This window comes from Rutilus rutilus (genome assembly GCF_951802725.1).
Source record: "Rutilus rutilus genome assembly, chromosome: 9".
Taxonomy (NCBI): domain Eukaryota; kingdom Metazoa; phylum Chordata; class Actinopteri; order Cypriniformes; family Leuciscidae; genus Rutilus; species Rutilus rutilus.
This window is the reverse complement of record NC_140223.1, coordinates 34010158-34298515: the sequence shown is the minus strand read 5'-3', so window position 1 is coordinate 34298515 and position 288358 is coordinate 34010158. Positions and strand designations below refer to the sequence as shown.

General features: G+C 39.8%; 15 protein-coding genes and 1 long non-coding RNA gene across 19 annotated transcripts in view; 7 read left to right on the top strand and 9 right to left on the bottom strand.

Annotated features, from left to right (window-relative positions):
• Nucleotides 1–26226: 26226 nt before the first annotated feature.
• LOC311297396 (olfactory receptor 6N2-like) lies at nt 26227–27144 on the top strand (the record flags this gene model as incomplete). Its single annotated transcript, XM_084419641.1, has 1 exon — nt 26227–27144. The coding sequence occupies one exon, from the start codon at nt 26227–26229 to the stop codon at nt 27142–27144; it is 918 nt and encodes a 305-aa protein (XP_084275767.1).
• A 13737-nt stretch (nt 27145–40881) lies between these two features.
• On the top strand, nt 40882–44288 carry LOC311297394 (sterile alpha motif domain-containing protein 3-like; the record flags this gene model as incomplete). The annotated part of the gene is made up of 5 exons (XM_084419639.1): nt 40882–40947; nt 41464–42510; nt 42591–42746; nt 43586–43678; nt 43950–44288. 5 exons carry the CDS (start codon nt 40882–40884, stop codon nt 44247–44249), a joined length of 1662 nt encoding a protein of 553 aa, XP_084275765.1. The 3' UTR covers nt 44250–44288.
• Nucleotides 44289–60436: 16148 nt separating this feature from the next.
• On the top strand, nt 60437–61354 carry LOC311297123 (olfactory receptor 6N1-like; the record flags this gene model as incomplete). Its single annotated transcript, XM_084419253.1, has 1 exon — nt 60437–61354. One exon carries the CDS (start codon nt 60437–60439, stop codon nt 61352–61354), a length of 918 nt encoding a protein of 305 aa, XP_084275379.1.
• Nucleotides 61355–78169: 16815 nt separating this feature from the next.
• On the top strand, nt 78170–79269 carry LOC311297393 (uncharacterized protein; the record flags this gene model as incomplete). Its single annotated transcript, XM_084419638.1, has 3 exons — nt 78170–78493; nt 78752–78970; nt 79062–79269. The coding sequence occupies exons 1-3, from the start codon at nt 78291–78293 to the stop codon at nt 79267–79269; spliced, it is 630 nt and encodes a 209-aa protein (XP_084275764.1). The 5' UTR covers nt 78170–78290.
• A 2137-nt stretch (nt 79270–81406) lies between these two features.
• LOC311297392 (uncharacterized protein) lies at nt 81407–86452 on the bottom strand (the record flags this gene model as incomplete). Its single annotated transcript, XM_084419637.1, has 12 exons — nt 81407–81413; nt 82413–82585; nt 82813–82991; nt 83141–83454; nt 83580–83669; nt 83785–83852; nt 83930–83969; nt 85117–85169; nt 85441–85526; nt 85614–85929; nt 86043–86168; nt 86282–86452. The coding sequence occupies 12 exons, from the start codon at nt 86450–86452 to the stop codon at nt 81407–81409; spliced, it is 1623 nt and encodes a 540-aa protein (XP_084275763.1).
• A 5348-nt stretch (nt 86453–91800) lies between these two features.
• or64d1 (odorant receptor, family 64, subfamily D, member 1) lies at nt 91801–92718 on the top strand (the record flags this gene model as incomplete). The annotated part of the gene is made up of 1 exon (XM_084419249.1): nt 91801–92718. One exon carries the CDS (start codon nt 91801–91803, stop codon nt 92716–92718), a length of 918 nt encoding a protein of 305 aa, XP_084275375.1.
• Nucleotides 92719–115737: 23019 nt separating this feature from the next.
• On the top strand, nt 115738–118192 carry LOC311297391 (ferroxidase HEPHL1-like; the record flags this gene model as incomplete). The annotated part of the gene is made up of 5 exons (XM_084419636.1): nt 115738–115882; nt 115972–116177; nt 116339–116483; nt 116922–117134; nt 117981–118192. 5 exons carry the CDS (start codon nt 115738–115740, stop codon nt 118190–118192), a joined length of 921 nt encoding a protein of 306 aa, XP_084275762.1.
• Nucleotides 118193–119932: 1740 nt separating this feature from the next.
• On the bottom strand, nt 119933–145611 carry pgm2l1 (phosphoglucomutase 2-like 1). Its single transcript, XM_084419350.1, has 14 exons — nt 144884–145611; nt 140829–140996; nt 136729–136835; nt 134066–134150; nt 132673–132756; nt 129333–129526; nt 125880–126069; nt 125468–125565; nt 125169–125349; nt 124019–124112; nt 123272–123401; nt 122916–123105; nt 122688–122821; nt 119933–121634 (listed from the first exon to the last, which is right to left on the bottom strand). The coding sequence occupies exons 1-14, from the start codon at nt 144983–144985 to the stop codon at nt 121532–121534; spliced, it is 1860 nt and encodes a 619-aa protein (XP_084275476.1). The 5' UTR covers nt 144986–145611; the 3' UTR covers nt 119933–121531.
• An 8564-nt stretch (nt 145612–154175) lies between these two features.
• On the bottom strand, nt 154176–155627 carry LOC311297390 (putative nuclease HARBI1; the record flags this gene model as incomplete). Its single annotated transcript, XM_084419635.1, has 6 exons — nt 155530–155627; nt 155415–155450; nt 154761–155315; nt 154576–154691; nt 154368–154479; nt 154176–154273 (listed from the first exon to the last, which is right to left on the bottom strand). The coding sequence occupies exons 3-6, from the start codon at nt 155230–155232 to the stop codon at nt 154176–154178; spliced, it is 798 nt and encodes a 265-aa protein (XP_084275761.1). The 5' UTR covers nt 155233–155315; nt 155415–155450; nt 155530–155627.
• A 16-nt stretch (nt 155628–155643) lies between these two features.
• Nucleotides 155644–156251, bottom strand: LOC311297529. 2 transcript variants are annotated; one of them, XR_014628821.1, is made up of 5 exons: nt 156204–156251; nt 156052–156113; nt 155883–155969; nt 155754–155795; nt 155644–155685 (listed from the first exon to the last, which is right to left on the bottom strand). It is a non-coding gene; the product is annotated as an uncharacterized lncRNA (long non-coding RNA). The 2 variants fall into 2 exon arrangements; XR_014628822.1 differs by having other exon boundaries at nt 155660–155795.
• Nucleotides 156252–161778: 5527 nt separating this feature from the next.
• Nucleotides 161779–197329, bottom strand: LOC311297389 (interferon-induced GTP-binding protein Mx1-like; the record flags this gene model as incomplete). Its single annotated transcript, XM_084419634.1, has 13 exons — nt 161779–162023; nt 163834–164097; nt 164195–164271; nt 164512–164670; nt 164760–164892; nt 164995–165117; nt 165458–165536; nt 169666–169864; nt 169975–170113; nt 171658–171812; nt 172455–172589; nt 189573–189770; nt 197122–197329. 13 exons carry the CDS (start codon nt 197327–197329, stop codon nt 161799–161801), a joined length of 2094 nt encoding a protein of 697 aa, XP_084275760.1. The 3' UTR covers nt 161779–161798.
• A 6848-nt stretch (nt 197330–204177) lies between these two features.
• mxf (myxovirus (influenza virus) resistance F) lies at nt 204178–219060 on the bottom strand (the record flags this gene model as incomplete). The annotated part of the gene is made up of 13 exons (XM_084419633.1): nt 204178–204576; nt 208410–208673; nt 208750–208826; nt 209322–209480; nt 209569–209701; nt 209806–209928; nt 211742–211820; nt 211893–212091; nt 212202–212340; nt 212755–212909; nt 213150–213284; nt 217356–217564; nt 219011–219060. The coding sequence occupies 13 exons, from the start codon at nt 219058–219060 to the stop codon at nt 204352–204354; spliced, it is 1947 nt and encodes a 648-aa protein (XP_084275759.1). The 3' UTR covers nt 204178–204351.
• Nucleotides 219061–225990: 6930 nt separating this feature from the next.
• abcg1 (ATP-binding cassette, sub-family G (WHITE), member 1) lies at nt 225991–259189 on the bottom strand. The gene is made up of 15 exons (XM_084418313.1): nt 258905–259189; nt 257271–257514; nt 241103–241220; nt 239682–239814; nt 238521–238571; nt 237690–237835; nt 233965–234088; nt 233743–233857; nt 231579–231727; nt 231353–231454; nt 230034–230202; nt 229769–229869; nt 228984–229142; nt 228709–228827; nt 225991–226663 (listed from the first exon to the last, which is right to left on the bottom strand). The coding sequence occupies exons 1-15, from the start codon at nt 258965–258967 to the stop codon at nt 226435–226437; spliced, it is 2022 nt and encodes a 673-aa protein (XP_084274439.1). The 5' UTR covers nt 258968–259189; the 3' UTR covers nt 225991–226434.
• Nucleotides 259190–267540: 8351 nt separating this feature from the next.
• Nucleotides 267541–273061, bottom strand: spcs2 (signal peptidase complex subunit 2). Its single transcript, XM_084420013.1, has 5 exons — nt 272925–273061; nt 271728–271811; nt 270848–271007; nt 270590–270725; nt 267541–268821 (listed from the first exon to the last, which is right to left on the bottom strand). Exons 1-5 carry the CDS (start codon nt 272961–272963, stop codon nt 268635–268637), a joined length of 606 nt encoding a protein of 201 aa, XP_084276139.1. The 5' UTR covers nt 272964–273061; the 3' UTR covers nt 267541–268634.
• Nucleotides 273062–276301: 3240 nt separating this feature from the next.
• Nucleotides 276302–283540, bottom strand: rnf169 (ring finger protein 169; the record flags this gene model as incomplete). The annotated part of the gene is made up of 6 exons (XM_084420009.1): nt 276302–277801; nt 280696–280798; nt 281235–281341; nt 281506–281592; nt 281964–282037; nt 283180–283540. 6 exons carry the CDS (start codon nt 283538–283540, stop codon nt 276620–276622), a joined length of 1914 nt encoding a protein of 637 aa, XP_084276135.1. The 3' UTR covers nt 276302–276619.
• The window catches only part of lipt2 (lipoyl(octanoyl) transferase 2), a 5724-nt gene continuing 598 nt past the window's right edge, over nt 283233–288358 (top strand). Inside the window, exons 1-2 of one of the 3 annotated variants that reach the window (XM_084420011.1) lie at nt 283233–283548; nt 286006–286481. In XM_084420011.1, coding sequence (XP_084276137.1) covers nt 286037–286481 — 445 coding nt within the window. In that variant the 5' untranslated portion in view covers nt 283233–283548; nt 286006–286036. Of the gene's footprint in view, nt 283549–284729; nt 284854–286005; nt 286482–288358 lie in introns of those variants that run through there. The other 2 variants (XM_084420012.1, XM_084420010.1) reach the window with 2 other exon arrangements.

The window sequence follows — 288358 nt, the reverse complement described above, 5'->3', positions numbered from 1 at the left end:
CTGTGGGAGGTCTGGGAGGATTCAGTCTCTTAGCTCCTCGAAGGAAGCGAATGACTAAATCGTTCCTTCCAATAGACTGGCCGAGCGTGGTCGAAGAGAACACTGCTATGGCCGCTACATAGACTTTGAGCGTGGAAGGGGACCTGCCCTTATCCAACAGCTCCTGTAGGAAGGAGAGAACCTCCGTCACACCGCAATGCAGGGGTGACACACCACGAGCTGTGCACCAGCTAGAGAACACTGACCATTTTGAGTCTGACCATCCTGTGTGATAGTGTTTAACACTCCCTGTAGGAGGTCAGCGGGTACCCGTTGATGGCCCACACATGGAGGGACCACAGCTCTGGGTGAGGATGCCAAATCGAGCCGTTGGCTTGAGAGAGGAGATCCCTCCTCAGAGGCACTGGCCACGGGGCGGTGCTCGCTAACTGCATCACAATTGGGAACCAAGGTTGGCTCATCCAAAGTGGGGCTACAAGCAGCACTGAGCATCCTTCTTCCCTGACCCGTTCTACCACCTGAGTCAGGAGGGAGACGGGGGGAAAAGCGTAGAGAGGACGGCGAGGCCACTCGTGGGTCAGCGCGTCCTTGCTCTTCGAGAAAAATTCTGGACAGTGAGCGTTTTCTTGAGACGCGAACAGGTCTACTTCCGCTCTGCCGAATTTCTTCCACAGCAGCTGGACTGTCTGTGGGTGCAAAGACCATTCTCCTGTCGGAACCTGGTTCCTGGACAGTCTGTCTGGTCCTATATTTAGGAGCCCTGGCACGTGCGCTGCTCTCAGCGAGAGCAGGTTGCTGCGGGCCCATATCAGGAGGCGCCTGGTTAGCCTGTACAGAGTCAGGGACCTGAGGCCGCCCTGGCGATTTATGTAGGACACCACTGAGACGTTGTCTGAACGTATTAGCACGTGGTGTCCCTTTATGAGGGGACAAAAGCGCGTGAGCGCTTTGCTCACTGCCAACATTTCGAGGCAGTTGATATGTAAGAGCTTCTCCTGCTTTGACCATTGGCCAAAAAGCGGTCTGCCCTCGAGCAGCGCCCCCCATCCCGAGGTGGATGCGTCCGTGGACACCACCATCACTCTCGAGGAAGTCCCCAGGCTTACACCTGATTGGTACCAGTCTTTTGCCTCCCAAGGTTTCAAAGCTGCATGCTTGATTGACCTTGACGCGAAGCCGACCGGAGGCCCACGCTGTGCGTGGTACTCTCTTTCTGAGCCAGAACTGCAGTGGGCGCATGCGCAGAAGGCCCAACTGGAGAACTGAAGATGCTGAGGCCATCAGACCGAGCATCCTTTGAAAGGCTTTGAGAGGGACTATCGCGCCGCAGCGGAACGAGCCGGCTGCGCGCCGAATGTCCAGTGTGCGCTGAGATGACAGGCGTGCTGTCATTAGCAGCGAGTTCAGCTCTATTCCCAGAAAAGATATAATCTGTCTGGGGAAAAGCGAGCTCTTTTCCCAGTTCACTGCGAGACCGAGATTCTCGAGGTGATCGAGTAAAATGGTCCTGTGCTCTACGAGCTCTGAGTGAGATTGGGCTAGAATCAGCCAGTCGTCCAGATAGTTCAGCACTCGTATGCCCCGTAATCTGAGGGGTGCGAGCGCTGCGTCCATGCACTTCGTAAATGTACGGGGTGCCAGGGACAAGCCGAAAGGCAGGACTGTGTACTGATATGCCTGGCCCTCGAAGGCGAATCTCAAAAATCGCCTGTGACGTGACGCTATCTGTATTTGAAAATACGCGTCCTTTAGATCTATTGACACAAACCAGTCCCCCTGGCGGACGTGCGCGAGGATTTTTCTGGTTGTGAGCATCCTGAACTGGCGCTTCATAAGCGCTCTGTTCAGCTGCCGCAGATCTAGTATGGGTCTGAGACCCCCGTCTTTTTTGGGCACCAGGAAGTATCTGCTGTAAAGCCCCCCTTCGCTTTGAGCTTGAGATAGGGGTTCTATAGCCCCTTTGCTCAACAGTTTCAAAATCTCGGCTCGAAGTAGATGAGCTACTTTCGATTCTACCGTGGTCTCGACGCGCGCCATGAAGCGGCGAGGGCGTCGGCGAAACTGCAGCGAATAGCCTTCTTTTATGATGTTCAGCACCCATCTCGAAACCCCGGGAAGCTTTTCCCACGCAGGTGCGCGAGTAGCTAGGGGCTGGATGCGAAGCACGCTCTGATCGGCTCGCGATACAGCGGCTTTTATGTGCTGTGACATAAGCGTCGCGCTCATGACATCTGAGGCAGGGGGCGCGCTGATAACAGCGGGCAGAATGCCCGCGCTCGACTCCTCCGCAGTGTTTAGCTGAGAGGAGGAGGGCTGGGCTAGTTTCATGTCTGTGTGTGGGCGTGGGCGCAGAGCAGCGGGCACATACACCACCTTTACAGCATTGCTCGCGTGAGCAGAGCATATGCATACTGGTCCTGTATTTACAGGGACCGTGAGACATGTGGGAAGTAGCGTTTGTGGGCACTGGGTAGTGGGCACTTTTGCTACATTTGAAGCGCAATCGATCTGAGTCGATTTTATGTGCGCGGGCCCTGTGTGAAGGGCTGTGCTTGTGTGTAGGAATGGGCACTGAGTAGTGGGCATTTTTTCTACACATGAAACACCGTCGGCCGTGGCCGGGACACCAGAAAATACACTCTTTAAGGGATTTATCTGGGTAGCCGTAAAAACGGCTTTTGTGTGCAGGCAAGCGGGTAATGGAACCGGCTTGTTGGCTGCTAAATACGCTGGACCAGTCACATTTCCTGGAACTGGACGAGCGGCAAGCTTTGGTGGAAGTCCGGCCGCAGCGGGACTTGGACACCGTCGCTTTCCTAGGCGTGCTAGGACGATTTCGGGGCCTCTGGCTTCAACGCAATCTTCTGCCGTGGGCCACGCGGGGCGGGGCGGCGGCCGGATGAGCGAGAGCGCGGTCTCGAGCTCTGAGTTTGGCGGCGTTGAGAAGAGGAGGCGGCGGGCGGAGGCTTAGGCTGTGAGCTCTGAGCAGACGGTTTCGCACGGCCTGCTGCAGAACCGGAGCGCTTCGGGAGGAAGTGCTTCATGGCCTGGGTCGCTTTCTGCACCTCAGCGAACCTATCGGCGAAATCTTTGACCGAGGTTCCGAAGAGGCCGGCAGGGGAAAGCGGCGCGTCGAGGAACGCGGTGCGTTCTGACTCAGTCATGTCAGAGAGCGTAAGCCACAGATGTCTCTCAGACACGGTGAGCGAGGCCATGCTCCATCCAATGGCCTGTGCTGCTGACTTGGTGGCGCGAAGAGCGAAGTCTGTAGTGCTCCTCAAGTCCGGCACGCAGATTGCGTCAGGTCCTCTCTCGTCCAGCTGGCGGAGGAGATCGGCCTGGTATATCTGGAGCGTGGCCATGGTGTGCAACGCTGACGCGGCCTGCCCGGCGGCGGAGAAAGCGCGGCGGAGCAGGGCTGACGTCGTGCGGCAGGCTTTTGAGGGCAGCGCCATCTTAGCACGCCGTCCAGCAGAGGGCGGGCATAAGTGCGCTGCAATAGCCTCTTCGACCGGCGGTAGGGAGTGGTAGCCTCTGTTCTTTGCGTCGTCGACAGCGGAGAACGCCAAAGAGACAGAGAATCGTGTCCTGGCCGAAAAAGGGGAGCCCCAAGACTTAGCGACTTCTTCATGAAGCTCAGGAAGAAAGGGCGCTGGCTTGGATGCAGGTGAAACGCGCTCCCCAGGCAGGAAGTAGCCGTCAAGCCGGTTGTGAGCAGGCTGCTCAGGCGTAATCCACTCGAGGCCGAGGCTCGCCGTGGCCTGAGTGAGCACGCGCATGAGCTCCGCCTCAATGCTCGTCTCTTTCCCGTAGAAGCACGGGCAGGGGATGCGGGATCCTCAGAGCTCGCCCAATCCTCACTGCCTGATGCTATGAGAGAGCAGGAATCCCCCTCTCGTAGCAGCGCGTCGATCTCATCAGCGTCATCGACAGAAGCGGCGGCAGACCGCGGCCGCTGTCCGTCCGGAAGTGAAGCTGATGAAACCGGAGAAGCAGGCGGGCGCACCGGCGAGCTTTGACGGCTGAGAGAGGGCTCCGGGATTCGCTGAGCGCGGCGCTTTTTACGGCGCGGCACAACAGCAGGTGTGGGCGCAGTCTCGTTGAACAGTGCCAAGCGAGTCCTCAGAGTCGCTAATGGCAACAGCTCGCAGTGATGGCAGCCACCATCAGCGAGCGCGAGAGCTGCATGTTCTTGACCCAGGCAGGAAGCACAGATGACATGACGGTCCCCGTCGCTGAGTGTGGCTTTGCACGAGCCACAAGCAGGCATCTTGAAAAAGACGCAGCTCTTTTAGACAGTGTGAGTCGCGCCGGCGAACACACACACACAGTGCAATAAAGGATATGGGCGCTGGATAGCGCAGCAGGAAGGCGATGAAGGCAGCGCGGCCAGCAGCTTCGTCGACTCGTCCCGCTGAGGTGCTTCTTCAACAGCGCGGCTTCTTCTCGGATCCAGCGATGTGAGTTGCTTCGCTGAAGGATGAAAAATCAGAGAAATAATGCCTGCGAGCGGTATTTATAGACCTAAGCCACGCCCGTCTCGGCGGGACGTGACGCAGAGGGCGCGAAGCGCCCTCATTGGGTCTGACGTCACTCTAGGTCTCGCTCGATAGGCTTAAGCAGTTGCCAGCAGACCAGCCAATAGGCGCGCGAGCTGCCTCGCCTATGTCTGTATGCTGCCGCAACGCGTTTTACATTAATACAAAATTAAAGGATAATTTTTTTGGCTTCAGTATTCTCGTGGAAAAGGATTTTCCCCTAGCGTATTCTACGCAGTACGAGAGTATCTCTCGTAAGAGAACTTATACGATAAGGGGATCTGCAATACCATTTAGTTAAATCCAGTGTTTAATAAAATCGAACTGCACCAAGCCGATCAAGCAATTCGTCAAACCGTGGCAATGGATATGCGTAAAATTTTGACACAGCATTCACCTTGCGGTAATCCACACAGAATCGCACAGAGCCGTCCGTTTTAGGCATGTCTAGCATCGCCTCTAATACAGTGTGAACCACCTTTTTTGTGTTCAGGTAAACGATATGGCCTGCTGCAGACCACCACGCCCTGCTTAGTCTCAATATGGTGATGAATGAGATTCGTTCAACCAGGCAGGGGCGAGAACACATCTGCAAATTCTGCTTGCAACCTGGTTACATCAGTGAGCTCCGAAGTCGAGAGGTGATCTCCTCCTGGGGCCAGAGCGTGAGATTGGATTTTTGTGCTTACTTCCGTCCTGAGATCTTCCTCCCGACTCACTGCCGTCGCTAACATCACTGACTCCGCCTCACTAAATTTTTTTAAGGAGGTTGAGGTGATATATCTGATGTGCCCAGCTCCTGGTCACATCAGAAACTCAGAAACTCAGAACGAGGGTGTGTTCGCTTGTGAAAGCCTTTAATTCCTTTCGAAGGGGATTACTAATTCCCACCTTCCTACTGTAGTGGTGTGATTGGGTTGTAGCAAGTGTCCACCCATCACGTCCCACCTTTCCATCCTATGGAGCTTGTTGCATTGTCCCAAAATACATAGTTAAATAAAACAGTGTCTTTAGAACCTTGGAAATGCTTTATTTATTTTCCAAACCTTTCTCAAAGCCCTTGTGGCAGTGTTTTGAACTCGTAGAATCCAAACTTGATGTAAATTGGTTGAGGTATCACCCAGGTGTCCATTTCTGTGTCAGTGGGTGAGATTACATTGGCTGTTATTCCAGATACAGTTTTCACTATTGTTGTATTACAAATGTATTAAATGTTTAATTTAGGTTCCAATACAATAGTATATAAACCGAGAAAGTTCTGTACACTGTGTTTTACATTTTGAGGCATAGATGAGATTCAAAGAAGATTAAGTCAAGCAACCCAGGTGTCTGACATTAACCCATTGTCTTTATGCACCTCCTGAACAGTGTCATTGTCCCAAGTTAAGCTATGATAATGTGAAGGTATGGGTGATACTGTCAGGCTGATTGGATTAGCATCTATGCATTTGAATGATACTGTTATGCTGATGAGATCAGGAAATTGGCTGACTATACTTAATTTACATGCCACCTCTATGTAAATCCCTCCCCCTTGAAAGGTATAAACTACAATGTACACTGACATTAGGTCAGACTTGGATGACTACAGCGACGCACAGCGAAGTCCTCAATAAAGAGTAACTTCTGCTTGAAAGATATCCCAACGTCTCCTGGTCTCTGCTTTGACGGAGGAAAAGTTTCCAACACTATGTGTGCACAATTCCCTGGATGAATAAGGAGACGTATAGAACATGTTCCTTACAGTTCCCTGTCCATTGTTGTGGTTTTAAGCCAATTTTTGTATAGAGATTGTATTTCTCTTTGGGCCTATCTTTGTTCTTACTGTGCTCTAGCCAGAACCGGTTTGGTGGCCCTGGGCAGTCCATGGTCATTCACACCTTGGTCTCAGGAATGGAGGGCTGAGGTGAACAATGCAACTGGTGATTAGATTAGCCTGTGATCATTGAGTCGTTGATATTGTCACCTCTGGCAGTCCTGGTTACCATAGTCCTTTAGTTGTCTTTGAGAGTCCTATCACATCCTTCTGTCTTCTTAATCACAGTGAGACAAAGGGACTCATGTTGTGAAGTGGGGACCTCCTGGAAGAAACTCCTGCCTGCTGTCATCATGCCTGCTGTTCACTACAATTAAAAGTATTGCTGCACCTAGATCCTGACTTTATCCTCATTGCCTGCAACCAACGCTGACAACAGTTTTGTCAGTGCTGTTTAACTCTTCCTTATGTCCCACATCTCTTTCATGTGCATCTCTCGTGCTTGCTCTCGTGCTCATGCTTGTTTTTTGCTAGAATTGCATATGATGAGGATAAATAGACACAAAAAATAAATGAATTAGAAAAAAAAAAAACTTAAATACATGAAAAATGAAAACTATCACAGTACAGATTAACATAAATTACTATTTTACTATCAATACAAGGAACTTGTATTAATATTACATTAGTAATATGAAGATCACAACAGAAGCAGGAAATTATGTACATTGTGCCATTCTAACATACATATATATTTATGTCATGACAACTCTCTGAGAGATTGGCATGGTAATGGTAATGGATATGGCAATGTTAATGTATTTGGTCTTGGCGGAATAGATCTGCTACGCTGCTGCAGAACAAGTACAGAGATTTGCTACTGCCAATACATTCTGTGATGAACCCACATTTACATTTTATTTCTTTATTGCTTTATTTTATTTTGATATGATTCTGTATTTTATTTTGTCATAAGGTCATCTATTTGTCTGATTAAGTACATGGCAATAACATAAGAATAAGTAATATACAGTGGTAAAGATGTTATCAATGTTTCATCCTCTTATGCTTTGTCTGCATGGAGAGCAGAGTTTAAAACATAGAAAAGAGTTCATGAACAGGTCAACGAGTTTGGATACAGTCAAATGGCTAGTGATCATCTCAGCATGCTTTGTGATTGGTTCATTCTTGATCACACGCGATAGCGCGTGACTTCTGTGAGGAGAACATTCTGATGCAACGTAAATGACTCTGGGTTAATGCGAATTAGCTCAAGGATATAGGGAATTTTAGAAATATTAATAATCATAACTCATGGTCATAATTCATAAATCGCATATACATTTACTTTATCAATTATCGGAAATACCTCGTTCTGTAACTGGTGTCGTCATCAGTCATTCGTCCAGCGAATAAATGTAAGACTATCACAGTTAAGTGATAACATAAACATAAAACGAACATAAAACCTTTGGGTTTATAAATTAAAACTACTCAAAGTAGTCTATAATATAGAGCATGTAGCTAATTTAATTTCATTGACTTCATAAAAAAAAGTGGGTTTTCAAACACAGAGACAGTTAAAGTATAAATGTATTTTAATAGATGTAAACTAGAGAGATTATATGAGCTACAAATATAAACGTACGTAAAATGCAAACAATAAAACAAACCAACATTTAAACAAACAAGAACATAAGAAATAACGTGATCAGAATAAATGAAATGAAAGAAAGAAGGATATAGAGAGAAGAGAAAAGCTAGTAATTATTACAGACAGAAACCTAATTTCACGAGACACCTGGAATCAGCTTTCATAGGAATCAATATACTTGCAAGTTTGTTCTCTGTTTGGGTGATGCTGAGAGGCAGGAAGCACGGATGGTGTCCTGTTTCTGCTGCGTCTTCCGGTGTCCCGGGAAGCTTGAAAAGGCTCATTGAATGTAACGTTTACCGGAAAATAAGATTCATCTCCTGTGAAGGAAGAGGCAAATATATATAACTTAGTTGCAAAGAACGGCAGCTTCTACATGACGCGGGGCATGCGTCCCAGAGGCCAAGGCAAGGCCTGTCCAGCTGGTTGCGTTGGGAGGAGAAGCGCTGCGCGTGGAGGAGAAGAAGATCAGAGCGAGAGAGAGATCAGAGCGAGAGAGGGAGAAAAGGCGAGTAAGAACTTTTAAAGGGAATCTGCTACCCCCTCTTTTTGGGGCAAAAGCCAATCATATCTTCTGATCTGAAGCGGGAAAAAGTTCCATTGTTTGTGAAGAAACGCCTACTTTGACTTTGTCGTGTGAGAGATAGAATTCGTATTTTGATCTTTCAGAAAGATAATACCCATAAGAATACATTTCATTGTAATCTCATACATATATGCAATTCCGTGAGATCACTACGATTAGAATGATACCAGAAAATGGTGTGTACTGAATATCAGAATTCTATACAGAATATGCATAATTCTGAGCATTTTAGGTGTCAATTGATCTTCCACGATAGGACATAGACATCTCAATCTGCCATGGAAATTATACACACTTAAAAATACATATCAAAAACATTGCTATTGGATCACATGTGTGGAAATGTCTGTTTCAAAGTCCACGAGTGTGTTTGTGTGTGTGCGTGGAATGTCTGGAATGTCTTTGAGGCTTGTCACGTGATTCAAAGGCATGGGGGGTTTTTAGAGGGGATTTTAAACAACAGGGTTCCTTCTGTTTAAGGGTCTTCTGCCTTGTGTCTTGTTCAAGCCTTCTGTGACTCAAATGTCTCTCTGGGGAGCAACAAAGTTGCAATTTTGACAGTCCTAAGCAGACTTACGGAGCCAGTGCAGGAGTGAACAGCCCTTTTGTTTTCTCAGACAATGAAGGATGTGTTTTTGAGATCAGGATTCACTAATTTGAAAAGCAGCTGACCGGATGTCATTGTCATTGTCGCTACACTGGATAAGCGCGACTTCGGTGGGATGACGGACACGCTTCGGATGCACTCCGTTGTCGCGAAGGACATGGTTGGACCATATGTCTTTTCACTTTTTGGATCCCTTTCTTTGCGCAGATCTCGTGGACTTTCTCGGGAGTGGATACCATATTTTTGGGATGTTTTCCAGGATTTTCGCGCCGTCGAGCTTTTGGGACAGTGACAGAGACACTACGTGCGTGCGTGTGCGGTAGGCTAGTCGAGAAGAGATGGCCATGCCTAAAGGACAGTGAGATGTATCATCAGGCTACTGTGGTAATGTTAACATGTTTTGGGGGTGATTTGAATGTGAACCTTTTTGTTTAAGACCTGAAAAAACGTACTCGGTTACTAACGTAACCTCGGTTCTCTCTAGAAGAGGGAACGAGTACTGCGTAAGTATCTTACGCTAGGGGAAAATCCCTTTTCCACGAGATACTGAAGCCAAGAAAATTATCCTATTATATTAGGATTATTAGATATATTAGAAAATTAAAACGCGTTGCGGCAGCATGCAGACATAGGCAAGACGGCTCGTGTGCCTATTGGCTGCTCTGCGGCAACTGCAGCAGCCTATCGAGCGAGGCCTAGCGTGACGTCAGACCCAATGAGGTGCTTTGTGCCCTCTTCATCACGTCCCGCCGAAACGGGCGTGGCTTAGGCCTATAAATTCAGCTCGCAGGCAGCTATTTCTGGTTTTTCATCGCCGAAGCTTAACCAGAGCGTGTGCATGCACGGCAAGATACGCAGTACTCGTTCCCTTTTCTAGAGAGAACCGAGGTTACGTTAGTAACCGAGTACGTTCTCTTACGAGAGGTCTCTCGTACTGCGTAAGTATCTTACGCTAGGGGACCCAATGTAAAACGCCGTGCGTGCTGGGATCAACACCAAAGACCCAGGGGCGAAGCCCAGGGTTCATATAGTACATAATCACCAGGGGAACTCACAGGGAGTCTGGGAAGAGGGAGGGGCGGAGCCGCGCTCTTCCACATGCAACAGCGTCCTTAAGACGCAGATGTCATCATACAGCCAGGGCGGGGTGCGGCCTGAGCTGATGGGAAATCATGGGTCCTGCCATTTATACGTCGATCAGCGAGCATTGCTGTAGGGCAGCGCTCAGCAGACACAGTATGCTGAACCAATAGCATCGGGACGGACAGTACTGGTGCATTTAGACCGACAACAGCCTGGCCTGTAAGGCGGGAACCTCTAGGTTATAGAACCTTATAAATGTAGACGGGGAGGCCCAGCCTGCCGCCATACATATATCTTGTAAGGCAATCCCACTCGACCAGGCCCACGATGAAGCCATGCTTCTCGTGGAGTGCGCTCTGACACCCAACGGACACTGCATGCCCTTGGAAGTGTATGCCAGCGCAATGGCGTCAACTATCCATCTGGATAGGCTCTGTTTCGACGCGGCCAGCCCCTTGGAGCGTCCGCTAAACGAAACAAAGAGTTGCTCCGTCTGTCTGAAGACAGATGAGCGAGACACATAAGCTCTTAATGCCCTGACTGGGCAAAGGAAGCTCGCGTCTCCTTCCTCGTCAGAGACCGGTAGGGCTGACAGGGAAATGACCTGCGCCCTAAACGGTGTGTTGAGGGATTTTGGAACGTAGCCGTGCCTGGGTTTGAGTATAACTCTTGAGTCATTAGGCCCAAATTCCATGCACGTCGCACTCACTGAGAGCGCGTGTAAGTCCCCTATGTGCTTCACTGAAGCGAGAGCCAAAAGAAACACTGTCTTGAAAGACAGGTGTTTAAGACCAATGGTCTGCAAAGGCTCGAATGGGTGACCTTTCATGGCCTCTAGCACCATGGAAAGGTCCCATACGGGGACTGAGGGAGGTCTGGGAGGATTCAGTCTCTTAGCTCCTCTAAGGAAGCGGATGACTAGATCGTTCCTTCCTATTGACTGACCAAACTCTGCGTTCGAGAACGCTGAAATGGCCGCCACATAAACTTTGAGCGTGGAAGGGGTCCTGCCCTTATCCAACAGCTCTTGTAGGAAGAAGACAACCTCCGTCACCCCACAGTCCGGGGGCGACACGCCACGAGCCGTGCACCAGCTGGAGAACACTGACCATTTTGAGGAATAGAGACGTCGCGTAGACGGAGCTCTAGCCTGTGTGATCGTGTTTAACACTCCGCTTGGGAGGTCAGCGGGTACCCGTTGATGGCCCAAACGTGAAGGGACCACAGCTCTGGGCGCGGATGCCAAATCGAGCCCTTGGCCTGAGAGAGGAGGTCCCTTCTCACTGGCACTGGCCATGGGGCAGTGCTTTCTAGCTGCATCAGAACTGGGAACCAGGGCTGGTTCTTCCAGAACGGTGCTACGAGTAGCACTGAGCATCCTTCTTCCCTGATCCGCTCTATCACCTGAGTCAAGAGAGAGACGGGAGGAAATGCATAGAGCGGGCGGCGAGGCCAAACATGAGCCAGCGCGTTCCTGCTCTTGGAGAAAGATTCTGGGCAGTGAGCATTTTCTTGAGACGCGTTTTCTTGTCCGAGCGGACCAGGACGTGGTGTCCTCGTATTTGGGGACAAAAACGCGTCAGCGCGTTGTCTACTGCCAGCATTTCGAGGCAGTTTATGTGGAGAAGCTTCTCTCGTTCTGACCATTGGCCGAAGAATGGTCTGCCCTCGAGCAGCGCTCCCCATCCCGTGGAGGACGCGTCCGTAGACACTACCTTCACACTCGAGGAAGTCCCCAGGCTTACACCTGATTGGTACCAGTCGTTTGCTTTCCAAGGTTTCAGAGCTGCAATGCATTTCTGATTGACCTTGAGACGAAGCAGACCGGAAGCCCACGCTCGGCGCGGAACTCGCGCTTTCAGCCAGAACTGTAGCGGGCGCATGCGTAGCAAGACCAACTGGAGTACTGAAGATGCTGAGGCCATGAGACCCAGCATCCTCTGAAATTTCCTGAGCGGGACAGACGCAGCGCAGCGGAAAGAGCTCGCTGCGCGCTGAATGTCTAGTACGCGCTGTGGTGTCAGTCACGCTATCATAGAGAGCGAGTCCAGTTCTGTGCCCAGAAACGATATTATCTGTCTGGGGAACAAAGAACTCTTTGCCCAATTGACTCTGAGACCCAGATTCTCGAGGTGATCGAGTAAAATGGTCCTGTGCTTTATGAGCACCGAGTGAGATTGAGCTAGAATCAGCCAATCGTCCAAGTAGTTCAATACTCGCATGCCTCGTAGTCTGAGGGGTGCGAGCGCCGCGTCCATGCACATCGTAAATGTACGGGGTGCCAGGGACAAGCCGAACGGAAGGACTGTGTACTGATATGCCTGGCCCTCGAAGGCGAATCTCAAATATCGCCTGTGACGTGACGCTATCTGTATTTGAAAATACGCGTCTTTCAGATCTATTGACACAAACCAATCTTCTCTGCGAATCTGCGCGAGAATTTTTCTGGTCGTGAGCATTCTGAACTTTCGCTTTGCAAGCACTTTGTTCAGCTGCCTCAGATCTAGAATGGGTCTGAGACCCCCGTCTTTTTTCGGTACCAGGAAGTATCTGCTGTACAGCCCCCCTTCGCTCTGAGCTTGAGATAACGGCTCTATGGCCCCTTTGCTCAATAGTTTCAAAATTTCGGCTCGAAGTAGGTGTGCTACTTCTGTTTTTACTGTAGCGAATAGCCTCTTTCTATAATGTCTAGCACCCATTTCGTAACCCCGGGCAGCCTCGCCCATGCATCTGCACGGGTGGCTAGGGGTTGAATGCGAAGCGCACGCTGGTCGCTTGGCGACCGGGGGGCTTCGGTGTGCCGCAACATAAGCGTCGCGTTTATGACATTTGAGGCAGAGGGCGCGCTGATGACAGCGGGCAGATTGCCCGTGCTCGACTCCTCTGCGGTGGCAAACCGAGAGGGGGAGGGCTGGGCGAATCCCGTAGGATTTGTCATGTCTATGTGTGGATGTGGGCGCGGAATAGCGGGCACATTTATCACACCAAAAGCATTGTCCGCCTGGGCAGAGCGAATGCACACTGGTTTCGTTTTTACAGAAACCTGGAGACATGCAGAACGTAGTGATTGTGGGCACTGGGCAGTGGGCACATCTGCTACGTTTAATGCGCAATCGAGCTGGGTCGATTTTATGTGCGCGAGCCTTGTGTGACGGGCTGTGCTTGTGTGTAGGAATGAGCACTGGGCAGTGGGCATTTTGTCTACACTCATAACACCATCGGCCGTGGCCGGGACACCAGAAAATACGCTCTTTGTAGGATTTATCTGGGTAGCCGTGAAAACGGCTTTTGTGTGCAGGCAAGCGGGCAGTGGAACCGGCTTGTTGGCTGCTAAATACACTTGAACAGTCACATTTCTTGGAACTGGACGAGCGATGAGTTTTGGTGGAAGCCCGGCCGCAGCGGGACTTGAACACCGTTGTTTTCCTAGACGTGCTAGGACGACTTCGGGACCTCGGGCTTCACCGCAAGCCTGGGCGGCAGCCCACGCGGGGCGGGGCGGCGGCCAGATGAGCGAGAGCGCGGTCTCGCGCTTTGGGCCTGTCGGCGCTGCGAAGTGGCGGCGGTGGGCGGAGGCTGAGGCTGAGAGCTCTGGGCAGACGGTCTTGCACGGCCTGCTGCAGAACTGGAGCGCTTCGGTAGGAAGTGCTTCATAGCCTGTGACGCTTTCTGCACCTCTGCGAACCTCTCCGCTAAATCCTTAACGGAAGTTCCGAAAAGGCCAGCGGGAGACAGCGGAGCGTCGAGGAACGCGTCGCGCTCAGACTCAGACATTTCGGAAAGCGTCAGCCACAGGTGTCTCTCAGCTACGGTGAGAGAGGCCATGTTCCGTCCTATGGCCTGTGCAGCAGACTTAGTAGCGCGGAGAGCGAGGTCCGTAGCACTTCTTAAGTCTGGCACGCAAATTGCATCTGGTCCTCTCTCGTCCAGCTTTCGGAGGAGATCGGCCTGGAAAATTTGCAACGTGGCCATAGTGTGCAGCGCTGACGCAGCCTGCCCAGCGGCGGAGAAAGCGCGACCGAGCAGGCTTGCCGTAGTGCGGCAAGCTTTAGAAGGTAGCGCCAGCTTAGCGCGCCGTCCAGCAGAGGGCGGGCATAAGTGGTTGGCTATCGCTTCTTCGACCGGCGGCAGCGAATGGTAGCCTCTGTTTTTAGCATCGTCAACAGCGGAGAATGCTAGCGAAACAGAAGAGCGCATTCTAGCAGAATGGGGGGCGTTCCAAGACTTAGCGACTTCTTCATGAAGCTCAGGAAGAAAAGGCGCTGGTCTGGAAGCAGGCGAAGAGCGCTCCCCAGGGAGAAAATATCCGTCCAGCCGGTTGTGAGCAGGCTGCTCAGGCGTAGTCCACTCGAGGCCGAGGCTCGCCGCGGCCTGTGCGAGTACACGCATCAGCTCTGACTCGATGCTGGCTCTCTTGCCTGACGATGCGTGAGCAGATGGAGCGAGATCTGCAGAGCTCGCCCAATCCTCACTGCCCGATGCCAGGAGAGAGCAGGAATCATCTTCCCCTGACGCGGCTCTTTCATCAGTTTGTAATGGCAATTTTGAGAAGTTAATATCAAACAGCATCAGAGGTGTAAGAAAACTTTCACGAGACAAAACTGTAATAAAGAGAAAAGGTTTATTTCAATGAGGTTTCCATTCACAAAAGCCGCAGCCACCCAGCTTTGAAATAGAATACCTACTAGACATAATAAAACATACAGATCTTATACAGTTTCTTGGCAAAAACTCCTCCTTCCAGCTTTCTTGTAAACTTCCAGAAAGATACCCCCTATCTCCTGCTGGTTCGGACTGGTTTCTACCCCCCCCCCCCCCCCCCCCCTGGCACAGGTCACACTGTTCTTTGTCCCTGAGACACCCAAAGGCCTTCATCTACGACCTAAATTGCCTCTCGCTTCCCTGTCCCTCCTCAGCTGCTAGAAAACCTCACAGAAACATATGATTAAACAGTTTGGAACCGAATGATTAAAATACTGAATTTTCCACAACAAATTCCTCCTCTTTATCATTCTCTGATAAACGTATTAAAGGAAAATTCATCCTTGTCTTCTAATTTCTTGATCAAACATCATTACATCATTCCATCATAGTTATACTCTTCATGTCTGACTTTTATATACCTGATCATTTTACTTGAACCTTCATTAAAATTTAGAATGAAAAGCTTAGGCTGTTTTTGTAAGGATAGGCCCTTAATTTTATAGCAAGCAAGTAAAGGTTTATTCTGAAACCGGGCTAGATGAATAAGCACTGTTATTACATCCCCGACACTTAGATCGGACCCTCAGTCACCCCAGTATAAACAAGAAATAGTATAGATCACATTAGTATGGAAAAAACATATCAATTCATAAAAAAAGATGCAAAGAAATAGTATACATAAAAATCCCTCAGTTCAAACCCTTCCACTTGTACGTCACCTCGTAACACGGATGACCGCTGTTTTTAACCTTCTGAACATATCATCATTCTTACAATGGAAAAAGAAATAAAAATAATGAAAACAATAATAATAATAAAAACAGTGAATAGAACAGTCAATCATTGACATCAAACCCTAAACAATCAAAGTTTAGAAAATCCCTTTCCTGGTCCCAGGAAGGCAACAAAAAGAAAGAAAACACATTTAACTCATGTCTGTATACACGTCATCGCTGTCATAATCATCACATTGCTCTCCATCAGTTATTGGGTACAGAGTCAGTTTCACTGCTTGGACTGACGTGTCAGTTTCACTGCTTGGACTGACGTGCTAACCGTCCCTGCCCTGATCAATCTCTGCACTGAGCTTTAAACACACTTCATAATGAATGGTAAACAAAACAGAATTAATAATCCCATACCCACAATTGGCAAGTCAGTTTGAATTATTCTGAAAAACCACCCTGACCATGCAGACATCAGCCACCCCACCCACTCACTACCAGTAGCTTTAGGCGGCTCTTTTACAGCTTTTCTCATGTGCTCGATGATATTGGTTATGTTGTCACTATAATCAGGAATGTTAAAACAACATGATACCCCCAACATTTTACAAGCTCCACATTTCTTTGAAGTCAAAGCTTCAGAGCACAGCTGCTTACAGCGTTTGCTCTCCTCTTTTCACTGTTTGTTTCAGGACTCTTCACAAAAGTATAAGAATTTGTACTATATGTCATCAATTTCATTAAAACTGTGTTGAAACAGTATTCCTCTATCAAGTGGTTAGTCTGCAGATTCAACTTAATGTTATCTATATTTTCTCAGTCCCACTTATCTCTGCTGTTTCACAAAAAAACTAAACATCATATTACTCATCTCTCAATCCCTAAATCGCACAGGCTCAGTTAACAGCTTTTAGCTGACATTGAATGAGAGAGACTCTGAGGCATTTAGGACTGGCACACTGTACTCTCTAAACTTCTAAAATCAAACTTTATCTTCCACTTAAACTTTTAACTCTAGCCCAGCGTAAGGCATCTTTGCCAGAATTTACATCTATTTTTTTAAACAACCATAATTTACATTTGTCTTTTGCCCACATCAGGGAACTTAGACATTACAAATTTACAGATTGTGTCTCTGTCGCACTGGCCGTTTCAGCCACAGCACACACCAGATTCAGATTAGCAAACTGTTTCAACCAATCACAAGCTTATCTTTTGAAAGCAAAACATCAGCTCCTAGTTCTTTCATGGTCAACTATTCCTCCACGTTCAAAACACTAACAAGCTGTTTGTTTAATCAGATGCCTTTCTACACATTTTACATTTAGCAACTATTAATCCAGTAATACTGCTTTTACTTATTCGATCACATTTCATCTCAATTTTAGTTGTCAAGTTCTCAATTACTTCAATGTATTTTCCTAGGAGTTTATCAATCTGCAATTAGGATTCACACTAACTTTTGAGGCTGCCCTCTCTGCTTGTGATACATTCTAATACATTCTATATCATCTAAAACCTTATCAAAGCATTTCATTCTCATATTTTCATCCTTTTAGTTACCGGTACTTTTAAAATATTTTGCAACTCATTTGTTGGAGTCATCTGTAATTTTACATCAACCTGTATTCATCAATTCACTTTCCTTCAAAAGGATTCCCTTAAGACTTAAATCTTTCAACCTTCTTACGACTTCCATCTATCAACTTTCCTTTAACTTTCTTTTCTCCCTTATTTACTTACTTTTCTGAGTGTCCATTAACAATTACAGGCTAAATGGCCCTGCCGACCATAATTAAAACACTCTCTTTGCCTATAGTTTGATCATTGAGCTTGCAAACAGCTCCAACTTACTGCACACCCTTGAAGCAGTGTGTCCCAATCAGGAATGTAAACAGAGCCACTGATAAGCAGTTCTCTGTATTCTTTTACAGTCCACCAGTGTGGATTCAATCACAACAGCCAAATCATAATCTTCATCATTATTATTGGCAGCACATTAATTTCCATAAGTTGTAAAGAAAATCATTCAACATATTCTAAAGGTTTTCACTAAACATTTTCTTTGTTAACTCCAACCACCTTGTTTGGCAGATACACAGAAGTTCCCACATTCATTAAAGCTGGATAACAGCACCCTGACCAGTCCTTTTTCCAAACGGTGATATGATATTTTGTTGTTGTCGTCGGGGTTCCTCCTCCTGTTGCTCTCCTGGTATGGGTGGAACTCTCCTGCAGTGATTGGCATTCACCCACGTAATCACCCGGTCTGATTTTGTGCAGGAACGTCTCTGCTACTTTGCCCCTGGCATTTCTTTCACCTGCACAGAACTGTTAGATCACAAACACAACATCTCTTTGCAGTAATTCAACATTTCATTCTCACACACATCTGTTGATGGAAGCCTCCTTCTTTTCCCCGTTATACCCATGAATGGTGGTCTACCAAAGAGGATTTCAAATGGGCTCAAATTTGTTTTGACTCTCTTTCTCATTCTCATGTACATTAACACAGTGGGGAGTGCGTTCACAGCATTTTGCCAATTTGTTCTTTACCGTCTGGTTTTCACGCTCAACAGCGCCCCCGCTGGCAGCGTCTTAGGCACAGTGTGTTCCATCGTGACCACATATCCACGACTACATACCGAACAATATTTCTCTTTTCCGCACGGGGTTAGTTCAATGAAATCAATCATTAAATATTCAAATGGCCCGTCTGGGGCTGGCTGACTTGCCAGTGGTGTTTTAATGCCCCGTGCAATGTTATATGCGGTGCAAATCACACATCTTTTGCAAAAATTCTCAGCATATATTGTGAAACCTTTGGTAAACCACAATTCTCTCATTTGCATAATCATCCCCTCTTTTAATGCATGGTCCCACCCATGCATTAATTTAGCCTAATGTGGGAAAAAATGGCTGGGCAGACATGGCTGTCCACCTACAGATCTCCATACACCATCAACAAGGCTGCAGCCTGCCGTCTTCCATTTGTTTTTCTCAGCTCCTGTGGAAAAAGACTGCATGCTCTGTAAACAAGGAGAAATGTCATTGTTAAGGTTATTGTCAAGTTGTACGCAAGTGGCGCCAATGGTATCAGCTTCAGTTTGGGTTTGTTGCCGCTGCCTTCGCAGCCATATCAGCTCTGGCGTTGCCTGTTGATACGAAACTTTTATCATTAATATGCGCTGCGCATTTACAAATCGCAATCTTGTCTGGCAGCATAATGGCCTCCAAAAGGTCAGATACTAACGTAGCGTTCAGTATTGGTCGTCCGTCTGACTTTAAAAATTTTCTGTGCTTCCACAGAGCACCAAAGTCATGCGTGACCCCAAAAGCACAACGCGAGTCTGTGTAAATCGTTACACACTTGTCAGTCATCAGTTTACATGCTTCAGTCAAAGCGACTAATTCAGCTGCCTGTGCAGAGTAATGACATGGTAATTTGCCAGATCTTACAGTTTCAAATTCAGTCGTCACCGCATAACCTACGTTATTCTGTCCTGTTTGTGGATTCTTCGACGCAGATCCATCCACAAAAAGGACATTGTCACAATTATCAAGCGGAACGTCCAACAAATCTGGACGCGTTGTGCACACCTTTTAACAGTGACATTTCGCATGTCAAACAAAATTTTATGATACCTCAATCGAGCTGTAGACAAACGTGACGTTCTCTGCTCCTGCAAAATCAAAGACACCAAATGTGAGACCCCTAAAGTCAGATCAGCATAGCCTACAAACTCTCTTGAGGCCATTGAGGGCCAGTTCAGCTACCACCACCGCCCGGAGACAGTGTGGCAATCCCGCTGCCACGGGGTCGAGTTTTGTTGAAAATAGGCTACCTTCTCATCGGTCACCATGCGTCTACAGGAGAACAGAAGTCATAAGGTCATGCTTTTCATCAACCATCTAAACAATGGATGGTCTACAACCAGAAGGCCTAACAATCGAGATATCTCATTGTGCTTTCATGTTATCAAATGCTGTCTCAGCTTCACTTGTCCAAACAAGTCTGTCACATGACTTCAACCCTTTCCCTGTTGTCAGGGCTCGTAAAGGCTGTTCTAAAATGGCATAATTGGGAATGAATGTACGACAGTAAGCACACATCCCCAAAAATGACAGCAACTGTTTTTTGTTACAGGCTTTGGGGCTTCTTTTATGCCCTGCACCCTTTTCTGTGACAGTGTTTTGCTGTTTTGTTTGATAACATGGCCCAGGAATGTCACTTCCTGTTTCACAAACTGCAGCTTTGAAAGGCTGACCTGGTGCCCCTCCCTTTCAAGATGCTTCAGGAGAGTCACAGTGTCAGCCCTGCAAATAGACTCACTTTCTGAACAGATCAAAAGGTCATCAACATAAGAAAGGAGTTCGGTTAATTTCGGTTCTAACTTGTGAACCATCACAATGCCTAATTACACCCTCTTTCAACAGAGCATCAAACACTGGTTTTATGCCCTCTATTGCTTCACGTTTCAGGGAATACTGTGACTTACATGGTCTGAAATCAGATTTTGGTGTGATTACAACTGGCTCACAACCTTTTATCAGCCCCACATCATATTTGTTTTTTTTTTGCCCACAAGTTTGGTGATATTTGTGCCAAAGAAATATCAATTTCTGAGGCAGAAATATCCCCCTCTCCCTGTCCTGTCACATTTTCCCAATAGCAGTCACTGGCTCACATCCTTTCATCAGCCCCACATCATATTTGTTTTTTTTTGTTTTTTTTCTTCACAAGTTTGGTGATATTTGTGCCAAAGAAATATCAATTTCTGAGGCAGAAATATCCTTCTCATCCTGTGTTGTCACATTTTTATTTAAATGCCCCCATACTCTTACTCTCTGCTGTGTGTGTGTCAACTCTCACCCAGTCTGTGGCCGATAGACACTCTCTCACAAAAAGGCCTGCATCTCTCCACTGCTGGCTTATGGCCTTGGAGACAGATAAGTGGCAGGCAGTGTTCTCTGTCATTTAGATAACAAGCTTTCTGACTTTCTGTCAACACTGCAGCCAATGCGCACACACACTTTCTGTCCAGAAAATCTGGTCAAATTTCACACTTTCATTCTTCACAGAATTAAACCACATCTTTTCAAAGTCTGAATCTCGTTCCGTTACGACATGTGATGTACAATGCATTTTGTCATTTGTCATAAACTCTGTATTGACTGGGTCTGTACGATCTTTTGCCAATTTCAAAATCTTTTCTGCCCAATCAATATCTGTTACCTGCCATTCATAAGCCCACGGCTCGAATTTGGAACAAGTAATTTGTGGTGCCTCCTCAATGCTAATTCCATAGGAATCAGCACAGAGGGACAAATTTAATTTACACTTTCCCGTAGAAAACATGGTAAATCACATGGTCGTAACGTGGACAGACTGATACCCGAATCAACTAAAAAGTCAATAACTACCCCTTTGACTAATAACGGGTAAATTGGCATTTCAGGAAACCCTGTACTTTTGTACAATCTCATACATTCGTCATTCACAACACTGCTCAAAGTATCAGTCATAGCTTTGCTCAAAGTTTCATCAGTCACACAAAAAGATTTGCAAGCAGTTTTTTCATTGCAGGTAGCAGAAAGAAAATCAGTGTATGTGTTTGTGTGTGCGTCGTGTGTGTGTGTGTTAGTAAAAATATTTTCACTTCCCTTTGCTGTAGCCAGAGATTGGCCAGAACCGGACTCTTTCCGTCCCGCTCTCCAGCCCCCCTCGGTTCAATCCGACTTCATGGTGGGACACGCTCTGCTCCAGTGTCCGTCCTTCTTGCACACTCTACATTTTGTACAGTCTCGGAGCGAGTGGGCATTTGTGGCACAAACATAACAGCTCCATTTTCCTCCAGCAGCTCTTCCTTTCTGTCCTTTTCGACCAGCAGGGTTTGAGCAGGAAGATGCAGGTTTGTTGGGTTGTTTAGGTCGTCGTTGTTGCATAACCACCATTGTGAGGGGTTTTTTCTTCTCCTTTCTGTCCTCTTCAGCGTGAGTAGCGTGCCACAGCGTTGCACTCAAACGCCCGTGTAACTGTGCATGAAACTGCGCTGTTAGTCTGTGTGCCACTCGCTCTGCGGCCTCTGCCCCCTCTCGCGCTTCTCTTGCATCTGCCTCTGCCTGCGCTGCTCTTTGGGCTGTTCTCGGGGCCGGTGGAAAGCGGTCCAGATCGAGCCTGAGGGCCGGTATCTCTGCTACTGGGTAGTGGGTTATATTGTAGGCAGGCGGCGGAGCCGTTGCCACCTCAGTCACATGTGGAAAAGCACATACATTCGGTTCATTAGTAGCATTCTGTTCCAGTGGAACTGTTTTCACACACACAACATTCTCAACATTACATGCCAATTCTTTTTGTATTTGCTCTCGTTCTCGCCTGTCAGCTTATTCTACCCAACACATTATAGTCGGTTCACAGTTCTTACACACATGTTTGACACACACACAGCAGCTACTCTGTTTTCCCTCGTTCTTTTCTACTGACTCTTTTACTACATTTAGTCTTATTTTACTCAAGGTCCCCGCTTCGGGAAAATCGTGATATTTGATCAGTTTCTGTATGTCAACCATACATTTACCACCATAATTATTTCTCATTTGACAGAAAGTTGGTGTATAAAAATGATCTAATTTACTGTTAGATGACCCCATTTTTGGCTGAATTTCCCTTCTGGATTTTACTCTTTCGACACGTGTCTTAGTATCTGTCAAACGTCTTCAACAGACCCGATTTTATTCTACCCAAAACCGGTCGGGTTTCAGCAAATATGCCGTGCTTTTGTAATTATGTTTTACTCAAACTCTTCTCATGAGCACCTTCCAGCGCTCGATTGATTCTGATTCACCTAATTAATCTGGCGTGGCTCTTCCGTCCACCTTTGCAAGACTTCTTCGGGTTACAGAGACTTCGAGCAAAACTAATTAACCAGCACCTGTGATTCCCCTGAATCTGTGATTCCCCTGAATCACCTGTGGCCCTTCCGTCCACCAACGAGCTAAGTGAGGTAGAAACTGATCCGAATTCCTCAGCCCTTACCCCAAAAAATTGTGATTCCCCTGAATCACCTCTCGCTCGTACCCAAAGCAAATTCAGCCAACATGGTTCATGTTCACTCACAATTATCAAATCACACTTAACATCAATAAAACAATTTGCCGTTTCTTACCCAGAGATGCTTTTCTGTTTTTTTTTTTGTTTTGTTTTTTTCGCAATCGCCGCGGATTCTTTTGACCCTGGTGGGAGTTCTTTCACTGGCCCTGAGTGCGGGGTCTTGCCTCTCTCTCTCGTAATCTGTTGAGTTTCTATCTCAAACCGTCGAGGTATAAGACGGCTGCCTGGTGCTGCCGAGGTCGTGCACTTTCCCGTCAAATCCGTTCTCAGGACCAGGAGAAGAAGCGTCCGCACAGGATCCCACTTCTGACACCAAGTTGTAATGGCAATTTTGAGAAGTTAATATCAAACAGCATCAGAGGTGTAAGAAAACTTTCACGAGACAAAACTGTAATAAAGAGAAAAGGTTTATTTCAATGAGGTTTCCATTCACAAAAGCCGCAGCCACCCAGCTTTGAAATAGAATACCTACTAGACATAATAAAACATACAGATCTTATACAGTTTCTTGGCAAAAACTCCTCCTTCCAGCTTTCTTGTAAACTTCCAGAAAGATACCCCCTATCTCCTGCTGGTTCGGACTGGTTTCTACCCCCCCCCCCCTGGCACAGGTCACACTGTTCTTTGTCCCTGAGACACCCAAAGGCCTTCATCTACGACCTAAATTGCCTCTCGCTTCCCTGTCCCTCCTCAGCTGCTAGAAAACCTCACAGAAACATATGATTAAACAGTTTGGAACCGAATGATTATAAGAAATACTGAATTTTCCACAACAAGTTCAACAACGGAAGCGGCGGCAGACGGCGGCCGCTGTCCGTCAGGAAGAGACGCTGACGAGACCGGTGAAGCTGGCGGGCGAACCGGCGAGCTTGGGCGGGTGGGGGAAGGTTCCGGGACCCGCTGAGCATGGCGCTTTTTACGGCGCGGCACTACAGCGGGCGGGGGTGCAGTCTCGGCGAAGAGTGCCAGGCGAGTCCTCAGAGTCGCCATGGGCAACAGCTCGCAATGAGGGCAGCCGCCGTCAGCGAGCGCGAGAGCTGCATGATCCTCACCCAGGCAGGAAGCGCAGATAACATGGCGGTCCCCGTCACTGAGTGTGGCTCTGCACGAGCCGCAGGATGGCATCTTGAAAAAGACGCAAGCTCTTTTAGACAGTGTGTGTCGCGGCGGCGAACACACACGCAGCAGAGAGAAAAAGGATATGAGCGCCGGATAGCGCGGCGGGAAGGCGGTTGAAGGCGGCGCGGCCAGCGACTTCAGAGGCGACTCGTCCCGCTGCAGAGGCTTCTTCAGACGGCGCGGCTTCTCTCGGGATCCAGCGATGCGTGTGCTTCGCTGAAGAGATGAAAAATCAGAAATAGCTGCCTGCGAGCTGAATTTATAGGCCTAAGCCACGCCCGTTTCGGCGGGATGTGACGCAGTGGGGGCGAAGCACCCCATTGGGTCTGACGTCACGCTAGGCCTCGCTCGATAGGCTGCTGCAGTTGCCGCAGAGCAGCCAATAGGCACACGAGCCGTCTTGCCTATGTCTGCATGCTGCCACAACGCGTTTTACATTAATACAAAATTAAGGATAATTTTCTTGGCTTCAGTATCTCGTGGAAAAGGGATTTTCCCCTAGCGTAAGATACTTACGCAGTACGAGAGACCTCTCGTAAGAGAACCACGACTGTGATATAGTGAGGTGTAAATTTATTTCAAATGGGTTTCAGATAAATGATTGAAACGGATCCATGACTCCATGCCTGTATTTGCTGCCATCCTAGTACGTAACAATTCACAGACATTGCTGTGAGCATGTAAGACATGCTGCTGCTGGACATGTAACATACATGAAATAACCCCCCAACAAAGCAGGAGACAAGACATGAGAAATGTGTAGAGCCCTCCCCCCATACAAACAGCTTTTCCAGATAGTTAAAGGCTATCAAAATAAACCTGCACTGTTGCACAGCTTTCCCAGCCGCTTTTAGATTTTGAGTTTGGAGTTATGCAACAGCTGAAAGAGACTATTGCTATACATTTGTAAAGCAACTATTCACCCTGCACAGGTTAATGTAAGAAATGGACAAATACAACTATATATACATGTGCTGCTGAGTGAGAAAACAAGCTACTGCATAGGCAGATATGCATATATCTGTACATATGAATGAACATAGACTCATTAACAACTGACATACGTTGCAGGCTGATAAGAGATCAAAACTAAGCAACCACCTGATCAAATATCATAATGAAATCATTTGATGTATCATTGACATAACCTTCTAATCTTAATGTATAAGATTTTCGTACAGTAGACCGCTTGCTATCAGCCTGTGCCATCAAGAGTTTAATGCCAGAACTTAATATCTAAACAGGATTTAGCATTGGAAAAGGTAACATTTGCACACTTCTTACTTTACATAAACAACAAGACACAACACTAAGGAAATGCTGATCACAATGAGAACATCCACATGACTTCAAGCATGAACCATTCAACACTTTAATCATAATATTAGGAGAGGTTCACATGCCACATACTGCCTACATTATACACAGATCAATATCACTACCTGCTGGAGAAGGCTGTGTTAAGACATACATTTTGTCATTTAAAAGACAAACACAACTGAGAACATGGTGTATGAATCTAGTTCTATAGTACCATATTCCCACTGACACTTTACATATATGTAAAATTTAAATTTCAACTAGAATACCTTTCCAAAGACTCACAACCTCATTATTGTGTCTGTGTTATCAGTACATTTTGAGTTACAAGATTTTTACCCACTGTGCCACGTGTTTAATGTTTTTAGTTAAGGAAAACTTCTGGTGTGCTGTTTATGCAAATCAAGCAACCAAACCACAGGAGAGAGGTCTTCAGAGACTTGTTTTATGGTATATAAAAAAAGCATGTATGGTTATTCTTCGGTCTTCTAAACAGAGCACACACAGAGCACACATAGGCTAGACCTGATTCTCTGCACATTCACACATTTTCTGAAGATAAAGTGATGGTAATGTCAGATCGTATCACAGAAGGTATTTCTGGTAATGCAATTTCATGTAAATGTATATTGTTAAACTGACTAAATAATTCATATTCACATGATGTATTAAACATTGTGGCTAAATTATACAAAGCTCATAAGCATGAAAACAGTTGGTTACACTTTAAGGTTAAATTTTAAGGTGTCCTTGTTACAATGCAGTGGTGCAGAGTAATATTAATCAACTAAATGTACTTACTGTAGGGGGGTTAGAGTTAGGATTAAGAATATGTTTAGGGTTAGTTGTGTGTAGCTACTTATGCATAATTTATAGTTATTACTATATTAACTACATGTAGCATATGTAACAAGGACACTGTAAAATAATGTTACCAAACAATCTTTTTTTGAAGTAAAAATCACGTGAACTGTGTCTTCTTTCATCCTCAGGTCAATGAATCCATCCTTTGCTTAACGAAAAATGGAAAATGGAACATATTTTTACTTGATGTTGTTTGAAAATATTGGGTACATAAAATATACTTTCTTCAGTTTGGGAATTATTTTATACTGTGCTATTATATTCTTTAATGCCTTTATAATTCTTGCAATTTGTCTGGAAAGGACTTTACACCTGCCCATGTACATTCTGATTGCATGTTTGTCCATCAACTCTGTGTTTGGAACAGCTGGCTTTTTCCCAAGGTTACTGACAGACTTGCTGTCTGATACACACTTGGTGTCCCGTGAAGCATGCCTCTTACAGGCTTTTGTCATTTATTCATATGCATCAAATGAAAATACAATATTAATGTTAATGGCATTTGACAGATATGTAGCAATCTGTAATCCTTTACAATACAACAGCATAATGACTCCCAGGATTTTATCTGTTTTAATAGCTATAAGCTGGATTTATCCAATGCTTTGTGTTGGTATTGCTGGTATTTTAAAAGCCAGACTGATTATGTGTGGTAACAAACTGTGGAAAGTGTATTGTCACAGCTGGGAAATTATCAAGCTGTCTTGTGCAAACACTATTATTAATAATGTTTTTGGCTTTTTCATAGTGACCACAACTCTTATCATGCCTTTAAGTTTTATATTATATTCCTATGTTAAAATTCTTATAATTTGTACAAAAAGTTCACCAGAGTTCAGGAGAAAAGCATATCAAACTTGTATTCCACACATGGTGATCCTTTTAAATTTCTCTATTGCTATTTTTTGTGAGGTCACTTTGAGTCGGGTCACGACTTTGGATCTCCCTCTAGGCCTGTCAATAATTTTTTCACTGCAGTTTCTTATTGTACCACCCATCCTGAACCCTCTTGTTTATGGTTTTAATTTTCCTGAAATTCGCAAAAAAATTATATGTATTATAAAAGCATCCAAATAGATGTGTTTTTGATGTAATGGATACTATACAGGATTGGATTTCTCATAAGCATCGTGAGCTAAGTTTATCGTGGAGACCATTGGTGGCAATGGTTCTATGGTCCACTTAGGCTTATGATGCTTTTGGGAAAAACAACCCAGAATGTTTATGATATACAGCCAAAAAATCATTGTTTAATCAAACATTGTTTTATCTCTTCTCATGCTTATAATGATAGATATTACATGTTATGAGTTTTAGCCTGTAAATTTAAGACTGCCAGTGCCAGGAAATCTTTGCCACAACTATATTTATTACAGGCCTAAACATAGAATGTATTATTTAGTCTGGTTAAATGAGCAAATACTGTTACTTCATTCCTGACATGGGTCAGACAGACCCTTAGTCACCTCTCAGATAACAAATACAGACATTGCCTGTAACATTAATACCAGAATAAATGCACTTCATTTAAGAACATAATATGTTTCCCTATTTGTTACACGATAAAAGAGGAGGGAATTGTAAAATCCACCCCTTCATATTTACTCTTTCCCCGCCACTGACAGAATTTTCTGTAATTTATGATACAACGCTTCCCCACCATTGACTGAATTTTCCAAGACGTTTTCGCTTAAACTGTAATGCTGAGATAATAGTTGTGTTTCATCACACAAATTATAATATTCTGTGATTTTAAATCAGTAGCTATATGTGACCCTGGACCACAAAACCAGTCACATGGGTCTTTTTTTTTATTTTTTTTATTGAGATGTATACAACATCTGAAAGCTGACTAAATAAGCTTTCCATTGATGTATGTTTGTTAGGATAGGACAATATTTGCCCGAGATACAACTATTTGAAAATCTGGAATCTGAGGGTGCAAAAAAAGTTGTTAATTTATGTTCGTGATTGTTCTGCATTCACTCACAAAAATAAATGTTTTATATATTTACGGTAGGAAATTTACAAAATATCTTCCCACCAGTTTTTAGTTACCATGGACACTCTTACAATCAATACACCTGTTTGTCATTTAGTTAATTATCACTGTATATTTAAGTTCCTCTTTAGTTTTCATTCTCTGTCGGTATTGGTTGTGTATTACACGCTGTCATGTTGCCTTCTCATCAGTGGATTACCTGTGGTTATTTTGTTTAAATAAATACCCTTTTGTAATTAGATCCTTTTTTGACTTACTTCTTCATCCATGGACTAGACTGTTGCAACTACTTACTTTATTTTTTCCACCAATAATCTTTTATAATTCTGTGTTATTTGTTTCATATTTCTGTAAAAGCAAGTGGCATGCAATAATAATAATAATAATATATATATTTTTGATCTCACTCTCTCTCTTTTTTGTTTTTTCGTGCTAAACGTGACATATCTTTACTAAGATTTTATATTAAGATAACATGAATAAAAGAAGAAAATGTCTCGGATTACAAATGTAACCATGGTTCCCTTTCGTGGTCACTACGAGTTTCGCTTAGAAAGCCTCTCACCTTCGAGTATACAAAACGAGCCAATGGCAAGAAAATGCCATGGGTCTGTGGAATTTGCATAGCGTAAGTCCGTCCCACCTCGTGGGTATATAAGGAAATACGCTGGCAACATGCATATATGTTTTTGCTTCGGAGCCAAGAGTTCTCTTCACTCTTACAAGCCATTCTGAATCATCTCTCTACGAGACGAGCGGCTCTTCAGTGTGTTGGTGTGACGGCGCGTTCCAGCGAGATCGCATTGCCTGCTGCTGATCTGTGCAGTGATCTGCCAACAGTGTGTGTGTTTCTCCCTGGGCGCTTCAGCACTCTGCTGAGCTTTTTCCTCTCTCTAAAAGAGCTGCACGCGGCACGTCTTTTTCAAGACGGCTCGCCCGTGTATTTACTGGATGTGAGCGTGTGATTCATCTGCCTAACGGTCACGAGCGCTGTTTCGCGTGTTGGGCTTAATCACGCTCGGCAGCGCTCGTGGATGAGTCATGTTTTCATTGCAGGAACATGACCATCACGATGTTTATAGATCGAGACTCAATGATCTCCGTTTGAGAGTCCCCTCTGCCACACCCAAATCTATCTCTTCCCCGAGAGGGAATAATTTGGCTGGTGGCCAGGGTGATCTGAGGGTTATGGTGTGGCCAAATACCAACGAGCTTTCCACGGGCCACGCCCCCCTCCACATCGCAAACCGTGGGTCTTCCGTGTGTGCCTGGTTCCTCTCGGGGACCCAGTGTTTTCATTCGGGGCTCCAGCAGATGGTGCCATGTCACCACAGCATCACAAGGCGGGCTTGATTCCTCTGGAAATGAGGATTCGACTGCGTTGCCTCCCTCGGGAGTGTCAGCGTTAGTCGAGTCAGCAGGAGTTCTGTCAGACCAGGCCGCCGTGGAACGCTGGTCCTTCCCTGGCCAACACTGTGAAAACTCGACCACGCCTCCACGCAGGGACGCAATGCCTCCCACGTCTGGGCTGGTCGATCCGCCACGCACACTACTGACCTCGCTCTACGGGCGACATGGGTACCTGCGTGATCCCTGGGCCAGGTGATGTCCACAAGTGTGGTCCAGGAATGGGCTCAGCCAGGCTGATGTGAGGGGGTCTGAGAATTCATTTTCTCAGCTCCCCCGTGTCCCAGGCTGGGCTCCTCGGCGGTGTGGTTGAGGACTGTACCCTACAGTCTTCAACCCCCCCTGAAGCAGACTGAGGCCTTCTGCACCAACGGTCATCCGTCCGTGCGGTCTCCTTAGTATGCTTCCCGCCGAGGCCGCCTCCCTGCGGCCCCTCCCCTCGAGCCTTCACTGGCCCCGGGCAGGAGGAGGATGCAGGAGGGCGGCACTACTCGTCTCCGCCCCTTAGCTGGCCAAACGTCAGGCTAAGCAGCACTCTTGAGACGGACAGCTTGGAGTTAGGGCTCAGTTCTTCTCAGGAGCTGGTAGCAGGGCCACTCCTTCCCCCGGTGGAGGGCCGGGGGAGAATCTCTTGTTTCAAGAACTGATGCCCCTTCCTCCGAGCCCCAAGAGGCTGTGGATGACAGTGTGTGCCGCTCACGAGCCTTGTCACTGTCGCCAGACCCCTGCCAGAGCATGCCCCCGTGGAACACTGGTCCTTCCCTGGCCTCCTCTGGCAGGACGCGGCTAATGACCGTGCCCCCACACCGGGCCGCTATGCCACCCACGTCCGGGCCGGTCATTCCGCTTCGCTGCACCACCGAGGGTACGTCTGTGATTCGCATGACCTTGCTGGCACAGTTCTTGGGAGCCTGGCTAGAGCTCCCAACCTGTTCCGCTAGGTCGCCCGAACCATCAGGCTCGGCTATGCGATTCAGTTCGCACGGACTCCTCCCCGCTTCAGGGGAGGCCGCTTCACTATGGTCGGTGGCAATGCCCCTATCATGAGAGCGGAGGTTGTCACCCTACTGGCGAAGGGTGCAATCGAGACTGTCCCTCCATTCGAAATGTCCCGTTGTCCCGAAGAAATCCGGTGGGTTATGGCCAATCCTGGACCACCGCGTCCTGAACCGCTCCCTTCACAGGCTGCCGTTCAGGTTGCCACGGCCAAACGCATTTTCTATGTGTGCAGCCACAGGATTGGTTTGCAGCGATCGACCTGAAGGATGCCTACTTCCATGTCTCCATTCTTCCTCAACACAGACCGTTCCTACGGTTTGCTTTCGAGGAGCAGGCATACCTTTCGGGCTAGCCCTGTCTCCTCGCGTCTTCACGAAGGTTGTCGAGGCAGCCCTTGTTGCTCTACAGGAACACGGGGTTCGCATCCTGAACTAACTCGACAACTGGCTGATCCTAGCTCACTCAAGAGACCAGGTTTGCGAACACAGGGATCTAGTGCTCCGGCACCTAGCTCGTCTGGGCCTTCGAGTCAACTGGGAGAAGAGCAAACTTTGCCCCGTGCATAGGATCTCTTTTCTCTGTATAAAAATCGACTCGGTCGCCACGTGCGCTCAGCTTTTGAGCGAGCACGCGCAGTCACTGCTGACTTGCCTCCGTCAATTCGAGGCCAAGAGTGCGGTTCCACTGAAACTTTTTCAGAGGCTCCTGGGGCATATGGCATCCAGAGCCGCAGCAACGCCGCTCCGATTGCTTCATATGAGACCGCTTCAGCACTGGCTTCGCGATCGAGTCCCGAGGTGGGCATGGCAACACGGCACGCTCCGAGTACCAGTGACTCCGTCCTGCCATCAGACCTTCACCCCGTGGACGAACCTCAGCTTTCTACGGGCCGGAGGGCCCTTAGAACGAGTTTCCAGGCATGTTGTTGTATTGACAGATGTCTCCACCACGGGCTGTGGCGCCATGTGCAATGGACATGCTGCCGCGGGCTCCTGGACAGGACCCCAGCAACTTTGGCATGTCAGTTGCCTCGAGTTGCTGGCAGTACGTCTGGCTCTGCACTGCTTCCGTGCGTAGTTCAAGAACCAGCACGTACTAGTCCGATCAGACAATACCGACAGTACAATACTCCTGCCGTATGTCGCAACTCGCCCGCCACCTCTTAATATGGAGTCAGAAGCATCTAAGGTCGCTTCGAACCATTTACATTCCAGGAGACCTGAACTGTGCAGCCGACGAGCTCTCACGGGTTCAGCCTCTCCCTGGAGAATGGAGACTCCATCCCCAGATGGTTCAGCTGATTTGGGATCAGTTCGAGGACGCACAGGTAGACCTGTTTGCCACCCACGACTCGTCCCATTGCGACCTGTTTTATTCCCTGACCGAGGGCACTAAATACTGTTTTTTTTTTTTCTCTCTCCATCCTTTAATCCATGCAGCTGTGCAAAAGGTTATGGTGCAAGAACTTGGATATGAATAATTTGAGGTAAGATTTCACAAATATATATGTTAATTTCACACTTGTCTAATTATTGTTTTTGACACATTAGCTTTGCCAAAAAAAAAAAAAAAACTGATCATATATCACATTTAGTTCATATGGTTCTCATTAATTTTAGATATAATATATTTACTGAAAAAGTCTGTGCTAGTGGGAGGCTGCAATGTCTTGCACATTCACAAAAAAAAAAAAAAAAAAAAAAAACCTTTTCTAGTCCACAATGAAATGGATATGCAAATTTTGTAGTACAGTCATTTCTACAAAGGCAGACTTGCTTAAACATTACAGATTACAACATGACTGTCTTGGACGGCATTGCCATGTATTTTTCCGGATTGTCCCTGTTCATTTAAAACATTGAACTCAATTCGTTCACACTTGAAAAGGCACCATGCCCCTTGTGATGTACAGACACCTGCAGATAACTTTTCCTTCTTGTGTCAACATTGTGCCTCTATTACATTTTCTACAGAGGCAGAATTATTTGCACATCTTAGACACCATTTAAAGAAACAGGAGATTGTTGATTGTGTTTTTAATCAGTGTGATTTCAGGACAAATGTGTATGGCACATTTGCTGCCCACAAAAGCAGAAAGCATATGCCTCATTGTGTCACTGATTTTAAACCGCAAGTTCTGCGTTCAAGTTTAGATTCTGCCTGTTGCCATTCTAGCAGCATAACTGTGCGTTCACACCGCCGCCGACTTGAGCTTCCAAAGTTACCGGAAGTCATTCATTTTCAATGGAAGCTGGCTTCTCTCAGCTGCAAGGAGCGTCAAATTCATCGGCGTCGCGTTTTGGGCGTTTTGAGCGTTTTGAGCGTCAATCTGAAAGTTGAGAGAAGCTCAACTTTATGGTAATGAGCTATGACGCGGTTCAGCGGCAAGCAGCGGCAAAACGCCAGCAACCAATCAGAATATAGACGTCCTTCGCGCTGGCTGATTCCGGAGAAACATACGATGTAAACTTTCATTCCTACCTAAACATTAGTTCCGAGAAAATGGAGGAGAAACTGATAATCGCTGTTGCTGGGTTTCCTATCATTTATGACGAAATTTATGACGTTATTATATAAAAATCTATGACGTTATTTTCATATAGGGACCAGTTACAAAAGAGAGAGAGAGCCCCGGCCGCGCGCGCGCACTCACTCACCTTAACCGTCTTCAAACAACACGTCTTGCTCGCTCTCCCTCGCGCATATTAATCAAAATAATTTTTTCCCGACCAAATGTGACCAAAACGGTTATAAAAATGCTGTCATTATAAAAGGTTTCTAGTGTCAATGTATTGCTTGTTTTTTTTTCCTGTTTACATTTCATGGTGTGACACAGACTTCAGAGCGGCCAAAGCGTCAACAAGCTTCTCCGTACTTTTTGACAAGCGTCCTTGACAGGGCGGCCAGAGCTTCTTTGCAGCTCAAGTCGGCGGCGGTGTGAACGCACAGTAACTCGTGAGGAAGAAAGTGAAGAAGAAGAAAGCAGTCTGCCACTGAGGGCAGAAAGTGAACCTTTGCCAGATTTGATGGAAAAAAAAATTTGGTTCTGTGCTACTTAAGTTGGAAAGCCTGTTTCATGTATCAGGCAAGTGCATTGACCAGTTGGTGGAAGACTTACTCTTCATTTCAACAGAAGGGTCAACCGAAGCATTTAGATGTGTTATTGAACAAACGCTGAAGAAACATGACTGTGTTCTTGAAACATCAGTAGTCACAGATTTGGCAAAGGAACTTTGTGAGTCAAGTCCATTGGGCAAGTCACTTAGATTGGAGGGTCCTTTTAGTTCCTCTTATAAGAGGAAAGAGTATTATAAAGAGAACTTCAAAATTGTGGAGCCTGTTGAATATGTTATTGATGCAAAGGAAAAACAGAGTTTTCAGTATGTGCCCATTCTCAAAATGTTGTCTCATTTAATGAATGACACGGATATTTCTCAAAAGGCACTAGAAAGATCTCAGATCTCTGAACAAGATGTACCAACATACAGATCTTTTCATGATGGGCTGCATTTTAAGCAAAACCCTCTTCTATCTGAAGGTGAAGATAAAATTTCCCTGATTGTATACATTGACGACTTTGAGATATGCAATCCACTCGGAACGACCCGGAAAAAGCATAAAATCACTGCAGTGAATTGGGTCCTGGGAAATTCTGAGTTGTCGTCCATTTATTTGGCAGTTCTTTGCAAAGCAGAAGATGTTAAACGGCATGGATATCCAGTTGTGCTAGAACCCCTTTTGAAAGATCTAGGAGTGTTGGAGAGAGAAGGCATTTTTATTTCTAGCCTTGGAAAGAATGTCAGAGGTACAGTGATGTGTGTTGTTGCAGACAATTTAGCAGCCCATTCACTTGCTGGGTTTGTTGAAAATTTCTCCGGACCATATCCCTGCAGGTTTTGCCTTGGCCAGCGTTCAGATTTTCAGCTGAAAGAAGTACGTTCAGGTGCATTTCAGAGAAGGACAAATGAGCAACACACTCTACATGTTCAAACAGCATCAGAGGATACAAGTGTTGGCCATTCATTTGGTGTCAAAAGACAATGCATCATGACTGACAAACTGGATTATTTCCATGTTTTATCAGGATATCCACCAGATCTCCTACATGACGTTTTTGAAGGGATCGTTCCAGTAGAACTGGCTTTATGCTTGGATGTTTTCATCAAAAAGAAATACTTGACAGTGGATGATATAAATGCTGCAATCCAGCATTTCCCAACTGTCCAAAGGCATTGCCTCTGTCTTTTGGAACTCGAAAGAGTATCGGCGGAAATGCCCATGAAAACTGGGCCTTCGTCAGGTTTCTTCCATTTCTCATAGGTCCAAAAATTCCAGTGGATGAACCTGCATGGTTAATTCTTATGGACCTTAAAGAAATTGTGGAACTGATAGTTTCACCAGTGCATACTCAAGAGTCCATTGGCTACCTTGATATCAAAATATCTGAGCACAGACAGAGATTTTTGAGTGTGTTTCCACAGCAGAGGTTGCTTCCTAAGCATCATTTCTTGGAACACTATCCGGAACTGATCCAGGCTTTTGGTCCTCTGGTGGCTATGTGGACCATGCGCTTCGAGGCGAAGCACAGTTTTTTCAAACATGTTGTGCGACACACCCATTCTTTCAGAAACATCTTGCTTTCGCTTGCAGTGAAACACCAGTTGTTGATGGGTTTTAAATGTCAACCTTCAGAGAACTTTCAACCATCACTTTCTGTTTCACATGTGTCCAGTGTCAATTTGGATTTGCTACATAGTGATGTACAGGAAGCAGTTCGCAAAAAATTCCCGAATCAAACATCAATAGTGTTGGCAAACACCGTATCTTGTTACGGAACAAAATACTGTAAAGGTATGGTTCTGGCTCATGGTTCCACTGCAGGACTTCCTGATTTTGTTCAGATAAACCAACCGATGGTTGTAAACAACTCTTTAGGGTTCATAGTGAAAACACGTAGAGCCTGGTACAATGAGCACTTGAGGTCTTTTGAACTAGATGCACCTGACCATGTTGAAGTACTTCTCCATGAAGACTTGAGTGATGTTGTACCTCTTGCTGCATACACTGTTAAGGGGAAGTGTATGGTGACTTTGAAGTGCTTCATTTCTACACAGTTTTAGGTAATCATAATGGGTAATTGTTAACAGGATATGGCAGTTCAATTAATTATTACCAAAAAGAGAAATTTTCACCCAGAATAAAAATGGTAATTTACTCATAATAATATCAAATGTAATTATTGTCTGTGTAATCATACAAATTGAAATTATTTAATTTTGGAACAACATGAGATTTAGCAGACTATGACTGTTGTGTTGTAACCGATGTGGCTCGGGTTAAATGAATCACTGTGGTACGTCTGGTCAGGACGCAATGAAGATGCACTTAGGTTTCGTTGAGGATTTATTGGGTGTACTTGTATGTGAGTGTGGTTTTTTAGATGCACACACACGATTAATAACACCACTTTCTGATATGAGGCAATCTCTCGTGAGCTCCGCAGTCCACGCTCTAGTCTACGGATTCATAACAACAACTAACGCACTTCCTTTCCAGCATATTCCAATTAATCTATTATTCCACAGGGGGGCGTTCACAGTCCATAGTCATTGAATCTGTCAACTCTCAATATGAAAACCCTACTAATATAAATCTATTACCTGAAGTGCTAAATACAAACCCTTTGTAACAGCCGCCCCCAAATTTGCATAGTCAAATTTGCTTATTTAGAAGGGCTTGAAACTACATCTGTGTCTGGGAGTGCCGGTAGTTTGATGAGGCGCGCTACAGGTCTGATATATGTTCTGTCTTTAATTTTCACCTCAGCTGTTCTGATTCGTCCATCAGTCCCGGGGAAAACATTAGTGATTCTTCCTACAGGCCAGAGTGCTCTGGGTAACTGTGGATCCACAATCATAACAATCATGTCCAACTGCAACTGGTCTTTGTCCCTCTGCCATTTTGCACGGGTTTGTAGGTTGGGCAGGTAGTACTTTGTGAAGTGTGTCCAGAACTGATCGGCAAGTACTTGAGAGTGTCTCCATCTACGGCGGCTTAAGAGTTCTGTTTCATGATAAACGGTCTGTGGGAGTGATGGATCCAGCCGCCCCATGAGAAGAAGGTTTGGAGTCACCGGGTTGGGGTCAGCAATATCTGTGGAAATGTAACCCAGAGGTTTAGAATTCAGAATTCCTTCTATTTCAGTGAGAACCGTGTTCAGTACCTCCTCAGTCGTACTTTGCCCTTGTAAAGTGGCATACAGTGCAGACTTAATGGATCTTATCTCACGTTCCCAAACTCCTCCGAAATGGGGACTACTGGGAGGATTAAATCTGAATTGTATTTGCGGTTTGGCCAACTCTGTCTGCAGGGTATGACCCAATGATTTGAATGACTCTTGGAGCTCTCTTTCGCCACCTTTAAAGTTCGTGCCTTGATCTGATAGCAATTTTGAAGGTTTTCCTCGGCGTGATGTAAAGCGTCTTAGAGCCATCAGGAATGAGTCAGTATCAAGGCTGCTTAAAAGGTCAATGTGGACAGCACGAGTAGTCAGGCATTTAAACAAGATGCCCCAACGTTTCTCACATCGTCTACCTATTTTAACTGTAAATGGTCCAAAACAGTCCATTCCAGTAGAGAAGAATGGGGGTTTGAATATTTGCAGTCTGGCCTGAGGGAGATCTGCCATTCGAGGCACTGTCGGTTTAGCTCGCCACCTTTGACAGTCTGGGCAGGAGTATTGCTGCCGTTTAACGGCTTCTCTACCGCGTAAAATCCAATATTTACGGCGGATCTCTGCAAAGACCCGTTCAGAACCAGTGTGATGAAGCTCTTTATCAATGTCCTGAATGAGTAGTTGAGTTATTTTGTGGGATGGATCTAGGACAACTGGGTAGATAACATCTGCATCCAGTTGTTGACTGCGGCGAAGTCGCCCACCAACTCGAATGAGGCCCACTGTGTGGTCATACTCAGGTGCCAAAGTTATTAGGCGGCTAGAATACGGTACTGGTTTACCTTCCACTAGACAGTGGAGGTCCTCAGGGAAGCTATCATATTGAACTTTCTTCAGAATGTCTCTTTCTGCTAATTGATGATCCTCAGCTGAGGGATCCCCTTCTTTACCTGCCACCCCATGGCGTAGCAGTGCTGCAGCTTCAACTAAAGCTTTAAAACTGCTAAACTGTTGTGGGTCAGGCAAGGACTGAACATCAGCAACTGTTACGTGACTACAGAAAGTAGTCTTCTTCAGTTCAGCAGGATTTTCAGATGTACTTATGTTGGGAATCATCGGCCAGCAGCAGGGTGAGTGCAGGAGAAATTCTGGTCCTTGTCTCCATAATTTATCTGTAGATAGCTCTTTTAGATTCTTCCCATGAGTGATGTAGTCAGCTTGGTGGATTCCACATACCGCCATGTGTGAGCACTTGTGAGTTCTTGTATTTCAGCAATTCTGGTTCCCACAAATACTTTATAGCGACAGGATTCTGACTGAAGCCATGTCAGGACTGTAGTGGAGTCGGTCCAGAGTACGAAGGATTCAATGTTCAGGGTGAGCTCTTTAACTAATAATGAAGCTAACTGCGCACCCATAAGAGCTGCACACAGTTCCAATCTAGGCACAGATAACTGGCGTTTAGGGGCTACTCTTGACCTGGCTGTGAGAAAAGCTACCTCAACACTTCCCCTTGCCTCCTCTGTGCGCAAGTATGCTACGGTCCGTAGTCATAGGCCCGTTCGGAGGCGTCACTGAAAATATGTACTTGGCGACTACAATTAAGGGAGTCCATCTGGGAACTCACATAGCAGCGAGGTAATTTGATTTGAGTTAGATGTGGCAGTTCTCTTTGCCACTCATGCCATGTTTCCAGAATGTCATTTGGCAGTAGTGGGTCATCCCACTCTCTCTGTTTCGCCCACAGACTCTGTATAAGTATCTTGGCCCGAGTGATATAGGGAACAAGGAACCCAAGGGGGTCATACTGGCTCGCTACTACCTTGTATATATTTCTCATTGTGGGGGTTGAACAGTTAGCAAGGCGGCTTTGGTATCCAAGAGTATCAGATTGACTCATCCAACGCAATCCTAATGCAAGTTCTTGAGGATCTGATTCGGTTTGGTTAAGCCAAAGCTCACTGCTTTCAGATCTGGCTTCCTTCGGCAGATGATTGATGACATTAGGTGAATTGCATGCCCATTGTCGTAGTTCAAATCCTCCTTCTGCTAACAGATTCCTCAGTGTGTTCACTAGCCCTTTAGCCTCCTCAAATGTAGCAACACTCTGTAGACAGTTATCTACATAGAAACATCTTTCGATGGAGTGTCGGACATTGTCTCCTGGCTCACTGTGGTCAATTACGTGCTTCTGTAGTGCGTATGTGGCACAACACGGACTACACGTTGTTCCAAATGGGAGCACTTGCCACTCGTAGATGCTTGGGAGTTCCTCTCTGTTCTGATCACGCCATAGGAAGTCCATAGAGTCGGTCCAGGCAGTAGCAGATCATCGAGTTGCCACAGTTTCTCAACATGTCTGAACAGCTCATTGGAAGGGGAGCGAATTGATATATTAAAACATTGTTGGGTGAGAAGTGGATGTTGCACAAGCTTAGCAGGGCCTTGGACTGTCCAGCCTAGTCTCATCTTCACTGCTGCTGGTCCACCAGGAGGACCCAAGCGTACAGGCTCAATCGGGGTAACTAAGTGGGGATAGTCAGAGCCGATTAATAAGAGGGGCCGAACACTGTCATAGGAAGGGATTGGCAACCCTCTGAGGTGTCTATATTTATTCTGTAAGGTTGCAGCTGGACATGTGTGTTCGGCTAGCCCCAATTGGTCTGCAGTAAACGCCTTGTGTATCTTAAACACTCTTTGAGGCTGACAGGCTGGAGAGATGGTGAAAGACACTGAAGCACCATGTATGACTCTCATGTCCTGTCTAACAGTTCTAAGAGTAAGGTCTTCTGGTTTGCCATATAGATTCAGTTTCTGAGCAGCTGCTTGCAAAAGGATGGTGCGTTCTGAACCATCGTCCAAAATGGCAAATGTCTCAAGGGCATGTTCTCCATTCCGAAGGATTACCTTTGTGACCTTTAACAGAACCTGACTGCAACCTAATGTTCGGTCTAGGTACAGAACCTCATTGGTGTTGTTGACAAGACAAGTGTTTTCATTGACTGGTCTCTCATTCAACTCATGAAGTGCCTCGAGATGTTTGCCCTTACATACCTTACAGATGGTTTTCAAACGGCACTGCGCTGCCTGATGGGATCGACCACAACGCCAGCATCTCTTATTGGTTTTCACCCAGTTTGTTTTCTGTTCTTTGGTGAGCTGGCTGAAATTATGACACTGATTCAAATAATGCTGGGTATTTGTGCAGTAGGGGCAGAACATTTTTGGTTTGTCCTGAGTTTTAGCCACACTCGAACTGGATCCTTCTGCAGATGTTTTGTATTGAGAGCAGGCTCTGCACTGTGGAATATAGCCGTTGTCTTGGTGGGCTTAAAGTCTCTGCGTCTATCCCTTTTCTGGGTAGTTTGCTCCTTTCTGTCCCCGCCATGCAACTCAAAACCACTTTCCTGTATTTTTAGCTCATATTCAAGCCAGTCCGCAAAGTGTAAAAGAGTAGGAATGTGAACATTTAAGGGGTACATGTACCTTTTGAACTCAGCTCGCAATTCGTGGGGCAGTTTTGACATCAGTCTGGTTACGTGTGAACCGCACTGGAACTCAACACTGCCGCTATCCCCCAGTTGGTCCAGCATGCCTACTAATGCTCTGACTTTCAATGCAAACCTTTTGAATCCACTAGCATCATAACTATGGATAGTGGGGTCATCCATTAAATCAGCAATCCGCCGCAAGGCTAATTGGTGAGGTTGCCCATATTGCTCAGCAAGAGTTGCCATGGTATCTGAATAGGGCCTACTGGAATTGATATAAGAGTCTGCAATGAGAAGAGCGTCCTCAAACTTCAAGTGTTCTAAGAGAATTTGATATTTAAATCTCTCTGTCACATCCTCAGGTAGAAGATTGTCTAATGAGACATGTCATGTGGCAAAGGCACTGCTCTTTGGTGGGTTGAGGAGGCTCTGTTAATAACCATTTGATGTTGCATATCTAGAACTGTAGATTGAAGTTGTTGATTTTCTTGTTTAAGCTGCTGCATCATTTTCAGAATCTCTGATACATCCTCCGTTGTAACTGGTTGCAGTACAGGTGTGCTTTCATATCTTGTCCCAGTGGGTGGTGAACGACTTATGGCTCTCCGGTCTGCCCACATGGCCTCGTCGCTCGATGACTGATACGTGAGAGGGGTCATCTCGGCTACCCTTTCAGTCTGACTTGCCTGTAACTCTCTGGGATGAAGGAATGTAGCAGCAGCTTGGGTCTGTTGGTCGTAATGTGGGAGAGAAACCTCATAATCCTCCAACCAGGCTGGAGGCTGTGTTCACCGCTTAGGACGCACGTCAGCAGGCCGTCCTTCTCTGGTCGTCTTGTCTGAAAACATCTTCGACACATCCACAGCAATTACCGTAATCCGGCTCGAAGGACCAATTTGTTGTGTTGTAACCGATTTGGCTCGGGTTAAATGAATCACTGTGGTACGTCTGGTCAGGACGCAATGAAGATGCACTTAGGTTTCGTTGAGGATTTATTGGGTGTACTTGTATGTGTGTGTGGTTTTTTAGATGCACGCACACGATTAATAACACCACTTTCTGAAATGAGGCAATCTCTCGTGAGCTCCGCAGTCCACACTCTACGGATTCATAACAACAACTAACGCACTTCCTTTCCAGCATATTCCAATTACTCCGTTATTCCACAGGGGGGCGTTCACAGTCCATAGTCATTGAATCTGTCAACTCTCAATATGAAAACCCTACTAATATAAATCTATTACCTGAAGTGCTAAATACAAACCCTTTGTAACAATGACAATTATCTTGTATGTGTGAATTGTCCCATTTTTGTCTAATAGTGTTTCTTTTTCAAACAGGACATGTGTGAACCAGCAATATTACGGGTAATTCTTGATCAGAACTCCATTCGCAAACTTCACCTGCCCTCTGGAATTCCAGATACCTGTGTGAAGTTGGAGTCAGTAGTTAAAGAGACATTTCAGATACAAGGGAACTTTACTCTACATTACAAAGACACTGATTTTGAGGAGTTCTTTTCTCTGACTTCAACATCTGAGCTTAAAGATAAAGACACTATTAAAGTAGTGCAAGTTGAGCCAGTGACTATACATTTAACAACAATTGACAGTTTAGAGTGTTCTGGCCCTTCTACCTCTGATGCCCCAGTTAGTTCAGATGACTGTTCAGTTGCCTCTTCAGCTCCCTCATCATCTGGCGCATCAGATGACACCGTATTGCTCTCCTCTCCAGACAGTCATGGACAAAGATCAAAGCCGTGGCCATCACCGTTTGAAATTCCAGAGTTTGCCTATGACACTGAGCTGGTTCTGAAGTCTGCTAATGATGCATTCAGAAATGATGGAACTACTCTGAACAATCCAAGTGTCAAATCCGATATTCTAGAGAAATTGGCTGAAAAGATTTTCCAGTTTTGTGCATATCCGACCAGCCAGCAAATTTCTTCAGTTGCAGAGGCATTAATCCAAAAGCATCCTTGCTTAAAGGAGCCTGGGTCATACTCCGGATTCTATGGATGGCAAACCAGACTAAAATTCAAGATGGGAAACTATCGGTCAAAATTTAGAAGTATCGGTTGCCCAGAAGTAACAGTGAATTCGGCGAAAAATAAAAGACCTGCTGCTGTAAAAAAAACAAAGAAAGCAGAAATAAACTACCTCCCTCCACATCCTGTGGGAGTAACTGAACAGAGTCTAGAACAAGAACGGATTGAGCTTCTTGATGATGTCAAGATAAGGGATAACTGGAGAAATATTAATCAAAAAATGTCCAGAACTTTCTCCTACCGTTGTAAGGAGATTGTGGAGAAGAGTCCTTCTATAGCAAGCATACAGGAAAGATGGCCTGCTTTGTTCGACACCTCTCAGGTATCTACATTTATATTTCCTTGTTTTAATTCTGCTCTAAATTTGTCTGAGTTTTGAGTAATGTATTGTTGTCTTTTTAGGTCAAAGAAGAATTCAGGAGGTTGACAGCTGTTGAGCTTGAAACAACATTCATGGCAAACCTGGACAAACACTCGGATGCACTTCTGTCTTTGTTTCGCACCAAGGGAGGAAAAGCTGGACAGCAAATTAGAGAAATTTTGAGTATGCTAAACCAGGTATGTGGATAGTTTATGTAGGGTTGTAAAAAGTAACAGTACTTTAGTACAAAGTCGGTACTGAAATTTTAACACTTTTTTTATTTTATTTTGAGCGCTGACTTCTGGCTCAGCTTAAACACCTCTAATATTTTGTGGGTTCACCCAAAAATGAAAATACTGATTCTCACCCTCATGTCGTTCCACATATGTTAGACCTTTGTTTATCTTCAGAACACAAATGAAGATCTTTTTAATGAAATCTGAAAGCTTTTTGTTCCTCCATTGGCAGCTACACAATTTCAACTTTGACGCTTCAAAAAGTTCTTAACGAGATTGTAAAAACTAATACATATAATTTGAGTGGTTTAGTCCAAATTTTCTGAAGAGACTTGATCGCTTTATATGATGAACAGATTTAATTTAGGCTTTTACTCGCATATAAACACTGGATTAAACCACTCAAATTATATGTATTAGTTTTACAATCTCGTTAAGAACTTTTTGAAGCGTCAAAGTTGCAATTGTGCAGCTGCCAATGGAGGTACAAAAAGCTTTCAGATGTCATCAAAAAGATCTTTATTTGTGTTCTGAAGATGAATGAAAGTCTTACAAGTTCTGAACGACATGAGGGTGAGTAATTAATGACAGAATTTTCAGATCATTGTTGTAGTGTATAGCAGCAGAACTTTTCTGCTCTCTTTCAAAATTAATTTTGCTTCCAACTTCATTTGCCATCAGCAGTTATACAGTCAATGAAGATGAGTTTGTTACATAATGCTCAAACTCTATGGGGTCTCTGTATAATTGTTGTTTTGTGTGTATGCACCATGAAAAGCCACATTTTGTATACTTTTCAGACCAGTCCTGTGGAAAAACGCAGAGAAGTTGTAATTCGATGCTTAATTGTCTACCTCTCGGAAAATCCTGAGAATCTCGTCAAGCATTATCAGGTGAGCATCTAAAATCGATCAATAACCAAGTTGAGCTCCAAACCTAAATAAACCACTTGTATAATGGCAATTAATTAATTTAACCAAATTAGATGTAAGAGGCTGTAAGAGATTTATTTTATTTTAAAATATAAAGGTACGTTTCTTTCTCATTCTGTGTTTCAATGCAATGTATTTTCAATGCAATGTATTTTTTGCAACAATCTGAACAATAACAAGTGATGTTGCAAGTAAATGCAGATTTGCTGTGTTTTTTTTTTTTTTTTTTAAGGATACTTATGGGAATGAAGAGGAACTGGAACAGCTCACATTGAGGATCCTCACAAAAGGTGGCTCAGCAGATGATCCTTTACAGACTGGGGTAATGCTGGAAGGCATAGAGGTGATGACGGGGTTGTCAGGTGTTGCGAAGGCTTGTGTTTATCTACTTGACCTAATTTATGCAATCAATCTGAGTTACCCCAAAGAGCTCAGATACTCATTTGAATTTTTTCAGAAGATTCTACTGGAACTAGACAGTGCCAAACTTTCTCCAAAGGTTTACTCTCTGAAGAACAAGCTTCTTTGTTGAAACAATAGATTGATGGTGTTGTTCTGACCATTACGACTCAAAATACTGTATGTTCACAAGACCTGTTTAGCCAAACGCATCTGGTTTTAGTACAGTGTTAGTTGTAGTTGTAATTGTAGTATTGTTTTATTCTCATGTTGTTTGTTGCATGTTCTAAAAGAGAATGTTGGAAAAATATTTAGAGAAATATTTGAATATTTAGAGAAGTGTTACAAAGAGTGAAAAATCAAGAAAGTTTTTTGAAACTTTTGTGAAGATTGCAATCTCTCTTACAAAAAAAGGAAAGAAAGAAAATACTTTGGTGTTGTGTTAGTTTTATTCTTAAGAGGTTTGTTGCATGTTCCAAAAGTAAATGTAGGAACAATTTAAATCTTTTAAGAAGTGTTGCAAAGGTGAAAAAGTGACCTGTTAAAAGTGATTTTCCATTTGTCGATTTGCCACATTTTGTTCCATTTCAGGCTTTGCAGCCTTTGTCAAAAAAGTAAAATAAAGTTAAATGCTTTATTTTGTGTGATTTGCATGTTTAATTTATTTTAAGACATTAAATACTGCACTGTAAAACCCAACAAGTTAAGCTAACTCATTTCATTTGAGGAAACCGATTGCCTTAATTCAATTAAGTTTATAAAAAACAATAGTTATGAGTACTCTGAAATTATTTTAATCGAATCCACTAAAACAATAATACAAAGTCAAATTCAATAAGTTAAGCTAACTTATTACATTTGAGGACACTGATTGCCTTAATTCACTGTAAAACCCAACAAGTTAAGCTAACTCATTTCATTTGAGGAAACCGATTCCCTCAATTCAATTAAGTTTATAAAAACAATAGTTATGAGTACTCTGAACTTATTTCAGTTGAGTTTACTAAAAGTAGATATACATTGCAGTCAATAAATTAAGTGATTAATTAAGTGATTATTGAGCATTAGTGATTAACACCTGCTGTTAACGAGCAGAATCAATGAAGGAAAGAGAAACACAAGAACTACAACTGACTTCCAACCACAGCCTTAGATGAAATCAACTCAAGATAAAAGACGTTTAAATCTCTAAAGATCTCAGCCGAGGAGGATTAAACCACTACACAAACAGCATTACCAGCTTCACTTATAACTAAACAGTTTGACTTTTGTCATGCGTCTACAGAAGTTGTTATTGAGAATGAACAGAGGGTTAGATGATAATGATTTATTGAGTTTCATTTAAAGACACCATGATAGTGATCAGTGTTTGCTTTAGTTGGGCTCTTGACCCTTGCCTTTGTAACACCAGTTTTTCCTCTGGCTGCTGTAACTGAGTGTTTATAAAACACATTTGTTATGGCACATACGCCAAAAGAAAATATGAGCATGTGGTTGTGTTCAGATGATAAAAATCATCTGTAACCCTTTCTTTTACAGTCCCCTAATTACTAGGTATTTACCTGGTAAATATATGGTAAGTTATAGTTGGTTATTGGTAATTACCACAGGTAACAAGTATGTAAATGCAGAGAAACTACAAACTAATTACTAGGTATTTACCTGTTAAATATATGGTAAGTTATAGTTGGTTATTGGTAATTACCACAGGTAACAAGTATGTAAATGCAGAGAAACTACAAACTAACTACTAAGTATTTACCTGGTAAGCATATGGTAAATTATAGTATTTTAGTGTGTAATTACTTAAGGTGATTAGTATGCAATTACAGAGAAACTACCAGGGAAAAAAACACCACTGTTAAATATCAACTCAACAAAGTACTGTGTACTTGTTACCTGTTTAGGTTGGTAATAACTCAGATTTAATTGTGTACTTCCTCAGAATGTAGGCAGACTATTTTTAGAAACACCTGCAGTATTACCCATCAATTCAAGTTAGGTTTGTAGTTATCCTAGGGTTATGTTGGTAACAGTCCATGTTTATTTATTACTATCTTGAAATTAAGACGGTAGTTTCCAATAAATTACCTTGTCTTACATAGTTGTTGTTCATTGCTACACCCATTTATAGAGGGTTTATCAAATAATTTACCTTACACTTACCTGGTAACTACCCCGCAGGAACAGTTTTCCCTAATGTCATGGCACATCTTAAATACTGGGTATGTTCTTGCAAATGTTTTTACAATTTACTCAGTAAGTAAAGTGCAACTGTACTGTAAAATGAAGCCTTGTTTATTTCCATGGTATTACCGGAATTGTACCATATAACTTGATCATTCCCTTTTCCATATAGTCACAATTTTTTACCTCAAATGTCCTGCAACGTTACCAAGGAAAACGTGACAATTTACTCAGTAAGTAAAGTGCAGCTGTACTGTAAAATGAAGCCTTGTTTATTTCCATGGTATTACCGGAATTGTACCATATCATTCCCTTTTCCATAGTCACATTTTTATTTATTTGTTTTCCTAGTATGTCCTGCAACGTTACCAAGGAAAACATGACAATTTACTTGGTAAGTAAAGTGTAACTGTACTGTAAAATGAAGCCTTGTTTATTTCCATGGTATTACCGGAATTGTACCATATAACCTGATCATTCCCCTTTTCCATATAGTCACAATTTTTTTTACCTCATATGTCCTGCAACGTTACCAAGGAAAACATGACCATTTACTCAGTAAGTAAAGTGAAACTGTTCTGTAAAATGAAGCCTTGTTTATTTCCATGGTATTACCGGAATTGTACCATATCTTTTTTAGATCTAAGATTGACAATATTCATCAAGAACTACTTAATTCTGACTTAATGTCTAGTGATTATCAAATTGGACATAATCATATTTTTGCCCCTGCTAAAACTTTCTCTAACTTTGAGCTGCCTTCAGTTGATTCCATCACTAAGTTGATCACAAAGTCTAAGTCTTCTACTTGCTCACTCGATCCTTTACCTACTGTTTTAGTTAAGTCTTGTACTCATTCGATCTCTCCTATTATTACAGCTATAGTAAGTTCTTCATTATCTTCTGCTACTATTCCTTCATCATTAAAAATGGCCTCTATCTCTCCAATTCTCAAAAAACCTGGTGCCGATCCTAATGATCTAAATAATTATAGGCCCATTTCTAACCTGCCTTTTATATCTAAAATCCTTGAAAGAATAGTAGCAACTCAACTAGAATCACATCTGCAAGATAACGACATTTATGAGCATTTTCAGTCGGGTTTTAGATCCAATCATAGTACAGAAACAGCTCTTATTAAGGTTACAAATGATCTTCTCTTGGCTGCTGATTCTGGTTTCCTGTCTATTCTTATTCTTTTAGATATTAGTGCTGCCTTTGACACTATTAGCCATTCAGTATTACTCGAAAGATTGGCCTGCATTGGAGTAGCTGATAATGTTTTACTTTGGTTTTCGTCTTATCTATGTGACAGAAAACAGTTTGTGATGATTAAGACTGCTCAATCAGAGCCTGTCTCGGTCACTCACGGCGTTCCACAGGGGTCTGTTTTGGGTCCGCTTTTATTTATTATTTATATTCTACCCCTCGGTTATATTTTTCGTTCCTATGGTATTTATTTTCATTTCTACGCCGACGACACACAAGTATACATATCCACAAGACCAAATGCTTCTCATCCCCCTTCTAACCTTACTAAATGTTTGCAGGATGTTAATATATGGATGACTAATAATTTTTTAAAGTTAAATACAGGTAAAACTGAAGCCCTTCTCGTTGGATCTAGGTCTGCTTTATCTAAAGCTCAATCTTTCCCCTTGCTCATTGATAATTGCCCGGTTAACTTCTCTAGCCAGGTGAAAAGTCTTGGCGTTATTTTTGATGGTTTGCTTTCTTTTAGTTCCCATATTAATAATATTTCACGTACTGCATCTTTTCACTTACGTAATATTACTAGACTTCGTTCTTCACTTTCTCAACACTGTACTGAAGTTCTCATTCATGCCTTGGTTACATCTAGGCTTGATTATTGTAATTCCCTTTTATGTGAGATTCCGAAAAAACAGCTTCACAGACTACAGTTAATACAGAATTCAGCAGCCAGAATTGTAACTCATACACGTTCTTTTGAACACATAACTCCAATTCTTTACCATCTACATTGGCTTCCTGTTCATTTTCGTGTACATTATAAAATATTACTCCTTACGTTTAAAGCACTTCATAATCTGGCTCCTCAATATTTGTCAGATCTTCTTCATCTGTATACACCTCTTAGATCTTTGAGATCATCTTCTGCAGACTTACTGTCTGTGCCAAACTTCAAGATGAGTTCCTTTGGTGGTAGAGCTTTTAGTTGTGTGGCGCCTAAGCTGTGGAATGCATTACCCTTGCACATTCGCCAAATGGATTCAATTTCCTGTTTTAAAGTTCAGATAAAAACGTATCTTTTTAGAATAGCTTTTAATGAAATGATTGTATGATGTGTAGCATCGATGTGTTTGTATGTTTTGTACTTATTGCTTTGTTCTATATTGTAAGGTGTCCTTGAGTGCCTTGAAAGGCGCCCATAAATAAAAGGTATTATTATTATTATTATTATTATTATTATTATTATATCATTCCCTATTCCATAGTCACTTTTTTTTTTTTTTTAGTATGTCCTGCAACGTTACCAAGGAAAACATGACAATTTACTCAGTAAGTAAAGTGAAACTGTACTGTAAAAGGAAGCCTTTTTATTTCCATGGAATTACTGGGATGAAATAAATACAATTGTACCATGTAACTTGATCATTCCCTTTTCCATATAGTCACAATTTTTTACCTCATTTGTCCTGCAACTGTCCAAATTCGTAGGATCCTTCAAATACGGCCCACAAATACGTCCTCCTTTTCCCCGAATTGGAAGGATGGGTCTGGTGGATCCTTTCCCGTCCTACCTATCCCATAATTCTTTTCGGCAGAGCGTAATGGCGGACGAAGCGAGCGGTAGCGGAGTGGGAGAGGAGTATGCTTTTCGATGTACGTTTTTTAAAAACTGGCTTTTCAAAAAAAAATACTTTTTCAGTGGTTGTCTAGTTAGGCATTTTGTTTTAGCGTTAAGCATTTTTTTTACATTTGTACGTTTATATGTTAAAAAAAATTTAAGTGTTCAATAGCTTGCGGTTATCAGAGTGAGTTTTTAGTTACAAGATTTTTACCCACTGTGCCACATTTTTAATGTGTTTTGTTAAAGGAACACTCCACCGTTTTTTCATATTAAACTATGTTATTCCCTTAACTAGGACAAGTTGATACATACCTCTCTCGTTTCAGTGCGTGCACTCAATCGCTCTGGCACGCGGCGACACTTTGATAGCACTTAGCTTAGCCCAGTTCATTCATTAGGGACCAAACAGAGATGAAGTTAGAAGCAACCAAACACCTCCACGTTTTCCCTATTTAAATACAGTTACACGAGTAGTTACACGACCAAGTATGGTGACAAAATAAAACGTGGCGCTTTTCTAAGCGGGTAAAAAGGATAACTATAATGTATGGCGGAATAGCACTTGGGAGCACTTCGACTCGGCGCAGTAAAAAGTCACGTTGGTTCTAATGACAGAAGTGAGAGGGGGAGGATTTTTCAGGCGTGACTTTTTACTGCGCCGAGTCGAAGTGCTCCCAAGTGCTATTCCGCCTTACATTATAGTTATCCTTTTTACTCGAAAACGTGGAGGTGTTTAAACAGTGTATAACAGTGTATAAACAGTGTGGAGGTGTATAACTTCATCTCGCGCGCCAGAGCGATTGATTGCACGCACTGAGACGAGAGAGATATACACTCGTCTTACACTCTAAAAAGAGATGTGTTAAAAAACAACACACAGCATGTGTTGATGGTATTTTGACACATGTTGTGTATATTTTTAACACACAATGTGTGTTAAAATCTAACTCTGGATAGAATAGCACTGGGTGGAGGAGAGTTTGTGTTTATGAAAAAAAATCATAGGTATATTTTATATGGTATCCCATAAAAGCAATACGTTCAAATAACGATTAACTGGTATTTTTTGGCAGTCAATCACATCATGCCTCTTTTTCAATGTCTTTTTCTAATGCTGCTTTCACTTGTTATTAATAACCAGATTAACTTTATTTCTGTCAGACGTCTACAGAAGCTCTTATTGAGAATTACAGTATTTCACAATTGCTAAGACACATTTATTGAAACCTTCACCCATATTCTCAAAACTTTAAACACAAAACCCAGTCTTTAAACTACATTCACAAAACCCCTGACTCTTCTGGCAAAATCAAACACTCGCCTCAAAACCATTTGATCTGTGCTCAAAATCAAACAATGCTTTCAAAACATAAACACAGCCAGTCAATATATAAACACTCATCAGCATTCATTAGACACTACATCAAAAAATTGAGAACACAGCGTCCAGGGCATGTAGTTACAGAGAAGAAAAAAAAATGTTTATTGCACATAGAAAATAATTTTGCCATAAATAAAAGTAAATAATTCACAATTCAGTACAGCAAATATATTGCATACTGTAAGTACTGCAAGTAATACAGTATTGAATTTTCAGTATAAAAATAAAGTAAGCCCAAAGAAGAAAGACAACTCTAAATGAAAAGCATATTACACAAAATATTGTGCAATTGCAAAATCAAAGTCAATGAGAGACTCATGCTGTTGGGAGAACAAAGGGAATGACTACCTCATTTGGTAGTCTTGCAATTCTACAAAAGGGAAATGCTCTTACAAATGTATACATACAGTAACAATAGTAATGGACATCACATTCATATGTAAAATGTATTGTAAATCTTTTTTTCTTTTTTCCCCAGTCCCCTGACAAACTGATGTACTGTATCAAATGTATACAGTAAACTTTCAGTCGCAAAAATTAGAAAAACAATACATTTACCTGTTCTCTTCTCTGAATGTCCTGATTATGGTGGCCACAGAGAATCTGCTCAAATTGGGTTGTACTATTTGTCCTGCTTCCCTCATTGTCATTCCATGAACAAGAACATGGTCTATCACAGTTGCCCGAATTTGATCTGAAATTACTATTCTTGATCTTGCTCTTCGTTGTCCTTGTACTCTTCCTCCTCGTCCACCACCTCTTACACGAACTCATCCTCCTCTGCCTCTCACACTGTTTCCATCCATTGTTGGAATCAACATTCAACGTACCTGGGCCCCATGTGTACTCTGAACTGGCTTATATTCTAGACAATTGATTTGATCACATCATTAGAAACAAGTGTGAACAATTTTGAGTTGTTGTGTGTAAACGATGACAGCGGTGTTGTAGTTGTGTTTAACTTTTGCCACATGTATTTACCATTTTGCAACACAGTGCAAAATGTGTTTTAGTGAGTGAGAATGTGTTTAGAGTTTTGCAAAAAGAGTGGATGAGATTTGCAAACAGTGTCTTAACTACCTGACCTTGTTTAAGGTTTTGCCTACAGAGTGACTGATTCGACAAATGGGTTTAGGCCACTGAGCATTGGGTTCAGAGAATGGGGTTTAGTGTTTTAGCAATTGTGAAATACTGTAACATGTTTTGGTGTTGACGATTCAATGAATGTTTCATTTAAAGTCACCAGAATCGTGATTAGTGTCAGCTTTATTTGGGCTTTTGACCCTTGACTCTTTAACATTAGTTCCCTTTCGTGGTCACTCCGAGTTACGTCGGATGACGACGATTGGGGTTTCGCTTAGAAGCCTATCACCTTCGAGTATATAAAACGAGCCAATGGCAATGAAATGCCATGGGTCTGCGGAATTTGCATAGCGTATCTCCGCCCACCGCAGGGGGTATATAAGGAAGTACGCTGGCAACATGCAGATATGTTTTCGCTTCGGAGCCGAGACCTTCTCCACTCCTTGCAAGCCAAAATTCTGAGTTATTCTTCTCATCCCTTCGAGACGAGCGAACTCTCCGGTGTTGGTGTGACGGCGATTTCAGCGAGTGCTCACTACCCTGCTGATCTGCTCAGTGATCTGACAGATAGTGTGATTTCTCCCTGTTCGCTTCAGCATCCGCGGAGTTTTTCCTCTCACAAAAAGAGCATTGCACGCGGCACGTCTTTTTAAAGATGCCTCGCCCGTGCACTTCTGGTTGCGGTCGCGATGTGTTTTTCTCTGATGGGCACGATCTCTGCTTAGCGTGTTTGGGCGTTGATCACGCTAAAGCAGCGTTCGTGGATGACTCATGTTCCCATTGCGGGAACATGACCATCTCCATGCTGCGGTCGAGACTCAATGAGCTTGTTAGAGCGAGAGTCCCCCTACCCACACCCCGATCTACTGACTCCTCGGGAGCCAGTACTTCGGCTGGTGGCCGGGGTGACCTGAGGGTGACTGTGTGGGACATACCGCCGACACGTCCACGGTCCACACACCCCTCTCCAGCACTGGTACCCGCGAGCGTTCAGACTGAGACCGCTGGTCCCTCTACTGAGGTCCCGCGTGTTTCGTTTGGAGCTCCAGAGGAGGATGCAATGTCGATCGCTGCATCACAAGGTGGGCGTGAGTCCTCGGGAAGTGAGGATTCGGCTGTGTTGCCGCCCTCGGGCGCGCCAGCATTGCCCGAGTCTGATCCCGAGCTGAGTGCCATGCTTTCCCGGGCAGCCGCGGCCATTGGGCTCGAGTGGTCCCCGCCACCCAATCCAGTGCGCTCGCGGTTGGATGATTGGTTTTTGGGAGCGGCCGCTGACACTCGTCGCCGCCCAACCCCAATACCATTCTTCCCGGAAGTGCATGAGGAAGTCACGCGGTCCTGGAAGGCTCCCATGTCTTCCCGTGATCGTTCGTCGGCTTTCTCCGCCTTTCCTCCCTTGATAAGGCTGATGCTTGTGGGTACACTGGGATTCCCCCGGTGGAGCGTTCTGTCGCGATGCAGCTGTGTCCGGCAAGCGCTTCATCGCGTGGTGATCCAAAGCACCCATCCAAAGCCTGTAGATTTTCGTCTACCATGGTGGCGAAGTCTTACAGAGCGGCGGGACAGGCAGCTGCCTCTTTGCATGCCATGGCCATCTTGCAGGTCTACCAGGCCAAGGTGCTCCGTGACATGCACGAGGGTAGGACAGACCCAGGGCTCTTCGATGAGCTGCGCGCCGCCACCGACCTCGCTCTCCGAGCGACGAAGGTGACCGCGCGCTCCCTGGGTCTGGTGATGTCCACAGCTGTGGTCCAGGAGCGACATCTCTTGCTGAACCTGGCCGATATGCGTGAGCCCGAGCGGACTCGTCTGCTCGATGCTCCCATATCCCAGGCCGGCCTTTTCGGCGGTGCCGTCGAGGACTTTGCCCAGATGTTCTCGACTGCCCAGAAGCAGACTGAGGCGATCAAACACATTCTGCCCCGGCGCTCCGCTGCTGCTCCGCCGGCACAGAATCCTCAGGCTGCTCGCCGCCGAGGGCGCCCTCCCGCGGCTCCCGCCCCTCCCGCACGGCCCCAGCAGCAGCCTCCATCTGGGCCGCGTCGTGGAGGAAACCACAGGAAGGCGCCACAGCCCTCTCCAGCCCCGCAGCCCGCTAAACGCCAGGCTAAGCGGCGCTCCTGAGACGGGCCGCTCAGGATTGGCTTTCTTTTCTGTTCAGGAGGTGGTAGCAGGGCCACTCCTTCCCCCGGTGGAGGGCCGGGGGAGAATCTTTTGTTCTCCACTCCCCGCTGCTCGTCCAACGGCGAGCAGCACCCTAATGTGGTTAAAGACAGAATTGAATTCCCCAATCCTGAGCCAACAGAGCTCGAGGGCCGCGGTGCGTGCCACCCTCGGGTCCCGCCACTTCCGCCCTCCTCTGTTCCAGAGGTGTGGGATGACAGCACGCGCCGCCCACGGGCCACGCTCCTCTCATTCCCCTCTGTCGCCAGACCCCTGCCAGAGCACGCCCCCGTGGGACACGCGCCCTCCCCTGGCCTCCTCTGGCAGGACGCGGTTAATGACCGTGCCCCCGCACAGGGCCGCTTTGCCACCCTCGCCGGTGCCGGTCATTCCGCCTCGCTGCCCCACCGACGGTACGTCTGTGGTTCGTATGACCCCGCTGGTGCACTTTCTGGAGGCCTGGCTAGAGCTTCCCAGACTGTCCCGCTGGGTCGCGAGAACCATCAGACTCGGCTACGCGATTCAGTTCGCGATATCTCCTCCCCGCTTCAGGGGAGTCCGCTTCACTATGGTCGGTGGCAATGCCCCTGTCATGAGAGCGGAGGTCGCCACCCTACTGGCGAAGGGTGCGATCGAGATTGTCCCTCCAGCCGAGATGAAGTCCGGCTTCTACAGCCCTTACTTCATTGTACCCAAGAAGTCCGGTGGGTTACGGCCAATCCTCGACCTGCGCGTCTTGAACCGCTCCCTTCACAGGCTGCCGTTCAAGATGCTAACGGCCAAGCACATCCTCCAGTGTGTGCGGCCGCAGGATTGGTTTGCAGCGATCGACCTGAAGGACGCCTACTTCCATGTCTCCATCTTACCTCGACACAGACCGTTTCTACGGTTTGCTTTCGAGGGGCAGGCATACCAGTACGCGGTTCTCCCTTTCGGGCTAGCCCTGTCTCCTCGCGTCTTTACGAAGGTCATCGAGGCAGCCCTTGTTCCCCTCCGGGAACACGGGGTTCGCATCCTGAATTATCTCGACGACTGGCTGATCCTAGCTCACTCTCGAGACCAGGTTTGCGAACACAGGGACCTAGTGCTCCGGCACCTAGCTCGTCTGGGCCTTCGGGTCAACTGGGAGAAGAGCAAACTTTGCCCCGTGCAGAGGATCTCTTTTCTCGGTATGGAGATCGACTCGGTCGCCATGTGCGCGCAGCTTACGAGCGAGCGCGCGCAGTCACTGCTGACTTGTCTTCGTCAGTTCGAGGGCAAGAGTGCGGTTCCACTGAAACTTTTTCAGAGGCTCCTGGGGCATATGGCATCCGCAGCCGCAGTAACGCCGCTGGGATTGCTTCATATGAGACCGCTTCAGCTTTGGCTTCGCGATCGAGTCCCGAGGTGGGCATGGCAACACGGCACGCTCAGAGTCCCAGTGACTCCAGCCTGCCGTCAGACCTTCACCCCGTGGACGAACCTCAAGTTTCTACGGGCCGGAGTGCCCCTAGAACGAGTTTCCCGGCATGTTGTTGTGTCAACAGATGCCTCCACCACGGGCTGGGGCGCCATGTGCAATGGACATGCTGCCGCGGGCTCCTGGACAGGACCCCAGCGCCTTTGGCATGTCAATTGCCTCGAGTTGCTGGCTGTACGTCTCGCCCTGCACCGCTTCCATGCGCTGCTCAAGGGTCAGCACGTACTAGTCCGATCAGACAATACCGCGACAGTAGCGTACATCAACCATCAGGGTGGTCTACGCTCCCGCCGTATGTCGCAACTCGCCCGCCACCTCCTCATATGGAGTCAGAAGCATCTGAGGTCGCTTCGAGCCATTTATATCCCGGGAGACCTGAACCAGGCAGCCGACGAACTGTCTCGGCTTCGGCCTCTCGCTGGAGAATGGAGACTCCATCCCCAGTCGGTCCAGCTGATTTGGGATCAGTTCGGGGACGCACAGGTAGACCTGTTTGCCTCCCACGACTCGTCCCACTGCGACCTGTATTATTCCCTGACCGAGGGCACGCTCGGCACGGATGCACTGGTGCACAGCTGGCCGCGGGGCCTACGCAAGTATGCGTTTCCCCCAGTGAGCCTTCTTGCGCAGACCTTGCGCAAGATCAGGGAGGACGAGGAGCAGGTCATTTTGGTTGCCCCATATTGGCACAACCGGACCTGGTTCTCCGAACTAGTACTCCTCGCGACAGCACCTCCCTGGCCAATTCCTCTGAGGAAGGACCTCCTTTCTCAGGGACGGGGCACCCTTTGGCACCCTCGTCCCGATCTTTGGAACCTCCACGTGTGGCTCCTGGACGGGACGAGGCAGGTTTGAGTACCCTACCACCTGCGGTGGTGGCTACCATCACTTCCGCTAGAGCATCGTCCACGAGGCATGCCTATGCGTTGAAGTGGAACCTCTTCGTCAACTGGTGTTCTTCTAAACATCAAGAACCCACGAAATGCCCGATCAGTGTCGTGCTTTCCTTCCTGCAAGAAGGGTTGGAGCAAAGGCTGTCTCCCTCCACCCTGAAAGTGTATGTTGCCGCCATTGCCGCACATCACGACGATCACTGGGAAAGCACGACCTGATCATCAGGTTCCTGAGGGGAGCGAGGAGACTGAATCCTCCTCGTCCTCCCCTCGTACCCTCTTGGGACCTCTCAGTGGTTCTAACTGCCCTGCAGAGTGCTCCATTTGAGCCTTTGCAATCAGTAGAGCTTAAGTTCCTGTCTATGAAGACAGCGCTCCTGGTTGCATTGGCCTCCATCAAGAGGGTAGGGGACCTGCAGGCATTTTCGGTTGACGAAGCGTGCCTGGAATTCGGGCCGGCTAACTCTCACGTGATCCTGAGACCCCGGCCTGGATATGTGCCCAAGGTTCCTACCACACCCTTTCGAGACCAGGTAGTGAACCTGCAAGCGCTGCCCTTGGAGGAGGCAGACCCAGCCTTGGCACTGCTCTGTCCAGTACGCGCCCTTCGTGCTTACGTAGACAGAACGCAGTGTTTCAGGACCTCAGACCAGCTCTTTGTCTGTTATGGTGGGAAGCTGAAGGGAAAGGCTCTCTCAAAGCAAAGGTTATCTCACTGGATAGTGGATACCATTGCTTTGGCATACCAGCAGCAAGGTCGTCAATACCCCCTTGGTGTGAAAGCCCACTCCACTTGTAGTGTGGCTTCCTCTTGGGCTCTAGCGCATGGCGCCTCGCTAACAGACATTTGTAGAGCTGCAGGCTGGGCGACACCCAACACATTCGCGAGATTCTATAATCTCCGAGTAGAGCCAGTTTCTACTCACGTACTCGCTTCAACCAGCCAGTACTAGATTCTGCTCAGGTGTCTTCGCTTGCTCGCCATTCCTCTCCACGGACGGGATACGTGCGATTTTCTTCTCAGGTGAGTCTGATAAGCTCTGAGTTCCTCCAGCACCGGTGACGTCAGCGCCTGAGTTATGCCAATCTGCCATAACGCAGCTTTTGCGCTTGACTAGGTGCCTCCATGTGCATGGGTCCCCCTCTGGGCGACCCCCACATGTGTATTCCACTGTAAGTCTCTTTTGAGCGTGTGTCTTTCCCTTGGCAAGCCACCTTGCCACCCCTGAGGTTTAAATATTCCACCTGCGGCTGGACACCTCAGTGATACTCCATATGCATCCCTCTGGGTCATATGTGTCTCTCAAGTCCCCCCCCTTAATGGTTGGGCATAATTGCATATTTCTCCTGAGATATGCTTCCCAGTGTACCTTGGTATTCCTGTGTTAAGTAGGACTCCTTCGTTCGTGCTAGTCTCACAACAGGGAGCTCAGACTTACGCAGGGCACTGGATGACAGCCGAGGTGGCGTGATTAGACTGCAACCCCAATCGTCGTCATCCGACGTAACTCGGAGTGACCACGAAAGGGAACGTCTCGGTTACGTATGTAACCCTCGTTCCCTGAGTAGGGAACGGAGACGTTACGTCTTCCTGCCACTTCCGCTGTATCGCTGAAAAACGCCTGGGTCCAGTCTCGACTCCTCAGCGAAGACATATCTGCATGTTGCCAGCGTACTTCCTTATATACCCCCTGCGGTGGGCGGAGATACGCTATGCAAATTCCGCAGACCCATGGCATTTCATTGCCATTGGCTCATTTTATATACTCGAAGGTGATAGGCTTCTAAGCGAAACCCCAATCGTCGTCATCCGACGTAACGTCTCCGTTCCCTACTCAGGGAACGAGGGTTACATACGTAACCGAGACGTTTTTTCTGATTACTGTAAATGTGTATTTATTTTGCACATTTTAAACAGCAGAAATAATCATGAGAAAAATATGCTCAGATGATAATATTATCATCATGAACATGTAATATTGTTAAGCTCACGAAGAGTTTAATATATGAAGGATGAGTATAATATATAAAAGATGATCTTTAAAAAGTTAGCATATTGCAATTAGCTTAAAATTAAAATTTAAATACACAGTTCATACAGAACTTTTCAGACTATGGTATCAAACAGACATCAAGAATCAGCACATGAATCTCAACAATGGTGACAAACGAAAAGCTTCATGCCGCAATGCATGCTGGGTGCCACCATAGTACAAATCTCATCCATGACTCCCAGCATGCATTGCGGCATGAAGCTTTTCGTTTGTCACCATTGTTGAGATTCATACGATGATTCTTGAGGTTTGTGTTTGACTAGTTTCTGCTGCAGATTAAAATTTTCAGAAAACATTTTATTTTTTATTCTGCACTGCTGGACAGCATAATGTAGTTTCACAAGATTGTTATAATTAACAACACATAAATAAATTAAATGCACACCATCCATATACTCATAAACTTAATCAGATCAGCACTTGCTGATTATGACATCATCAAGAAACATCTTATCATATTTTCTTTCACCATAACAAATGTATTTTATTAAAATACAGTTAAAGCAGCCAGAGAAAAACTAAAAGAAGAGTAAAGGGCCAAGAGCTCAAATAAAGGAGCCATTAATCACGATTCTGGTGACTTCAAATAAAACATTCAGTGAAACATCAACATCTAAAACTCAGTTAATTCTCAATAAGAGCTTGTCTATGTAGATTCATGATGTCTAAACCATCCAAATGTTCAAACAAACTCTTTATTAAACGTCACTGGACTACATAAAAACAAGTTAACAATACGTTTCAGTGTTCGTCCAAACACTCAGTTGTAAAAACACAGGAAGTAACTCTGGCAAATACACACCGACTACAGTCACATGTGACACATATCTGACACAAGTTGTGTAACTATAACACATTAGTGTGTAAAAGGTTTCAACACACTTCTGTGTAAGAGGAATAACACATTAGTTGTGTTAAAGGTAATACAAAATGTGTAGTCCTTATAAACACAGAGATGTGTTAAGAATCGACACAGGTTGTGTGTTAAATTTGACACAACATGTGTTGTCCCTGAGCACACACACTACATGTGTTAAAATCTACACAACATGTGTCATTTTTAACATATCTTTTTACAGGTTGTGTTGTTTTCAACTCATCATTTTATAAGAGCGTGCCGACACTCACCATCACTGTGAATGGTATGCAGTGTTTGCTATGTTCTCAAACAAACAGGCCAGTGTAAATACAAGTTATTTATATACAATATTTTGTCAGTTGCTACATTTTAAATAAATTCAAAGTGCAAACTCTATTAACTGTTATCTCTTCATGAACTTTTGTCAAAAGCAGCATTATCAATTAGGGGTTGAAGCGTGAATAACTGAATAATGTCCAGTACAGTGAGTCTGTCCAGTCATTGAGCTTGAAACATTGTGTTGTACTTTGTGTGCACATGCATTCTGTACTCGACTATTGATTAAACAGTTAATATTTTTGCATCTGGCCCTTTGGCTTTATTTTTTAAATGACACAATTTGTGTGTTAAAATGACTTACACACACATTTATTGTGTTAAATTTGACACAACATGTGTTGTCCCTGAGCACACTCACTACATGTGTTAAAACTGACACAACATGTGTCATTTTTAACACATCTCTTTTTAGAGTGTAATTAAGGGAATGTTTAATATGAAAAAACAGTGGAGTGTTCCTTTAAGGCTGTTTATGCAAATCAAGCCACAGGAGAGGTCTTCAGACACTTGTTTTATGCTATAAAAAGCATGTATGGTGACTCGTAGGTCTTCTTAACAGAGCACACATAGGCTAGACCCTCTCTGCACATTCACACATTCTCTGAAGATAAAGTGATGGTAATGTCAGATCGTATCACAGAAGGTATTTCTAGTAATGCAATTTCATGTACATGTATATTGTTAAACTGACTAAATAATTAATATTCACATGATGTATTAAACATTGTGGCTACAATTATACAAAGCTGATAAGTATGAAAACAGTTGGTTACACTTTAAGGTTAAATTTTAAGGTGTTCTTGTTACAATGCAGTGGTGCAGAGTAATATTAATGAACTAAATGTACTTACTGTAGGGTTAGAGTTAGGATTAAGAATAGGTTTAAGGTTAGTTGCGTGTACTTATGCATAATTTATAGTTATTACTATATTAACTACATGTAGCATATGTAACAAGGACACTAAAATAAAGTGTTACCAAACAATCTTTTTTTTTTTTGGTAAAAATCACGTGAACTGTGTCTTCTTTCATCCTCAGGTCAATGAATCCATCCTTTGCTTAACGAAAAATGGAAAATGGAACATATTTTTACTTGATGTTGTTTGAAAATATTGGGTACATAAAATATACTTTCTTCAGTTTGGGAATTATTTTATACTGTGCTATTATATTCTTTAATGCCTTTATAATTATTGCAATTTGTCTGGAAAGGACTTTACACCTGCCCATGTACATTCTGATTGCATGTTTGTCCATCAACTCTGTGTTTGGAACAGCTGCTTTTTTCCCAAGGTTACTGACAGACTTGCTGTCTGATACACACTTGGTGTCCCATGAAGCATGCCTCTTACAGGCTTTTGTCATTTATTCATATGCATCAAATGAAAATACAATATTAATGTTAATGGCATTTGACCGATATGTAGCAATCTGTAAACCTTTACAATACAACAGCATAATGACTCCCAGGATTTTATCTGTTTTAATAGCTATAAGCTGGATTTATCCAATGCTTTGTGTTGGTATTGCTGGTATTTTAAATGCCAGACTGACTAAGTGTGGTAACAAACTGTGGAAAGTGTATTGTCACAACTGGGAAATTGTCAAGCTTTCTTGTGGAAACACTATTATTATTAATGTTTTTGGCTTTTTCACAGTGACCACAATTATTATCATGCCTTTAAGTTGTATATTATATTCCTATGTTAGAATTCTTACTATTTGTACAAAAGGTTCAACAGAGTTCAGGAGAAAAGCATATCAAACTTGTATTCCACACATGGTGATCCTTTTAAATTTCTCTTTGGCTCTTTTTTGTGAGGTCACTTTGAGTCGGGTCCCGACTTTGGATCTCCCTCTAGGCCTGTCAATTATTCTTTCACTGCAGTTTCTTATTGTACCACCCATCCTGAACCCTCTTGTTTATGGTTTAAATTTTCCTGAAATTCGCAAAAAAATTGTATGCATTATAAAAGCATCCAAATAGCTGTGTTTTTTATGTAATAGATACTACACAGAATGTTTATGATATTCAACCCAAAATCATTGTTTAATCAAATTATCTCTTGCCATGCTTTATAATGATATACATTTCATGTTATGAGTTTAAGCCTGTAAATTTTTACCTGCCAGTAAATCTTTACCACAACTTTATATTTATTATAGGCCTATACATATTTGGCCCATAGTCCCAGACTAATATGCATGTTTGAGCTGTATGAACTGAAAGCAACTTGCACTTACATTCCTAAAATATGTCAGTGCCATTGTTTTGTCTCAAGATGCACACCAGTAATGGTTTTTTTTTCTTTTTTTTTCTTCAATATTATCAATCATCAATGGTTGACTCAGGCACACACAGACATCAACAATCAGCATATGAATCTCAACAATGGTGACAATCAAAAGTTTCATGTCGCAATGCATGCTGGGTTCCAGGATAATATAAAACTCCCAGCATGCACTGCTGCATGAATAAAAATAAAATATTGCCACCATTGTTGAGATTCATGTGTTAAATTGTGATATCTCTGTGTTTCTGAAAGACAGCGTAGTTCTGTTTTATGCATGATGTGTTAAAACAAAACAGAAAGTAATTGTAATTTATTGCGTTATGGTGGTTAATTTATGGTGGTAATGTAACACTTTTGATTGAGGATTAAACTCTGAATGAGTGAGAATGAAATCCTTAGTGAATGAACAGGCAATATGATGATTTTGTCATCATAATCATTATAACCGCAATCATCCAGAAACTGTGTGTGTATGCACAAGTGTGACTTGCAAAAACACAGCTCAAGCAGCAAAAGAAAAACTAATGTTTTAGCATCAGCATCCCAACTAAAGCAAGCACTGATCTCTATAATGGTAACTTCAAACCAAACATTTTCAATTAAACATCTCAATAATAACTTCTGTAGATGTATGACATAAATAAAGTCATACTGGTTAATAATAAGTGTAATAATGTGTAATGGATGGAAATCAGTTGTAGTTCTTGTGTTTCTCTATTTTCTGTTCTTGTGTTCCTCTTTCCTTCAGTGATTCTGCTTGTTAACAGCAGGTGTTCATCACTAATGCTCAACAATCACTTACATATTCACTTAATTATCTCACTGCAACACTGCGTCAATGTCACTTTTTACTCTTTGTAGTGTGGAGTAACATACTGTAGATTACAGTAAAGAACTGTACAATTAACAGTAAATTTTACTGTAAAAAAACCTGGTAAGGTCTAACAGTGTACTTAAATTTCTAAATGTAACTAATCTAAGCCTTGTCTGTGAAACTGGGCCATAATGTATTATTTAGTCTGGCTTGTAAAATTCCCCGCCACTGACAGAATTTACCATCATTTATGACACAACGATTTCCCACCACTGACAGAATTTTCCATCATTTATGACACAACGATTTCCCACCATTGACGGAATTTTCCAAGAGGCCCTCGATACGTACAAACTCCAACGTAATAAAACGTTGCCAGATTCACATTCATCTGTTCAGGAAAAAAACGTAACAATTTTAGCGCCAGTCACTGGACATTTCACTTTGAAACTTTTTTGCGTTTTTCAAAAATGTTGCCACAGGTACGTTTTTTCTAATGAGCCTGGGCTGGTAATGCTGAGATAATAGTTGTTTTTCATTACACAAATTATATTATTCTGTGATTTTAAATCAGTAGGTGTATTCAAACTTTAAGCAATAAGGGCGTAGTCTTTGAATGAAAGAGTTTGGTATGTATATTTATTTTATTATTATTTTAATATATTATTTTGATTCATTTTAGAAAAAATAAAAATCTACTACTACAATATTGTTTTGTGAAAAAATGGGGTCTAGAAACTATTGTCACGTTCTGTTGGTGTTTAGTTTCATTTTCATGTGCTTTAATTTTGTTTCTCTTCAGTTGACTGTTTCCTTTGTTCTAGTTTCCCACCAGTTTTTAGTTACCATGGACACTCTTGCAATCAATACAACTGTCTGTCATTTAGTTCATTATCATTGTATATTTAAGTTCCTCTTTAGTTCTCATTCTCTGTCGAGTGTTGGTCGTGTGTTAAACGTAACACTGTCACGTTGCCTTCTCATCAGTGGATTACCTGTGGTTATTTTGTTTAAATAAATGCCCTTTTGCTATTAGAACCTTTTTGGACTTACTTGTTCATCCGTGGACTAAACTGTTACAACTATTGTCTTTATTTTTTTCCACTAATAATCTTATCATGAAACATCACTGAACTTACTTAAAGGGATAGTTCACTTTGAAATTAAATTTTGGTATGTTTTAGCTTACCTGAAGGGCATCCAAGATGTAGGTGTCTTTTTTTCCTCAGTAGTTTCAATTTTGATATTTTTAGGTCAAACCGTTCTTGTCTGTCAGTCATATAATGCAGGTCTGCGGTCACTGTCTCAAAACAGCATGCACAAGTCCAAATTAAAACAATTCCCCATCGTCCAAATGAAACAATTCCCCATCGTAAGTACACTTTGATGGCCTAAGACACGAAACGAGCGGTTTGTGTGAGAAAATGAACCGTATATATATAGTTTTTGCCTCTTGAACAAAGCCGCGTCCAACTGATCTGACGGCGCGGGCGGGTATAGATATATACACTGATGTCGCCTTGGCTAATGAACTGCAATAGCGAAGGCGACATCTAGTGCTAGTGTTTCTATACCCGCACGCGGGCGGATATAGATATAGAAACACTAGATGTCGCCTTCGCTATTGCAGTTCATTAGCCAAGGCGACATCAGTGTATATATCTATACCCGCCCGCGCCGTCAGATCAGTTGGACGCGGCTTTGTTCAAGAGGCAAAAACTATATAAATACGGTTCGTTTTCTCACACACACCGCTCGTTTCGTGTCTTAGGCCATCAAAGTGTACTTACGATGGGGAATTGTTTCATTTGGACGATGGGGAATTGTTTTAATTTGGACTTGTGCATGCTCTTTGAGACAGTGACCATAGACCTGCATTATATGACTGACAGACAAGAACGGTTTGACCTAAAAATATCAAAATTGAAACTACTGCGGAAAAAAAGACACCTACATCTTGGATGCCCTTCAGGTAAGCTAAAACATACCAAAATTTAATTTCAAAGTGAACTATCCCTTTAAGCTGGACTGTGACGCTATTTTCTTCTGGAAACAAACTTTTTTGCATTTTTTTCCTGTTATCTCTGTAAAGCTGCTTTGAAACAATCTGTATTTGTAAAAAGCACTATATAAATAAATGTGACTTGACTTGATTTAAATAGTTCTGTGTTATTTGTTTCATAATTCCGTAAAAGCAAGTGACACGAAATAATGCAGTCATATATGAGTCAAATATAATTTTTTGTTCTCACTCTCTGTACTATATGTGACGGAGTATAAGAGTTATACTAAAACATGTGGATATATTATTTTTTTTACCGTAAAATATTTATTAAGATATTTTTTAAGATTTTATATTAGGCAAGGCAAGGCAAGGCAAGTTTATTTATATAGCACATTTCATACACAATGGCAATTCAAAGTGCTTTACATAGAAGAAATTAAAATAATAAAAAGAAATAAGAATAATTAAAACAGTTTAGAAAAATAAAAAAATAAAATACAGTACAGTACAGTACAAACAGTCGGACGAACAGCGGCACAGTGCTCATTCAGTAAATGCATAGCTAAACAGATGTGTTTTGAGTCTGGATTTGAATGTGACTACTGTAGGAGCACGTCTGATCTCCTCTGGAAGCTGGTTCCAGCTGCGGCTGGCATAATAGCTAAAAGCAGATTCGCCATGCTTAGAGTGAACCCTTGGTATTTCTAGCTGATATGATCCTAATGATCTGAGTGATCTGTTGGGTTTATATTCAGTGAGCATATCTGCAATGTATTGAGGTCCTAGGCCATTGAATGATTTATATACCAGTAATAATACTTTAAAATCAATCCTAAATTTAACTGGGAGCCAGTGTAAAGACCTGAGGACTGGTGTGATATGTTCATATTTTCTGGTTCTGCTCAGAATCCTGGCGGCAGCGTTCTGTATGAGCTGCAACTGTCTTATGGTCTTTTTGGGAAGGCCAGTGAGGAGTCCATTACAATAATCCACCCTGCTGGTGATGAAAGCATGAACAAGTTTCTCTAGGTCTTGTCTGGAAACAAAGCATCTAATTCTTGCAATATTTTTCAGATGATAGTATGCTGATTTAGTTATTGCTTTGACATGACTACTGAAACTAAGGTCAGACTCTAGTGTCACACCAAGATTCCTGACTTGATTTTTGGTTGTTTGACCCCTAGAGTGGAGGTATGCGTTCACCTTGAGAACTTCATCTTTGTTTCCAAATGCAATGACTTCAGTTTTGTCTTTGTTTAACTGAAGAAAGTTTTGACACATCCAACTGTTGACTTCATCAATGCATTGGCACAGGGAGTCAATGGGGCTGTAATCGTTAGGTGATAGGGCTAAGTAAATCTTTGTGTCGTCTGCATAGCTGTGGTAAGCAATTTGGTTCTTTCTCATTATCTGGCTCAGTGGGAGCATATACAGGTTGAACAGGAGTGGCGCAAGAATTGAGCCTTGAGGAACTCCGCATGTCATGGATGTCCACTCAGACTTATGATCTCCTATACTCACATAATAACCTCTCCCATCTAAGTATGACCTGAACCATTTTAGGACTATCCCAGAAAGCCCCACCCAGTTTTCCAGCCTGTCCAGAAGTATGTTATGATCGACAGTGTCAAATGCAGCACTGAGGTCAAGTAGTACCAGCACCGATAATTTGCCTGAATCAGTATTTAAGCGAATATCGTTTATTATCTTTATGAGCGCTGTCTCTGTGCTGTGGTGCGGTCGGAAACCAGATTGAAAATTGTCAAAGTATCCATTCGAGCATAAGAATTTGTTCAGCTGATTGAAGACAACTTTTTCAATGATCTTGCCTATGAAAGGAAGATTTGAGATCGGCCTATAGTTGCTTAATATGGTCTTATCCAGATTGTTCTTTTTCAGGAGGGGCTTGACAACTGCAGTTTTCAGGGAGTTTGGAAAACGTCTCGGGTTATGACTATAACCCTTGTTCCCTGAGAAGGGAACGAGACACTGCGTCATTGAAAACGACTCTTTGGGGACGCTCCCTTAGCGTGCGCCTCTGAAGTATGAATGAAACTATTCCAATCCTGATTGGTGTTGCGTCATGACGTAACATGTGACGGCATAACCGGATGCATAAAAGTGACGCTGGCACAAACACACATTAGCCTAGCGATGAAGCAAGCCGCTCTCAGGCATTGAGGGGCGTGGCAGGACGACGCAGTGTCTCGTTCCCTTCTCAGGGAACAAGGGTTATAGTCATAACCCGAGACGTTCCCTTTCGAGGGAACTCGCACTGCGTCGTTGAAAACGACTCTTTGGGGAACGAATGCCCACTAGGCCACGCACCGAGAAAAGGCCTGCCCTAGAGTGAAACTGATCTCAGGCACCCAGCTAGGACGAGAGCACATGTGCGCCAGGTGTACTAGGAAGGTGCAGACTAAAAAACCTGATAAAAGTGTGTGGGGTAGCCCAACCGGCTGCCTCACAGATCTCCTGGAGGGGCACTCCCGAGAGGAGGGCTATAGAGGACACCATGCCTCTAGTAGAATGAGCCCTTACGGCCAAAGGTGAAGGCAAATTGCGCACCTTGTAGGCCTACTTATGGTTTGTTTAGCCGGGAGCCCCTCATTAGGTGACCCGAAACACACTACAGTAAGTCCAACCTCCTCCAAGAAGAGGACCTCTCAAGGTAATACTCGGAACTCTGACTGGCAGAGCAAGGAACCTCTTCTCTTCTGCCGACACATGTGGTGGAGGATGAAATGCTTGCAGGACCATGGACCTAGCCATGTTAAATTGCACTTAAAGCACATAGCTGGGTCTCGGATGCAGGATGGCCTTAACTCCGCCGGGGCAAACCCCAAGCAAGCTGGCATTAATGCCAGGGCTTGGAGGTCTCCCAGTCTCTTTATAAGAAGTAGCTAAGAGAAAGGCTATCTAGAACGTGAGGTCCTAGGCAAAGCCGACTGAAGGGATTCGAAGGGAGCCAGGGATAGCCCTTCGAGAACCACCGCCAGGTACCAGGAAGGAACCCTGGACCTGACTGTCAGTCTCATCCTCTATGTACCATGGAGAAATAGTATGACCAGTTGGTGCCTCCCCAAAGGCCCAACACTCAGTGGTGCATGGAACGCCGCAATGGCAGCCACGTACACCTTACGTGTGGACGGGGAGAAATTCGTAGAGAAACGGTCTTGAAGAAACTCCAGAACTGAAGCCACTGGGCAGTTAGCTGGACCTAACTCATGTTCTCTACACCAAGTGGAAAAAACATTCCACTTGAGGCCATATAATCTCCTAGTAGACAGAGCCCTAGAGATAAGTATGGTTTCGACCACCCCAGATGATGGACAGCATCTAGGTACTGAGCCCTCTCAAAGGCCAGACCCACAATTTCCACAGCTCTGGGCGAGGATGGAATATAGTGCCCTCCGCCTGAGACAACAGATCCCTCCTCAGAGGAATCTGCCCTGGCGGAGCTATCAGGAGTGAAATTAAGTCCGAAAACCATACTCGGGCCGGCCAAAACAGGGCTACCAGAAGAAGACTGATGCCCTTCTGACGGACCCTCTCCAGGACTCCCGGGAGCAGAGCGATCGGGGGAAAAGCGTACAGGCGAAGCCTCTGCCAGGCCTGTACCATGGCATCCAACCCCAGCGAGGCTGGATGAGTGAGGGAGAACCAAAGTGGACAGTGGGACGTCCCTCGAGACGCAAAAGATCCACTTTCATTGGTCCAAACCTCTGCCATATCAGCTCCACCACCTCTGGATGGAGCCTCCATTCCCCGGGCCTCAGCCCCTGCCTCGACAGGATGTCTGCTCCCTGATTCTGAACCCCCGGGACATATATTGCTCTTATAGATAATATTTTCCCTTGGGACCCTAAAATAATCTGATGCACCAATCTGGATAGAGGGCGCGATCTGAGTCCCCCTTGTCGGTTCAGATACACTACCACTGATATATTGTCCGAACGTATCAAGACGTGGTAACCTTTGATGTCTGGGAGGAAACTCCTCAGAGCCCTGAACACAGCCAACATTTCTAGGCAATTTATATGCCAAGAATGATGATGGTCCTACCACAGACCCTGGCAAAGCGGCCGATAACCGCGCCCCAGCCAGTGAGGGAAGCGTCTGTTGAAATGGTTTTCCGGCGACATGACGCCCCTAATACTGGCCCTTGGAACAAGAACCAAGATTTCTTCCATATTAATAAGGAACGAAGGCATCTGCGCGTAACCTTTATTATACGGAACGGATTCCCCTTGGGGGAAAAACCCCTTGGCTTTGAGCCACCGGAATTATGTTGGATGCCGCTGCCATGAGGCCCAGCAGTCTTTGAAATTGCTTTACAGTGATGGCCTGGCCTAGCTTTATCCCTGACACCATGGTCAGGATGGATTTCGACACGTGCGGGAGACATACGTGCCTGCACCGTAACCGAATTCCATACTATGCCCAGAAAAGTCGTTTTCTGAGCTGGTTTTAACACACTTTTCCTAGTGTTGAGTCTCAACCCCAATTTCTGAATGTGGCCAAGAACGACATCTCGATGCCGAATTGCCATATCTCGAGACTGGGCCAATATGAGTCAGTCATCGATATAATTCAGAATACGGATGCCCTGAAGCCTCAGTGGAGCCAGAGCTGCATCCATACACTTAGTGAACGTGCGGGGAGAGAGTGCTAGGCCTAACGGAAGAACCCGATATTGGTACGCGTCGCCCCCGAAAGCGAACCTCAGGAACCTCCTATGACATGGAAGGATGGAGACATGAAAATAGGCGTCTTTTAGATCTATCATGACAAACCAATCCTCGGATCTGATTTGATTCACGATGATGGGAATAGTGAGCATCTTGAACCTGAATCTCCTCAGAGAATGATTCAACTGCCTCAAATCTAAAATCGGCCTCAGCTCGCCATCCTCCTTTGGAACTATAAAGTACTGGCTGTAAAACCCGGACTCTTTCTCTGGTAGGGGAACAATTTATATGGCCCCTTTGACCAGTAGAGTTCTGTACCTCTTGTTCCATAACCCGAGCCTGTTCTGGAACCACTGCAGTCGGTACCACCCCAGCTAACTTGGGAGGTCGGTGACCGAACTGCCGTCTTTACCCACATTTTATAATATTCAGGACCCATATAGATATATTCGGAAGGCGTTGCCATTCTTCTACAAAATCTACTAAGGGAACCAGCCCCTCGAGACTGACCTCGGGTGTTTTTCGAGCACTATTCTCAACCTCCTGAAGCGGAGGACCGGCAGGAAAAAGTCGAGAAAGATTTTGTGACCATAGACGGTGCCCTATTGCTAGCGTTTGGGGTGAACGCCACGGTGTGCGTTCGCTGGAAATCATTGTGGCCCGAAGCGCACTTTACGGCGGGATACAGATATCGATTTCCTGAGGGCTCCCCCAGAGGGGAGACTCTTTGGGTTTCGTTCTCGACACCCTGAAGCGGAGGACCGGCAGGGAATAAATCGAAAACAGTTCCGATGGGCGAACGCGAACACTGCCTGGCCGCAAGCCTTTTGGGCGCCTTTTACAGCGTGCATTCGCTGAAAACCGATGTGTCCCGAAGCACACTTGAAGCTGCACAAACATCGATTTCCTGAGGGCTCCGTGGAGGAGCGATTCTCGCACATCCATCCACTGGGGGGACAGCCATCTTCGTCTCGTTTTCGATACCCTGAAGCGGAGGACCAGCAGGGAAAAATCTTAAACGATTTTCGAATTCGCTGCTCATCATTTTAATTCTTCATAATTAAATGCAGCCAAAAACACTCGATAAGTGAAACACGGTCTGGATGGTAGGTTGAATTAAAATATCTAACTTCTTAAAGTCAGATAATATATTCCATCATTTCAATTCCATCATTTTAATTCATAGAATTGAATGCAGCCATAATCACCAGACAATACTGTTTTAATATTTATTTATAGGGTCTCGTAATCTACACGCTGCCTCGGCAAACGCGAGATTCGAGCCGTTACAATATATTTGGCTTTCATCCCTCGAGAAGAAAGTCATCAGGTGTGAGGTTGAAACATTCGACAGCGCACGGATTGCACGCGCGCCGATATATTTCTCAGTGAACACTGCCAGCACCCTCAGGAGCTGATTGTGAATGCCTCGCACCCAAACAGTATTATTTCACAGATCGCGTGTGTCCCTTTTTTTTTTTTTGCAGACTCGTAATCTAAGCGCTGCCTCGACAAACGCGAGATTCGAGTCGTTCACAATATATTTGGCTTTCATATCTTCGAAAAGAAAGTCAACGGGCGCGAGGCTTAAACACCCGAAACGCACGGCTGTGTGCGTCGAGATATTTCTTAAAAACCACAGCCAGCACCCTCAGGAGCTGACAGTGCATGCCTCGCACCCACACAAAATCTTTATTGCAGAGTAGCCGTCATCTACGCGCTGCCTCGACTAACGCGAGTTTCGAGCTACTATAGATTCTGTATTGCAATGTAGTGGGACAACTTTTTATTTTTTGGTTACAACAACACCGGCGAGTGTGACTCATGTTCCTCGTTCCCGATGCTGAGCACATCCACTTCCTCAGAAGCAGATAGCTCGAGCATCGGGCACTCGTCACGGGCAGAAGAAGCCACATCGCGGGCTTCTGCGTCGTGAACGAGCGTTATAGAATCTGCGGATGATGAACATGAAAGTGCCTCGGCAGTCTCGTTCTCATCCGCGAGATCCTTCTGCGATCCCCACGATCTAAACCGCCGCGCCGCCTCAACGGACGCGGGACCCGAACCGCGGGGATCGCGAGCCAAGTGGGAGCGCAGCACTCTATAGTACTTTCACAGTGTTCACAGGCAGCCCCCTCGAGAACTGCCTGTGCGTGCTGCGCTCCTAACAGTGTACACACAACTGATGCGTGTCCCCACCCGTGAGAATATAGGGCAGGGGTGCACACACTTAGTGTATCTTTCACTCGCCATAATATAGAGGATTTCACTGACAAACAACATCAAATAAGACAGACAGTTTCACAGAGAGCGCTTGCTGAAGAGCGAAAGCTAATGTGTGTTTGTGCCAGCGTCACTTTTATGCATGATCACAGTTATGCCGTCACATGTTACGTCATGACGCAACACCAATCAGGATTGGAATAGTTTCATTCATACTTCAGAGGCGCACGCTAAGGGAGCGTCCCCAAAGAGTCGTTTCCCTCGAAAGGGAACTCCCAGAGAGAAGTGAAGCATTTACCACTTCTAGAAGATCTGCTTCTAAACTGTTTAACACACTTTTGAAAAAAGATGTGGGAAGTGTGTCAAGAGCGCAGGTTGATGTTTTAAGGTGCTGTACAGTTTCTTCCAAAATTTTGCCATCAATTTCTTTGAAGTCAGACATAGTAGCTACTTTCTCAGGTGGTTTGATCTGTCTGACCCCAGTGCAACTCAAGGATGTGCTGATCACCTTTCTGATATTATTGATTTTCTCAGAGAAGAAAGAAGCAAACTCACTGCACTTGTTGTCTGAGAGCATTTCACTGGGAATCTGGCTTGGGGGGTTTGTCAGTCTCTCTACAGTAGCAAAAAGAGTGCGTGTGTTGTTTAAATTACTGTTTATAATATTTGAGAAGAAAGTCTGTCTAGCTTTGCCCAGTTCCATATTGAAAGCATGGATGCTGTCTTTGTAGATGTTATAATGGACTACAAGTTTTGTCTTCCGCCACATGCGCTCTACTTTTCTGCATTGTCTTTTCATATTTTGCACTGCTGTTGAGTTTCTCCAAGGTGCTTTTTGTCTGCCACTCTTCTTCCTGACTTTCACAGGAGCAATATCATCAATTACACTTTTAACTTTTGAGTTAAAAGAATCTAGGAGAAAATCAACAGAGTCTGCAGATATGCTTGGTGTTAAGGATATAAATAGTACACTAGTGTTCTCATTTAAGCATCTCTTCTTGACAGACACAGATCTAGCTTCAATGGCAGGAGAGATCAATATATCAAAGAAAATACAGAAATGATCAGACAGTGCTACATCCTTAATAACAATCGATGAAATGTTTAGACCCTTACTGATAAGTAAATCTAGAGTGTGTCCACGATTGTGTGTGGGTCCATGTATATGCTGAGTCAGATCAAAAGTTTTTAAAACACTTTTGATTTCTTTTGCCATATTGTTCTCTGCACTATCTATATGGATGTTAAAATCTCCAGCAATGGCAAAACAGTCAAACTCTGAGGTAATTGTTGATAACAGTTCTGTAAAGTCCTCAGCAAAGGCTGGAGAGTATTTTGGAGGCCTGTAAATAATGATAAGTAAAATGCGTGGAGCACCTTTTAACACAATACACAGATATTCGAAAGACAAGTAATTCCCAAATGATATTTGCTTACATTGATAGATATCTTTAAAAAGAGCAGCTAGACCCCCACCTTTCTTAACAGCTCTGCAGACACTCATAAAAGTAAAGTTAGGAGGGGCTGCTTCATTGAGGATTGTTGCACTGCAGCTGTCTTCTAGCCAGGTTTCATTCAGAAGCATAAAATCCAGATTGTTTGTGGTTATTAAGTCGTTGACTAGAAGTGATTTATTTTTAAGTGAGCGGATGTTAAAGAGTGCTAACTTAACAGACTTACTTTTCCCCACAGCAATATTAGTTTGACTTGTAATAGGCACCAGATTAGTTAGGTTTGCTGTATGGCTATTGAAGGCCTTAGACTTTCTATCTTGTAATAGAACAGCAATAGAGAAAGATACAGGCACACTGGGTTCCCGTTTGTTCTGTAAACATTTGAGAAAGTTACTGTTATCAAAACGGGGACCCGACACATATCACTGAGAGCTGGTATCAGTTGTTTTTGGTTCACCTCGAGCAGACGGAGGAGGGTGTGGGCCCTGGCGTTGTGGCAGAGGCCGATGAGCTCTCACAGGAGGAGGGGGAGGGAGAGCTGGGCCCACAGGCTTTGGTGGTAATGGTGCCTGTCTTTTTTTGGTTGGTATCTGGGGGCTTGCAGCAAAAGAGTGGGATAGTCTGGTTCCAGCATACACCAGTTCTTCCATTTTCTGTGAGAAGCACAGATGTGGCGATGCTGGAGAGAGGGAGAAAGTGTCTGGTGAGAGGGGCTGTTGCTCTGGTGTTATCGGAGGCTGTAATATGCTGTCCTGGCTTCCCTGGCTGTTTTCCAGGAAGTCGTCCTTGGGTGCTGAATCTTCAAGCAGTTCTGATATGTCTGTCTGTGGTGAGCTCTGTGTGCAGGGCTCTGCTGAGATTGTGTCCGTGAGCAGAGGTTGTTGTGGCGGAGTGGTGTTATCATGTCCATTTTGCTGCTGATGTGAAGTCCTGTGGTCATTCGTACTGTGTCCAGGTGTGTGTGTGCCGTTCAGATTGAGTGGATTGGCACAAACTGCAGAAGGATGATTGAGGGAGAAGTATATATTGTCCTTTAACACTCTTGAACCAAGTTTGTTTGGGTGATGGCCATCCCGATGAAACAGTTGTCTCTGACTCCAGAAAAGATTGAAATTGTCAATGAAGTTTACTGCTTTTATATTGCAGGTTTTTTTGCAGCCACGTATTAAGCCCAAGTAACCGTGAAAACCTGTTTGTTCCTCTTGCTGGGAGAGGTCCACTGATGAATGTTTGAACTTTCAGTCTTTTAAGTGTTTCAAAAAGTTCATGGAAATCCTTCTTAAGGAGTTCTGACTGCTCTTTATGAATATCATTCTTCCCCACATGAATGATGAGTCGATTTGCAGTCTTATGTTTCATCAGAATGTTCTGAAGTTCCCTGTTTACATCAGAAGTTGTTGCTTGTGGAAGGCAGCACGTAGTTGTATCCCTGCCGCTAATGTTTCTGATTATGGAGTCCCCCACTATCAGAGTCCTGGGCTCAGCTGAGCTCTGAGCTGAGTGCCGCTGTCTGCTCGACCTTGAGCGCCAGTTAGCATCAGTGTTAGCTACTGGCCCATTCAGTCTGTGTTCGATCACATTCATCACATTTGGGGATTCCTCATTTGCATTCCTTAGTACTTCAAATCTGTTCTCAAGATGTATAGGCGGTGGTAGGAGACCAGTGTTTGCAATCCTTGTCAGAGCCGTATCTGGGGTAGAGGATGCTACTGCGGCAATATGTGATGCTCGTGACAATCTGATGTCTCGAGTGCCTTTGGGTCTCGCTCCCTGTTTGTGCCATCGATTAGTAAGTCGATCGGCTTGTTTCTCTACCTGTCGAGGAGCACTAGTTTCATGGGACTCACCGGCTGTATGCTGAGGGTGTCCATGACGAAGCTCTGTTGTGTGCTCCGTCTGGTTTGGTGGTCCCGTAAGTAACTTTGTTTCAAGAACTGCAATCCTTTGTAAAAGTCTGTGGCAGTTGGTGCAGCAAGTAGATTCCAGAAGAGGCATTTTCTCTTATCCTTGAGGCAGTTGTGTTTTCCTTTCCCGGAATGTAAGCTGGTCGGGTAAAAGAATTCTCAGTTTTTGTAGTAATCCAAACTTTGTTGTATGAGCACTGTGCTGATTTGCTGAAGTTAAAATTAGGTGATAAAAGGAAATAAAATAAAGGAAATAAAATACAAAAGAATAGGAGATAAAATGTAAAAGCGATAGAGCAAAGCGCGGAGCAGTAAGCAAGAGCCTCCGAACAGTAGCTGAGCAGGAAGTGGAATGATAACAAATAAAGAGAAGAAAACGTCTTGGGTTACAAATGTAACATCTCGGTTACGTATGTAACCCTCGTTACCTGAAGGAGGGAACGGAGCCGGTGACCTGGCTTCCCCAGCGGGACACAGCAGATGTGGCGACTTGAAGTGACGTCTCCGTTCCCTCCTTTAGGGAACAAGGGTTATATACGTAACTGAGATGTTCCCTTTCAGTCGTCTCTCTCGACGTCAAATCGGTGATCGACGAATAGGAATCCCCTACCAAAGCGCCACAGCTGCTGACCCCATCCAACGCCCTTTGTAAACCTACTACTCCCTATTACCTGATGGGATAGGGCTTACACAGAGAAGCCCATCACTGCTGTTCTGACTCAGTGAGACTATTGGATAACACTGGGAAAGCGTGCCCTTTCCATTGGAAAAGGAAAGCTGCAGAAGCCACATCCTTCCCCGAAAGAGTCATGTGGAGATAACATATGGACTAACCTCGTAGGGTGTTTGCATATAGAATTACTGGGGTGACACCAATCTCCTAAGAGATGGGTTCTCCCAAGGGAAAGACACAGGCTTCCGTTTAGGAGCAACCGTGGAAAACGGTTCCATCCTAGACCCAGTTCTCAAGGATTCAGCGGGATGTAGGCCTTGCGCCAGACGCTTCACCACGTCCGGCTGCCGAGGGTGACGGAGGATTGGTTAAAACTGTTTTTTCAGTCTAGAGACATGAGCGCAACTATAAGCGCAGCAAGCCAACAAGAGACGGGCCTCTCGGTGCTTCTACCCGTTTGAGGTGAGAACACAGGAGGAAACCAGCTCTACACGTAGGCTATAGAACCTAGTGAACGTGTTGGGTGTCGCCCAGCCTGCAGCTCTATAAATATCTGTTAGCGAGGCACCACGTGGCAGCGCCTAGGAGGATGTCGTCAAGTCAAGTCACCTTCATTTACATAGTGCTTTTAACAACATGAATTGTTTCAAAGCAGCTTTACAGTGATAATAGGAAATTACAGTAACAGAGATTGTTTTGGCTTTACAGCAGCTCTAGGATAAAGTTATTGTCCAGCTAAAGTTAGTTTTGATTGATTTATTCACTTCCGTTGCGAAGATCATTAGTTATTAACTTAGGGGCCGCTAACACAACACCGTTAGCCAGTGCCAGTGCCTGGTGGCTCGAGAACGCACTCCTGGAAATAGGTTCCAAGGTGCAAACGATTATCAGTTATCTCTGCGCAAATCTACGCAACCTCTGCACGAACACCGACACCGTGCACATGCGCATCACGTGTTCAGTCCATAAGTATGCGCGTTTGAATATATATGTGGATGCAACACTTCTTGTTGAGTGAGCTCACAGCCTGAGTGGGCAAGGCACGCCTTGTGCTTTGTAAGCCAAGGCAATGGCATCCACTATCCAGTAAAGGATGTCCAGCTTTTCCATCCGCTGGCCTCTGTAACAGATAAAGAGCTGGTCTGAGGTCCAGAAGCTTTGAGTTATATCCATGTACCATCGCAGAGCATGGACGGGACAGAGCAAAGCCAGGGCTGGGTCTGCCTCCTCCGAGGGCAGCACTTGCAGGTTCACCACCTGGTCCCTGAAAGGAGTGGTAGGAACCTAGGAACATAGCCAGGCCGGGGTATCGGTACCACGTGGGAGTCGTCCGGCCCGAACTCTAGGCACAATTTTCGACCGAAAATGCCTGCAGGTCCCCTACCTGATGGAGGCCAATGCAACCAGCAACAAAGTCTTCATAGACAGAAACTTTAAGTCTGCTGACTGCAAAGGCTTGAAGGGCGCATTCTGAAGTGCTCGAAGCACCAGAATAAGGTCCCAAGAGGGTATGGAGGGAGGTCGAGGAGGGTTTAACTGTCTCACCTCACTAAGGAACCTGATGACCAGGTCATGCTTCCCAACTGACTTACCTCCTATGGGGTCGTGATATGCGGAAATAGCGGCAGCATAAACTTTGAGGGTGGAGGGAGACAGCCTTCGCTTCAACCCGTGCTGCAGGAAGGAAAGCATGAAACTGATCGAACATCTTCGGGGGTCCTCTCGGTGAGAGGAATACCACTTGATGAACAGGTTCCACTTCAAGGTGTAATCGTGTCTCGTAGTGATGGTGTTAAAGGACAAGTTCGGTATTTTACTACGGTGGCCGGGAAGTGCAAAGCAACATTACAAAGAATTAAACACTTTTACAAAGAATGAAACACTTTTACAAAGCTCGAGACAAATTTACATTTTGGAAAACATTTTTACCTACCATAAAACACAATTACATGGGCTAAACACTTTTACCAAGGACAAAACAAATTAACATTTTAGAAAACAAATTAACAAGACGCAAAACACTTTTACCAGTCCCGAAACAAATTTACAAATGATAGATTCTTCACGGAAAGGGAATGTACCACATACCGGAAGTGACACGGAACGGAAGTGATGAGGTGAAAGCGGGTGATAGGTGGTGTTGGTGAGCGCGGTCAATTTGGAGTATATTTTTTACAGTCTATGAGTATATGGCGTGAATGAAGTTTATGGTGACCGAACATGGACAGCGGCCGAGGGATGTTTTGCCCGTTTTGTGGCAAACACATGAACAGCTTAACGCGGTTTTGCTTTACGTGTGGTCGGTGTTTGGAGTTTTTAAAGGATGCGGACCAGACGGAAACACCAGACATACTGCATCATTGCGTTCAATATTTTAACGAGGGCCACTCGTACGCTGTTATCGTGGACATGATGTCAAGTCTACACGGTGTAAACATCAGCTTGAGGACTCTTAAAAGTAAACTGAACGAAGCCGGGTTGTACCGCAGAAAGGAATATTCCTCTCCAAACGCCGTGAGTAACGCCATCAGATCTGAACTTCGTGGACCTGGACAACTATTTGGCTACCGCACGATGTGGCAGGTACTTAAACAAAAGTATAATCTTCGAGTGAAGAGAGATGATGTGATGAATTTCCTCCGGGAGCTTAATCCTCGAGGGTGTGAGAGCAGAGCACGCAGAAGGTTTACAAGAAGAACCTATCACTCAATGGGACCTAACTATATGTAGCATGCAGATGGTTATGACAAACTTAAGCCATTCGGTTTGGCCATTTCGGGATGCATAGATGGATTTTCACGTAAAGTATTGTGGCTTGAATGTGGACCAACAAATAATAACCCAACAGTGATTGCTCACTATTTCATGTCATGTGTGCGAAACCTCGGTGTCATCCCCATGAGACTGAGGACTGATTGCGGCACTGAGAACGGCATAATGGCTGCAATTCAATGTACCCTACGCCACCATCACAGTGACTACTACTCTGGAGCGTCCAGCCACATGTACGGCTCATCTATAAATAACCAGCGTATTGAGTCCTGGTGGTCTATATTTAGAAAGGGAAGGTGAGTTGTCTTCATAAAGGGTCATTGCATCTTTAGTCATTCGATTTTCTTCTCAGGAACGAGCATTGAAAAACGATCAATAAAGAATGTAAAACAAATCCTGCCCATCAGGAAAAGTAGTTGTTCCTGAAAAGAAATTCGAATGACCAAAAGATGCATAGACCATAAATTTCATTACAGCTAACCTTTGATTTTATTATTCAAACATATGTGTTTATACTTGAAAGTATAACTAAACATTTTTATTCATTTCTATAGGTCTCAGTTCTGGATGGAGTTATTTGCAGACCTTAGAGATGCTGGATACTTCAACGGGAGTCATGAGCATCAGTGCCTATTGAGATATTGCTTTGGTGATGTTATTCAGAAGGACTTGGATGACTGTGTGAGACTGTGGAACAGTCACAGGATTCGCCCTTCCAGGACAGCAGCATGTCCAGGAGGAGTGCCCAATGAACTCTACTACTTACCACACAGGTGATACATTGGTGATAAACAGATCAGAGTATTAATATAACGTTTTAACTTAAATGAAAAGAAATGCTATTATGTTTTCTATTTAACATAGGTTTGGCTCCAGAGACTGCGGATTTCAAATTGAACAGGCTGAACTGGATGCCCTTCCGGAGGCTAGCCTGTCAATGACTCCTTGTGGGGACCCAAACATGCAGGAGTACTTGAACTTTGCCATGGAACACAATCAGTTACAGAAGCCAGAGAACTGGGAGTCTGCATCAGGACTGTTCATGAAACTAAAAGAAATGGCTCAGCTATGAAATTATCAAAAAGGGAGTTTTTTTTGTAGTGGTGAAACACTGCTGCCTGTCTGAACACAATATTTATGAATCTGTCACCCAAAGCTTAATTGTTTTTAAGTGTGAAGTAAATGAATCAAAAATAGTACTGAGTATTTATTGTTTCTTTATCTAAAACAGTGAATCACAAAGGGATCCCAGTTTGAGAGTCATGGGTCTAAAACATTTTCAAAATGTTAACTGAGAAAAGAACATGCTCACATACTGTAACATTATAACTTTGGCAACGGCACTTTAAAGGGATACTCAACCGTTTTTTCATATTAAACTATGTTATTCCCTTAAAGGGATAGTTCACCCAAAAATGAAAATTCTATCATTGTTTACTCACCCTCAAGTTGTCCCAAACCTGTATGAGTTTCTTTGTTCTGCTGAACACAAAGGAAGATATTTGGAAGAATGTTTGTAACCAAACAGATCTCGGTCCCCATTGACTACCATAGTATATTTTTTTCCTACTATGGAAGTCAATGGGGACCGAGATCTGTTGATTACAAACATTCTTCCAAATATCATCTTTTGTGTTCAGCAGAACAAAGAAACTCATACAGGTTTGGAACAACTTGAGGGTGAGTAAATGATGACAGAATTTTAATTTTTGGGTGAACTATCCCTAAGACGAGTTGATGCATATTCTCTCATCTCAGTGCGTGCACTAAATCGCTCTGGCGCGTGGTGACACTTTGATAGCACTTAGCTTAGCCCAGTTCATTCATTAGGGACCAAACAGAGATGAAGTTAGAAGCGACCAAACACCTCCACGTTTTCCCTATTTAAATACAGTTACACGAGTAGTTACACGACCAAGTATGGTGACACAAAATAAAACGTGGCGCTTTTCTAAGCGGGTTAAAAAGGATAACTATAATGTATGGCGGAATAGCACTGGGAGCACTTCGACTCGGTGCAGTAAAAAGACACGTTTGTTCTATTGACAGAAGTGAGAGGAACAGGATCAGGCGTGACTTTTTACTGCGCCGAGTCGAAGTACTCCCAAAAGTGCTATTCCGCCATACATTATAGTTATCCTTTTTAACCCGCTTAGAAAAGCGCCACGTTTTATTTTGTGTCACCATACTTGGTCGTGTAACTACTCGTGTAACTGTATTTAAATAGGGAAAACGTGGAGGTGTTTGGTCGCTTCTAACTTCATCTCTGTTTGGTCCCTAATGAATGAACTGGGCTAAGCTAAGTGCTATCAAAGTGTCACCGCGCGCCTGAGCGATTAAGTGCACGCACTGAGATGAGAGAATGGTATGTATCAACTCGTCTTATTTAAGGGAATAACATAGTTTAATATGAAAAAACGGTGGAGTATCCCTTTAACAACAACTTTTTCAGTCTTAACTCTAGGGGTCATCCATCATATAGCTTAGAAACAGCCAAAACCTGGACTATTTTGAATTCCAAAGTCCATTTGTGACTTAAACAAAGGGTATGAGTCTAGGAGTGGTAATCTCAAGGAGTTTGAACATGTATTTGCCATTGGGAACGCAGAGTCATCCAGGAACTCTATTTGTGGCAGTGGTTCCAAGCCAGATGGGGGAAGTGAAGACAGCCCAGTAGCAAACATCAAAACATCTTCCACAGACACAGCAGCCTGGCCTTCTGCAAAGAAAAACAATTCAGATACATCATTGCCATGTGTTTTCTTAACTAGTTATAAAAAACAAATGAACTAACAAACCTTCACAATCAAGGAGATAGTCTGCCCAGTAGGCCATGGTTTGACTTTCTTTAAGTCTTCGATTACTCCCCGAAGGACTGAGGTCAGGTTTGAAGAGACTCTCAAGTTCAAAAGCAGTGAGTCGCCTTTCAGAGTGGCACAGGACAGGGGCCAGCAAAGTAGGGTGTTGCTGTAGTGCATTCAAAAACTCAAGGGTTGAAAGACCATCTCTGAATCTACAGAGTGAACACAAACATTGTTTCACTGCTGTGTAGTGCCAATTGAATTTAAATTATCTAAAGAAAACTATTAAATATTCTCTTCTCTACAATTTCTATCCACCTTAACAAACATACATTTTGGGGGAAAAATGGTTGTGTTGAAAATTGATCTAAGAAACCCTATTTTTGCGTTGCACATTAATGTTAATTGTTACAGACTGTAAGTATAACACATAGAAACAAAAGACAGGAATGACACAGACGACCGGGTGGCTTGAGCACTCAAACAATGCCTTCAGAAAGTCTACACACCCCATGTACTTTGTTACCCCTTTTCCACCAAGGCAGAGCTGGTGCTGGTTCGGAGCCAGAGCCTAGTTTCAAATCGGTTCTTTGTTTTTCCACCGCCAAAGCACCAGCTCCGAACCAGTAAAACTGGTTCTTAAGTAGCACCAAATCATTGCAGGGTCTAGAACGGAGCCAAGAAAGAACCGCTTGCGTCAGAGGCTGGGGGCGGGGTTACCGTGGCCAACAAGACTGAAGAGAAACTTGTGACCGCCATTTTCAAATAGCAGCTAATCGAGCTAACAGCAGCTAAACACGATGGACGCGATCTAAAATATAAATCTAAGGCTAAAGTCGGCATCTTATTGTTAAAAATAAATGTTATGTATATGCCGTTACTCTCGCTTGTAATCTCCGTCTGTACAAATAATGGCGAGCCGCGCGAACACGTTGGATCCGCCGTGTTTGGATGCCGATGTAGGTCCGCAAAGCCATGAACATCAATAGCAAAGCAACGTGCGCCATTGTTGATGATGTGTTTGTGTTTGGCGCCGCCGCGCAAACGTTGCTGAGAAAGATGAGACGTAGATGTGACGTAAGACCTGGCTCTGCGTTGGCTCTTTTAGCCTGTGGAAAAGCAAACCGGTTCTTTGGAGGCTCGTCAGTAGAACCAACTCCGAACCGGCACCTGGTTCTTGTTGGTGGAAAAGGGGTATGTGTGAACACTTAAGGCACTGTAGTTTGACAAAGAATGAAGCAACATCACATATCAGTTGAAATGCACTAAGGTACAAATTCTGTCACAGTGACAAATTGATAACAGATATACATGCTTGCATAAACCAAAGATGGGGACCATGAGGCATTTTAAACTAAAAATTCATGCTTAAATACATAAAAAAAGAAGAAAATCATCACAAATATCATCTTACCTGTCAATAACAGATGAGTTGCGGTCAATAATATACCATTGGAGGTAGTCTGACACGATTTCTTTCTTTTCTTCCACAGTAGCCACATGTCTCAGACAACCTGCTGTCTGTAACATTGTGCTGTGTCTCATCATACATTCTTGCAGAGCATCCAATGAAGCAGCATTCTCAATCTGAAAGACATGAAAATGGGCATAAACACCCGTCAATAACTGTGTGCACTGTATCTCCTTGCCTATTTATTAATGACATACATAGCATGGTGTAATCTTACACTATCGAAAACTAATAAATTAATTAAATAAATTCTGCACGTAATATAAGTAAACATTGTCTCAAAACACTGCAGGAACTATGTAAACTTCTGCCCTACCATACCGTAGCCTTATGCTATTCTCACCTCTTGCAAAGCTTTCCCTATTTCTTCATCAGTTATTAAATTATTTGTTGCTTTGAATGAAGGCTGGCCTGCAAGATAATGTACAAGATCTTCCGACAGGAAATGGGGTCCTGGACCTCCATGCACAACTGACACAGCAATCATCTTTCCTGCCAGGTAGTATTCATCCTCCCTAACAGCTGTGAATTAATTCACATTGCAAAATAAAACAAACAATGCATTACTGTATAAACTGTAATATACAAGCATATGTCATGTGATATATGTGGTCAATGAGCATTAACCAACCATTAGTAGCCTATAGTACACATCTAACCAATATGCATACCATTTGCATTGTAGACCAAGAACCGATGTCCTTCTGGTCCATCAAAAATGGGCCGGTCTTTTAGGTGTTTCATTAGTAGAGTTAAAAACTCTCTTCTTGGACCACCAGTGTCAATTCCCTCTTCCAGAACACCAGTATCATCAGTAAATTTCACCAGCATGTCACAGGTTTCAGAATATGTTGTACGCTTGAAACCTCTGACTGCCCCATCCCAAACATTAGCCCTTGAGATGTTGAACCGGCTGACTTTTTTATGATCAATAGGAAGTGACAGGTTTGCTACGATGTCAGGTAATGTAATGTCCGTCTCCTCTCTGTAATGACAAAAAGTGACTTCATTTGTGGATATTCCAGATATACCAGAACTATTGTACAGTGAAAAAACTACTAGCTACTACGAGTAACTACGAGTGCTAATAGTCAAAAGCTGTCATATTACATTGCTGTGTGTTGGAAATTCTTCACATTGACAGCAACCGGCTCTTCGTCCTCTTGCTCAACATTTGGTGAATACAGGTCTGTGTATTTACTGTTGGGAAATTACCATTTCCATGTAAAAACATCTTACAAACAAATGTCTTCCCCATGTAATCAGTTAAATAAATCAAAATTATGTCAGTCTTTATCCTTTTTTTTTTACTTACCTGTAGCAAGAAGTTTTTTCTGGATTTGTTTCAGGTGGATCCAGATCCTCAGCATCAGATATTACTATCTGAAAAGAGATTAAAATGTCTGAAACGACAACACTGAAAGCAAGAAATGTCATGCTGCCACAGTCTGCCTTATTACCTGTCCTGGCTGAATTGTTGATGATTGTCCTGGTGCATCTCTGAAACATGATAAAACATATTAAAATGATTAGCTCCATGATAAAAGCTATAAGGTAGTTTTGAGTAACATGTAGTAGTAAAAACATTATTTTGTTATAAATCACACTATACATATGGTATTTTCTGTTTCAAGTTCATCCGAGCAAATTCTCTGATCACATCAACAACTTAAAGATAAATTATTTCTTAAGAACATGTGGATAGGAGCGCATCCTGGACTCAAATCTGAGTTTGTTTGAGTTTCTTTTTGAATGGAAAAGGTATAAAATAAGAGAAAGCTCAAACTACTAATTTGTAACTATTAAAATGCTTGTATTGCAAGTGGCCAAGTCATACAGAACCAATTTAAAAGAACTCTGATGCGTTTTGGCATCTAGCCTTCGTCAGCGAGTCAAATGGATGAAATGAGACAATGGGTCTTTTCTAGTGTCCAAAGCTTTCTGGGCTAGAGTGGGTGTTGTAAACATCTTAAAACCAGCAGGTGTCCTTCAGGCCTGCAATAGTCAAATCATGTAAACATTATGTATACAGCAAATTGGTTGATTACCACTTGAAAAAAACCATTGTCTCTCATTACATCTATTTGACTCCCTGACAAAGGCTAGATGCTGAAACGTGTTGGAGTTATTTTAGTTGGTTCTGGATGACCGTGCCACTTCAATAAAGGCCTATAGTACCTATGTAGGATCGACAATGATGTGGGACAGTGGATACCCCCCACTTCATTCTCATGTGTTTTTTTAATGGTTTGGTTAATTTATGTTTATTCACCTGCAAGAGCAACTGTATTTCAGTAGATTTATTCTGTGATGTTAAGTAAAGCTCACACAGACAGCTGTGGGTCCTTTAGGTAGGGAGCGAGGGGGTGCACCTCAGTCAGTTACAGAAACAGCCGATAGCATGTAGCAACGTTGAGCTCATGTGCATATACATGCATGTATAATGTGTATGTGAATAAGTAGTGAAATATCTGCTAGTAGTTTTATCAGTTTTGTGAGTTAAATGAAAAAAAACTTTTCTGGTAGTGAAAGCACTGTAGGCCAATAAAATATGAATTATTATTATCATTTCCAGTCAAGAAGTAAAGAAATAATTTCAACCCATGCACGCCTGAAAGTTCCTTTGTGTCCATTTGTGCAACACTACCTTTCATCTTCCAGTTTGTATTTGGGAGTACTTCGATTTTGTGGTTCAAAAACCTGAGAGGAAACGGATAAAATGATCAACAACTTTCAACAGCTTCTATTATTTTTCCATTACCACTTACAGTATATATCAATGCTGAATGGTTGTCTGTGTTACTGTATAATAGTAACTGTATAATAATCAAAACAAGCCTTTTTCCACTAAAATATTGACCAGGACATTGATGTTATGCTTAAAATTCAATGTACATCTAATAAATTATATGAAAATGAATAAATACAAACATACATAAATGTTTTTAAAAAAGAGAAATAACTGATGTACCAAAGTGTCAGCTCGATTGAATTCAGCTGTGCTCCTTGTTGTGATGGCAATTTCAGAATCAGAATCAGAGTCTGAGGTATCGTACTCTGAAAAAAATAAATCAAACAACCATTATTTATCCTCCAGCAAAGTATCTAAATATGTAAAAAAATTGAATTATGAGATCCACTAACCTCTTTTATAGTGTTTTTCTAGGCAAATGAAAAAAGTAATCCTGGAATATGCCTTTCCTATTTCCTTTTTATATTCTGCCAATTTAAATGACCTTTCTGACCCAGGCACAAGAACCACCTCTGAGCAGTCTGGATACAAAAGGACATAAGGTCCTTCGTGCATGTCCTTGTTAAATGTTCTCATTTTCTGGACAGCTTGTTTCAGTAGATCAGGTGCTGCTACCTCTGGGTCAGTAAATAACGGAAGTGTTTTTCCTCTTAGAGGTTTTAAATCAGTTCCATCAGTTCCATGTGGCCCCATCAATCCTACGTTTATCTAGTAAAATAAAGATATAATTAATGTATGGGTAAAATAAATACACGCACGCACGCACACACACAAATACATAGAACATTGCACAATTGTATAGGACGGTCATTACAACTTACCTGGACTTGCTTTCTTTCTTTAGGCCTAGATCTTCCTTTTGGCCCATAGTTAAAAGACTGTCGTTCTTTTGACTTCGAGCTTCTGTACTCCATGAACTGTTTGTATGATGGGCATGGGTTGTTCTGCTGAAATGGACAGAGTTGCGTTTCAAAATAGAAAGTTCGCTCGAAAAATCATTAGCATTACTACTGACTTTTATTCACATGTCCTCAGATAGCTAGGGTTTTGCAACACTTACTTTGCTTAGCACTGTGTCCAGCTGTCGAGAAGTCCCCTGTGTTTCCAATGTTTCCGTCTGGTCCGCATCCTTTAAAAACTCCAAACACCGACCACACGTAAAGCAAAACCGCGTTAAGCTGTTCATGTGTTTCCCACAAAACGGGCAAAACATCCCTCGGCCGCAGTCCATGTTCGGTCTAGAGATGTCGATAAGCCTCCAACAAAGTTCTTATGGGATTTGGCACATACAGTGCTGACCATGAACTATTTCAAATTTGAAAACGGTTTTTATCATCAAGTGAAAGGTACGGCAATGGGATCTCCATTTGCCCCTAATTATGCAAACTTGTTCATGGGCAAATTTGAAGCAGACTTTGTGTATTCTTCAAGTAACATTTTTCATCACTGTTTGAAGTGTTGGTTTCGATATATTGACGATGTGTTTTTCGTTTTTAGTGGAACAGTTGAAGAACTTAATCAATTTCACGAATTCTTAAATTCCAGACTTGACTCCATACGATTTTCATTGGAATACAGTATGTCTTCTATATCGTTTCTTGATGTTAAGGTTTTTAGATCTACTGGACAGACTCTTCAGACGACAGTATATCGTAAATCCACAGATAAGAATAATTTTTTACATTCTAAAAGTTATCACCCTCCATCTATGAAAAAAAGCCTCCCGTATAGTCAGTTTTTGCGTATAAGAAGGATTTGTAGTACTGATGAAGAATTTGAAAACCAGGTGAAAGTAGTATATAACCGGTTCCTTTCAAAAGGTTACGATAATATGAATCTCGACTTGAGTTTGGACAGGGTACGTGGTATTGAACGTGAATCACTTTTTAAGAAAAAAACAGTCATTTCAGATAATCGAGTTGTCTTATCTACGACATTTTCTCCCCTTTCGGGTAAGATCAAATCAATAGTGAATAAACATTGGCATATTTTATCGAGTGACACACAGATCGGCCAGACTTTTCGAAACCCTCCGCTTTTTGCTTATAAGAGATCACGTAATTTGAGAGATATGCTGGTTAGAGCTGATTCTTACACTTCGCCTACCAATTGGCTTACAGCCCTTGATCCGGGCAATTTCCCTTGTAGGAGTTGCATTAATTGCAATGCGATGATTATGGGTAATTCCTTTTCACATCCACGGACCGGCAAGACATTCTCTGTGAGAGGGAGAATTACTTGCCGTACGTCCTTTGTTGTTTACTTGCTCAAATGCCCATGTGGGCTCTGTTATGTTGGTAAAACAAAAAGAGAGTTAAGAACAAGATTACACGAACACAAAAGTAACATACGCAATCACGATATTAAGTCACCCGTGGCGAGACATTTTAATGAGTTTGGACATGATATCTGTACTTTGAAATTTCAAGGCATTGAGTTAGTTAAACCTTTTCAACGGGGTGGAAATAGGGAGCGTTACCTTCTTCAGCGAGAGGCATTTTGGATTTATACACTTCAAACAGTATACCCTAATGGTTTAAATGAAGAATTGCCTTTGGGTTGTTTTTTGTGAGATCATGTAATTTGTCATTGAAATCATGTAAAAATTTATTTACCATGTATTCTGAAATTATTTTCTTTATACAGTTCAAATAGTATACCCTAATGGTCTAAATGAAGAATTGCCTTTGAATTGTTTATGAAATCATGTAATTCGAAATTATTATTATTTTTTTGTATTTACCATGTATTCTGAAATTCGAGTTTTTTTATTTTGTATAAATTGTTCATAAGGGTCACATGGATATTACATATGGTATGTTGTGTTATTCCTGGTGTTTCCACAATGCTGGTAACTTGATGCACCTGAAGGTGCTGATGATTTGCGGAATGAGGTTCACCTATGAGGTGTTTCTTTTTTAAAAAAACAATCTTTTTGGTGTTTCATAGTACACACTGATGATGGCTTAGGCCGAAACGCGTCTGTGAGGACATGGTAATAATAAATGTATGAAAATAGAACCTGAGAGTGCGGTTTTTCATCTTTACTTTCGGTCACCATAAACAACTTAATTCACGCCATATACTCATAGACTGTAAAAAATATACTCCACATTGACAACACAAATTGACCGCGCTCACCAACAACACCTATCACCCGCTTTCACCTCATCACTTCCGTTCCGTGTCACTTCCGGTATGTGGTACATTCCCTTTCCGTGAAGAATCTATCATTTGTAAATTTGTTTCGGGACTGGTAAAAGTGTTTTGCATCTTGTTAATTTGTTTTCTAAAATGTTAATTTGTTTTGTCCTTGGTAAAAGTGTTTAGCCCATGTAATTGTGTTTTATGGTAGGTAAAATTGTTTTCCAAAATGTAAATTTGTCTCGAGCTTTGTAAAAGTGTTTCATTCTTTGTAAAAGTGTTTAATTCTTTGTAATGTTGCTTTGCACTTCCCGGCCACCGTATTTTACACTTAAAGCCCTGTTTACAGATCGTTTCTGATGAAATAGAACGGTTAAGATTAAAATTTGGACACATGCTGCTGTCCCGAGAATTTTAGGTTTCTTTCGCTCCCCCCCCCCCGATCTGTAAACAGGGCTTTAAGTGTAAAATACCGAACTTGTCCTTTAAGTACCTCTGAGGGTAAGTCACCTAGAACCTCCACTTCCCGTTCAAGTACCAGACATGAAGTTTCAGGAGGTCTGGGCGCGGGTGCCATAGGGTGCCCCGTCTCTGAGAAAGAAGGTCCTGTCAGTGAGGACAGGAAACGACCACATCCAGAAACACACGGGTGAAATGACATCTTTAGAAAGACACAACTCCCACTCCTGTAAGCTCTTTTAGGAGACTCGCTCTCTTTTGGTGCTGAAGCACACAGTGGAAAAGATTGTGGCAACACTGACAGGGAATGTGCAGCCTGTAGTGTGCACTCAGTCTCGTTGAAGGCGCAGCTCTTACCAGCTGTAATAACAGCTTTTTAGCGCTCTGAAAAAGTCCACAGAGTGGTATGGTACAGTACAGTTCAGTACGGTATGCCATTTTTGCAGTTTCCCTTGTCAGAAGTTGTGAATGGTACCCTAATTCCGAACCGTACAGTACCAATTTTTCTGGGACCCTTCTGTTAGGGTACCTAGCACAGCAGTCCGGTACTAAAGGGTGGAGCTAGACTCACTGCAGAACGTTGATTGGTTGCCAGAGAATCTTCACTTGTGCGTACTACAAGGGGAATGGCAATGCAAAAGGCACCATTTATTCATACATTTGAAACACAATACAGTTTCTTCTTGTGACAAACAGTCACATACCGAGAAGCAAGAACAAGATCTGCTGTATGTCCTCCATTGTTTCGCTTTTTTCGTTGTGTGAGAATGACATCTATCGCTACTTTCCGGCATACACCACGCCTATCGAGTAAGGGTACTGTTGGCGGTGGAAACGCAAGCCGGATCAGGGTTTACTGTCCTGAGTTAGAAAATTAAATAGTAGAACTTTTGAGTACAACAGCTTCTACAGGTAATAGTGATTGTTTTGAAAGCAGTAAATCAAAAAAAAAAAAAAAAACTGCTTGCAGACTGCTGGTGTGAAAGCACAATGGGCGCTATTTGTTCACGTTTTCAAAGTATCACACACAAAAAAAAAAAAAATGTATATATATAAATATAAATACATATATTCAAATGCGCATACCTATAGGCTAAACATGTAATACGCATGTGCACGCCCTCAGCGTTTTCACAGGTTTGCGTTTTTAACTCTCAATAAGAGCTTGTCTATGTAGATTCATGATGTCTAAACCATCCAAATGTTCAAGCAAACTCTTTATTAAACGTCACTGGACTACATAAAAACAAGTTAACAATACGTTTCAGTGTTCGTCCAAACACTCAGTTGTAAAAACACAGGAAGTAACTCTGGCAAATACACACCGACTACAGTCACATGTGACACATATCTGACACAAGTTGTGTAACTATAACACATTAGTGTGTGAAAGGTTTCAACACACTTCTGTGTAAGAGGAATAACACATTAGTTGTGTTAAAGGTAATACAAAATGTGTAGTCCTTATAAACACAGAGATGTGTTAAGAATTGACACAGGTTGTGTTAAATTTGACACAACATGTGTTGTCCCTGAGCACACACACTACATGTGTTAAAATCTACACAACATGTGTTGTCCCTGAGCACACACACTACATGTGTTAAAATCTACACAACATGTGTTGTCCCTGAGCACACACACTACATGTGTTAAAATCTACACAACATGTGTTGTCCCTGAGAACACACACTACATGTGTTAAAATCTACAAAACATGTGTTGTCCCTGAGCACACGCACTACATGTGTTAAAATCTACACAACATGTGTCATTTTTAACATATCTTTTTACAGGTTGTGTTGTTTTCAACTCATCATTTTATAAGAGCGTGCCGACACTCACCATCACTGTGAATGGTATGCAGTGTTTGCTATGTTCTCAAACAAACAGGCCAGTGTAAATACAAGTTATTTATATACAATATTTTGTCAGTTGCTACAATTTAATTAAATTCAAAGTGCAAACTCTGTGAACTGTTATCTCTTCATGAACTTTTGTCAAAAGCAGCATTATCAATTAGGGGTTGAAGCGTGAATAATGTCCAGTACAGTGAGTCTGTCCAGTCATTGAGCTTGAAACATTGTGTTGTACTTTGTGTGCACATGCATTCTGTACTCGACTATTGATTAAACGGTTAATATTTTTGCATCTGGCCCTTTGGCTTTATTTTTTAAAATGACACAATTTGTGTGTTAAAATGACTTACACACACATTTATTGTGTTAAATTTGACACAACATGTGTTGTCCCTGAGCACACTCACTACATGTGTTAAAACTGACACAACATGTGTCATTTTTAACACATCTCTTTTTAGAGTGTAATTAAGGGAATGTTTAATATGAAAAAACAGTGGAGTGTTCCTTTAAGGCTGTTTATGCAAATCAAGCCACAGGAGAGGTCTTCAGACACTTGTTTTATGCTATAAAAAGCATGTATGGTGACTCGTAGGTCTTCTTAAACATAGCACACATAGGCTAGACCTAATTCTCTGCACATTCACACATTCTCTGAAGATAAAGTGATGGTAATGTCAGATCGTATCACAGAAGGTATTTCTGGTAATTTCATGTACATGTATATTGTTAAACTGACTAAATAATTAATATTAACATGATGTATTAAACATTGTGGCTACAATTATACAAAGCTGATAAGCATGAAAACAGTTGGTTACACTTTAAGGTTAAATTTTAAGGTGTCCTTGTTACAATGCAGTGGTGCAGAGTAATATTAATGAACTAAATGTACTTACTGTAGGGTTAGAGTTAGGATTAAGAATAGGTTTAAGGTTAGTTGCGTGTACTTATGCATAATTTATAGTTATTACTATATTAACTACATGTAGCATATGTAACAAGGACACTAAAATAAAGTGTTACCAAACAATCTCTTTTTTTTGAGGTACAAATCACGTGAACTGTGTCTTCTTTCATCCTCAGGTCAATGAATCCATCCTTTGCTTAACGAAAAATGGAAAATGGAACATATTTTTACTTGATGTTGTTTGAAAATATTGGGTACATAAAATATACTTTCTTCAGTTTGGGAATTATTCTATACTGTGCTATTATATTCTTTAATGCCTTTATAATTCTTGCAATTTGTCTGGAAAGGACTTTACACCTGCCCATGTACATTCTGATTGCATGTTTGTCCATCAACTCTGTGTTTGGAACAGCTGGCTTTTTCCCAAGGTTACTGACAGACTTGCTGTCTGATACACACTTGGTGTCCCGTGAAGCATGCCTCTTACAGGCTTTTGTCATTTATTCATATGCATCAAATGAAAATACAATATTAATGTTAATGGCATTTGACAGATATGTAGCAATCTGTAAACCTTTACACTACAACAGCATAATGACTCCCAGGATTTTATCTGTTTTAATAGCTATAAGCTGGATTTATCCAATGCTTTGTGTTGGTGTTACTGATATTTTAAATGCCAGACTGACTATGTGTGGTAACAAACTGTGGAAAGTGTATTGTCACAACTGGGAAATTGTCAAGCTTTCTTGTGGAAACACTATTATTATTAATGTTTTTGGCTTTTTCATAGTGACCACAATTATTATCATGCCTTTAAGTTGTATATTATATTCCTATGTTAGAATTCTTACCATTTGTTCAAAAAGTTCACCAGAGTTCAGGAGAAAAGCATATCAAACTTGTATTCCACACATAGTGATCCTTTTAAATTTCTCTATTGCTATTTTTTGTGAGGTCACTTTGAGTCGGGTCCCGACTTTGGATCTCCCTCTAGGCCTGTCAATTATTCTTTCACTGCAGTTTCTTATTATACCACCCATCCTGAACCCTCTCGTTTATGGTTTGAATTTTCCTGAAATTCGCAAAAAAATTGTATGCATTATAAAAGCATCCAAATAGCTGTGTTTTTGATGTAATAGATACTACACAGAATGTTTATGATATTCAACCCAAAATCATTGTTTAATCAAATGATCTCTTGCCATGCTTTATAATGATATACATTCCACGTTATGAGTTTAAGCCTGTAAATTTTTACCTGCCAGTAAATCTTTACCACAACTTTATATTTATTATAGGCCTATACATATTTGGCCCATAGTCCCAGACTAATATGCATGTTTGAGCTGTATGAACTGAAAGCAACTTGCACTTACATATCCTAAAATATGTCAGTGCCATTGTTTTGTCTCAAGATGCACACCAGTAATGTTTTTTTTTTCTTTTTTTTCCTTCTTTTTTTCTAAGGCATATTTATAAAAGCTACACTGTTAACCCTTGCTGTAAAAAAAGGCCAAATTCTGACAATATCATGCCATTTTCCATTAAAACAGCAATATACTGTAGAAAACAAAACTAGCCTACAGGAATATACTGTGAATTAACAGCGCTCAAAATCAACACTCAGAGGCTGTTTTCCCAAGGTGAGTGAGTGAATTGAGAAACTGATGAACACCTGATAAGCAGAATCACTGAAAGAGAGAGACAAACAAGAACAGAAAAAAGAGAAACACAAAAACTACAACTGACTTCCAGTAACACTGAGTGTGAAACCAGTTTACAAACCAGTTTAACATTATTACTTTCATACATGTAAAAAAGTTCTTTTTGAGAATTAACAGAGATTTAGTTAATAATAAAGTTTCTTGTCACCATGATGGAGATCAGTATTTTCTTTAGTTGGTCTCTTGTCCCTTGACTTCTTACCATTTATTTCTTTCTGACTGCTGTAACAGCGAGTTTATAAAGCACATTTGTCGTGGCAAGAAAAAGTCAAGAAGAAGTTGATTAGGTATTTTTGGCTTTTGTGATGATAGCACAATCATCTTGGACATGTCTGGTTCTCTGATCTTTCCTGCATATATAGATCTTTGAATTTATTGGTATTTCATATTTAGCATACATCTGTTAATCTACAACATGAAATCAATATTTCTGTAATCAGTTTTTCTCAAGAATATCGTAATCATATAGTGCAACATTTTTTTAACTCCTGGTTGACTCAGGCACACACAGACATCAACAATCAGCATATGAATCTCAACAATGGTGACAATCCAAAAGTTTCATGTCGCAATGCATGCTGGGTTCCAGGATAATATAAAACTCCCAGCATGCACTGCTGCATGAATAAAAAATAATAAAAAAAAATAATATTGCCACCATTGTTGAGATTCATGTGTTAAATTGTGATATCTCTGTGTTTCTGAAAGACAGTGTAGCTCTGTTTTTTTGGTTTATGCATGATATGTTAAAACAAAAAGTAATTGTAATTTATTGCTGTGGTTTCACAGTGGTGCTAATGTAACACTTTTGATTGAGGATTAAACTCTGAATGAGTGAGAATGAAATCCTTAGTGAATGAACAGGCAATATGATGATTTTGTCATCATAATCATTATAACCGCAATCATTCATAAACTGTGTGTATGCACAAGTGTGACTTGCAAAAACACAGCTCAAGCAGCAAAAGAAAAACTAATGTTTTAGCATCAGCATCCCAACTAAAGCAAGCACTGATCTCTATAATGGTAACTTCAAACCAAACATTTTCAATTAAACATCTCAATAATAACTTCTGTAGATGTATGACATAAATAAAGTCATACTGGTTAATAATAAGTGTAATAATGTGTAATGGATGGAAATCAGTTGTAGTTCTTGTGTTTCTCTATTTTCTGTTCTTGTGTTCCTCTTTCCTTCAGTGATTCTGCTTGTTAACAGCAGGTGTTCATCACTAATGCTCAACAATCACTTACATATTCACTTAATTATCTCACTGCAACACTGCTCCTACTTCAGAGTAGGGTCTAAACCAGCACTATAGGAACTACACGTGACGTTAGTGTACGCTGATGACCGAACGCACGCAAAACACCGGCAGCACCTTCCATTTTTAAAACAGCTAACTTATATGTAAACACACAGATTATAGCCTATATATTTACTCCAGAAACTAGATACAAACATGGAAAACATTGATGGGCCTTTAAACCTTTATGCTGAAGAGAAAATCCAACGCAACTTTGAGGGGACCAAGTCAAACATGATTATGTATTTCTGCTCAGCTAGCAACACTGGACATCAACCACAAGGCATAGGCTAATAACTTTTTTTTCATATATACTGTGTACTTTCTATAACAATTCTATCTAATAACATGTTAGACAGATCGCTAACTAATGAACACAGAGAATGCTAGCATTGTTTGCTCTGGCGTTCTCAGCGGCGTCAAAATAAAGGTCCTTCGCTCCGTCAAAATAAAAGTCGCCGTGCTTGCGTCACTCCCTTACCCCTCCTACCAGTTCCTATGGCCACTTGGCCAGTGTGAAACCGAGTTTGGGGGAAGAGTAATTCATAGAACTGTTTAGAAGTGGACAGTTCCTATAACTAAGTTCCTGTAACTACTTGGTCAGAAAGCGGCTATTGTGCTGAAGAGTAGAGCATGTGCTTCAGTCCAGGAGAAGATCTACAAACATTGATAATATTCTGCATGTTGCTTTATTTAAAAGGCGGTGACTGTGTAGTTATTGGTCCAGTGGAAATCTCTTTATTTACAAAAGTTTTTTTGTGGTTTCAAATGAAATAAGTTCACAGTAATACTTTGCTCACGTTGTTAATGAATTATACATTTTAGTTAATACATTTAAATGACAGTTGGTCAATTTAAGCCAGTCGGTTTCTGCAAATGAAATTAATTAACTCGAGTTTTAGTGCATTTTTACAGTAACATACTGTAGATTACAGTAAAGAACTGTACAATTAACAGTAAATGTTGCCTTTGGCTTGCTCAGTTGGGGATATTTTGGGGATATTTAATTTTATCAATCAATAAATTCCACTAGAAACAAACCTTATTGTATTATTTTAATTTAATACTGTGAAGCTGCTTTGATACAATCTGTATTGTGAAAAGCGCTATACAAATATACTTGACTTGACTTGACTTAAATTACTGGCAACAGTGTTGCCAGTATTTTACTGTAAAAAAACCTGGGGCCTCATTTATAACCATTGCGTACGCATAAAACAGGCCCTGAAAGAGGCATACGCCACTTCCGACGCATAAGTTGTGATTTATAAAAACAAACTTGACGGGAAAATTTGCGCACCTGCACGCAAACTCTGACCCATGCGTACGAACGTTTTGGAGATGGAGCAGTTTGGCGACACCGATGGTGAGCTGGAGTTAAATGTCTTTTTGGTCACTTTTAGACAGAAATCTAAAGACATATACAGAAAGATGATACAAAATATAATTTCACTCACCAAGCCTATCACTTGAAGCAAATATCCATCCCTTCTTCAATGTCCACGCCAGCGAGCGCATTGGGCCGTTTAGTGAAACTGACGCAAATAACAGTTTAAATAAATAAAATAATGATTTAAACTATGTTTTACTTCTGATATAAACATTTAGATTAAATATGGCATTCAAATTAATGGAGTTTAACACTTAAACATGAAATCATTTCTGAGAAGTTACAACATTTTTTTATATTCAATCAATAGAAATATTTGTTGTGGATGCGATGTTTTTGAACACTTTTCCTGTGGCGTGCTGTGTTTTAATGTTTAACCACAGAGATAATTGCTTATCATGATAATACCAGATTGTCTGAGAAAAATAGTTTTGTGCAAATAATGCCCAAGGCCTATCTGTTTCCATTAAAAATATAAATCAAATAAAAATACAATTCGGCCAGTGGAAAAGATTGAGAAAAACTTTCTCTGAAATGTTTTTTACACTATTTGATTTATGTATTCAAAAACAAGACAAGATATAGGCAACTACTTGATATTTATTAATGTAATGTGTCTTGTACCGTTAATAAACGTTATCACATGGATGAATAATCATATGCAAATGATATGCAGATGAGGATCTGCATAGTAAAACTAGGCGTTGTAAGCTCCATATATGGTTATTTCGGGGTGGAGACGCATGTGCGAACAATCTTCCGCTGACTGGTATTTATAAAGTGAATTCTGCGCAGGTTCTGGCGTACGAACGGTTTTATAAGTCTGAATATTTTTTTGCGTACGCCATTTTTGGCTTTCGGGCGCACGTACACTTTTAGTAAGGATCCTACGCACAGTTTTATAAATGAGACCCCTGGTAAGGTCTAACAGTGTACTTAAATTTCTAAATTTAACTAATCTAAGCCTTGTCTGTGAAACTGGGCCATAATGTATTATTTAGTCTGGCTTGTAAAATTCCCCACCACTGACAGAATTTTCCATCATTTATGACACAAGGATTTCGCACCATTGACGGAATTTTCCAAGAGGCCCTCGATACGTACAAACTCCAACGTAATAAAACGTTGCCAGATTCACATTCATCTGTTCAGGAAAAAAAATGTAACAATTTTAGTGCCAGTCACTGGACATTTCACTTTGAAACTTTTTTGCGTTTTTCAAAAATGTTGCCACAGGTACGTTTTTCTAATGAGCCTGGTCTGGTAATGCTGAGATAATAGTTGTTTTTCATTACACAAATTATATTATTCTGTGATTTTAAATCAGTAGGTGTATTCAAACTTTAAGCAATAAGGGCGTAGTCTTTGAATGAAAAAGTTTGGTATGTATATTTATTTTATTATTATTTTAATATATTATTTTGATTCATTTTAGATTTTTTTTTAAATCTACTACTAAAATATTGTTCTGTGAAAAAAATGGGGTCTAGAAACTATTGTCACGTTCTGTTGGTGTTTAGTTTCATTTTCATGTGCTTTAATTTTGTTTCTCTTCAGTTGACTGTTTCCTTTGTTCTAGTTTCCCACCAGTTTTTAGTTACCATGGACACTCTTGCAATCAATACAACTGTTTGTCATTTAGTTCATTATCATTGTATATTTAAGTTCCTCTTTAGTTCTCATTCTCTGTCGAGTGTTGGTCGTGTGTTAAACGTAACACTGTCACGTTTGCCTTCTTATCAGTGGATTACCTGTGGTTATTTTGTTTAAATAAATGCCCTTTTGCTATTAGAACCTTTTTGGACTTACTTCTTCATCCGTGGACTAAACTGTTACAACTATTGTCTTTATTTTTTTCCACTAATAATCTTATCATGAAACATCACTGAACTTACTTAAGCTGGACTGTGACGCTATTTTCTTCTGGAAACAAACTTTTTTGCATTTTTTTCCTGTTATCTCTGTAAAGCTGCTTTGAAACAATCTGTATTTGTAAAAAGCGCTATATAAATAAATGTGACTTGACTTGATTTAAATAGTTCTGTGTTATTTGTTTCATAATTCCGTAAAAGCAAGTGACACGAAATAATGCAGTCATATATGAGTCAAATATAATTTTTTGTTCTCACTCTCTGTACTATATGTGACGGAGTATAAGATAATATTTATAAGATTTTATATGAAGATAACAAAGAAAGAGAAGAAAACGTCTTAGGTTACAAATGTAACATCTCGGTTACGTATGTAACCCTCGTTACCTGAAGGAGGGAACGGAGCCGGTGACCTGGCTTCCCCAGCGGGACACAGCAGATGTGGCGACTTGAAGTGACGTCTCCGTTCCCTCCTTTAGGGAACAAGGGTTACATACGTAACTGAGATGTTCCCTTTCAGTCGTCTCTCTCGACGTCAAATCGGTGATCGACGAATAGGAATCCCCTACCAAAGCGCCACAGCTGCTGACCCCATCCAGCGCCCTTTGTAAACCTACTTACACAGAGAAGCCCATCACTGCTGTTCTGACTCAGTGAGACTATTGGATAACACTGGGAAAGCGTGGCCTTTCCATTGGAATAGGAAAGCTGCAGAAGCCACATCCTTCCCCGAAAGAGTCATGTGGAGATAACATATGGACTAACCTCGTAGGGTGTTTGCATATAGAATTACTGGGGTGACACCAATCTCCTAAGAGATGGGTTCTCCCAAGGGAAAGACACAGGCTTCCGTTTAGGAGCAACCGTGGAAAACGGTTCCAGCCTAGACCCAGTTCTCAAGGATTCAGCAGGATGTAGGCCTTGCACCAGACGCTTCACCACGTCCGGCTGCCGAGGGTGACGGAGGATTGGTTAAAACTGTTTTTTTCAGTCTAGAGACATGAGCGCAACTATAAGCGCAGCAAGCCAACAAGAGACGGGCCTCTCGGTGCTTCTACCCGTTTGAGGTGAGAACACAGGAGGAAACCAGCTCTACACGTAGGCTATAGAACCTAGTGAACGTGTTGGGTGTCGCCCAGCCTGCAGCTCTATAAATATCTGTTAGCGAGGCACCACGTGGCAGCGCCTAGGAGGATGTCGTCAAGTCAAGTCGCCTTCATTTACATAGTGCTTTTAACAATATGAATTGTTTCAAAGCAGCTTTACAGTGATAATAGGAAATTACAGTAACAGAGATTGTTTTGGCTTTACAGCAGCTCTAGGATAAAGTTATTGTCCAGCTAAAGTTAGTTTTGATTGATTTATTCACTTCCGTTGCGAAGATCATTAGTTATTAACTTAGGGGCCGCTAACACGACACCATTAGCCAGTGCCAGTGCCTGGTGGCTCGAGAACGCACTCCTGGAAATAGGTTCCAAGGTGCAAACGATTATCAGTTATCTCTGCGCAAATCTACGCAACCTCTGCGCGATCACAGACACCGTGCACATGCACGTGTTTACACTTTACACTTTACAACGTGTTCAGTCCATAAGTATGCGCGTTTGAATATATATGTGGATGCAACACTTCTTGTTGAGTGAGCTCACAGCCTGAGCGGGCAAGGCACGCCTTGTGCTTTGTAAGCCAAGGCAATGGCATCCACTATCCAGTAAAGGATGTCCAGCTTTTCCTTCCATTGGCCTCTGTAACAGATAAAGAGCTGGTCTGAGGTCCAGAAGCTTTGAGTTATATCCATGTACCATCGCAGAGCGCGGACGGGACGGAGCAAAGCCAGGGCTGGGTCTGCCTCCTCCGAGGGCAGCACTTGCAGGTTCACCACCTGGTCCCTGAAGGGAGTGGTAGGAACCTAGGAACATAGCCAGGCCGGGGTATCGGTACCACGTGGGAGTCGTCCGGCCCGAACTCTAGGCCCAATTTTCTACCGAAAATGCCTGCAGGTCCCCTACCTGATGGAGGCCAATGCAACCAGCAACAAAGTCTTCAAAGACAGAAACTTTAAGTCTGCTGACTGCAAAGGCTTGAAGGGCGCATTCTGAAGTGCTCGAAGCACCAGAATAAGGTCCCAAGAGGGTATGGAGGGAGGTCGAGGAGGGTTTAACCCCCTGGGGTCGGCGGTATCGCCGGCGATACCAGCTCGCTTTTTTTTTATCAGTGTAAAAGAAACTCATAAATACTCTGTTGACTTTGATTTCCCATAGGAGTTTTATACATCAATCGATCCTGTTAAATGTGTATTATTTTTGTGTATACTCACAATAAAAACAAAGTGTTGTGCTTTTCGCCAAATAAAGAAAAATAAACACGAAGCGAGTTCTGCCTTCTCTCTGTCAGTTAACGCGTCCGAAAATGAACCATAACTCAGCGAATACTTCTCACACAGACACGTGAGATATGTCTTTATGAAGCTTGAAATCTCTTCTTTTGAATGAAGTAATTTATATAAAAAACAAATATTCTCAGCTTATGTAGTCCCTTTAAAAGCAAGGAGAGGTACCGGTTTTTCGTTCTCCCTTCATTATCTCTGATGAGCTGAGGCAGCCCCACCCCCGGCACTATTCACATGGTAAATAGTTTAGGTGATCTATGCATCGCACACGCCCCCTGATCAATGCCATACAAACACAGTTTCTTCATCAGACTCACTGATAGTTCATTGCATTTTGAGTATGGCACGCTTCTCCGGTAAAGACGCCCTTCAGATGATTCTGGACAGCGAGGAAGAATGCACCTTTTCCTCAGAGGAAGATTGTAACTCGGACGACGAACGGCAGCATTTTGAAGAGCGAATTGATCCCGCCGAGGACACAATTTCAGAGTAAGTTTTACTGTTATATAATTATTTTTCTGATAATATAGAACTCATATGAATTTTCAGACTATATTTTGCTTAGTTTTGGCTAGCTTTTGACATCTTACAGGAAAGATTGCCTTACAATATCCCTAACATTCGTGTATATGCTCAAGTGTAAACTTTTTCAATGTGATAGGCTATTACTCTCTAAACATATTTGTATATTAAATATATTTCACTCAGTTTTGATTAGCTTATAACACTGATTATCATGCTAAAATACTGCCTTATGTTTAATGTAGCTTATTTGCAAATATCTGCTTAAGTGTAATGTGATTTAGTCTAAATATATTTCAGCCTCCGGTAAAATATGTGATAGCCTAGGCCTACTGTCTAAATACTAGACATTATTTATATATATATATATATATATATATATATATAAACGTATGGTTTTGGTTAGACTATGACACTGCTTATCATGCTTCCATACTGCCTTATGCACAGATGTTTGTGAATACAGGTGTAAATGTTTGAAATGTATTGATGTGTCGTTCGCGAACGATCCGTTCATTGCGTGCGTCACTAAATACGTGCGGTCATGGCCCATAAACAGATACTCGCAGTGATATTTCTCTGTCGTATGGACCATAGCGATCTGCCTTTACTTTTGTTTATTTTGCTCACATTTGATTTGCATAGAGCCCGCATCAACGGGGCATAAGCATTTACTGTGAGATACCTGCCTTTACTTTTGTTTATCGCTCACAATTGCTTTGTTTATAGCAGACTGATTATTTTTTTATTTTGCTCACATTTGATTTGCTTAGAGCAAATTTAGAACATTATGTTCCTCCACATAGAGGAATTACAATAAAACAGATTGAAAAACAAAACCTTTGAATCTCCTCTCAATCTTTGTTCTTTGTTCAGGCTGCCTCACTTGATGGCCCATTAGCCACTGAGGGAGTGTCTGTCACACCCCTGGTCTGAATCCCATTAATATTGATAAGCCATTACCACTCCCATGCATAAACCTCTTCTGACAAAAAAAAAACTGTTTTACAAAGTGTAAATCAATGTATTGTGTTATGTGAACGATTAGGCAGGATGATTTTCACATCATTTTGAAGCCAGAACTCGAAGCGACAACATTCATTAGTCAAAAGTCTTATTGACACATATTTACTATGTGTTTTGTGGTCTTATTTCAGCAACTTTCATTTTTATTTTTTTCAATAAGCACTTTGCGTTGCATTCCATGTATGAAAAGTGCTATATAAATAAATGTTTATTATTATTAATAACCACGCATAAACATTATTCTCTTAAAAATTCAAACATATACATGCATGTTGATCACATATTATGGTAGCCCTGTTTGTGCTATATAGAGTGAATTTACACCTTTGCCATTAACATGTTTATAAATAACTGAAAAAAGCACAAATGTCAGAGCATGTCAGAACACCTCCAGGGCCCAGAAAACCCCTCAGACCCCAGAGGGTTAACTGTCTCACCTCACTAAGGAACCTGATGACCAGGTCATGCTTCCCAACTGACTTACCTCCTATGGGGTCGTGATATGCGGAAATAGCGGCAGCATAAACTTTGAGGGTGGAGGGAGACAGCCTTCGCTTCAACCCGTGCTGCAGGAAGGAAAGCACGAAACTGATCGAACATCTTCGGGGGTTCTCTCGGTGAGAGGAACACCACTTGATGAACAGGTTCCACTTCAAGGTGTAATCGTTTCTCGTAGTGATGGTGTTAAGTACCTCTGAGGATAAGTCACCTAGAACCTCCACTTCCCGTTCAAGTACCAGACATGAAGTTTCAGGAGGTCTGGGCGCGGGTGCCATAGAGTGCCCCGTCTCTGAGAAAGAAGGTCCTGTCAGTGAGGACAGGAAACGACCACATCCAGAAACACACGGGTGAAATGACATCTTTAGAAAGACACAACTCCCGCTCCTGTAAGCTCTTTTAGGAGACTCGCTCTCTTTTGGTGCTGAAGCACACAGGGGAAAAGATTGTGGCAACACCAACAGGGAATGTGCAGCCTGTAGTGTGCACTCAGTCTCGTTGAAGGCGCAGCTCTTACCAGCTGTAATAACAGCTTTTTAGCGCTCTGAAAAAGTCCACAGAGTGGTATGGTACAGTACAGTTCAGTACGGTATGCAATTTTTGCAGTTTCCCTTGTCAGAAGTTGTGAATGGTACCCTAATTCCGAACCGTACAGTACCAATTTTTCTGGGACCCTTCTGTTAGGGTACCTAGCACAGCAGTCCGGTACTAAAGGGTGGAGCTAGACTCACTGCAGAACGTTGATTGGTTGCCAGAGAATCTTCACTTGTGCGTACTACAAGGGGAATGGCAATGCAAAAGGCGCCATTTATTCATACATTTGAAACACAATACAGTTTCTTCTTGTGACAAACAGTCACATGCCGAGAAGCAAGAACAAGATCTTGCTTCTCCACTGTCCTCCATTGTTTTCGCTTTTTTCGTTGTGCAAGAATGACATCTATCGCTACTTTCCGGCATACACCACGCCTATCAAGTAAGGGTACTGTTGGCGGTGGAAACGCAACAGATGATCATTTACTTGGCAGTTCAAGAGCCATGTCCCTATTGTCATAGGGACGATCTCTGCAGTGGCAAAAGTGGCAGAAAACAGACTCAGGACATCCACGCGGTGCCCACGGTCCAGGAGTGTGTGTCCGTGGAAATAAGCAGAGTGAACGTCGATTTCGTTGCCCATGCCAAAGAGATGCAAAGTAACTTTGTGGTTTTGGCAAAATTCAATGCCTGGTAGGTTGCCATACACGTATCCATTTATGCCTAAAAATGGATTAAAAAAAGTACCTAATGACTCAAACTGTGTACATCAGCAATGTCGGTTTGCAAACAATCTCTAGGTTCATGAGTTATTATTACAATTAATGCACCACACCACTCTTATTTTGTTATATATTTTTCACAACTTTTTTCTTTAATGTCTGAACAGCCACAGTTTTAGTTTATGCAGTCAATTGTCAGGTACGTACCATGCATCATGTTGGATTCCTGGAAATCTTCATTAGCAGGATCCACACCATCTGGATCAAAGCAGAAGGTCTGGATGTTCTTTTTCAGGTACCAGCTCATGTTCTCATTTACCACACTAAACATAAGGATCAGATCCTGTTCCACATCAGCACGTTGCACTTGGTGGTCTGAAGTGGACACAGCACGCAGGGTTCCTGAGGGTTGCATTTTGATTTGGGAAACAAAGGATAAGGTAAGACAAAAATATTTATTAAGTAAATAAAGACATGCATTTTTTTAATTCAGCCTAGATGTAAAAATCCAAAGGCACGTTTTTAAAAAATATATATATTTTAAGAATTTATATTAAATGCATTCATTTAAATTTCAGGAGGAACATAAACAGGAAATGTTCTTTACCATAATAACATTTATCAATTGTAGTATTGCAGTGCTGAAAATAAAAGGAATTAAAGGGGAAATTCAAGGTAACTTAATTTAGCCTAGAAAATACTTCTATAGGTATTTTTACCATTAAACAATTATGCAATTTAGGATACTTACAAATCCTTCACTGAAAGTGTAACTTAAAAGAAAGAAAGGAATTATTCTTAACAAAAAAATATTTTTTACTTTTTTTTTTATTTTAAGTAAAAATCCAGAAGTGCATTTTATATTTTTTTATTAAATGCACCCATTTTAATGTTCCCTTTCAGTCGGTCACGTTTGACGCCACTGACGAATAAGAATCTCGCTAGAGAGGCCAATCTACTCTGAGTGTAACTGAACAAGCCAATGCACATTGGCATGCGATATTTCTTTCACCTACTTCGCCTCACAGCATGAGTATATAATGAGCAGCAGGTGCATCGCATCTTCAGCTTTTTTACTTCAGAGCTGAGCGGTTCATGTCTTCTGCTATCTTCTATAAGCGGTGTTTCAAAGACAAGTCAGCTCTTCTGGAAGAAGCTCTTCTCGATTTGGTGTTGGTGTTACGGTGCTGTAGCGGTGTAGAGTTCTCTTTTTGTTTCTGCATCTCTGAGAAAAAAAAAAAAAGCCTGTTCTCACAGCTGGTAATGGTGCGCTGTTTGAGAGTGCTACAAAGGCTGTATATCACAGCTGGTAAAAGGGTGCCTGCAATGAGATTGAGAGTACACTGCAGGCTGCACCCATTCCCTGCTAGTATTGCCGCGACCACTTCCCTTGTGTGCTTCTGAGTTTGCGCCTTTTTAAAGATGACATTCAACCCGTGTGTTTCTGTCTCACATGTCTGGGCTTTAAGCACGCTGAGATAGTTTTCGTGGATGAGTCATGCACCCACTGTGGGAAGATGACCATTGCGGAGTTGAGGTCAAGACTCCATTACCTCCAAAGAGGTGGGGTCCCCGTGCCTCTGCCTCGATCTAATCCTCCTCAGAGGGTTACTTCAGGCAGTAGCATGGTGATTTGAGGGTTATGGTGAGGGTTTCACCTTCGGGGAAACAACCCCCTAGGATCCCTCACCCCTCTTGCGCCCCGCAGCCAGTAGAGCTGCCCGAGGAACGTGCTGGACCATCTCAAAGATGTGCTCCTTCGGAGCATCGGATTACAATCGCTGCATCGGAGGGTGAACCTGATCTTTCCGGGGATGATGATTCGGCTGCGTTGCCTCCTTCGGGAACAGTGTTAGACCCAGAAATGACGGCTATGTTTGACTGGGCCACCGATAGGGTCGGGCTCTCGTGGTTTCTTGGGGCGGCTCGCGCTGGTTCTCAGCGTCCCGCCCAGGTTCCTTTCTTCCCAGAGGCGATGAAGAGCTCACTAGGTCCTGGACGGCACCTTTTCCTGCCAGAAACAGACCTAGTATCTCTACCTCCCTCACCACCCTTGATGGCCAAATGGCTAAGGTTTAAACGTGGATTTCCCTGGTGGAACGGGCCATTGCTATGCAACTGTGCCCTAACTCCCCTCACGAGCCTGTAAGCACTGGTCTAACCGGCAAGGCTTTCCAGGTTTGTGGAGTAGCCGCCTCCACCTAACACGCTGGCAAGAAGGTTACAAAGCGATCTCTGGGTCGTGCGATGTCCACTAGTGGAATCCAGTGCATCTTTCTTACACACCAGCAGGGGGCCTATGAGACCAGAGTTGGTGTCTCTGACTAGATCACTGGAGGAGAAGTACAGGTAAGAAATACAGGGTGGGTCACTTTCAGATGGTCCCTCCTTCAGTACATCCACTAGTGGTCCAGGAACGCCATTTCTGGCTGTGTCTGGCTGACATGAGTGATGCCGACAAGGTCAGGTTTCTTAATTCCCCCGTTACCCAGACCGGCCTCTTTCCAGACCGGCCGAGAGCTTTTTGTTTGCACTGAAGCAGATCGAGGCTATCAAACACATCGTGCCTCGGTGGACAGCTGCTGCCTCCGCTCAATCGCCATCCGTAGAACCCCAGTCTGCCCCGCTGCAGCAGCAGCCTCCATCCAAACAGTGTCGTGGAGCCGTTCTCAGCCCAGCCAGGAAGCGATGGCTGTCCCCCTCCACCCTCAAAGTGTACGCAGCTGCTATTTCTGCATATCACGACCCCATAGGAGGCAAGTTGGTTGGGAAGCACGACCTGGTCGTCAGATTCCTTAGGGGGGCAAGACAGTTAAATCCTGCTTGACCTCCCTCCATACCCTCCTGGGTCCTCTCTCTGGTGCTTCAGAGTATCCCATTTGAAACTTTGCAGTCAGTAGATCTAGTCAGTAGTCAGTAGGTCTCCACGTCCCGTCACCATAACTGCTGTACCCCGCTGGGCAGCCGGGTCACCGGCTCAGCTCCTAAGCGAAAAGCCTACTGCTCATTATATAACCGTGCTGTGATCTGGAGCAGCTGATGCAAATATCACATGCCAATGTGCATTGGCTTGTTTAGTCACACTCGAAGTAGATGTAGTTTTCTTGCTAGATTCCTATTCGTCGGTCACCGACAAAAACATATTTGATTAATAATAAAAGTTTAATAATAAAATGTAAAAATATCATAGGGAGCTAAATTTTAATTTCAATTCGAAGGGCATAAATATAGGGTTAGTTTTGCAAGGAATTAATAGGCATATCAGAATGTCTGCTTTACCTTTCTTACAGGTGAGAAGGGCTCCAATAAGCCCAGAGTAAATGTCATGTGAGGTGCTGACATGGGAGTGGTAGGCCCAGGTCAGGCAGTTGGCATCACCCTTTTGAGGGGCATAATCTGGCTTTACAATCCAGGTATATGTGAAGTTTCCCCCTGTTGGAACCCCATCATCCTTCTTCAGACTGCCCGAGGTTCCATTTGGATACAGTGCACCTAGTGCAGACAAGATTCGATAACAGGAGAAAGTCCACAAAAGTAAAAGTAGCACCTTTGAAGTTATTAACCATATACACTGATGAGCCAAAACATTATGACCAGTTACAGGTGAAATGAATATAATTTATAATTTCCTAACAAGGCCACATAGTTCAGTGCTAAGCAATCAATTATTATACTCAATGTGTTGGATGCAGGAGAGATGGGCCAGAATAAAGATCTGAGTGACTTTGACAAGGGCCAAATTGTTATAGCAAGGTGACTGGGTCAGAGTATCTCAGAAACAGCAAGGTTGTGGGTTGTTCCCGATCAGCAGATCCAGATCCTGGTTTACCAGCAGTGGTCCGAGGAGGGTCATAATAGGGGCTTTCACACCAGAGGAACATTTTCATAGTTCCTAGAACTACTGGCGGAAGTTCCCGGTTTTTGGCGTGTTCGCACCACAGGAACTAGGAATGATTTTAGTTCTAGGAACTCCTTTTGGAGGAACTAATTTACCTCCTACTTCAGAGTAGGGTCTAAACCAGCACTATAGGAACTATCCGTGACGTTAGTGTTCGCTGATTAGCCGAGCGCACGTGAATCACCAGCACCCGCCATTTTTACAAAAAGCTGTGTAAACACACAGTTTATAGCCTATATTTACTCCGCAAACTAACTCTATGAACATGGAAAACAGTGATAGATGGGCCTCTTAACCTTTAAACTAAGGAGAAAATCCAACATGACTTTAAGGGGACCAAACGAAACATGATTATGTATTTCTGCTCAGCTAGCAACCCTGGACATCAACCACACGGCATACGCTAATATCTTTTCATTACTGTCTACTTTCAATGTATAACAGTTCTCGGGGAACCTCCCTGGTGGCTTGTTCCTAGAACTAAGTTCCTAGAATTATCCGGTGTGAAAGGTAAGGTATACATACATAAGGAGTGAATGAGAGAGAAAGAGGTTTTACCTTCTGAATCTTTTGCATAGAAGACACCATGCGGATGAATGGAGTAACGTCTGGAGGCGAAGTTCTTCAAGTGCACGATGATGATATCATGGACCTCTGCCCTCAGTATGGGGCCCAAATAGTCCAGCCAGGTAGGTTTGGGGATCTCTTGAGAATAAGAAGCATCTGTGTACTGCCTGTATATCGCCTTTTTGTACACACTGCCTATCCGCTGAGACCCGCGCTGCAGAAATACTGATGCATACCTGTGCCATGAGAAAGATGATGAGTTTTCTAATGTTTTTCAACTATTATTATCATGGGATGATAATAAATGGTGGAGATTGTTGGAAAATTAGAAAATGGACTAAAATTAGAAAATAAACAGGAAATTCAAAGTAACTTAACTTCGATAAATAGATTACACTCTTAGAATAAAGGTTCAGTTGGGTTCTATATAGAATCTTAGCATTCTTGACTAAGAAATGGAATATAGAGCCAAAATGGTTCTATATAAGGAGAATAAATTCATAAAATGTAATTAAAATTAAAACAAAATGTTCCCATGGGAACCCCTAAAATGTTCTATATATGAAGCACCTGACATAACCCTTTAAGATTATATATAGAACACAGTTAAAATGTTCTATATATGAAGCACCTGACATAACCCTTTAAGATTATATAGAACATTTTCTTAAGAGTGCACACTTTTAAAAATAAAGATTCTTAAAGGAGGTTTTTGAAGCAATGCCATAGGAGATCCATTTTAGGTTCAAATGTCCTGTTGGGCACTGGTACCAGGAAAAGTAAACTATATCAAATACAAATGAATTCGTCTATATCAAATTATATAATATGGAATTATATGTAATACACACACAAACACACACACACACACACACACACACACACACACACACACATCTAAATATATATATATATATATATATATATATATATAATTATTATTATTATTATTATTATTATTATTATTAGACTTTATTGTCCACCTTAGTGGAAATTTGTCTTTGACTTCTCCGAACAGAAATACATCAGTGACACCACATTTAAACTTACATTAAAATACACACAGTTAAGAGTACAATACTACCACCATCCACATACAACAACAGAAAATGGAAAGCAGCGCAGCCGATTAAACTAAGGTAGGTTTCAACCTACAATAAACACATTTTTAAAAACAATTTCAGTTTAGATTAAGTTCCTGTATGGCATGGGGAATAAAAGATCTCTTATAGATGTTCCGGCTCGCCCTTGGGACCCTAAATCTACGGCCAGATGGAAGCAATTCAAACTCTAAGTTTAGTGGGTGTAGGGTGTCTGTTGATATCTGTCGGGCCTTCCTGAGTACCGCCTTATCAAATACATCCCCAAGCTGCCTTTGTGACTTGCCAATCACCTTCCGTATTAACAATTTTAGAAAGCTTGTTTTTATCTTTCACATTCAGGTTACCATACCAAGCTGTTATATTAAACTGTAAAATACTTTCTACAAGGCCCCTATATGCCATCTCAAGAATATGCTGACTGACCCTGAAACTCCTCAGTTTTCTAATTAAAAACAATCGCTGGTTAGCTCTCTTAAAAATACTCTCTGAGTTAACATTAAAACTTAAAGTGCGATCAATGATTGTACCCAAGTACTTACAATTTTCAACTACTTCCACAGGCCGGCTGTTAAGTACAACAGGATTGATGTTACTGGCCCCTCTTGGTTTCGTTTGTATTATAAGTTCTTTTGTTTTAGTCACGTTAATTTCCAATTTAACAGTCTGACACCAGTCCTGCAATAAAGTGACTTGGCTAAAATAAGCTTCCTCATGTGCTACATTATTTTCTGTGAGAAGTCCTACCAAGGCCATATCATCAGCATATTTAAGTAAACTAACATTGGTGCTGTGCACAGTCATATCATTTATATAAATTGAAAACAACAAAGGTGACAACACACAGCCTTGTGGTGCTCCAGTATTTATAACAATCTCATCTGAGTAGACCCCATTCATTAAGACTCTCTGAGGGCGGTCAGTTAAGAAACTTCTAATCCAGTGAATGAGCCCACCATTTACATTCATCCTATGAAGTTGTTCTAAAAGAATGTCAATTTGCATAGTATTAAAAGCAGAAGTAAAATCAATAAAAAGAACCCGAGCAAGTGATTTTGGTTGTTTCAAATGTTTAGCTATTTGATTTACCAGAGTAAGAGTTGCGTCCTCTGTGCCCCTGTGTGACCTATAGGCAAATTGAATGGGGTCAAGTTGATTCCCAACAGAAGACATAAGATGGGTGCTGACCACTCTCTCCATACACTTAGCTAAGAGTGGAGTGAGTGCCACTGGTCTAAAGTCTCCAAGAGCTATAGCCTTAGAGACTTTAGGCACAGGTATTATTGTGGATTTCTTCCATAAATTTGGAAAAACACCACAATTCAGCAAAATTTGAAACAGCTGAGTAAGAACCCCTTTAAGCTGTTGAGAACATACCTTTAACACCCTTCCTTGGAGGCCATCAGGCCCAGGGGCTTTGTTTGGTCTAATTTTAGAGAGACACATGGCTACTTCTTCTTCAGAAAGCTGTATATGTTCATAGCTACCAATCTGATCACAGGTAATACTACAGCCTATTTTTGGGTCTCTCACATCATATCTTCCATAGAAGATGTTTAAATCATTAACAAATTTACCACAATCTGCCACGTTTACACTTTGTTTTTTTCCTTCCCTACCCATTATTGTGTTTAATCCCTCCCATGCTTGTTTTGCATTGCCTGTACAGAATCTTTGTTCAACCTTATTCTTAAAATCTATTTTTGCTGTAAAAAACTTACGCTTAAATTCCTTCTCTTTCTCCTTTACTACATCATTTTCTCCTCTCAAAAATGCAGCCCTTTTCTCATTCAGACACGTTTTAAGATCCTTTGAGAGCCATGGCTTGTTATTACTAAACACCTGAACTATCTTAGAGGTTATAACAGTTTCTTCACAAAACTTACTAGGCTATAGCATGTGATTGTGTCTGTCAATTCGTGATAATCAGAGCATGTGTCAAAAAACACGCGCCAATCTGTAGAGTCAAAACAATCTCTGAGCTCCTCCTCCCCATCCTCAGTCCATTGACGTACAGTTTTCAGGAGTGGTTTTTCACGCCTGACTTTCTGTCTGTATGTTGGAAGGAGATGAATAACGTTATGATCTGACTTACCAAGAGGAGGACGACTCACTGCTTTATATGCGTCTGGGATGTTACCGAAGCATTGGTCCAGTATGCGAGTGGAGCGAGTGGGTGTGGTGACATACTGCTGCAGAGTGGGTAGATGAGGTGACAGCTGACATGTGTTGAAATCCCCCAAAATAAAAACCGGCTGATCTGCCGATCGGGAGAGAGCAGCATTAAAGCTGTCAGTTATCATTTCCGCAGCTTCTTTATTATTAGGCCCTGGAACATAGACAAGGATGATGGTGATTTGCCCGAACTCCCGCGGAAGGTAAAACGGCCTGATAGATACAGACAGCAGTTCATAGTCTCTAGTGCACACTCTCTTGAGCGCTTTAAATTGCGAGGCCCAAGCGCTGTCAATAAACATGCAGAGTCCTCCCCCAATGGATTTTTGAGATGACACCTTATCACGATCTGCTCTTATAACTGTAAATCCCTCCATGTCAATGCATGTGCTGTCCTCGTGAAGCCACGTCTCTGTAAAACAAAGCAAATTACTCCTCCTAAAATCCTCATCAAACCGGAGGCGTGTTGTGATCTCATCCAGTTTATTATTTAATGATCTGACGTTTGACAGAGTTATGATGGGAAGCGGGTGTCTGTTTCCTCGCCTTCTCAACCTGTTACGAACGCCTCCCCTCGAGCCTCTTTTCTTCCTTTTCCTGCCCTGGGCTTTTCCATGAGGGGTTGATGATACATGACTTAAGTCCACAGGCACAGCTTCACTCCGTAGGGCAAGAAGAAAATCCCTCGAATATGTAATCACTGGCGACGTTCGTATCTGGTGTTCACTTCCCTCATTGTTCCCGGCTAGGGCAAAGTTCTCTCTTATGACAGCATATATAATAAATAAAATCACCACTGCGCGCAAATAATCCATTTCCATGTTGATTGACTCAAGGACATTAACAAACCATAAGTTAACACACGATTAACGCCGAAAATTCACAAAACAAACAAACGAACGGAGAAGCACTGGGTCAGCAGCCGTGCCGCGCCCCGGAAGTTATGTTTTTTTATATATATGTGTGTGTGTGTGTGTGTGTTATAACTATTTAGGTAGATATGATATAAAATAAATAAGCATAAGAATATCTATACATTTATAATCTTGTCATGTTTCAATCAGATGAATTACTTCAGAATTAATCAGATTCTGACCGCTCGGTGCGTAATCCCAATTTTCCTCTTGAATCCCAATGTAGAAGTTTCTGGTCATTCCAGACGCTTGTGCTATCACAGCACAAAAGATGCTCAAGCTTCTCAAACAGTTCCAGAAAGTAACCATAGTCTCAGGGACACACATGTCTTTGCTAGATTCTTTAGGAAACTCAGAAGTGAAGACCAGGAGACTTGTTTGTCTCTACAGCAGAATTCTTTATTGAGAACACGAGCTGTTGGTTGCTGCAGTCATCAAGTCAAACTCAAGCCAGTGTACATTGTAGATTTTAATGGGTAGTGCTTATAAATTGAGACAAAGCACCTGTGTGACAACCTTAAACAAAGCATGCAAAAGAAGTATGCAGGTATGGGAACCCGCCCCAGACTCTAGAGTGTTCCGCTCCTAATCCAATCAGTATAACTATTCAAAGAATTGGACAGGGGCTCCAAGAACCATTAAAGACAAAAGGTAAGAGTCTCAGGAATCTGGCTCATTTGACTTACAAAAAGAGAACAGGACTGGCAGGAAACTCTTGCTAAAATCTTTGCTTAGCAGAATCATTAATCTGATGTCATCATCTTTACCTTAAATGCTAAATACAACGTACTTCCCCTTAGTTTTTCATGTGATGTTATGTAAGGATGTAGGATCAGCAGATCTTAAACAGATTCTTAAATTTGTAATCCCACAATTCCTCAAATGATTCTTAACAGAAAAGTGATGTGTGGTCCCTCGTTATTATTTGACAGCAAATAAATTTAAGATGACAGGTCATGAACCATGATGACAGCCTTCAGGGATTTAAACACCCATGAAATTTATGGGAAGCCCTTCACTGCCGGAAGAATCCATCTGAAATGGCTCGCTGTAATAACTTTGAGGAAGCATGTTCTTTGATAACAGGATAACATAATAAGGCACTTGTAGTAATGGAAGTAATCCTGCTTCAATAAAAAAAAAAAAAAGACACAGTTGGCTTTTTGGTACTTTTGAACATTCCACATGTATTAATGTAACCCCATCCGGTTCTACTCAACCCGCTCCATGCAGGATTCGAACTGGCATCTCCGGCATGGGGGGCGGGCGAGCTAACAAAAACACTAAAGACCACAGCCTCCAGTGATGTCCAGAAATCAATTTCAATTGGGTTTAATTTGTCATTTAAAGGTGGGGTGAGCGATATTTGTAAAACGCTGTTTGGAAGTTAGTCAGACCGACACACGAACAAACAACAACAAACGTGTGTAGCCAATCAGCATTAGGGGGCGTATGACGGTGGAGGAGAGAAAATGAGAAAGAGGGAGATTTGAAGAAAGACTGCAGAAATATAGATGAGACACAATACAAAAAATAAAAGCTCCGAAGAAATCACTGGAAAATGAAGTGCTATGACCGCGTTAATTTGCAAATGCAATTGACACATGCAAACTGCTTAATATTATTATGAAAATAAAATATAAATAATCAAATTGACTTGTTTTATTAAATAACTTGCTGAGGACAATAAGTACATTAAAAAAGTATTTTAATTTTATGTCATTTAACCACTTTTTACACTCACTGAAGTTAGCTGAGCAGCGTGTGGGACATGCCAAAATCACATACATCCAATCAAAGAAAATGGTATAAAATCAGAAAAAAACACATTTCAAGAGACGTATCATTGTACTTGTATGTGTGTAAGTGTTTGGCCATTTATAATAAAACCTCAGAATTTCATTATTTTGCATTATGTTCATGATGACTGAGCGATTCTGATGAGGACACCAAAGGCACTTTATAGTGATATTGACCCTAATGTTAGAAAAGCTTTCCAGCGCTGGAGAGAGCTAAGCGGGAAGGGACACGGATGTTGCTTTGATTCCGCTCCACACGTGAATAACACCAGGTTTGAGTGTCATTGTTTGTCTGGAGCTTATGTGCTGTTGACAACTGGCAACTAACAACGAATTGTAGTTGTTACAATTCAACTATTGAATTGTTATTACTAATGTTTGTAATTACTATTGTGTACTGTACGTTAATTTTTTTGTCATTCGTTCATCATCTGTGCTTTATTTTTCATGAAGCATTATTTTGTTGCACTTCCGCTATGATAAACAGACATCCACCTTTGGATTGCGTGCGTAACGGAGGCCAGCTAGTGATAGTTGTGGTGACGATTGTTAGATAATTCAATGTTTAGCGCCATTGTTCAATTGCTAGAGAACGCTGTGTTTTGCATCATTGTTAGTGCACTTGAATCGTATGCTGCCAATTGGTGTTCGAGGCTGATTAGGTTGGATAGGAGGGTGAATTTTGGAGGCGGAGCAATGAAGAGAGAGGTGTGATTGTTTGGGTTGATTCATTATCAACAATGTCCAACAGCGTTTTTGATATATAGCTAACCCCACCTTTAATGAGATCTACTAATATATATTGTTAGTGTCGAGAATTTTCACGTGAATAAATGTTTTAACAAGGACACTAAAGATCTCAAATATTTTCCAAATAATATTTTATACTGGTATATTGTATAGTATACCTATTTAAATGAGTATAAATTGGGTCTTCATAAATTAAATTATATAGCTGCTCCTGAGGATGATCATACTTGGGGTTCTATGGCATCTAAAAGATCGAAAACCCCTGAATTAGACCACCCAGATTACACAGGATGTTTAGACTTATTTGAGCTAAAGTAATTAAATTTGTGTTACCATTATTGTCTTGATCATTAAAAAATGTAAAATGTCTATATCTTCAAAAAGCGTTATATGCTTACTGCCTACACGGAAGGTGACAGGGCTCTTCCATGTTGTCTTGGTGTGCAGGCCCTGTTCAAAGTCTCATCCTGCAGGGATAAGATAAACTCCACAGTTCCTCTCAATGGGAAGCTTAGGAAGTATTTCATTGCTGCTGAGAAGGTTCGGTGGGACTACGCACCATCAGGGATGGATAAACTGACCAATGAGTCTCTGACCAAACCTGGGAGGTTAAATATCTGATTATAATTCAGGCATGCACTGCAGTTAGTGAAAGTTTTTGTTTATGACAATTGACAAATAATTCAAAATATCATTCTTAGATTTTCAGAGGTGTTTTTTGGGGATGGATGGTGGCCGACTTGGTGGAAAGTATTGGAAAGTGGTGTACAAAGAATATACAGATAAGAGTTTCACTTTAAAGAGAAAACAAACCAGTGCTGAGACTCATCTAGGCATTTTGAGTGAGCCTTTTCATGTGGATTTAAATCATTTTGATCTAGATAACATTTTCAACCTTGGTTAGATAAAAAGTGTTACATGAACTGAACCGAACCTTTGTCACATTTACATCATGGTGTCTGTAGGTCCAGTTCTGAGGGCTGAGGTTGGAGACACCCTTCAGGTGATGTTTATGAACAAGGCTGACAGAATCTGCAGTATCCAGCCACATGGTCTTCAGTACGACAAACCTTTTGAGGGTGTCTTTTATCAAGACAGTGAGACTTATTTTACACCTTCTGGCTAATATGTCAATCAAAATGTTTGTTTTGTCCCAGAGAAATAAACGTCTTTTAATGTATTGTAGGTATAAAGAGGAAAGGATATCAAGTTCAGCCAGGTGAAACGTTCACCTACAGGTGGCAGCTGAAGGAGGGACCATCTGAAAGTGACCCACCCTGTATTTCCTACCTGTACTTCTCCTCCAGTGATCCAGTCAGAGACACCAACTCTGGTCTCATAGGCCCCCTGCTGGTGTGTAAGAAAGATGCACTGGATTCCAATGGCGCTCAGGTAATATGGGAGTCAAATGTGTAGCATCATCAAATAAAAGGAGAGATTTAAAATAATTTGCATACAAACTGTCATCTTGACCCATATGCAAATCAGCCAATTTATATCAAAATACTTTTATTGAACAATATTACTTTTATGCAATACAATTTTTCTTACCGAAAGATGTGGATTGGGAGTTTTTTCTGCTGTTTTCCGTGTTAGAAGAAAATCTCAGCTGGTACTTGGAACAGAACATTGAAACCTATGGGACCAGTGAATCAGACTCAGACAATTTGGAGTTTCAGGAAAGCAATAAAATGCATGGTATTTACACTCACCTTACTGCTGTCTGCCTGGGATATCCTTCATTTTGGTTTACATATCTGAACATGAACTTGACGTATTCACACTATTTTCATTCACACATATTTGTGATATTTCACCTGACCTGCAGAGGACAGCACATTGTTCATCTTTAAACTTTGAAATGCAACTTCTGGATATCTTCTGACCTCCATTTTCCCCCTCTCACATTTTCTTATGTTGTTTTTAATTGTATTTTATCTTCTTGCTCTGCACGAGTCGTAGCGGTAAACTGACAAATGAAGCATATTTTTGGCTTGAGAGTCAGAACCCTTATTTAAGAAAGTTATAATTGATGACCCAGTGTAATGGTCAACTATTAATTTAACAAATCAGCTGAAAGTTTCAAATTCCATTCAGAATCCTTGCACACCTTGTTATTTTGTTTGTTTAATGCAGCTGTGAATGGCTTTATGTATGGGAACCTGCCTGGCCTTGAGATGAAGAAGGAGTCCAGGGTAAGATGGCATCTCATGGGACTTGGCACAGAGATAGACATGCATGGTATTTACTTCCAAGGCAACACGTTCCAGAGACAGGGCACAACACGTGACACGCTGAGCCTTTTCCCACACACTGCAGTCACTGTGTCCATGCAACCAGATGTCAGTGGTCAGTGCCATGTTATTTCAGCAAATGATGTATTTTTACTTCAGCCATTACTTCAGTCTTTAGTGTAAGCTGATTTGGTTCTAAATTATGAGTTCTTAAGTTCTCATGATCAATGCTGAAAACTTTTTCTGCTTAATATTTTTGTGGAAACATATCATATATATTAAGCACACACACACACACACACACACACACGTAAGGAGTAATTGCATTATTAGAAAACAAATACACACCCGAGGTGGTAATACAGCCACGACACGAAGCAGAGCCGTTACACATCAATAACTTAGGGTTTTCTTGTGGAAACACATAAATAGAAATCTTATAACAACTGTCACTTTTGATCAATTTAGTGCATCCTTGCTGAAAAAAACTTCAGTTTTTTTTTCTTACTCCAAACGTTTGAATGGTAGTGGATAACAGTTTCCACACAAACACGAAGCAGTACAGCTGTTTGTACGTTGATAATAATAAGAGCACCAAATCATCAAATTAGAATGATTTCTGAAGGATCTATGTGACCCTAAAGACTGGAGTAGAGTAATAATGTATATATCATATATATTACACATACACACATGTACGGAATAATTGACTACGGGCTTTTGAATTATTAGAAAAAAAATGCACACCTGAGGAGGTAAAGGCGTGCATTATTTTTCATTAATTCAAATTATTTGGTGAGGTGATATGGAACTGTAATTCCATAATTTTCCATGAAAATAATTGCACACTTTTGAACGTTTGTCAACCAATCAGATTCAAGCATCCAACAGCCCTGTAGAATGTGTTGGATGTATTAGTAGTATGTATGTATATATTCTAAACCTTTTCCTGTGATTGCAGGTGTATTTGAGGTGAGCTGTCAAGTCTCTGATCACTATGTTGGTGGGATGAGACAGCTGTATGAAGTGAAGAGGTCAGGGAATAAGAATCCCTCAGTATTAAGGTCTCAGATGGTGGAGTATTTCATCTGTGCTGAAGAGAGGCAGTGGGACTACTCACCTGATCGTACCTGGGAACTGCAGAACTTCAACACGACTGAGGAGAAAAGGTAGATGTATGTTCTACAACTTTTGTTGATGTTAGAGCATTTGAATGGATTTGGTAACCAGATTCTTGTCTCAGTCCTGGCAGTTTGTTTGTGGGGACAGGAAAGAACAGACTGGGCTCCAGGTACAAGAAAATAGTGTATAGAGAATACACCGACGCCACATTCAGGGCAAGAAAACTGAGGCAGGCTCAAGAGAAACACTTGGCGATTTTTGGTGACTTATAATACGCAAAATTTCATTCCACCTTTATTTAAAAATATTTTGAACATTTTTTTTTTACAATTTAAAATTACACTGTCTAAATAAGACCTTACAGCTCACAGTGCATGTCAGAGCAAATGAGAATCATGAGGTCAAAGGAACTGCCTGAAGAGCTCAGAGACAGAATTGTGGCAAGGCACAGATCTGGCCAAGGTTACAAAAAAAATTCTGCTGCACTTAAGGTTCCTAAGAGCACAGTGGCCTCCATAATCCTTAAATGGAAGACGTTTGGGACGACCAGAACCCTTCCTAGAGCTGGCCGTCCGGCCAAACTGAGCTATCGGGGGAGAAGAGCCTTGGTGAGAGAGGTAAAGAAGAACCCAAAGATCACTGTAGCTGAGCTCCAGAGATGCAGTCGGGAGATGGGAGAAAGTTGTAGTAAGTCAACTATCACTGCAGCCATCCACCAGTCGGGGCTTTAAGGCAGAGTGGCCCGACGGAAGCCTCTCCTCAGTGCAAGACACATGAAAGTACACCTGAAGGACTCCAAGATGGTGATAAATAAGATTCTCTGGTCTGATGAGACCAAGATAGAACTTTTTGGCCTTAATTCTAAGCGGTATGTGTGGAGAAAACCAGGCACTGCTCATCACCTGTCCAATACAGTCTCAACAGTGAAGCATGGTGGTGGCAGCATCATGCTGTGGGGGTGTTTTTCAGCTGCAGGGACAGGACGACTGGTTGCAATCGAGGGAAAGATGAATGCGGCCAAGTACAGGGATATCCTGGACAAAAACCTTGATGATAACATCAAAAACGACCATTTATCGGCTGATATTGATATGTGGTCAATATATCGTGCACCCCTAATTCAGATTATCTACAATGTCGGGCTCTGCCAGAGCGGATTGGAGATTATGACAGATTATGTTTTGGGATGGACCGGTTTAAAACCATGTTCGAGGCAGGACAGCAGATTAGTGAAATCGATATCCGGGTGGTGAGAATTCGATTGATAGGCAAGAAATATTCACAATAACAGACATCACTGAAATTTAAGTGGAAGAGATTTATATGCAGTGGTAATCAACCTTCTTGTTCCCTGGATGAGATCCAGAGGTTTAATCCACCCATTTCCGTCAGTTTGGATGTGGATAAGTGGTCTTGCCATTCCCAACATAATAAACGGGCATTATCCCATGTACCTGGAAATCAGCAAATCACAGCAACAAAGGAACCGCCTCATCTCACATGATTTTTTTTCTGCATTTCAGTTATATTTTCATATAACACTTTAGAATCTCAGGGAGAACACTAATGGCGGCAGAAGAAGCGGTCATTGGACAGCGTTACATTCATTTTATCTATAGAAAATGTCATTTTAAAATGTTGTTCCTCTGTAATAGCTATTAGCAATCATTTCAGATTACTAGGGCCAGAAGACTGTCCAGATTTTAAAGACGGATGATGCTCCTATTCAGAAATATTTACAAAAATGTGGATATTTCCTATATTCAGTGAAAGGCATAAACACAACACATTACAAATACAAAGATTTATTTGTAGAGAGGTGTACATAAGGAATGTCAAGGTTGCACAGCAAATTATTTTTTACTTGAAACAATAATGCAGACAAAAAAAAAGAAAAAAAACATCTGTACTTTCAGTTCTTCCTTTGGTTTTCCAGAAATATCACAAAATATCTTTTTTTTCCACCTCAAAAATCAGGTACACTCTATTTGACCCTCTCAAATAATCAACAAAAATATTTCTTATTCTTTCAAAACACTAATATACTTTACATTTCATGAACTTTGATTTGGATCTGAATAGGATTATGAAGTGTCTTCAATCAGACAATAGTACACTGAGGATATTTTTAATATACACTCAGTATAACAATACAATATCACTGTCTCAATTAATATTGACTTTGTGCTATTTAATAACCTTGCTAAATCTTAAAAAAAAAAAATATATGGCAGAAATGGCTGTACGACTGCATCATGGAACAACCAAATAAATAAATAGAGTAGATATCATTGCGTTTGAAATAAATAATAACCTAAAACGACAAAGAACTACCCAAATAATACATTTCTTCAGTGATGGAGAACTGTTAGGAAACAAAACTGTCGAACAGTAATGTGACCAACTTTTCTTTTCTGAACTGTTTTATAAGTTCTTGTTTTAGCAACCAAACAGCTAAAGAGTGAATAATTATAATCCTTCTCTTTATCTATTAGAGTGTAATGCCGTGTTTGTCTTGCTTGCAAGGCAATAGCACTTATATAACTTACTGCAACTTGCACATTGTGTATATAACCCACAAAAGACAAATATGCCCATGAAACTATGTACAGCGGAAACCAGAAGTTTCAAAAACAAAACAGATTCTTCCATTAATTTCCTTTACTCAGTGCATATCCAGCATGACAAAGCCAGCAGAAGTTCAGCGGAGCAACAAGATGGTATCCTGCTTGCTTCTTGATTATCAACGCATATAACACTACATATAGGGTGTGAGCGTCAATGCACCTTGCAACACACGTGAGCATCAACATATATATTTATATATTATGGACAGGTTTATGAGAGCACAACAAACACACATGCTCACAGAGCTTTAAAAGGTAGCAGCAGCAACTCTCAGCAAAACCTCAGAGAACAATGAGCAGATCATGGGTTCAAATAATATATGTAATATAATGTGGAGTGATATTCATGAAATCTGGACACAAGCAAACATCAAATCAAAGCAGGTGGGATAATACAACAGAAGTAATGGTAATAATGTGGCATTCAAAGATCAAGTTAAGACAATTTTTTGAAAAATGTTACAGAAATAAAATCAAACCCTCGTAAATGTCCTTCTCAGACCAAGACACATTCAACTGAGATTTAAAAAAAAGAAAGAAAATCGATCATGACAATATTTTTTGTCATATATAAACCACTGAAATGAATAGGCAGTCATATTTACTTATTAGTTTGAGAGCCATGAGGTGATAATGCTTCAAATAATTCCACAGTGATAAAACGACATTCACAGGACGGTACACTGACAGGCCTTTTGGGACTGGTTTACATGAGATGCCCATGAGGACAACAAACTTACCACGACTCACGAGTTAAATAAAGCTATAATGATCTGCGAAGCAGGTTGTTCTTGTCAGGCTCAAGAAACTCTTCAACTAGAGCGGTGGTCACTTTTCTTAACTCCTCCTCCAGACAAGAGATATCACTGCAATACAATTGAAAAAAAAAAACATATACAAATTTAATCATAAAATTGCATTTTCTCCTATATATTTAAGAATCGAGAAAATCAGGTAAAGTCTGTAAGATAATACAGTGGCCTCAAAAAGTGTAAGGACATTAAAGCCACACATAAATGTATGAATGGCATTGTATTAGATATCACAAACAAATGATGCTGGACTTTCTCAGAACCATCTTTAATCATATGAGCCATTTTTGCAATGACATTTAATGAACTGGACAAAGTAGTGGATACATGTCGGATACTCAAGATCACACAGGTGTCCCAACTAGTTATCACCTTAACTATGGATATTTTCTTTAATCTGAATCCTTTTTGGTTACACTTTATTTCGATAGTCCACTTAAGACATTCTACTAACTATAAATACCTATGCAAATACATGATAACTAACTTTGAAGACAACATACTTTAAAGATCATTTGCAACATGTCAACTAGCTCTCAGAGTGTTAGTAGACTGTTAGGTTAGTGTTAATAGTAGAATAAGCAGACATTGTTTATCTGTGAATAAAAGCCTAAATTCAATCGGTTCCTCGTATAAAGTGATCGAGTCTCTTCAGAAAATTTGGACTAAACCACTCAATTAATATGGATTCGTTTTATGCTTTCTTTATGAACTTGTTTGAAGCGTCAAAGGGGTAGTTTCATAGCTGTCTATGGAGAGCTCTCAGATTTCACCAAAAGGATCTTCATTTGTGTTCCAAAGATGAACGAAAGTCCTATGGGTTTGAAACGACATGAGGGTGAGTAAATATTGACAGAATTAAAATTTTGGGGTGAACTAACCCTTTAAATAGACAGTCTAATGACTAACATTCTAATGTCTCATATGGACTATCGAAATTAAGTTACCACTTTTTTGTTTGAAATAAATGCCACTTGATTTGGCATTTTGTCTAACAAAAGACATTTATAAATTTAATTCAAAATTAAAACAAACCCAGCTATCCAGTAAAGTAGTCTAGTACCAACAATACCATCCATTATAAAACTTCTAATAGAAGATACAAACCGTTCTCCTGGTGGTGCACAGAATTCTGTGTAAAACTTGATCTTTGGCTCAGTCCCGCTGGTCCTAAGTGTGGCAACAATGCCATTCTGAAATGTGAATGTAACCATTTGGCTATTTTTTGTTAATGGAAGGACCTAAAAGGAAATATTAAAAGAAAAATTATTCCAATCAAACGGTTTGTCTTTGACCTAAAATCAAGAAATATACAGGAGATCTGCTATGACATACACATTTTTTGTCAGGCTGACTGCTGTCATAACCAGTGGTCACATCTCTGATGTGTGTGATGCAGTAATCACCACATAATTCTGGGTATACACCCGGGCCTCCGAAGTTGCGCAGACGGCTAAATATTCTGTAAATAGTGGGTGGGTCATTGCAGAGGACATAGGATGTTCTGGAAATGTGATAGCCGTATCTGGGGTACAACAGTGAAGAGAACGATCAGAGTATTATGATCAAAGTAAAATGTGAAAGCAATGGTACAGAATCACACTAAAATATTTCGTAGTTCTTTGAATCTTCAATAATTAATAAGTACTTAATAAAGAAAACCAAAGAAGTGTAGCAGAATAGACGCTCACATTTCATAGATGTTGCACAGTTGCTGGTTCAAGGAAAGGTTTTTGGTGTGCAGATAAGCAGCCATCTCAGCCACAACAGCTGATGTGCTCACTCCATCCTTATCAAGAACCATGTTCCCACACAAAAACCCTGGCATCAAAATAAAGGATGAGACATAACATTATTGTTCCATATTGTTTTGAAGCCCAATGACTTTGTATGGAAAAAATACAAGCCCTGTTAAATGTCAAGCAACTTAAAATGGTGTTCACAACCCATTGTGTGACATTCCAAAGTGACAGAGGAAGCTTAAAAAAAAATCTGACTTTATCCTTTGGGAATCAATTAGATTATGAAAAGTGTGTTATACAGGAGAAAGTTGAATATTTCAATTGTTTTGTCCATACAAAGTCAATGTGCTTCAAAACAACACTGGACCCCACTGACTAAACCCTGTGTAAACGGAATCCGTCTCCCCCCAAACGCTGAAACTACTGTTTATACAACGTGCATTGTTTCCATGACTGTCCAAAGCATGTGACTGGCTGCCTGTTGCGAAGCGTCAAGTCTTAACATTTAAACATCGTTTCAGACTGCACAGGTTTGACACCGTGTGAAAAGCCCTTAAATGTTTGGAATGACAAGGTGAGTAAAGGACAACACACTTTTTAATTTTGGATGAACAATCCCACTAATTTAAAGAATAAACAAACATGCTGGCGACAGCATTGCTTGAACTTTGTGTGTATCTGCAGTTAAACACTTACCAATGGATTCTTCAAAAGAAAAAATGACCTCCTTTCCTGCTTTTGTTAATTCATGGATTCTATTTCCAATCCATTTGAAGCCAGGCAATGTTTCCTAGGATGAAAGACGGCAAAGTAAAAAATACCAAAGTTCAGTAAGAAGTTAAACCATTAAGCAGTGGCCTTGTATTTTGTTTAGCAAACCAATTAATTCAGATCAGGGGTTTTCAAATCTGAGGAAAGTGCTGCACAAGGAAGTGCTAGGGTGTACGTGGACATTTTTAGAAAAACAGAATTTTTAAAGGTGCTCTAAGCGATGTTGGGTGAAGTCACTTCTTGTTGCCGTTCAAAGTATTGTTCCTTCCGTGCTTCCTGAAACTGTCATGAACCATTTAGAAAAACCAAACTGGATTTAACCACCTGTCCAGCAAAAACAGAGACACCTGAATGTCGGATTGGAAGCCCTTCTGCCGGCAGTTCTCGCCACCTTTTGAACGCTTTTCTGATGTAAATTCAGGCCTTCGCGCGTTACTTCTCCTTTTCCCTATTCTTTGTTATTTGTTCATCGGAACGTCGTCTCTTTTAGTTGTGTGTCATATCAAAATTCTCAAGAATATACATTTTTAACATAAGTCGTTGTCTAGGACATGTCTCCTCTAGCTAACTTCCCTCTTCATGCTTCTCTCTCCTCCACCCCCCACACCCCCCTTCATGTGCACGCGCACTAACCCCCCAACCCCCACATCATTCTTGTCGGTTATTGGCTGGAACACTGTTTGTTATGTTTCGTGGTCCAGGCTGGGCCAGTTTGTTTTTCTTGCTGTTTGTGGAGCCTGGGCTGTCTACAGGGACCGTGTGTTTTTTTTACAGTGTGTTCAGGGGACAGGCAGCTAGCGGATAGTGAGGAGATGTTTGCTGTATGTGACAAAAAATGTTTTGGCCAAAAAACGCGTGACATCGCTTAGAGCACCTTTAAATAACATTTTACACATATTTTATTGGGTCTTTATACATAATAAATTATAGCTGCCTTTTACATTTAAGGATGTGGTCCTTATATGAGCATCCAAACCCCTGATTTAGATCATAATCTCGATTCAAGAATAATAAAGCACTCAATATATTTTAAGCCTTAGTATAGTACAAACTTCAAATTGAGACTTGAACTAACCTCGAAATGAAAGCCTTCAATGCGTGCAAAGGCATTAAGTATTTTGGAAGAAACGGTGGTGGCCAGCATGTATACTCTTTTAGTGTCTGCTGGGTCAGGATGTGCTTCCTTCCAGTTAAACAACATCCACCAGCCGAGCAATGCAGCTAACTCGTTTCCCGTGAACACTTTCCAACTGCAACTGCCCATAAAAAACAGAGAATACTAATTACTACTTAACTCAAGAGTTCAGAACAAGTACTGTCAAGTAGACCTGATACTTCTACATTTTACTGTTGAGGGTATTAATGATAAAGTACTTGTCATTCTGCTCTGCAACAGCCAAGCGATCAGCATCAGGGTCTGTGGCCACGACAATCCGAGCCTCTTCTCTCTCGGCCAAACGAAGGGACAGCTCCTTAAACGGTCAGTGCAACACAACTCAATGGTTACAGTATGTCCGCATGTTAAGTTAGCATGTTTTCCCCTTCACTGTGCTATAACCAAGGGGTCATGGTTTGGCTAGCTGGTTTTGGCAGGATGCAATTACCACATATGGCAAGAACCCTTGGTCTTTCAAAGACAAACTTAATAAATAAATCACTAATAAATGAGCCAATTTTTTGTAATTGGTATGATAATTAAATACATTTTGTAGTTATTTAGAACTATGTAACTTAATATAAGTTATAAAAGTTGAAATATAAGAAGAAAAAAATATATATTTTTTACCAAGACAGATTCTCCTTCCTCTGGGTTAGGACAACTGACAGTGGAAAATTCTGGATCGGGATCTTTCTGTTCTGGAACAGGGATCGGAGGTGGGAAGCCAAACTGCTGAAAAGCTCTCTGGACAAAGTTGTGACCAACACCATGGAAAGATGAATGCACAAACTTCAGGGGAGACTTTGTGTTAAGTTCTCTGCAATAATAAAAAAAAAAAAAAAAAAAAAAAAAAAAATTTGTGAAGGAATGCAATAAAAAAAAAAACTTTACAAAAAATCCAACAACAACAAAATGTGTTTATGTTAAAACACATACTTGAAAAATACTTACTTCTAAATACTTAGTTCCTCTAACTAAAATAAATTATTTAGACTTTGTAGATCATAGTGCTTCTGAAAGTCACCATGAAATAAATATTGACCGTTCTTATCTTTCATGAAATATTGCAGTATTTATATAAGTGATTTATCTGTGCACAGATATTATATATATATATATATATATATATATATATATATATAATATAATATATATATAATATATATATATAATACATATATATAATATATATATATATATATATATATATATATATATATATATATATATAATATATAATATATAATATATATATATATATATATATATATATATATATATATATATATATATATATATATTTTTTTTTTTTTTTTTTTAATTCCTGTGTCCTTGTAATGTTTCATCAAAATAACTTCCCCTCCCTCTTGCAGCTCATCTCTTCTCTGATGATGTGTTTACTGGCGTGAGGGCGGGTCAACCTGTCACTCATTAGAGATCCACCAATAGCAAACCACAACCGTCCAAAAAAAAAAAAATATATATATATATATATATATATATATATATATATATATATATATATATACAGTGAGGAAAATAAGTATTTGAACACCCTGCTATTTTGCAAGTTCTCCCACTTGGAAATCATGGAGGGGTCTGAAATTGTCATCGTAGGTGCATGTCCACTGTGAGAGACATAATCTAAAAAAAAAAAATCCAGAAATCACAATATATGATTTTTTAACTATTTATTTGTAAAATACAGCTGCAAATAAGTATTTGAACACCTGTCTATCAGCTAGAATTCTGACCCTCAAAGACCTGTTAGTCTGCCTTTAAAATGTCCACCTCCACTCCATTTATTATCCTAAATTAGATGCATCTGTTTGAGGTCGTTAGCTGCATAAAGACACCTGTCCACCCCATACAATCAGTAAGAATCCAACTACTAACATGGCCAAGACCAAAGAGCTGTCCAAAGACACTAGAGACAAAATTGTACACCTCCACAAGGCTGGAAAGGGCTACGGGGAAATTGCCAAGCAGCTTGGTGAAAAAAGGTCCACTGTTGGAGCAATCATTAGAAAATGGAAGAAGCTAAACATGACTGTCAATCTCCCTCGGACTGGGGCTCCATGCAAGATCTCACCTCGTGGGGTCTCAATGATCCTAAGAAAGGTGAGAAATCAGCCCAGAACTACACGGGAGGAGCTGGTCAATGACCTGAAAAGAGCTGGGACCACCGTTTCCAAGGTTACTGTTGGTAATACACTAAGACGTCATGGTTTGAAATCATGCATGGCACGGAAGGTTCCCCTGCTTAAACCAGCACATGTCAAGGCCCGTCTTAAGTTTGCCAATGACCATTTGGATGATCCAGAGGAGTCATGGGAGAAAGTCATGTGGTCAGATGAGACCAAAATAGAACTTTTTGGTCATAATTCCACTAAACGTGTTTGGAGGAAGAAGAATGATGAGTACCATCCCAAGAACACCATCCCTACTGTGAAGCATGGGGGTGGTAGCATCATGCTTTGGGGGTGTTTTTCTGCACATGGGACAGGGCGACTGCACTGTATTAAGGAGAGGATGACCGGGGCCATGTATTGCGAGATTTTGGGGAACAACCTCCTTCCCTCAGTTAGAGCATTGAAGATGGGTCGAGGCTGGGTCTTCCAACATGACAATGACCCGAAACACACAGCCAGGATAACCAAGGAGTGGCTCTGTAAGAAGCATATCAAGGTTCTGGCGTGGCCTAGCCAGTCTCCAGACCTAAACCCAATAGAGAATCTTTGGAGGGAGCTCAAACTCCGTGTTTCTCAGCGACAGCCCAGAAACCTGACTGATCTAGAGAATATCTGTGTGGAGGAGTGGGCCAAAATCCCTCCTGCAGTGTGTGCAAACCTGGTGAAAAACTACAGGAAACGTTTGACCTCTGTAATTGCAAACAAAGGCTACTGTACCAAATATTAACATTGATTTTCTCAGGTGTTCAAATACTTATTTGCAGCTGTATCATACAAATAAATAGTTAAAAAAATCATACATTGTGATTTCTGGATTTTTTTTTTTAGATTATATCTCTCACAGTGGACATGCACCTACGATGACAATTTCAGACCCCTCCATGATTCCTAAGTGGGAGAACTTGCAAAATAGCAGGGTGTTCAAATACTTATTTTCCTCACTGTATATATATATATATATATATATTAATGAGGGTCCTAAAGGGTTTGTTGTGGTGCTCAGTCCAATCCACTTTCAACAGCGTTTCTCAGAAATCGCTTACTGCACCTTTAATTTGTTTCCTTGAATAATTACTTGAATATATAGCAATGTTTGTTTATTAAAGACAATACTTAAAGCGACATGTGTAGAGTTTAATTTTAAAGTATTAAATCCAATTTATTAATATTTAACTTTGTAAATAAATAAGAAAATTAGAAGAAAAAAAAAATCAGTACATGGTGATCTCCAATTGTGGTAAAATGGATACTTTTACTGTTATTGATATCACCTAATAAAATGTTGATTTTGTGAAATTTACAAATAAGCATACCATTTCGTGATGAGTCGCTCATTGCGTCTGTCACGTGACAAATGAACGAAAGACTCGGAAGGTAAAGTAATTATTTATATTCCCTGTAAATTATTTTTGACTGCATTATAATGATTTCTTAATTCAGAATATGATCAAGATTGAGTAGGTGGATGTGTTCGGGGAATTTGCCTGTTAAAAGTATAACATTTAAAGCCCCTTAAATGAACGAAATGACTCGAAAAAAGATTCGTTCATTTTGATGAACGAGATCGAACAAGAGAGTCAGTAAAATGATCCGAACTTCCCATCACTAATACCATTTTGAATGTAGAAAAATTATACAAATGCACCTAAAAAAAAAAATGTCTAATATACACAAAAATATTATTTGTCAGGGTGTGAAGAACCTTCAAACTGCACAAACTGTTCTTTGTAAAGGAAAAAAGGTTTTCTAGAATATAAAGGTTCTTCACACTCAATGTCACATTTATGGCACCAAACCGAAAAACACTCTCCCGTTCTTTCTGGCACTTTATTTTTACAGTTTAAAAACACCAACAGTACACTCTCTAAGTACAGGTGAGAGACTGCACCTGTGGAAGCAGACAGTGTTTAGCTCTTCCATGTACCAGCGGCAGACGTCCTCCAGTGGGTCACTCCTTAACAGGCTGCTCTCAACTAGGTCCGCATTCCAGGACCCGGCCCACGGTTCAGTACTCTCCTCAATGCAATGCAAGATCTCCTTATCGTGTGGCGAGGAGATCTGTGCACCATTGTGCCAGTAAACCTACAGAAAAACCACAAGGTTGAATCACATCAATTGAACACCTTGTTCCTGTTCTGAGGTATGTAGAAGACATACTTGACTGCGCTCTTGTGTTACTTTCAAAAGCCAGTGTTTTTAAACTTGTTTACAGTCCCTTGCAGCAACGATATGAATACAACATGTATTTGCACTGTGAAACATTTCAGAATGCAACAATGAACAAAATCAAGATTTTAGGCAGTTGGACAGGTCTATTGTAATTAGGGTTGGGTATCAATTGAATTTTAGCGATTCCCAATTCCCAGTTTCGATTACAATATGGTAAAACATTTAGATATCAAAACTATTTATTCTGTCTTTTTGCAAAACATTTCATTGCAGCTGAATACCATGAACAAAAATCAGCAGCCAAAAGAACACTTACATAAACACAGCGCTTCTGTGTTATACGTCACACGCATCACACACATGACCAGCGTCGGCCAATAGTGAGCCTACGTGTGACGTACAACACAGATGCGCTGCGCAGTTATACTACGTGAAAAGACTCGAGGCCCAGAGAGAAGGAAATGAATAGTGGAATAAAGTCGTTATTTTTGGGGGGTTTTGCGCACAAAAAGTATTCTCGTCGCTTTATAAACTTAAGATTGAGCCACTGGAGTCACTTGGACTATATTAACGATCTCTTTAATACATTTTCTGGGCCAGCAAGTTATAGTGTCTTAGAAGCCTGTGGAGGAGTGAGCCAGCTCTCAGATTTCATCAAAAATATCTTCATTTGTGTTCCGAAGATGAACGAAGGTCTTACGGGGTTGGAACAACATGAGGGTGAGTAATTACTGACAGAATTTTCATTTTTGGGTGACCTAACCCTTTAACTGTTTACAAAACCAGCTTTGTTTAAAAGGATATTTTGACAATTTTGTGTATGTTTGTCCATTCAACCGCATGAAAATGTGAAAGAAGTCAATTCAGTATTTGCATACTATATGAACTCTCTGTGCACACACATAAAACAGCGTGTGAATACCGAATTAAGTTCTTTCACATGTTCTTGTGCCTGAAACTTTTAAAAATAACATGAAAATGCGCACAAAGGAATCTAAATGTTTAGATTTAGTTTTTTTTTTTTTTTTTTTTGCTTTTCCACCACACTTGAAGTGTGTGCCAATAGTAAAATGCAATGTTAAGTCTCAGAAGAAGGATCAAAGGACTCCTTATTTTGGTTTTATATTAATAAGAAGAATTTTACAAAAAGAGAAGGACATGTCTGACAATATACACTTACTTTGCCATAACAGCATTACTTTTTAGGGATGGCCCGATACCGATACTGGCATCGGGGATCGGGCCGATACTGTCCTCATATACTCGTACTCGTACTCATAAAAATTCGCCGATACCATGCACCGATACCACGTACATTTTGCGAAACGAAACTGGCCGCCGCAAGTGCTTTGTCGAGGTGAACTGAGTCATAGACGCACGAGCTGGTCGAGCACATCCCTTTAAACAGACAACAGAGGAAAGTTTGTTCAGTCCGATGTCAATGGCAACGAAATTAAACAATGCATGTAGCTTTAGCTTATTATATTAACGTTAACTGACGAGAGAGAGAGAGGCAGAGAGAGAGACAGAGAGCAGGAAGCGCACTTCTGTTGAATGCTCTTGATTGCTGATCGTTCACTCAGCACATGTTATTTGGATGAAAACTAAATCGTATACCGGTATGTAAGTAAAGTAAAACATGAACTGTTACCTGACTGAAGTATAACGAGTGGTTCCCTACATTATTACAGGACGTGTGCAGAGGTCAAGAAGTTTCATGAATGCAAACATCCGAAGCGCGCGCCCCTCATACCAGCGTCTCAGCGCGCGAATACTGAATTAAATTGTCTTTCACGTCTTGCGCTTGTACGGACGAATTCACACACAACTATGTAATAACGCCCGTCTTGGTGAGTAAACAAAGTCGGTTATATCTCAAATGAACGTAGCATGTTCAAATGCGGTCCGTGCGCTCGGTCTTAAAGGGGCAGCAGTTTGATAAACCTGCTTCTGTGTTTTAATGTTAATCAAACAAAGGACAAAGAAATTACTCACTGCTCTTGACTAAATAGGCTACCCTTTTCAACTTTAGAAAAATATCCATCTATATATAATTTATACAGTAATGAATATTCTTTTTTTCACATTTGATTACTTTATTCAAATTTCTGTACCTGTTAGATCTACCTGAAAAACTCTAAAAACACTGTTTATTTCATTTGTAGCCTTTCTTTGTTCTATTGTATATATTTGTCCTATTTGTAATTCAATTGTTTGTTTTTATTTTGTTACTGACTGCTTACTTGTTTTAAATTCACATTAATTAGGCTGCTAGTTTTTGTTGTAGTATCAAAATTGGATTAAATAATTGATATTTCACTGGTTTTGACAAACATTTGAACCGCTGACCCAGTCCTCAGCACTGAGCCCTGCTGGAGCAGCTCTAAATATGTGCTGTGCTATTAAATGAAAGATAAAATATGATAGAGCAATAGAATGAACAGTGACAGTAGGCTTACAGAAGCTCATATGCATTTTAGCAGGCTTAATTAAGCATGAAAATAACTGAAAGAAATATATATATATTTGATGAACAAATTAAGCCAACTAGTATGATTTATAATCTTTTAGTTTATCTACTAATACATTTAAAAATTACAAATGCAGTGAAAATTCAGGTATCGGTTACGGTATCGGTATCGGCGAGTACCAAAAATTATAGTATCGGTATCGGACTCGTTCTGCAAAAAGTGGTATCGGGACATCCCTATTACTTTTTGAACTTTTACATTTACAAAGTCACATTTACAAAGTCACTGCATTATATCTATAAAAGATCCTGCAGAAGAAAGCAAATTATAACAGTTTTCATTTTGGGGTGGATTATACCTTAAAGATTGCTAGGCTTAAAAACGTGTATTATCGAAAAACTTAAAAGGGGCAAGTAACAAGAATAGCAAGTGTGAGAGTGTTATATCTCCTCCAGCTCTTTTATTGCTGTTTTATTATTGTATTACACTTTCAAGACAATTCTCTTACTGTGATGCAGCAGAATGATCTGAAATAACTGAAAACTGTAGGTTTGAATTATTGAACTGAATTTATTAACAGCTGCTCACCTTGTACCCGTTGTCCTCTTTTCTGTTATGAGAAGCAGTGATCATGACTCCAGCTGCAGCTCCATACTTCATCACAGCGTACGGCTGGAGGACAAAAAGATGGAAATAGTCCAGTCATTTTAAGCCAAAATGGGGGTCAACCTTGAACAAATTGCAACGGAAGCAAACTCAACTGATTTTGTATCCTCAATATGTCCTGAGTAAGGAAAAAAAAAGTCCCGAAGAATCCCATTAGGGGAAAGTTTTGAAAAAGACCCAAATATAGCCTATTCATTCTTTTTCTTACGTGAATAGGTAAAAATTTTAACCTTTAGATATCACCATGAAAATTACTGAGTTGATTACTTGCATCAAGACAAACAAAAGTTTTTTTAAATTGTTTAACATGGACAAACGGTGCATAATCTAATTACGTATGTGCTAATTTGCATAAATACCACAACAGATCTAAACATTGGGTATAGCCAGGTGAAAATGTCTTGTTGAATCTTGTTGACATATAACAGTAAAAGACTTAATGTTGGGGTCTGAATGGAACCCATTTAGGCTACCCATGAGCATTAATACATAGAAGCAGGAAGAAGTACTTTAGAAACCAGCCTTTATTCATTTTTAAGAGATGGGGTTTGGGGCTGGGTCCGTGGGACTGTTTCTGGGGGACGAGTCTGAGGGAAGAACAGGAGACAATGGTAAGGAGAATGCAGAAGCAAAATAAAAAAGTGAATCCCCAGAAACAGTCCCACGGACCCAGCCCCAACCCCGTCTCTGCAATAATAATTAATAAAGGCTGGTTTAAAGTACTTCTTCCTGCCTGTATGTATTAATGCTCATGGGTAGCCTAAATGGGTTCCATTCAGACCTCAACATTAAGTCTTTTACTGTTATATGTCAACAAGATTCAACAAGACATTTTCCTCTGGCTATACCCAATGTTTAGATCTGTTGTTGCAAATTAGCACATACGCAATTAGATTATGCACCACTTGTCCATGTTAACAAACAATTTAAAAAAACTTGTAATACATTTTTTGTTTGTCTTGATGTAAGTAATCAACTCAGTAATTTTCATGGTGATATCTAAAGGTTAAAATTGTTACCCTATTCACGTAAGAAAAATAATGAATAGGCTATATTTGGGTCTTTTTCTAAACTTTCCCCTAATGGGATTCTTCGGGACTTTTTTTTTCCTTACTCAGGACATATTGAGGATACAAAATCAGTTGAGTTTGCTTCTGTTGCAATTTGTTCAACCTTTTTTCAAAAAATGACTGGACTAAAAGACAATTCACAGGATTCAAGATAACTTACTAGGGGTAATTCCCAAGACAGACAAAATAACAACTCTGTTATATAACTGTAATTAAAACAAAATCTATCAATAACATTTTCTTACCACAAATGGGGTAGGCACATATGTAGAGAACAAATAGACAGGGATATCTTTACAAAGCATAACAGCTGCAGTCAACCTTGCAAGCCTGCAGATAAACCAAAGGGTGGGAAATGTTATTTACACTGTTTTATCTGATGTAACAGAAAAATTATTTATTACAGCAAATGTAGAGTACTGTATACACATACACAAATATAATTCTAAAATATTAGAGCAAGCAAGCAATAATTAAATATTTAATTAAGCAAGCAGCAATTAAGGGGCTAAGCACAAATGAAGAATAAGTAATTAAAGAAATTTTTAGATAAATTTGTTGCAAAACAGCTGGAAAATCATAAATAAAATTATACAATCACTAGTAATTTGATTTAATCGTTTAGCACTTTGGACTAATAGGTGGCGCTGTTACCAAATTGATGTGTGGTCAGTGTTAGGTGACAATGACTCATTCAAAGTTTGGTGTCAATATGCCCAAGTGTTACAGAGTTACAGCCACCAAATTAGTTGATGCGTTATTGGAGAATGGTTTCAGCCCATGCCGGAAAAAAGTTCAGGGCTTTTTTCTAAATCGATTTTGGTAAAAATTAGACTAACTGTCTAGAAAGGAGGAGTTTGAAAAAATATTTTGTTCAAAGAAATGCAAAATGGCAGACAGCAAGTTCAACCAAACATTGCATAATTGGCATCATTGTTCTCAGTATGACTCAAGGAATTGATAAAGGCCAGTTTCATTAAAATATGATAAATTAATCAAAATCTATTAGCATTTTTATTTTTATTTTTTTCATTATTATATAATTTGAAATCATACATTTTACTTAAAGTCTTGGAAAATTTATAATGAAATTTTAAGTGCCTTCAGGGTATGGTCCTGGTGACACATACCGAGTTTTAGTAATGATATTCTAATAAGTTCATAAAATACAGCATTTTATGACAAAATTCTAAATAGCCAATGACTAAAATGGTCGATATGGGAAAACTGGGTATCATTCAACTCAGTATGCTGCACTAAATTAAAAGAGACCTGTTTATGCCTTTTGGGCAAACAGTTAAAAAGTTAGGCAAACATACATTTTTCATATCTCCTGACCAGAAGGTGGCGCTGAGCCAAAATGGTGCATGCTGTTTACATGCTTGAGATGACATGTACCAAGATTCATCTCAATACACGAAAGCAGGGATAAGAAACGTCGGTCCTAAAGTACCGCTGTCCTGCACAGTTTATCTCCAACCCTAATCAAACACACCTGAACAAGCTAATCAGTGTCTTCAGGATTACTAGGACAACAGACAGAGGATTTTTTTCAGGGTTGGAGCTAAACTCCGCAGGACAGTGGCTCTCCAGGACCGACGTTGCCTATTCCCTGCACTAAACGGTTGGGGAGATATAACCTTGAAACTAATTTGGCATGCTCTTATTTGAAAATGGTTGTTATCATCAAAAAGCTTTTAATAACTTTTTGCCAGCATGGTCTGAAGAAGATCTGAGCCAATTTTGGTGGAAATCAGAAATTGATTTCATGACTGAAAATCACATCATAGTAATTTTTTTTGTTTCTAGCCCTTACGGTTCAAAATTTACTACAATAAACGCAAATGCAACTTTGGACAGTTGGTGGCGCTAGAGGGATTGAGTTAGAGACTCCAAAATGGCTGTGGTTAATGTTCAGACTCTCCTCTATCAGTGTGCACAATTTCACAACTTTTGAAACAACGATTAACAGATACAATAGATGCCATCGCACCTTCGTTGCTTGGCCCCTAATAAGTAGTTTAAGTTTGTATGGTCCAAAATTCCTGTCTTATCCTGTCTAATCTGGTTATAGCAATTAGGTTAATGTATTATCAAAACAAATAACTAATCAGAATATTATATATAATGCAGTCAAGGTCATGATATAACAGAAATTACAGTACATATTATGCAGAGTGGCCAGGTGAAACATTTTAACAGTAACCTCTAACTCTGTTGCTTTGACTCTAGAAATGTGCTTTCAGAACAAAGAATGCAATTGATGCTCAACATGTGCCTGAATGCAGCACTATTGTTAAGTGCGGGAAGAGAGAACTCGTATTTTTGCTCTGGTCCCAAAACAGGCAGTTTTGCTGGTTCTTTTTGCAGACAATTTTACTAGTAAAACAAGACATCTACTTCTACATCCACCAATGTTCAATTCCAACAGAGTTCTTTCCTCAACAATCCAAATATATTAGGGTGAAGGTGAGTGTAAAGGGTTTTCTTAATCAATTACTCACCCTCACTTTGTTTAAAACATGTACATATGTCTTTTTGTGATTCACACGAAAGAAACAGTTTTCAAAATCACATAAGGTAGGAGATCATGACAGAATTTACATGTATTGCATGAACTATACCTTTAATTGGAAACTGAAAACTAAATCAAATTGAATTTGTCACCTACTATACTATATAGTTTTGGGATTACAGTACATATGCCATCTAGTTATGAATCTCCACTTGCATGTGCAACAAATGTTGGTGCAAATCAATAGATAAAATACTAGCCTATGAAAATATTTAAGAAAGAACATGGGAGAAGGCTATTTAGTTGATGCAGCTATGAAATATGCCAGATTATAAACACTGTGAAGGTGTAATTGCATGTTGACAGTTCATATAATGGAGTGGAGAATGTTACCGTTCACTGGTGCAGCCACTGCTTGCTTGGGCACGAGTGTCATATCCAATCACCAGCCCTCTTGTTTTCAGGTCAGGGAAATATTTGGCTAAATAGTTGTGCATTCCCTACAACAATGAAGGAAAGACAGACTTATCATGGTTATAAAAACAGAACGGACCATGAATAGCCTAATACTTGTCAAATAAATATCAACCAACTAGACTGGGTTTGTGTTCATAAACAGTATTCCAGATAAATGTGCCCTTGGTCACTGTTGAAATGGACCCTTTTCACATCTCTGGGGTTCTCAGAAGCGGAAGTCGTCATAGTTTAGTACATTTTTATAGTGGTGAAACGGAACCTACAACAAATATAATTTTTGCGTTCTCATTTGCCCCAATAGCAAAAGAAAAAATCCACAATAGCGTAAAAAAAAATGGGGTTAAAATAATTCAGCAGAAGCAGGGATGTTTAGACCAGAAGGAAGTCCCCGTCCCCCCTGGCAAATCGCACCTTGCTTAAAATCATGTTTATAAAAACTCTTTCTGTATAGGGAACCCCAAAATATATATATTTTTTAGCAGAACTGCTTTTGAAATTACAATTGGAATTATTATACAGATGTAAATTCAGTCATTCTGTTGGATAATATTTGTTCCTTAGAGTGTAATTTTGTTTTATAAATATAAGCAAATAAACGATATGGTGTAACAGAGTTTTAGAACTAGACAAATCTCTCTGCATTAGTAATATAAAATGCATTAATAGCCTAATATAAAAATTACAGTAGTCCATGTTTGTTCGGGATTTGAACCTGTGTCATCTAAAATGATCGAAAGCTAAGTTCTACCACTCGGCCATGGATTCACAAACTGAGAAATGCCCAAAAAGTTTGTTTGTCCAGCAATTAGTGTTCGCTCACACGAGCGAGAAAAACACTCTTCATTCGTCTCATTCCTCAATAGAATAGTAAAAATAATCAGCTTCATTGCACCCAATTTATTTTTGTTTGTTATTCTTTTCTTTTCTTTTTTTATCACGCTGCTCCCCCGGGGAATAGGCTTCTGTTGCCCACCGACGTCTACAATATGAAATATAGGCTATATTGTTGTCGTCTCCATTTTTAACTTTTGATTCTATTTTTCTGTTCTAAAAAATGTTTCTATTCGGTTTACCATAGCTGTAGTATTTCATCGACATGAACCCCACTTACATTTCAAAATGCGGCAATTGCTGCTGTTTTGCACAATATCCCTTTGCGCCACCTGGCGGTCATTTCGCGAATGACTTTGAAATGCGACTGGTTTATTTGTGCCGCGGTTGATTTGCTGCGGCGGTAATAGGCATTCTGGTTGACTACCTACTGTACACCTAGAATGACTTGAGGGTGAGTAAATCAAGGGCTAATTTTCATTTTTGGGTTAACTATCCCTTTAACTGCTGTATTAAAAACACCCTCGCAGCAGTGTCAAAGGGGTCATGAATTGAGAAATCACATTTTCCCTGAGGTCATTGTACAATAAAGCTATCCTGTAAGTCCACTAACTTTAGCTGGAAAATAACTTTAAATTAAAGAACCGCTGTAAAGCCAAGACAATCTCTGTTACCTTAAATTATATGTTTATCTCTGTAAAGCTGCTTTGAAACAATCTACATTGTTAAAAGCGCTATATAAATGAAGATGACTTGACTTGACTTGACAAAGTTTCAGAACTCATAACTTCCTTGTTAGTCCAAAAACAGTACTGAAACCAGCAGGCAAAAAAGTAAAGATTTGAAAAGCAAATGCTGAGAAAATGGGAATGTTTTTTATATGTAAAGTATAATGTACAATAAGCCAGCAAATCATTATCGTAAAATAAACCCTGACAGGTACATAACATGTATTTTTTGTATGTATAGGATGACATTTGAAATCCCCCATTTTACTGCTAAAATGGTTACTCTTACGGTGCGTGTCCACTGGCACGGTGCGAGCGGAGCGAGCGTTTTCAATTCATTCCTATGGAAGTCGAGCTTCACGCTCGTGCAGTGCATTTTGGGATTGACAGCGGACCGGAGAAAGCGTTGAGAGCGACCGAGAGCGTCAAAAGGTTGGGCAGTTCTCGACTTTATGCAAATATCAAGTGAAAAACGCGGTCGGCAGCTAATTGCTGTGAGGTTCGGGATGTGACGTCTGTTTTGAGAGTTCAAAAATATGCAAATTGTGCCAAAGTTTATGCTGGATTTAGTGCGTAAATAATTTTGTTTACAAATTAGACGCTTTGCAGTTGTTATATATATATATATATACGTATAAAGATTTTATTTTTGGATGTGTTCATTGTGATTATATTGGCTGGATTTGTCAAAGTTTATAAAATTGAAAGGATCTTTGCTTGGTGCTAGGGCTGGGACGGTTACCGCATTACCGCAATACCGCGGTCACGTGACACCTACCGCGGGTCTGAGCTAGCCACCATCATCACCACAAAATTTTATTTAATTTTTTTACAATAAACACTGGCCTTCACATGTCTTCACGTTGTGTCTAATGACATGGATTCATTGATTCTAATGACATGTGTCTAATAACATTGTGTCTTACATGGATTCAAGGTTTTCTAAACAAAACTTATCATCAAAACATGGAGCAAATCCGACCTTTCGCAAGTTGGGCAGCGCTATGTTCCATGACACATAATAACATGACGTGAGCTGGAGAGGGAGCTGATCGCGCCCACTCTACTCAATGCTTGTGTTTACACCAGCCACGACGCGGCGCGTTTCAGAAGCGCCTCTCCGCGCCGCTTCGCAAAAGATAGGCGACTAGTCTATTTTCGACGGACGCCGCGTCCAAGCCAAGTAAATAAAAAAAAAAAAAAAAAAAAAAACTCAATTTCAAAATAAACACCCTGTGCAGACTCCCAATTATATTGCAAATGTCTTATAGCCTATAATTTGAAGCCCCAAAAGCAGGACCTCAGCTTTTAATTGCACGTGCTTATTTAACACAATTCTCTCACGTGAAGACCGCGTTTGTCAACCCTCGCGAGTCGCGGCAAGTGCACAGCACCAGAGAGTAATCTTGACGGCACTTGCAAGAAAATGGATAAGCAGCTACATAATCGAATTCACAAATATTACACCATTTAAACATTATTAAAAATACATAGACTACTGAGTTACTAAAACAATCTTTGTCAAAGAATACACTTGTATGTTCACAGTTTGAACGTTCTTATTTCCATTTGTTTAATTTCAAGATCTGAGGTGAATTATCCATTGTTGCTTTTACAGCCTCAAAGCTGGAGCACTAAACGATATTCAAAGTCACATTGCATGCTTTTAACATTAAATAAAGCACATAAACAGTACCTGCGATTATTATTGCCACACTTTGTTTATTGTTCCAGCTGCGACGTTGCAGAAAAAAAAAAACGTGGGGAGGGTGTGGAGGGGGGTTGAGGTTTAAAGCGGTTTACCGCAATACCGCGGTAATTTCTTGCTTTTCAACCGCGGTAAGAAAAAATCCATACCGTCCCAGCCCTACTTGGTGCATTTGGAAACAAAGCTTGTCTATTTCTAAATGTAATCACGTGCACCGCTGATGATTATACTGTCCGTGTGTTGAAAAAAACGTAGATTAAATACACTCACAACAGACACACCCCAAAGCGGAGACGTTACAGCGTTGCCAGCGGCACTGAGTGGAGTTTTGTGTAGTGGACACGCACCGTTAGTATTACTTCTAACCGTATCTCTTTATTATCATCATTATACCATATGTTTCGGCTTTCACTATATCAGTCCATTACTATGGAAGCTTGTTTCCGCCACAAAATTAAAAATTTAAAAGGTAATTGTGACTTTTTTAATCTCACAATTCAGACTTTTTTCTCAGAATAGCAAGATAATATAAACTCGCAATTCTGAGAAAAAAAAGTCACAATTGTGAGAGAAAAAGTTGCAAAGTTTGTTGGATGAAGAATGCAAATAGTGTGTTTTTACTTCACTCTTGGTGTAAACAGGCCCTCACCACATTTAAGGTCAAAGACTTTTGCCTTTGTTAATATCTTTTTCATGCGAGAAGGAATACCTGATGAGATCTCATCTGTATGCTGTTAACCTGGACTTACCTGTGTAGACTGGATGACAGTTAGGTCATTGATGCGAGCAAACCCCGCTCCCATCGGGGCTCTCAAGCCAGCTGTTCCAAACGCCATCCTGGAGCACAACCTCCTCCTCAGCTCCACCACACGCCCCTCTCGCACCAGACACTCGATCTGTTCCCGTGTCTGAGGATTCTATAGGCACAAAAACTAATTTTGTCAATTTAAATTTCATACAAGTTTTTGGAAAGGTTTAGTTCACCCAAAAATTACAATTCTGTCATAATTTACTCACCCTCATGTAAATCCAAACCCATGAGACTTTGGTTAATCTTCAAAACACAAATTAGGACACTTTCAATGAAACCTGAGAGGTAGAAGATCCAAAAAGGTCATAAAGGCATCATAAAACGATTTAGGCGGTTTAATCCGAGTCTTGTGAAGTTACAAACACTTAATATGATGAAGAGATTTAATTTAGATTTTTATTTAAATCTAAACAATAATTGACACATAGAGTGAAGTTGAGTGAAGTTATGGTTACCTGGATAAACCCTCTCAGGATTCATTGAAAAAAAAACTGTTTCGAAGATTAACCAAAAGAGTAATTTTAAGGTGAACTAACCCTCAATACAACCGATTAGGCTATGTAAAACATAAATAAAATATATACATTATAATAATAACAATAATAATTATAATTATTATAATAATAATAATAATAATAATAATAATAATGATTATAGTAATAATAATAATAATGATTATAGTAATAATAATAATAATAATAATAATAGTAATAATATATATATATATAGTGAGGAAAATAAGCATTTGAACACCCTGCTATTTTGCAAGTTCTCCCACTTAGAAATCATGGAGGGGTCTGAAATTGTCATCGTAGGTGCATGTCCACTGTGAGAGACATAATCAAAAAAATCCAGAAATCCCATTTTTTTAAACTATTTATTTGTATGATACAGCTGCAAATAAGTATTTGAACACCTGTCTATCAGCTAGAATTCTGACCCTCAAAGACCTGTTAGTCTGCCTTTAAAATGTCCACCTCCACTCCATTTATTATCCTAAATTAGATGCACCTGTTTGAGGTCGTTAGCTGCATAAAGACACCTGTCCACCCCATACAATCAGTAAGAATCCAACTACTAACATGGCCAAGACCAAAGAGCTGTCCAAAGACACTAGAGACAAAATTGTACACCTCCACAAGGCTGGAAAGGGCTACGGGGAAATTGCCAAGCAGCTTGGTGAAAAAAGGTCCACTGTTGGAGCAATCATTAGAAAATGGAAGAAGCTAAACATGACTGTCAATCTCCCTCGGACTGGGGCTCCATGCAAGATCTCACCTCGTGGGGTCTCAATGATCCTAAGAAAGGTGAGAAATCAGCCCAGAACTACACGGGAGGAGCTGGTCAATGACCTGAAAAGAGCTGGGACCACCGTTTCCGAGGTTACTGTTGGTAATACACTAAGACGTCATGGTTTGAAATCATGCATGGCACGGAAGGTTCCCCTGCTTAAACCAGCACATGTCAAGGCCCGTCTTAAGTTTGCCAATGACCATTTGGATGATCCAGAGGAGTCATGGGAGAAAGTCAGATGAGACCAATATAGAACTTTTTGGTCATAATTCCACTAAACGTGTTTGGAGGAAGAAGAATGATGAGTACCATCCCAAGAACACCATCCCTACTGTGAAGCATGGGGGTGGTAGCATCATGCTTTGGGGGTGTTTGGGGGTGTTTTTCTGCACATGGGACAGGGCGACTGCACTGTATTAAGGAGAGGATGACCGGGGCCATGTATTGCGAGATTTTGGGGAACAACCTCCTTCCCTCAGTTAGAGCATTGAAGACTCCAGCTACAACTCCAGTCAAGCCGACTTAAAGCTCCAGACCACCGGCCACTAACACCAACCCATCATACCCAGGGCTCTAATCAAACGATGATTCTAATCAAATGATTTTTTTTTTTATACTTCCCTGTCACTAAATAAATATATTGATGTTTTACTTCTTTAAAATCATTTAATTTTTTTTATATTTTGTGAATCAGTGACGATGTGGGCTTATTTGGAACACATGCGGGCTTAAATGGTGCCAAAAGTACCAATTAAGCCCATGCCAGACTTCTGACTTTATTCTTAAATTATCTTAATTTTATATTCTAAAATGTTCATCAACTAATTAATTCAATTTCAAATGAGAGATTAATCTTGCATTTTAACAAATAATTTTTCTTATAAACTATGTCAATATCTATGAAAAAAACCTAGACTTAGATTTTGGTGGGCTTAATGGGTACACTTACCCTATGTCTCTCACAGTGGACATGCACCTACGATGACAATTTCAGACCCCTCCATGATTTCTAAGTGGGAGAACTTGCAAAATAGCAGGGTGTTCAAATACTTATTTTCCTCACTGTATATAAAAAGAAAACCTGAACCCATGCATAAACTTATTAATTTGTTATTTGGAAGGGATTTTTAAGGACAAACAGGATTCTGGTACACCACAGGCCATAGCAAATGCTAAACTATTGATCTAATCAAAAATCAATAATGTCCTCACATATAAAAAGTGGGCAGCACCAGACACTCTTCCCAGCATTTGCTGGGATCAGTAATGATGAGTCAGCGCGAATGCATCTAATCATAGATTTTTTTATTTTTTTTTTAACAGTCAGGATGGAAAATTATTATTAATTTTTTTTTTTTTTTTTCTGTTGCTTGAAAGCTTATCTCTGAGGCCTAGACTGAACAGGCTTTCAAATAATCCAAACATGTAAGCTAGCTATGAGCCACCCACATATGTGAACACAAGAATGTCTAAAAAGCACTGGAAGTAAAAGTACCACTTAAACATATCACAAAGGAAATGTATTACTTTCCGTCTATTTTTGCTGAGCTAATGGCTTTTTATTACAACTGCCAGCTGACAGCTGGTTGCTCTGTAGTGTACTACTATACACCAGTCATCCAGTGCAGGCCGAGTTTGACATTTGCAGGAAGAGGTCAGCCAGACATATGACTTTTAAATTTGCCTCAGCTAAAAAGAACAAAAAATAAATAAATAAAATGAAAAAGAGCTGCAAACTGTAGGCCTACTTATATCAATACAAAACAATGTGTCATTTCTGAGAATATCACAAAAATAGCTGTTATAAATGTACCACACATTCTTTGAAGGCTCAATATTTAAAGCACAAGCTTCCTTTGGCATCAAATCTCACTCTCTTTACAGTATGATAGAATAACAGATTGACAGAGAGGCTGGTCATACTGACTTTGACATTCAGGTAACGGGATATGACATGCAGGATGACACTTATTTATATGATACTTCATAGTACTTACTTCGAACAACTCATATAATGTAATAATATAGTCTTTTTGGACAAGTGCCTTACAAAAAAAAAAAAAGTATGTAAATTTACTACCAGAGTTTTTGGTACCATGTTTTTTAAGCATTGTATTTCTGGAAGAATCTTAGAGAACCATGTAAATATACCATATAAAGCATCAATTTTAGTGTCGGAAATCTGATTTCATCACTGTGTCATGGTACAGCAACAGTACTTTTTGTAACAGGGAAATACCAAGCTTTTTGTAGATAAGTTACAAAAGAGTACTTAAATGGTACTTAAATTCATACGCCACAGAATGTACATGGTACTCCAAGGTACTTCCAGGAATACTGTTGTACTACTATGGTACATTATTTATAGTGTTTCAAATTACCATGGTATTACATTCTGATACCATCTCTACCACAGCCCAACATTTGAATGACTCAAGTTGGTACTGCAATGCAGTGAAATGCAACGTGATATTGAATGTTTCAGAGGCTTTATCTCTTAACTTTGCATTGTATGGTCACAACACAAAAATGAATTGCATTTATGAGCAGATGAAAAAATTAAAAATTAATGCTCAGCCTCACAATGTCAAACAACGTCTGAACAATATAAAACACTTTACAAAGCGGCTGCCAGTCGCCATGGTTGGCAACCAGTCCTAATATCAGTGTGATGAGGTTCAAAACTAGTTGCATTCTCACCTTATCCCAGGTCATCCATTGACTAATCGCTTTGTCCAGGACCAGGTCTCCAGTGCTACTGAGACACTGTGAGTTTGCGTTGAGGTCTCCGTTAGACCCCATTGTAGCGGTAAGTTAGATCCAGACCTCAGATTCGTAGCTCAAATCCAGCTGCTTCGTTCAAAACGGTGCGACTGAATGTTATTGCGGACAGCGTGCTCGGAAATTAAAGATTAACGGCGTGACGTCACCATTCAAATAGGTCACAGACAGACAGACCCACAACTCAATTCATCGCGCTATGTGCGTATCAAAATAAGACTGTTGTACATCGCGCTAGTGTCCATGTACACAGAGCAAATCGCATTTGAATCCAAATGGTTTTAAAAACTAGATTTTCTGATGACTACAACAAATAATTCAAGACTAAACTCACTGCAGCTGGATAGTTTACTTCAGAGCTAACAGCATTTCCTGCAGTAAGAGAAGCTAGTGAGCCACATGCTAACTGCATTGATGGATTTAGCCGATGTGCGTTTGTTGATGATCGGCAGTTCCGTTATGAACGCACGTCACAAAATATTTTGTAAATGTTTCTCTATATCTATAAGAGTGCTGGTGTGGCTTTATATCACGTAAAAACTGCTGTGTAGATCAAACTTTTAGCTAAGATGTAGAGACAACTCATGGGTGGGATGGGCTTAGAAGGGGGATGCTGGGAAATAGATTTTGTTCCCCATGTTTTCAACAAGGCAATAGAGTGAGCCCTAATGAATTTAAACACTGCATCTTGTGGTTGTTTACAATGTTGTATTGTAATATTTAATATTATGATGGAACATAATATTATTGATATTCAAGATAACAAAAGTTTAAAAAGATTTTTTTTTTTTTTTTATTCTGTAGGTTATTGACCAGATTTCTGAAATGAAAACTGACTGAGGACGTCATAGTAGTAGCCTACAGTGGTCAAAATGTCATTAAAATCTCACTTTCTATAACGCTTCAGTTTTAACTATGAAAGTGTGAGGTAAAATGTAGCTAAACATAATATTTAACAACTGTTACTATAAAAATGTTACAAGGACCTTGAACCCCATTCACACCGCCAGCGACTTTCGCTGTCTGTCGCTGGTCTCTGTGAGTTGCTTGTGGGCGTTCCCAGTGCTGTCGCTCTAATGTTATTGGTAGACTGCACATTTGGCCATATCTATAGAAAGTACAATCTTAAGTGATATAAAACTAAGATAGCATTATAATTTGAATAAAAGTTGCATGAAGTTGAAATTTATGCAACTTTTGTCAACATTCTGTCGTCAATGGTCACTGTCGCTCGTGTCGCCAGAAGTCGCCAGCCCTCCATTGAATTTAATGGGATCATGTCGCTTCGCTTTGAACGGGGCGGGGCTCAAGAGTGACTCAAACGACTTTTTTGTTTGTATGTCAAATTTCACTATTTTAAATAGAAAATATAGGCTAGTCATTTTTATGTAACTCATTACTGAATGTAACTAGACAAGAAACAGTAACAGAGCCATTTTCTAAATATTTGGCATAATATTAAGAGTTAATGTGTGCATAGGCCTATATAAAGTATTATTTGCAAATACTTAAAATGGATTACTTTACAATAAATTCTAGGGTTTTGCCCATTACTAAAAGGCCATAAAAATTACAAATCTCTTAATGACGCAAAAAAATTAGGGCTGTCAAAAGATTAATCGCGATTAATCGCATCCAAAATAAAAGTTTGTGTTTACATAATATATGTGTGCGTACTGTGTATAATTATTTTGTATATATCAATACACACACATGCTTGTATATATTTAAGAAAAATTTGTCATTTATATATAAAAAAGTTATATTTATATATAATATAAATTATATATAAATATATACAGTATATGTATGCAAATATTTCTTAAATATATACATGCATGTGTGTGTATTGATATATACAAAATAATTATACACAGTACACACACATACTGTATATTATGTAAACACAAACTTTTATTTTGGATGCGATTAATCGCGATTAATCTTTTGACAGCCCTAAAAAATATATAAACATTCATCAACGCACGCATCAGTTATGGTAGATGGAAGCTCAAGCTTGCTTGCATGACGTGCGAGAAGCAATGAGGTTCATTCTCATGTGTCATGCAGCACGTTTGAGCTTAACAAAAACCAATGAGGTTCATTCTCATGTGTTACACAGCACGTTTGAGCATCTGCAAGAACCAATGATGTTAATTCTCGTGTTACGCAGTATGTTTGAGCTTCTGGAAGAACCAATGAGGTTGTTTCTCGTGTTACGCAGTACGTTTGAGCTTCAGCAAGAACCAATGAGGTTCATTCTCGTGTTACGCAGTACGTTTGAGCTTCTGCAAGTACCAATGAGGTTTATTCTCGTGTTACGCAGCAAGTTTGAGCTTCACAAGAACCAATGAGGTTCATTCTCATGTTACGCAGCATGTTTGAGCTTCTGCAAGAACCAATGCTGAACATTTTAGATATTTCCCTAATGAAGCACACCTGATTCAACTCATCAGCTCGTTAGTAAAGACTCCAAGATCTCAAATGTGTGTGTCAGATAAGAGAGACATCCAAAATGTTAAGTGTTGGGGGATACTCCTAGCCTGGAAATCCAGACCTAAATCTAAAAGATTAATGGTCTGGCGTCGACTAATGAAAATCGCCCAGCTCGAGGGGTGGCAACAAGCATGCATTTGAAAATCTCACTGCACGCAATTGGATAACACTACGACCAATCACAACAATAAACCCCATACGCTTAGCTACCAGCGGAGCTAACTGGTAGATTTAACTCTTACTGTATCCGGTCGGCAAAACAGCAAAAACGTCCTTCTTGCAAAGGAACGATTCGAGCGGCGTCTTCAGTTCCTGTTTTAGATAAAAAGCCAAGTCTAACTCGTTCATTGTAGCGGCCAAAGACGTTTCAAACAACTGGTGTTCATCCATAGCCATCTTGCAATGTTTACTAATGACTTCGACGTCACAGCGCTGTCGTCATCTGTTTAGCTCGCCTCTGGCCCGCCTATATCAGTTAACCCGATGTGATTGGTGCAGCTCAGATCGAGGGGCATATTTAATGAGCATCATTACTCGACACCAGAGTAACTCGCTGAGCAAATTCAACTTCGCGAGAACTCTGGATTACCAGGGTAGGATACTCCAGGACCAGGATTGGAAACCACTGCTTTACCACCTCTCCCACTCTGAGGGAGGAACCACTCAGCCACAGGGCATAGTCAACGTACTGTCTATCCCACTCCAGAAACACACCTTTAGAGTGCCATCTTCCCAGCATACCTGATTGCTGTACTTCAAAAACTCATCCACGTACTGTAGTCCTCCAGACAGAGCACAGCCATTATAGAGGGAGAGTAGTCCTCCGGGGGGATCCTTACTGCTGCTAGATCCATGTTTTGGGTCTGTTCTTCTGTCACAGCTAGTTCATACAAGGTGAAAAAGGAACTATTTGCAAGCAGTTTATTCAGAAAAAAGCAAAAACACTCTTAGAACACACTTAGAATGCACAGGAACCGAAAACCAAACCATATAACACAGTCAAGAAAAGAACCAAACAAGGGATCATAAAAAACTCAAGATAACGAAGAGTAAAACAAGGCATCAACTAATAGGTAAATGGTAACTTAGGACACATGGACTAAACACAGGAAAAGAAACCAAACACATACAAGGCATAAAAGAGCCAGTCTCTCCCTACACAGGCCACAAGATGACAAGGGCCGGAGTGTAACAACCAGCAGTATGAGAAACCAAATCAGGCTGGAAGGTGGAATGGGGGGGAATGAAAAGTTGCATGGGTGAATACTGAACAACTTTAGTAAGACAGTTTTTGTTTTGTTTTTTATAACCTTTTATAATTTAAGTTCTTTCATCTCTTGGAATTTCTGAAGAGAAAGAAAGGACGTTTTTTTCTTAAAATCACAGAGAATTAGAACAACACAGATTTTACATAAAATAGCTTTGAAGGTCCAAGCTTTAATGCCTTTAATTCTACTTTCTATTTGGTCAGAAAAATAACCAAAACTATCATATACATAAATGTATGTAATGCATCCAAGTGTATTTATTTGAAATATGGTATAATATAAAATACATATTTCAGTGAGGTTAGTATAAGAGTGTTCCAAGGAAAAGGAAATACATATACTGCAACAAACAGAATTTAGATATAAAATAAGAAATGTGAGCAGTTAGTGTCACTGAACTATCAATGAATTGATTTAAAACAAACATGCAAATAACCCAACTATAATGGTATAGTATATTCATCATCAACTAAGAACTAGTCCATATTTGACAATAACATGTTTCCTTTTGTATCAGATTCAAATTCCATTCTATAAATAAAGAAGATTCATACAGAATGAACATGTGCATAAGCATTTATGGAGGAGATGAGGGATGGTGAAGCAGTTGCCAAACGTGCAGATTTTTTTATTTTTAAACATATTTATGTTTTCATTACACAACTAAGCTGCCATACATTTGATGTATATCATGGACATAAAGTTGCTATACAAGTTTATTTAAATGCTGTGTATGGGTGCTTGTTATGTAAAGGTAACATTCATTTCTTGGAAAACTGTACACCATGCAACAATGTATTCTTCCTATTTTATTTTATTTTTTTTATCTGAACTGGAGTCTGTTTAACTAACAGACTGGAAGTTTTTGAGAGAGGAGAGAAGGGAGCAGAATTGGGAAAGGCCCTTTTGCTTTTTATATATTTTATTATTTTGCCATTGCCCCACACTCAAACCTTCAATTACATAGATAAACGTTGATCATCTAAACAATGAGTGAAACAAATGAGTGAACATTTCATAACATGTAAATTTAAAAATAAGTTTATATGCATTTGGCAGATTTGACAGACTTACATTGCATTCGAGGTATTTGTGTGCATTTATCAGTTAATGCACTCCTTGGTTAAATTCTCAAGGAGTGCATTAACTGATACTGTTTAATCAACACTGGTGGTAGAAATGTTCATTACTTAGACGTATTGATTTTATAGAAATTATGGATTTTATATTAGTTTGGTAATATAAGTACAATGTGATGACTTGAGCCGACATTTACCATACTGTACAATTTCCATTCAGCAACTCTAAGGGTGATTTGAAACGTGTCTTGTATTTGCTGCTACTGGAAGAATTTCTAAACTGAAATCAGATCAATTATTGAACTATCCAGTGGTCAATTTCTGATGCTTAATTTATGGATATTCCCCATGTTTGATGAAGATGTCTCAGAGTCTGCTGCTTATCAGTTCTTGAGCTTGTGTGAGGTGTTCCAGTCGCTTCTTTAGATCAGCTCTCCTGCGTCCTCGCTCTGAGTCTTCACTCAGCAGTCTGACCACATCTGCCCCGTTCCTCAATTCTAGCATCTGATGCCGCAATGTCTTAGCTGCATCCTTCAGCATGGGCACATAGTATGTAAGGCGTTGATAGACGATCCATGGAGATAGGACATGAATTACGATAGCATTCACTTGAAAAATAAATATATTTGAGCCACCTTTTGGGGTTGATTGGCCCTTTGGAGAACCTCTAGTGCCAATGCACTAACCCAATACATCTGACCTGGATGCACATATGGGCCTACTTGCTGATTCTTCAAAACAACAAGGGTTTTTCACATCAATGCCATATAGAAAATTATTTTTGGTTTCCCCAAGAACCTTTGCACCACAAAAAGCCTTTGTAAAATGAAAAGGTTTTATGGATGAAAGGTTCATAAATAATGCCAATGAATAACCTTTATTTAGAACCTTTATTTTAAGCCATTTTTAGGTCCCCTGAAATGTATAAACACTCTGTGACGATATGAAAACATAACTGTTTGTTTGGTTTCCCAACCAACACGATACAGCAACACTGACACAACCAGCATTTTGGGAAGTTGTGGTCGACCAGTGCCAGACGGGTTGGTTGTTTGCATTTTTGTTTGGAGACACAGAAAGAACACACTTAGCCTTTAACCCTTGATACCTTGGGTCTTTAGTGACCTGGGATGTCATTCACTATTATACCCTCCCCCTCATTAGGGCCCGAGCACCGATGGTGTGAGGACCCTCTTGGAATTGCTGAGTTTATTATTTCTTTTCTTTTTTTAAATTAGACATCAACATTCTAAGTATTCCTCAATCTATTCATTATAAACAATACAACAAGAAAAAAAAAACATTTATATAAAATAATGTATTTTTTATAATATATTTTTTGTAAAAGGTGTATAGCAGGGATAGGCAACTCCGGTCCTGGAGGGCCACTGTCCTGCAGAGTTTAGCTTCAGCCCTGATAAAAACTCATCTGCCTGTATCTATCTAGTAATCCTGAAAACACTGATTGCCTTGTTCAGGTGTGTTTAATTAGGGTTGGAGCTAAACTCTGCAGGACAGTGGCCCTCCAGGACCGGAGTTGCCTATCCCTGGTGTATAGTGTTGCTAGTGGCCTGGGGTATGCAATAGTGCAGTGGTTCTCAATTCCAGTCCTCGGGACCCGCTGCTCTGCACATTTTGTATGTCTCCCTTATTTAACACACCTGAACCAGATCATCAGCTCATTAGGAGAGACTCCATGAACTGAACTGAGTGTGTCAGATAAGAGAGACATACAAAATGTGCAGAGCAAGGGGTCCCGAGGACTGGAATTGAGAACCACTGCAATAGTGTAAGTATTTTACTATGCAACAAAAAAAGTGCAATTCACCTTTATTCCTCCAGGTGGCATCATCCGATAGACAATGATGATGTGATGTTTCACTTATAATTACCTTGGGCTAAAGAAAAGAATGGTTTTGCAATTGTGTTACCCACCACATAATAAAGAGCCAGTTTGTCTGGAACTAGATGTCTCGTATCTTTTGTAACAACTTGTCCTGAGTGAAGACCAGTTGCTCCATATTAATAAACTCTTTGATTATTTTCTCCACTTTGGCCTCTTGTTTTGACTGAATGTCATCAATCTTTTTCTGAGGAGTATAACACAATATATCAAATTTATTAATAATAATAATAATGCAAAAGTTTTACTTTTGGGGTACTAAACAAAAGACAAATTGCATACTCCCCTGAACTTATTTTGAACAATCACTGAAAATGAAATGTTTGTTTATATGAAAAAAAAAAAAAAAAAAATATATATATATATATATATATATATATATATATTATATTAAAACAAGTTTTTAAAAAATGTTTATTGCTAAAAAATGATTAACTATAAAATTTGAAAATACTAACCTCGTATATTGTGTTTCCATAGCTGGCTCTTGAAGGGCTGCCACATGGCCTTAATTCACAGAACTCACTGAACGTAAGCAATTCTCTGCCACAATGCATCTCATACTTATCTACCATTTCCTTCACTTTTGCATTGACTAAATTTGTAATAATAATGATAAAAGAAAGTCAGGTTTAAGGACCTTGTTAACATCTTATCTTCACTCACATTATACTTAAGTGACTCTTAGGTAGATGTCTCATTTCTTGAACACTGGACGTAGAAGTGCATGAAAGTGTTTATCTTTTGAATGTCCTTTTCAACTCAGTTGAACTAAATAAATTACCATAACACTATTTAAGGAAAGATAAGATTTAATTTGCTTTATTCACAGAATTCTTACCTCACTGAGAAAAGCTCCCATCTTTTCTTCTTCCAGAGGTGGATCTTGATTGTACTTTTTAAGCTCTTCTCACACACTGAGTAGCCTAGTATCAATCTGCTCAATTAAGTGTGGTAGCGATTTCTGTATCCATAAGAAAACATATTTGGATGAATATATTTATCATTTAGTTCAGTTTCTGTTCCCATTGTCATGATCACTTGTAGTTCAGTTCTCTTGATTATTTTGGTCCGGACCAATAAAAGAAAACAATACATCTAGTCCTGGGGCCTGTTGCACAAAACTAGGATAAGGGATTAAGCCAGGATATCTTGGTGATCCTGGCTCAATTGATCCGTAATCCGGTTGCACTAAAGCTGGATAGGGGGCAGGAGGATATGTTATGGTATAAATTACCATGGAGATTTATTCTGTGGAGCTAGCCTGCTCCAGACCAGGCTAAATTCCAGGATCTATTTAATCTCATCCCTAATGTCAGTCAGCAGTCACCACAAATGGAAACCAATAGTTATTTCACTGCTCACTATACATTGTTATCACATATAACTAGACCCACTGTCATTATTTAAACGTTTGTGATCATTAATTTCAATCATTTTGGATAAATAATGATTTTTAGATGATGTTGCTATCATTAGATAATTTACAGTTTCCCATAGACTATAAGGCTATATATAAAATGATAGAATATTAGGGCCACAGAGGGAAAAAAAGACAAGTCATAATATTGTAACCAGTTGTTTTAAAGGAGGACAGTTGTTAAAATGACAGATGTGAGGCATTTCGTGAAATTGTACTTCAGTATGGTTTCATAAACAAAGACATGCTGATGTGCCAGAATATTAAGTATCACATTGTCATAAGTATCAAAACTGTAAAAAGAATATGTAGCTTTTCTGCAGAAAGAACCAGCCTCATAAATGTATGACTTTATCCTTTTTCCTCAGTGTGGCCCTAGTACTCTGTCATATAAACAAATACACAAATACACATTCCATATGAATATAAAAACACAATGTGTAACATTATGTTCCTTTATTGAATAAGGACAAAACAAAGCAGGTAAACCATCAGCTCCTTTCGAAACTGAAGTCACAGTGACTCTACAAGATGGAAAGCACAGAATCAAAGCATATTATACAAAATGATACATACACATTCAAAGGTCTGTATATAACACACCCTGCATGTCTGCACACTAAAATAAATGCAGGACAAATCCATACACATCAACTGAACAGACAAATGAATGGATGCAGTAGCCTCCCTGCAGCCTTGTATTACACACAGTATACCGCACAAACATCATAAGAGGCCAAATTTCGTAAAAAAACGAACCCAAAAAAACCCAAATTCCTCTGCCACCGCAGGACATATTTAACCAAAATTGAAAGCACACATACTAACTAAAATAATTCAACACATATTGGTCCCTCAGCAGCCGACCACTGTCGTCATCAGGGAAGATTGCCGGATTGTCCCAGTCTCCTTCCTCAGGCAGGCCACATTGTGGAGGACAGCACAAGCCACAGTAATATCACATGCCCTAACAGGGCTGACCCTTAATTTGTGAAGGCAGTGAAAGCGTGCCTTCAGGAGGCCAAAGGTCATTTCAACTCTGGCCCTAGGCCTGCTGTGCTTCCTGGGGGTCTGTGAAAGGTGTCAGGAGAAAAGGCTGGCAGCCATACCCCCTGTCTCCCAGCAACACACCAGAGAATTCACCTGTCAACACAAAATCTCATCATTACTACCTCATAAACACAGTGATATTCTTGACACAGCCATGATGGTTATAAATAGGGGTTGTGTGGCTTACCTTGTGATAGGCACTGATAGATTTCAGAGGCCCGAAAGATTCTGGAGTCATGGACTGAGCCAGGCCATTTTGCCACAACACTGCTGATCACACAGTCAGCATTGCAGACCATCTGAAATCATAAGATGAGAAATATTACACCAATCAATGCACATCACTGGCAATGCAGAGTGTTCGTCAATGGACAATATCAAAAAGTTATGTTCACCTGAACATTAATGCTGTGAAAGGATTTCCTATTCACAAAATCGGCCTCATGGGCACCTGAGGGGGCTTTTATCCTTATGTGTGTGCAGTCCACTGCACCAATGACATTGGGGAAACCTGTCACACAAAGTAATGAGTATCCTACTATGTGTTAACAGTTGTCCTGTAATTTGTAGATCCTCTTACCTGCAATCCTATAGAACTCCTCTTTGATGTCACAGAGTCTTCTGTGGCCAGGGAAGGAGATGAAGACATCTGCTAATGCTTTGATAGCCAGACACACACTCCTTATTGTGCGGCAAATTGTGGCCTTGTTCAGCTGTTCTGCATCCCCCACTGAGTACAGGAAGGCTCCACTAGCAAAAAAGCGCAAGGCCACACAAACCATTTGCTCCACACTCAGTGCATGGCTCCGTGCAGTGCGGTGCTTAATCCTGGGACCCAGTAGTCTGCATAGATACCTGATGCCATCTGCAGAAAACCTGTATCTTTCATATAGATGGTCATCAGGGAAGGCCAGTGGGTCCAACCGGTCCCTGATGACCCTTTCTCGCCTGAAGGCTCTCCTCAGCACAAGTGCTTCTTCATCCACCACATCTCGCAAGAATGGGCATGCCATTGTCAGAGCAGAAAGGAACACACAATTTTGGGCCTTCATATAGGCTAGTGGCCACACCTGGTGCTGGGGGGGTGGGCAAAAGAGGCCGGTGCCTTATAACGATGACTTGGTTGTACTGATTGCTGGGAAAATAAAAAAAAACCTTAGAAAGATGCCACCGTCCTGTGTGCTCACAATAAGAGCTCATATGTCATGGCTCACTTGACTTTACGAGAATATACCTAATTTTTATTTTGAGCTGTGTCATCTTCTTGGAGCTGGGGGAGGAAAGAAAAATAATGATTAATACATTTGTGTTACAGTTAGCATACAGTGTACATTGAAGGCATATCTCACCTCCCTCTCAAGTTTTTTTTATTTCAAGGTCCAGTTTCCTAATTGTCCTCTTTTTTATTTCGGACTCCAGTGCAAGATTTTCCATCTTTTTCTTCTTGTACTGAATGTCTATGTCCGGAGGTGGTTGCCATACAACTTTCTGATAGCTTGTGAGCTCTGTGAACACAATACAATTAGCGCAGCTGGAATTTGGCAGGATGTGGTGTCCTTTTATTAATACGCACTATGTTGCCAGGCTGGTTTTCCCACTGTATAGCATCTGGGTCCTGTAAAAGAAATTAGATTTTTTGATTTTGATGAGGACTCCTCACCATTGTAGAGTAAATAGTCCTTTCACAGTCTTAACATGATACCTCATGCCTTCTGGAATCCAGAGAGATGGTCTCCTCCTCATCATCGTCTCCATCATGTGCTGTTGCTGCTGCACTGGGGCTTTCACCCTATCACATTTAATCGGATTCATATTGAAGCTAGTAGACAAGACATGCCAGGCCTACAGTATGCCTTTGATGGAGTACTCACTGGATCAGCATCGTCTGGTGCTTGTGCTGGTGGCTCTAACAGGAACACAGTGCTGCCAGACACTGCAAGGCAATAGGTAAACCAAAGTCAGACAGTCCAAATTGATTCAATATGAATGTGGTTGTATCCCATGTAGAGATGGAAGGACATACCTTGAATGAAGCGGGTGGCATCTTGGGAGGAACCTATGCTCGTCTCTTCCCCCCCAGGGATCCCCTCTAAGACGGGCCTGCCTTTATTTAGCTCCAAGGCCATGTCCTCTGCTGGGGTAAGGTCAGCCTTTGGTGACCCACCACCCGTGCCTTGTCTGTGGGTATTCTTTTTCACTGCTAAAACAGTACAGACAATGTGTGAGCAGGCACCTTCTGGGTACAATATATGCTTGTGCTTTGTTAAATATTAGTCAGGGACCATACCATTCTGCAGAATGTTCTTGTATTTGATTTTGACCTGCTGCCATGTCCGTTTTGGCCCGTTCATGTTTAATCTACATCTCACACACTCACACACAAGAACATTTAATGGAGTCACACTGCAAAAAATGACTTGGTATTTTTGTCTTGTTTTCAGTAAAAATATCAACAAAAAAAAATCTTAAATAAAGATGTATTTTCTTGATTTGCTAAATGACCTAGCAAAATAAGTATAGTTTAGACAAAAAATATAAACTTTAAGTAAATGTGTGCTTAAAACAAGCAAAAAAATAAAAAATCTGTCAATATAATAAGAAAAATTCTCTTGAAATAAGTTTACTTTTTCCATAAACACTTAATTTTAGAAAAGGTCTCTTGTTTCACTGGCAGATTTTGTTGCTTATTTTCCTAGGTAATTTTGCTCAAGAAAATATGTAAGATTTTTTTTAGATATTTTTTTTTTACTGAAAACAAGACAAAAATACTAAGTAAGAAATACATTTTTGCAGTGCAGTGAGCAACCGACCTTGGGTCCTTTGAAAGGCGCTATATAAATTAAAGTGATTATTATTATAGCTCATCTATGTATTCAATTCAATTTTATTTATATAGCACTTTTCACTTTCATTCTGTCAAAGCAGCTTTACATTAATAAAAGCAGGAGAAACACACAAAAAAAAAACGGTGGACAACATAAGAAGCAGAGTACAACGGCTAAGATTAAACCGTACTGAGCGTAGTAACGTTAAATAATAATGTAAGGCTTTAATAATAATTTATCATAGCTTTATACAGTGTGATGGAGTTACTTTACACAATTTCACTCATATCTGCAGTGCATTTCAATTAAAAATTTAACCGTTTCATAATTACAGTACAACTGCGTTTGTGGAGATGTGAATTAAATATTTGAATTGTAATTGTGATGTTTCAGCGGAGCGGTGAGTGTGTAATTGTGCACTACTTACGCATTCAGGCGGTCTGCAATACTTTGCCACGCTTTTCTCTTTCTCTTTTCTCTGTGTTTAGCCCTCAGTTTGTTTGAGTTCATTTGTCCTGTATTGTCTGTGTATTCACCTTATTTTTAACGGAAATACGGATGCAGCCAGTTGACGGTATTTTGTGCAAGACTTCCGGTCAGGCACTTCCGGTCACTGGCGCTGTCATTTATTAATATGTATTCGTGTCAAAATGACATACAAACATCTTTTCCTATTCTATTTGGCCTGGAAACGCTTCCAAAACGCTTGCGTGTCTCGTGAAAAATAGGCGTCTATTCTATTTCTAGCATGCACACGTTTTCCGCGCGGCTCGAGCTGCGCCTGAGACGCAGGCAGTGTGCAAGCTCTAACCTGTTAACATGGTAGCCGAAATAAAAACGGACCGCCACGCAACCAGTGTGTCGCCGGCCTGAGGAATCCCTTCGCCTGTGGTTAAAAGCTTTACATTTGAAGAAATGTACGCCAAGCGTTTTCAGGAAGCATGTGAGGAGCACTTGTGTTTGGTTCTCGAGGGAACTGAATGCACGCCTTGTGAGGATTTCTCAATGAAAAGCGTCCCTATTTTCTACAGATGTGGGATGTGCATTTGGGTGGAATGCCTTCGACTCTTGTAAGCAGGAAGCTCCCTTGTGGTAATTTGAGTCGTAGCTGTCTCCCCCAGAATTGGGGTTCCCTAAGCAGGAGGCTCCTTCATTTATCTAGATGAAACTGCCTTCCTTGTTTCAGGTTCTTTTAATAGGCATGCAGCTTCCCTAGAATGCAAACTTGAACATGTTCGCAAGGCCGTAGCTGCCTTCCCTATAATGGGTTCTTAAGCGGGCGGCTCCTTTGTGTGCTCCGGATACTGATAACTTGGTCGAGCTCTGCTCCCAGAAGAGAGCTTGGAATGATCCCCAGATTGCATGGGATAACGTGGAGAGGTACCCTCCCCGTTACTGGGATACCTTCTCTTTGGGTCCTCCATGCTCTGTACCAGCTCAGGCAGACCTCTGAGACCCTAAGGAACCCATCTCTGAGCCCTGGTGAGAAGTGTTTTTTGTGCGATATAGCATCCCTTCTTACCTGTCTGTCTAGTTGATGACTAATACAGATGCCCTTTTATACTCATGGCCGCACCGGCAGTTACATCACGGACTGTCATTGGCCACTGTTGCGTTTAAACACATACAGTACTTCAGACACCGGTCAAGCTAAAGGCATTCCCCATAGTGTCCTCTAGAGTCTCTAGAGGATGCAGTGTCTCATTCCCCTTCTCAGGGAACCATGGTAACTGAGTTTTTTTTTTTTCTTTTTTTTCTGTATGCCCCTGGGCTCCAGCCCTGTCCATAATATATTCCACACTGAAGACAGTGTCTTAGATGTTTTCTATAGCAAACAGAAAAGGGTTAAAGTGGAAATGAAGCAGTCTGTCAAGTTAACATTATTTAGTAAATGTCATGATTCTGTCCTCTAGTCCTCGAGTTCTCTAGTTCTGAGACAGGATCATGGCAGACCCATGTTTGTGTACAACACATGGTCTTTGGTTTGGGCCATGTGCTTGTGTGTCTTGTTACCTTACCCCGCCCCCTTGTTTTCCTCGTTTGTCATGATTGTCTAGTTAGCATCACCTGTTCCCCTTATTGGTTCTCCTATTTAGTCTCCTTGTGTTTGCTGTCTTGTGTCGGTTCATTGTGATCTTTACCTCTGTGTGATCGTTGTGAGTTTTGAGACCGTGTGATATCCTGTGAGTTTCCTGTTCCAGAGTATTGTCTAGTTATTGTTAGTTATAGTCTAGTTTAGATTCCTTGTGTTCTGTCTACGTTTTGCCCCCTCGTGGGTTTTGTTTTCCCTGTTTGTTAGTAAATAAACTATTTGTTATACATCCTGTTTGCGTTTGGGTTCATCCGTATTTATCGTGACAGTAAATGGATTTCCAACAGATTCAATGGTAGAGAGACAGTTAAAGACAGTGGAGGAAAGATGGTGAAAGATAAAGACTGAGACAATGAAAAAAAGAAACTGGAAAAAGCCAGAGGGCATCAGAAGACAAAAAACTAAACTAAGCTTTATTGCTTCACTTGTGTTAATATTTGCGTAAAACAGCATTCACATACAAAAAAAATGTGTTTTGGCGGACCACTGCCGTCAAGTTTACCGGCACAGCCCTAGATGGCAGACAAAAAAAAAGGGCTGTCAAAATTTTTCAGGTTTAATTATTTATTTATTATTTATTTTTATTTTTACTATGCATATTATTATTATTATATGAAATAATAATATTAACCATCCATCCATCCTATGTAGGGGCCTGGGATGCTGGATGCTGGAGGGAATTACCCTGGACGCATGGCCAGCCCTTCACAGAGACACACACATTCTTGTACATCTATCTTTATGAGGACATTCATTGACACAATGCAATCTCTAGCCGCTTACCCTAACCTTACCCATCATAACTAAGTGCCTAACCCGAACCCTTACCCTAAACCTACCCATAACCTAATTATAACCTTATCCCTAAAACCAAGTCTTGACCCTCAAACAGGCCTTTAAAGGGGTCTCAGAAAGTGAAGACCGGCCAAAATGTCCTCACTTTACTCTCTTTGTCCTCACTCCAATGGTCTAAAACTCAAACGGGTCCTCACAAAGATAGTTGTACAAGTACACACACACACACACACACACACAGACACACACAGAATAGGATTTATGTCTTTAATTTTTCTCCACCCTTTGATAAAGCAATTGCTCTGGCTGCCACCTTTGTAAAGTCAGACTAAATCAGTTACTACAGTACAACTAAAACTAACTATTAAAGTTACTACTACTAAAAGTTTATTGGGTTCCACTATATTTCAATAGTCCACTTTAGAGATTCTACTAACTATAAGTGACTTTGCAACTACATGTCAACTAACTCTCATTAGAGTATTAGTAGACTGTAGTAGACTGTCAGTTGAGTGTTAGGTTATGGTTAGGTGTTCGGTTTCAGGTTAGGAGAATAAGTTGACTTGTAGTTGCCAAGTTACTTATAGTTAGTAAAATATCTGTTGGGGGACCATCAAAATAAATTGTTAGCAGATATTAAGCAGACAGTCTATTAATACTCTAATGAAAGTTGGTTGACATGTAGTTACAAAGTTACTTATAGTTAGTAGAATGTCTAAAGTGGACTATCGAGTGTTACCATTTATTGCTTTTTGCAGGTAAAGAACTGTTACACCTTATCAAACTTATCTGGCCTATATTAGCTGAATTGACCAAACCCATGTTAAGGAGGTCGACCGATGGTCTGGATGGTGCAAATTGAACTTTATTATTGTCCCAAATCTGTTTATACTGCACGAGAAGTTGGGGTGAAATCCACTTGTTTTTGTGGTTGTGATGAAAGTATGTAAGGGTGAATATATTTGGAATACAGTAATTTTACTGTTTTTATAATAAAGATGATAAAAAAAGTTTTGTCCTTGTCTTTATGAACTGTAGTATCACAGGGTTGGTTGTGCAAAATGTACATGCTGTCAGCATACAGAAGGAGACAACACAGGGATCTCTGGTAACGGTAGTTTATTTAACAGGTAGCAAAGAGCAAATGAGATAAGCAGGTGAGTGTTCAGTAGATAGATCGTTTGGTAGATTTAACTTGATCATTGAATTGATGATTTGATGATGACTGCAACCATTTGATTATATTTGATTCTGGGTTATTTCACAACAAATACATGTGTTTAAAACACACTATTACAACAGCCAAAGAAAAATATAATAAAAAGTCAGGGTCAAGTGCCCAACTAAGGAACCACTAATTACAATAATGGTGATTAAAAAAATTTTCACTGAAACCTTAACTAGAGCTAAACCTCTATTAATTCTCAATAAGAACTTTTGTATTAGAATATTATTAAAATCCAAACATAATTTAAGATGCGGGGTTAAATTTACATGTATGCATTTGGCAGAAACTTGTATCAAAAGTCAAATATAGTGCATTCAAGATATACATTATATCAGTTCATACGTTCCATGGAAATTGAACCCGTGATCATGGTGTGGTCTACTTAATGGTCTACTGTTTGATCTACAGGAATGCCTGAAGTAGAAATAATTGGTTTGATAATGTAAGTCAATTTGACAACCTTAGACTACATTACAGTAGCCTACTGTACTATTTCTATTCAGCCAAGATTTAAACAATTTATCTAATATTGTTTGTTACTGATTTAACTGATAGAATTACTAAACTGAAATAAGGTAAATTATAGAAATTATAAGGTAATTATAGTATATCTGGTAGCCAATTTCTGCAGCCCTGATGCAAAATTTCTGCATATCCTTTATGTTTGATGAAGATGTCTCAGAGTTTGTTGCTTATCAGTTCTTGAGCTTGTGTGAGGCGTTCCAGTCGCTTCTTTAGATCAGCTCTCCTGCGTCCTCGTTCTGAATCTTCACTCAGCAGTTTGACCACATCTGCCCCGTTCCTCAATTCTAGCATCTCATGCCGCAATGTCTTAGCTGCATCCTTCAGCATGAAGAGAATTATCAGCATGGGCACATAGTCTGTAAGGCGTTGATAGACAATCTATATGGAGGCAGGACATGGAAAAATAAAGATATTTAATCAACATTTGGGGGTTGGCTTCCCTTTACAGTGATATATCTGGTGAATCTCTTGTGCCAATGCACCTGCATTGTGTGGTTTGGTTGCACATACTGACTCAATTTAAAATTGTTATTAACTGATCACCGATCTGATCATAACAATAAAAGTGCCTGGTAAAACAACCAAAATAGGGTTTTTACAGTGATTTCTTTTGAAGACCCATTTTTTGTTCCTTGAAGAACTTTTCAGTAAAAAGAATTATGCCAATTGTTTGAAGACTCACTGAAGCATTGCATCACTGGTGATTTATAAGCAACCACCCGCGTCATCTTAGCTCAGATTTCTCTTCTTCAAGAAGAAGATTTATCTGCCCAAGCTAGTTGATTTATATATTAGAATGTGTTGTTCATTGAGTGGATTATTCTCATTTTCTCAGAAGGGTGTGGTTCTGTGTACCTGTTTCATTACGAGCTAGGACACATATTGTCCTCACACACTTAAGTCCATTAAGTTATTGAGCTTTCAGCATGCTCACTGAATGCTTAGCAACTTATCTAATTGTCCACACTGTAAAAACTTAAGGGTGAAAGTGTTTTGTTGTCTTCTGTCCTTTTGAGGAAGGAAGGAAGGTCAGCTAACCCCCAAGGATTTATATCCAAGTCTGGAGGCTAACAGTGAGGTTTCGTTTAGCTTGGATGAGGATGATGTTTTGTCCTCGACTTCTGAGGAGCTTGTGGGCGGTCCAACTGACATGCCTCCCCCGAGTGGGCAGGAAGCTCATCCATCTCTGGCTTATACAGAGTTGTTTGATGTGATTTCAAGTGCTGCTGACAAGTTGAAGCTGCGCTGTGAGGTACAAGTTCAACCGGAGTAAAAGTCCAAGTTGAATAAGTGCTTTCTGGCTGGCATGTTGCACTTACATCTCACTTCAACACCATTTCTAAGATGGCAGAGAAGGAGTACACGGAGATAGTGACCTAAGAAGAGTGACTGGCTTAGCTCTTCGAGCCACCAAACGCACTGCTTGCACGGTTGGTCTTCTTATTGGAACTCAATCTGTGCTTTTTGGTGAGGCATTTTTTTGGTGATTGCACAGTCTTTGTCCTATGAGGGCACTGAAGGTTAAGCAGAGGTTTACATTTAAGGAAAGCCTTAGCTGTTTTAATAAGGTGTCATTTAAAGGGCTGATAAATTAGCACCTTGTTTGTTGTATGGCTCTGTGGTCTATGGTTCCCATAGTTTTGTATGTAATCGCAGCTCCGCTACACTTTCCTTTGTAGGGAAATCTGAATTGTGATGGCATAGGCGCTCCCTTATGAGGCATCAGTGATGTAATGTGGACCGTGCTTATGCCATCAGCCAGATAATTAGCATGATTCTTGACAATCGAGCTTCAGACAATCGTGACACCAGAGGGTGTTCCACTAGAGTCAGCTACAGATGCAACATTGAGTAAACCTATGCAAGGAACCAAAGATAAATATGTAACCGATATGTCCTTCATGGACCATAATGGATAGAAGGAACCTTTATTTAGAAACTTACTATAATTTACAACTTGGTAAGTCATTTATAGATCTAGACCAGTGACAGATGGGTTGATTTTTTGCCATTTTGTTTGGTGACACTAATGGCGTTGAAAGTACACACTTCAACTTTAAAGCCCCTTTAGATATTATAGTGCATACACAACATTAGCTGTTCATTACATTTTTACAGTGTCTAAATGAATGACTATACATTTACTGACAATAATTAAATACATTTCATAGTATGAGTTGCAACCCACCTCATGATACAGAGCCAGTTTGTCTGGAACTAGATTTCTAGAATCCAAAAACGCACAGCCTTTAGAATTTAAAATTGTGTCATCATCATCATAGAGGTTTTCGTCACTAGATTCCATCCCGGTCTTCTGAGGGAGGTCAGAGTCATCAAGTTTCTGTTGTAATACCTTGTCCTGAGTGAAGACCAGTTTCTCCATATCAATGAACTCCTTGATTCTTTTCTCCACTTTGGCCTCTTGTTTTGACTGAATGTTATTAATCATTTTCTGAGGAGCACATCATAATACATTGCATTTACTACTACTACTACTGCTACTACTACTGCTGCTAATAATAATAATAATAATATTAAATTGTACTTACAGATACAATGTATCTCAGTGCAGGGTACTGGTCAAAAGATAAATAACATATCTCTCTGAACACATTCTGAACAATCTCTGAAAATAAAATTGTTTGTAACAAGAAGAAAAATTGTAGATTGTTAATGGCTTTAAAACAAAAATGCTAAAACTTCACATTTACAATCAGAATTCGAGATATGAACATTTGTGATGTTTGTTTATTTTTGGGTGTCTTTTATAAGTGCTGAACCCTTAAAAAAAAAAATATATATATATATATATATATAAAACTAATAATAGCTGACTATACTGTATATTTATAAAATATGCACTAACCTCGTACACACTTCAGTGTTTTCATAGCTGGCTCTTGAAGGGCTGCCACATGGTCTTTGATGACACATTCAAATTCACAGAACTCACTGAACGTAAGCAATTCTCTGCCACGATGCATCTCATTATACTTGTCTATCATTTCATTCACTCTTGCTGTGACTACATTTGTAATAACAAAAAGGGAAGGTCTAGTTTAGGGATTTTGGTACAGTCCTAAAAAGTCACATGTTTTCAACATCTTCACTCACATGATACTTCAGAGCCTCTTAGGTAGATGTCCCATTTCTTGAACACAGGACGTAGAAGTGCATGAATGTTTTTGTCTTTTAAATGTCCTGTTCTACTCATTTCACTTATTTGATCGCTGAACTCCATTATTATCTATAGGAAGAAGAATCAATTAGAATTTATTTGCATAATTTATGGGATAAATATGTATAGATAAGATGGATATATATTGTGCTTTATTCTCAGAGCTCTTACATCACTGAGAAAAGGTCCCATCAGCTCTTCTTCAATGGGTGGACCCTGCTCGTAGTTTTTAAGCTCCCTTTGAACGCTGAGTAGTTTAGTCTGAATCTGCTCAGTTAAGTAGGGTAGCGATTTCTGTGTCCATAAGAAAATATAATTATTTAATTATTATAGAATTCAATATAATTGTATATATTAGCTGGCTAACTAAAATATTATTTAAATTAAATTATATAAATATTTATTAAATCTTTAAATAAGTATTAAATCCTAAAATTAATAAACTGTGACCACTTGTGACCCACTAAAATCATCTGTTCATCTGTTCTTATGAAGATTATTGTATTATTTAGAAAGAAAGAAAGAAAGAAAGAAAGAAAGAAAGAAAGAAAGAAAGAAAGAAAGAAAGAAAGAAAGAAAGAAAGAAAGAAAGAAAGAAAGAAAAAGGGTAAGAACATAATCAAAAAGTGCATGCCTTGATATGATCAACCAGTTCTTTGGTTAGGTTGTCTGCCAAGCATCGAGTAGATGCTTTACCATCATTCAATAGAGAGCTGTCAAGAAAAAGATTGATTATTATTTTTTATTATTTAATTTATATAACAGTTTGTTCTGGTTCTTGAATCTGATTGGCTGAGAACCTTTTCCAGCCATGTGATGTTGTAACGAATCCCCTGGAGGTGAGTTGCAGAACCCAAGTGCAGTTTATTTACATCCAAACGTGATCAAAATACAAATCAAACACTTGACTAAGCATAACTTGACTTGACTAAGCATAACTTGACATGACCCCACTTGACTTGACATAAACACTCACCACACAGTGGTTACACGAACAACACTAGACCAAGACGCATGTCAAACATGAGGGCTTAAATACACACATGAACTAATCACTAAACAAGACACCTGTGAACATGATTAGACAATTAACCAATGACAACATGACACAAAAGACTAGTGATGCACATGTCAGGATCCCATGAGGGCAAGGGAATCACACGACAAGACAAGAAACATGACTGACATGAAACATGAACCCAAAACAACTATACATTACAGATGTTCTACCAGTATGACCACGGGAAACGTTTCACCATTTGTATCCTCCGCTTGCAGCATTTCAAACAGCGGATGAGCAAACCCACCATCATTTTATAAATAGGGCTACTTTTGTTGTGTCATGGAATGTAGTTTTAAGCGTTTTTTAGGCAAGAATGTAGTTATTTAGACCTCAAATATGTGACTTATATATAAATATAGCACTTATTTGACAGTTTGTTTAGAGGTTTTCGGAGATGTGGGTTTCAGGCAGTCAGCTGCCGTTCAGCAGTCGTGTACCCACAGAGAACAGCTTTATCTCTGCCAATCCTTCAGGAATTTGCCTCTGGCTCTCAGCAAAGACTTTATGAGTGAGTCAGTAGCAAAGATTTTTATATTGAAAGGGACTGAAACAAGGTTTTGACCATAGACGTTGTTTTTACTTTAAACAAGACCTTAACACTCAACTTACAAATGTTGTGGGAAATCCCTTTAAAGGGGTGAAGAAACCAAATGAGAAACCAAATTTGCCTTGATCTTTTGGTATATAAGAGGTCTTTGTACCATTAAAACGTCCTGCAAGTTTCATAGCTTAAGACGTCCTCCCCATTATAAACGAATCATTTATTTAATCAAGCTCTAAATACAGCTCGTTCTGGATCCATGGTATGAAGTGACGTCACGGTAAGAAGTGACGTACCAGTCGTTTGCATATGACCGCCTCTAGCGTAGACAACTACGCTTCAAGCGCAAGATAACTACGCCTCATTTCATCATCGCATCTGTCACGCGATCACATGTGTTCAGTCGACGTGCAGCGAGTGGGTCTGTTTACAAGAACATTGCAATGTCACGCAGATGTGCTGTTCCTGGCTGTAAACAACATGTTTGAATATGTTCATCTTTGAATAATATACGCTGCTGAAAGATCCAGACGTCAGGGGAAGATGCATGCAGTTTATTTTTTTGCGGACGTCGTGTGTTCTCCACATTTCAAGGATGAGTGACAGTTGAGAACAATCGCAGTATAATGCTGGCTTTGCCAGAAAACCTTTGTATAAGATAAGGCCGTGTTGACTATTCTGGGCTCAACAACGATGACGCAAACTGTAAGTAATGTAGGCTATTTAAAACTTAAAACTTTTTTAAAACGTTAATTGCAGTTTAATTCATTATGAATAATCACCGTGTTTTTACTTAGTTTAGTCTACTTATTGTTTTCATGACCGTCATGTTCATGCCCCGTAGGCTATTAAAAGATGTAGGCTGTCAAACTGACAAAATAGTTTCACACTTTCTATGTGGACGGGCAGATACATTCTTAGTTGTGTTGATGGTTCATTTCCTCTGAATCCGACTCAAACATCATTGCAATCTCCATCGCCTCGCACGCATCACCCGTTACTATGGTAACGGTAAACACAGCTCCGCAAAATCCGCACGTTTTGACAAGGGGGCGTTAACAATTGATGCATAGGCACTGACGTTAGCCAATCATAACAGTGGGCGTTAACACTGAACTCTTAAAGGGGAAACACCCCCAAAACAGACTTTGAATCAGAGGATGAGAAACAGGGTGGGAAAAGGTCATAAATCACTCAATTTTAAACGTTTTTTGTTCAAAAAACTATAGTAATACTATAATTGCACCTAAGGGAACATAATAAAAGAAAAGAAAAAAACATGTCATGACCCCTTTAACTGTTAAAAGGACAAAGACAAAGATATTGCTTTCTTCAGCATACATTTAAACTGATTTTGTGATTAAGAATATACAGTAAGATTGACCTGAAGAATATCAGCTAGATGCAGGTAATGCACTCGATTAGTCAATCTCTCTCTCGCTACAACAGTTTAAAAAAAAATTTTCTTTTACAATTTTTCAAAGTCAAGCCATAAGAATTCTAATATAGGATGCTCATAATTCACTGGTTAACCGACAGTAATATTTTTTTTATATTTATATCAGTTAAATGGTTTAAAAAGTAATCTAAGTAATTTTTCAAGATATTTAAAATATTTTGCTGCATGGTTAAAAAATATGCTATACATAAACGAGCATTTTTAGGGCCCTATAAAATCCGTTTTATTTTTTCCCAAATTCCGTTTTATTTTTTCCCAAATTCCGTTTTTTCCGTTTTAATTTTTGCAAATTCCGTTTTTTCCGTTTTAATTTTTGGGAATTCAGGTTTTTTTTACCCTTTACAGTTATTTTAGTCGTAAAAAGAGTGTTTTTAATGTTAATGATTAAAATGTACACAAATAAAATAGGAATGACCCTAAATTTATTGAGGTAACAAACTAAATTCTCATTTTAAGAGGTGTTAAATGTGGTTTGGTTTGTTTACATTAGTGAATGCATTAGGCTAACTAACATGAACCACGAGCAATACATTTGTTACTGTATTTATTAATCTTTGTTAATCTTAGTTAACCCTAACCCTGTATTTTTATTATGTTACTTCACACAGTGCATTAAGCTAACTAATGTTAACAAATACAAGTTTTCATTTAAATAATGTAGGCTACTAAATGGTGAAATTAACATTAATAAAGATTAATAAATGCTGTAGAAGTGCAGTTTATTAATAGTTAATGTTAACTGATCTAGTTAACTAGAGTTTAATAAATGGAACCTTATTGTAAAGTGTTACTGATTTTGTTATACACCGAACCGATTCAGTGTTGGACAGATCAGTTGTTTTCATATCTATGAGTTGTTTTAACCATTCATTAAAGTGAATCGGTTCAAAGGAGTCATTAGTTCGCGAATCGGACGTATCATTAGCAGACTTGTACGCGTTGTGTGATTATCCCGGCAGTTAGGACATCGCACAAGATCTGTCAACACAGAAAACATTTCATCATTGGATAGGTTTTGTTTAGTTTATTGAAAGTGTTTTTTATGTCAGCTGAATGGGCGGAACACTTTTCAGAGAAGAAGGCAAGGTAAAAAAGTTTTTTTTTTTGCATAATTCACACACAGCGGTAGCCTAATTCAGGAAAAAAATGTCCGAATGCTCCACGTGAAACTTCGTTCTTCCGAACTTTTACCATTGTGTCAATTCTCAATTGATTTAGATTAATAAGCGCGAGGGAGTGAGAGAGAGCAAGACAGTTTGAAGACGCGCGGTCGACCGGGCCTCTCTCTCTGCTCGTTCTTTCAGTAATATGCGATTTTCCTCAGACATAGTTTTTCTCCCTCACAAAAACTGAATTTTATTCCAAAACTGTAAAATTCCGCGAAATTCCGCGTTGACACTAGATTCCGCGTTAATTTGCCAATTCCGCGATTCCGTCCGCGATTCCGTGATCGCGGAAATTATAGGGCCCTACATTTTTGAGGGAGAAAAAAACCCAAATGATGCGTAGGCCTATAAGTCACATTTTATTATTAATTCTGAAATCATGTAAAATACCGGTAAATGAAGTGAAAAATGTACAGAAATTATAAGCACTATAAACATAGCTTGGTTATTTTAGTTCCGCTCAAAACAAATTCATTTAAGTGAAGCTGAAACAGACACCGTTTCAGTTATAATTTATAATTTATATATAGTATATAGTATAGTATAGTATATAATTATAGTATATATAGTATAATATATAAATATAATGTAATAAATATAAAGTTATAATTACCTGAAATATCGGTGGTTCCTAAAAAAATTCATTTCCACTTCCATGGCTTTAGAAAGAGGGATTTTGTTATTGATGTCACTCTGACCACGGCATCGCACAATAATGTAGCCCTTGCTGAGAGGAATGACTTTGCCATGGACAATGTTCAAAACATCAATCTCTGCTCCTCTGTCAACAAGGTCTGGTTTTGTGAGAATTGCTAATCCATGCATTCAACAAAAAAGAGATAAAAGTTAGGATAAGCATGAATCATAATGCTACAGGTTGGTCTGAAGAAATTTATTGCAGAAATACGAAAAGTTGGCAAACCAAGAGTTCTGTATCCATCTGGGTCTGCATCTTGTGCCATTCTCAGTGCTTCTGTTGTCGCTATGTCAACATTGCAGGGCACAACAACTAAAATGATGGTTTCACTTTTGTCAATGTATTTCAGAATCAAGTTTTTGATCTAAAAATAAAAGATAAAATGTCCTTTGGTTAAGAAAGTGAGAATCTTTAAGCCACCATGAAACACCACAGCACCCATTATACTTCCATTGCCAATAAATACATAAGTAAATACATAAGTAAGTAAGTAAGTAAGTAAATAAATAAATACATAAATAAATAAATAAAAACAAATAAATAAATTCAACAACTTTGAATAATGCGTACAGATGCATTAATGTCTATTATGAATGATGAAATATATTAAAGCTGCAGTAGGTAATTTTTTACATATTTGTTAAAACTGTCATTATGTCCGTAGAATATGAGACAGATAATCTGTGAAAAAATCAAGCTCCTCTGGCTCCTCCCAGTGGTCCTATTGCCATTTGCAGAAATACACCGCTCCCGGTCAGAAACAACCAATCAGAGCCAGGAGGAATGTCTTAGCAGTGTCAATCAAGCTCGTGTACGCACTGATCACACCCCTCTCTTGCACAGCGCGTACCGTCGTTCAAAATCAAGATTGCCGGTGTGCCGCAGCTGTGCTAATGGCGGACAAACAACCAAAACTGCCAATTTCTCGAGTGGCACCTGCTCATACAACAAAGACGGGTAAACGGAAAAAGACCGATGACGATAAACAAGCGAAAAAGACCCGCTGACTCGTCGAAGTCGCTGTGGGTGTGAATTCCTCATCGGAGCCCATTGACTCAGTGTCAAAACTCTAGCCGCATAACATACAGATAAAATGTCACGCACTGTGCAAATCAACAATTGAAACCTGCTAATTGACTGGCTTGTCATGTTGCTGAAATAATGTACTAGCAAACCTTATTTAGCATTACATATTGCTAGAATAATTACTTACATACTGTAACGTTAGTTACCGTTATATTATCTTACTAGCTATTTATAACTTAGAGTGAAAGAGTGCAACGTTATAAAGTTACATTACATGTATTGCAAAATACGTAATGATTTGAGGACCAAGTTTGTAGTCAAAGTATGGGCAGGCCATAGTCAATGTAAAGCATATTGTTGATGTTTCGTCCCTACCAGTGAATGTGCCATAACTGTTTATCCGCCGTCATCGGTGGCCCTGCTTACTAGCCTGCGCGTTCACGGCAGGCTCTGTTGTGGGGGAAGAGCTGTGGAGGGAGGGCTGTAGTGCAGCATAGAGCAAGGGGGAGTGACCTGTAAGTTGTGCTTAGTTCAAATTTTCAGGCTAAGTCAACGTTTTCTAAAAACTCCCTACTGAAGCTTTACGAAAGGTTTTTTCCTTTCATGTTGGAAAAAGTTAATGTTGACTAAGTTTCATGTTGACTAAGTTTAATCTGTCAGCTACAAATAGACTACTTAGGGCATGAAAAACAAGTGTTGATTAAATCCACCGATTTGAAACTAAATGTATATTTTTTGTATATGATGTATACAAATATGTAAGATGTATATTTTTTGCAGGTGCAGGTTGACAGCTTAATTGCCTGTTTACACAAATGTTCATATATTAACATGATTTCAAACAGCCATTTAGATTTTTGTTATAACACTCTATTCACTCACCTGATCGCCAATATCATCAGGTTGACCATGTACAGGTACACGGGTTATACCAGGTAGATCAATCAGAGTGAGGTCACACACATCAGGAGATGAAATTTCCAAAGAGATGAGTTCGTCACATATTCCAACTGTATTTCCAGCAAGCTTGTTTTGAGCTGTGAAATATACATAGATAAGTTTGCAGCAGATTCAAACAAGACTAGTTTGGGATTTTCAAGTGGTACAGACCTTATTCAGAGCAGCGCCATGGCAGGTATGAAAGTGAGGCTGTGAGGGATAGACTTGCCGTGTTTCCAATGGCATCCACTGTAAAAAAGCTGTATAAAGCTCCTAGATTACTTACAATTTTCCACAGCTTATATTGTCGGGAGTTTTTTGTCAACTGAAATTTCTTGGAAAGATATTTTTCCAGTGTTTCATGAGCAGAATAATCCAAAAACACATTAAATAACAGTACACCCCATTGGAGAGATGCATGTCTGTCCCTCACAGCCTCGCTTTCATTCCCGATAAAAATCAAAGTGGCGCTGCTGTGAATAAGGTTTATTGGTGAATTTGACCCTGGAAATCCACCTCAGGTCACCAGGGTTGTGCAGCATTCACAGCTGAATGGAGAAACTTTCAATTACAATTGACTTTCTGAATTTAAATTGAGGAAGCAAACATTCTGAGTTTTTGCTCAACTGTGTTAAACACAGATGGAATATGGTCTAGTCCTTTTTCGAAGATGACATTCATCAGGGCATCATTACAACTGATGCTGGTTATGATCTGTAAGGGTTTCTGTTCATACTGACCTTCTCTGACAAGGTTATCCACCATTAATGGGTCATGAAAGGTCTCATTGTGACCACTGTAGGAAATGGTCCCTGTCCACGGTCCTTTTTTTAACTTCCGTAATTTCAACTGAAGAGGACAGCGAGTGACTATACCTTAAAAAACAACAAAAAAAGCACAAAGTTTCTCAAGGATATCAATGTATGTGGGCCCCAAGTTTTCAAATCTCATGTATTTCCCCACATTGCAACAAAATGCTCCTCCCTCTTCTCCTTATATGATATTGAGTGCACTCACTGCACTACGCATATGTTATAATAGACGTTTCTCGGATGTGCCAATAATGCGGAAGATTAACAGAGGGGAAAATTTTTGTGAAGATTTGCAGTGAATTTTTCGATTGTAGCATAAGTATGGTCTACTTTTATTATTGTCACGTTAATTACAGAAAACAAAGGGAGAACTCAAATGCAAAGGGAAAAAGATATTTATTACAAAAGAAACACTAAACACAAAACAAAACCCACGAGAGGGAAAACATAACTAAATACAAAACAACAACTTCAAAAACGAACATACCAAAAGGGGTCACGGGAGAACAGGAGACGTGTACAAGACAACGATCCGACACAGACTGCAAACACAAAGGAACTTATAAAAGGGACAAAATCAGGCAGGTGATGAGGAACAGGTGGGGCAAATGAAACCAATAATGAGATAACAAGGAGGGTGGGGTCAAAACAGTGACAGGAACACAAACACCACATGTGCTACACGAGACAGGACAGGCATGTGACATTACCCCCTCCTTAAGGAGCGGCTACCAGACGCTCCACTAGGGACGGGAGGGACAGACCAGGGCGGGACGGGAGGGACAGACCAGGGCGGGACGGGAGGGACAGACCAGGGCGGGACGGGAGGGACAGACCAGGGCGGGACGGGAGGGACAGACCAGGGCGGGACGGGAGGGACAGACCAGGGCGGGACGGGAGGGACAGACCAGGGCGGGACGGGAGGGACAGGAAAGACAGACCAGGGTGGGACAGGGAAAATGGACAGTTCGGGAGGCCAGGGCGGAGCTGAGAGTCCATCGGGCGGCCAGGCGGAGCAGAGAGTCCATCGGGCGGCCAGGGCGGAGCAGACTCTCCCTCGGGCGGCCAGGGCGGAGACTCTCCCTCGGGCGGCCAGGGCGGAGACTCTCCCTCGGGCGGCCAGGGCGGAGACTCTCCCTCGGGCGGCCAGGGCGGAGACTCTCCCTCGGGCGGCCAGGGCGGAGACTCTCCCTCGGGCGGCCAGGGCGGAGACTTTCCCTCGGGCGGCCAGGGCGGAGACTTTCCCTCGGGCGGCCAGGGCGGAGACTTTCCCTCGGGCGGCCAGGGCGGAGACTTTCCCTCGGGCGGCCAGGGCGGAGACTCTCCCTCGGGCGGCCAGGGAACAGGCACCGGCTCAGGAACAGACATCACCGGCTCGGGCACTGGAACTGGCACCACCGGCTTGGGCACTGGAACTGGCACCACCGGCTCGGGCACTGGAACTGGCACCACCGGCTCGGGCACTGGAACAGACACCACCGGCTCGGGCACTGGAACTGGCACCACCGGCTCGGGAACTGGAACTGGCACCACCGGCTCGGGAACTGGAACTGGCACCACCGGTTCAGGAACAGACACCACCGGCCCAGGAACAGACACCACCGGTCCAAGTGTGTGCATAGCCCACACACACCACATGGCTGTGGCCATAATGGCCAGTGTCGCGGTCACTGAGGGCTCAGGAACAGACGGCTCCGGCTCAGGAACTGGCACCACCGGCTCGGGCACTGGAACTGGCTCGGACACTGGAACTGGCACCACCGGCTCGGGCACAGGAACTGGCACCACCGGCTCGGGCACTGGTACTGGCACCACCGGCTCGGGCACTGGAACTGGCACCACCGGCTCGGGCACTGGAACTGGCACCACCGGCTCGGGCACTGGAACTGGCACCACCGGCTCGGGCACTGGAACTGGCACCACCGGCTCGTGCACTGGAACTCCCACCACCGGCTCGGGCACTGGAACAGACACCACCGGCTCGGGCACTGGAACTGGCACCACCGGCTCGGGAACTGGCACCACCGGTTCAGGAACAGACACCACCGGCCCAGGAACAGACACCACCGGTCCAAGTGTGTGCGTAGCCCACACACACCACATAGCTGTGGTCATAATGGCCAGTGTCGCGGTCACTGAGGGCTCAGGAACAGACGCCTCCGGCTCAGGAACAGACACCACCGGCTCAGAAACAGACACAGAAACAGACACAGGCTCAGGAACTGGAACAGACACAGACACAGGCACTGGCTCCGGCTCAGGAACTGGAACAGACACAGACACAGGCACAGGCACAGGCACTGGCTCCGGCTCAGGAACAGACACTGGCTCCGGCTCAGGAACAGACACTGGCTCCGGCTCAGGAACAGACACTGGCTCCGGCTCAGGAACAGACACTGGCTCCGGCTCAGGAACAGACACTGGCTCCGGCTCAGGAACAGACACTGGCTCCGGCTCAGGAACAGACACTGGCTCCGGCTCAGACACTGGCTCCGGCTCAGGAACAGACACTGAAGGTTTGAAGGGCGTCTCCAGGATCCGAGCTAAACGCTCTAAATAGCCGATCAGTGCCCCCCCGGCCATGAGAATGGGCATCTCCCGATCTGTCTCCGACTGGGCAGACGTGGCTTGAACCATCTCTGGCTGGGCAGATGTGACCTGAACAGTCTCTGACTGGGCAGACGGAACGTGAACAGTCTCGGGTTGGGCCACTAGACTCGGGACCACCAGACTCGGGACCACCAGACTCGGGACCACCGGAACAGGGACCACCGGAACAGGGACCACCGACATAGCCACGGAGGGGTTCTTTCCTCTCCTCCTCCGTTTCGGAACCACCGGAACTGGGACCACCGGAACTGGGTCGAGGAGGGGCCAGAGTGGAGAGTGGTCTTGAAATTCCTCTCGCCCACCTCCTCTACTGCGGCCTCCACGGGTCCCGCGAAATATGACCAACCGGGTCCCCTCAAAACTTTGCCTCCTCTCCCGCTCGGTGGCTGGGGAAGAGACCCTTTGCTGAGTCCTTGACATGGTCGGATCGTTCTGTCACGTTAATTACAGAAAACAAAGGGAGAACTCAAATGCAAAGGGAAAAAGATATTTATTACAAAAGAAACACTAAACACAAAACAAAACCCACGAGAGGGAAAACATAACTAAATACAAAACAACAACTTCAAAAACGAACATACCAAAAGGGGTCACGGGAGAACAGGAGACGTGTACAAGACAACGATCCGACACAGACTGCAAACACAAAGGAACTTATAAAAGGGACAAAATCAGGCAGGTGATGAGGAACAGGTGGGGCAAATGAAACCAATAATGAGATAACAAGGAGGGTGGGGTCAAAACAGTGACAGGAACACAAACACCACATGTGCTACACGAGACAGGACAGGCATGTGACAATTATAATAATAACTTTATTTAATATAGCTCCTTTAAAAGTTTTTTCGGCACTCTTAATACAAAACACAACGATAACGTCAAAACCGGTGACACAAATGGCAGAAGTATTCATACGGTATTCAAACGGTATGTCCAAAGATTTCGGATACAAAGATACATCACAATATATACCAGTCTCCATTACTGTTTACTATCAGCGTAAATGTTTTCTCATCTCTTTCATTTTTGTGTGAATCAAATGTGTAAAATATATCATATTCCTATTATTGAAATCATGTCTAAATTATACTCTGCTAAGAGTGGGAAAGTTAAGAGATCATGTGACTAATCAGATAACATGTAATTCGTGCCATAGGGTGCCACATCTCTGAGTCAGAAGGTCCTTCCTCAGAGGAATGGGCCAGGGAGGGACTGTTACGAGGATCATGAGTTCTGGGAACCAGGTCCGGGTGGGCCAATAGGGAGCCACCAGAAGGACCTGTTCCTCGTCCTCCCTGACTTTGCACAGTGTCTGTGCAAGTAGGCTCACTGGTGGAAATACATATGTGCGGAGGCCCCTGGGCCAGCTGTGTGCCAGTGCATCCGTGCCGAGTGTTCCCTCGGTCAGGGAGTAAAACAGCTGGCACTGGGAGGTCTCTGAGGAGGCAAACAGGTCTACCTGAGCCTCCCCGAACTCTAACGAGCGCTAACCAGGCTCGCAGAGACTGTACAAGCGGGACCAAAGGGACCCTAGGCGTACCCGGAGTGGGGCAGCGAGGTGGAACACAGGGACGCAGCTCGGGAGGCTCTCTCTGGGAGGTGGCCCGTAGCGGAGTCTGAGTGTGCTGAGCAACACTTACCTGGTTCCACGGGGCAGGAGGTGCAGGAGGCGGCTTGGTTGTGTTCTCGAAACTCCCACTGCTGCCCACTGGCGAGAAGAGGCGGATGAGAGTGGTGAGGATTCTCTCCTCCCACTGTTCTCCTGGCCCTCCTCAGACCCAGGGATAGAGGAACTGCTCTTTTTTTTTTTCTTTTTTTTTTGAGAGAGAGAGAGAGAGAGCGAGAATTTAGGTACCACTGTGACTCCAGTGGTGGAAAAGAATTTTGACTCAAAAGATTTGTTTCCCGGCCCTCCACCGGGAGAGAGCAGCTCCACCCATCTCCGGGTCACCCATTTCAGGGGTGATTGTTTCACCAACCACTTAAACAGTGGCTGAGACGTGCAGTGTCATCCTCCTGCAGCGGACACAGTAGAGCAGGCTGTGCCGGATTTGTAATGAATTTTTTTGCAGGGGATGACACCCTTGGTGACGAGTAGACTGAGGGGCGGCCCACAAGGCACTCTGGTGGTACGTCAGGGGAAACGCTTCAATCTGCTGCTGACTGCGGAGAACTGCTGGGCCAGTACTCAACAGTGTCGCCGAAAAGGCCACCTTGTGAGATGGGAGCATCGAGAAAGTGTACTTTGACGACCTCTCGCACCTCTGCAAGGACAGCCAGGGGCGCTTCTGGACCACCAAGGTGGACATCGTCTGACCGAGGGCCTGCACTGTGACTTGAACCCTGCTCAGAATTACCCTCGTGCAGAATTTGGCACTTAGTGTTGAGCAGACCTGCAGCTGTGCCTTTACACACAAGCAGCGGCTGGCCAACAACAGAGGGGACTCAAGCTTTCCGGAGAAAGAAGAGTTGACCGGTGTGCCGACGTGGTCATGTTCCCATGCGAAAACATGAACCATCCACGAACACAGTCTCACGTTTCCCAGGCATGCGAGATAGTGATTGTGGCCGTCAGTGAGGACAGGAAATGACCGCAACCAGAAACACACTGTCATCTTTTGAAAGATGCAACTCACACCCATGTAAGCTTTTTCAGGGGAATGCTCTCCTTGGTACTGAAGCACGCAGGGGAACGGTCGCAGCGGACACAGACAGGAAATGTGCAACCCGTTGTGCGCTGTCTCTCTTCATGGCAGTCTTACCAGCCATGTAAGAGCTAGTAAGAGTAATAGCGACTGACATTAGAGGCTGCAGTCTTTAGCCTGATTGTTAGAGCGGCCGCCTCCCACACCGGAGACCCGGGGTGAGTAAGACCCAAAATGTTACTTTGGTGCCATGACCCAGATGGGAGTAAGGTTTAGGAGGCCGTGAGTGTAACGGAGGCCAGCTAGTAAGAGCTGTGCAGGTAAAACCACACTTTCCTGATCTCAAGAGGCAGTCTTTAGCCTCTTTATTAGAGCACCCGTCTCCCACGCCGGAGCCCTGGGTTGGAGGCCCACACAGAGCGGGGCAAATGCAGCCAAATACTGCAGAGCTAGACCATGCACTGCTTCATACGTAGCAAAAAGATATTATAATCAACACAGTACCTGACAGAAAGCCAGTGCAAAGACACCAAAATCAACAACTCTGGTTCAAGACAAGATTCTGGCTGCTGAGTTGTACAGATATTGTAATTTGTTTAAAGAGAATTTAGAAACTCCAGCAAGGAGTGCATCTGTCATGGCTCGTCACAATGAAGAAGAAGATGAGGATAATTTCAAACGCTTTAATAATACAAACTCAGGAACAGGAGACCAGGTTAGACTTAGACAAACAATACCGGACACTGAACTGAATACAGGCAGGAGCTAAATACACAGTGGTGATGAACACAAACGACAGGCAGCTGTGAGGAAGGTGATCAGTGTCCATGGTAACAGATTGGTGGCAGGAAAGAGACAGGGAAACACAGGTGATGAATGAAAACAACTGAAAGTCTATGAACTGAACATAATGGTGACAGCATCACAATAGCCAATATGAGAGAAAGCAAAATTATTTGTTAAATGTTTGTAAATACATGGAAAATTTGGTAACGCTTTAGATTACAGCCCGGAAAGTACTGCGTAATTAAAATGAAAGTACAGTGTAACTTTCGGTAATTACAGTGTACCTATAAAGTACTTACGTGTAAGTATAGGGGAACAATATGTAAAGTCTTGGGAATAAAGGTGTAACAACCAGGAAAATACTGCGTTATTAAAACGAAATTACAGTGTAACTTTCGGTAATTACAGTGTACCTATAAAGTGCGTACGTGTAAGTATAGGGGAATAATATGTAAAGTTTTGGGAATAAAGGGGTAACAACCAGGAAAATAACAAATTATTTAGGCAAATTATTTAGACTGTAAGTATTCCATGTAGTAACAGGGTAAGTATGACATTGCGGGCTGTAAATTAAAGTGGTGCTTCTTACCTTCTTGTTCCGTGTAGTTACAGGGTAAGTATGACATTGCGGGCTGTAAATTAAAGTGGTGTTTCTTACCCTCTTGTTTCATGTAGTTACAGGGTAAGTTTGACATTGCGGGCTGTAAATTAAAGTGGTGTTTCTTACCCTCTTGTTTCATGTAGTTACAGGGTAAGTATGACATTGCGGGCTGTAAATTAAAGTGGTGCTTCTTACCCTCTTGTTTCATGTAGTTACAGGGTAAGTACAATAAAAAACACATGTACACACACAATCTGACATCACTTGGAAAACCTTTATTTGAAAAACAACTTATTTCAAAACAGATTTACAACATATTACACTTCTTATTTATTTAATTTATTTAATTTATTATCATTTTTTTAAATCAACTTTTCATTTCAAATTCTAAAGTCCTGACAGAAAGTAGCATGTTTTGTCCTTTTTTGTTTCTCTTGCATGGCTTCCTCCTCCTCTTGGTCCTCCTCTTTTTCTATCGTTCCACTGATTATTAGCCTAATCTTAAGGAGTCTTTTTCTATTCTGTATTATGTATTAAAAGAAAATACAGTACACCCAGAAACAGACATGGGGACTTGTGACTTGGTGACTTGGACTCGAGTCGACTCGAGTCGCTATTTTTATGACTTGTGACTTGACTTGACAAAAAATAAAATACTTGAGACTTGACTCGGACTTGGAAGTTAAAGACTTGGGACTTGACTTGACTTGAGACACGATGACTTGAATGACTTGAGTGTTAATCACATAATTTTTTCAGTTTGAATATAAAATATATAAATTATTTTAAAAAATAAAGTTGATTACCCAGGCTGGAGCGCAGGCTGAGAATAGCGTTGTCATGACTGGATCACTACACTATCATCAGTCGCGCCCTCTCGTAACTTGCACACCACGCCCACTTAGATCAGATATCACATCAACATGTCAGCCGGAGGGGTACTGAGGGTCATCGCTTTCGGCTTCGAGAATTATTCACAAGATGGCAAAAGACGAACAGCGCTTTGCAAGACATGCACCATTAACATCGCGGGCGCGGCCAACTCTCACGGTGCGTTTCCACTACAGCGGCAAAAGTCCGCTCAGTGCCGCTGGCAACGCTGTAACGTCTCCGCTTTGGGGTGTGTCTGTTCCGAGTGTGTTTAATAGAAGTTTTTTCAACACACGGACAGTAATCATGATCAGCGATGCACGCGATTACATTTAGAAATAGACAAGCTTTGTTTCCAAATGCCCCAAGCAAAGATCCTTTCAATTTTATAAACTTTTATAAACCCAGCCAATATAATCACAATGAACACATCCAAAATAAAATCTTTAACATATATATAACAACTGCAAAGCGTCTAATTTGTAAACAAAATGATTTACGCACTAAATCCAGCATAAAATCCGGCACAATTTGCATATTTTTAAACTCTCAAAACAGACGTCACATCCCGAACCTCACAGCAATTGGCTGCCGACCGCGTTTTTCGCTTGATATTTGCATAAAGTCGAGAACTGCCCAACCTTTTGACGCTCTCGGTCGCTCTCAACGCTTTCTCCGGTCCGCTGGCAATCCCAAAATGCACTGCGCGAGCGTGAAGCTCAACTTCCATAGGAATGAATTGAAAACGCTCGCTCCGCTCCGCTCGCAACGCGCCAGTGGAAACGCACCGTCACGCATTCACCGTGAGACACACGCGACACTGACTTTTCACACGCTCTCATTCATTTTCTCACGCACAGAAAAATCGTGACACAAGAGCAGGTTACGATATAAAAAAATCTCAGCTCTCAGATTCTGTCATTTTTATTACGAAATTCAAACAATAAATACCGTTTTGGCGCTTGTAAATGTGACGCAGATCCCTAGCGCGGCACGTGAACCGATCATCTCTAGCTAGTAAATAAACACGAATGAACAATGTTGAAAGATACAGTACAGCTGAACTTACCGAAATGTATATTCCTCATACATAATATCGACCAATCAATCAAACAAATGGGTCAATAAAACAGCTGGAGAACAATTATGTCACATAACATTTACCTCAGGAAAGCCATTTGATGACCATATAGGCTATAGCACGTTAGTTGGCTAGAAAAAGTATTTTGCTAAATATGTGTACTATATGTGTACTCCACATTCCAAGATGGCGGCGCGAGTACATCGCGAGGCTCGCGGTCTCTCCAGATTCTGTAATTTAGCAGTATTTTTCTTGCTCATTTCGGGTCTGTTCGTCCAGAACAGTTGTGCCTTAACATCGTACACCCAAGGTGAGCTTTTGGATATTGGTTTGCGAATTTCCGACAGTTTTATGGACAACCTTCGACTCCTTCCTGAGATCGCCAGATCACCCGAGGCTATGCACTCTGCCCGGCCGGGCGGAAGTGCTCGCAGGCGCCGGCGAGATCGTAAACAAAGGCGGGGGAAGCGCGGAGGACTAAGAGCTAAGCTAAAGCTAACACCACACCGGCTCTCTTTACCCAGCATTTTCCTTGCCAATGTACGGTCGCTGTTGAACAAAATGGAGGAGATTCGACTCAACATCACATACAGCAAGAGACTTTTGAACTGTAATGTTCTAATTTTCACGGAAACATGGTTAAACAGCGGAATACCGGACAACGCTATTGAGCTAGCGGGACGCCATACATTCCGGGCGGATAGAACATTACATGGCTCCGGTAAGACCAGAGGTGGTGGATTGTGCATTTACATTAACAAAGCTTGGTGCACAAACTCTGCTATTGTTGGGAGACATTGTTCAGCTAACCTTGAGTTTCTCATGGTTAAATGTAGACCGTTTTATCTACCGCGGGAGTTCACTTCCACTATTATAACTGCAGCCTATATTCCCCCGGATGCTGATGCCAAGTTTGCTATGAAAGAACTTCACGCAGCCATCAGTAAACAACAGACCGTTCACCCGGAAGCTGCGTTTATTGTTGCGGGTGATTTTAATCATTCAAACTTAAAGTCAGTGCTACCGAAATTTCACCAGCATGTTTCCTGTCACACCAGAGGAAACAAAACCTTAGACCATGTTTACACAAACATGGCTGAAGCTTACGTCGCGACACCCCTCCCCCACTTGGGACAGTCAGATCACCTTTCTTTGTTCCTCACCCCCAAATATGCACCTCTGATCAATCGCGTGAAGCCATCAGTGAAGACCATCAAGGTGTGGCCTGCGGGGGCAGATTTCTCACTCCAGGAAAGGTTTCTACACACAGACTGGAGTATGTTTGCTTCTCAAGCCACCAGTGGCTCTCACACGGACATTGACTGCTACACCTCCTCTGTACTGGATTATATTAATACCACCATTGACAGTGTTACAACCCAGAAGCAGATCACCACATACCCAAATCAGAAGCCATGGATGAACAGGGAAGTGCGACTCCTATTGAAGACACGCAATACTGCCTTCAGATCAGGAGATGCACAAGCCTATAGCACATCCAGAGCAAATCTGAAAAGGGGCATCAAAGAGGCCAAGCACTGCTACAAGCTTAAGATAGAGGGACACTTTTCCAACGCTGACCCTCGGCGCATGTGGCAGGGCATTCAGGCCATCAGTGACTACAAACCCTCTCACTCCACCCCCGCAGCCACTGATGTCAACTTCCTGAACGAGCTAAATGACTTTTATGCTCGCTTTGAAAGAGACAACAGAGAAACTGCCACCAAGCTCAAATCCTCAGCTGACCACCCACCGATCACACTCTCCTCCACAGATGTCTGCAATGCACTGAGCCGGATCAGCGCGCACAAGGCTGCTGGACCAGACAACATCCCTGGACGCGTACTCAGGGCATGTGCGGAGCAGCTCGCTGGGGTTTTTACAGACATTTTCAACCTGTCTCTTGCCCAAGCAACTGTACCAACATGCTTTAAATGCACTTCCATTGTGCCAGTGCCAAAACACTCCAGCCCGAAGTGCCTTAATGACTACCGCCCTGTAGCACTCACACCCATCGTAATGAAGTGCTTTGAGCGGCTGGTCCTGGCACACCTAAAAGACTCTCTACCATCCACATTGGACTCACACCAGTTTGCCTACCGTAGCAATAGGAGCACAGAGGATGCAGTCTCCATGGCACTGCACTCTGTGCTCACACATCTGGACAATAAGAACACTTATGCACGCATGCTGTTTGTTGACTTCAGCTCAGCATTCAACACTGTCATCCCAACTAAGTTAATAGCCAAACTTGGAGACCTGGGCTTCAACACCTCCATGTGCAACTGGATTTTGGACTTCTTGACCAACAGACCCCAGAATGTTCGATCAGGCTCCAACTGCTCCACATCCATCACACTCAACACTGGTGTACCACAGGGCTGTGTGCTAAGCCCGTTCCTCTACTCCCTCTTCACCTCCGACTGCAAGCCTGTGTACGGATCTAATTCCATCGTCAAGTTTGCGGACGACACTACGGTGATTGGTCTCATCAGCAACAACGATGAGACTGCCTATAGGGAGGAGATCAAGCACCTGGCCACATGGTGCACCGAAAATAACCAGCTCCTCAACACCACCAAAACGAAGGAGCTCATCGTGGACTTCAGGAAAGTGTCAAGAGGCACACACGACACCATCCACATCAATGGAATGGCTGTTGAGCGTGTCTCCAGTTTCAAGTTCCTGGGGACCCACATCTCGGCGGACATGACCTGGACAACCAACACCTCCAGCCTGGTCAAGAAGGCTCACCAGCGCCTCTTCTTCCTGAGGACACTGAGGAAGAATCAGCTTTCCTCCACTATCCTGGTGAACTTCTATCGCTGTGCAATAGAAAGCATCCTGACCAACTGTGCTACAGTGTGGTATGGGAGCTGTTCTGTTGCAGAGCGCAAGGCACTGCAGCGGGTGGTGAAAACCGCCCAGCGCATCACTGGGACTCCACTACCTGCCATCGAGCACATCCAGAGGAAACGCTGTCTGCATCGAGCTCGCAGCATCCTTAAGGACTCCTCTCACCCAGCCCACAGACTGTTTTCTCTCCTGCCTTCCGGCAGGCGTTTCAGGTGCCTCCGGACCAGGACCAGCAGACTAAAGAACAGTTTTTTCCCCAGAGCTGTCTCTTTATTAAACTCTAACCCTCATTGATCCCACTCCCCTTATATACTGATTGACTCTCCTCTCCCTCCTCACACCTGCCTCCATTTTGTTATTTGCAATACTATAATGTTCATTTGCACTGCTGACTGTTATTACAGTAACAACTGTTTACATATGCATCTTGCACTACTACCTTGACTGGAATATGCTCATTTGCACTGCCGACTGTTTATTTACAGTACCGACTGTTATATATACATTGCAATATCGTACCTTAACTGTAATATGCAATTACTTTCCACTGCACTCACTCGGATAGCTTCTGTCCAAACTTTATTTGCACTACTTTAAATCCATTGTTATACTGCTCATTAGCCTAACTTATACATATATCTATTTGTAAAATTCTGTTTATAGTAATATCCATCTGTATATTATGCTCACATTCTGTTTATAGTAACAGCCATCTGTATATATATTCATAGTACATATCTATCTGTAAAATTATGTTTATAGTAACAGCCATCTGTATATTATATTCAGTACATATCTATCTGTAAACATTCTGTTTATAGTAATAGCCATCTGTATATTATTATATTCAGTACATATCTAGCTGTAAATTCTGTTCACAGTAATAGTTATCTGTATATTATATTCATAGGACAATCTATCTGTAAATTTTTGTTTATAATAGTATTCAACTCTATATTTATTCAGTACATATCCATGTTCTGCACTTATGGAACCACTGTATATCCTGCACTTGCTGCTATTGCACTTCTGGTTAGACCTAAACTGCATTTCGTTGCCTTGTACCTGTACTTGTGTAATGACAATAAAGTTGAATCTAATCTAATCTAATCTAATCTAATATTACATATTTATTATATTTTTACTTATCATTAAATAAAGTTGTTATTGTAATAAAAAACGCATTATATCTCAGTGTATGATTACAGGCTGCATTAGGTGAGTTGTTTTTTTCTTGAGAAAAATTAGTGCCTATCTTGTGTAGCCTATACCTAATATTTATCCAAATGAGTCAATATTAAGTCAGATCACAATAATTGAATTGAAATAATAAAAAAGCGTAGCTTACCAGAAATTGTACCATGTAAACATTGTAACATGTTGTCACTAAACCGAATACAATTCAGTTTAGTTACTAAAATGTTTTGACTATTACAATACACTTATTGTAAACACAGTTTACGTACAACATTAAACTTTGTTACATTTTAAACACTGTTGGCAGAAGTGAAAAATAATTAATTTTATGAAGTTACAATTTTGCTTGATTCCATGATGTATTTTACTGAACATGAGTATTTACAATGCAAATCCAAATTATTGTAATTTATTGACAGTAACTGATATCTTGTCTTATCACTTTATTAAGATCAGATTCTGCAGGTAAAATTACAATAATAAGGTGACTTGACTTGGACTTGACTTGACCTACTACAGGACTTGACTTGACTTGACTTGACATAGCCTGTGACTTGACTTGACTTGACTTGCCCAAGAAAAAAATACTTGGGACTTACTTGAGACTTGAAGGTTAAGACTTGAGACTTACTTGAGACTTGCATATGTATGACTTGGTCCCATCTCTGCCCAGAAATGTTCTCATAATACTCATCTTTTCGCTACCGACCAACTTTCACCAGCGAGTGCATGAGAGTCGGCTTCATAGGGGCGGCTTGAATGGCTTCGCGTTTGGTGAAGCTTTCAGCGTTCATTGCATTCTCGCGGGAGTTTGATGTGAAACGTGCACGAGAACTGGTGTCTCTGTTCTTCTGCATGGTTTGTTTTTCATTATTATTATCTGATATTGTTTGTATTTTGTTGTGAGCCATAATAAAAACATTTAAAAAAATAATAATTCAACATTGGTTTTTCGGTGCGCTTACGTCACGCTTTAAGCCTCTGTTATACTCCAGTTTGGACGCGTACACGACAGCTGCGCAGCTCGGACGCGGACAACTTGTATTTATACTTTCTCTCAACCCTCTCATGAACGCGCAGGTGACAGTTGGTCGGAAGCGATAGTCAACAGTTTAAAAATGTAAAATATTTGGTATTTTTCTTACAAACGCTTATCGTTTCACTTCAGAAGAAGAGGAACAAGAGGAGGAGGAAACCAAGCAAGAGAAACAAAGTGCTGTAAATCCGTTTTGAAATAAGTTGTTTTTCAAATAAAGTTTTCCGAGTGATATCAGATTGTGTGTGTACATGTGTTTTTATTGTACTTACCCTGTAACTACATGAAACAAGAGGGTAAGAAGCCCCACTTTAATTTACAGCCCGCAATGTCATACTTACCCTGTAACTACATGAAACAAGAGGGTAAGAAACACCACTTTAATTTACAGCCCGCAATGTCATACTTACCCTGTAACTACATGAAACAAGAGGGTAAGAAGCACCACTTTAATTTACAGCCCGCAATGTCATACTTACCCTGTAACTACACGGAACAAGAGGGTAAGAAACACCACTTTAATTTACAGCCCGCAATGTCATACTTACCCTGTAACTACACGGAACAAGAGGGTAAGAAACACCACTTTAATTTACAGCCCGCAATGTCATACTTACCCCGTAACTACATGAAACAAGAGGGTAAGAAGCACCACTTTAATTTACAGCCCGCAATGTCATACTTACCCTGTAACTACATGGAACAAGAGTATATTTTCCCAGCATTTAAAAAAAAAAAAAAGTTGCAATAGTTTTACTTGCCTTGAAACTTAATCAGTGCACCTTTGCAATAATAACAAATTAGCCTACTTTATAAATGCACTGATATGTACCCCGTGATTTAAAAAAAGCCTTTATGTATTTTTGTACACTATTATTACAAAAAGGTGCAGTGTATGTACTCGCTAAATTGCTCCCATAAGATTCTAAAATACTTAGTCTAAATAATTTGCCTAAATAATTTGTTATTTTCCTGGTTGTTACCCCTTTATTCCCAAAACTTTACATATTGTTCCCCTATACTTACACGTAAGTACTTTATAGGTACACTGTAATTACCGAAAGTTACACTGTAATTTCGTTTTAATAACGCAGTATTTTCCTGGTTGTTACCCCTTTATTCCCAAGACTTTACATATTGTTCCCCTATACTTACACGTAAGTACTTTATAGGTACACTGTAATTACCGAAAGTTACACTGTACTTTCATTTTAATTACGCAGTACTTTCCGGGCTGTAATCTAAAGCGTTACCGAAAATTTTTACGCTAACCTTAGATATCAATTGTTTTCATACACGCCAAAGATAGAATATTTCACTTTTTATTACAAATATAGTCATTGTAATGTGTAAATCATCTCTACTGAAGTGTTAAAATTTCTATACATTATTTATTTTAATTTATAGAAAATCAGTTAATATAAAGATTTTTAATACAAAGTATTTTTTCACAATAACTTTTTTATTGTATTTTCATGCCATGACTGTGGGTTCAAAAATATTTATGAAGTACATATATTCTATATTTTGTTTTTGTATCTTGCGAAGTATGAAATGACAGCTTTTAGTGAAACTGTGAATAAATAATCAAATCAAATATAGACCTTTTATATGGTAGCTGCTAAACACCCCCAAGCCTAAACCTAACTGTAACTGTACCCTTTCGATAAAATTAAAAGGTATAGTTTCATAATTAAAATACTTTTATAGGTGGGAAAAACAAACAAAAAGTAAAGTAAAGGACGTGTAGTTCTAATGTCTTTAACAATATCAGTGGGAGGGGCTCTGATGACTTTCCCTAAACTTTCTCCTAAAGTGTATACGACTGCACCCGACCTTAACCCAAACATAACAGTATGGGCTGCATTTATGATACCTCAGTAAGTCCTTATACAGCTTTAATGTTATGATCACTAATTGTATTACAGTCCATCTCATTTTGTGTTCTATTAATAAAATAAAATAAAAGACAGGTGTGAAATGACACAAGGTTGGGCAAACGACAACAATATTTTAATTTCTGTGTGAACTATCACTTTATTGTTGCTCCTGAAAACCAGTATCACATTTTTATATATGAAATTTTGGGATATTTGTAAGCCATTAAAGCCAAACTAAACTTAAACTTCAAACCATTATGGCAAAATTCACTTTACAGGGTGTATGAACATAAATGTGTGTCTATGTACACAGCCATCTTATAATTTTAATCCCCATGAATAATAAACAGTGTCTCAGAACAAGCCTTCACTTTGTACAAGCCCCGTCCATGACTTTTGACGGACTCTGTCCTATTAGCATAGATCCCCCCGATTGTACTAACAATGGATAAAAGCAAGATGACAACATAAGTTATAACCGTAATTAAACTAAACTATACCTGTTCTATATCCATGCAGCATATATTCTTTGGCTTTGTGGGCATTATTGTCCAACTCCGATTCGAACTGAACATCGCTACTGAGAGTTTCTGACATTTTCATTGCGTGAGATTGTCCTGTCACTTGAGCATGCATGAGCTCTTGAAGCTCCACTCTCTTCTTTAAAGAGGCTGGGAGCACCAGCTCATTTGCATTTAAAGGGACCAAAAAGTGTCCATTTTAACATGCTATAAAAATGATCTGTGGGGTATGTTGAGCTACAACTTCACATACACACTCTGGGGACATCAGATACTTATTTTACATCTTGTAAAAAGGGGCATAATAGGTCCCCTTTAATTATATTTAAAATAATAATTATAAACTTAATTTTCCCCAATCCCCCCAAGTGCCCTTTTTTTGGCTTGTGCCACTGTCCTGCATAATTTATATGCACGACCCTGATTAAAATTATAATTATGTATTTTAACAACACAGAAAGGTCAGAGGAAATAAAAAAAAAAGTTAATTCAGTTTAACTGTTTTCAATACACATTGTAATGCTTCATTAAAAAACAAAACAAAAACGGAAACTGTGCAAACTGACAGAAAATATGCAATTTTCATTGTTTCAAATAAACTGTTAGAAAATTTTTAAACCAACATAAAGCCTGTGTTTTGTCTCAGGCAGTTTTCAATAAAATCTTTAAAACATAATTGCTGTTGTCTCCTTTAAGTGAAATTGCTTGTTTAATTTTTTATGCTTGTTTTTATTTTTTATATATAATTATTTTATAAATAAAATAACATTTTAAATAATTGTAACAAATTACTATTATTATTATTATTATTAATATTAAAGCTCATTGGACCCATCAGCTATAAACAAATGTAAATTAGTTTCATTTTAACATGGCACATGGCAATAACATATTGCACCACTGCACATAATTCCAGTCATTCTCTTTTAGTTGCAAGGAGCTGAAGTAATTTCAGAGTCTTACCACTTCCTCGAGGTAAAGCCACCCCAGAGAGAGCCTCCAAAACAGAACTCTTTCCAGAACTCTGATCTCCCACCACTGCAATGGATGGCAGATCTATATCCTTATCAATGGCGATCATCCTCAGAGAGTCGATCAACTCAATCAAAGGCTGAACAGACTCCATGAAATGACTGTGGAATGCTCCATGAGTTTGTGAGTCTGAAAATGAGCTTTATAATAAAAACATCAAACAGAGATATTATTTAGATCTTCTTTAGATGATCAATTCGATTATTTAAATTGTTTTTTTTTTCTGAGCTTAAATTTTTCAAACCAATAAACACCACCACCACATCTGTTGTATTGTGTTTAACAGCATTCTGTGGTCAAACTTACTTGATGAAAATTACATTTTCATAAGACTAATTTTAAAGTTGTAAAATATATACACAAAATTACATATTTTCATGTTTAATTTGCAACTAAGAACAGTCAAATCTATACAAAAAAATTAAGCTGAATACTGTACCTCCCTTCGTCTTGGGAATCATAGTCTTTAAATTTGTCTGGATGATCCATAGTTTGTCTGAAAATGAATTAAGAATTCTAAGCTGATATTACTGAAATAATTAGAAAGAATGATTAGGTGTCTGCAATAAGCCAAAATAACATGTCAAGTCTTGGAAGCCATGTTCAATGCAGTACTTTCACTTAACCCAAAAAGAAATGTAAAAGAAAGAAACTGTTGTCTCCTTACCTTACACTTGCGTTGTGTGGAATAACAGTTTAACATCTGAAAGGTATATGAGGGTTGTGTTTCATACTGTTATTTATTAACAGAATGAAAACCAATAAATCTAAAGTCGTAAGGAACTGGATATGACTCATGACTTGGCTGAATTGTCATAGACATTATCTGTAGACACAGACAGGTTCAATCAGAACTCATTAAAAGATAAATTATTAGTTTCGTTTGTCCTTATCATGTTTATCAGGCAGTTACTATGGCTGTCAATAAAACAGTAAAGATAATTTTCAGTTTTGTTTTGCTTTCTTTTGTAATTTCGGTAACATTTTTGAATACTGTTCCTTCATTAATGAATAACTACACAGGAACAAATGAGTAATGCACTGTTTTTTATTTATGTAGTTTTTTATTTTTTTATTGCACATTTGACAATATACATTGGAGGCAAACTTTTCTGACATTTATCTGCGAAAGACACACTTGCATTATAACTCAAAAACAGGAATAAAGTGTGACTTATGCTTATTAATTATGCACTTTTCCAAACATAACATTTGGTCTGAAAACAAAAGAAGATTAGTATTTTGTATTGCCTCACATACATGTTGACCTTTTTGTGATTGCATGTCAACAAAAACACAATAAAAAAATATATATATAATTTATAAATAAAAACTATATACAAATGGTATATACAAGTGGATAAAATCTCGTATAGTGCTTAATTTACACAAAACCACAAACAAACTACAACACAAACTACAGTTTGTTTCAATCCTCTCTCTCCTGTTGTCCCTTCCCAACCCTGTGTCGTCTGCCCTCGCTGCTCAGACCTCAGACCAGATCCAGTCTTATTGCTCTTATATTCTCAATCCACTTAGACCATAGACCAATACATTTCTCCTTTTCTAATCTTAAGGTCATAGTGAGTCTCTCCATTATATATATTTGGTATATAGTGTACTGTACCATTCCTCAGTGCCCGGTAGGTCTGGTTGAAGCCATTTTCTTGTCAGGGCCTTTCTGGCTGACAATAACAGAATCCTAAACAGGTTCTTATCTGCAGTTGAAGTCAGATTTGGGGGTTTCCAGACCTAGGTACATGTGTAAGAAATCAAAAGGGATATTGGTTTGGAAAATATTCTCTAACCATCTGTGTACCTCTTGCCAAAAGGGCACAGCCTTTGGGCAGGCCCAGAATATATGATAATGATTAGCGTCGCTGACGCCACACAGTCTCCAGCAGAGCTTTCTGAACAGGGGTAATAAAAAATCTCATTATGTTTTTCATTAAGTTAGCGAGTAAGTTGTCTTCCACTGCATTTTACACATTACTTCCCAGTCATTCTCATCTATTGCTGTGCTTATTTCCTTTTCCCACTTCTTTTTGACGTATTGCGTGTTTATTGGTTTGCTTTCTTGGAGACCTTGGTACAGCCTTGTTATGATTTTTGTAATGGTATTCACAATATAAGCTAACCGGAATATATTCAGAATGATGCCGTCCCTTCTGTCTGGGGTTCCCCTTGTAATTTCCTCATATCTATTTTTCATTTGCAGATACCGACAGAAGTCTTGATTTACCAGACCATGTTTCACCTTGAGAGTTTGAGTCTTTTAGTTGTCCATTATTTGTAAATGTAAAGTAAGAGGTGAGGCCTTTCTCTGCCCACTCATGGAATCTTTTATCATGTCTATTGGGTACAAATTCCGTGTCATAAGCACACCATCTTAACATCGCCACTGCCTTGGTTAGTTTATTATTTTTACAAACTTGATGCCAGATCTTAAAAGTTAGTTTTATCCACAGATTATCTTTATCTGTTAGGTGAGCGAGTAGTCTCTTATCTGCTACCATGGCTTGTATTGGAGGGCCATTAGTGGAAGCCTCCTGTTGATAAAGGAGGCCTGGCATTGCCATGTCTAAGAGATTATTATGAGATTAGTGGTAGCCTCCTCTATGTCTTTCCATCTTGCTGTAAAAGTTGGGTTGCATAGGCATACTAGGGGTCTTAACTGGGCAGCGTAATAATAATCTCTTAGACATGGCAGTGCCAGGCCTCCTTTATCTTTTGTGAGTTTTAACATGTTGTATTTTATCCCTGGGTTTTTCCCCTGCCATATAAAGCGATAAATTATTTTATCCCATTCAACAAATTGTTGTTTAGTAACTTCAATAGGGAGGGTTTGGAAAAGGCATAAGAGGTGTGGCAAAACGCTAATCTTTACTGATTCAATTCTGTTTATTAACCCTAGAGAAGGGATAAGACTCCATCTTGATAGATCAGACTTAAAGGGATAGTTCACTTTGAAATTAAATTTTGGTATGTTTTAGCTTACCTCAAGGGCATCCAAGATGTAGGTGTCTTTTTTTCCGCAGTAGTTTCAATTTTGATATTTTTAGGTCAAACCGTTCTTGTCTGTCAGTCATTTAATGCAGGTCTACGGTCACTGTCTCAAAACACAAGCACAGAGTCCAAATTAAAACAATTCCCCATCGTCCAAATTAAACAATTCCCCATCGTAAGTACACATTGATGGCCTAAGACACGAAACGAGCGGTTTGTGTGAGAAAACGAACAGTATTTATATCGTTTTTACCTCTTATACACAGCCACGTCCAAGTGATCTGAGGGCGCGCGCGCATCCTGGTGTGTGACGTGTACGCAGACTGGTGCATAGATATATACACTAGATGTCGCCTTAAAGACATTCATTCCAATGAACTGCCGTAGACAAGGCGACATCTAGTGTATATATCTATGCACCAGTCTGCGTACACGTCAGATCAGATCACTTGGACGTGGCTGTGTATAAGAGGTAAAAACGATATAAATACTGTTCGTTTTCTCACACAAACCGCTCGTTTCGTGTCTTAGGCCATCAATGTGTACTTACGATGGGGAATTGTTTTAATTTGGACTCTGTGCATGCTCTTTGAGACAGTGACCATAGACCTGCATTATATGACTGACAGACAAGAACGGTTTGACCTAAAAATATCAAAATTGAAACTACTGCGGAAAAAAAGACACCTACATCTTGGATGCCCTTCAGGTAAGCTAAAACATACCAAAATTTAATTTCAAAGTGAACTATCCCTTTAATTTTTTTTATTTAATTTAAGTTTGAATAGTGCTGTAGTGTCTCTACATAAAATTACCCCAAGATATTTAATCGAATTCTGGCCCCATTTAAGATTATATATATATATATATATATATATATATAGTAGTTCTCTAGGCGGTTCAAAGTTAATGGTCAAAACCTGGGTTTTTTGAATATTTAATTTATGTCCTGAGAATAACCCAAATTCTCCAAGTGTGGACATCAGCCTCTGTAACGATTCCTTTGGCTGGCCTAAATAAATCAAGATATCATCGGCAAATAGAGATAGTTTTTGGTCCCCTCCTTGCATATTTATTCCTTTAATGAGATCTTGTGTTATGGTTTAGAAGGAGAGAACCCAATCGCAGACCATTTGCAGACATCTCAAGGGTTTATTACAGAAAAACAGGGAAAACAAAACCCACGAGGGGGCAAAACAAGACAGAGTAGATATTAGACAAATAAGACTAGACTAGACTAGGACTCAGACTCAGACAATAAACTAACAGCTAAGACAGGTTCAACTCTTCACAAGACTTTCAACAGGTTACTCACGGTAGGTATCACATTGATTGAATGACACAATGAATGACAATGAACCGGCACAAGACAGCAGACAAGAGGGGATTAAATAGGGAACTAATAAGGGAAACAGGTGAAGCAATAATGACAAAACGAGGATAACAAGGGGGCGGGGCGGGGCTGGGTGACGAGACAACACAAGCACATGGCCCAAACAAATGGCCATGTGCTTACACATAAAACATGGGCCTGTCATGATCCTGCCTCAAGACCAGGGAAAATCAGAGACAAGAAGGCAGAATCATGACATCTTGTCTCATCTTGTCTTATATACTGGGCGAGTGGTTCTATAAACAGAGCAAATAAGGTTTGGGAGAGAGGGCACCCTTGTCTACAGGATCTTTCTAATGTAAATGGTTTTGACAAGGTGCCATTTATTTTTATTCAAGCTGTTGGTTTATTGTAAATTGATTGGGTCGCCTTGATAATGGTTTCATGAAAACCAAACTTAGTTAAAACTTGATAAATAAATGACCACCTCACGGAGTCAAAAGCTTTCTCTGCGTCCAATCCTATCAACATTGCTTCTATGTTATTATTTTGGATGTGTTGTATGACATGCAGGGTCCGTCTAATACTGTCCTGGGTCTGCCTCTGGTGAATAAACCCCGTCTGGTCTGTTTTTATAAGATTAGGCATAATATTGTCGAGTCGTTTGGCTATTAATGAAGTGTAAATTTGGTAGTTTAAATTTAGTATTGACCACAGTCCGTTTTGTCTTTACCTTCTTTTTGTATGACCGTAATTGTTTCTTCTTTCCATGAGGGGGGGATCTCTCCCCCTTTGAGGGCCCAGTCACAGACTGCTCATAGCCTTGAAGTTAGTTGTTCTCTAAACATCTTATAATATTCGGATGTGAAGCCATCTGTGCCTGGGCTCTTATGAGCTTTTAGCCTACTTATTGCTGCGTTAATTTTGTTATCTGTAATTTCCTTTAATAGATTGCTGTTTTCTTGTTCAGTCACTTTTGGCAGGTTCACTGAGTCCAATCATTTTTCCACCAGATTATCATTATCCAACTATGGCTGGGAGTATAGGTCTTTATAATAAGTTTCAAGGCTCTGTTGTATTTTTTCCACCTCATGGTGTATTAAGCCAGTTTTCGGATGTTTAATCTTGTAAACTGTGCTGTCAGTTTGTTGTTTTCTTAATTTAAATGCCAGCCATTTTGTAGATCTACCCCATACCTCATAATATCCTTGCTTTAAAAATAACAACGTTTTCTGAGTTTCTTCAGTATAAATTGTCAATTTCGTTTTGTAATCTTTTTATTTCCAATTTCTTATTATTGTCTAAAGAGCTTTTGTGCTACCTTTGTAACTCCTTAAGATTGGTCTGTAACTTTTCAAGTTTCTCTTTTCTTTGTTGTTTTTTTTTTAACAGGGCGGTGTAGGCAATTACTTTCCCCCTTATTACTGCTTTATATGCATCCCACAAAATGGATGGAGTAATTGTCGTTTCTTCTCCATTGTCGTTTTCATTCAAATATAAATCAATTTCAGTTCTTAGTTGTTCTTTAATTTGAGGATCATTTAATATACTTGAATTGAGTCTCCAGATTGTTGATTTAGGTTTATTATTAGTGTAGATGGATAAATGTACAGGAAAATGGTCCAATAAATCAATTGTGCCAATGTTGCATGTTTTAATTCTGTGTCTGTCTTTACTAAAGGTAAAAAAGTAATATTCTAGAGTACGTGGAGTGCGGTGCAGAATAATGCGTGTAGTCTCGACCAGAGGGGTAGAAGTCTCTCCAGATATCCAATAATTTCAGTTTCGGTCATGATACAGTTTATCTTTCTGGTGAGTGATTTTTGTTGTAGTAAATTTGTACATGAACTATCTAGTTTAGATAATCTCATATTCATATCACCTCCACATATCAACATTCCCTGGGTTTCTGACGTCATCATTTCAAATAACTGTTTGTAAAATACCCAGTCGCTCCCAGGTGGTGCATATATGTTAAGAATAGTGACCAGTAAGCCATCAATTCTCCCCTTGACTAGTATGCATCGACGATCTTTATCTTTCTTTTCAGATAAGTGCTCATAGCGGGTTTGGTGCGGAATTAGGATTGCCACCCCCCTTCGATGTCCTGACTTGTAAGATGATGAGAAAACATACTTATATGGACCTCTCTTTAATTTTTTGTGCTCCTCGTCCGATAAGTGTGTCTCCTGGAGCAGGGCTACATGAGCCTTTTCCTTTTTCAATTTAGCCAATATTTTGGTTCTCTTTTGTGGATTAACCACCCCATTTACATTGAAGGAGAGAATATTTAATAATTGATTAGTGTCTGTCATTATTATTAAGGTAAGACATGTTTTCAGACCCAGTATTTCCATTTGTACCAAGAACAGATTTTAAGCTGCAGAACGGCAGCAAACCAAAAACACATAGTTGAACAAGTAAAATAGCAAATACTTGAAAACATACAAACTGAAATGACTCCCATTGGTGGGGTTATCATGATATAACCCTGTTAGACCTGATGTAGTACAGTCTCTAGGAGGGTAAGCCCCCCAGTTAGGGGTGGGCCCTCTGCTGAAGCGTCCTTGTCGCTCAGTTCCCACATTCTTTCGTGTGGAGTAAATAAATAAACATTTCCCGGCGTCAAATCAAAATAGGCAGCCATTTTTTGTATACTAAAACCATCTGCTCTTTGATAATTTCTTGCAGAATTCCTCGTGTGTAACCAACACTAGAACAAAATTTAACTAAAGCACTTAAAAGTACCTGAAGCTGTTCGTTTCACATTTGTGCATTTTTCTTTCATACTCCCCTGTCACTTTAGGCTGGCTCCCTTCGAAACTGCTCAAGTCTATCTTTAGTCGACGGTCCTGCTCGTGTTGTGCGCTCTCCTCCTCGTCGCTGCTCTCTCCGGTTCCCGTTACTCACGGACCACATTAGTCTCTTTAACTGTTCCATCAGCATTGCAGGTGGTTTAATGACAGTGATGGGTAGTCCCTTCTCAGACATTTCTTTCGTTGCTTCCTCGGCCGTGTTATAAACTCGTGTTCCATCCGGGTAAAACACTTTTTTCTTTTAGTATCTTCTTAGCCTCTGCGTATGACTGTCTTTGTCTAAGCACGTTGGGTGCGTAATCGTTATCCAAGTTTATTTGTTTACCTTTCCAGTTAAACCCTTTCTTCTGCCACGCTTTTCTAAGGACCTCTTCTTTAGTCCTGTAGCTCAGAGAGCAGCCAACGATGGACCGCGGCGGGGCTCTGTCTGGTAGGGCCGGGGCGAGCGCGCGGTGTTCCCGTTCTATCTGGAGATTCAAGGTCGGGGGGAGCTGCAGATTTTCTTTTAGCACGTTTTCAATAAAGTCTATCATTGAGGGTACATTTTTTTCCTCACCTTCAGGAATGGAGTAGATTCTTATGTTATTTCGCCTCGAGCGTCCTTCTTGGTCAGTTAGTTGCGTTTTGAGTCTGGACTGAATTTTAAACAGCTCTGTCATGATATCTTCCACCAAATGCACTCGCTCCTCAGTGTCGAGTATACGGCTTTCCACATACACGAGTCTTGCATTGGTAGTGTTTATTTCCCCCTTTATTTCCTGAAGTTGTTGGGTATTATCTTTTCTAAAGTCTTTCATTTCCATGAGAATCGCTCATAGGTCAATGTTGCCCTCCTGTTCCACCCCAGCACTAGCGCGAGCTAGGTCGCTGTCTTCGTTAGTTTCAGTTTCTTTGTTCATTTAGTCTGCCTGTCTTTCACCATCGCCCTGTCCTGTACCTCCTTGTTTAGCAAATTTACGTCAAGGTTTATGAGTTTTCAGGGCTTATTAGCTAAAAATGCCGGGAGCAGCAGTTCTTATGCAGCCATCTCGTTCAGTGCACAACCGGAAGCCCAGTAATGCACTATTAACATTCTAGTAACTACAATTAACTAACAGGAAACTCTGATTAACAAATTAGTAAGTAATAGCACTCAGTTAAAACTTTTTTTTTCATACCTCCCAGAGAACTACTACAGGTTCATAATTAACATAAATTATGCATCATTTATAATAAAAGGTAATGGTAACCCAGTAGTAATGACTCAAGTGTGACTACATCCTTCTAAACTAACTACTAATTATTTGGATCAGTATTCTAAAGTGAAAAACATGATATTGACTGAAGTCATTGTAAGCTTTTGAGGTTTTTGTAAGATTTTGAATAGTAATTCCTTCCGATGGATTTGTCCTGATGGACATTAGTCATTACTAGTGTGTTCCCATGATCTTCACTTTAGAATACTGATCCAAATAATTAGTAGTTCCTTCATAAAGATGTAGTAACACTTGAGTCATCACTATCCAAAACCTTACAAAAACCTCAAAAGCTTATAATGACTTCAGTCAAAATGTTGTTGTTAAGCTTTTCACTTTAGAATACTGATCCGAATTATTAGAAGGATGTAGTAACACTTTATTCATTACTAATGGGTTACCATTACCTTATATTATAGGCCTACATTATGCATTATTAATATTATATAGTAGTTCTTAGTAGTCTTCAGTGAGGTATGAAAAATAGTAGTTGCTGATTAGCTAATAGTGAACTACCACATTCGACTGAGTGCTATTATAGTTAATCAGAGTTTCTTGTTAGTTAATACTATGTTAATAGTGCATTACTCATTTGTTCCTATGTAGTTATTCATTAATGAAGTAATAGTATTCTAAAGTGTTACCGTAATTTCTAGGTCACAGTATTCTTGTACATTCTGTTCCTTAATTACTATGTTGATTTTTTTAATGAATACTTTGTGGTGGTGTGAGTCATTTGGCAAGTTTTTATTTATTATTATTTTGTTCTAAGGACATTTTAACAAAAATATGTAGATTTTTCCCCTATGAAACTAACTCTAATACTTCCCCCAAATTAAGGCCTTTCTTAAAGAAAAGAAAATAACAAATACATTAAAGAAAAGAAAATAACAATAAAAAAACATACACAACACGATTGTTAGGTCACCAGCAAAGTCAACACCTCCTCACTACATTTCCCATCATCCTCCCTGGCCCTCACCTGCATGCACTTCCCAATCACCCAAATACTAATCACCTGCACCTGATGTTCAACAGCCATGGACTACTTAAGCACACACCTCAGTCACACACATTGTCTGTTCTCCCAAGTGGATACTAGACTGACACTTGTAACGCTACTTACCTGTTGACAGCGCCTCTTCCAAGGATTCCTATGCCTTCTCCAGCGTTCCACGATCTCCACACTATCTCCCTAGTCGTTCTCCTTCATCTCCGTGCGTTTCCCTGTCACCGTGGTTTCCTTCAACTCATCGACAACTGAGGTGTGTGCATACCATCCATTCCCTTCGGTCATTCCCCACTCAGCTATATTCCAGAAAGGACTGTGTTACTCTCATCCTCCATATCATCGCTCTGTTATATCCTGATACCTGCCTGTTTTGTCCCACTCTCTGCCACATCAATAAAACTTGTTTAACTGTTGTCCCGTTGTAAACTCTGAGTCTGCATATCGTTACAACGATACACAACCATAGTATTGACGAGACCAGACAAAACTCAAATAAAACACAAGGACCTTAATTCATAGATAAAACAAGGTAAATAATGACGAACAGGTGAACAGAATGACTAAATCAAATCAGTAACTATGGTGACAAACTAAGGAGGGGAAAACAGCAAACAAAGTCCAAACATAATAGAATCATGACAGTACGCCTCCTTCTGAAGAGGTGCGACCTCTTGCCGATAGAGGAACAAGGAGGCTTTGGTGGAGGATGGGAATCCAGGTGAGATGACAATTGACGAAACCAAGGTGGTGGGAATTATCCTCTCCAAAATCAAACCAACAGTTCAATGAGTCCAACAGAAACTCACTCACAGTGACATGAGTGTGGGGGGTGCTCCAATCAAATCTCTCGATTTCCACTAAAACCGACAATGTGGCCAGCTTACACAACTGGTCAGACATGTACTTGGGCTCAGTCGCTACTTCCCGCGATGGCTCGCCATCTGCGGTTGGCTCAGGCATCATGTCCATCTCTCGTGGTGGTGTCTGGCTGGACTCTGAGCCGGGAGAGGGGCTGGAGTGAGGTGGGCTCCTTGGGGCGGACTGTGAAATCCAGTCTATTCATCACCAGCGCCCACTCCACGTATGCAGCAAAATCCCCATGGGGACCATTCTCTGGGAGACATTCCTTCGCCTGCTCGCTCAGGCCGGTGTAGTAAAATACACTGAGCAAGTCAATGGTGCAGTCAAAGTGTGTCATGCACGCCAGGTCGAGGAAATCATGGGTGTGATGTGTAAGCTAACAGTCCTTCTGCCTTTGGCATAACAGTCTGACATCTGGCAGATCCATGGGGGTGAAGAACACAAAACAAAAACCAAACTCACAAAAAAATAAAAAAAATAAAAATCTAGGTCCGATCTTCAGTCTTCAGATATTAAGAGTGATCTCTTTAGCCAAGCATTCACATAATACATCTCATAACCTTGCACTCCAGTTATGTCAGTTATGTTATTGTTTTATTTTTTTTGTCTATTTAAATTCTATTTACAAACTCACCACACACAATAATGGTAACTGTAATTTGTTGAATGCTAATCTTTTTCTGAAAAAGATGACACCTTGCACATTCAGATAGCACATTGTTTTAGAATTGTACAGTCAAAAAATCTAAATATGTGAAAAACACCTATTTTAGCTTCAGGTTCTAAAGGGTTAATGTTATGAACAGCAGCTATGCTAATTATTTTCCATTTGCTTTTCTGTTTTATTTCAGGATGGCCATCACGCAGTGACCAGTTTGGATCCAACCTCTTATGAAGACTTCAGATGCCCAACACCTCTGAAGAGATGACTCCAACTCCTGCGAGGATTTCAGATGATGAAAACTCTGAATCAACATGCACCAATGCTAAATTTCTATATATTGTAATCATTGTTCACAATTTGAAATAATGACTTAAATGAGCTGATTGTTACTGCCTTAAATTAATACTTTGTTAGCTAACTGCATGATTTGCATACTTGGACACAGTCACCTCTGATTACTGATCACTCTAAATTGTAATGTAGACACATGCATTTTCTGTTAAGCTGCTTTGAAATGATATGTCGTCACAGTTCGTTGCAGGAAGAAGCACGACGATGAAGAGGTAGAAGTGAGGCGGGAAAACAGCAAAGTCCAAACTTAATAGAATTGTGACAATTATATATAGTTATTGTATAGAATTAAAGGTGCTGTATGTAGGATCCAGCGGCCTCTAGCAGGTGATGTTTCAGATTGCAACAACAGCGCTCGTGCTTGTGAAAAGCAATAAAGTTACAACTGTAGTCTTTCACATCAGATAACGTTAGCAAATGGTCGGCGTTAGCTGGCGAACTAATGATGTCTAACTTGAGCCAACTAAAGCACAAAATCACAATATATTTTACATGCTTTGAAGTATTGTTAGCTTACCTGTCCAAAAGGATGAAAGCCAACTCAGGGTCTGTTTTTATACCTAAAACAAAGCGGAGGTCTCTCCATAATTCAAACGCTCTGCCAATGTTGATCCGTGTTTTCGTCCTGAGTCGATCCGATTGACGTTTGGCCTGACGAGCTTCAGCAGATACATTTTTTTTTTTTTTTTTTTTTTTTTGGAGTTTGTGTTGGAGTCTGTGTTGTGCTGGAGGCAGGTCGTTTTTTGGTGTTATCAGACTCCATGTCGTTAGCTGCAGTGCCGTCGCAATAGACTGTATATATAAAACGGAGAGGCTCGGGAGCGCGCATGCACGTCACATCCGGTGGATTTCGCAGAAAATCCGACCCGGAGACTTCACATAAAAATAGGAATACTGGCCTTCAGAGGTAATAGCAAAACGCGAAAAGTGGATCATTGTAATGTGTGATTACAACCCCTTCACAGACGGGCAATAAAAAAAGGATTCATTTTATAAAAAAAGTTACATACAGCACCTTTAAGCATGGGTTAGAAATGTCTGTCCATTCACTGGGCAGGGCAGTCCAAAAGTGATGGAGAACCAGTAAGTAGAAGAACATCAGGCTGGATAGGCGACAAGAGTGAGACTAGAGCAAGAGCTGCTGGCAGTAAGCACTAAAGATACAGGCCAAAGCAATCCAGCAATAACAAGAGTAAAAGAAAAACGATAAATAAGGAGGAACATAAGGAACAGGTCGAAAATCAAGTAACTGAAAAAGGACATGACAAAGGATAAACTAAGGGCCCGTCCACACGGAGACGCGTTTCGCTGTATACGTATAATTTTTTTATCGTATTGGCGTTTCGTCCACACGGATCCGGCGTTTTGGGAGACTGAAACCGCTATTTTTTGAAACCGGGTCCCAAAGTGGATAAATTTGAAAACGACACCCTTGCGGTTTCGTGTGTACAGCCAATCCGTATATTTTGTGAAACGATGATGTCATCACATCACGTGTCGTCTGTGTCACGAGTAACAGCAACAACAAAAAGGCGGACTTATATGATCGTATTCGTGCTGCAGAAGCTACTAAGCCTACTAGCTTTATTACAGCAAAATCTATTGCTTCTCTGCAACTGTGGTGAGCAAAAAGCGATAATCTTTGTCTTCTTCTTCTTGGTTCGTATCATAGGTTCGTATACAGCGCGCAAGGTTATGCGCATGCTCAAAGTCTTCTTCTCCGTGTATAGTGTATCTCTGTGGCAGAATTACAGCGCCCTATACTGGTCTGGCATATATACTACACCGTTTTCAGTCGGTTTCAGTGGTTTCGTGTGTACGCAGATATTTCTTGAGACGATGCCGTGTTTACGGAATTTTTTTTTAGAACGAGAAAAAAAAAATATCGGATCGGGAACGCACCGGCTTCGTGTGGACGTGGCCTAAGAGGTGTGGTAAGAGGAATCAAGGAAGAAGGAAAATGGTCACATGGCAGACTAAAAAACAAAGCAGTTCTACTTTGGCTTTGTTGTTGTTTTTACTGCACTGTGCATATCATATGAAATCATAAAATGAACCATCCATCTTCAAATTCACTTGTCCTATGTAGGGGCCTGGAATGCTGGAGGCTGGAGGGAATCAACCTGGATGCATGGCCAGCCCTTCACAGGGAGGGCTAACACACACACACACACACACACACATTCACACAGAGAGAGAGAGAGCGAATAGGATTTATGTCTTTTATTTTTCTCCACCCTCTGATAAAGCAATTGCTCTGGCTGCCACTTTTGTAAAGTCAGACTTAATAAGTTACTATGTGTCAAGAATGAAGGTATTTGAAGGTAAATAACTATTACACCTTATCAACCTTATCTATCCAATATTAGCCGAATTGACCAAACCCATGTTAAGGACGTCGACCAAAGTTCCCCCTCTAACCACTTTATTATTGTCACAAATCGTTTTATGCTGCAGGAGAAGTTGGGGCGGAATCCACTTGTTATTGTGGCTGAGAGAAGAGTATGCAAGGGTGAATATATTTGGAATACATTAATTTAACTGTTTTAATAGTAAAGATGATACAAAAGTTGTCCTTGTCTTTATGGACTGTTGTATCACAGGGTTGGTTGTGCAAAATTTACATGCATTAATGACACAACACACTTTAGATTAGTGATTAGACTTAGTGATCAATGAATTAGGCCACTTGATGATGACGACCATTTGATTTTATTTGATTCTGGGTTATTTCACAACAAATACATGTGCTCTAAACACACTGTTACAACAGCCAATGAAAAATATAATAAAAATCCAAGGGTCAAGTGCCCAACTAAGGAACCACTACTTACAATAATGGTAATTAAATTAAACATTTTCAATAAAACATCAAAGTGGCGGGAAAATCAAACAAAGGAACATATATGATGAATGAAAACAAACTGAAAGTCCATGAAAGTGAAACTAAAGATGAATACGTCCAGATAACTGTGATCTTGATCTACAGTACAGGAATGCCTGTAGTAAAAATGATTTAAAAAAAACAAAACAAAAAACCAATGACAATTCTCATGTGAGGCATTTATATGCATTGTTGTAGGATATTGTTTGTAAAATAATTAAATAAACTAAGTGAGAGTGTGAAAATTGAGTTTAAGATTTTATTGTTTTTTTATTATAATTATGGGTTTTATGTCAGTTTGGTTTGACAATGTAAGTCAATTTGACAACCTTAGACTACATTACAGTAGCCTTCTGTACAATTTCCATTCAGCCAAGATTTGTAAAATTGATCTTATATTGTTTGTTATTTATTTAACTTATAGAATTACTAATCTGAAATAAAGTAAATTATAGTAATTATTAGGTAATTATAGTATATCTGGTAGCCAATTTCTGTATCCCTGATGCAAAAATTTCTGCATATCCTTTATGTTTGATGAAGATGTCTCAGAGTTTGTTGCTTATCAGTTCTTGAGCTTGTGTGAGGCGTTCCAGTCGCTTCTTTAGATCAGCTCTCCTGCGTCCTCGCTCTGAGTCTTCACTCAGCAGTCTGACCACATCTGCCCCGTTCCTCAATTCTAGCATCTCATGCCGCAATGTCTTAGCTGCATCCTTCAGCATGAAGAGAATTATCAGCATGGGCACATAGTCTGTAAGGCGTTGATAGACGATCTATATGGAGGCAGGACATGGAAAAATAAAGATATTTAATCAACATTTGGGGGTTGGCTTCCCTTTACAGTGATATATCTGGTGAATCTCTTGTGCCAATGCACCTGCATTGTGTGGTTTGGTTGCACATAATGACAAATTGTTATTAACTGATCATTGATCTGATCATAAAAATAAAAGTGCCTGGTAAAACAACCAAAATAGGGTTTTTACAGTGATTTCTTTTTAAGACTCTTTTTTTGTTCCTTTAAGAACTTTTCAGTAATAATATTTATGGCAATTGGTTGAAGACTCACTGAAGCATTGCATCACTGGTGCCTCATAAGCAACCACCTGCATCATCAATACTCAGATTTCTCTTCTTCAAGAAGATTTAGGCCTATCTGCCCATGGTACTTGGTTTATATATTAGAATTCGTTTTGTTCATTGAGTGGATTATTCTCATTTTGTGAGCACAATACCATTTCAGAAGGGTGTGGCTCTGTGTACCTGTTTTATTACAAACGAGGACGCATATTGTTAAGTGCGTTAAGTTCTTGATCTATCAGCATGCTCACTGAATGCTTAGCAACTCATCTAATTGTCCACACTGAAAAAACTTCAGGGTGAAAATGTTTTGTTCTCATTTCTCCTTCTTTTTGAGGAAGGAAGGAAGATCAGCTAACCCCCAAGGATTTATATCCAAGTCTGGAGGCTCACAGTGAGATTTTGTTTAGCGTGGATGAGGATGATGTTTTGTCCTCGACTTCCGAGGAGCTTGCGGGCGGTCCAACTGACATGCCTCCCCCAAGTGGGCAGGAAGCTCATCCATCTCTGGCTTATACAGAGTTGTTTGATATGATTTCATGGGCTGTTGACAAGTTGAAGCTGCACTGGGAGGTACAAGCTCAACCACAGTCAAAGTCCACAGCCTACTATTCTGTCCAAGCCTTGTAGGACCATGTGGTCCCTTATTGGCAACTCATACATGGTTGCTGGTCAGGTGTGTGCGGTTCTGCACACCATGGTGGTTTTGCTGGTGTACCAGGCAGATGTTCTCAAGGAACATTTAGTTCCTGGTGCAAAAGCCCCTTATGTAGTCTCAGTTCCACTACACTTTGCTTTGTAGGGAAATCTGAGTTGTGATGGCATGGGCGCTCCCTTATAAAGCATCAGAGACCTAATGCCTCAGTTAACAGTGCTTGTGCCATCAGTCAGAGAATTGGTGTGATTGACATCAGATAATCGTGACACTAGAGGGTATTCCAATAGTGTCAGCTACTAATGCAGCATTGAGTAAACCTATTCAAGGAACGTCTCAGTTACGTATGTAACCCTTGTTCCATAAGAGAGGGAACGGAGACGTTACGTAGGATGACGAATAGGAATCTTGCTTAGAGAGCAAATCTACTTCGAATGTAACTAAACGAGCCAATGGACATTGGCATGCAATGGCTTGGGTATATAATGAGCAGAAGGTGCAATTGCATCTTTAGGTTTTCGCTGAGGATCCGAGCCGTAACCCCATCACCTAGCGGTGGTACAGCAACAGTGGTGACTGTACCTAACATCTCCATTCCCTCCTTCAGGGAACGAGGGTTACATACGTAACAGAGACGTTCTCTTTCAATCGGTCTCTCAACGTTACGTCGCACCAACGAAAAGGAATCCCCACTCCTAGCGCCCTTCCAGCGTCCTACGAAAGCCTCCAATCCTTCTTGTAAGACAGGATCGGGCTTACGCAGAAAATCAAATCACTGCTGGATAACACTGGGAAAACGTGCCCTTCCCACTGGAAAAGGAACACTACCGAACAACATTCTACCCCGAAGGAGTTACTGTATGTGTAGATGACATATGGATAAGCCCCGCCCCGTAGGGTTGACTACATATGGAAGTTACTGGGGTGACTCTATCCCCACAAAGATGGGTACCTACAAGGGAAAGACACAAGCTTCCATTTAGGACCAGCCGTGGAGATTACACATATGGGATCCCCACAGGGTCAAACATATGGCACCCAGCCTAAACCCGGTTCTCAAGGATTCAGCGGAATATAGGCCTGGTGCCGGACGCTCCGCCTGGTGCCGTCCGGCAGCCAAGGGTGATGGAGGACTCACAGGGTTTACCCGTAGGAACTCTCTGGAGCAACAGCATATATCTTGACACAGCAAGTCGACACAAGCCGGGTCCACTAAGTGTCTTCTACCAATTTAAGGCAAGAACACAGGAGGATACCGGCGCTACACGTAGGCTATAGAATCTAATGAACGTGTTGAGTGTCGCCCAGCCCGCAGCTCTACAGATATCTGTCAGGGAGGTGCCACGCGCCAGCACCCAGGAGGTACACAGCACACATACTTGCATAGGCCCTGGGGCCAGCTGTGAGCCAGCGCATCTAAACCGACTGTCCCTCAGTCAGAGAGTAAAACAACTGGCAGTGGGATGTTTCTGGAGAGGCAAACGAATTCAAGCAGTTCAACACTGACTGGACACGCTCCTCTGTGAGGTGTGCCGACTGTGAGACAGAGTCCAACTCCATACCGAGAAAAGTGATCCTCTGCACGGAGGCGAGTTTGATCTTTTCCCAGTGGACCCGAAAATGTTCACACAGCTCATCCCGAGTCTGTGCTAGAATAAAGCAGTCATCGAGATAGTTGAGAATGCGAACACCGTGTTCTCTCAGGGGAACAAGGGCCGCCTCCGCCTGCGCAGCACGACACTTACCTGGTTCCACCGTTGGGCAGAGGGTGTGTGAGAAGGTCTAGAGACATCCTCGAGCTGTCCACTTCTGCCCGCTGGAGACAGAGGAGGATGATGCCCTCTTGGGACCAGACTCTTTCTTTGACAATTTGGGTACCACTGGTTTTGAGGCCAGCAGCGGAACAGAAAGAAATTGAAACCAAGAATTTACCACACGGTCCTCCTCTGGGGGAGGGAGAGAAGCTTTTCTCTTCATCTCCCGAAAGGCAACTTCCTCCAAATCCAGGTTGTCCATCTCAGGGCCACTTCGCCTTACGCTTGCCGCTTGGCTTAGCAGGCGCCTGGATGGGGTGGGCACAATGCAGCTTAGGTGAAGGCTGCTGCTGCTGCATGGGAGTGGGGGCAGTCGCAGGGGGGTGACCTCAGCGACGAGCAGGCGATGCAACATGTTTTATGGCCTCCGTCTGCTTCTGGGCGGCCAAGTACTGCTGGGCGCAGCTCTCGACCGCGTCGCTGAAGAGGCCAGCATGGGAGACGGGAATTTAGGAACCGTGTCTTGTCGGCATCATGCATGTAGCCATAAGGCTATTAATAATGTTACTCAATGTCATGGCTGTATGTAACTATTTTTCTGTACTCCCCCCTGTGGTAAAGGGAAAGAATGGAATTCAGAATTCCTGAAGGTAGCCATCTTAAACAGGAAGTGATGTGGCAAGGGGCAAGGGAGACAGTTTTTTTTTTTTACCTACGTTACACCACATTGCTTGTTTTGGAAGGAGTTTTGTCTTTAAGTTTTCACCTTTTTGTTACAATAAAGATCAAGTCTTGCTAAAACATGCGTAATGTCAAAGATACTTTCCCTCACGTAAGTGGCTAAAGAAGGAAGCCACTACAATGCATGTCAGCCAGGCACAGCCAAAAGGCGTTCCTGGACCACCAGCGTGGATTTACTGCAAGGTAAGCCATTCGTAGATGTAGACCAGTGCCAGATGGGTTGATTCTTTGCAACTTTGTTTGGTGAAACTAGTGACGTTGATAGTACACACTTCAACTTTAAAGCCCCTTTGGATATTACACTTTTATTAATGACGATACGTTTACTGTCACTGTCAATAAATAAATACATTTCACAGTATGTGTTGCGACCCACCTCATAGTACAGAACCAGTTTGTCTGGAACTAGATTCCTTGAATCCAATAACGCACAACCTTTAGAATTGAAAATTGTGTCATCATCATCATAGAGGTTTTCGTCACTAGAGTCCATCCCAGTCTCCTTACGGATGTGAGAGTCATCAAGTTTCTGTTGTAATACCTTGTCCTGAGTAAAGACCAGTTGCTCCATATCAATGAACTCCTTGATTCTTTTCTCCACTTTGGCCTCTTGTTTTGACTGAATGTCATTAATCATTTTCTGAGGAGTATATCATAATACATTGCATTTACTACTACTACTGCTGCTAATAATAATAATAATAAATTGTACTTACAGATACAATGCATCTCAGTGCAGGGTACTGGTCAAAAAATAAATAACATATCTCTCTGAACACATCCTGAACAATCTCTGAAAATAAAATGTTAGTTTATGACGAGAACGAAAATTGTTAATTGTTAATTATTATAAAACTGTTGAACATTGAACCTACTTCAGAGTTACTCTGAAATGCATTGAAAAATTGTTTATTGCTAATAATATCTGTTACACAGAGGTTGCAGCAGAGATGAAACAGGATCTAAGTGCAGCAGCTTTATTCACAAAACAGAATCACAGGAACATGAACAGAACAACCAACTTAATGCAACGTAGAACTGACAAAGAACTGAAATAAACAGAAGGCTTAAATAGACAGGAAATAGAGGATTAACAAAACTAATTAAGATACACCTGAACTGAAACTCAAATCAAAACTGTAACCATGGAAACAAACAGGCAGGGGGCGGAGAAAGACAGAACTGAACTAACTGATAGATTAACCAAACACGGACAAGAACAGAAATCTAAACAAACCGTCATTGTGACAATCTGACTACACTGTATATTTATAAAATATGCACTAACCTCGTACAAGCTTCAGTGTTTTCATAGCTGGCTCTTGAAGGGCTGCCACATGGTTTTTGATGACACATTCAAATTCACAGAAGTCACTGAACGTAAGCAATTCTCTGCCACGATACATCTCATTATACTTGTCTATCATTTCATTCACTCTTGCTGTGACTACATTTGTAATAACAAAAAGGAAAGGTCTGGTTAAGGGATTTGGTACAGTCCTGCAAAAGCACATGATTTCAACATCTTCACTCACATGATACTTCAGAGCCTCTTAGGTAGATGTCCCATTTCTTGAACACAGGACGTAGAAGTGCATGAATGTTTTTATCTTTTGAATGTCCTGTTCTACTCAGTTCATTTATTTGATCGCTGAACTCCATTATTATCTATATAGGAAGAGAAAAAAAATCACAATTTATGCGATAGATATGTAGGCCTAGGTAAGATGCTAAGATGGATATATATTGTGCTTTATTCTCAGAGCTCTTACATCACTGAGAAAAGGTCCCATCAGCTCTTCTTCAATGGGTGGACCCTGCTCGTAGTTTTTAAGCTCCCTTTGAACGCTGAGTAGTTTAGTCTGAATCTGCTCAGTTAAGTAGGGTAGCGACTTCTGTGTCCATAAAAACATATAATTGTATATATTAGCTGGCTTAAAATAGTATTTAATCCGGTAACACTTTAAAATACGGATCCTTCGTTAATGAATAACTACACAGGAACAAATGAGTAACACAATGTTAACAATCTAGTAACTACAGTTAACTAACAAGTAACTCTGATTAACGAATTAGTAAGTAATAGCACACAGATTTAAGTGGTAGTTCACTATTAACTAATCAATAACTACTATTTTTTTAATACTTCCCAGAGAACTACAGAATTTTTTACAGATTTAAGTGGTAGTTCACTAATAACTAATCAATAACTACAATTTTTGAATACTTCCCAGAGAAATAATGAAAAAAATTCACAATTCATGCAAAACTGAATAACTAATGCAGGAAAAATTACTAGCACTAGATTAACATTACTGCTAGATGTACACTAATTATCAATATGTAGTAGCGTAGCAGACTTATGATTTGGGAAAGCTGTCAATAATTAGCCTATGCACTGCTGTCTTTTAGAGAACTATTCATAAACTAAATAATTTTTAAGAATTGTTTTTATAAATGCACTTGTCTGGAACACTTACCCTGTGGCCGACTTTCCGGCATTCCTCTGGACTGGCTTTGAATAACTAGACTCATCATGGTGAGTACTGGAACATACTGAGTCATCAGCCATCCAAATACCAGTTATTTTATTATTTAACCTACCTCTCAAAATTGTTTTTATGTATGTCTCTTTGTTCATATGTATATATATATATATATAAATATGTGTGTGTATATATATCCTGTGAATGATTAGATGATTCTACCCTTTCGGGTTGGCTCTTCATTAGTAACTACAGCATGGAATCATGATAACTAGTAATGACTCAAGTGTTAATGCATACTTTTATAGGACTTACAAATTATTTGGATCCGTATTCTAAAGTGAAGATCATGTTAACTAACTAGTAATGACTCAAGTGTTACTACATACCCCTATAGGAACTACTAATTATTTGGATCCGTATTCTAAAGTGAAGATCATGTTAACTAACTAGTAATGACTCAAGTGTCTCAAATGACTCAAGCTATAATGAAATAACTGGTATTTGGATGGCTGATGACTCAGTATGTTCCAGTACTCACCATGATGAGTCTAGTTATTCAAAGCCAGTCCAGAGGAATGCCGGAAAATCGGCCACAGGGTAAGTGTTCCAGACAAGTGCATTTATAAAAACAGTTCTTAAAAATGATTTAGTTTATGAATAGTTCTCTAAAAGACAGCAGTGCATAGGCTAATTATTGACAGCTTTCCCAAATCATAAGTCTGCTACGCTACTACATATTTATAATTAGTGTACAGTATCTAGCAGTAATGTTAATCTAGTGCTAGTAATTTGTCCTGCATTAGTTAATTTTTTTCATTATTTCTCTGGGAAGTATTGAAAAATAGTAGTTATTGATTAGTTATTAGTGAACTACCACTTAAATCTGTAAAAAAAAATTCAGTAGTTCTCTGTGAAGTATTAAAAAATAGTAGTTATTGATTAGTTAATAGTGAACTACCACTTAAATCTGTGTGCTATTACTTACTAATTCGTTAATCAGAGTTACTTGTTAGTTAATTGTAGTTACTAGATTGTTAATATTGTGTTACTCATTTGTTCCTGTGTAGTTATTCATTAACGAAGGATCCGTATTTTAAAGTGTTACCTTTAATCCTATTAAATTAATAAACTGACCACTTGTGACAAACTAAAAATCACAAATTTCTAAGAAAGAAAGAAAGAAAGAAAGAGGCTAGGAGCATAATAATAAAGTGCTTGCCTTGATATGATCAACCAGTTCTTTGGTTAGGTTGTCTGCCAAGCATTGAGTAGATGCTTTACCATCTTTCAATAGAGAGCTTTCAAGAAAAAAAAAAAGTGTATTATTATTATTATTATTATTATTATTATTATATAACAGTTAGAATTACCTGAAATATCGGTGGTTCCTAAAAAATAGTTTTTCCATTTCCATGGCTTTAGAAAGAGGGATTTTGTCATTGATGTCACTCTGACCACGGCATCGCACAATAATGTAGCCCTTGCTGAGAGGAATGACTTTGCCATGGACAATGTTCAAAACATCAATCTCTGCTCCTCTGTCAACAAGGTCTGGTTTTGTGAGAATTGCTATGCCATGAATTCAACAAAAAAAAGTTAAAAGTTAGGATAAGCATGAATCATAATGCTACAGGTTGGTCTGAAGAAATATACTGTAGAAATACGAAAAGTTGGCAAACCAAGAGTTCTGTATCCATCTGGGTCTACATCTTGTGCCATTCTCAGTGCTTCTGTTGTCGCTATGTCAACATTGCAGGGCACAACAACTAAAATGATGGTTTCACTTTTGGCAGTATATTTCAGTATCAAGTTTTTGATCTAAAAATAAAAGATAAAATGTCCTTTGGTTAAAAATATGAGAATCTTTAAGCCACCATGACACACCATAGAACCCATTATACTTATGCAATATAGAATAAACCATTGCCAATAAATAAGTAAATAAGAAATAAATGAATAATAATGAACATGTAGAGATGCATTAATGTGTATTATGAATGATGAAGATGTATTAAGTATTTTTCTCTCTCTCTGCTTGAGTTCATGTTGACTTTAAGTTTCATCTGTCAGCTACAAACAGACTACTTAGTGCATGAAAAAAAAAGTGTTGATTAAATCCACTGATTTGAAGTGCAGGTTGACAGCTTAAATGCCTGTTAACACAAATGTTCATATATTAACATGATTTCAAACAGCCATTTAGATTTTTGTTTTAACACTCTATTCACTCACCTGGTCACCAATATCTTCAGGTTGACCATGTACAGGTACACGGGTTATACCAGGTAGATCGATCAGAGTGAGGTCACACACATCAGGAGATGAAATTTCCAAAGAGATGAGTTCATCACATATTCCAACTGTATTTCCAGCAAGCTTGTTTTGAGCTGCCAAATATACATACATAAGTTTGCAGCAGATTCAAACAAGACTAGTTTGGGATTTTCAAGTGGTATATTTCAAGTCAAATTCCAATCGACTTTCTGAATTTGAATTGAGGAAGCAAACATTCTGAGTTTTGCTCAATTGTGTTAAACACAGATGCAATATAGGCTAGTGTTTTTTCAAAGATGACATTCATCAGGACATCATTACAACTGATGCTGGTTATTTCTGTTCATACTGACCTTCTCTGACAAGGTAATCCACCATTAATGGGTCATGAAAGGTTTCATTGTGACCACTGTAGGAAATGGTCCCTGACCACGGTCCTTTCTTTAACTTCCGTAATTTCAACTCAAGAGGACAGCGAGTGACAATACCTTAAAAAAATATATAAGCACAATGTTTCTCAAGGATATCAAGGTATGTTGGTCCCTAGTTTTCAAATCTAATTTATTTCGTCACATTGCATCAAGATCATCTCCTCCTCCTTCTACTTATATGGTATTGAGTACATTCATTGCATCGTGCCTATGCAAGAATAGACCTTTCTCGGATGTCCCATTAATGCGAAGATTTGAACAACAGCGTCACGATCATCAGCTGCAGTGCCCTTGATAGCCACCAGAGGGCACTCCAAACCTGACTATTGCCTCACCATCTCAGACTAATATGTGATGCGATCTGGGAAAACCCACCACATGGTGAAATTTTACCTATTACAGGTTTTGATATCATATAGATGCTGGTATCAAGCCCTTTCCAAATCAAATTTCTAGAATGCATTAGAGAAAGAGTATTTTCAGCTTGACACTATAAATCGCTGTTTTTCTGCACTAAACAAGGGAATTTTGCCAAGATATTTTCAGAGATAAGAGAAAAGATGTTATAGAATAATAATTTAATGGAAAAAAAAATTTGACAAAAAAACTGACATTCAAACTATTTTGGAATTTACTGAAAACGGCCCAGCGCGACATCCGACGGGTTTTCCCAGATCGCATCACATATTACCCATAACCCACTACCGGACTATTGCCACACCATCTCAGACTACATTACCCATAACCCACTACCGGACTATTGCCACACCATCTCAGACTACATTACCCATAACCCACTACCCGGAATATTGCCACACCATCTCAGACTACATTACCCATAACCCACTACCCGGACTAATCAACCATGATTGTTAACAGCTGTCTCTCATTAGCTCATTACCACACCCTATATAAGCCTGTATCTCAGTCATTCATTGTGAAGTATTGCCTAGTCCTAGTGTTACTCTGCATCTCTGAGCATTCTCCCTGGTTTTATGGCTCTTGGTTCTTTGATTTTTGCCTGTGTCCCCTGCCTTTTTGTTTTTTGGACTGCCTTCCTGTGCTTGACCCTTTGCCTGTATTTGATTACGATTCTAGATTACTCAATAGGCTCTATGCACGATCGCTTCCGTGTTTTGTCTCAGCCCGCCCAGTTACATCCGGTGCTGCGTCAGAAGCTGTTTTTGCATTAGGTGGAGATAATAGCAAATTACACTCGCTGTTTACAAGAACTTCCAGCGGTTAATGAGAATGATGTTAACAATATTGTGAGGCAGTTAACTGTCACACATAAGAGTAAGAAAGAGAAGTTCTTTAAATTATAAATTTCGAGCTACATCAACAACTTTGAGGGTATTCTCTCATATCGCGCGATATCCGACTAGCGAATCAGTTTCTAAAATCGTTGTCTCCGTTTCTGAGAAAATGAATTTTATTAAAGTTTTGCCGCTATACACTTCGCTATAGAACGCGCTATGCGGAAGTAAAGACGCCGGCTGAGATCCTACCGGAAATATGTCAGCAGCGTTCGTGCATAGAGCCTATAGAAGCTGCATTTGGAGGTGGTTTGAAAAGTGATTCTAGGGCTGGGCGATAAAACGATAACTATATGTATCGCGATAGACACGTAATCAATATCAATAAAAAATGCGTTCGATAAAATGTTCGAAATTTATTTATTTTTATTTATTTTTTTCGTCGGAAGAAACCAGAGGTTGCGAAGCAAGTTTGGTTGCATGAACAAAGGCAGTAAGGCACTCACTCTCTGGTAACCTAGCAACGTAGGGGGGTGACACGCTAACAGCCAGTCATGTACAGTATGGTTGCGCCCAGAGCCGTTGAAAAACGTATTTAATCATAATTACGGCTCTGGTTGCGCCATATCGTTGTCTCGTGTTGTATTCTTATGGTGCGTTCACACCGGACGCGAATAGCGCATCAGGTGCGAGTGATTTCAATGTTAAGTCAATGCAAAGACGCGTTATGCGCGTAAAAAATTCCTGCGGCGCGAATGAGGCGTAGAGCGTAGAAGCGGCGGGGTAGACGAGAATACGCCTCATTCGAGAGTAAAGTTCGCGCAAATGACGCGAATTGAGCGTCTGGCGCGTTAAGCGTGTTACGCGCAAATGATTTTATGTAGTGCTTTTTGTGCATTCACGCGTTTGACGCGAATTCGCGGGACAGGCGGAAGCACTGCTGATAGCAGCCGTCATCCAGGCGCAGCTCCTGGAGCAAATGGTGAAACTCGCCAAACTGGGTTCGCCTCCGAAGGGTCTGGTGGACCCAAATATGGCGACGATGATCCCTACGCCGCTGTTCTGCTCTCCAGAGCAAATACAGAGCGGTGACTCTCTCGATAAATGATTGATCAACATCAGACATCTTGTAAAAAGATGGCCGCCAATGGGTTTCGAAACTTTTGAAACTTTCGCCTCTGACGCGCGTAAATTTTGCTTCAAACATCAAGCATCGCGTTAGTTCAGGCAGGCCACGTCAGCCAAGCCCGCATCAGCTGTTAGCCAGCTGTTCATGACGTGGTCCAATCCGGTGTCGACATCTATCTCAGCGGCACACTTAAATCTCACACTCCTTCAGCATTTCCCTCATACTGTAGCTTGCTGCTCGCATCTTAACTCCCTCCTCCAACCCCAACTCCTCCTAACAACCTTCATCTTTCTGATCACTTGTTTTCTTTACAGTGTAATCTTGGCAAATTTTTATTTTATATTGTATTTCACATGTAATTGCTCATTTCAACTCATGTAATTGAGAATTGTAATCATGCATATACTGGTTCTGTTCTGTACCCCATGGGGGGTTTGCCTTGCTGCTCTCCCGTTCTATCCAGGCATAGCTGCATGGACAGGCGTAGGAGTTTTGCCCAGAACAGATCCATACCGCCAACACTAACTGTATGCTATATTATCGCAATAAATCTATTTATCCATACTTGGCGAAGTGGTCCTGACTGAATTTTGTTTTTACGTGCATCAATTTAGCTCTTAATGGACACAAAGTGGTCAAGCGTATAACTATACGCGGCAGGCGCGAATATGACGCGCTATTCGCGTCCGGTGTGAACGCAAGTTAAGTAACAGAACCGGCATGGAGTGATAAGTGGAAAATGAGTGCCGCAGCGAGCGAGGAAAATGTTGATAAAACAGGAAAAGTCAGCTCGCCAGTATGGCACTTTTTTGGATTTTATAAGTCTGACCGTAGTCAGACCAATGTCGTCTGCAAATTATGCAAGACCGTCGTCGGTTTCTCTGTTTATATTTAACACTTTGCACTATTTTATTACACTTTATATTAAGCATTTCTTACGTATTCTTTAATTTTGCAACTTAATGTTAGGAGATAATTGTTAAGGTTTCATTGTGATTTTAGACTTATGTTTACATTTCAATTATTTAAGTGTTTTCCATGGTTGTGTTGACATTTCTGCCTTTATAACTGAGGGGATTATAATCAGAGGAAGGTTAAAATAAAAATGTTTAAATGTAATATATTTTTGTCTCCTGGTCCTTATTTTAAATAGGTCATAAAAAATACCAATAATTATCTATATCGACCAATATGAAACATTTATATCGTGATACAGTTTTCAGCCATATCGCCCAGCCCTAAGTGATTTCAATCATATTTTTACAGATGAGTATCAGTCAGGACACTCTGGCAGCTCAAATTGGATTTCAAATGGTCTTTTACATCACTCTTACAACACACATATTGTCAAAACCAGTGATTGAAATGCCGGACGTATTCAAATGGTATATCCAAAGATTTCGGTCATGACTACATCCCGAAACATCACAATATATACCAGTCGCTTCATCAAAAATAACTGAGATTTTTCAGTTCATTTTAAACTCCAAGACCTAGCCATCAACAGAAAGGCCAGCATTATGAAGCTGATAGTGAGTGAATGACTTCAGTCTTACAACTATTTCAGTAAAGAAAATTGTTAGACATCCATATCTTTTTTTCTCAGATATACAATGGTAAGAAACATCCACATAGAACAGGTTTTGAATGAATGTAAATCTGTTTGTAATCAGCATACAAGTGATCTCAATAGCGGACCAAGTGGGAAAATATACATGCTAAAAAGTAATTTCAGAGTCTTACCACTTCCTCGAGGTAAAGCCACCCCAGAGAGAGCCTCCAAAACAGAACTCTTTCCAGAACTCTGATCTCCCACCACTGCAATGGATGGCAGATCTATATCCTTATCAATGGCGATCATCCTCAGAGAGTCGATCAACTCAATCAAAGGCTGAACAGACTCAACGAAATGATTGTGGAATGCTCCATGAGTTTGTGAGTCCGAAAATGAGCTTTATAATAAAAACATTGGGAGAGAGAAAGAAAAAAAATCATCTACTTAGTGGACAGACATGCATCACAAGAGACATTTATTTTTTCGAACCAACATGTCATGTAAAAGAGTGATGAAAATGACATTTTAAATATATTAGTACAAATATTGAGACTTTTGACTTTCTAAGGCTAATTTCAAAGCTAGCATTTTATATATTCTAAATACACACAGTAACATTATACTCTCATGCTTAATTTGCATAATTAGACAATTACACAATAACATTTTCATATCAAAATATTTTTATTTTCATATCAGAATATATTTATAATTATTGTCTCTCATGCATCTAAAGCTTATTTCTTCACTGACACTGTAGTCAATTGATGGTATTGTCAGGACTCGGGTTTGATCTTCCTTCTGTTTTCTTCCTTCTTTGTGTTTGTTTCTGTCTTTTCTACATACATTTGGACACAGCTATTTGTGTTTCACAATCTGCCCTGTTGTGTTGTGCTACCCTGTTCCTCTCCTGCATTCACTGGTCTCTGACTTTTTTACACAATGAATATTTAAATAGTTTATTTTTTATTTTACTCATTGTTTAGATTACCGTAATGTTGATCATGCATACATTCAATATATATATATATATATATATATATATGTATATATATATATATATATATATATATATATATATATATATATATATATATATATATATATATATATGTACAGTACCAGTCAAAAGTTTGGAAACATTACTATTTTTAATGTTTTTGAAAGAAGTCTCTTATGCTCATCAAGCCTGCAGTAAAAAAAACCAGTAATATTATGAAATATTATTTCAATTTAAAATAATGGTTCTCTTTTTTAATATACTTTAAAATGTAATTTATTTTTGTGATGGAAACAGTTGTGCTGCTTAATATTATTTTTATAACCTGAGATACTTTTTTCAGGATTATTTGATGAATAAAAAGTTAAAAAGAACTGTATTTATTTAGAATAGAAATCTTTTGTAACAATATACACTACCGTTCAAAAGTTTGGGAACAATAACTTTTTTTTTTTGATAATTGATAATAACTGAGTATCAAATCATCATATTAGAATGATTTCTGAAGGATCATAAGACACCAAAGACTGGAGTACTTGCTGATGAAAATTCAGCTTTGCATCACAAAAATAAATTACATTTTAAAATATATTAAAAAAGAGAACCATTATTTTAAATTGTAATAATATTTCATATTACTGTTTTTTTTTTTTTTTTTTTTTTTTTAACTGCAGGCTTGATGAGCATAAGAGACTTCTTTCAAAAACATTAAAAATAGTAATGTTTCCAAACTTTTGAAATTTTTTAAGATTGAAAGTCTGGGTCCGGCAATAGGGTAGAACAATAACATATATTAATAACATACATTTTTAGTAATCAAACTGTCAAACATCTGAAGCATACCTCTCTTCTCTTTGAGATTCGTAATCTGTAAATGTGTCCTGATCATCCATAATTTGTCTGCAAATGAATTAAGAAATTCTAAACAGAGATGTGCTTTGTTAGCAACATATTTAGCATTAACAAAAAGACACATTTAAAATAAAATGTAGTACTTTACTATGTGCAGTACTATTCAAGTGAAAGTAATGCTAAAAAAAAGAAAATGTTGTCTACCTTATGGTTGTGTTCAATGGTGTTCAAAAGTTCAACATCCCATAGGTTTATATAAGCCATCATCACACAATTTTCAACATTAATTAACAGAATGTACACCAATAAAACTAAAGTTTATTGTTTGTGAGCAACTGCTTATGAGATGACTCAGGTTTAATTACCCATCATGTCTGGAAGCAGTCAGAACTGATTCATATACATTCTTAGTTGTATCACAAATCTGTTTTTTTCTTTTCTTTTCTCAAGTCATTTCTAAGATTATCAAGTGCATTTTTACTTGTCTTGCTTCCTTATAGTAATTTTCAGGTTACAGCTGTGATACTGTGTGCGGTGTTATCCTCGATTGCCTTGGTTTTCCATCGTGTTTGGTGCTCATCTACTGCTGTGTTTGTGGAATGCATTCCATTTCTATCATTGTTCTGTCTGTTATTGATCCATCATTACTCACCTGTTCTGCTGTGCTTTAATAAACATTCCAGACTCTGGTTCATGCTATTCCTCTGTGTAGTGTGCTTCTCTGACAGATTAAAACATTTCATGAACAGAATTTACAGCCAAAAAAAAAAACTTGTAATTGAGTCAGTATAACTTTCTTGAGGATCTTTAAAGATAAAAGGTAGATTTGAAATAGGACGAAAGGTTGTTTTTTTTAAGATATGGTGTCACCACAGCATATTTAAGACTGTTCGGGAAGGAGCCAGTAGACAAGCATTTGTTAATAACCATTAACAGGTCAGGACCGACTGTGTCAATGATTTGTATGGAAAAGAGGTGGAATAACATCCTGAGGACAGCTAGATGGTGACCAACAATTTCCTTACATGAAACCAGATCAATAGGCTCAAATTCTTATGCTCTTTTTGCGCTCTCATAAAAGTATAATATACAAGTATATTTTAGATGGGATTAGGCATTAAAAGGGTTAATTAACTCAAAAATGAAAATTCTCTCATCATTTATTCACCCTCATGTCGTTTAGACTTCCGTTCATCTTCGGAACACAAATGAAGATATCTTTAATGAAATTTGAGAGATTTCTGCCCCTCCATTGAAAGTCAGTTCACCTAAAACTTGGACATACTTCATAAACTTCATAAAGAGATCTGTTAAATCTGTTCATCATATAAAGCGGTCATGTCTCTTCAGAAGACTTGGATTTAACCACTCGATTTACATGGATTTATTTTACGATCTCTTTATGAAGGTTTTCAACTTTGTCTGAGTTCCCTTTCAAAGTGGAACTTCGACGCTGTGTCTGGTATTGACTCTTTGGGTATTGTCATCAGCGTGACCGGTGTCTGAGGCACGTGTAAACAAAAGCCAATAATCATTATGTAATGGAGTTACACGTCATCAGCTTTTTTGTCTTCAGGACTGCTTGTTTATATGCGTGTGTAAGACAGGAGTCTGTTGGAGTATTGGACTCTTGAGGGAGCTGGGTGCACTCATTATGTTGCATTTGAGGTAAGAAGCTCTGATCTTGCTTGATTTTCTCCTGAGGGACAAAAATCTAGAGTTTGCACTGAGCGTGTTCGGCTCTTGACTCCTTTTATGCTTCCGAAGCTCCACACGATCTATCACTTCACAGATTTTGGCACCACTAAACACAAAAGGAAAGTAAAAGCGGCAGCCCCTCACGACCTGGTCCTCTCTCGTCCTTCACTGTCATCGCTCCTCCTTTTATGCTTCTGAAGCTCCTCCGTGAGATACGAGACCGGTACAGCGCACAGGTGATGATCATTATCAATCGCTGGTCCTCGCGCCATTCTCTCAAGGCTCTCGGCCCCGCCCTGCTTACCTCAAACCATTTTATGGATCACTATTGACATATACGAGTGATTAGAATTATATGATTTGTGTTTGTGTTTGTGCCACTGTTACATGTATGGTAATATCAAGTTTAATGTTCACCTCCATTATAGAACATGCACGAGTGTGATGCCCGAATCTGATCACCACCGTTCTATGTTTTGCCAACAGGTACAGAACATATGTTTCAAATGTATTGTTTTATAACTGTTTATTATGTAGTTTACATGTATGTAAAAGGAAGTAATCATTTAGATTGGTTGCCAACAGAATACAAATCTATCCTAAAGTGCAGATATTATTTGTAGTGCAGATATTATTTGTTTGTTTAGTTGTATGTATCCGTAGTTTCATTTATTAAAATTCATTATATCCACGCTTGATTGTCTCTGTTGCTGCTCACAGATCAAGTCACGTTAACGTTTGGTATTGCTACATGTTTTTTGTACTGTTTAGTGCTATATAGAATAAGAAAGTCATTCTTCTTGGCCAGAAGAATAACCTTCCTTAAAGAGTTGATAGAAGGTCGTACTGTTGGTTTGGTGGACGAACATCATTTGGGTGGCCCTGGTCATTTCTAGGCTTGACTACTGCAATGCTCTTCTGGCCGGACTTCCAGCATGTGCAACCAAACCTCTTCAGATGATCCAGAATGCTGCAGCTCGTCTTGTCTTCAACGAGCCCAAGAGGGCCCACGTCACTCCTCTGTTAATCTCTCTGCACTGGCTACCTCTCGCTGCTCGCATCAAGTTCAAGGCACTGACGCTTGCTTACAGATCTATCACAGGCTCAGCTCCCTCCTACTTTCACTCACTCCTACGAGTCTACATCCCTACCAGACGCCTACGATCGATCAACGAATGACGTCTCGTGGTTCCATCACAGAAAGCCACAAAATCACTTTCCAGAACATTCTCATTCACAGTTCCATGCTGGTGGAACGCTCTCCCCGGCCTCATCCGGAATGCAGAATCCCTGACAACATTCAAAAAACAGCTGAAAACCCATCTCTTCCGTGAGCACTTAACTTCATAAAAAAAAAACTAAAAAAACTTTTAAAAAAAACTTTCCCTTTAAAACCTCACTTATCATGCTTATGCTACTCTGAATAATGCCTGAACTTCGTATCTTGAGCACTTCTTGCGTTGTTGTTGTTTTTTGCCTCTTCATGATGACTCGCTTAATTTAGTCCTAATTTGTAAGTCGCTTTGGATAAAAGCGTCTGCTAAATGACTAAATGTAAAATGTAAATGTAACAGATCAGTCGATTTAAAATTAATTCTGCTAAAACTGATTCTGGAAGCTGATCTATATATTAAAGGAACTGTATGTAAGATTGTGGCCAAAACTGGTACTGCAATCACTTTCAAATTACTGTAGAGCGGTGTATCCCCTCCCCCTCCCCCCTGACTCGAGGTTGCCAGATAGGCTGCAGGATCCAGCAGGAACGTTTGTAGCTGCAGCTGTGGTAACTAGAGCAGAGCTGGCAACCCGGATGCCGAAACACTACTGACTTTGTGATTGGTAGATAGGTGGAGGGTGGAGCATCAGGCCAAAACACAACATGACAACATCAACATCAGTTGAGGGCTGCAACTTCACTTTTTAAATGACAATATCCTGGCCGGACTACTGTTGTCAGTGATATAAGTATTTGAAATGAACATGATTTCTTAATGTCTAGTGACATATCAGGGCCATTTTATGATTAATTGAAATACATTTCTTACATACGGTTCCTTTAACTATAACATATATATGTATATGTATATATAAATGTATATATTTCCATTTTAAGCTGGTTTAAATATTTATAATTGATCATAATGTGTTATTTCCCTTTTGAGCTAATTTACAAATTTAAGTAATAAATTTGGTTCCCAGGGAATACATGAACTGATGAACTAATAAATGCAATGTCAGTTAATTGGATAACATCTGTGTTAAATGCATAAATGTTCTTGCGTGGCCTCAGCTTCGGTCATCATCAGTTTTATGAACTATAGTTCAGTGGCATAAACTGGAAACAGACTTTCTTAGTTGCAAATTATAGTGTCCTAAATGTCATGAAATATGCTAAAACACACTTTTCCAGACTGCCCTAGTTTAGTAGTATGACTGTCAATAAACCAGTAAAGTCATTTTTCAATTTGGTTTCACTTTATTTTTTATTTTTTATATCACCATGCATATCATCATGTGATATCATTATATTATAAATGTCTCATGCTTCTGTAATTAACCCTATAAAGCCTGACATATGAAATACAGTAACAGGAACAGTTTAATGAACCTTTAGACAGTTTTTATATATGTTGAGTATCATATTTGATACATCAGGCTTTTATGGCTCATATAGTACAGTGAGAATGGAGCTCATAATCACGGAGGAAAAAACAGAGGGTCAAACAAGGATGCTGGAGATTATCAGTGCCTCAGGCTGTAAAGAGTGGGAAATGGATGGATGGACCCTGGGGTTAGCCCTAACAGAACTACACCAAAACACAATGAAACGTAACATATTTATGATACAGGGTTTGGAACCGTTTCTTATTGGATAACATCTGCATCCATATCTATTTGCTTGTGCATGTATCCAGAAAGTTTTTTTGATTAATATTATACTGAACATTGCAGCTAAACTGTTCCTTTTAAATCGTATTAATCTTATCTTTTATAAATATTATGTCACGTTTTTACCCATCAAAAATAAGACACTCAGACAAATAAAACAAGCAGTTTGAAAACAATAAATCTTTATTAGCATATCTAATATGTAACCATTATTACATTAGATTTGCGCAACAGAAACATATTGTAACTAGTAGACCATTTCAGATATGGAAAATTAAATAACTTTTAAAATAGAGCCTTTGAATGTCTATATAAAACAATCCCTATCATTTTGATTCTACGGTTCATACTGTAAGTGCAAGATTCAAAGAAGGAAGCTAAATAAGAAACATAATATACAATTAAGATATACAAAAAAACATAAATATGCACTACATTCTAAGTAGACATACTCTTCCGACAGAATAGAGGTAATACAGCAATCAAAGATGGTTCAAAAGATATTTCCACATCAGGTTTGGTATGATTATAATGGTAATAACACTTGAGTTAAGCTCAGCATTCACATTGTGCCTGCAATGTTTAGTGAATGATGCTCTGAATGGGGACATACAGCTCGGAGGTCACTAAACATCTGCAAAATGGACATTTAACACAAAGAACCCAGATAATAAATAGCATTCTTCATTTTTGTCACATTTTCACTTTTGCATTAACTTCACAATTACATCATTTTTGATTGTCCCGTAACCAGAAAGCATGGAATCTGTGAATAGATGTCAACAAAGAATGTAACATTAATCAACGACAATGAAATAAAACTTGTTTGGATGATAAACGGCACGTGGAAGTATGTGAGATCCTCTATGATTACTTACATGACCTTCGAACCTATAATTCAGGAAAATCAAAGGCATTTAGAACAGTAAACTTGAACTTGTAAACCTTTCGTAAAATACATTTCTGAAAGTAAGAGAAGCATTTTAGGGTTTGCCAACTTTAGGGTTAATAACTTGGAAGTGCAGAAGTTCAACAATTTACTTTGCAAACGTTTAAAAATATAATGCAGTGAACAAAGAGAAGCCAAAAGATGCCAAAATTCATATTTGCATATGATGATGGTTTATCAGATGTACTGTACTTAATTACTAAAGTCATAAAGATATATTGAACAGTTTTTTTTTTTTTTTTTTTTACATGCTGTATGGAGCCTTAAAGGTGATCTATGTAATTTGTTCAATGTTAAAATAAATTCCTTTTTTGTTTTTAACACCCAGAAATATCAGCATGGATGAAAACATCACACTACCTAAGGCTGTATACTTTTATGACAGTTGCTTTAACAACATTTGTGATGGGGGTGGGACTATCCGTTTGTCTGACCAAAGATAGAAGGTGTGTTCAAGAAATCTTCTTGAAAGCAGTCATTACTTTTGCAGTTCTGTTTGATGACAACAGTGGCACAGAATGTACATGCTATTAGGATCTGATGCATTTTTCCCTTTTTCATTCTAATGAGATCCAGTCATCTTGAGCCTTTAGTTCTCTTTTGGATTTGTTTTATTTGTTCCTCCTCTGATAGGATTGTAACCCAGTTACAACCTACACAAGCTTCTAAGTTATCATTCTTCTACTAGAGCAACAGGCAGCCATTACCAACAGAACGAGAGCTTTTTAATAGTAGAGGGAATGCCAGGTAGACCCGAAATAAATGATTGTCTTTTATATCCAATCATTGCACAGGAAAAAAGAAAAAGAAAAAAGGGCACCCTTGTGAAAAGAAAAGTGCAGTTCAGCATTCTTTTGAAAGGAGTAGACCTGCTAAAGTCGAAACTGAATTATTTATTAGCTTAAACGTGATTAGCCGAACTTAAGAGTTTTGTGATCCACTTCATAACTATTTCTTCTATATCGTCTTTGCAATATGGTTAATGTGCACTGCCAGATGTACTGGCAAACATTTATGGTAAACAAAAACATACTTTTAGGGCATTTCTATTGAAACTTGTATGCTGTATTAATAAATATATTTGTCATTATCACACATTTGTAATGAAGAAGTTGCAATTTAGTGCATTTCAAATATATGAACTTTAAATGTAATATCAAATAACACACTACAATCAAGTGCTTTACATGTGACTTAATGGCCTATGTAAGTGGAAACATGAAATCAAGTGTAGTTCTGTAAAGCACGACAAAAGATGATTAAAACATGATTTACAAAGTACACTTTAATATGAAATTATTACAAAGTGCCCCTTTTAAACGTACTTAAGTTTTGCAGCAGTCATGAAAGTGCGCTCTTATTAACTACACTTAAGTGGCTTTTATTTCATCAATATTATATTATCTGCAAATACAGTTTTTTTTTTATTTTTTTTAATAAATGTTCTTTTAAGATTTGAAGTAAACTACATGTGCACATTGAATACAATTAAGCACACTTCTTTTTTCACAAGGGCAAGAGAAAAGATTCCAGCTTTCCAATATGATCACACACATTAGCCCATTACTTTTTCAGTCAGCTGCTGAATGTCTGCTCCTGTGACTCTTCTTCAGTGCGGCCATGTTTCTCTGTCTATCTGGCAGATGTTTGGTTGAGTCCCAAAAACGGTTGCGTTCTAAGCGCTTTGTTTTCTCATAAAAGCACGCAAAAGCTGGACATTTACAGTACATACTGTGACTTCAGGTTCAGCCCAGGTTTCTGTCCAGTGTAGGCAAACATGCCGATGGTTCTTTTTGAGGGAACAAACCCTCTCTGTTTCGGCTTTTTCGGCCTGCAAGAAAGTCTCGATTGTACTCTCTCCGTCACGTCTTACACAAGTCTATCTCTCAGCATTGATCTTGTATCGGAGGATAAAGTAGGCGATGAGACGAAACGACACAAAGAAGATGCCCAGCACGATAAAGTCCAAGTAGAGCTTTGCGTCCTCAACATCCAGCTCCTTCAAAATGGCTTCTGACTTCTGGAAGTGGCATGTCTCGTCTTTGTCGCAGTGCAGGTCCTCACGGTCAAGCCCGTATATGGACAGAATGACTCCTTCAAAACCATATCTGAAAGTCAGAGGACAACTGATTTAGAAAAGGACCACTATCCAATGTTTTTGGTATACAATTTTGTTTTATTATACAGCTCAATGGAATACTTGTTTCTGATTGGTCAAATGCAGCATTCTGTTGTCAAATAGTTTGTATTTTGACCACTACTCTAAGTCTACTACATTGTGCCTATATAGTTGCAAGTCTTTCATATCTCTTTGTACTTGCATAATAAAATAATTTAAAATTGAATCGATATATCATGATAATTTATTTACTTATTGGTAATAAGTAGTAATAGTGAATAATCCTAATGTAAAATCTCAATCAAACAATCACTATGATTAACCTCTTTATGATAAGTGTACTTCATCTTACATACTGTACATAAAGACAACATGCCATTATATTTTTAGCACATTTAATTTTTGTAATGATATGTAAAACATAATCTTGAGCAGGAAATAATGTTATACAGTATATGTAAAGGAGTTAAACACCCTTGTGAAAAAAGAAGTGTGCTTAATTGTATTGAATGTGCACTTGTAGTGTACTTCAAATCTTAAAAGTCTATTAAAGACTATTACTTGTAGATTATATAAGATAAATGAAATAAAATGGACATAATGAAATAAAGTGAGTACACTATCATGACTGTCTCTTAACACACTTAAGCACACTTTTGTGTAAAATTAAGAATTTTTAATATTTTGTCATGCTTTAAATAAGTACACTTATTTTGATGTGTTGACTAAAGCATATGTAAAGTACTTGATTGTAATTTTAACTGTAGTTAACATTTAACTTATTTGATATTACACTTAAAGTTAATATATTTATATATAGTAAAACTGCAACTACTATCATTACAAATGTGCAATAACAAACTTGTATGTCATGTTTAAATATACAGTATCATACAAGTTTCAATAGAAATAGTATATTATGTTTTACTATAAATGCTTGCCAATACATTCGGCACTTTAACATTTAAAAATTAACACAATTATAAAAACAACATATAAAGATGTACTTAAGTCCTACTTAGGTGGGTCAAAAAGCACTCTTAAGTTCAGTTAATAGCATTTAATGTAAAGTCTACATCTCTTTCACAAGGGCACATAAAACGCAGTGAAACTGTGATATTGCTGGTTAATCATTTTGTCTTTAGGTATAAATAATTCAAGTAAGAATTTCTGTTCATGTACCTAATTTCAAATAATGCAGATGAATGATTTGGCACACAGAATCTATCATATCTTAAAGGAGAACTCCGGTCAATTTTAACATTGAGCTCATTTTTTTGTACATTTGGAGTGCTGTCAGTGCAGAGAACAACGACAAAAATCGGTGTTTCCTACAACGTGTTATTCTCTTTTTAAAATTTGCACCCTGTTGACTTCAATGGGGCAAGTTTTAAACCTGCTTTTAGCCTCTTAACATCCTTGATGTGTCATTACAAGTGCACAGGTCATGTGAGTGATTCCTTCTGAGTGAACGCGGGTGAATCTGACTGCAGTAGATGTGAAAGATATGAATAAAAATGATATTTATTCAGCCAGCGCACATACCTGTATTTACATCCTGTTTTCGGTCGAAGTCCATAGTAGTCGATTGTCGAGTTCACGCGCGTGATCATAGGTACTAAACCTATGCGCGTGAACTCGACAATCGACTACTGTGGGCTTCGACCGAAAACAGGATGTAAATACAGGTATGTGCGCTGGCTGAATAAACATAATTTTTTATATATTTCTTTCACATCTACTGCAGTCAGATTCACCCGCGTTCACTCCGAAGGAATCACTCACATGACCTGTGCACTTGTAATGACACATCAAGGATGTTAAGAGGCTAAAAGCAGGTTTAAAACTTGCCCCATTGAAGTCAACAGGGTGCAAATTTTAAAACGAGGATAACACGGTGTAGGCAACACCGATTTTTGTCGTTGTTCTCTGTACTGACAGCACTCCAAATTTACAAAAAAAATTAGCTCAATGTTAAAATTGACCGGAGTTCTCCTTTAATATTGAACTGAGCATTTCCTGAGGTTCCCTTACCTGACATAGGAAATGTATGACATCCATTGGAGGTATTTTGGGATGGTGTCAAAACTGACAAAGAAGCCTGAAAATAGTAGCACAGGGATGGCTGTCACAGGACCAACAAAAGTTGCTACCTGTCAAGGAAACACAATACTGCATCAGACAAAAGTGTTCATTTCCTGTAAATGGCTTTGAAAATTGATTGATTGATTGATTGATAATGAGGCAAATTGTTTTCATAAAATCAAGTATATGACAGAACAGGACAAAGCAAAAGTAGAGGCATCTACTTGTAATGACGTGGATGCTGCTCCTATAAGTAGTCCCAACGACTGTGCAACTAATGACGTGAGCGTCCCTAAAGCCAGGAAAAGAATGAAACGGACTGCATCTGAAGGTTGAGATGTCATCCAGTACACTATGCTGCAGTACGCCACCGGGAACACAACCTGTGAAGCAGAAAGGAAGTATTTTGAAGTATCGCCTTTCAAAGAGAAAACTAACAATTTGACTTTTTGTTCATAAGTCAATGTTACAAAATTGCTTAGTGACCTTGAAAATAGATATAGAGTGACTTTGCTTTGTAACTTTGGAAACCTTTTTCATGCTCAAACAGCAACATTACACACTTAAGAAAGACGAACATGTAAAACAAAAAGCATAATAGGATCCATATAGAAAAAAAATAAAAACATTTTTGTCAGGTTAAGTAAAACATCCCAAATGTTCAAGATCTTTTTTTTTTTCTAACTGAAGAATATTTCTTGTAGAAACACTAGAGGATATTTCTGATGGGGAAACGCAAAGCCCACTTATGTAATGTTGCAGCAGGATTTGTCTATATTGTGCAAATAGTGATTTGTCCTGAAAAGCAAATCCTCTTGAAGCTCCAATAACATGTTTATGCCATAACCATCTTAGTGATTCCCCTTATTGTTCCATTTTTATCCTGTTATGCGTATGTACTCTGAAGATATCCCATTCTAAACCTTATTCTTATCCACTATGTGAATCATCTCAAAAGAGCAAGCTACTTTTCAAGAGAAAACCTCATGTTTTATTTGTTCCATGTTACCTGAAACGGGACGTCCGCCATTGTTTTGGCCAAGTAGTACGCCTTTAGACTGTACCAGTAATTTAGATGTTCTCTCAAAAAGACGCCCATCTCAAGTGGAACTACAATAACAGTCAGAAAGAACAGATTAGCATACGTAGAATGTACATATCAAGTTATTTTTTCACATACAAGAATAGTGTTACAAAGTAAAGTAAAAGTGCATCAAAGTCTTTCTTGTATGAAGAATATAATGGACCTTTTTACACAAATTTCACAGACTCACAGGTGAGAACGGTGGGCATCAAAGCTGCGAACATGAGGAACAACATGGAGAAGAACAGGAAGCCAGAGTTGCTAAGGACTTTCTTGGCCTCGTTGCCAATGCCCAGGTACAACAGACCAATGAGGATTCCAATCCCAAGATGAGATATGATGCGCAAGTGAGTCAACACCTGAACAGAGAAGAATCATTTTCTAATCAAGCTTATGTTCCTTCTGAATTTACAATCAGATTTTAAAATGTATTTAGGGCGCAAACAGGATACATCTATTTTAAATCTAATTTAAATGAATTAAAATATAATGACATTCTGATGACAAACCACCGCAAGTGTATATTCTAATATTTCAGGTTCTAAATGATAACCATTCAATATGAAATTCCTATGTAATCATGCACACAATATGAGGTATTTCCAAAAGAAATGGTGATTTGTGTTCCATTTATACATATTTTGGTTCATTAGTTAACATTAGTTAATGTATTAACTAACATGAACTTACCATGCGCAATACATTTGTTACTGTATTTGATCATCTTTGTTAACGTTAAGTTAATAAAAATAAAGCTGTTATTTGTTTGTTCATGTTAGTTTACAGTGCATTAACTAAAGTTAACAAGATTTTAATAAAGTATTAGTAAATGTTGAAATTAACATTAACAAACATTTCTAAATGCTGTAAAAGTACAGTTCATTATTAGTTCATGCTAACTAATGTAATTAACTAATGTTAACTAATGAACCTTATTGTAAAGTGTTACCCATATTTCATTATATTTACAAACCCAACCATTGGGTTTAAAATTTAATAAAAAAAATGTAAACCAATGGTTGGGTTTGTCCATATAGGACCCAAACATGGGTTGAAACAACCCAGCGTTTTTTAGAGTATAATACTAATTATAATAATAATAAAAATAGAAAACACTTTATTTCCCAGATTTATTTCCTGCTGTTAGACTGTTAAAAATCGTTGAATTGCAATTCAGTGTATTCCAGTGAAAAGTCATTGAAATCCATGATTTGCTACTATTATTAAAACGTAATTGGGAATAAAGGTAGTTTTTATATAACACGGATGTAGAAGCACCTAACCCTGGTTGTTAGCCTAAACTTGACATAAACTTTAAACTTGTCCCTCAAATCTGATTGGTTGATTGCAATGTTGTTCCAGGTTTAACAAAGATGTTGTTCCAGGATCATGTTGCACTTGGTGAAATCAGGTTCTCCATGTTTTAAACACCAGACGCTCTTTATGACATATTAGGCTGTGCTGTGTATGTGTCACTAAACGTCCCCACTAGGTGGCGGTGCAGCTTACCGAGTCTCTCAGGATGCTAAGAAAAGTTCTCTTGAAAAGGATGCAAAACTGCGTCAAGCAGCTGGCAGAAAAACTATGGCAACCCTCCGACGACGAAGAGTCCTAAAGAAAATAGGATAAATTATTACATCTCTTGTGTGCTAAATTATCTGAGCCAAAAATACAGAGATGCAGTCACACGCACTGCATCATGTTACATAAAGGTTTCAAATGTTTCTATACATACCTCATCAGATGGTCTGTGCCACAGGAAGGGGTTATGGACCCCATTACCATTCATTTCACTTTTGTAGTCTTTCTCACACTTCCATTCCTGAACAGCCTTCACCAGCCGAGCCGTCTGGTCACCGTATTCACCAGAGGCCACCTCCATTACTGGAGAAACAAAGAAAATACGGTGACACTTTACTTTACAGTGTCATTGTTACATGTTACATGCACTTACCATAGTAGTAACAGTAAATTATGCATAGTTACATGCAACTAACCCTCAACCAAATCCTAATCCTACCCTAACCCTATAGTAAGTACATGTAGTTAATTAATATTACTCAGTACTTACATGTATAATTGCACTGTAAGTGGCCATAATACCTGTGAACTTGGTACATGGTAACTACATACAGTACCAGTCAAAAGTTTGGAAACATTACTATTTTTAATGTTTTTGAAAGAAGTCTCTTATGCTCATCAAGCCTGCAGTAAAAAAAAACAAAAAAAAAACAAACAGTAATATTATGAAATATTATTATAATTTAAAATAATGGTTCTCTTTTTTAATATATTTTAAAATGTAATTTATTTTTGTGATGCAAAGCTGAATTTTCATCAGCAAGTACTCCAGTCTTTGGTGTCTTATGATCCTTCAGAAATCATTCTAATATGCTGATTTATGATCAATGTTGGAAACAGTTGTGCTGCTTAATATATATTTTTGGAATACTTTTTTCAGGATTCATTGATGAGTAAAACGTTAACAGCATTTATTCATAAAAACAGCGTTTATTCAAAATAAAAACATTTCTAACAATATAAATCGTTACCATCACCTTTTATCAATTTAACGCATCCTTGTTGAATTAAAGTACTAATTTCTTTAAAAAAAAAAATGTATTGTTCCCAAACTTTTGAACGGTAGTGTATATTGTTACAAAAGATTTCTATTCTAAATAAATACAGTTCTTTTGAACTTTTTATTCATCAAATAATCCTGAAAAAAGTATCTCAGGTTATAAAAATAATATTAAGCAGCACAACTGTTTCCAACATTGATCATAAATCAGCATATTAGAATGATTTCTGAAGGATCATAAGACACCAAAGACTGGAGTACTTGCTGATGAAAATTCAGCTTTGCATCACAAAAATAAATTACATTTTAAAGTATATTAAAAAAGAGAACCATTATTTTAAATTGTAATAATATTTCATAATATTACTGTTTTTTTTTTGTTGTTTTTTTGTTGTTTTTTTAACTGCAGGCTTGATGAGCATAAGAGACTTCTTTCAAAAACATTAAAAATAGTAATGTTTCCAAACTTTTGACTGGTACTGTATGTACATAGTATTTAACTACAGTGTAAGTACACATTGGTACATAGTATCTACAATTGTAATATTTGTGTAACTACACACATGTAACAACCCACGGAATGGTATGTGTAAGTCCAAATGTGTAACAGGACATTGGTAACAACACTTTTTTCACTTCAGTACGTAAGTGCACACGTGTAACAGGAATTATGTGACTATATTTTGTAACAACAATATGTATTTACACAAGTTGTTCCACTTCCACACGCAGTCTTAAATACTGCAGTTACCAGTTTGGATATGAATGTTTTTCATTTCCAACCATGTCAGAATGTAAAAAGCAGATTTACTTTTACAGCGGCAGAGTTTTTCTATTTTTATTTTAGGCAGTAAAATAAATGCTGTTCTTTCTATTCATCAAAGAATCCTGAAAACATGTATCGCAGTTTCTATGAAAACATTTAATGATGCTGAAAATTCAGCTTTAATAAATTCTTTCACATTGTAACAATACTTCACAAGATTAGTGTTTTACTGTATTTTTTATCAAATAAATGCATCCTTGGTAAGCAGAAGGCTTCTTAAAAAAACATTTAAAAAATCATACCAACCCCAACATTTTGAATGTCTTTATTACCTAAATAATTCATTTAAATAGTTTCTGACTGTACATTTTTCACTTAAGTAAAATTTGAAATGAATAGATGCGCAAGTCACTGAGCTTTTTCATGTGAACTTTTTATATGTCAGATGTGTTTCACTCGTGTAACTTCTGAAAGCAAGGGTCCAGCAACTGTTATTTCTTTATTTGTTTGTTCATTTCGGACCTCTGTATACTGAGAGTGTCATGTTCTTACCGAAGTCTGCAGGGTTGTGATAGGTGGGACAGTTGAGTCCCAGTTCTCTGAGATGCGGGATTAAGCTTAACACTCTTCCTCTGTAAATACACTGGCCTTGACTGAGGACATACAGCTGGAGAAACAAACACACCGAGAGTGAGGTGCGACAGGCAGTATTTTGCATAACAGAGTGCATTAAAAACCTCAAAAACACAAATCAGAGTATAAAATAGTGATCACCTTATCAAAGAGCTCAAAGACTTTAGCGCTGGGCTGGTGGATTGTGCATATGACTGTCCGTCCACCCCGAGCGAGAGCCTTCATCAGCGAGACCACCTGGAAGCAGGAGGAGCTGTCCAGTCCACTGAAGAGGGGAAGACAGAGAAAACAACAGTCAGAATCTTCTTGTGGTGCGGCAGTGGCACATATTTCCAAGCCGTGGTGCTCCGATGCAGACAAGGTTCAAGTCTGCACCGATTCCCTTTCCTCCTCTTTCTTCAAAGAAATTCCTGTTAATATATATAAAATATGTTTTTTAGCATGCTCATGCATTACAATTTCTGTTTTATCTATACTGTCTATAACATATTTCCTTTGTGTGTCACTGCCATTTTACTATGAAGAAAATGAGAGGATGCGCATGAATTAATAAACATCTGTTTGCTCAAAATTTGGCATTCGGCAGTTTACCTTTAATATCATGCGCCGTGATAAAAAAATGCTCAAAATTTGGCTTTTGTCAGGGCAGTATATGCTTTCTCAAAGTCCGCTTTAAAGGAATAGTTCACTGAAAAATGAAAATTCTGTCATAATTTACATTAAGTTGTATCTTCTTTTGTGTTCAACAGAAGAACGAGAAATACATAGAGGTTTGAAACAACTTGACGGTGAGTAAATGATGACAGAATTTTCATTTTTAAGTGAACTATTCCTTTAAAGCATCCTCTGTGACGGCCGAGAAACCACACAACGTAAATGGGCTGATGATGTGCATTGTCCTATTTGCCAAGTTTAAGGGTCCAGTATACCTCTAATATCACGGCCTTATGTCCGCTTTAACCCATCCTCTGTGGCGGTCGTGAAATGGCCGCAATACGGCTGTGTACTGTTAAAAATCTAAAATTTGTATTTCGTTAGAGCAGTTCGTCTAGTACACGGATGAGTCCAGCTACTTATTAGTTTGTCTTTTTTTTTTTAAGCGTAAGCCTCCCTTCATATCTAAAGCCCTTAATGTCTGTGGCTCTGCTCGCAATAAGCGCTGCTAAATCTGTAATCCGTGGTTTCGTTTTGAGCAAAAAGCCAAATTTTGAGGGTGTAGAATTCGCATGATGAAGAAGATGATTTTAATGAAGTAGCAAACTTAGGGGAATCACATACAAGTTCAACACAAACAAGTAATCACAAACCATATTAACTAATGAGAGCTGATACAGACATGACAGAAACTGAACTAAACTAAACATAACTGTGACAATAGACAGTATACACGTGGAAAGTTCCTTGTGCGCACAAAATAGTTTCTTGTGAGCATGCAAAAGTTTTGCATGAGCACCGAAAGTCTGTATATATATATATTGTTTTTTGCAAATGTCCCTTTAGGGGCTCCGTATTAAATAAAATATATACATAAAAAAACTTAACTTAATCCTAACCATATTTTTATTTCAGCTAGATGCCAAGGCAACATTTCTCATTTTCATTTAGTTTAACTTTATTTTCTAAAATAACTACAACTGAAAATAACGACAACAACAACAAATAATAACCTATTATATATACCTATTTAACTAATAAGACTGACAAAGACACAAGAAAATGACTAAAACTTTAACTAAAATCAAAATGAAAACAGAAAAATCTTAATGATACTAAAATAACACTGATATTACTTTTTTTGTATATACTATATTATAACTTAGCAATACTTCTGCAGTATATAACAATATGTCCTTGCAATATCACTTAAGTGCTCATGTCAGTGGGCTAGACAAGGTTAAAGAGGTGAGATTAAATCATAATCTTGACCTCGCTCTATCAAAGCCATATTAGACGCTGGATAAAGTGGAAGATTAAGCGTCCATTTTAAAGGACAGGATAATACTTTAGTAGCTGTCAATATAGCAGTGTATTCAAATAATATCATAGCACATGCTACACACAATTTGCTGATTGGATATTTATCTAATGCACAGGGAAATATTATTCCTTTGAGCCATTAAAGTGTCCACTTAACCAAACACAACTCTGTGACGTCACATTAATGATAATGGTCCTGCTGTTATGCAACCTATAGAAGCTGATGCCACATGTTTTGATTTCAATGAAGGAGAATCTGTTTGTCCTTGATAAGCATGGCAATCGTATAAATGCGATTTACAAAGTATTGTTTTAAGCCGAATTGATTCTCCGGAGAGCGCACACTAAAGTCATTTCGGCTTAAAACAATACTTTGTAAATGCCATTTATTAACTCTCCCGGGGTTTTACCCTCTAAGAACAAAAACTACTCTCTGATTCTCTGGAGAGCGCAAACTAAAGTCAGAGAGTCGTTTTTGTTCTTAGAGGGTAAAACCCCGGGAGAGGGATGAAAGCTTAATAGAGTCCGTAGAGACCAGGTCTCAACTGTCCAACAATGTCCCATCTGGGCAAAGCCTGTAAGTGAATATGCAATGAAATTGCATTTGCACATTACAAGGACATAACAGAGAAACCTCATGGGTAACAGCTTTTCAACAAGAGATATATTTGTCTCAGGAACGTCATTTAGAGTCGATTTGATGGCCATGCATTATATATCACTGTAAAAAGCACTTTTTTTTTTTTGTGGTAAAAGACTGTTAATGGTAAGTTGCCTTATTATATAACAGTGGAAAAACTGTAATGGATCCAATGGGACATTTCATGATATTTTACTGTAAAATACTGTTAAATGTGCAGATTTCAGAAGTAAAAACAATCAGTTCTCTTATAATTTACAGTGAAAAAGCATAAATTCCCTGTGTACATTTGATGGTATTTAATTTAAATAGTTATTTTTCCTGTTAGTTTTTGTAATAATTTATGTAACGTTACATCTTTTTTTGTTAAATTAATGTTTCTTGTATTATTTTAGTGTCATGTGTGTTACCATGATGGTGTTTTGTGTTTGTGTGCATTACACTTCTATCTAAATATATGTATTTATTTCATGTGTCTCTTTTACCACCAGTATTATTATGCTGGCTATCAGTATATTATACATGTAAACAACAGATTTTATTACTTTAGATGGAATAGTAACATTATATCAGTTAAATGTGCAGTAAGAGATTTCTGAGAAAAGTGGTTGAAAGTGGATCGGACCGAGCACCACAACACACTTGTAGCCAATCAGCAGTTGGGGGCGTGTCCACTCATGATGGGGGAGAAGAGAGAGTGAGCAAGAGGGACTGTAGAAAGAGAGATGGCTGAGAGACATTACAAAAGAGAAAAGGTCAGAAGAATATCACTGGAAAAAAGGGGTTAAGATTAGCTTTAGAACCCGCATTGATATTAGAAAAGCTTTCAAGCACTGGAGAGACCTAAACGGCAAGGCCTTAAAAAATGCAGAGGTTGTGTTGTTTCTGCTCCAGACGTGAGTAACATTGGTTTTGCTGTTTCACAGAACCAATATATGCTGTTCTTGTAATGTTAGCTATAGTAACAGGACAGTTTGGAGTGTCATTGCATTATTTTGCTTCACTTCAGCTATGGTAAAGAGTCATCCACTCTTGCATTGCGTGTGCATGCATTTTAGGGGCGGAGCAAAGAAGGGAGCGGTGTGTTTGTTTCAGTTGGTATCAAATATCAACAGTGTTTCTAAGAAATCGCCTACTGCACCTTTAATGAATATTCAGATTTTTTAATGCAAAATTAAGTTCAGGTGCATAAAACCTAAAATGTTCCTGCTGGTCTTTTTAAGGCAACCACAACTTGGAGGGGGCTCACCTGGTGGGCTCATCAAAAAACATGACGGGCGGGTTGTTGACGAGCTCCAGGGCGATGGCCAAACGCTTCCTCTGGCCTCCGGACAGATGGGATGTGCGCGTCTTGGCACATTCTAACAAGCCGAGTGCAGTCAGGATTTCCCGTACCTAGAACGACAGCATGTCATGTGGAATAAGGACAACGCATGCACATACATATCTACACTACCGGTCAAAAGTTTGTGGTCGGTAAGAATTGCAAATGTTTTTGTTTTTTATTTTAGTGTATTTTAACTATAATTTATTCCTGTGATGATAAAGCTGAATTTTCAGCATCATTACTCCAGTCTTCAGTGTCACGTGATCCTTCAGAAATCATTCTACTATGCTGATTTGCTGCTCAAGAAACATTTCTTATCATTATCAAAGTTGAATGTTAAACAATTGTGCTGCTTATTATTTTTGTGAAAACTGTGATAATTTTTTTTTATGATACATTGATGAATAGAAGGATAAATACCATTTATTTGAAACAGAATTCTAGTGTGACAATGTACAAGTCTTTTGTACTGTCACTTTTGCTCAATTTAATGCATCCTAGCTGAATAAAAGTATTAATTTCTTTCAAAAAAAGAAAAGGAAAAAAAGTACAACATTTTGACCGGTAGTGTACATGTTAACTGTGAGTTCACCAATTAGGACATATTCCTGCAACAGCATCCGTGTCGTTCATGCAACAACATTATTATAAGCCAATCAAGTCATGTTTCAGGCACCCATGGCTGACCTTTAGCATAAAGATTAGGCCGTACGTACATAACCGGGTGAGAAACTTCACACGCCTCTCGCTTACCATTTCACGTTTGCCTTCATCCTTTTCCTGGAGTTTGAGATTAGCTGATACCTGAGCAGGGAGAGTGAGTGATTTAGATCATGATGAGCATTAGCCGATACAACTACAGCTAACAGAGGGATTTGCATCAACTCAACAACACAACAACTGCAATTACATGAGACATATTCCTGTGAAACTAGCTGTGACAGCTAAATACATGATTTATTTTTAGTTAGTTTGTGTACATTACATTTACCATGAGGTAATGTTATGCTATTGCTATTAAAATTTTTATATTCTTAACTAAATATTAACAAATATGTTACATTCAAACAACAAAGGTTACATTCAACACATGGTGTAACACTAATTTTATGTATTACTTAGAGTAATTTGGGTTACACTTCATTGTAAGTTGTCATTGTTACAGTGTAATTATACATGTAAGTACTGAGTAATAATAATTAACTAACATGTACTTACTATAGGGTTAGGGTAGGATTAGGATTTGGCTGAGGGTTAGTTGCATGTGATTAATCATAATTTACTGTTATTACTATGGTAAGTACATGTAACAAGGACACTGTAAAATAAAGTGTTACCGTAATTTGTACTTGACTTGAGTACTACTTAAAGTAAATACTTGTACTTTTACTTAATGATATTTGCAAGGGGAAACAATATTTACTCTTCACAATTTCATCTACCCTGGCGAAAAAGAAGTGTGCCATACTAAATGTGCACTATAGTGTACTTCAAATCTTAAAATTATATATTCTTAACTGTACAGAAATACCAATGAAATAAAATGTATGTTAAAGTGTACTTCTTTTTCACAAGGGCAGACCTCCATTAGTTTACTTCTCATCATGTCTGACAATGAATGTAAATTTTACATATAAAATAGGTTAGGACATCTTTTCAGTTCAGTGAAATATCCGGTGTCAGAGCCATAGACAGTCATGACAAATTGCATTGTTTGATTAATTCATTTTCCTGAATAACTCTTTATAACACTTTTTTTGTACTTTTTAATTTTATATGTATAAATAAATGTGGAAACCTCATCTGGAGCTTTACTCAAGAACTTTTAGCTATAGATACTTGAGACTTTTAATTGAATGGGGATTACAGCATGTGCTAATGCAGCTCAATGAGATGATCTCAGCAGACACGTACCATCATGGCCTCCTGTACGGTGAGGTGTGGCAGTAACATGTCGTCCTGCATGATGTAGCAGGACACTTTCCTAAAAGATCGCAGATCTCTGGGCTGCCCATTTATCAAGATCTCCCCCTTCATGCCTGTTTCCCTGTGTGATAAAGCACATCTTCACATATACCTTCTTTTGTAACGTCAAAACATTCATAACCACCATTTCCTGAATCCTGATAAATGATCATGGTCTCCCCCACATGTCAAGTAATTGCTGTATTCATTCAGCATCAACACTGAGACATACTTCTTCAGGCATTCTTCATTTGTAAATTGCTTTGCATAAAAGTATCCGCAAAAAAGAATACGTTGAAATAAATAATGCACAGCTTCCAGTGGAAGATACAAAAAAGAACCAAAATGTATAATGATTGTGCTGGATGTATCAACAGTTTCATGGCAATTCGTAACGATTTTAGGTTCCGGCGAATTGATGGCGAAATCGTATAAATACGCGTTCGTACAATCTGCTTATGCCCCACTAAGGGTTGGGTTTTGCACTCTTAGAAAAAAGACTCAATTTCAAAGGCCCCCTGAAATCAAAATGTACGATTTTTAGCTTTTAGTATAAATATGTTAGCCTTAAAGGTATAGTGGAGGATCTTTACAAATTTTAGATAAGACCCGCCCTCTCCACTTTTTGAATAAGTTTGATTGATTCACCAGAATGATTGACAATTAGGAGGACCAATAGTATAGGCGATCCACCCGGAAGTAAAAAATCCTCCGCTATACCTTTAAGGTTATGAATAAGCTGGTGTGTTCCAAAACAATGACAAAATTCACATTTAGGAGATATAAGCATTCAAAACATACAGTCTCTCACTTCCGCTAAAACGGATCACGGATTTTTATGACATCACATCTTCTGTCCAATCAAATACTCTCTAGAATCTAAAGCTCCTCCCCCATGCTATAAATACCACCTGGCCAAAGCGACCGTTGACACCTCGTGTTCGGTTGCTCAAACGCTCAAGTTTTATTCCGTTTTGTATGTTGGTTAAGAATGAAATGGCTAGAATTTATTCACACCTCTACTATTGAATCCAACGTATCATCAGCGCTAGGATTCGCTTACGTGGTGCTGTCAAGTACGACTTGCAGTCTGTGAGGTAAACTAAACGCTATTGGCTATGTGAAAAGGGGGAGGAGCCATTTAATATGTCCCGCCTTAGCTTCCTGTTTCAGTGGAAATTACGTTAACGCATCATACAAAGCTGCGCGTTCCAAGGCACTTCAGTGCTTTAAAGAACCCTTTATGCCAAAAAGGTTCTACATGAGGAGAAATGTCTTCAATTATTGACAATACTATCATGTTTAACTGGTAACCAATTTGCCTAAATGTAAAATAGTTAGTGTTGGAGGCTTCATGTGGTCATACTAACCTATAACCCGCTAAAATGTTCATTAACGTAGACTTCCCAGCTCCCGAGGGTCCCATGATGGCCACCAAAGCTCCGCTGGTAAAGTTCCCAGAGATCCCTTTCAGAAGAGTCTTGTAACCTGAAACAGGGTGGAACAGAGAAAGAGCCGTGTGAGAAACCTTCCACAGTCCGGACAATAAGCACAATGAACAACCTGAGCTGTTCCTCCCAATCATGTAATGAACCTGCCAAAATCCCATTCAAATTCTCCTGCTTACATAATGGTCAGTTTGTGATTGCAGGTGAAAAGGGTTATTTGTTTGTTCACTGTCGGGTTTCTGAAAATTTCCAGGTGAATGAACATGTTTGCTGGTGTGAGTATCTATGGATAAACCCTGTTCTTACCTCAATCTGACCTGTTCCTCTCAGTGTACCTTTTTGTCTATAACTTTAAAAGAATAATGGGCTGATGCTATAACCTTTCAACAATACCTATTCATTTTCTTTTGTCAAGGTGTATAATGCATTCTTCACCATATTACGCTGCTTTGTGTGCAGATTTGTAAACAGCATTTCTCTGTGGGTTCTTGACTCGTATACACTAGCCCCAAAGAGTATTTGAACGTTTACTTACTTAAAATGTATGAATTGTATTATTAGTAATGAAATGTAATCATTAGACAACAAGATGGACATTTGTCACATTTTATCAACTTTTTAACACAAATTAAAGACATAAAATCATTCATGAAATGACATGTGATAACTTGTTTCAATAGAAATGTGATAGCCTGATATCTAAAATAATGAAAGTACAGGTTTGGATGTTTGAAACAAGCATGCAAAATTACTAGAAAACAAGCATGTTTAACTGCGCTTTTGATTCGAAATCTTAAAGTTACTGAGATAAAGCAAAGCCCATTTTCAGGCAAGTCAGTTCACTCGCCAGCCATCTTCATTCATGCAAGAATAGAAAGGAAAGATGCCGAATTCTACAACTACTAAAAATAAAAATAAAATAAAAACTACTGCTGCTACATTTTAGTTTGAATTGTATAGCGTTGTTTGAATATTTTTGGTCCATCCGATGCATTATGCAAAGTGTAGAGCAAATGCTGAGTGCAATTTATGTTTTATAAACTGAAAAATCTCTATTCATGAAATGTTTGCTTGAAATGTGGGATTGTGATATCTTTCATAACATTATGTTATCTAATACACTGACATTTGAACATTTTAAGCAAATAGTTTTTGGAACGATTATAAACCCTTGTGAAATAGAAGTGTGCTAGTAGTGTACTTTAAATTTTGAAAATATATACTTTTTAAAACCAACTGTAACTGCAGATAGTGTTTTGTGATAATGAAATAAAATGGCACTTAAGTGTACTTAAGAGTACAATTTCATGACTATGTTTTTTTTAACACACTTAAGTTTTTTTCTTTTTTTCTGCCTTAAAATAGCTTGCATGTCTTTGGTTCACCGCAGTTTTAAAGAGGAAATTCTCAGAAATGGTGTTGACTTGTGAATTTGCACATGGTTTGTCTTAAGGCAGACTGTTAGACCTTACCAGGTTTTTTTACAGTAAAATACTGGCAACACTGTTGCCAGTAATTTACTGTTAATTGTACAGTTCTTTACTGTAATCTACAGTATGTTACTGTAAAAATGCACTAAATTAAAACTCGAGTTAATTAATTTCACTTGCAGAAACCGACTGCCTTAAATTGAAAAATGTATAATGCATAAATAACGTGAGCAAAGTATTACTGTGAACTTCTTTCATTTGAGACCACTAAAAAACTATTGTACATAAAAAGATTTCCACTGGACCAGCAACTACACAGTCACCGCCTGTTAAATAAAGCAACACGCAGCATATCATCATTTATAGATCTTCTCCTGGACTGACGCACAGGCTCTACTCTTCAGCACAATGGTGACCCCAAAAAACAAAATCTTAAAGTAAACTACTGGCAACAGTGTTGCCAGTATATGCCTGTTTTATAACTTACAGTTTAGTACTGTTAAAATACATTTTGTGGGTGTGTCTTTTAATCTTACACTGTTAACCCTTTCAACCCACAGGAAAATCCACACTACAAAGAGTAAAGGTAACATTGATGCAGTATTGCAGTGAGATAATTAAGTGAATATGTTGAATAATAAGTGAATAAGTGCAATAAGTGATTGTTGAGCATTAGTGATGAACACCTGCTGTTAACAAGCAGAATCACTAATGAAAAGAGAAACACAAGAACAGAAAATAGAGAAACACAAGAACTACAACTGACTTCCAGCCATTACACATTATGACACTTATTATTAACCAGTATGACTTTATTTCTGTCATACATCTACAGAAGTTGTTATAGAGATGTTTCATTGAAAATGTTTGGTTTGAAATGACCATTATAGAGATCAGTGTTTGCTTTAGTTGGGCTCCTGACCCTTGACTTTTTTTAACATACATTTTTCTCTTGCTTGAACTTTGTTTTTGCAAGCCACATTTGTGCACACACACATGGTTTGTGAATGCAGTTTGTTAAATTGAATATGATGACAAAATCATTATATAGCCTGTTCAATTACTAATCTCATTCAGAGTTTAATTCTGTATCAAAACTGTTATATTACCACTACTGTGAAACTACAGCAATGATTTACAATGACAATTTTTTTTAACACCTCATGCAAAACCAAAGAAACAGAGCTACACTGTCTTGCAGGAGCACAGAGATATCAAAAATCAGCACATGTCTCTCAACAATGGTGGCAATTATTATTATTTTTTTTCATACTGCAGTGCATGCTGGGAGTTTTATCCTATCCTGGAACCCAGCATGCATTGCGACATGAAACTTTTGATTGTATATTACTGTTTTAATGGAAAATGGTGTGATATTGTCAGAATTTGGCCTGTTTTTACAGCAAGGGTTAACAGTGCATATTAAAAAACACTTAGACAAATAAACAAAATTAAAAGCTTCATTTTCACCACAGGGGGACTTTAAAGTACATTTTAAATGTTTTACTAATCTTGTATCATGATTAAAAGAAGTACATTTATTTTGATGTGTTGACTAACATACTAAAGCACATGTAAAGCACTTGATTATACTTTTAACTGTAGTGTTATTCAATGTTACATTTTAATTTAATATGTTTTAAACATACTGAATTGCAACTTTTTCACAAATGTGTAATATTTGCAAATGACATTCAAGTTTCAATAGAAATGACATTAAAATATATTTCAGTTGACCATAAATACTTGTCAGTATGACGTAGAGCACTTTACTCATATTTCAAATGCAATAGAGGTTTATTAACAATAGAAGTTTAGGTAACACTTTATTTTAGTGTCCTTGTTAGATTACATGTATTTACCATAGTAATAACAATATGATTACATAATTACATGCAACTAACCCTCAACCAAATCCTAATCCTACCCTAACCCTATAGTAAGTACATGTAGTCGATTAATATTACATGTATAATTACATTGTAACAATGACACCTTAAAATAAAGTGTAACCTACGTTTATTAAATTACACATAAAGATGCACTTACGTCTGACACTAAAGTTCAGCTAATTGCATTTAAAATCATTTTAAACTACAACACATTTTCATTTAATTGCAATCAACATGTAATTAAGTGTCCAAATTAACTACATTCAGATCGCACTAAATGATAACTCCTGTTTTTTGTACTGAAAAGAGGACATCTACAGGTTGACCGATTGTAACCTGTTATTTATCCAGTATCTGAGGCTGAGATGCTAATCCAGTTGATTGCAGTGGCTGCCAGCTTAATTGGATTGTGCTTACAATCCGTCAGAGCAATACACAAATACCTCTGACCTTCTCTGTCCTCTTTTAGCGCAGGATCCCAGGGCTTCTCCCTCTGATCGTGCACTACAGTAACCCCACCAACATACAAAGGTGCATCACACTATTTCTGAAATGGAAAGGCATGGTCTCTAGGTGAAGCCAGCTGGTTAGCAGATAAAGACAGGATGATTTTGCTTAGTGCACCTGATGTGCTGCATGTCAACAGAGGAGAGAGCTTTCCCTGGCCACGAGGGACAAGGGTTACTTTGAGTCACGATCAAGTGTGCGGGACGAAGAAATCGAAACAGAAATACTGGGAGGTATTGCTATATGACAACATCACTGTTTCATTTGCACCACTACTTTAATTCTTCGAGTGTGACGTCATTTCGAACAAACTCAGGCCAAAACCAAGTTCTTCGGAGTTTGAAACAGCTTGCCAAAGTGAACTTTCCAGGAAACATTCAAATCGGTTGGCAAACACAAATTCCCATGACCTGTGGGGTTAGATGTAAGTTTGACCGGTAGTCAAATGAAGTGCCGACAAACATGCACATCCTACGTAACCAAATCATTTAGAGCACCAGCAATGTACTTAACAATCATGCTCATTTTGCAGACTTCCACTGGTCCATGATTATGAACCACAGTGAATAAAGTCGAGTCATTATGATTTCAGCCGCATTATTTTCATCCCCCCACAATTATCTAATGTATGACCGGCTCTATGACTGTAACTTTCAGCTTTATATGACTTTGTGTTTTTCACCTTATTTTTAACAAAGGAGCAGGAACAGACATGTTTAACTTGTGCAAAGCTTCTTTCTTGCATAGCTACCAGTCATTTCAGCTGAACAAGAACAGTCAGTTGTGCTGCTTAATGTTGCAAACTGGTATTTGTCATCATTTTAATTTGTATTTATCATACTCATAAACACACTGGTTTTTAGCACAATTAGTTTTACCATTAAGTGCACTTTGTTTTTTACCTTAACGGCTAATAAATCGGACTAATCGCATTTTCACAGGAAATAGCACTATGGTACTGAAATGTACATTTCATGGTATTTACATACATGGCACTTCCAAGAATACCATGATACAGGGTACTTGCCCAAAATACATTTGTAGCGCCAGAAAACCATGTCCAAAAACATACCATGCTAATGTTTGTGTTTAGACATTTACCATGTACAATCGCCATGTTGTTTTAAAACATGCGCCGTGCCGAGTACTTGTGAGTACCATAGATGCCAGAGAACATGTCAATCATTCAGTGCCATGTATATATTACAGTATAGTACTTTTCAATGTATATAAGGAGATACGAAATATGGCAGTGTAGAACTTTGCATTGATCGTGTTCAACAGGTACATGTTCGTCTTTTCATGTGGCCCGTTTGTCAATGCTGAATCATGCTGGTCTTGGCGACAATTTACCGTACAGTTATTTAGACATAACTCCTTATCTATGTGTTACAGTGTCGGTCCAATGCCTCCTTATCTATTAGTTACAGCCCAGTGAAAGATGTTTTGGTAGGGGCTGGGTGGGAAAGAGCTTGATAAGTGCTTGTTACTGTGCTATTGCCTATACATCAGCTGATTTATTGCAATACTAATAAAAAGTGCAATCTAAAACAACACTGATTCCCTTCCAGTGTAACAGACAGCTATTTTGGCCTTTTATGACCTATGAAGGGAGATCTCATAGCTTTGAGTCAAAGCTATTAGGCTTCCTTGGCAAACACCTCACTTTCTCTAAAGCAGGTTTGCCTATGCAGCTCTTTCAGCGTTTCAGCATGAGGGTCAAATCATCAGCCGAGGTAAAAATACCAAAGGAAGAGGACAGACACCACAGAGTTCACTTGGGTCTTTTACATGCTTCAGTAGGCTAGGCATTGATGTTATTTTCCGTGACATTTTCACCCCTACCGGAGGTTACTCAAGGCTGTGCGAGGTTCTTTAAATGCTATTGTGAAAAAGTTATTTTAAGGCATGGTACACAGCATAAAGTACACAGAATATGAGTTTCAAGCAACAGCATTCTTATATTTGCTCATTGCAAGTAATCAAATTGACACAGAGAGCACCCATACACAGTTTTTAAACAAATGCTAATGACCCAGTTTACATCCATACCACATGCAAGTATGTATATATATTAGTGCTGTCAATCGATTAAAAACTTTAACTAGATTAATCACACATTTTTTCTGTGATTAATCGCAATTAATCGCAATAAAAAAAGAAATGTTTTTGTACGTTTTTAATATATTTTATAATGTAATAATTTCACAGTTAATCAAATTAATGTAGAAACAACATAAAGACAGTATATTTTAAATAATTTTTTAATGGCATCTTTTTATGAATGAAGGCCAGTATTACTGATATTAATACAGCTACTGATTTTTTTTTCTTTTTCACATTTATTAGGCTTCAAAAATATAACACTTTTTAATTTAAGTGAACTTAAAACAATGCTAACATAAACCCATAATAAATGTCATATTTATTCGTGCCCTTCCTGTCTTAACAGTTAGGAAATATACTGTAATAAAGTTATCAAAGTTATATGCAGTCTGCACTGCATAAACTATAAATTAAATAGTTAATCCTTATTAAAGCTACAAAAGTTATTTAGTCAACAGCAGTGAGTCATTTTCTCTGTTCCCTTTGTTCTTTAACTTTACTGACAGGAAGCTTTATTGGCTGCTGTCCCTTTAAGAGCAGAAAGAGACGGAATCTCACCGTTTATATACCGTACTGTCTATGGATCTCACACGCGCGCCTCATTCTCTCGCAACTCTTCGTTCATTTTAGACTTTATATAAATCATTTAAGACTGCTCTTATGAGGATAATCGACAAAACTGACATTTTGGGATTGTTATTGTTAGTTCAAGCGCTAAAGAGAACTGGATTCTGGCGCCCGGTCTATGCATTGTGTGTGTGTGTGTGTGTGTGTCACATAAAGACATTCACAGACAGCGCTTTCTCTTTTGTCTTGCCGCGCTTGAAATGTTTAAAAGCATTTAAATGAATAAGAGCGTGATCATATAATGTAAAGCTAGCCAACGGATGGCAGAAAAGACGGATGCTGCGTTAATTGCGTTAAATATTTTAACACGTTAAACCAGACAAAAATTAATCGCATGCGTTAACGCGTTAACGTTGACAGCACTAATATATATATATATATATATATATATATATATATATATATATATATATATATATATATATATATATATATATATATATTTAGCCCTTCAAATAGCTATAAAGTTGTGGTCACGTGACCCAACTTTTCAGGTCACATAAACAACACCTGAAACAGGCTGATCACTCCTGCAGATCACACTATTAAATATTTATGACACAATCACTGGCAATGAATCCATAATGTTCAAATTATACCAATGTTTACTAGGAAGCCCAATATTTGGAAAAAGGTGGGTCTTAGAAATCTGATGGCAACATCAAGATTCAGCTATCAAGACGTCTACTGCCAGGGTCATACATCTAAGCATATACATGTTACAGAATACTTTATTTTGCAGAACAGGTACAATAAAGTAAATAATAAATGAGCTTAACTGAGAGTCACAGTGTCCTCCAGTGTTATATTATCAATACAACATATATGGGAAAATTTTGCTGATAATGATCGATGTTAATATATCCTTCAGTTCTTTCTCATAAATACAGTCAGCAACACTGATCTATAAACTTACAGTTGCATGTTTTGTTTAAAACATTCAAATAAATATTCAAATAACATTTAGAATATTTCATAAAGTGCCATTTTTATTTTCATTTGAGATGTTAGTGCATAGATCCTGAACATGTGATGTGTTATGATACGTGATGACGAAAGGGCAGTCAGGAATAATCCACTACTGCAGCACAGAGACACGTATGTTGTTTGTGCGTTTCAAGTAAAAGCCTTTTTCAGTGGTTGAATATGGAGTTGACAACTCATGGGAAATGAAAGTGAACCATCTACATCTCAGATATTCTGCTAAGTTATACCTCTTCCACAAGCATCTCTCATTAGCAGCTTGTCTTCACAAGTGCACAGCTGATGGTTTGCTCTGCTTCACAGCTCAAAGCGGAGGTTACTGGAGTTTATTGACCGATAGTAACCAGCTGTGAGAGCGGAGCTGGGCTTCTGCTCTCTCTTTCCTCTCAGTATGGATTACAAAGATTTGTTAGACAGCTCAAAGGCCCGGTTTCAATGGCAATCAATTGATAATAAACAGCACATCACTCTCTATTGCTTTTCAGTAAAAAAAAAAACTTGATAACATGTCAGATGGACTTGCTTTTAGTCAACATGAAATCAAAACCGTCCCTACTGTATGCAACTTCCTATACATGTTTAAGATGTAAATGATTCATCGGTGCACAATTATTCCACAGAAACGAAGGACGAAAGTACAATGTTCAAACAGTATACTGCTAATACTATTATTTCTGCAGTATGCAGCATATACTGTGTGAATTTGCTGCATTGGATACTAAAATGAGCAACTAAATTGACCATAATGTGCAGTGCAGAGCAAAGTACATTAGTTCTGCAACAACTATAATCGATAAAAATCTTTAAATGAAAATAATTGATAATGAATTTGACTCGGAAACCATCAGCCAGTCACATAGCTTATAGTAGGCCTAGTGAATAACCAGTTTCTGTGGACAAAGAGTGAGCTTCTGCAGTAAAGGAACATGATCCAAGATGTCTGAAACATGAGAATACTTTATATTTATAAGCGCTTTAAACAAAAGCATTTAATCATGCATGTTATTTATATTTAAATGAAAATAGTAATTTATAATGAATGCGATTAGTTGAACTTTTGACCCACTTAAGTACGACTTAAGTACATCTTTAAAATATGGTTAAAGTGTACTGCCAAATGTACTGACAAGCATTTATTTAAACATTTGATGGACCCCATTGTATGAAAATAATAATAATATGGAAGTCAATGGGGTCCATCAACTGTTTGGTTAACCATATTCTACTAAACATATTTTGTGTTCAGCGGAAGAAAGAAAACAGGTCATACAGGTTTGGAACAACATGAGGGTCAAGAATGTTCTTTTTTGGGGTGAACTATCCCTTTAAAGAAGATTTAAACTTTCAATTCGCAGTGATGCCCTCAAAGCAGTTGCAATCGTCATCATATAAAAAAAAAAACTTATATTTGATATGCATAATTATGTTTCAGTGCACAAATTATATTATCATATTGAATGAATTCATTTTTGCCAACCAAGTTAGCAGCATCAAATGAAATGCCAGCTGCAGATGCCAGAGGATCTGTTCATCCTGAGGCTCTGAAAGCTGTGATCTGAACAAAAAAAACAGGATTATATCGATCCTGTCCACATCTGCTCTATACCTCCACTCAGTGACATCATGGTACTATCCCTGACCATTTCATGACCAGATCCTTTTAACCGTGCCCGGCTGTTTGCCAGTTCAATCCATTTGCTGCCTGCATGGGTCTGATGTTGAGTGCATGAGTCAGGGCTGTGTGTTGAGCATTCTGTTGTTTTTGGAGAAAGCCAAAAAAAAAAAAAAGCAGGTGCTATCTAAGAGAACCCAACCAAAGACATTGAGTGAAGTCACCAGTACGATGAGCCAGTTGGCTATGGGACTAGGACTTGTGTATATTTTATGGCAAGGCTGTTGGAAGAAGCGACACTGGAGTGTGGCATTGAAGTTTCATTGAAACTTGCTTCTACTTCAGGCAAATGTTTCCACATTTCAAGGAGCAATTCCGAGAGGGTCCTCACACCATCGGTGCTCGGGCCCTAATTATTCACAATACATTACAATTTGAATACACTAGTTCAAACTGATAGTTCAAAAAAATAATAATTATGTCATTATTACCCTAATATCATACATAACCTTTAGACTATACTGTTTTGTAAGAATATTTCCACCCAGAAATAGGTCATTTACAGTGGCCACCATAAAATATCTACTCAAAAAAACAGATTACAAGCAATACTATTCATTAAATTCAACAAGACTTACGAATTGAGTTAGAATTAATCAAATGAGATCCTTACAAATTAACCATTCAAAATGAGTAACTGCAATTAGCACACAAAACAAATTTAAGTACAATTTAAACAAAAATATTGGTTTCCTTGGACAAATACCCCCACTATGCTAATAAATACTACTTAATAGAATTGTTTTGATTCAACACAAAAATAAGTTGGTTTTATTATTTTTAATGAGTGGATTAATTAAAATAATTTAATTAAATCGGGTTAAAATTTCAAGTATGAATAACAGACGAATTGACGAAGATGAATTACAAACTCTTTTATTATTGCCAACAACAGTCACAGAAATGGCATCCGTTAGTACCATAGACCGTAAAAAAATGGACGTAGTGTCCGTGACGTCACCAAGATCGTTTTTGAAGCCTAAAGTGGGCGTGGCCGAGCGTCGCCATCTTGGCAGTGCGTCACTCCCGGATAAACGAAAATGGGCGAAAAACCCTGACGTGATGCTAACAGACAGCAGACAAACAGCTAATGATGACTAATGACCACAGCAGCGGGAATCCACTTGTCACTCAAAAGTGGACATGCCCTTAATTGTGCAGAAATTTAAGGCTTAATATATTGAAAACGGATGAGTTATAAAAAAAATTCACCCCCCTCACAGTTGTCATGAAGGGCAAAATTAGCTGTATAGACCAAAGCCACTTTTTGCTCCAGGCTGTAAACGTGTTTTTTTCTGCTGTAAAGTTGGGCATTTCATCATGGGGGACATGCAGATTTAACTCACTTCTGCAGCCAGCCTCAAGCGGTCAGTTGATGAATTGCCGTTTAATTCACCTCCGTGTTGGTTTCAAGAGAGAGACAGGGAGGTTGCCGCTTGGTTAGTACTCTGAGTGAATATTCAATACTCTTTATCAACAGAACTAACTGCATTTTTTTCCCAATGACCTTTTAAGGCATATTAATTCACACAGGTTGAAACCAGTTTCAAAACAGCTTGTGAAAAGTTTTCCAAATTGTTCAAAATACACAACAGAGTTGCGTTGTTTAAAGGTTTCCACATTTTCTGAAAACAAAAACTGATGTCTTAACAGATTACACTAATAACAATCTCGTATTAAAACAGCAGTGCGACTGGAGACTGGAGATGGAGACCAAAGAGGACGAAGCAAGCCCCATGTGAAGAACGGCAAGGCCTGTAAAAAACTCTTAGGGCAAGGTGTCAATTCACACAGGATGTGTGAACAGTACAAGTTTGCGGAACAACTTTTTTGGTCTTTCTGTCTTTCTAGGCAGAAAATGTTAAAAATAATTGCTCAAATGTAAGGTCTTTGTTAGGCAACATGGAACCACAGAACAGATTATACTAAAGACAATCTTATTTTAAGACAGCAGTTTAGACCTGAGTGACTAGACTCTGTTTGACAGCGTTGAAGCATCCACCTCCAAGAGAAGTTTCTGAAAAGCCTCAAAGGTATACTTCAGATGCCTGGGATAATGGAGATTCAGTGCATAGGTCAAACCAAGGAGGACACAGCAAGCCCTAGTCCATATCATGACAAAATAGCAGAATTACATTTTTTGGATGAACAATTCCTTTAAGCAGCAGGTCAGATGTTGTAAGTTGACTGGAACTTCTCAGAGCAAATGTGTACATTTCCCTGCCAAAGCATTGGAAAACACACACAATTAATAAAAACATTAATTATATTTTCAGTGGTTTTCGAACTGGGGTCTAGCAGGGACCCTTCAGAGGGAAGGAAAGATTTCAGAAATTAAGTGTTTACCAAGTTTTATTTTGCTTTCTGTTCAGAAATCATGAGATTTATTTAGAATTTTGATAAATTATTATTTACTTTATGGCAGTGGCTATAAGTGTCAATGCTGAAACATGCCTAGATGTTTTGGCTACAATAAGCCACACTAACAGCTTGCACTAGCGCAAACCCTCTTTTGGCGTTAAAAAACTATGGTCAGGATTTACTAAAGACAAATTAGCGCTGAAAAGCCGTGGACACTTATTTTTGCTGACCTTATTGCATATGCATTTGCAGGAGTTTCCCTTTCAGACGCAGAATTTATGGGAGTAGAGTATTTAAATGAATCACGCAAGGTGGATGTTCAAGGTGTGCTTGTCAATTTACTGCTGTTTGCGCCATTATTTACCGCCCCAAAAAAGCATGTCTTAAACCAAACGCTAACTGGTAGATTACATTGGTCATTACGGAAATGATCCGGCTGTGTATGTGCTCTTTAAAGTTCAGCATAGATCACGCATTGAACTTTCCACTCCCATCGACACTGTTTTGGAATTGTGCTCTTGCTAATTTGCCCTGTTTAGTACATCTGGCCCTAAGGCTGCATTTACATCACATGGTTCAAGTGACCCAATTCCAATTTTTTCCTCCCATGTGGCACAGATTGGATGTGACCCATGAATGTGTAAGCAGGAAAAAAGCACATGGATTCCGATGTTCTCAGAGCGGTTTCAGGCCTCATTCATATGTGGAAATACATTAAATGGATAGGATACATGCATTTGCGTCTGCATGTAAGCGGACAGATCGGATATTTCCCTGTCAATGCGAGTCGTACGTCATTGAAAAAGCAACGGAGGCGAATGACATCAAGTCAGGTGGACACCAACCGCGTTCACATGACTCTTTCCAATGGCGCAATGGAGGACGAAGCATCAATCCAATGTTTTGCTGACCTTTAGAGGTGGTGCGGAAAGCAGAACTTGTATTATCATTTCATCTGCGTCAATTGCAAATAATCTCGTTTTACTTCCTTTTTGGCCCAAGCTTTTCGGGGTCAATATGTCTACTTTGGGTTATTTCACCAAGTCTATACTGGAAATGCAGATACTGGAAATGGGTCACTTTAAAAAAAAAAAGATGTAAGCTGGTCATCAAAAATATAGTCAACAAATCGGAATTGGGCATCAAAACCTGCAATGTAAATATGGCCTAAGTGCAAATAAAGTTAAATCCAATTTACACTAAGTGTAAATAGCAATAGATGCTACTTACATTATTGTTAGAATATCAGTATTTTCTTTGCATTAAGTGTAAATAGCTGTTAGATGCTATACATAAATAGTGGAAGATACTATATTTGCACCTCAGTGTATTGCAGTATATTATAGAACAGTATGCAATGAAAACAACATATACAGTGTATATGATTATATTTATTAAAATCATAAATGGATGCTGCCATATTTGGACATTACTTGTCTTTGTCCCTAAAGGTAGCCTTCCCCTTCCCCTACCCGATAAACACTTTACTCCCACTGTTTGACGCTTTTTTCAACTTTTCAATATTATCTTAATTTTTATTTAAAATAAACGCCTCTCTGAGCTGATATGCGATTGGAAAAGGAAGAATGAGTTCAGAAAAAGGCGGATTCGGACTCTGGTCGGTCATGTCAAAAGGTAACGCCATCCGCCTTACTAGCCACACCACGATCCTGTTATCAGCGTGATTTCTTTTGCAATTTTGTAATAGTGGGAGGAGTTAGTGTAAATAGCCTCTGACAACAAGGTGGGATTTTTGTACTTGCTGTTTATACTTATTTTATTTTAGAATTTTTATATTTTATTTGATATTTTATCAAATACAAGACAGCATTGCAGTCACTCGCTCGTCTCGCTATATCAGGTGCATTTAGATATATAAGATCACTTTAAGTAGTGGTAGTTAAAGTAGAGTAAGCGAAAACAGAAAAACTAGCATTGGCAATGTTATGAACAGTATGATATGCAAGCAAAATATTGCTCTGAGAAAGATTTGTGACAGGAAAAACACCTTTATATCTGCAAACAGCATTAGGGCCAATGGGTAAGCTATTCATTCTTCTTAGCAGAAGGACTGAGCAGCAAATTAGCACATCCAAAAATACTTCTGAGCTATAGGGGAAATATGTGAAAAATACAACCTGACAAGTGACAAAAACAAAAAAAGTAGTAAAAAACAAAACAGATTGTAGGATGAAAAAAGCCCATCTCTTGAGCTGAACTCTGCCGTCTGTTCTGGCTTGGGTCACCGTGATTTTGCGGAGTTATATGCATTCCTGGGTCAACATATTTTGTTGATCATGGAACAAAATTCCCATCAGAAAATGTAGTCCTAACCATATCCCTAACCGTAAATCTAACCCTACTCATAACTTATCCCTAAAATCAGAGGGAAATGATAGGTGAATAACACTGATATAGAAGCATCTGACCCTGGTTGCAAGCCTAAACTTGACATAAACTGTAAACTTGTTCCTCAAATCTGATTGGTTGATTGGAATGTTGTTCCAGGATCAACAAAGATGTTGATCCAGGAACATGTTGTACTTGGTGAAATCACGTTTAGGGGTTTCTGCCAGTGACAAAACTGCTGCTAATGAACATTTTCTGCATCCAAGACATTTAAAATCAAATTACAATCCAGATGGTGAGCCTAATGAAGACATCACTGTCCACCAAAAACAAAACCTGATCCTTTAAGGTGAACGTAAAAAACAAAAAGCCAAGGCAAAGCAGACAGCTGGGCTGTTATGTCAACCGTAGTGCTTAATTAATGAATTCACTTCAGAGGATAACATCCTCAGACATTCTCAGGATAACATCCACCAAAAAGAACATTTTTGAAAAAAAAAACAAAGCCTAAAACCACTCTTGGCTAATCTATTCAACATCCTACACTCTCCATATCACTAAACAATTTATTTGTATCTGTATCCAAAACAAATCATTCCCCTTGAAATCAATCCAATTCCCAGAATATTTCCAATAGAAACCAACAAATCCCCTTGCAGTAAATTAAATTAAAACATACAGCAAGATTAGTTTATATGGACTTTTTCATTAAAATGAGTTTGTAGTATGCTTTCAAAACACATATTATAGACATACATTTACTGTGTGTGCATGTCAGTTTAAAAAAATCACATTAAACAACTATTAACTTTCCCACTATCCTACGAAAGATGGATTTAAATACAGTATGTTGCAGATAAGATTTAATGGAGTGCACAAAGACATATTTGTATGGAAGCTTGTTTCCGCCACAAAAAAAAAAAAAAAAAGATAATTGCGACTTTTTATCTCACAATTGCGAGTTTACATCTCGCAATTCTGACTTTATTTCTCAGAATTGCGAGATACAAAGTCAGAATTGCGTGAAATAAAGTCACAATTAGGTGTTATAAAGTCAGAATTGCGAGATATAAAGTCAGAATTGCGTGAAATAAAGTCACAATTGCGTGTTATAAAGTCAGAATTCTGACTTTTTTTCTCGCAATTGCGACTTTATATCACGCAATTCTGACTTTATAACACGCAATTGCGACTTTATATCTCGCAATTCTGACATATTTTCTCAGAATTGTGAGATATAAACTCACAATTGTGAGATATAAAGTCCAATTCTAAGGGGGAAAAAAAGACGGCCTTTTTTTTTTTTTTTTTTTACCTCAGAATAGTTTATCTCACAATTCTGACTATATAACACGCAATTGCGACTTTATATCATGCAATTCTGACTTTATATCTCCCAATTGCGAGATATAAAGTCAGAATTGCGTGATATAAAGTCGCAATTGCGAGAAAAAAAGTCAGAATTCTGACTTTATAAGACGCAATTGCGACTTTATTTCACGCAATTCTGACTTTATATCTCGCAAATAATTCTGACTTTATAACACGCAATTGCGACTTTATTTCACGCAATTCTGACTTTATATCTCAAAATTCTGAGAAATAAAGTCAGAATTGCGAGATGTAAACTCGCAATTGTGAGATAAAAAGTCGCAATTATCTCTTAAAATGTTTTATTCTGTGGCGGAAACAAGCTTCCATATATTTGTGAGTCTCTATGGTTGTGAAAAAGAAGTTCACCTTAGCATACTTTTAAAAAGAGCACCTATCATGGAAATAATATACTTTAAAAGAATATACGAACTGAATGTGATGTTTTCAGACACTTAATTGCATGTTAGTTGTAATTAAATGGAAATGTATTATAGTTTAAATTGACAGTAAATGTAATTAGCTGAATAGTGAACTTAATAGTGCTTTTGGTAAATTAAAATATACTGCATCATCGTTTATTTTGAGACTATGTCATGTGTCACATTTGTAATGATAAAGTTGCAATTGAGTAAATTAATATTTACTAAAATGTATTACGTGAAATGTACTATCGAACTACACAGTACTTTACATTTACTTTTGTGCTTTAGTTATTTAACACAATAAAGTGTATGGCAAAGCACAACCTTACATATAAAGTGCTTGGAGGCTTGAAGGTCAAACATTACCTTTTTTCCTCCACCATGGTCCTTCAGGAACCGAGTACGAGAGATCTTTGAATTCGATGTTGACTGCGGGTCTGCGGGGGAGATATGAAAATCGCTGGGCCTCGGTCAGATTGTTCTCAACTTTTTTCAGGTGTCCGTGCAACAGTGGTGTTTGCTGACTGCCGACAGGCTTGGATATCATTTCATCAATGGACACACACACGGTTCTAGGGTCCAGCATGAGATCCGGAGGTCCATTGGTATTCTGAGGGTGGAAAGAGAGAAGGCTTATGTAATACACTGCAGCCTTGAGAGAAAAAAGGCCTGAGGATTTTGCTCTTAGGACTCAAAATCTCTGCTGACAAATGTTCGATGTTCAGAAGTCATCAAGGATAAAATGAACAAGTGTAAGAAGACTCTATTAACACTCACACACACGCGCACACGTTGGCTTTCCATGTTTTATGGGGACATATATCTAATGGTTTTTATACTGTACATTCTCTCCCATTACACTAACCCTACCCCTAAATCTACCCATCACACAAAACTTTCTGCATTTTTACATTTTCAAAAAAACATTGCTTAGTATGATTTTTAAGCTTGTTTCCTCATGGGGACCAAAAAAATCAAGGTAAAAATGTACTGGTATTACTATACTTGTGGTCCCCATAACATAGGGAATATACCAGGAACACACACACTCTAAATTAGTTGCTCTATAGCAAAATACCAATAAAAAGCAATGTCTCTTGTAAACAATGATATATCCATGGTATGTTTCAAAGTACATCGGAGTACTATATCGAAGGACCATGTTATTGCTCTCTAATGCCATCACTGTACTACTGACAGTATTTATTTATTTTTTGTATTAAGAAGAATAAGCAATAAGCATCAACACCACATATAACATATATAGTAGAAAATAAAAGTTCATCAGAAATGCACGCGAAATATAAAGAGAGACAACCTAATCTCTCTCTCGCTCTCTCACCACAAGGCAGATGAGGTTACTATCGGACACAGCTTATTCTAAGCTCAGAGAGAGAGAGAAAAAAACAGTGATGGCTAAATGTGAGTTTAATGCAGTAATGTGTTTCTCCATATTAAAACTGTATTATGTAATATAAAAGGATATTAAAACATCATCATCATCACATCTGAAATTTAAAGAATTTATCAAATTAGTGCTGGCACTACGTTTTTATATTTATATATAACATTTATATTTATATTAAATATTTAGCAACTGATCATGCATTAGAAATATATTTGCAACAACAATGTTATGCAGTCTGTGACACCAGTACAGTCATGTGAAGAACTGACAGATCTGTGCAGTCAGTGAGGGTTACTCCGGTTCACTCGGGATATACACATCAATCAAGCATGTTTTAAACATACAGTTTACTTTACGCAGCAAAATGTGTTAAGTATTAAATGGTTAATTCAAAATCAAGTATGTTTTAAACATACAGTTTACTTTACGCAGCTAAATGTGTTAAGTATTAAATGGTTAATTAAAAATTCATAAATGTATGTATATAAATATATATATATATATATATATATATATATATATACATACACACACACACACACACACATACACATATAGATAGATAGATATCATTGAGATAAAACAATCTTACCATTATGATGGAGTTGGTCACTGCAGTATTGTTGACTGAAAAGGCTGCCATAAGACATGCCATTCCTGTAAAATGTGCAGCGTCTAAATCCGATTCTGGCCAATGCAGTGAGATCTTGCATTTGTTTGGTCCTCAGAAGCTCCTCCGAGTGTTCCTCCTCGCGATGTTATTGTTTACAAGAGCAGTACCTGCGCTCGGTGTATAGATGGTGACGTCACCATAACCGTGCGGGCAGGACACACACACAGGACACACACGGGACGTGCTTTTGCGATGACACACGCCACGGGGAAAAATCGGAGAGGTCTCGAGGTGCGTTTTAAAAAGCGGAAATGTTTTCAATAAACGTCGTCGAGACGCAAACGGACGCTAAATAGAACGTAATATAGCCTACATACATACATAGCCTACATTTATATATATATATATATATATATATATATATATATATATATATATATATATATATATATATATATATATTACATATTATTATATATTATAGTTAGTAGGGTAGAGTGGGGGAAAACGCCCCCCTGGGGTAAAACGCCCCCCACCTGTTTTTTCCCAAAATAACCACTAAAAGTAGTCGAGATACATTTTTACTGTTGCTATGCACTACGTTGATAACGGGGATATACAAATCTCTATGGAGAAGCTGACACCAGCGACATATTTGAAGAGAAGAGGATTACATGGTAAATGCTATAATTTTCAGATATTAGTAAACAAGTGTTTAAGAGAATATTGTTCTGCAGGATATCGCAGTGATGTATGATAGATGAATAGTGAAGTCTGTAGTTTGAGATCATATATTATTTATAAGGAATATAATTATATTTTAAAAAATAAACATTTTTTTTAAAAACTCATAGCTTGTGCGGGGTAAAACGTATTAAAAACTATTGTCTGTTAATTTTGCTGTTGATCTATGAAGCAAACTGGTTGGTAAGAAAGGGGGCATTTTACCCCACCTTGGGGGGCGTTTTACCCCACCGCTGGGGCAAAACGCCCCCTTTGTACAAAAATATTTTCAGTGAAAATACTAATTAATTATGAAGGCTGAGCAATTTTAATATTTGGTGAATAACTCCTGCCATAGTCACTCAAAACCGGGATGGCAATTCTAGTCACATTTATGTTTTGTTTCACTGTAATGTCACATTTTCCTTAAGGGGGGCGTTTTCCCCCACTCTACCCTAAGCTATAGGCCTATAGTAGGCATATATAGGCTATATATATATATATATATATATATATATATATATATATATTATTATATATTATAGTTAGTAAGCTATAGGCCTATAGTAGGCATATATATAGGCTATATATATATATATATATATATATATATATATATATATATATATATATCAATTCAAGCCCATATACAGAAGTTCAATATAGCCTATGCCTTGTTAAACTTCATTCTACCAATGCAGAATGCACTAAGAACAGGTTTAAGGCACATGTACACCCTCTGGTGGCTTCTCACTGAAAATTACAAAAATTACATATTATTATATATTATATATTATAGTTAGTAAGCTATAGGCCTATAGTAGCACCCTCTGGTGGCTTCTCACTGAAAAGGAGAGAGAAGTGAACAGACATCATCATCTTTTTATGCCAATTCATTGTATGTAAAAAAAATTGTTCAGTTGGGTATGGGTCTTTACCCAACAGTTGTGAAACCAGTGTGTGAGTGAGTGTGAATGGGTTGTGTATGTGTAGAGAGAAAGGGTCCTGGTCACAAGGTCCTGCATGTGAGCTGCTATTGCCGGGTCCTGAATAGTAGATTTTTGCTGACAACGTTTCTGGCCGTACACAGTTGCACAACTACCTGTTTTTCCAACTACCTGTTTTCCAATGAGTTTCCACTGCAGAGACTACACATAATGAGTGTTAAAAGAGGTCATTCAACATAACTATAAACTAATTTTAAATTAACAATATTTCTATCAGCATTGATTCTGAACAGGTCTTAGCGTAAAATGGCGTATTATGCATCCCAGGCTAGTAGTTGGCGATGTAACTTTGCAAAGATTTAAGGAACACTCTTTATGCGTTTTGCCGTTCATTTACACGACAACAGCATTTTTGGGGCCTGAAAACACAGACTTTTGAAAACTGGTTTCAAAGTAAATTTTTTTTTTTTTTAAACGATACTGTTATCATCTCCGATATTGTTTTTATACAAAAAAAATAAAATAATAATTTTGGAAAATGTTGATGTCATGCACATGCATATTACGTGTTCAGTCCACAGGTGCGTAGTGTTTCTTTACAAAGTGACATCGCCAACTACTGGCCTGGCAGCAGAATACAGCGTTTTTAGACATTTTCGCAGATCCGCGTGAACGGGATCGTTTTGTCTGTACGCAAAAAAAAAAAAAAAAGGAAAAACTTTTCTGTTTTTAGTACATCGTTGTCATGTAAACATACCCTGAGTTGAAACCATAGATATACGTCAATGTGCCTGGAGCGGTCAAATGTGGCATCTAAATAGATATATATGGTGTAAAGGCCCCCTTATACAGTAAGGGGAAAATGACCCATAACTTGTATGTTGTAAACAAAATGTATAAGTAGGTAGAAAGAAAGAATGAAAGACATATATTTCGAGTTGCAATGTAAAACATTAATAAACGTACAATAAAAAAATATATTTTTTTTAAATTAAACTTGATCAAATCTTGCATATATCCTTAAAATCCTATAAATATTATACCTGTAACTTATGTAATATTTAAATTGAAATAGGTATCATATTTTGGTTACACTTTATTTTAAGCTGTCCTGTTATAATTATACATTTAAGTACTAAATTATATGAATTAAATACATGTACTTGGTTTGCTTTGGATTAGTTACATAATTATGCATAATTTACAGTTATCACTGTAGTAACTACATGTAACGTGTAACAAGGACCCTGCAAAATAAAGTGTTACCAATATTCCCTGAAACAATTTTACCTACACAACAGAGTAACAACTCAAGTCTCAGTGGCCAGAAGCTATTCATTTTTAATGACCCTATAAGTTTGATTAAACCATCAAAATATGAAGATTCTTTAAATATTTTAAATATGAGGGAAGAACCAAACACTGAACTGGGTCAAGGTATTTATCTGACAAAATACAGGTTTTATGTTACTAAGCAAAAAAAAAAAAAAAAAAGTGTTGTTTTTTTAATGACAGCCTGGCCAAAAAAATTATGTTGCCACAATTTGTCATGTTTCATATCAGAAATAAAACAATTGACTCCAAGCAAACTAATACGCTGACATGCATGCTTTGACAAATTTGTAATAATATTGCGACATCACTTTTGGCCACTACTGTAGCACTGAAAGAAAAGACCCGCAGCTTCAATGCAACATTACATCATTAAATTCCAATGCATTATATAACATGCCTATTATACTTTAAGGGCACATTTTGCACATTTTTTCAAATGTTACAACATTTAAACAATACCAATAGACCCTTAAAGATCAGATTATAATAATAATAATAAAAAAAAAAAAAAAAAAAGTCAGTCCTTATAATTGATCCAAACATATTCATTCCTTTCTTTGCATGCTGGGCATAACAAGTTATGAAACTGTAGACAAGCTCTTCACTATGGGTAAATTCATTTTTGAAATGTTGCTGGGATTAGAAAGAAAATAAATAAATAAAGACATAATCTCACAACTGATGCAGATAAAGGAATGAAAACTGTTATTGACTAGACTAGTCCCTCCCCTCGAACCGGGCTGCTGTGCAATATAAATGTGAGTGGTCAGCCGAAGAGACGGAGATGCTACAACCATGAGGGCACTGGGACTGATTATAATAACTCTGCTGCTGCTGACAGCGAGTGAAGGTACTTTTACATTTCAATATGCAATAGCTACTACAACATAACAACAGGTCTGGATCTGTAGGTATCATTGCTAGAATTAACAATGCTGATGTGCATTGGCAGATTAATAGCATTGTTTACTAATTGCTGACAACAATTATGACTGTTGGACAAGTATGTATTGTGCATGATGATTGTTGTTTATGTACTAAGCGATCTTCTCCCAACAGCCAATGACACAGAGGTGCAGAAATGGACCTGTGGATATCGAGGACTGTGCAGGAAGCACTGCTATGCGCAGGAGTACATGATTGGTTATCATGGTTGTCCCCGGAGATACAGGTACTGAAATGTTCTGCATATATTATTATTATTATTATTATTTTTAGTTTTTGTAGATGTGAATTACAAAAAATATATATATATATATATGAAGAGTTCAGATGCAAAAGCCTCTAAGTGCCATCTGAAATTTTATTCTAGAATGATCATTTTTATCAAGCTTGTATATTTAAGTTCAGTAATCTCACTTAAATGGCAATGAAAATTACCTATTAATTGTCATTTAAGTGAAATTACTAACCTTAAACATACGAGCTTGATAAAAATGATCATTTTAGAAGAAAATTTCAGATGGCACTTAGAGGCTTTTGCATCTGAACTCTTCATATATTCGCAAATATTCACTTACAATGGAAGTCTATGGGACAATATACTGTATACTTGCCCCGTAGACTTCCATTGTAAATGCCAACACAATCTCACGGCAATTCGTAACTATTTTACATTTTGGCGAATTGATGGCTGAAGGCCCGTTCACACCAAGGATGGTAACTCTAACCATAATCAGTGCTGGTCATTAATATTTGTATAAATATATTGTATATTTACTTGAATTATCCCCTGAGATTTTAAGTTAATAAGTTAGGTCAATAATAAAATTAAGTCAATAATAATAATAATAATGGATAATACAATTAAGTTTGTTCTCTTTGTATTTTTATATAAATATGGTACAAGATTATACTATTCAAATGAATGTGATAAACGAATTAGGTCAAAAGTAATCTAAAAGTAATCAAAAAGTAGTTAGATTACATTACTTTAAATATGTCATGTGGGCCGAATGGATTACGTTACTAACTAAAATTTTTGTCATGTAATTTGGAATCAGTAACCGACTACAATTTGTAAGTAATCTACTTAGCATTGAGAATGAGATAATGATAAAGATAGTTCTGAAAACCGTTCTAAATGTAAAAGAATAGCAGAAAGTCACACCACAACTATCACGGCACTGATCATTTTCTGCTTTTTTTTTTTTTTTTTTTTTGCTGATAAACGATAAAAACATTGACAGCCAATCAGAATCCATCCTGCTTTAAAGAGCTCCAGCAATTAAAGAAGCAGTCAACAAAACCTGCAGCATGCTCTTGTAGCCTAATAAACAGAGCGTTATTATCGTTCGTTGGTGTGGACACTAATTTCGCTTAATAGTTATCGTTCTTTGTGTGAATGGGCCTTACTTCTAATGAATTTGTCCAATCTTATTCATGCATTTTCATATGATCTGTATAGGCTGGTTTTGGGTTGGGTTGAGGGTGGACCTTCATGCTTTTTTTTTTCTCTAATAATTGTATGAATTCATACGAAATCGCCACCTTGTAACTCAGATATGTTTTCCCGTCAGATTAGGTTGGTAAGTGCATACCTGTCAATGCATTTTTTATCTGGTGATGTTTTTTTTTTTTTTTTTAACTAGTAACCTGAAATATTTCTGTCAAAAAAAAAAAAAGTAACACAAATAGATATTCTAACCAAATATTTGTATTCTTAATTTCTAGGTGCTGTGCTTTGCGCTTTTAACCTTTCTGAAGAAGCTCCTGTTTATCAAGACTGGATGCAGAACCTCTTCTTTCAAGAAATGAAAGAAATGATAAGAAATACTGTGTTGATTTACGAATGATAGCATAAAGGTGCGGTCATATTGGTGAAGTTTCGTGTGCAATATTGCCAATAGCGTAGAGATGTATGAAGCACAGCAAAAACATTCAAACCTTTCTGTTGGTCAGCAAATTTGTACGACCAGCTTGAACACACGCGAAATCTGCGTGGGGAAAATTCCCGTAAAACTCACGATCGCGCAGATTCTCTTACTGGAATTCGCGCGGTTCTTATTGGACTTCGCCCGCGAAAGTTCACCGAGCAACAGTAAATGTGACCGCACCTCAAGAACGATTTATGCTGCAACATGTAACCAACAGTTTGCATTATTCTCTCACATTATCACTGAGACCATCACATGAAATAAGACTTACACCTAAAGATATATATCCACATTTTGTTTGTCAAAAGGATCAGCCAATATGTAGGCTACTCAACAATCTACATTTAGATGGCCCCCTTGTTTATTATTTGACTGGTCCCTTTATACATGCCGTATATTTGTTTGTTATTTGCTCTAACTGGATTAGTGGAGTGAAAGCAGCTCAGCTTTGGTCTCTGCAATATGACCAGCATTGAGAAACAAGAGTTCACTGACCCACATATCTCATAACAAGGCAACAATCCCTTCAATACATCGAGGGCAAATGCAAGTTTGATGTCCTTTAACAGTTTGGTCATGAAGCAGCTGGATTGCTGGATACTTTGTGTTGTACTTAATGGTGTTTCAACTGAATAAAACCAATCTTTAAAACAGTGATGTGTCCAATTGAAGATGTATATTTTTGACAGTTTCACACTCGCATGGCCGAGGTATAATAACATTTAACACTCTAAAAAATGCTGGGTTGTTTTAACCCAATGTTGGGTCAAATATGGACTAACCCAACGTTGGGTTAAAAATGCAATTTAAAAATGGACAAACCCAGCTGTTGGGTTACATTTTTAATGTAACCAATGCAATTTGTCCATTTTTTAATTGCATTTTTGTCCATTTTTTATTTTGTCCAAAATGCAGTTTGTCCATTTTTAAACTGCATTTTTTAACCCAACGTTGGGTTAGTCCATATTTGACCCAACATTGGGTTAAAACAACCCAGCATTTTTTAGACATGAGGCAGGTCAACCCCTTGTGTTATATAATGATACACTGTTAGAAAGAAAGGTTCTTTACCGTGGAAAAATGTTTCTGTAGATGATTAAAATGCTCTTCACTCTTCGCCATAAACAGTGGTTCTTTTAAGATCTGTTCACTGAAAGTTTATTCAATGGAACGAAAATGGTTCTACGGCATCACTGCAAAAAATCTCTTTTTGGAACCTTTAAAATTCCATGACTTATGCTTCACGAAACCAAACTGCTTTCCTGATGATTTGATTTAAAAAGGGGATTTGTTTTATGTAAATGTGTCAGACTTAAACTGTCCACAGATTTAAAATGTCCACAGTTCAAAAGGAGGAGTGTTATCTACTACAATGCATTGTTTGCATTGTTTTCATGAGTTGGTAGAGGCACGTGCATGAACACTTTATTGGATGGGGCCAAATGTGAGTCATTCCATCAATGTGCATATGCAAGTTGGCACAATGGGATAAAAACCCCCACAGATCTGTTTACACAGGCTCTGCCATCACAATAATGTCTAGGCCGCAGACTCGCTTTGAAAGGATAAAAGTGTTATTTGTGGCATCTCATTCAATAGTTGCATGTGGTCAATGCAATGACCTGCGCGCAGTATTGCATATGACTTAACACGCAAACCTCAACACAGTTGATTTTAAAGATGCAATGCATTAGCAACATATCTTTTCTCCAGTAGTGACATACATCAGAGTAAAAAAAAAAAAAGGACGGGGTTATAGATTGTTGACTGGGAGAAAAGAATTTTAAGAGAACTAAATGATCAGAGAAGTCCATTTCATGTCAACTCAACCGGTTGTTTGGTTGGTTTGATTTTGCTTTTTGGTGAAAGAAATACATAAAAAAGAAAGCCAAAATATGAAATGCCATGAATGAATATTTATTGTGAAATCCATTTTTTTGTAGAAGGGGCCAAAATGACAAATTTCACAAATTACAGAAGGGGAAAATAACTGTAGAAAAGTGGCAGCATCATTTTTATTTTTGGTATATTAGTAACATCTATTGACTTTATGCGTCAATAATGGTTCACCTTCAAGTTTGCATATCTGGAAGAAGTATTAAAGATATCCTTATATCATTTTAGATTTTGGTTCTTACCAAAAATGTTTTGGCATCTTCATTTTTAAGACCCTATATCCCACAATTTAAGGCCCACAATCCCAAATATATGGGAATTTCAGTGTGACCCCACTATTTATGTTTGTCTGTCTTAAAAATAAAAATTTAGCCGGGAAAGTTTCTGAAATTTGGTTGCTTTGACACAAACCGACCATATTTTGAAGTGAACGACTCCATTTAGATTTTATTGGAATATGGTCCTTTATTCCAATTATAAATGCATGTACGTCAATATTACGGTTTCTATAGAAAACGTGTCTGGCACATGCTAGTATGAACTGGAATTCAGGGTTATGTAAACACAAAATTCAAGAAACTGATGAACTTTTTTGTTGGAATATTTACTATATGTTATTACAATGGATATTCAAAATCTGAAAAATAGATTGGCTTAAACTGAATGTTGCATATTAATTTATAATTGGAATATTCTTGTCACGTAAATGATCATCCTTTGCAGAAACGTTCGATCAGAAGATGAATCCTAAATAGAAAATGAGCAAATGTGGTCAATCACAAAAGCATCAAACAAATTTGGCAAATGTTCCTGAAATAATGACAGCAAAACACAAATGTAAAAATGCCTTACTTTATTTGTAATATTTTTTTTGTTTTTTGTTTGAGAATAACAGGCACATACAATATGGGTAGCTAAAGCTGGATATCATTAGACAAAAACCGTTGAGAAGTCCCCGTGGATTTCAGCAGGCCTAACATTTCACAATATGGAGAAACAAACTGCAACCAGATGTACGGTTCAAAACTTTTCAAAATAAATTAAGATAATCTATATGAAAATGGCTGTTGACAAAAAAACCCCCAGGAAATTCAGGTCCATTCACTCCTGAGTGTGAAAAACAGGTCAAGACTGATCCGATGCTCAAAAAAAAGGGAACATAAAACGGTTATCCCTGGTTCAAGCATAAATGGCCAAACACAAAAGTATCAAAGCGGTAGGGGGACAACACGACAGATGGACATAGGTCATTTCTTTGCTTTCCGTTGTCCTTTAAAGCCTAAACAGATAAAATTCAGAATAGGAAAAATAAATGCAGATTAAACAGACATTTAATAAGGCTCTATATATATACACTGGTGCTCAGATGTACAAAAATCTGCTTGTTTCAGACACTCAACGCTTCACAAGGTGTCGTGAAATGTGGGAGCACTAATGTAGATCACCTCTGATCCAAAAACACTCCTGAAGGAGGGACTCGTTTTGTTTTATGAAAATATAAGCATTCTTCCAATATTTAAAGCTTCTGATTACAAAAAAAAAAAAAAAATCATGTGAACTTTCTTTAAAGTGAGTGTTTAAATACATTGATATTGAAGAACACTGTTTTTCTTAGCTATGCATATGGTAGAAATGCCTGGCTTTCTTTCTTTTTTCTTTTTTTTAATAAAGAGCACTAAACTGAGACACCGGTCATAAATTGAACTTGCATTTAAAAAACAAAAACAAAACATGGCTCACATAAAAGAAAATTGGACAATTTTTTAGCAATAAGAAAACACTGTGCTGACCTTATGTAATGTTAGAGCTGAGAACTAAACTGTGATAACACACACACTAGCCTGAATAACATCTGTGTTTTGTCCCACTACAGCCACCGTTACCGAGTGCGCTGGGTCGCCGAAGGCCTGCGTCGCCAGTTTCGACTAACCGTTACTTTGTCTTCTTCTCTGTGGCCAATGTGTCATGAAGCTTTGAGACATGTTTTTCAAATTGGTCCATCACCAGCGTCCCGTTCTCGTCGAAGAACACCCCGACCGACTTTGTAAACTCCATCTCCCTGTACAGCTTGGTTTTCCCGTCAGTGAAGGACACTCTTAACGTATACTGGTCATCAAACCTAATGGACACAAGCCATTTAGTACTATAGTAAACCACAGTATCAAACTTTTTTTTTTCCTGAGGAATGGCATTGCTAATAGGGTGGAGCTTCAACACAAATTTCACGATTAGATTTCAAATTCACTTTTTAAAATCGGATAGGAGTCCGATCAGAGAAAACATGAAGTGGGCAGGTGTAAACAAGCCCTAAAACAGTGCTTCTCAAACCTGTCCTGGTGACCCCCCACCACTGCATATTTTGTATGTCTCCCTCATCAAGCAAACCGGATTCAACTCTTAGGCAAGACTTGAATTTGGTTGAAAAACTCTTGAAAAAGTGCAGTGGAAGGGGGTTCCCAGGACATGTTTGAGAAGCAATGGACTGAAAGATTGCTTTTTGGAATTTAACAATCTATATTGGTTTATCAAATGAAGAAAAAAAAAAGAAATTTTGATATTCAAGAAATCTACCTTTCAACTAGGGCTGCACGATTTGGGGAAAATGTCATATTGCGATAATAGAGGTCAATATTGTGATTGCGATATAATAAACAAATGGTTTCATGAGTCAACTTGCTTGGTTCTCAAGGAAAATAAGTGCACACACAGATTAGTGATAATCTGCCTAAAGAAAAAAGTTCTTTAGTCAAGAGCAGTGAGTGTTTTTCTCTGTTCCCTTTGTTCTTTGATTAACTTTAGCGACAGATATAATTAGTGGCTACTGTGTACTGTCCCTTTAAGACCAGCCGCTGCTGTCAGAGACGCGGATCTCACACGCCTCATTCTCTCACGAGTCACAACTCTTCACGTTCATCATAAGACTACTCTTATGTTATGAAGATACTCGACAAAAAGACCTTTTGGCATAATTGTGTGTGATATTGTTCGTTCAAGCTCGAAAGAGAACTGTATTCTGGCATGCTGTTTTGTGCGCACGCACGATATTAGCGCGAGTCTTTCTGTGTGTCACAGTCAGGACATTCACAGGCAGAGCGTTGATTTTGGCATACATGTGTGTTGTTCGTTCTACCGCGAAAGAGAACTTGATACTGGCGCGCGTCTATCTGTGGGTCGTGTGTGTGTGTGTGTGTGTCAGGAGGACATTCACTGACAGCGCGTTCTTTTTTGTCTTATCGCGCATGAATGGTTTAAAAGCATTTGCATGAATAAGAGCGGGATCATGTACCGGTAACACTATAGCCAAAGGATGCCAAACATTAACAGATGCTGCGTTAATTGCGTTAACAGCGCTAATTTGTTTATTTAATATAAAATCGCAGCATTTTGCGTTTTTCAATGGGAAAGCGCCCAAGCAACAATCGCTCGGCAAGATTGCCCAGCAACATTGCTCAAAAAGTTGCCCTGTGTATCATCACCTTGAGGCTCCACCTTCTTTGACGTGGAAATCTTCTCCGGTTCATTTCTTCTGTTTAGTCCATCAAGGTCAGACGAGTAAAAACATGAGCTTCTAATGCTAAATGAAATATCGAATTATTTTTCATGTTTAATACTGTAAATCTGTGCTATATAAATAAATGTGACTTGACTGCTGAACTGCAGAAACAGCCATATCGCTATGATCCGATGCTTTCTCACCTCTGTCATTTTTGTTGCGTGTATATTTTGGGAAAGAATATTTTCACAGAACATATTTAAATATTAATCTAAAGCCTCTCTCAGCAGTGTGGGCCGCATTTCAAACTTCTTTTAAAGAACGTATATCGGGGGTCTTTATGGTAAGGGTTTGTTTGATCACCACTAATAAATATAAGAAAAAAAATTCTCACCTTTTTAGGCTAGAGGACAGCTGCCAATTGTGATCTGGGTCCATTCCAGCTGGGTCCTTCTGCAAGGCCACAAGGAAGATGTTCCTCTCTTTGTAAGAAGTGTACAGGGTCAAAATCCCCATCATTATGAAGTATGTGTTGATCTGTCAAGGACAAGAACTGAAGCAGTGCCCAATTTACATTCATTTACATTGAGCAAACTCAAAACACAATAGAGACGCAACGATTCGTGCTGGAGGTTTGACAATGAAGGATATGAAACAACACAACACGCCAGTACGGGCTTGGACTCTGGGAACGGGTGGAGGTAATCCCAAATTAAAGCTACAATGGCGAAAAGGCAGGAGATCGTGCAAATGAACAGACGTCCATCCACTAAATTGAAGTTCTCAATGTAGCCATATTTTTCAATCAGAACCTATGGGGAGGGAAAAAAAAGAAAAAAGTAGATGATTTAAAAACTCATCTAAATGGACATAACCAGTATAAAAACAAAGTATGTAAATAAATCACTCAAGAAACCACATAATCAGTCAAATGTTTGGAACAATTAAGATTTCTTTAATGAAAGAAGTCTCTTCTGCTCACCAAGGCTGCATTCATTTGATTTGAAATACAGTAAAAATGATTAATATTGTGAAATAATATTACTTTTTAAAATAATGTATAATATTAATATATTGTTAAATGTAATTTATCCAGGGTCATATGATCCTCCAGAAATCATTCTGATATGACTTGCTGCTCAGTTATTATTGATACTATTATCAAATTAAAAACAGTTTTGCTGCTTAATATATATTTTTTGTAGAAAACGTTCTTCAGGATTTTTTGATGAATAGAAAGTTCTAAAGAACAGCATTTTTTTGCATTTATGGTCACTTTCGATCAAAGTAATGCGCTTTAGCTAAATAAAAGTATTAATTAGATAATAATAATTGTTTCTTGAGCACCAAATCAGCATATTAGAAAGATTCCACAATATTATTATTTTTTCGTTAAAATAAATGCAGGCTTGATGAGCATAATCTTCTTTGAGCATGCTTCTTTCAAAAACATTAAAAAAATAGTAATGTTCCCAAGCTTTTGACCAGTGTATGTGTAATATGTAAAATGAGATTAATTATATATAATGGACCTTCTTAGCTGCATCATCTAGAGAGTTCTTCACAGCTGCACCATCCCATTTGTCGATCTTCACTGGCTTTTCATCAATCCTCCACTGAAACACATGCAATATGATTTTAGCAAGCCACACTGTCAAGCCAAATAGATTTTATATTTTCATATGTGCAAGATAGGTATGCAAACTAAACATAGTACAGCTACTGTACACCTTTTAAGCTAAATGAATATGTCTGCGCTGCTACTGAATTGACAGTTTAAAGAAATGTTCTTATAAGATTATATTGTATTAAGTTAGTAGTTTGAATTGAATGTGATGAAATGCAACTACAAAATGCATCTATTAGACTGCATCGTTCAATTGCATTGCCGTCACTGGCCGGACTCTGTAACATATGGTTGCTAACAGTGTAGCATTAATTTTTTAATAAATCCCTCAAAAAGCCTCAAGTTAGAACAGAAAATCATCACGTTCAGCCACGTCAGAAACTTTGTGTATTTGTGAAAATTAAATCTGCATCACTACTGACTGGTTGTTTGAACACATTAACAATGTCTACAGGTATTTGGGGGATTTCTGATTTTATTTAACTTGCATAATCGTGCATATAATATAGATTTCCTGAATAACGATAGTATGTTAGTATTTAGGCAGTTTTGTCTTTTATATTATTATGGAGATTTTTATTGTAAAGCTTGTGCATTTGTATCCAGTGTGCTTTATTTAAAATATTGTAAACCAGCTTCTGAAAATCACCTATTTGAAATACTAAGTTTCAGATCACAATTAACAAGAACATCACAGTAAAATGGTTTCGTCCGTTTTGACCGAAATGGAAACCAAATGAAAGCATACTAAACGTTAACGTTCCCTCCTGACTGGAAATAAAATGACACGCTGAAGGCGAAGGAAATGATGAGCATAACACAATATTGTGTGCACTGCTGTGTAATCTTCAGTATCTAGACATTTAAACGGCATTCGACAGTTTTCAATACACATGATACAAATTTTACATTAGACGCGTGCATTCATTTATACAAGTTTACGTTTTATCTCCTGACACGCAAACGAGCGCCATGGTCGCATCAACATCCACGTCCGAGTAACGAGTGCGAAAGATGAAATATGTAAAAAATAATAAACTACGTTGTACCCTCAAGACTCATAAAATCTCATAAAAGTCGATATACAATAAAGGTTTCTTACTTTTTCCAGTAGACCATTCTTTCCGTTCCTCGCCGCCATCTTTTCTTCCTGTTCATTTGTTCTGACCTGGGTGAGTGTGATTGGCTAAAATCACTTAAAAATCGTCCAATCGAAATGGGTTTGAAACAGGGAAACAGCTGCTGTGACGTCTGACGTCAAAGGAGGCGGGGCCACAGTGGCTAGATGCGGTGACGTTCTTCCCCATGCACTGAAACCAGTACAAATAAAAATGTGAATTCTCATGTTTGAGAATAAAAAAACTGTGCCCTTTATTGAAAGGGAGATCACAACACACAAGGTGACCAGGTAAACTAAACTAAACTGATTTTCCCGCCCAAACATGACAGCCGCAAATCCTGACGTCAGTCGCCGACTCTCTATGCCCCGCCCACTTTGGAACTTCATGATCCATTTCTGTACGTGTACTTGCACACGTTTGCAGTCATATGATGATGATTACAGGCAGCAACCTTTCAAATAAATATCGCAGTAAATAAATAAGCCTCCTTTTTATTTCTGCTTTTCTTCTTGAACCCCAGCGCATGTGTTCCACCCGATTCAGGGTTTCCACAAAGATGATGTATACCTGCACGATCTATCCCATTCAGGACCTTTATTAGCAGATAGCTTTTTGCAGAGGTATGTTTACCATGTTATGAAATAATGGCGAATACCTCTAGGTCGTATTTAGCTTTTATCCCCTTTTACTAATTGGATAAAAAAAAAAAAAAAAAAAAATACGGGAGGATTGGCAAATGTATCAATTGATTTTTTGTTGTTGTTGATAATGAACACCCTCAGAAGAATAGACTACATTCTGTCATTAGGAAACAATGCATATATGCTTAAAGGTGCAGTAAGCGATTTCTCAAAAATGTTGATATTTGAAATCACCAAAAACAAACACACCCCATCTTGATAGCTCCGCCCCCAAATTAACAAACAAGTTATGCAACACAGGCACTAAAGAGTGTATACTCCCCTTACTGATGATTGGCTACAAGTGTGTTTTGTCGCTCAGTCGATCCACTTTCAACAGCATTTCTCAGAAATCGCTTAATACGCCTTTAGAAACAAACAAAATCTTTAGATTAAATACTTTTAAAACCAAAAAAGGAAAAAAAAACTTGCTTGCAAATTCTGAATGAATGCTACATTATTTAATTCCTGCTCCTAGTGTTTTGTTGACAGAAACCGGAAAATCGTGTATAAAGGCAATGTTTAAAAAGATGACATTGTTACAAAGTACTGTTCAAATAAATATAATGTGTTCTTTAGATCTCCACAGAATTCATACATATGCCACATTCTCTTTCAAATCCAGCAATACCTTTCGACAATGGAAGACAATCCGAAACCTTCGGAAGCCAGTCAGAAACAATCCCTAATAACATCTTTGCATCAGTATCAATATCAATATAGGCAAGTCATATTTTCAAAATAGTACAGTAATGCATAAAAATCTATTTATCTTCTCCAATAGTACAGCTGGCAACCTACAGTATCGTATAGAACTTAAATAAAGGAAAACAAAAAGGAAAGACTGCGTGATTGCAGAAATCAGGCATGTTGGCACATTACAAAGAAGTGTACAGGATAGAAATAATCTGTAATAAAAATGAGTTCAGGGTAAAAAGTAGGCAACAGTAAATGTATGTGCATATAGATGTGGTCCAACTGAATGTGTCTTTTTACAGCAAAAGTAATATGATTAAAGCTTTCTTGGCAGACACAAGTCACAAAATAGATCTCTCTAAACAAAGCCTAATAGATAAAGTTGTGAAATGAAAGTAGCCCTTAAGAGTGGTGTCTCGCCGTTAAGTGACGATCAAGCTAAAAGTGAAACATGTAGAAACTCCCCAACAAATACAATGACAGAAACCAATGTCTTAAATACAAACCACATATTTGTTTTGACAGTTGCCGAATCAAGTAAGCATGCATGATTTTCCGTTGTGGCGTTATATGCACAGCTTCTGCAGAAGTATCCAAATGCAGTTACTTTATATCCTCTTAATCAGATTTATTGTATTTTATTTAGATTACAGTTTTGGAGAGTGTCAAAACACTAGAGACAAAAAAAGAAAAGAAGCTAGGATTAGTTTAAATAATAAAAGTCAAAATAAACCGATCAGATTTCTTTAGAAATCTTAATTGTCAACATTGTCACACAATGCCTTTTAGCATTTTAACATCCCAAACTATTTTATAACTATTTTACTTAATGGTATAAAAAGAAAAATATGTGCACAGTTAGGCCCGAAACATACTCTACACAAACATGTGAACGCAAGCGCTTTCTAAAGTCTTTCTTTTGAGTTTGATTTCAAATGATGAAATGTGTAACAAACAAGTGTTGCATTCTCAGCACTGCCACAAGGGGTGCTATAGCAGGCATTAGCATAAACCGTAATCTCTGATCAGTTTTCTCTGGTGAACCACTCACCACCTACTTTGAGGTTTATTTTCCTCATTTAGTAAATATAACAATGCAAACTCCTTAACTAGACATATAACTTAACTTTCATATAAGGAGATGCCAACCTCCGCAGCTCTACCATTAGATAAAGCACTAAGTTGTTGAATTGCTGTTGGAGTTTTACAACAGTCAATCACTGTCTGTGGATACCATATAAATAAAAATTGTCCATGACTTCTATAAATAAGCTCTTTTTGTTTTTTATTGTAAACTCCAAAAACAGTTGAACAAATGTGTAACGGAGCACTACGCTTTTTTGTTTTGTATCCTTAGATGTTTGTCTTAAAGCAGTTCATAGCTAGCTAACTAAAAATAATACATCCTGATTAATGGCACAAACATTTGAAGGCAACTCTATGGCTGCCTTGACCACTAAGGTTTGTTTCCTTCCCAGTACCGAAGAATGCAGTAAACAGGTTACGCACAAACAAGACTGCACTCTTGCAAACCGTTGACTATGCGCTTGTGTAGAGTAGTTTTCTGACCTAAGGCTACAATTTTACTCTTTCCCACCCAAATCATTCCCAAAATATATATATATATATATATATATATATATATATATATATATTCGTACGAGTTGTTTGATAGATTGATACATCAAGAGAAACCTTCCCAGACAACTGGAAACAAGAAATTCCAAAGAAAAAGGGTTATGCTACACCTTTGTACAAAACACCATCTGTTTTAACAAATGTCCTATGATAACTTTAAAACATGCAAACAAACTTCTTGAGGAGCTATTGTGATTGTGATGAGCACAACGAGATTGTAAGGAGTACTATCGTCTCTGGCTTGAAGTACTGAAAAGCCTTTTAAAAGAGTTCTTATATATAGTTCTGTACGCATTTTCCGTCCCCCAAACAACATATACCTAGTTTCCTAGTTTCCTCTTTTTGAGTAGTAGAAGCCAGTTAAACAGTAACAGAGCTGGAAACAAAACACTGCAGCTTTGAATATCCCCATGAATGGGAAAGTTGCCGAGAGCCCAATCTTGTCCTGCAACCATTGCCCTTGAGCAAAGGCACTTAACCCCAGGTTGCTCTAGGTGGACTCGGATGAAACACTTTGGATGAAACACATCTGTTAAATGGCAAGTCGAAAACGTAAATACTCATCCAGATGTTAGCAAGCCTCTATAGTGCCTAAGCAAAGAAAACGTTTGCGACTGTTATGAATAACTACGATAAAACACTACTATAACCGTAAGTCCCTTTTAACAGCTATAGTTCAAGTGTTCATTTCTTTTGGAGATTCTTCCTGATCTGCGTGTGTTGTGTCCTACCATCCCATCTTTCGTAGCCCAGGACCTGAGTTCGTATTTGTTACGACTTGTTTTGTGCCTGTCCACTTTTTGGCATTCTCTGTCAAACTGTCTTTGTAGCTTCAGTGCCAGTTCTCTGTCCACCTTTTCCTGATTCGTTCGCCGGACAATAGGATCATCAAGCCCGTCGCAGGCATTGCAGCTATCGGTCCGGGATATTTTTGCCTGGAGGTTCTCTTCCAAGTGTTTGGTTTTGTGGCTTCTCTTTTTGCCCCTTCTTGAGGTAGGTCTGTTAAGTGCACAGCTCCTGGTGCTAGGCTCGTTTATGAAGTTCTCAGGGTCTACAGTTCCCTGATTACAATGTCCAGCGAGTTTATCCAACATCGGTGCACACGTGGGTTCTGTGGGTTCACAGAGTGCTTCACATCTGCTACGCCTTTTTGGGGATGAAGTATCTGCAATAATTTGAGTTGTCGACCTGACGCGAGTGCTAACTGGCTGTGTATCTTCCTCTCTGTTACACTGATCAAATATAAGCCGTCGTTTATTACAGACTACAAGTTTATCCTTCTGATCCTTAGACCCTTTGGCACTCGACTCACAAATGCACTGATGATCCTTCAAGCCGTCCGTGGCTACAGCACAGCTGCAGAGTCGGCTGTCCCGTTCTTCTACGGGACTCAGTTTATGGCTAAGATCCTCTGCGATCGGACTCGTGACTGTACCTTTCGAGGTCACCTTGATGCTCTGACGATCAACTTCGATCTGCTTCCACTTCTGCAAGATGGTGGGGCTGGCCTCGTAGCTTGTGGACTTCTGCAGAGTGCGTGTCAAGTTCCTAGGGGTCGACTTCACGATCGTAGGCTCCAAAAGTCGCCCGTCGGGCAACCTTTTGGGTGGCGTGCACGGCGAGCAGACGATAGGCTTGAAATGGTTGAGTTCTTCCGATATGCTATCATTGCTCTCGGGGCTAATGGACCTCTCTGGTTTCGTTTGAAGCACAACAGAAACGGAAGAGGTGTGGATGCCCCGCCAGTGGTGTCTCTTATCTAGGCTCAGTACCGGCGCTGAAAAAGACAGACTGTTCTCCGAGGAGAGAAGGATTCCAGCGTTGTAACTATGAGTGATGCTTGCCTAGAGCGGGGAGAGTGGGAGAGTAGTATCACTGACAATAAAAATGACTAATTCACTGGAAAATGTGCTTTTTGTCAAGACTACCACTGATTGCAACAACAGATGCTATTTCCTTCTCCAGGGGTGTCCAACTGTGCTTCTGATTAGCTGGTTCAGGTTTGTTTAATTAGAACTGAAGCTAAACTTCAGGAGCAGGATTGGACACCCCTGTCCTACTATAAAGGTGCTGTGGCCTAGTGGGCAGAGATTGGGTGATTATATGCTGCGTTCACGCCATGTTGTAAATACTATAATTATGAGATGACAACCCGGGATGTTCACAGTAGAGGTCTTCTCGAACCCTAAAATCTGTACCCGACTCAAATCACTTTTTACATAAACACGACATGCATAAATGTTTGTTTGTGTTTTTTTTTTTTTTAAGAAAAACCCGACCCGAGACAGACCCGATAAAAGCAGACCCGAGTCGGACCCTCTCCAAAGGCATTTATTTTTTAACCCGACTGGACCCGAACACAAAGAGTGTCCTGCTGACTGATTTGGCCACTGCTCCATTACTTACATTTATTTCTTAAATGATTTAAAAGGGGGGGTGAAATGCTATTTCATGCATACTGAGTTTTTCACACTGTTAAAGAGTTGGATTCCCATGCTAAACATGGACAAAGTTTCAAAAATGAATTTTTTTCTGTGCCAAAAATACTCCTTCCGGTTTGTCACAAGTTTCGGAAAGTTTTTTTTCGAGTATGGGCGTGTGTGACGTCAGATGGGGTGGAATTTCCTTATACGGGTCGTAAGGGCACTTCTCCCGGAAGGGCGCGCGGGCACCCGTAGACCAGAGCGAGAGAGCGAAAGCAGTACGCCCATCAAAGCGCTGTGCTCGGCTAAGGCTTTAGGGAAGTCAAGACAACCCTGCACAGATTCCCAAAGAACCCAGCGTTAAGGGACCAGTGGATGGAGTTTGTTTTTCCAGAGCATCAACGGAGTTGTGCAAGTGTTCTTGTTTGTTCCCTGCATTTCGACGATGATTGTTTTATAAACAAAGCCCAGTTCAACGCCGGATTTGCAGATCATCTAATGCTTAAGGATGGAGCAGTCCCAACGATAAAGGTTCACGGTCGTGCGTTGGAACCGCAGGCGGTGAGTAAAACTGCTTCAAATGTCTGTGTGTTGTTAGCTATCGGCGCGTAAGCTCCGCCCACACGGCACGCCTCCAGCCGCTCGTTTTTTTCCGGAAAGACTCGGTACAGCCTATCTTTCTTTTATAAATATAATAAAACTAAAGACTTTTTGGAGATATGAAGGATGCAATACTACTCTATAGGTACTCAAGATTAACATGAGATTGACTGAAACTGAGTGTTTCACCCCCCCTTTAATATTTTTGCCTGCCCGATGGATGAAGTTTATCCCTTGAGTTCGGCTTTCAATTGTGACCAGCGAATTTGGATTTGCTAGTGTTGTCTGCAACGTTAATTACCTAATCTACGGTGCACGCAAAAAAGAAAATCCCTGCATGCACACGCAGCATAATGAAGCGAATGGCTTTTCCTGATGGATCTCATAGCTATAGGATGGATTTCTGAGAGCGAGGTTACAAACATTTAACTTTTCTATGTGCGTTTCTCAAAAATGCACTTGACATGAACGCGCAAGTTCACGCTGAAGTGCTGAAATGTCAATCACTCATCACTGTAACCTCATTACGTCCTATTACTTTTGAAGTAATGCTATTTATCTGACCATAAGATGATTGAAGTTTATTTTAATTCATGCTAACTACACTCGTTGAAAGAGTAGGCAAAAATGTGGAGCAATGATTCGCAGAAGCAACTGTGCGTATAGTCCATCGCACACAGAAGCGTGGATTCAGAGAGAAATTAGAAAGTGAGATAACGTTGTCATAGAATTGACAATTTGTTAAATGCTCAACATAGTTTAAAAGAATTTGAGTCTTCTCACGTCCATTCGGAAAAAGCACATTTATTTTAAATTACCCGAGACCACTAATACCGAACCCGACCCATGTCCAAGGCACTCGACAAAGTTTTGGAGCCGAACCCCCTTGGATCTCGGGTCGGACCTCAGGTTTTCGGAACCAAGTGGACCCGCGAAGACCTCTATTTCACGGCCTCGGAATCAGAATTATGCATTTCTACAGCAACACTATCAATACTGTCATGTGGTACAAGTCAGAACAAGCTCTCAGAAAATTCTGAGTTTAACAAGATGTAATTACAAGTTCGACGAGGACGTGAACTCTTTTTACAAGTCGAAATCTTGTAATTACGGTAATTCCAACATGGCGTGAACACACCTATACACAAAAAAAAAAAAGCTGTGGATTTGAGAAATAGGAATGCATGTGAAGGTGTGGAAAAAAAGTCAGTTGTTAAACCAAATGGCAATATATTGAGATTTCTAAAAGCACAAATGGACCTACATGAAAATCTCAAGTAAGTGCATTGCAGAAGATGTTTTCTGGTTTCAGCCCAGTAAGACTGGTTCGATCCCCAAAGAAAAAAAGCACTTAAGCCAAAAGCATACTTCCTGTGTCCGCATTACACTGCGGAAAATGAAGTATACCTGAGCCTTTAAACTTAGGTTTCTCTAGGACAGAGATCTTCAAATCCACTGTGCTGTTTTTCAAACTTGCCTGCTTGTAATTTTCTAGTAATCCTGAAGCCCTTGATTAGCTTGTTCATGTGCGTTTAATTAGGGCTGGACCTAAACTGCTTTGGATAAATGTGTCTTCTTACTAAAATAAAATATTTTTTCAGCACTCTGAAGTGAAGTTGAGAGCCAAATATATTTATTGGAACAGCACTGGTGTTTTATCTAACAATAAATTAGACTGATGATTACACATTCAGACAATAACTGAACTATAATACCTTGTCAGGAACAGCATGATGTGTGTGAACTCTGCTTTTTCCTCTGCCATCCTCAGAATCCGTACAGCTCCTGCTCCTCTGAACGGCACTGCTATGAAGACAACTGTAGAGCAGCACAATGATGGTATGGATGTTTATCTCTATGTAACACCTCAAAATTACATATTTATTGTGGGAAGCATCACAATTAAGTCACACTATTTAAGTTTTCCTCTAAACTGTAGATATTCTGCTATAATCAAAGGTATATATATATATATATATATATATATATATATATATATATATATATATATATATATAAGTTTAAAAAACATAATTTGCTTGACACTTTTGGCCACTACATAATTTGTATAACTCTATGTTTTGGTGACTGTTTTTACAAAATTTGAAAAATGGTCATAATTAGGAATAGTTTTTGTATGTTAGTGTTTTGCAGGTCCCCTGTTCTAGATGCAATGAAAGATTTTATAATTCTACCACTAATAATACATACTAAGCACATTTCAAATATAAAGTAAATATGTAAAGTGCAATACCCTCTATTGAAAGCAGGGGAGCATCTTGTTTTTCGTACAAATGCTGACACGTGTCTGGTCCTCTTTCCCACTGGCTCTTCATTCTCGGAGTCTGACACTCCACAGAACTGAAACACAGTAACTAAAGAGTGAGACGGATGAGCAAATCTAATTAAGCAGTATAGCAAAATAGTTAATAATAGAAATATGCCAAATTGTGAATATATGAATTAACTGTATGTGTGCATGTTTGTTTTAAGTAGGAAACAACGAAGAAGAGTTTTGAACATACAGGATATTGACAATGTTTGAGCATCCCACACTCTTCTTTTCTATGGATTTTTTTCTTTCTCTCTTCAGTTTCTTCACTGCATCCACCCTGAAAAATAACCCTGTGCTTTATATATATATATATGCAACTTTATTTTATGCTATAAGGAGAACAAGCAAAACAGGCTTATTAGAAATCAGAAGTGCTTTGCATTTTACCAAATGCCAAATAAGTACAGGCCATAATTTAAATCCCTTATGAGAGATGTTTGTGAACTTTTCCAGTTTGTTGGAACAATAGTAATTTAATCAAATGTTTATACTGGGGTATTTATAAGGAACTACAGGTTAATTAAAAAAATAGCATGGTATATGTCCAAGAACATTGTAATACTATCATTTTTATTTGTAAATGTAAGCAAACAATAATGTCAATGAGAAATGAAGAAAATGGCAATGAAGAGTGCCACTGTAACTTACCTTCATCTTTTGTTTCTCGTACTCTTGACGTATTTCTCCAGGCTTATGAATTGGCACAGGGGCACGAAAGATTTCTGAGAGATGAAAACATAAACATATATGAAATCACAAAAAAAGAAGACATTATGGCCAATTGGCTTCCCTTTTTCCTAACACAAATTCAAACTCACTAATGACACATGACAAACACATTTGATGCTCTCTAGAATCTCAGTTCAGTCACTAGCTCCGCCCACTGGACACACACATGCCTGGACAAGTTACCACTCAGTTTTACATTCAATCAACTTTACAGTCAGGTTAGGAATAGGATACCACACTAGAATGTCTTGTAAGTCATAGCGACAAATTAAATTTGAATAAACAAATTTAGATTTTTTTTGTTTTGTTTTGTTATTATAAAACTAATTCTTAAATTAGTTTCAATACTTTATAAAGTCTAAATTATACAATCACGTAGTTATGTTGATCACGTTCTGATGGTCATAAACTTGTTTTCTGTGTATTATTCGAGGTCTGAAAACATGTCATAATTTTGCGTTAATTTGACCAGTTGTCATTTTATGCAAATGAATGCTCTAAAGTCTAAATGACAATAGTTTTAATTGGAATTAAAAACAAACAAAAAAAAGTTGTCAGTAGTTTGTAGAATAAGTCAAAAAATAATAATTTTACTCAAACAGATACATATAAATAATAAATTCAGAGAAACTGCTTTATGCATTATGGTGTCTTATTCTTTTCCCAGAGCTGTCTGTATACACAAAAAAATAAAGTATATTTTACGTGTTTGATCAAATTTGTCACTAAAATGATCTATAGTTGTGTTTTTTCAAGTTAAAAAAGCGACTATGAATTTGTAGACAGACAGACCAAACGTTAAAAACAGCGCAGACAGTCCTGTGTGAAGTGTGTGTGTGTGTGTGTGTGTGTGTGTGAACGCCCCCCAACAAAACACTGCTGTTTTTCTTCCAGATTACAGTTCCCTGTTTAATAATGTACGTTACGTTTCATATTCTCCGCGTTGGATAATAGAAACACTCGATAATAAAAATATATCTTGTTATTATTGAGTTATTAGGCGAAACGGTCATCTGAACTGATATCACTGAAGGTGTAAAACTGTCTGCCATGTCATTCGGCGATTTCTCCAAGCGTAAACAATGATTTCAAACTCATGATTATGTAATATTATGTAAAAGTCACACTGACTAACCCCCGTCCGCGATCTCCCCGTCCCTCTGCTCCATCCTCCGCTTGCATCTCTCCGGGTGACTGAGGCGGACCAGCTCCCACAGCTCGGCGTTGACCAGGCTCTTCTCCCGGGACTGTGTGCGGGCCCAGCTGGACACCCGCAGCCGGCACAGCGGACAGCACAGGCTGATCAGCTTCACCGTCCGCTGGAAGCAGTGCAGGCACACCGAGTGTCCGCAGGGCATCGTCACCGGCTCCAGGAGTATCTCCGAGCACACCGGACACCGGGCCTCCTCCAGAGACAGCGGAGCGGCGTGAGCGCCAGGCCTGGTTTTGCCTCTCTGTCCCAGTCCAGTGGATTTGGCGGACCCCACCGCCGCCATCTTCGTTGGTATGAGCCTGACTCTGGGTTTGAAAACAAGCCCCGCCCTCTCGTGACGTCACGTGCAGCGGTGGAACCTTTTTTTTTTTTTTTTTTTTTTTTTTACAGTCAACGAGTGGAACGACAATTTATTTTTATTTTTTACACTAGTTACAAAGTATCGGGGCACTTAACTCAATCTTAAAAAAAAATATTAAATTATATAGTAGATATAGTAAATACTGTATACCGGTCAAAAGTTTGGAAATCAATGTGTTTGAAAGAAGTCTCGTCAAGCCTGCATTTATTCGATCAAAAATACAGGAAAAAATATATTGTATATAATAATATTGTGAAATAGTAGTACAATTTAAAATAATGTTTTTTTTCTGATTTAATATGTTTTTATATGATGTAAAGCTGAATTTTCACACGATCCTTCAGAAATCATTCTAATGTCAATTTATCGTCAATGTTGGAAACAGTTGTGTTGCTTAATATTTGTTATAACCGGTGATACATTTTTTTCAGGATTCTTTGATGAATAAAAAGTTTTAAAAGAACAGCATTTATTTCAAATAGAAATCTTTTGTAACAATATACACTACCATTCAAAAGTTTGGGGTCAGTCTTTTATTTTTTAAAGACATATAATACTTCTATTCAACAAGGATGTGTTAAAATTATATATATATATATGTATGTATGTATGTATGTATATATATATAAGTGATAGTAAAGATTTATATTGTTAGAAGAGATTTCTATTTGGAATAAATGCTGTTCTCTTTAACCTTTTATTCATCAATGGATTATGAAAAAAAAAGTATCACAGATTCCAAAAAAACATTAAGCAGCACAACTGTTTTCAACATTGATAATAATCAGAAATGTTTCTTGAGGATATAAATCATCATATCACAATGATTTCATGTGACTGAAGACTGGAATGATGTGAAAAACTTTTCCTCACAGAAATAAATTAGATTTTAAAGTATATTAAAATAGAAAACCATTATTTTAATTTGTAATAATTTTTCACAACATTAACATATATATATATATATATATATATATATATATATATATATATATATATATATATATATATATTTATTTATTTATTTATTTATTTATTTATTTATTTAATAATTTCTTTTTTTTTTTTTTTTTCTGTATTTTTTAGTTAACTTTTTACACTGCTTTTTCTTGATGTAAAGTTAGTCGGTAGCGCACCAAACCAGTAGAAGGCAGTAATGCATCACGCTTCCGCCTTCTTCGCCCTCTGGAGCTGAAGTAGAGTAAGTCCGTACTGGCAGCACTGCAGCGCGTACAGTAAGAATGACTGTCCTTTAACACAACTTGTGTTCTTACTGTACACGCTCATAAAGCACAGATGGAAATCTCTGCTTTATGAGCATACAACATATTTGTGTTACAACAAAATACAAGTTATGTTGGAACTTGCTGTTATCATCTTTGTATTAGGTGCATCCTCTTTTAAAACTGGTGTGAAATGAGGACATTACAGTTAGAGTTAATGATGGATTTCTCCGAAAATCAATCAGATTAATTGCAGATTAATTATCAGTTAATTGATTCGTCGGGTCATAAAAAGAATATATGTGACCATGACCGGTACAAAATCAGTCACATGGGTCAGTTTGTTGAAATTGAGATTTATACATCATCTGAAAGCTGAATAAATAAGCTTCCCATTGATGTATGGTTTGTTAGGATAGGACAATATTTGGCAGAGATACAACTATTGAAAATCTGGAATCTGAGGGTGCAAAAAAATCTAAAGAGTAAATCACCTTTAAAGTTCTACATTTATGTTCGCGATTCACGCACAAAAAAATTAATGTTTTATATATTTACTGTAGGAAATTTACAAAATATGTGATCTTTACTTAATATCCTAATGATTGTTGGCATAAAAGAAAAATCAATAATTTTGACCCATACAATGTATACAATGTTTTGTTGGCTATTGCCACAAATATACCCATGCGACTTATGACTGGTTTTGTGATCTAGGGTCACATATGGATAGTTGATAAATAGCATACATTAAATGTAAAAAAAAAATATATATATATGTTTGTTTTATGAACAAATTAAGTTGGACATAATAGGGAACTAGAATTGTAAAAAGTTCAACCAGGCGCTCAGGTAGAGTAAGAGTCTGTGATAGGTGCTCTTGGGGTAGGGGAACAAATCCAAAGTAAAACAAGTCCCAGGCACTCAAAAAAAATCCAAGGAGGAGAAGGAAAAAAGTTAAAAAGCCTTTATTAATAGTGGCTTAAACCATTAAAAATGCCAACATGTTTCGACCAACATGGTCTTCTTCAGGGCAAATTCAAGAATTTGAATTTGCCCTGAAGAAGACCATGTTGGTCGAAACATGTTTTTTTTTTGAGTGCCTGGGACTTGTTTTACTTTGGATAATATGGAACTAATTGTGACCTTGTTTTCCATCTGTAGTTGATGCTTCAGAAGCTCATTTGAAAACACAATGTCAGTCGGTAAGGCTGCTGTCAAGGTGCTGCATTTAGGGAGGATTTCCTACGGTAGTGCCTTGAAGATACAGCAGCTGCACATAAAGCAACATCTGGATTCGTCTAGCATCAGCCCAAACACTTTATTACTGTGTGAACATGAGCCTGTGTACACCATCGGCATCAGACAGACTCCTTACCCTCCTGAGGAGGAGCGAAGACTCAAAGAGCTGGGCGCAGACTTCTTCCGTACCAACCGAGGAGGTCTAATAACTTTCCATGGACCTGGTCAGTTAGTGAGTTATCCCGTCCTCAACCTGGGCTGCTTTAAGAAGAGTGTGAGATGGTACGTGTGTGAACTGGAAAGGACTGTGATCAAGATGTGCAGTAAATTTGGGATCACCGCCTCCACTTCTCCAGATACAGGTGTCTGGGTGGGCAACAACAAAATTTGTGCAATTGGTAAGTAACTTCTTCCACAGCAGCATAGGGAGGACTAACAGCATATTAGGTAGTGCTAAAAATGTTTAGGCTCATCTGTGTGTATATATACTACCATACAAAAGTTTGAGGTGGCAGTGTACACTAGGGTGGTCCTTATCAAGTCCTTTGCAAAATGTTAGTGTCTTAACCTCTTAAACTGTTCCTTTTAACTTCAAAATTAGAAATATGCAAAAATGTTGCCAAAAGAAAGATATTTAGAGGTAGCTCAATCATGTGGAAGATTGCCTATGTTAAGCTGTGCGGCGTTATTGTGATATGCAAGTAATATTAAAAGTTGCTGCAAATGAACTACATTTTATTGAAATCAGAGCAACACTGACATGACGACAATGACAACAATCTCAAAAAAAGCACAACATTTTCAACAATCCCTCATTTCTGATGCTCAGCAGCCAGTGTTGACTTTCTGCAGTCTGGATAGATCCGTCGGTGATCTTCCACCACATGAAGGAGAAACTGCAGTTGTTCTTCAGAGTGTGTGAGATAGCCATTGTATTCTTGAATCAGAGCCACTCCTCTCTCGACTACTTTCACTGCATGTATGGTTGCCTGTGCCTCCTGATAATCTGCTCGATTCGGCCAAAGTTCCGGGTCAATTTCAAGGAACGTAATGTAATTTTTTTAACCAAAAAATGTGCTCTAAACCCAAACAATAACCAAGGTGATCATCAATAGAAATATGTATTGATTCCACCAGGAAAGGTAAATCTGCTAAACCGGGTCATGGATGGATTAATTTGGATTTAGTTTCTACAATAAGTAAACTGAGATATGCATCTAAAATACATATTTAGGAATATATGGTGCATTAGATGCTTTTATGGAGATTCTTTTGGAATTTTGCTAGCCAGGTACAATACCAATTCAAATGATCTGTTTTTACGAAAATCATCAAAATCTCAGAAAGTTTAAAGCTATTGAGCTCCCAGTAATTATTATGTTACTGCCATACAAATTGGCATGCTGTATTTTCTGATATAAAGGAACAATTTGAAGGGTTAAGAGCATGACAATTGGAGACTTTAAAAATAAGGACCACCCTAGTGTACACGTTTATATTACACAAGGAAAACCTGAGATAACCTACATTGTGGGGACCAGCCATCCAGCGGTCCCGAGTGTGTGTGTGTGTGTGTGTGTTCTGACTTGGTGTGGTACAGTGCAGGGGGTCTCTGTGTGTGTGACACTGGTATGTGAAGCATGCTGGCTCATTGTATTACATTTTTTCTAGGTTTTTGAAAGAAGTTTAACTGAGGCTGCATTGATTTGATTAAAAATACAGTACAATAGTAATACTGTGGATTGGAATAATATTACAATATAAATAAACGTTGAAATATTTTTAAATACATTTTATTTATCCTTCAGAAATCACTCTAATACGCTTATTTGGATCTCACAAAAACATTTATTATTATTATCAGTTTTGAAAGTTTTGCTGCTTAATATTTGTGGAAACCATGATATGTTTTTTTTTTTTTTTTTTTTTCAGGATACTTTGAATAGAATGTTTAAAAGAACTGCATTTTTTAAGAATAGATTGTTTGGAAGAATGTTAAAGTCTTTACAGTCTCTTTTGATTAATTTAATGCATCTTTGCAAAGTATGGAAGCTTGTTTCCGCCACAGAATAAAACATTTTAAAAGATAATTGCAACTTTTTATCTCACAGTTGCATGTTTATATCTCACAATTCTGACTTTATAACTCGCAATTGCAATTTTGAGATGAAAAGTCCGATTTTTTTGGTCAAAATTCGCATTTACCTTTTTTTATTCTGTGGCGGAAACAAGCTTCCATAGTAAAGTTTTAATTTATTTAAAAATAGAAATAAAA

Excerpts from the sequence above, each read along its gene's own strand:
- pgm2l1 (XM_084419350.1), bottom strand. The coding sequence starts at position 144,985 with ATGGGGTCTAACGGAGACCTCAACGCAAACTCACAGTGTCTCAGTAGC. Across the intron at positions 123,106-123,271 it reads CTGTGCAACATCTATGAAAT|ATACGGCTATCACATTTCCA; the intron begins GTGAGCGTCTAT and ends GTTGTACCCCAG. Across the intron at positions 121,635-122,687 it reads TGTGCACCACCAGGAGAACG|TGATATCTCTTGTCTGGAGG; the intron begins GTTTGTATCTTC and ends ATTGTATTGCAG.
- abcg1 (XM_084418313.1), bottom strand. The coding sequence starts at position 258,967 with ATGGCATGTCTTATGGCAGCCTTTTCAGTCAACAATACTGCAGTGACC. Across the intron at positions 234,089-237,689 it reads TTTTTTGATGAGCCCACCAG|TGGACTGGACAGCTCCTCCT; the intron begins GTGAGCCCCCTC and ends TCCCCTCTTCAG. Across the intron at positions 226,664-228,708 it reads TCATACATTTCCTATGTCAG|ATATGGTTTTGAAGGAGTCA; the intron begins GTAAGGGAACCT and ends TCTGACTTTCAG.
- spcs2 (XM_084420013.1), bottom strand. The coding sequence starts at position 272,963 with ATGGCGGCGAGGAACGGAAAGAATGGTCTACTGGAAAAA. Across the intron at positions 270,726-270,847 it reads ACTGGCGTGTTGTGTTGTTT|CATACTTCATAATGATGGGG; the intron begins CATATCCTTCAT and ends GACAGATCAACA. Across the intron at positions 268,822-270,589 it reads CTGTCCTCTAGCCTAAAAAG|GTTTGATGACCAGTATACGT; the intron begins GTGAGAATTTTT and ends TGTGTCCATTAG.